The sequence below is a fragment of the Sceloporus occidentalis genome, unplaced genomic scaffold (genome assembly GCF_023333645.1).
Source record: "Sceloporus occidentalis isolate IW3139 unplaced genomic scaffold, rSceOcc1.0.p SCAF_3, whole genome shotgun sequence".
NCBI classification, from domain to species: Eukaryota; Metazoa; Chordata; class Lepidosauria; order Squamata; family Phrynosomatidae; genus Sceloporus; species Sceloporus occidentalis.
Window position 1 is genome coordinate 125,495,638 of NW_028316983.1, and position 205,245 is coordinate 125,700,882.

General features: G+C 42.3%; 3 protein-coding genes across 14 annotated transcripts; 1 reads left to right on the forward strand and 2 right to left on the reverse strand.

Annotated features, from left to right (window-relative positions):
* The first annotated feature begins 20,425 nt into the window (after positions 1-20,425).
* LOC149316715 (myomegalin-like) lies at positions 20,426-169,944 on the forward strand. Of its 10 annotated transcripts, none has more exons than XM_089516093.1 (44): positions 20,426-20,531; positions 44,976-45,025; positions 45,426-45,637; positions 49,052-49,162; positions 68,318-68,394; positions 70,989-71,097; positions 73,095-73,270; positions 73,707-73,824; positions 90,447-90,563; positions 93,089-93,208; positions 93,475-93,567; positions 95,137-95,352; positions 95,732-95,890; positions 98,648-98,761; positions 99,048-99,185; positions 99,846-100,025; positions 100,700-100,894; positions 106,690-106,833; positions 107,853-107,928; positions 109,838-109,926; positions 110,801-110,917; positions 111,299-111,436; positions 112,110-112,222; positions 112,926-113,053; positions 127,663-127,754; positions 129,648-129,862; positions 130,997-131,387; positions 133,016-133,196; positions 133,932-134,048; positions 135,136-135,601; positions 136,276-136,511; positions 139,956-140,007; positions 140,721-140,962; positions 143,415-143,555; positions 147,083-147,277; positions 149,858-150,130; positions 150,444-150,575; positions 152,578-152,743; positions 159,068-159,195; positions 159,591-159,766; positions 159,998-160,141; positions 161,403-161,520; positions 167,247-167,338; positions 168,950-169,944. In XM_089516093.1, exons 2-44 carry the CDS (start codon positions 44,995-44,997, stop codon positions 168,989-168,991), a joined length of 6,570 nt encoding a protein of 2,189 aa, XP_089372219.1. In that variant the 5' UTR covers positions 20,426-20,531; positions 44,976-44,994; the 3' UTR covers positions 168,992-169,944. The 10 variants fall into 10 exon arrangements, with proteins under 10 accessions (XP_089372219.1, XP_089372220.1, XP_089372224.1 ...); XM_089516094.1 differs by lacking the exon at positions 20,426-20,531 and adding an exon at positions 26,595-26,725; XM_089516091.1 differs by lacking the exons at positions 20,426-20,531; positions 44,976-45,025; positions 45,426-45,637; ... (3 more) ...; positions 73,095-73,270; positions 73,707-73,824 and adding an exon at positions 82,471-83,517 and having other exon boundaries at positions 169,521-169,944.
* An 845-nt stretch (positions 169,945-170,789) lies between these two features.
* LOC149316716 (5'-AMP-activated protein kinase subunit beta-2) lies at positions 170,790-188,636 on the reverse strand. Of its 2 annotated transcripts, none has more exons than XM_089516101.1 (8): positions 188,558-188,636; positions 185,334-185,513; positions 184,168-184,334; positions 181,320-181,413; positions 178,552-178,672; positions 176,068-176,201; positions 175,505-175,573; positions 170,790-174,710 (listed from the first exon to the last, which is right to left on the reverse strand). In XM_089516101.1, exons 2-8 carry the CDS (start codon positions 185,493-185,495, stop codon positions 174,633-174,635), a joined length of 825 nt encoding a protein of 274 aa, XP_089372227.1. In that variant the 5' UTR covers positions 185,496-185,513; positions 188,558-188,636; the 3' UTR covers positions 170,790-174,632. The 2 variants fall into 2 exon arrangements, with proteins under 2 accessions (XP_089372227.1, XP_089372226.1); XM_089516100.1 differs by lacking the exon at positions 188,558-188,636 and adding an exon at positions 188,341-188,473.
* A 9,458-nt stretch (positions 188,637-198,094) lies between these two features.
* LOC149316717 (cilia- and flagella-associated protein 20) lies at positions 198,095-202,108 on the reverse strand. Of its 2 annotated transcripts, none has more exons than XM_089516102.1 (6): positions 201,878-202,108; positions 200,674-200,753; positions 199,945-200,056; positions 199,433-199,621; positions 198,683-198,793; positions 198,095-198,243 (listed from the first exon to the last, which is right to left on the reverse strand). In XM_089516102.1, exons 1-6 carry the CDS (start codon positions 201,959-201,961, stop codon positions 198,238-198,240), a joined length of 582 nt encoding a protein of 193 aa, XP_089372228.1. In that variant the 5' UTR covers positions 201,962-202,108; the 3' UTR covers positions 198,095-198,237. The 2 variants fall into 2 exon arrangements, with proteins under 2 accessions (XP_089372228.1, XP_089372229.1); XM_089516103.1 differs by lacking the exon at positions 201,878-202,108 and adding an exon at positions 201,252-201,388.
* Positions 202,109-205,245: the final 3,137 nt, after the last annotated feature.

Consider the following 205,245-nt stretch of genomic DNA (forward strand, 5'->3'; position numbering starts at 1 on the left):
AAGAAACTCTACTAGAACATGGCCACATAGCCCGAAAAACCCACAAAAAACTATTATTATTATTATTATTATTATTATTATTAATGTTTCACTGCATTGCCTTGAGAGGCAAGGTCATTGAGGATATCATGGTCAACAGAGCCTTCCTAGCATCCTGCATATGCTCAGTGGTATCACTGAGAGCGTGCGGAAGGTTCAGACCACACCAGATTACACCACACAGAAAGGGTGTCATGCTTCTGGTGTTTTCCTGCCGCTTCCCCATAACCCTGGCTCTCTCCCAGGATGGTGTAAGTTAGATAGCTGCAAAGTCTTTCCAGCATTTTTGTCCCATTCAAGCAGCCATTTTGCACAAAACTATCATGTGCATCCTTGCCTCTTGATATATTTGGAAAAGAAACGTTTGTGTCATTTGTGGATGTGCAACATGTCAGCTTTGCCTGAGCCAAATTAGCAATAGCAAAAGCAAGTAAAAGAAACATGACAAAGGGCCCATACAGACAGTCCAAAATAAAGCTGCTTCAGGTCACTTTGGAGGTATGCTGTTTAAATGATGCATGCATCCTAAAAAGCCGGAAGCCACGCCAAAACCATGCTCCAGTCCTAAGGACTGCAGTTTAGCTTTGGCGCAGCTTCTGGGCTCTTAGGATGCATGCATCATTTAAACAGCATATCTCCAAAGTGGCCTGAAGCAGCTTTATTTTGGCCTGTCTGTATGGCCCCAAAGAGAATATATATAATTAAGAATGTAGACTAGAGAGAAAATGAGTTTACTTAAAAGAAATGCTTAAAAGTAGGTTAAGCAATTAAATTCAAATGTAAAGAGAACCATACAATATTGAGTTGGATCAGAAAGTGTAAAGTTAACAGTGAGAAAAGTATACAGATAAAACAATTATCAATAATATGAAAGGAACCAAAGAAAGAAAGACTCAAGTGGTAGGAAGTTTGCATTTTTATATTATATGTTTTTAGTATAATAATAGTTAGAAGTAGGTTATGTATAGTAGTTTATTGTCAGTATTCTTGTTACTGTCATATTCGGAAATGTTGGAATGTGTCTTTTTTGTATGTGTGAAAAAGCAACAATAAAAATTATTTCAAAAAAATAAAGAAAACATAATAATAATAATAATAATAATAATAATAATAATAAATAATTTGTTTTATTTATATACTGCTATTCCAAAGATCATAGCGGTGAACAGCAAGTAAGCTAATTTGCCCCCAACAGTCTGGGTACTCATTTTAGCGACTTCGGAAGGATGCAAGCCTGAGTCGAGCTTGGGCCATTTTGCTGGTCTTGAACTTGTGGTTTTGAGTGAATGGCTGCAGTACAGGCATTTAACCACTGTTAAAGTATATTAACTGGTTATTTTTAAAACTGTGCCAAGGTAAGGCCAGGGTTAAGGATGTCTCACAATGGCTCAAGCCAGCCAGCTGAACAAGGTAAAAAAATCTTCTTTTATATCCAGTCTTAAACAGTTGGACATGTGTATTGTTTTGCCTTCAAGTCTTTTCTGACTTATGGCAACTCTAAGGTGAAGCTATCACAGTGATTTCTTGGCATGTTCCTTCAGAAAATGTTTGCCATTGCCATCCTCTGAGGCTAAGATACTGTGACTAAACAGTTGGATATTACTAGTTTATTTTTGTCTACATTGTATCTAAAATTTAGGAAGTTATAGCCATGTTAGTACGTAGTATAAAACAAGAATAAAGACCCTGTGGTAAAGACTTGTATCTATATGAAAAGGAATACATTTTATAAGCCAGCGATCATCTCCGAAAATGCATGAGTGAAGAATCAGACAGTGTGGGTAAATATGGGCCTGTTACAGAGTGCCAAAATAAAGCTGCTTCGGGTCTCTTTGGAGGTATGCTGTTTAAATGATGCCTGCATCCTAAGAATCCAGAAGCTGCACCAAAGCTGCACTCCAGTGCTTAGGAATGGAGTGTGGCTTTGGTGCGACCTCTGGACTGTTAGGACCCATGCGTCATTTAAATAGCATTCCTCCAAAGAGACCCCAAGCAGCTTTATTTTGGCAGTCTGTAACAGGCCATAGTCACCTTTCTAGTCATTCAACTACAATTCTTAAAGACAAGACTTAATTTTCACTTCATGATGGCACATAAATCTAGTTAGAATTTTTAAAAAAGAAAGAAAAGAATAACCTTTTGGGGATTTTGTAATGATGTACTATCCCAATTTGTGTTGTTAAATAGTTTTCATATTGTGTTTGTAACTTTAATTGAAAAGTTATTTCGAAAAATAACCAAAATATTTATGGCTATTTGTCTCTTCGTTTACTGAAGGATGTGGTTATTGTTTAATACACAGTAATAATAGGGTCTAAATACTCTAAAGCACCAGATCTCATCTGATCTTGGAAACTAAGCAGGAACAGCCCTGGTTAGTACTTGGATGAGAAAATGCAAAGGAATTCCAGGTGCTGTATGCTCTATTTCAGAGGAAGGAACTAGCAAAAGCTCTGCATATTCCTTTCCTAAGAAACCGCTATAAAGTTCATGGGGTGACAGGCAACTTGAAGGCACATACACACACAATAATATATTAAAGGAAACCTGGCCTACAAAAACTAAAAGATTGTATGTACAGCGCTGTGTAAATTTACAGCGCTTTATAAATAAAGGTTAATAATAATAATAATAATAATAATAATAATAATAATAATAATAAGAGTTATTAAGATCCCATAGAAACTTTGTTATTTTTTATCCTGGCTGAAATACCTGCTCCTCACCACACACACAAAATAGCCATTTTTTCCTGTAAAATATGTTGCATTTTTACTTTTTATTTAATATTATGGAGGCTATTTATTTACCAAGATCAGTTTTCTTTAGCCAGGGTTATGGACTAAGCTGCCATGTATACTTATGGGTCCTGTAAGGAGCTTTAAGGTAGGTTACATTATTATTATTAGGGAGGGCTAGGCAGTTTGCATGCCCCCTGCACTGGGTGACACCAACTTCAGGAATGCCACAATCAAATCCAGTGTATGAAGGAACAAGTGCAGTTGTCTCACAAGATTTAAATGCTACTGCAGAAACTTGCGGCTCCATGTTCAAAGGTCAGTCCAGGAGTACCCCAAACTGCAAACCTCCATCTTAAAGGGGAGTGTAACCCAGTCTTAATACAAGCTGAATCCCTTTCCCTGATCTGTCCTCCTTAATAAAAGTAAGAAAAATCTTATAAATAAACATGCAAACATAATACTAGTGAACAGAAACAAAGCCCTAAAGAATTATGAATAGTGTGGCATAACACAGCAAAGAGATGAGGTAGTCCTATAGTGGTGTTGTAACAGAATCCATCATGTGAGTCTGTTCATATGCCTGACACTGGCTGCTGGAGTAGGGCTAAGCCCCCAGGACATAGCAGGGGCTGAGTTCCACACATATGGACACATACACACACATGCACATACAGTTTACACCTATGGACATGGGGCAAGTGGTCATCACCACAGACACCTGCAAAATTCCCTTGTGGAGAGTGGCAAGGATACTGATGGTGCCTGGAATCTACTTCTACTTCCCTCCTTTGCACACCCCTTGTATGTAGGCATCCTTGCAAAATGATGAATCAGACAGCAGACTCTGACCCTTTTACTTAACAAACCTATCACAAGGCTACAGCGGCTTAATTTGCAAAAAATTGCTCTTGTCAAAAGCAAAGTCTGAAATCAGTCTAGATATAACTGTGGCTGTAATCTAGCTGTAGTGGCTGGTTTCTCCAAAACCTCTAGTGCCTGAAGCAATAGTTCTCAGCCACTGGTCAGAATCCTTGACCACTGACCATGCTGGCTCTGGCCTGTAGGAGTTGAAATACAAAAATATCTGGAGGGCTGAATATTGAGAACCATTTTGGTAAAGTGTAATGTTCCTCTAAAATAAGTTGTACAATCGACCTGGCTGAGAAGAAGCCCAGAACCTGTGATGTGTTCTGCCTAAACATGACTGGTCTAAATCAGGAGTGAGACTGAGCAGCTGCAGAGGAGGGCAGGCCACTTTAAGCCCCCACAATGGAGCACACTAGCTGAGAACAGCAATTGGAAGGTACTATCTTAAGCTCCCGTTTCAGGGAGGAGCTTTTAAAGGGATCAGTAAAGAGTAGAAGTGTCCCATTTGCAGTTTGGTTGGGGGTCATGGGGGCTGCAGAAATATCCCTGGTTAGACCTCAAATCCAGAAAACATACCCAAGTGCAGCCATATTGGCCTGATGAAGAACCTCCACTGGTTTCTTCATCAAGCAAAGGTGCTAAAATTATATGGGAGAAAGGGGAGGGGAATGACTGAAAACAACAAAAGCAACATCTTGACAAAATGTAAGCCTGTGACTATAACAGTGTCATTTGTTTTCTTGTATGATTTTTAGCCTTTTGTCTGATGAAGAAGCCAGCAGAGCTTCAAAAGCTTGCATGACACATTTTTTCATTGCCCAATAAAGGTGCTGCTGTTTTGTGGATTTTTGGAAGTTATTGTATTTTGTTATATGGCCAACACAGCTGAAATGTTTTCTGGATTTGAAGATTCTGCATTTTAGCTGTAACAGGGAATCCAGAGGAAGAGGGAGAAGGAGAAGTCTTTGAGGCTTCTACCTCCAACTAAGGAGCTTATCGCTTGGCGTTTTAAATCGGATCCAGCCTCCCGGGCTGCAGTCAGGACATAGGTTGAAGGCAGGGATTATTGCATGTTAAATTGCCACTGAATCACTGGCTGCCATCAGCCCGGGTACAAGCCACACTCTGCCAGCACTTTTTAGAAGTCAGAAAACTTTCTGACTTCTAAAAAATGCTGGTGTAGTGTGGCTTGGACCTGGCTGGGACTTGAGCTGATGGCGGCTGGCGATTTGGCAGTGATTTAGTGTGCGACAATCCCCACCTCCATCCTGTGGGAGGCTGGAGCCAATTTAAAATGCTAAGCGATAAGCTCATAAGACAAAACTATATTTTATTGGGACTGCAATTGGCAGGTTTTACCTATACAGCACCTAAAGTTTTTTTCAGATGCAACAGTACAGAAACTTCTGGAGAAATTCAATGTTCTCTGCCTAAAAGAGGGGCAGGTACCTTCTCTCAGGACAGAACCAGACTGGGACTCAAGAGAAGTTACTTTTTCTATTGCTAATGGGTTTGAAATTTTATTTCCTGGGTTTTACAGTTCTTTGTTTTGTACAGCCCATGTGACTAAAGAGAGGCGTGGCCTCTGTCTACACAGATAGCCCTCCAAACCATCTTAACTGACAACAAAAACCGCCAACATCTTCATAGTAGCATTGCTGATTTTGATGTCACCTGGTGTGTCGGGGGTGAACTGCCTTGCCCTCCTCCCCCCGGCTGCCCATCAACTCAGGCTGCTGCTGAGGGGGCCACTCTGTAGCCTCCAAAGCCACCCTCCTGGAAAGGCTTTCAGGTCCTAGCATGGCTGCAGCCATGTCAGATCCTAAAGGCACCATCCTCCCTTGGAAAAGACCTTCAGGTTTCATTGTGGCTGCAGCCACAGCAGATTCTGAATGCAACCTCCCTTGAAAAAGACCTTTAGGGTCTGGTGCGGCTGCAGCCACAGCGGACCCTGAAGGCACTGCTCTGCTGAGGGGTGTGCTGCTGTGGCCTCCATAGGGCCTGTTTAGTGTCCGGTGCAGCTGCTGGAAAGGGCCCTTTCTCACTCACCCAGTAGGTATGCCATCCATTCAGGTGTACCTCCCCACCAGGTGATCCCCTCCTCCAGGGACGTAGCTAGGATTTTAGGAAGGGGGGGTGTCCAGACTAAGTGCCACCATTATAATGGGGCTTGGGTGCAGTGGCGCAGCAGTAAACACCATTCATTTTTCTAATGGAAGGGGGGGTCCGGACCCCAAGAACCCCCCCCCCCTTGGCTATGTCCCTGCCTCCTCACTCAGTGCAGTCTGCACTCCCTGCAGCCCCCTAGTGACACCATTGCATTTTCACAGAATTCAAGCCTGTAACTCTAACATCATCCTTTTTAATTCTTCTCCAATATGACTTTTAACCCCTTACCTGATTAAGAAACCAGTGAAAGCTCAAAAGGTTGCATGTTGTATTTTGTGCACTTTGGTTGGCCTAATAACGGTGTTGCTGTTTTGTTGATTTTTGAAATTATTGTATTATTGGCCGGTTACACACCGGCACTTTAGTGCGTGACGAGCACGCACTAGGATTACAAAAGGGCGGTGCTTCCGCACCGCCCTAACCCTAGTGCATGCCCGTCATGCACTAAACGGCGGCGGCCCTTCCATATGGCTGCCGCCATGAGGACGTCACAGCCGCGCCGCCTCTAGATGGGGCGGCGCGGATGTGACGTTCTCAATCCGTGGCAGGGCGCCTAGGGCGCCCTTTCTGCGGACCAGGAAGGAGCTCCGTTTTGGAGCTCCTTCCTGGTCCGCAGCGCTGCTTTGCTTCGCTGGGCGCAGCCTTCAGACAGCTGCGCCCAGCGAAGCAAGGGAGAAAGGGGCCAAGTGGCCCCTTTCTCCCCCTCCCCGCCACCGCGGGGTGTCCTTGGGGCTTGAAGCCCCAAGGATACCCCTTTTCAGGCTGCGGGGAAGCGGCATTTTGCTGCTTCCCCACAGCCCGAAAAGCGGCGGATCGGGGCCTCAGCGGCTGCCGGTGTAGCCGCCGAAGCCACGATACTCCGGGGAAAGGAGCGGGTCCAGACCGCCCCAAATGGGCAGTCTATAACCCGCCCCTGTTATTCTTATCTTATTTTCTTATATCTCACCTTTCTCCCAATATAGGGACTAATCATCCTGATTAGACTGGGCTTCTCAGTGAATGCTTTGCCTCTCTCTCCCTTAATTTTTACTCAGATGCTCTCAACTTGGCTTCCCAGATTTAAATCTTGGATCTCTTTGCAGGTGTAAACATCCTTGACATATAATGCTGCTACTCCTTCTTTCCTGTTTGGTAGATTTCTCTGAAATAAGTTATATCCCTGATATACTTTGGATTTATAATCAGAAACAACTTGAGGGCATACAACAACTGCAGCAGTAACAAATTATTACATTCTAATCATGAAGCTCTCACCAGGTTTCAGTGATGCCTTTTATATTGTATTTCCTTTGCTGTGTTAAGAGTTCAAGTTCAATGTTTATTTCCCATGCCATATGCATTAGTGTAGAGACAACTAGGATGATAGGTCATCCCCCTTCCTCCCACTCATCTGCTTATTTGAGGTTTTTTTCTTCCTGCTGTCGAACTCTTGTACTATTCTTCCAATTCTCTGAATCACATTTGGGGTTATTATCTCCAGCGCTTGATGAATTCCCAGTGTCTCACTCCCTCACACAGTTTGGTTTAAAGCCCTCCTGATCAGGTTTGTGAGACCCTCAGCAAAAAAATGTTCCTGGCAATTACTGTGAGGTACAACCCATTACTGGCAATAAGTTCATGTTCATGAAACCACAGACCAATGTCCAAGAAGCCAAATTGTTACCAGCACCACCATCTGTGGAGTCAGTTATTCACCTCCACTATCCTTCCTTCATGGGTTGTGTGCTTCAACTGAGAGGAGAGACGAAATGATAACCTGTGCATCAAAGTCCTTCATCTTCCTATCTAGATCCCGTAATCCTTGTGACATCTTATGCCTTGTAGTGGAGAGCTAGCATGACGTGGTTTGAGTACTGGACTGTGGCTCTGGAATCTAGGCTTCAATTCCCTGCTCAGCCATGAAACCCATTGGGTTGCCTTGGGCAAGTCAATGCTCTCAACCTCAGGGGAAGGCAATGGCAAACCTCCTATGACAAATCTTGCCAAGTAAACCCCATGATAGATTGTCTTAGGGTCACCGTAAGTCGGAAATGACTTGAAGGCACACAGTAACAAGTGCCTTGCAGTGTCACTGGTTTTCACATGGACCAAAAGGAGGAGGTAACAATCAATGGGCTTAATGAGTCTTTTCAGCTTCTCTGTTACATCACAGATTTTTGCTCCAAAGAGACAGCACACTTCTCAAATTGTCTTGTCAGGCCTGCAAGCTACTGCTTCATCAGCAATAGCAATAGCAATAACAAGTACATTTCTATACCATTATCAGTGCACTTAAGTACTCCCCAGGTGGTTTACAATGAGTAAGCTAATTGCCTCCAACAGGCTGGGTATTAATTTTAGATACCTCGGAAGGATGCAAGGCTGAGTCAACCCTGGAGCCCTGCCTGGGATCGACCTCACAACCTTGTGGCTGTGAGAGGCTGCAGTACCAGGGGTCCTATAAGTGCCTTGCTAGTTGTTCACTTCCACTATTCTTCCTAGGGACTTCCCTGCCACCACCACCACATGTCTCCTCTGAGATTGGCAAGAACCATTCCGTGTGTCAAATCTTCAACGTCATCTGGACGTTTTCTGACATTGTTGCTCTTGTTCCTGTTCCTCATCATCACTGATAAGGAAGAGAGATTTGAACCAATTCTGTAGCTCCAAGCTCACAGAATGATCCCTGGGGGCAGAGGTGAAAAATGGTCTCTTCCCCACCAGAATTTCCCATTCCTGGCTTACATGGCCAAGCTAGACCTGCTGTACTATATAGGTAAATCAACAGATGCATAGTCCTCTCACAAATTGGGGAGCAGAAGGAGCATGTGTGGAATCTTTTAACAGGGACCCAATTCTGCAGCAGAATGCAAAGCCCACCTTCCTCCTCTGAGCTCATATCTGCCATAGGTTTTTCTACTCAGATACTTGGACAGGAATCAAGTTTTCCTTTGAAAGCCAGCTCCAAGAGTTGCACAAAGCAAATATTCAGTCTGGTCTTAGATAAGAAAGGTGGATAGCCTGTTGGTCACAGCAGCTGGTTATCCTTTTAACTGAGAAATCAAGGTCGATTTCACTCACACTGTGGTGTGAACTATTAAAAATGTGCTTCAGCCTGGACTGGGGGGGGGGGGCACTGGGAGGCAGTAGCAAAACACATTGTATAGGATCTTCTCTCTTTGTTTCAACCTTTTGGTATATGGGTTGAATACACATGCATCTAGGCCAAGCTATATTTAAATCTTGGGATGTTTCAGGGGGGATTATTTTGTGTTTTTTTTATTATTGTGCAAAACCATATTGAAAGTTAAACAAGAAAAGAGAAAATTAATAAATAATTTAAAATGATAAACTGACAGATAATAAACTGAAACTACTGTGTGGCAGTTGGATTACATAATTAATGTCATTTTCCCCATCCACATTGACAACAGAATATGAATATGGGACTCGTAACAATTTGCTGTAGTGTGCAAAGCTCCTGTTCAGTGATCCAGCCAGTTGCCTAGCCATGTCCTCTTTGCTTGCATATCCATTTCATTATTAGACTGTTATGATGGCTCCCTAAACTCCCTTGTTTCATTTCTGTTAACTTCTTTGTTTTTTAACTTTATTTTTCAAATCAACACATTTTTGCAAACCTCTTTATACCTCCCTCTTACTCACAACCTAATGAATTGTGCTGCACTGAGAGTAATAAAAGTTCAGGGTTGTCATTCTTCCATTAAAACAAAGTCATCTTAAAGGGTTATGGCCTGTTCCATTACTTAAGAACAAATAAGGTAGAGACTGCAAGTCAGCAAACATCAGCTATTGCTACAGATGGGTACAGTAACGTCATAGTCCAGAGAAAGTTCAAGGTAGCAGCAAACAGACAAGGGAACAGATTGCAGCGCTCTATCTCAGACAAGCATGCTTTAATCTAACATTATTTCTACATATATACATGAATACAGAGAGAGACTGTCTACTAGATTATGGGTATCGTTTTTAGCTTTTGATTTGAGGTAGAACTTTGGCTTGGAAACAATGCTATTCGTGTTGGTTTATTGTGGGGGGGGGGGAGTGACAGTAAACTAATCATCCTTTCTATTAGAAGAACAACAACAAATATTAGTGCAAAATCCAAACTTTTAACAATGGGATTCTTCCTCAGGAATGGAAGCAAATTGTCCTTTCAATTATTCTGCATTGTACCAAATGCTTTGTTTTTAAAAGAAAATAATGTAAAGGTGCAAGTATAGCTTGAATTCTCTGGAAAAAAATTCTTCCCCTCCTACTGTTATACTGCTCTGGAAAGCCATCATTGTGTAAAGAACTTGCATAACCAGCATTGCCAGCCTTTCTTCTGTGCATTCCTACCTATGAAATTATCTGAAAGGAACTTGTCTTACATGGCTGTTTTGAATGGCTGACATTTGATTAAGACCAAAATCAGCTGAAAATAAAGACCTAGCTGCTGTTCTCAAGAATCCAACAATCTCCACTCAAATTCTCCTGGGTTTCTCCTTGACTTTGGATCAAGATGAAAAAGATAACTACCTGAATGCATCTGCAAATTGTTAATACCAGATTTGGAGTGAGAAGGAAAACTTTATTTATTTGCTTTGCCTTTTTAGCTAATTGTTGTTGTTAGCTAATCTCAAGACGACCTTGACTCCTGCCAACCTTGTGGATGAAGCATCTCCAAAAAAAACCTGTCCTCCACTGCTCTGCTCAGGATCTGCAGATTTAGGCATGTGTCTTCCCTGATTTGTCTAACCTACCATTTGCTTCTCCTTGTTGTTAAGTATTTGTTATAATAAGCCATTTGAGTGAGACTAGTCACATTGCTACTAATTTTAATATTATTTTCTATGTATGTTGTACGCTATAGTTTTTTGTGGGTTTTTCGGGCTATGTGGACATGTTGTACACTACTTGCATATTTATTAAATGTTGTATTCTTGCTTTCTATTTTTATATTCTATTCTTGCTTATAACCTCTGCATACATCTCACCTGATTACCTATTGTTCTCTTGGCAAGCTGCTTGGTTTAAAATCATGGAAGACGTCTCACCCCGCAATGTGAAAAAAGAAGTATGAAAAGATGAGAGAAACCCTATAGAGCAATTGTTTGATAGGTAATATGTATCAGGTCATCTACACAGGATAAGATTTAGTGATACAATCTAACTATAAATATTTAAATAAAATGACCATGCTAAATGAATGTTTGTCAGTGATTGAAGTTAATCAGTTAGGAAATTAGTGTGAATACAGCCAGAGCTACATACCTCTGACGTGTTCCATGGCAAAAATTCTTTACCCCAAGAGGTAGTGTTTTAGGAAGAACCTGTGTTAATTGGATCTTGGATGGAAGAATCCATCCTGTTCACAGTCTATTTAGCTGGACAGTTTGGACAGTTTGCACCAACTCCAATGTTTATCAGTATGTTTCTAGGCTCAGTTGTTTGGTCTCAGAATTCAGTTTTACTCCTTAAAGACAGTCAATAATACAAGGAACTAGATACTTATCTTGGCCCTTTGAACTATATCTGTAACTGATTAATTTTACTTTCTAATCTCAATACCTTACAAATTACAGGGCAAGATGCAATCAAGTGGGGGTTAAAATAATATACTGCACTCATGATTTCAGACTCTGAGACCTGTGTAGTTATCTGGCACCCTCTGCTGGAGCATCCCACATCCTTAATTGGCCTGTGTGCATGCAAATATAGGCACGGTACAGACTGCCATAAAGCGGCATACTCCTGCTGATACTAGGGTTAGAGAGCGTGCACCAACTGCACACTCCCTAACCCTAGTACGTGTGCACAGTGCCATCATTACGCAACATCCAAACAGTGCATGTAACGATGACATCACGCACGTGCCGTGTCCAAACGACATGACGCGCGTGACGTCTCCGTGCCGCCCCAGGCTGCTTACAGAGGCCTGGCAGAGGCACAGGAAGGAACCAAATGGCCATGCCAGTGATGCAGAGGAGAAAGGGGCTGCAGTGGCTGCCCCTTTCTCCTCTTTAGTGCCAGGGGTGTCTGGAGGCATGAAGCCCCAAGGACACCCCTTTTCCAGGCCAGAGAGAAGCAGCATTTTGCCGCTTCTCTTTGGGTTGGAAAAATGGGTGAGGCTGCCCTGGCCCCAATCCACTGTGAAAATGGGCAAGTGTAGACCGCCCCTTTGGGGTGGACTGTACCGCACCATAGTCAAACAAACTATGGTGCAGTACACACCACCAGAAAGTGGTGTCCTGGTGGTGATAGTAGGGCTCAGTAGTGTGCACCAACCGCATTCTCCCAAGCCCTATGACGTGTGGGCAGTGCCATTATTGAGCAGCACTGCCCACACGGGGGATGAGTAGATGATGAGTGGGTGTCTGAGCGCCCACATGTGTCTTACAGGAAGCAGTGTCATAGGGCTGCGTTGCAGACCTTATGACACCACAAAAAAAGAAGCTGCTCTAGGTGGCTTCTTTTTTGCTGCACAGCGTTGCCCTGCAGTTTGGTTGCTGTGGCAATGCTGTGCAGCAAAGAGGGGTGGCATTTTTCTGCCAGTGTGTACCAGGCCTAAATCACTCAAAGTCAAAAAAGGCATCAGCAGTAGGCCTTGAGGTTAGGGTTGCCATTAGTCAGGACCTCCAAACCAGGACAAATGTAGGACAAATTTTTCAAATGTAGGACTTTTTTGGGGGGGGGTCCTACATTTGAAAAAGAGCCTTGCTGAGGGGAGGATTCCTTCTCCGCCTGGGCTCCATTGGACGCCGCCCAGGCGGAGAAGGAATCCACCCCCAGGGAGGCTTTCTTTACCCCTGGGCTCCGTTTTTGCCAACGGAGCCCAGGGGGAAAAGAATCTCCGCTGAGGGGAGGATTCCTTCTCCGCCTGGGCTCCGTTGGACACAGCCCAGGCGGAGAAGGATTCCGCCCCTAGGGAGGCTTTCTTTTCCCCCTGGGCTCCGTTTTTGCCAACGGAGCCCAGGGGGAAAAGAATCCTCACTGAGGGGAGGATTCCTTCTCCGCACCCAGGGAGGCTTTCTTTTCCCCGCCTGGGCTCCGTTTTTGCCGGCGGAGCTCAGGCGGGGAAAGAAGTCTGGCCTCGGAAGGCGAGGCTTCTTTCCCTCCCTCGGCTCCAGCGGAGCCAAAGAGGGGAGGGAAGGCCCCCCCCCGCCAAAGGAGAGAGGCCTACAGAGGCCTCTCTCTTTCCCCGGCCACCGCTGTTGCACACTTTGCAACAAAGCCCGGGAGCGGGGGAAATCCCGGAGGCGGGGCCAACCCAGGGCGGGACCATGCGGACCCGCCCAAAACCGGGAAAGTCCCACCCACAGGCGGGATATGGCAAGCCTACTTGAGGTGCACGTGTTCCATGAGCACAGAATGCTGAATGATTGTAAAAGTGGGAGGGAAGGACAATAGTAAAATGGGAGAGAGGAACAAAATGAAATTCAACTGGAAGAAATGTAAGGAACTATATTTAAGCAGAAAAAAAATGAAATGCATGGATATAGGATAGGGGACACCTGGCTTAACAATAGTACACGTGAAAGAGATCTAGGAGCTCTAGTAGATCACAAGTTGAACATATGTCAACAGTGTGATACAGCAGCTAAAAAAGCCAACATGATTCTAGACTGCATCAATAGAGGTACAGTCCGTCCTCGCCTTACGCGGGGGATCCGTTCTGGATCCCTCCGCGTAAGGCGAATTCTGCCTATGCTCGAGCCCCATTGGAAACAATGGGGCTCGTGTGCGGCGGCGTGGCGGCACGCGCCCATTCAATTGAATGGGACGCACCGCCCCTTCTGCCACGCGCACGCGCTGCGGCTTGAGCACATACGCTCAAGTCCGCGTATGGCGCGCCCGCATATGGCGCGGGCGCACTGTATAGTGTCTAGACTGAGGGAAGTAATAGTACCTCACGATTCTGCATTGGTCCGGCCTCACCTGGAATACAGAGCTGGGCACCATAATTCAACATGAATGTTGAAAAGCTGGAGTGTGTCCAGAGGAGGGTGACCAAAATGGTGAAGGACCTGAAAAGCCATGTCTTATGAGGAGAGACATAGAGAGCTGGGTATGTTTAACCTGAAGAAGAGATAGTTAAGAGGTATTATTATTATTATTATTATTATTATTATTATTATTGTATGATAGACCTGTGTAAGTATTTGTAGGAATGCCATGTTGAGGATGGAGCAAGCTTGATTTTTGCTGCTGCACAGAATAGGACCCGTATCAATATTCAAAGTACAGGAAAAACGATTCCAGCTCAACATTAGGAAGAACCTCTGAACAGTAAGAGCTGTTTGATAGTGAAAGATGCTTACTCAGAGAGTGGTGGAGTCTTCTTCTTTGGAGGTCTTTGAACAGAGGCTGAATGGCCATCTGTTAGGAATGCTTTGATTGTGAGTTCCTGCATGGCAGCGGATTGGACTGGGTGACCCTTGTGGTCTCTTCTAACTTTTATGATTTTATGATTTCAAGAATAGATGGAAATGCAAACAGAAATATCCCATATGCCAGAGAGAGAGAGAGAGAGAGAGAGAGAGAGAGAGTTTTCATATTTATTAATATTATAAACAAAACTAACAATGACAATATGGAATCATTATTCAGAAAGATGATTCTTACATTTTAAAAGGCAGTGAAGAATCTGGAAACAAGAGCTTAGTCATAGTGCATTAAAATTCTATTGCCTAAATATGATCAAATGCTGCTCAAATCAACTGTCATTCCTATATGGAGCAGTCACAGTTCCTTTGCTATTTGCATAAATCTATGCATGTGTTACCTGGCTTGGTAAATTAACCAGTGGTTCAATGCCTTTTAAAAAATCTGGGCCTACATATAGGCAAAAGAAGAAGAAGAAAGAAACCCCCAAATATAGGATGAGTGGGACCTTGTTTGAAAGCAGTACATGTGAAAAGATCACAGCTGAAAAAGCCAATGCAATTCTGGGCAGCTGCAGCATCAGGAATATAGTGTCCCAGCTGAAAGAAGTACTGTAGTAGTGCCACTCTGTTTTGCTTTGGTCAGACCTCATCTGGAATATTGTTTACCAGTTCTGGGCACTAGAGTTCCAGATGGATAGTGACATGTTGGGGTGTATCTAGAGAAGTGTGATCAAAACTCTGGAAACCTAGCCTTATACAAAACGACTTAGGGAGCTGGGTGTGTGTAGTATTGAGGTGATATGGTAGCTGTCTTTAAGAATCTGAAGAGATGTCACATAAATGATGGAGTAAGATTGTTTTCTGCTGCTCCAGAGATGAGAATATGAAGCAGAAGGTTCGAATTACAAGAAAAGAGGACTTCCAAGTGAAACAAAATGATGAGCTGGCTCCTGTGATCATGTGCTGCTGTAACAGAGGAGGCTTGCAAGCTATAGGAAAAGAGATTCCACCTCAACATTAGGAGGAGGAACTTCCTGACAGTAAGGACTGTTTGACAGTGAAACACAGTCTCTCAGAGTGTAGTGGAGTCTCCTTCCTTACAGGTCTTTAAACAGAGGTTGGATGGCCATCTGTTGGGGATACTTTGATTTAGATTTCCTCCATGGCAGGGGGTTGGACTAGATGGCCCTTGCCGTCTCCAACTCTATGATTCTATGCTTCCAATGTTGCAGAGCTGAGGATGACCTGGGCTGAGGACCAGAGTAAAATGCACCCCAAATAAAGGGAAAATTATGAGATTATCCAGTGAAAGCTCCCATGAGGAAATTGTTTGCCGTGGGTAGAGTGGGGATGCAGGACCACCAGGTTTGCCAACTGCTGGTTTTAGCAAGACATTTTAAATGGACACTAAGCTTTCTAAATGGACACTAAGTACCAAATGCATCTGAGGAAGTAGATTTAAGTCTAGGAAAGCTCTTGCTGTCAACTTCTTTCTTTAGTTAGTCTCAAAGGTGCTACAAGATCTCTCTACATACTAAGCTTTCTAATTCACTTTCTTAATTTTTAAATTTGATTTAAAGTTTGCTAAGGAATTACAAGTAGAAAAAGAAGAGAAAGAAATGCTATTTGTTTAGCCAAAGCTTTAAATTAAAGAACATAACAGGAGTTTGCTTTCAGAAGTTGGAGAGGAAATTAATTTTGTTAGGGAAGAACAAACAAATTAACTACTAAAAATAAAGAATTAAGAATAAAGACTTTCCCTACCCCAAGAGAGTGACTGTTGTTGTTGTTGTTGTTGTTGTTGTTGTTGTTATTGTTGTTGTTGTCATCGTCCCTGAGCTAAAGAACTGGTCTGTGTGGGCTAGTTGCTGAGGAAATTTGGAGTTAAGTTGCACTGTACACAAAGAAGAATACAAACACACAAAAAAATGTTATGATGAAACACTGCCAAACTCATAATAATTCTGGAAAGAGCTTTTTACAATGTCTGGGATTATCGCACACGCCTTATATTGTCTTTTCTCCGATGGAGTACGCACACGTTTAACTGTCAAAGACAAGTCTTACTGTATTCTCCCATGGTCTAGACAATGAGGAAAAATTAAAGAGTTCCTGTATCTTGAATCAAATATTCTTCAGAATGGAGACTGCAGTCAAGAAAGTAGAAGACTAGGAACGGGAAAAGCAGCTATGAAAAAAACTAGATAAGATCCTAAAGTGTAAAAATATACAATTGGGCATTGAAGTTAGAATTGTCCAAGCCATTATATTATCTATCACTATGTATGGATGTGAGAGCCAGACAGTGAAGAAAGTGGCGAGAAAGAAAATAAACTCACTTGAAATGTGGTGCTGGAGAAGAGTGCTGAGGAAAAGCCAAAAAGACAAACAAATGGTTTCTAGGACAGATCAAACCTGAAATCTCCCTGGAAGCCAATATGTTGAAACTGAAACTGTCATATTTTGGCCACATCATGAGAAGGCAGGACTCACTAAACAATGGCGGGTTACACACCTCCGCTTTACGGCGGTCTGCCGCTGCCGCCGTTTGCTCCGTGAGGGAGTCGTAGCAGCCACACCGCGCGGCTCCCATGCGGAGCAAAAAAGGAATTCCAAAATGGAGCTCCTTCTTGCGGCGCCTCTATGACATCGCGAGGCGCTGCTGGCGCATTCGCGACGTCATAGGCGCCGCGACATGTCTGGACGCTATGCGTCCAAGACATAAAGATGGCGGCGCCCGTATGAACAGGGCGCTGCCATTTTGTACGTATTCCATTTTGCACCGCCCCTTCCTAACCCTAATACATATGGAATACGTATTTTTTGGCGGTCTGTAACCCGCCAATAATGCTAGGAAAGGTAGAAGGCAGTTGAAAAAGAGGAAGACTACATGCCAGATGGATAGACTCAATCAGGGCTGAAGCTGCAGGAGCTAAGCAGAGCAATATTGAATAGAGACTCTTGGAGATTTCTCATTTATAGGGTTGCCATGAATTGGGATTGACCGGAAGGCAGTTAACAACAACAAGCAGCCTCGAATATACTTTATACATAAAGATGTGATATAAATTAAAACAACCTTGCCTTAATACTTGACATATGATGGTAAGTATACAGATGAGAGGGGCCAAACGTTTCCACTCCCATTATTGCTTTGTTGGAGAATGCCCTTCTCTCCAGGTCTCTCTCCCTTTGCCTCTTTCATCTCACTGGATTTCCCATGTCCTTTCACTGCTGCTATTTTAAGGAATACATCTTCTATGTGATAAAAAGTTGCAGACCCAAAGAAAAAGATATGGACCCATCTTTGGACCTGAAAAAATCGTTAAGTTGTTGTTGTTGTTGTTATTATTGCAAATTTTGATTGGAAATCAGTAGCTAAATTCCAAATATAGCTTCTTTAATAACAGAACTAGCCACTAGGTGGCTGTAGAGATGCATCTGAGGAGAGGAAAGGGACTCTAAGGAGCCCCAGGGACTCTTTCCTTCTGCACTTTGATAGCATTTTAACTGCCACACATGCCTTCTATGGGATCCTGGGATTTGTAGTTTGGGGAGGCACGAGAGCTTTGACAGAGAATTCTAAATACCTCATGGAACTACAAATCTCAGGATTCCATAGGATGGGACCATTGCAGTTAAAGCACTATAGGCGCGTAGTGTGAAAGATGAAGACATCCTTCATTCTCCTAGAGATACCTTTGAGCTCCAGGAGGAGTCTTACACCTTCCACATCTCCCCAACCCCACCCCTTATAGCAATAGCAATAATATTTCTAAATCTATATTATCAGTGCACTTAAGCACTCCCTAAGCGGTGTACAGTGTGTAAGCTAATTGCCTCTAACAAGATGGGTACTCATTTGAGCGACCTACAGAAGGATGCCAGGCTGAGCAGACCATGGAGCCTGGGGATCAAACTCACAACCTTGTGGCTGTGAATGGCTGCAGTACAGGAATTTAACCACTGCGCCACCAGGAAGCTTAGTCTGTAGTTTTCTCTTCTCCCTCCCCGCTTCATGCTCCAGGACCTCTTTCATTGGCCATAACTTACTGGTGGCACAGGGACTGAAATGGTCTCTCCAACTGCCAATATCTTCAGTTACAGTAACAATACTGGAGTCATGTTGAATACAGCACTATTGAAACCCTCGGAGTGTGGTGGAGTCTCCTTCTTTGGAGGTCTTTAAGCAGAGGCTGGATGGCCATCTGCCGGGTATGCTTTGACTGAGATTGCCATGTTGGACTGGATGGCCCTTGTGGTCTCTTCCAACTCTACAATTCTATGAAACTCCGCTGGATGACTTTGGGCAAGTCACACTCTCTCAGCCTCAGAGGAAAGTAATGGCAACCCCCCTCTGAAGACACTTGCCAAGATTCCCCAAGTGTTGACATAAGCTGGAAAGGACTTGAAGGCACACAACACCATACATGCTGAACTTAGGAGATTTTGTATGTCCGGGCCTTGCATGTCAGGGGCCAAATGTGGTAACATGAGGATGGGGGGTTGTGGGATTTGGAACCGAAGTGAGATATAGGCAAAAGGGGCACTTCACCTCCAAGGCACTCCCTCACAGATCTCCTTTACCAGAACCCCCCCTCAGTGGCATCACTAGAGGATGCAGGGGGTATGGCACCAGGTGATCCCCAATGAGGGGGTGACACCACTGCTCTCCAAACACCTGCCTTTGGGCAGAAGCAGGCCCTGGCATTTGCCTCTGTCTCACTAAAATGATGAAGAGATGGGGTGAGTAGAGTGAGGCTCAGTAGGAGGAAAAAAAGGAGAGGCCCTGTGTTTGTTTTTTAAATTAAAATTTCAAATTTCAAAGAAAAAAGATAGATAGATGAGACTGTGAAGTCAAATGCTTTCATAGCCAGCATCCGTAGTTTTTTGTGGGTTTTTCAGGCTATATGGCCATGTTCTAGAAGAGTTTATTCCTGACATCTTGCCAGCATTTGTGGCTTTGGCCCCTCTCATCTGTGTACTTACCATCATATGTAATTTTTTTAAAAAATGCAGAGAATGCTTACATTCTCTGAAGATGCCATCCACAGATGCTGGCAAAACGTCAGGAACAAACTCTTCTAGAGCTACATTATTATTATTATTATTATTATTATTATTATTATTATTAACCTTTATTTATAAAGCGCTGTACATTTACACAGCGCTGTACATACAATCTTTTTAATTGGACGGTTCCCTGCCCTAAGGCTTACAATCTAAAAAAGACACGACACAAAAGGAGAAGGGGAAGGGGATGAGGGCCAACAGTTCTTCTCTATCTAGCCCAAAAAACCCACAAAATACTGAGGGGGAGACTATAGCTACCAAATGTGTCAAGTTTTCTGTAATGAGGGGGGAAATAACAGAAAGATATAGAGTGGGCTTCTGAGGGAAGGCATTTTGTCATTCCTCCAGGAAAAGAGATTCCACCTCAACATTAGGAGGAACCTTGTGACAGTAAGGGCTGTTTGACAGTGGAACACTCTCCCTCAGAGTCTCCTCCCTTGGAGCTCTTTCAGCAGAGACTGGATGTGAAGTCAAAGGCTTTCATGGCCGGTATCCATAGCTTTTTGTGGGGTTTTCAGGCTATGTGGCCATGTTCTCGAAGAGTTTTCTTCCTGCTCAGTTATGCAAAGCCCCACAAAAAGCTAGAGACTGGATGGTCATCAGTCAGCGATGCTTTGATTGTGATTTCCTGCCTGGCAGAAGGGAGGTTGGACTGGATGACCCTTGGGGTCTTTTCCAACACTATGATTCTATGGTGTTTATCACACTATACTCTTATAGTGCTACTATTCCACTTTGACTGCTCTAGCTGCCTCCTGTTGCATTCTGGGATTTGCAGTTTTAAGGAGGGGTATTTAGAATTCTCAGGCAGAGAATTACCCCTCCTTAAAACTGCCAATCCCAGAATGCAACAGGAGGCAGCTAGAGCAGTTAAAGTGGAATAGTAGCACTATAAGAGTATAGTGTGATAAACACCTATGATTAGAATGACGCTGAGTGGTCCATGGGAATTGTCATTTATGAGGAACACTAGTGCCAAAAAGCATTGCTATGGTGTGAAAAGGGAAGAGGAGGAGGTCAATGCGGGGGGGGGGGGGTGACACCATGAGAGGCTGCACCGGGTGGCACCAAGCCCTGCCAGGAGGGGCCAAGGGGCCTGAGGAGGAGGGTTTCTCCCTTCCAGGGGAGGCAGCCCCGCCCAGCGAAGGGATGCTGGCAGGATGCAGGAGCCCAGCATCGCCAGGGATGCAGGAGGGATGCTCTGCCCAGGAAAGGCAGGCTCTGGAGGCCTCCAGCTGCTGCGGCGAGGCCCTGCCTGATCCCTCTAGGGAAGGTGAGTCTGGAGGGGCCCTGAAGGAAGGAAGGAAGGAAGGAAGGAAGGAAGGAAGGAAAGAAGGAAGGAAGGAAGGAAAGAAGGAAGGAAGGAAGGAAGGAGGCTCTCCGAGATTTTCCTGAGGGAAGGGAGAAGGAGGGGAAGGGGGCCTGGGCCCAAGCTGGGACCAATTGCCCTCCCCCCCCCTTGCAAAGGAGGGCAGCAAGGCACCGCAAAATGGAGGGCATTCGGGGCGGGGGGAGAAATGTAGGGAAATATAGGGGCATGAGACCCAAAGAGAGCTCAAAACCCTCGCCTGCTGGAAAGGGAGGGCGTTTGGGGATCCCTCCTAGGCAGCAGGAGGACATGGAGGACCGCGTCCGGGAAAAGGAGGACCCTTTAACCCCTATTTTTTTACCTGAGGGAATACCTCGCTAGGCATCTCTAGGTCCTCCAGTACAACTCTGTGGTCAACGTCTGCCAGAGGTTGAGCATGGAATTACGCTGCAAGGCCTACAACTGTTTCGAGAAGTGTTTTCTAGGTCCTCCAGTGCAACGTCTGGTGGACATTGACCATAGAGTCATGCTGGAGGATTTCTAACAAGAACCTATTTACTCCTATCCATCAATAATCAAATCCACTAAAGTTGAAGCCACAAATGTGGAGGGCTGGCTGTAACTTCCACCCCCTGGGCATGTGGCTCTTTGCTCCTGGCAAATGGTTCCTGCTGGGCCTCGTTTTCCCTGGGTTTCCAATAGAGGGATTTGTGTGGGGGGTGTTTGTGTCTGTCTTTGGGGGGGGGGTGTCTTTCACAAATGGTGGGAAAGCAGACCCTTTGGCAGCCCACTGCCCACTGCTTTGGGGGATAGGATTGGTACAGATGCTGTGACTTTGGCCCCTGTTTGTCCAGTGACAAAAGGGAGACTTTTCAGTTTGTGAGACCCAAGGAGGTGGAGAGGAGGCCTGGAGGGGGTCTGGCCCAGTGGACAGAGAGGCAGGGGCCAGGGCTTGGCTCATCCAAGGCCTCCCTGAAGGAGGGAGGCCATTATAAAAACCCTTGCTTTGAAAGTCCACCTGGAATCCCATCATTCTGGATCATTTCTCACCCAATCTCTCACACTCCATTTGGGGGCAAAGTACTGGAGCCTCTGGAGACTCCCAATAACAGCAGATTTATAATAATAATACAATTCCTGTGGCTGGCATCTTCAGAGAATGCACTCTCTGAAGATGCCAGCCACAGCTGCTGGAAAAACGTTAGGAATAAACTCTTCTAGAACATGGCCACATAGCCTGAAAAACCCACAAAAACCCCAATACAATTCCTCCTGAGAATTCCCAGTTCCAGGGGTTTCTGGATGAGACAGGTTGTCTAGAGTTCATTTCAATCTGGTTTTGGGCCATGATATGGAACAGAGACATATTTGGTCACCTTGGTGGGTGATGTATGCCAGGAACTAGACGGGGGAAGCATGGTCCCAAACAGACAGGCCAAAATACAGCTGCTTCAGGTCACTTTGGAGATATGCTGTTTAAATGACACACACATGTTAAGAGGCCAGAAGCTGCACCAAAGCTGCGCTCTAGCCCTTAGGACTGGGGCATGGCTTTGGCGTGGCTCCTGGCCTCTTAGGACGCATGCATCATTTAACAGCATACCTCCAAAGTGACACGAAGCAGCTTTATTTTGGCCTGTCTGTTCGGGCCCCATGTGTTGGGTCTCCTGGTCTCCTCAGCAGTTCTCATTACCATCCACCATGGGGTCCTTCTTAGGCTGCCCCACTGCAATGGGACTTGAAGCCACCATTTCCAGTGGTTTTGTTCCTCCCCGGAGGGTGAGTCAATCAAGCAGGGCTTATAAGAGAAAGGTCCTGGCAGTACATTTATTCTTCTTATTCTTCTTTTTATTTTATTTTATTATATCCCGCCTTTCTCCCAATATAGGGACTCAAGGCGGCAAACAGCAGATGTAAAATAATACAATTTCAAAATAATACAGCATTAAAATATATAAATATAAAATTAAAAAAAACAATTAAACCATTGTAAAAGTTAAAACAGTGATGAGTTCAGATAGATAGAATATGTTAAAAATAAAAATCTTAAAATTTAATTAGCACAACAATCACAGCCCTTATCAGTTTGCAAAGGCCTGATGGCCCCCCTCCCTTACAAAAAGAAAACCTCACATCTCCCTTCCATTGCATTAGCTTTACAAAGGCAGGCATGTTGCTTTTTAGATATTTTCTTGGCTTTTACCAGGACCTGTATATTTTTCCTTTGAAATGGACAGATAATTTTAATCTGTAAAATGGGGTATATTCACTTGGGTCCATAACACGCTGCAGAAGTAATGCAATTTGAGACGGCTTTAACTGCCCTGGCTTAATGCTGGGAATTTTGGGAACTGCAGTTTTGTCTGCCACAACAAACTGCAATTCCCAGGATTCCCTAACACTGAGCCAGTGCAGTTGAATTCCGATTGTTGATCATAGCTCACATTGACACTGCAAGCAGGAACCCTACCATTTCATTATATAATTTACTATATCTTTAGGTCATTCTGGCAGGCAGAAAATAAAACATTTACAAAAGTTTATCGGTTGTCATATTCAGGTAGCCAAAGATTATGTTCAATTATGCTTTCATAATCATACAGAAAAAGCTTTCTACTCTGTTCATATTTTAGCATAACCATATTTTTCTACAAAGAAGGAAAACTATAGCTTTGATTTAATGTTATACCATTATCTTTACTGAAAAGACTTAACTCCTCACTATTTTGAAAGGACCCCCCCACCACCACCACCAGAGGCCAAACCCAGTCTTTTTCCGCTTTGCACAATTTCCCTCAGAGGCTCTGCCTAAAAGGTGCTGGCCTGTGTTGTCCCTCAGGGTTCAGTTCTGTCCCCCATGCTATTTAACATGCCGCCCAGAGTGTAAGACTAGGTCTAATAGTTTTAAGTTACAGGAGGGTAGATTTCAGTTGAACATTACAAGGGATTATTTGACAGTAAGAATGGTTTTGCAATGGAACTACAGTGGGCCCTCCACATTCGCTGGGGTTAGGAACACAGGACCCCGTGAAAGTAGAAAAACCTCAAATAAAAAAACCCCTATTTTTATCTGAGGGAATACCTCGCAAGGAATCTCTAGGTCCTCCAGTACAACTCTGTGGTCAACGTCTGCCAGAGGTTGATCATAGAATTACGCTGCAAGGCTTACAACTGTTTAGAGAAGTGTTTTCTAGGTCCTCCAGTGCAACGTCTGGTGGACATTGACCATAGAGTCATGCTGGAGGTCCTACAGATTTCTAAAAAGAACCTATTACTCATATCCATGAATAATCAAATCCACTAAAGTTGAAGCCACAAATGTGGAGGGCTGACCGTAATTGCCTAGGGAGGTACTGAGGTCTCCTTCTCTAGATGTCTTCAAAAAGAGGCTGGACAGCTACTTGCTAGGGATGTACTAATTAGAAATCCTACACTGAGATGGATGTTGAACTCAGAATTCAGTCTTAGTTCAATCAAGACAGAGGTGCTCCAGGTCAGTCAGTGTCATGTACTGGCTGACTTCAGTACAGGAATAGAGGCTTCAGAAGGTTCAGAAAACTTTATCCAGAAAACCAAAGTGATTCACAGCATAACCACAGTCACAGGACTGAAGCAGTTTCAGTTGCAAAAGCTGCATTCGCACTACAGAAATAATCCAGTTTGACACTAGTTTAACTGCCATGTTTCAATGTTAAGGAATTCTGGGAACTGTAATATTTTGAGTCATTTAGCCATCTGTGTCAGAGAGCTCTGCTGCAAAAACAAATTACAATTCCTAGAATTCCATAGCATTGAGCTATGGCAGTTAAAGTGGTATCAGACTGGATTATTTCTGCAGTGTGGATGCAGCCAGAGTATATTAAAAGCACCTAGCCATTCAAATATTTCTCACATTTGCTTCCTATTTGGGATGCAGTGGCGCAGTGGTTGAATGCCAGTACTACAGCCACAACGTTGTGAGTTTGATCCTCCAGGTTGACTCAGACTTTCATCCATTGTAAATGACTTAGACTGTTTTTTAAATTAATTAATTAATTTTAAAAAGGTAAACGACGAGGGCGCGTTACAGACCGCCCCTTTGGGGTGGCCTGTAACCAGCCCTTCCCCTGTCGGATCGGGGCCTCAGCTGCCAGAACGGCAGCCTCTGAGACTCCAATCCACCGCTTTCCAGGCCGCTTCCCCACGGCCTGGAAAGGGGTGTCCTTGGGGCTTCATGCCCCAAGGACACCCGATGGTGGCGGGGAGGAGGAGAAAGGGGCTGCTCGGCCCCTTTCTCCCTTGCATCCCTGGCGCAGCTGTCTAAAGGCTGCGCCAGCGATGCAAACCGCAGAAGGAGCTCCATTTCGGAGCTCCTTCTCGTGCCGTGGAAAGGGCGGTTTAGGCACCCTCGCGCGGTGCGACGACATCACAACCGCGCCGCCTCGTTTGGAGGCAACGCGTTGGTGACATAGTCATGGCGGCCCCCGTGTGAAACGGTCGTCGCCATTTTGTACGGACTCGATCCATACTAGGGTTCCGGACGCCCCTTTCTAACTCTAGTATGGACCCAGTCTGTACTATTACGCCCGTGCAGAACGGGCCGTAGACTGAGAGTGCTCAGTTCATTATGAAGCATTATAGAAATGTAAATGCTATTGCTATTTCTATTCCTGTTCCCAGGACTGCCCCTTGCTTCCTCTCTGTTCCTACCAAATTGTCCTTGGCAGTTCAAAGCACAGTTTATAGCAGGCCTGTGGTCCTCTTGTGACGGGCCAAAGGATTTTAGGCAGCCCACAAGGACTTCAACGCTCTGCCTCCACCCAGTTTTCTCCTGAGAAAGAGCCAGACTGCAGAGCAGTTTTTTATTTTAATCCCACCTAGGAGACTGAAGCTGCCTCTACACTGTAGAAATAATGGAGTTTGACATCACTTTAAATGCTGCAGCTCCATCCTATAGAATCACGGGATGTGTAATTTTTACAGGCTCTTTAGCCTTCTTTCTGAAAGAGTGATGGGGCTTTGCAGGATTATGTAGGATGGAGCCATAGCAGTTAAAATGGTGTCAAACTGCATTATTTCTACAGTGTAGATGCATTGTTAGCATATCCCATCACCCTTCCAGCTGAATATGGGGTTTCCTGTGGTTAGTACTTGTATAAATAAGTGCAAAAATCTGCAAAGTTACCCACTTCTCACATGCCTTCTCTTGAGCAAATTAACTCACCAACATTTAAAGTAGGCACTGCTACTGCTGGCAGTGACCCCAAGTTACCCCACATTTTTGGGTAACAGCACCTTGGCTTATTTCTATCCCCCCTGCTCCATGTAAGATCAGGTTAGAGCCCTCTGTGCATCAAGGTCTATGAATGTGTCTTCTTTGCCTGCCCTCTGCCAGTTTTTACTCCATAGATACAGTTCTGTTCTTCATCACAGGAGTCGTAATTGTAGCTACCACCAAAAATAGTACATTCCTGAGATCCCAAATTCACAGCTGCCTTTAAACCAAGACAGGGCATGGAAATTGTGCTTCCCCTTTTATCATCTCCTTCCTTCCCTCTTTGTTTAGTATGCTGCTTTATGGGGATGTCGCATGGTCCTGCTACAGTTGGGTTCACAAGTCACTTGCCCAGGATTTTTTGTTCTGTTTAAGCATGTGGAGGTCCTTTAATTTGTTAACTTGTTAGTTCAGATAAGACAAGGCACAGTGGCTGCATGTGTGGATGTGGCTGTGCGTGTGAGAGAGGGAGCCTAAAGGAAAAACATTTCTGATCATAAACCTCAGAAGTTTGGTGGAATTCCTTTCTTGAATACAACAGTTTCTTTACTCCCTTTGACTGCTCAAGATGAGAGGTGGCTGGGCTGACTGTAGTTGCCTGTCTGGGCTCCACCTCCACATGGCTGTTCTCCAGAGAATCCTGAGCCAGCTGGTCATTTGGGAGGCTCCTCGTTCCAGGGCAGCACCTCCCATCTGCCCCTCATTCATGCCATATGCCTTTCTTTCTGCTTGGGATAGTTGCTGTTTTAGACCTACCACTTCAGATCAGCAAGAAGAAAGTTCGTAGCATAGAGAAAAGCCATACTGTGAGCTAGGCAGGTTCAGGGCAAAGGAAGGAATCTTCTCTGTCTCTTTCCTCCCTTACTGGAAATGAGAAGCTATTCCTCCAGAGCGTGGTAAATGGGTAAGTAGCACTTATATTCCTCCTAACCAGATATCACAGTCCATTGTATGCTGCCTTGCTGTCAATGCTTTTCAAAGCTTTTTGCAATGGCCCTCTATTCTCTGGCTTCCACAGCTTATTTTCTTTTCTTGGATTTATCTGCCTCTAAAACTGTTCATGCATGACAATGGACTTTATCACACTGGGAAAAAAAGATGGGGGCATAGCGGGAAGGTCTTAAAGTCCTTCCTGTGATCACGCGGGAAGGACGGGATCATGACAGGACAGGGATGGGACGTCCCTCGTGTGATAATGTCTTTTCTTCCAGCAATAGTATGCTGCCCAAGGTAAACCTCACCTGGTGTGAACCTCACTTAACATGATTGGAACTTGGAAGCAGCAGCTGAAAAGGCTTTCTTGTGAATCCTCCTTCCATCCCCTACATGAACATCCCAAAGGCCCATACTTCAAGAGGAAGACTGTTTTGATGCTGTTTATTTGAAGGGTGCTCTCTCTCTCTCTGGTTCAAAAATTTTTTAAAAAATGTTTCCCAGTACTTTCTTTCTCTTTTACCTTGCATCGTATTATATATTTCTAGGCTGCATCCACATTGCAGAAATAATAATAATAATAATAATAATAATAATAATAATAATAATAAATTTTATTTCTATTTCCCGCCTCTCCCAATGGATCGAAGTGGGATTACAAGCATAAAACCACAATAACATATAGATTACAATAAAATATCATCACTTAAAAATACAATTCAGGACAATAAAAAAGATAATCAGGTGGGACACCACTTTAACGTCCATTGCTCAATGCTATGAATTCTGGAAATTGTAGTTGTAACTACCCTGGAGGTCTTTCAACAGAGGCTGGATGGCCATCTATCGGGGATGCTTTGATTTAGATTTCCTGTATGGCAGGGGGTTAGACCTTATTGACCCTTGTGGTCTCTTCCAACTCTATGGCCTGTTACAGACTGCCAAAATAAAGCTGCTTCGGGTCTCTTTGGAGCTATGCTATTTAAATGATGCATGGGTCCTAAGAGTCCGGAGGTCGCGCCAAAGCCACACTCTATTCCTAAGCACTGGAGTGCAGCTTTGGTGCAGCTTCCGGATTCTTAGGATGCAGGCATCATTTAAACAGCATACCTCCAAAGAGACCTGAAGCAGCTTTATTTTGGCAGTCTGTAACAGGCCTATGATTCTGTGATTCTAATTCCTGGAATTCCAAAACATTGAGCCATGGCCATTAAAGTGGTGTCAACCTGGATTATATCTGTACTGTGGATACAGCCCGTTCTTTTTACTGTCATAGAAATTTCAGGCTAGGAAAGTTGCTTTATATTGTTATAAGACACTTTGGAAACTTAAACTTTAAAACTTAGATTTTAATTTTTTTTTAGTGTAATATGGGAGGCACTGTCCTTCAGATTCACTTGTGTTGAATTTATTACCTGTTATAAGTTGGCATCCTTCTCAGCAATATTGTTGTTTAGCCAATTATTCCCCATGTTATTTCTAAATATCATCATCATCATCATCATCATCCTGTATCTCTATTCTTCTGTTCTTCTTCTATTCTTCTAAGAATAGAGATACAGGATAATAGCACCGTAATGAGGGATGACCTCTCACAGGACACACCTTTGATTTGATTTGGTTTCAACTTTATAAATGTTTCAAGGCAGCAGGACATTTGTGCCCTGAATAATTGTGTAAAAAAGATAATTTAAGGGAGGGCATGATGAACTACACCAGCTGAAATGCTCTTCTACACAAAGTTACAAGATTCCCACTGCTATGTTTTGTACCTGACAACTCTACATTTTATTAATGTCTTTCCTGTGTGGCTTTTCAAAAGGAGAGGCAAGAGGATCAATTTCTCTCCAACATATTGGAAGTCCCCCCCCCCCCCCAGGAAAAAAACCATGATAAAAGAAGGAGGTCAGCTAGGACATATACCAAAGATTGGGAAAGATAGGAACATGCACAAGAGGATTTGGTTGAGAAGGATAACCAGGGAAGCAACAAAATATGGGAAGCATCAGCAGCATGGTAGAAGAGCAGATTCTAGAGACTGTGTCATCACTACCACCCATCCTGCCCCAGTGCTATGGCTTTCTATTCACCCAAGAAGAAATGTTGTTGGTAGACCTGCTAGGAATAGCAAATTGGTGAGTGGCAGGGAATGATGTGTCATAGGCATTTTAGGAATATTCCCCAAGCTGGGCTGTAAAGCTGTATTCAGTGCTGGGGGTGTGAGCCTAGTGCAACTATTCCTTTTTGTCTGCGTCTGTATTAACCTGTGTTGAGAAGACCTGTGTGTGTGTGTGGGGGGGAGCCGCTGCTGCTGCTGCTGCTGCAGTGGAGCACTGTCTCATGCCTTTGTGAGATCCATCAGGGCTGCTGCCATCTACATCACATCTACTCCCACTGGGCTGTAGGGAGGGACTCCACAACCTTGCAGTTCCACTCAGTGATAAGGGTGCCAGCTCCTTTACCTTTGAATGCTGCCCTGAGGGAGGGACAACAGGGCTGAGTATCTTCTCATCCAGAAGAGCTTTTCCAAGTGCATCCTGGCAACTAAAGCCTACATGTACTTTTTCTACTCTCCTCTTTTTTCTGCCTGACTGTTGTTCCAGCTGTATGGCTGGCTATCAGCAGGGGCTCATGGAACCTCAGGAGCAGGTGCCTATGGAACCTCAGGAGAACCCAGTTTGCAGTTGCTGAGAACCATTTTGCCTTCTGCTGTTTGGCAACAGGCCAACTTTCTCCTTCCATGGATGCAGAGAAGACCAGTGCAGCCCTCTGAGAGTCCCTCTCCAAGGGCATTCATTGACTTGAAGAGGGAAGTGGAGACATGGCCACAAGACACCAGCCAAATGTTAGATGCCAAAGGCCCACCCAAAGCCAGACTATAGGGGACCCCTATAGAATTACATTTCTATATTATGTAGATGCTAGCCATGGCCACCAGAGTAACAGGACTTTAGGACTGGTGTGCTCAATGAGTGGGAAAGAAGAGAGGCTCGGATAGGAATTCAAAAGACACTGGTTAGACCCTAAATAATTCTTTATTTTAATTATGTACAGTGTGCCCTCCCTTTACATGGGGATCCGTTCCAGATCCCTCCTCGTAAGGGGAAATCGGCGTATGCTGAAGCCCCATGGGAAGTAATTAGTTCTTCTGGGGTGCGCGATGGACTCTTTTGGCATGTCTTTCAGTGTATGCTGAAAGCCGTGCATGGCGCGCCTGCATAAAAGGTGAGCGCACTGTAAATATTTTAAATACTGCATTTTAAATGTTCCTCTTTTTCATGATATATTGTTAAAGTAGTACAGTGTACTCATCTCATATGCAGGCTTACCATCTGTGGACTCAAGCTCATCCGGATGGCAAGCCCTGGATATTAAAATGGTGTGCGCAGGAGCACACGGCCATAGCAAACAATGGGACTTGAGGTCCCACGTTGTTTCCCATATGCAGGGTGGTCCAGAACAGATCACCCACATATACAAAGAGTCCACTGTATATGGAAGGGATTGAAAGCACACCTCAGAAACAAAAATAAAAAACAGAAGAAAATTAAACATAGATAATGTAGAGTGAAATTATTTAACCAATAAATCAAGATTGGGACTATGCGTTCCAATCAAGATGGTGAATTTTGTGGAGGCAATTACTTCAGTACAACTTTTCAGCCTTCTTGCCTAGTACTCATGTAGACAATACCACATCATGCTGTTATTGTGCTATTATTCCACTTTATCTGTTATGCCTACCTCCTGTAGAGTCCTGCCATTTGCAGTTTAGGGAGGGGCATTTTGACTTCTCAGCCAGACAATTTAAGCCTCACTAAGCAACAAATGCCACAGTAGGCAGCCAGAGCAGTAAAATAGAGATTTAACAGTGGAGTGTGGTATTGCAGTCACTAAGGGGTTGTGTAGACAGCCCTGAAGGGCGGTCTGCAGTCGCCTCTTTTACACCCAGATCGGGGCCATGGCAACCGCATGCCATGGCCTCAACCTGGCCTTTTCCAGGGCATGAAAAGGAGTCACTTAAAAACAGCTCCTTTTTGTGCCCTGAAAAGGGCGCCATAGCCATGGCGCTGCAGCTTTACAGTGCCCCTTCAGCGCTTCATTGTGCAGACACAGTGCTGGAGGAGCATCGTAAAGCCATGTGCCATGCATTGCGGCGCGCAGTGTCACACCACCCTGGGGGCGGAGCTGGAGTGTGTGTCGTGTAGATGCTATACCTCGCTGCCACCCCCTAGCCAGTCTTTCAGGTCAGTCTGTACATGTTTTCTAAAAATAAAGATTCCCACCATCCCTCACAGACTCACACCTGCCTTGTGATCATGGAAGTCTGACAGTTTAGCTATAATATAATGTTAGCTCCTTTCCAGAAGACTCAGTATAGCTCTAGCTGCTATACTGAATCATCTGAAAAGAAGCTGGTATTCTGTCTGTGGTTTGAAGAAGGCTTCTTGGCATGCTCTTGACTATCCGTTGAGTCTATAATCCCCTTATTGATTGTAACTGAGCCACATTGCCACATCCCTCCCAAGGGTTGATCTAGTTTCTCTTGCTTTCTGTGCAGTTCTTCCATTGAGCAGAGGAAGAGAGAATTTGAGTACTAAATTGATTTAACATAAGGGGTCATTCTTTTCCATCCTGACCTTCCCATCTGCTGACCACTCATTTATTTGCAGAAGGATAGTGGTGACTGAATACTCCATCCTTGCTGCATGTATGCTTGTTTATGCTACAGGTTATCACTGTTCGAGGCAACGTTGTTGATAAGTAAATTATCAGTATAATTTTAGAGTCAGAGAGTAGTGAGGCACCTGGGCTGTACTCATCCACATGGCTGTGGCAGGTTTTCTGAAGACCACCATTTCCAAAGGAGTTGTGATGGAAGGTTTTGAATATGGGAAACAGCACAACACAAAGATATCATCTCTTACCATCAAGTCAGTGAAACCTCCCGTAATGTGGAACAAGATCTAACTTTAAGAAATCCTCACATTTAATTTACTAATTTAAATCATGAACTGTATAGTCCCAGTTTAAGTGTGTTTGTGTATCTGTGTTTTGGTAACTACTCATCCTCTACATCTGAAGGCAACTGATTGGTTTCAGATGTAATATCTGAAATAAACAGATCTGAACTGCATCCAGAGATTTGTGGTGTTAGGGAGTGCAAGCAGTGGTTAGAGATCCTGATTAAGCAGCTAAGACCCTATACAAACAGGCCCTTTAGCACGTCCTGGTGATGTGCTAGGGTTGCCTTGGGACGCTGTTTCCAGACGCCCCATAACCCTAGGACATCACCAGGATGTCACAGCTGTGCTGCGCCATATACACAGTGTGCACAGCTGTGACGTCACTGCTGCGCACCATCCAGATGGGCACGCACGGCAGTGATGTGCTCGCGCCGCCGCAGGCAGTTTGCAGCTGCGCTAAAAGGAGCTGCTTTTCAGCGCTCCTTTTCTTTCCGCGTAGCTGCACCACGCAATTTGGTTGCTGCAGTGCGGTTACATGGAAAAGAGAGGCAGCTCTCGGCCACCTCTTTCTGGCGGTCTGTATCCCGCCAAAGATTCCAATGGCTTGGAGGAACAACCTAAAGGCTTTATTATAGGAACTCCATTCTAAAATAGGAAAATTACTCAGGTTGCTAATCTAATCTAGCTTCATTCTAGAGAATCAGTTCAATAAATAAAATAGTGAATTGCTGAGCGAGGAGAGGCAGGAAAAGAAGAGGTGGCACAACATCCCTAAGTTATCAGTTTACATCACAGAGAGAGATCAGGATAAGTAGACAAGAAGGGAAGACACTTTGGGTCACTCAGGGCTTTATCACATGATAGGTTTGTTGCACAATTGCATTGTCTTGGTTCTGCGTTTGATCTTTTCTTATCATGCAACATTGTGACTATTCCATTGTTGCACTTCATTTCCATTGTTACTGGATTGCATATTTTCATTGATGGGGAAATCCATTAATAGACTCACTATCACTGCTATTCAGTTATTGCTTCTGGTGCAATTGTTTCATTTTGTTGCAGGTCAGATATTCTAGCCATCCTGTGGTGTGAGTGGGCATGGTCCTCCTCTTCTCCCGCTCCCCCTTTTCCCCCAAGCAGTGTGAAGTCACTCCACTTCCAGAGTCTAAACAAAGCAGAAAGCAGAAATCATGGTGCACAGAAACATTCCTTTTGCTCCATTTCCTGGTATTGTTTTTTTTAATGTTTTGCCATAATTTCACAATTATGCTGCTGTGACTGGTTGCCAGCATGCCACAATTCCTCAATTATAGCAAAACATTTTTTTTAAAAAAAATACTGTGTAATGGAGTAAAAGCAACCAATTTTAACCAACAAGTACATAGGCACACTATGCAAATATGTAAATGAGATAGGCAGATTATGAGTCACATTGAGTGTGTGTATGCTATCAAATCAGAAATGGTAGCAGGTAAAGGTGTCAAACAACGCAATTGCAAAAATAAATAAATAAATAGTGCACATGCACTATGTAGGGTGGACATCAGGAGGAAGTTGGGGTCAGTAAGGCAGTGTGGAAGACTGATTGCAGGAACATGCATCAACACAGTGGTACTGTAGTGCTATTGTAGAAAAAGTGTGGTAGTGATTGTTTTCGTACTGGTGTGTTTCTATTTGCTTAAACACAATTGCTGCAAGACAACAGGTTGGTATGATAAAGCCCTCATTTTATCAAACCCTATTATGATCGCCTTTTCTGAGGCATTCTTAAAGTCAGTGCTAAGTGTTATTACACTTCTTACATGTGAAAGGCTCAGAACAGCTTTAGAGGCAGAGAGGTACAGATGCTAAGATGAACTGTTTTTTATTTCTGGTAGTCCATGTTCCAAGAAGGGAATCTTGTTTCAGCCTACTTAAGATGGCCCTCTTTCCTGCTTCTTGTTCAGGTGGGATCCGTATTACATTCAATACATGGGATATGTTTGCACTATTAAGCTTCAGACTTGTAGAGAGAAATGTTATGGTGAGAGAGTATAAGTCTATACTGGCACTGCAAATCAGAGAAAGGCCTGGTACAGACTGCCCCAAAAGGGCAGGCTGGCGGTGGCCTGTTTGCCTGCCGAGGGACTCTGCAGCAGCCAAACGGCCCGGCATCCCTCTGCCCCAAAAAGAACCTGGAAAAACCAGGTTCTTTTTAAGATGGCTCATGACGTAAGCAATGCGCAGTGACATCTATATGCTGCACGTCGCTTACATCATCATGGCAGTGCCATATTGCTTTGGGCTCATCTGTCCCGGGCCTAAAATAGCAAACTACTCTTTTGCCTAAAGCCTAGTAGTAGTTTTACATAGCTTTAACAGGAAGTTGGGCATTTTTTGAAAAAAGAAAATTTATCCTCTCTTACACATAGCTTCCTTGACCACATCCAGAGTCCATTATTTCAACACTCTTCAAAATGAAGAGTGTAAAATGGAGCAATGAGAGTATTGGGCATGGCTGATGTTTAAATTGCATAACTCTATTATTGCACCTGTTTTGAGGATATGCTTTCTTTCCAAGCCCAGCTCAAAGTGCTGCCTCTCACTTTTAAAGACCTAAGTCTAGGCTGCTGGATCTTTTCTGGGTTGCATTCCCTGGGAATAATCTGTCAGAGGCCTTATACTGGCATTTAGTAGCAGGCTGGGCCAAGGATCAAAGTGGGCACGACAACTCCGTTCCTCTCTCCTTCTGCCATCCCTCTCCTTTCCTTCACTCTCTCCTTTTTGATGATCCCTTTCATTGTTGCTCTGACTCTTTCTGACCTTTATTTGGCCTGAGACAGATGGGATAAAAGTGGCGTGCCGCCGCCGATACTAGGTTCTGGGCATGCGTGCATGACACAAGCGCAGCTCCGCATCCGCACCTCCGAAATCACTCTTTCCAGAGGTCTGAATTGTTTGTACTTGGTTTTGTGGAATTACACTAAATGCCACACACCTGAGACTTTGGCCCAGTACAGACTGCCAGGACGCGATGTCCTGACGGCAATAGTAGGACTCGACAGCAAACACCAAACAGACACTGCCAAGCCCTACAACATATGGCATCGCCATTACAGCGCCGCACCTCCACACAGTCATGTACAGGATTAGATGTTGTAAGGGCTGCAATTCAGCCCTTACGACGTCCCAATAAGGAGCCGTTCTAGGCAGCTTCTTTTTTGGTTCACAGCGTTGCCGCATGGTTTGGTTGCTGCGGACCAAAAATGGGCACCTACAGACCGACCGGAAAGGGGTGGTCTGTACTGTCCCTAAGAATCACACACACACACACACACATACACACATTAATGTCACGTAATTTTCATACATTCTTTGTGTTTTTCTTAAAATTAATTTCTATATAACACCAAGTTTGTTATTATTTTCTCTTTTACTTTTACTTTCACACTATCCGACCCTATCCCACAAATCTTTTATATTGTTTATTTATTCATTTGACCCATGTTTGAGCAAATTCTGTCTGTATTCTTTTTCTCCTCTATTCAAAGAATAGTTTACATAATTTATGTATCAAATCTATGAATAACAATGTGTGTGTGTGCGTGTGTATATACACAACCGTATCTAACACTGATCTATTTAGATATGCATAGTGTGTCATCTATTAGTCTGTTCTGTTTTTACCACTTTTTTCTGGATACTTGGTGAATAAAGTGGATGCAAACAAATGTTGTCTATTTGTTTATCATTAACTTTAATGTTTTATCATTTCGAGTAAAGATTTAGGTGAAGTGATTTACTTAATATGATTCCTACTGAAGTAATCTAATTTAGGATTAGTAATAATAATATCTAGGTTAGCTTATGTATAACAGAAGGAGAGCCATTAAATTCAGTTTTCATGTGTTATCTATATCCCAGTCTTTACAAAAAATTCTGAATCTATCCCAGTCTTTATCAGAGTCTTCCATCCATTTTCCATTCATATAGTTTGTCAGTCTATCAAGCTCTATCATATCTAAACTTTTCTTTAACCATTCATCTGTTGATGGAGTCTCTTTCTCTTTCCATTTTTTTTGCGAAGACCATTCTAGCAGCTGTTACTAAATACAATAATATTCTTATGTGTTTCCTCTCCCCCCCCCCCCCCCCAATCATGTTTAGCAAAAAACTTTCTGGTTGAAATGTCATATTGATGTGCAATATTTTTTGGATCAAATTATGAATTTTTTTCCAATAAGAGTTTGCCTTCGGACAGGTCCACCATAAATGATATAACGTTCCTTCATTTCTGAAACATTTCCAGCAATTACTTTTTTCTTTCTTTTTCATCTTAGCTATTTTATTAGGGGAGAGATACCATCGGTGAATCATTTTGTATAGATTTTCTTTCACATCCGTTGATAAAGTCAATTTCAAATCTTGACCCCATGCTCTTTCCCAATATTCTAATTTATTGTATGGCCAATATTCCTGGCCCATTTAATAGTGCATTCTTTAACCGATTCATCTTCAAATTCTCTTTTCAGTAGTAAGTAGTAAAGCTTAGAGATGGTGGACTTTTTTGATTTAAATATGATTTTGTCTAGTTCATTTTCATTGTTTGTTATACCTTCTAGTTTTAAGTCAATTTTGAATCTTTCTTTAATTTGTCTGTATGGGAACCAGGAACATTTATGTCCGTTATCTTCTAACGTTTTATTTGTTTTTAGAGTTGGTGTTTTGTTTTTCTATTCGATTATATCCAAATATCTTAGTGGAGTTCCTGTGTCCGTTGAAATTTCAATTTTCCAAGCTTCTTGTGGGGAAGCCCAGCTCGGTATTTTTCTATAAAATTTAAATTTGATTTTATTCCAAACTAATAAGAGTGATTTCCTGATGACATGGTCTTTGAATTGTTGATTAACTTCTGATCTTCTGTACCAAAGATATCCATGCCATCCATATATTTTATTAAAACCTTCCAAATTTAGTGTTTTTTTAATCTGTGAGTCTGATCCAGGGTGTTAACCCAATAAGGGTGCATGCATAATAATATATTTTTAGGTCAAGAATCCCAACGCCACCTCTTTCTTTTGCCTCTTTCATTATTTTCCATTTTATCCTTGTTTTTTTTTTCCAGCCCGCACAAATTTTGAAATTTCATTTTCCCATAATTTAAATATTCTTTCATTTTGGTAAATTTTGGAATAGAAACATAAATTTAGGTAAAGTGGGCATCTTGATTGCTGCGATTCTACTCATTAAGGAAAAATTTAAGTTTTTCCATTTGTGTAACTCCTCTTTTATTTTTTTCCATATAGCGATATAATTATTGTTGAATAATTCAGAGTTCTTTTTTGACAATACAGTTCCAAGGTATTTCGTTTTCTTACAAGTTTGACAGCCTGATTCCTTTTTGATTGATACTACCTCTGTTCTTGGTATGTTCATTGTTAAGATATTAGATTTTGATTTGTTAATTTTCAAACCAGCATATTTATCAAATTATTGGATTTCTGCCAACACTTTCTGTATGCTTTCTGACGGCTCTTCCACAATTATAGCTAGATCGTCCACATACCCTCTAACTTTATATTCTGTATTTTTAATTTTGGTCCCTTTTATTTCTTTGTTATTTCTTATTTTGTTAAGCAGAATTTCTAAGGCCAAAATGAATAATGGTGGGGATAACGGGCATCCTTGCCTTGTTCCTCTCATAATTTGAAACAGTTTTGACAATTCACCATTAATTATAATATGTGCATTTTGAGTGTTATAAATTGCAGATATCCAGTTAGTAAACGTGGTTCCTAAATCCATTGTTTCTATTACTCGAATCATAAATTCCCAATTAATAGAGTCAAATGCCTTTTCCATGTCCAGAAATAGAACTGCTGCTTTTTTACTTGGGTGTTTTTCGTAGTATTCAATTAAATCTATCATTGTTCTTATATTTGGTCTTAAATTTCTATTTGGTAGAAATCCGCATTGATCTTCATTAATTGTTTCTTGGAGAATTTTTAAAAAATCTTTTGGCCAGAATCAATGCAAATAATTTATAATCCAAATTTAGTAGTGAAATGGGTCTGTAGTTTTGTGGCTCAGTGGATTCTTTATTGGGTTTCAAAATAAGGGTTATGTATGCGTTTGTCCATGATTTTGGTATTCCTTTTTGTTTTATTACATTGAAGGTCGTATATATTAATGGGGGTAATTCTTCCTATAGTTTCTTATAGTATGGTGCTGTAAAACTGTCTGTCCCCAGAGCTTTTCCTATTTTCATTTCTTTAATTCCTTCCAACTATTTCCATCATTGAAAAGTTAGCGTTAAGAGCTTCTCTCTGTTGACTGTTGATTTTATTTAAACCATATGCTTTACTGTAAAGTCCACATTCTTTCTCAAAATTTTTAATTGCCTTTTTCCCCTGGTAGAGATTGTTGAAGTCATTTTCAAATATTTTTTGAATTCTTTTTATATTAAGTGTTAAATTGTTCCTGTCTTTCATTTCCAAAATCATCCTTTTCTCTCAGTCTTTCCTTAATTTATATGCAAGTAATTTACCAACTCTGTTTCCTGATTCAAACTGTCTTTGTTTAATTGCTTTAAGTTTTTTTTCCTATTTGTTCTGTTGTTGTTTCTGCTAATTCATTTTGTAATAGTTTAATTTGATCTAAAATTTTTGTAATTTTTAGGTTCTCAGTCTTCTGGTGTTTTTTCTTATTTCACTTTTTCTTTATACAGAAAAATATAAATCTCGCATTACTGCCTTAGAGGCTTCCTAGACATTTAGAATATCTGTCCCTTTGTTTACGTTTTCTGCCATATAGAATTTCAACTGTTCTTTTGCTCGTTTTAAGTTTCCCTCATTATTTAATAGATAGTCATTGAGTCTCCACGTCCTTGCTTTCTTTTCTCTTTTGAATTTTAGCATTATCAGGTTATGATCTGATATCTTTTTTGATAAGATTTCTACTTCTGTTACTTCTTTGTAAAGAGCTGAAGATACTAAAAAAATCGATTCTTGAAGCTGATTTATGAATTTCTGAAAAATAGGTAACTTCTTGAGATTTTATATGTTGGGTTCTCCAGGGATCCAGTAAGGAAAGTATATCTGACATTTCAAAAAAGATTTGTGTCAGCTTACCTTGGTCTTTTTAAAAAAAAATCCTGGATGATCCTCTATCAATCAATGGGTTAATGATCCCATTCCAGTCCCCCATAAATACCATATTGTCATAGTTCAGTTGTATTACTTTTGTGATGACTGGTCCTCCAGTCATCTGGGAACCTCTTCTGAACCATAAGGGGTTAATGTGGGAGGAGGTACATGCTAATGAGAGATGACATCACATGCTAATGAGCTGTGACATCATAGCTGATGTAAGGTCTAACTGACCAATCAGAGAGTGGGACCGCGAGATTCAAGAACTTTCTATGGGAAATCTTTAAAAGGCCCTTTGCGGCCATGCGCTCCTTTGTCTCTCCCTTGATCCTCTCCTGAGGGGGAACCAGATGATGTCTCTTGGAGTCTGGGGGACACAGACTCAGGAATGCAGGTAGAGTTGGCAAGGAGCCAGCTCCCTGATTCCAAGAACTCAAAAGGACTACAAATCCCATCTTCCGTGAGTAGTTAGGAACGTGTTAGCTAGTGCGTTTAGGCCTTTTGTTATTTTCAACAATGGCTTGTCTGGAATGAACTCTGTAACTGTGTTCTTTGACCTGCAAGGCAAGGAGGCTTTGCAAGAGTGATATAAATTCTTTCTATCCTATTCTATCCCTTTTTAAAATAAACTTCTCTCTTAAAAAGCATCTGCTGTCTCTCTGCTCCTATACACGTGCCTTAACTCGGCTATTGACTGCTCTGGGTGAGCAAGAAAGGAAACTAGATCTCTCTCTCTCTATTCCTCACAAGTCCCAGTGTTTGTGGGGGAAGGAGTTCATTCACTGGGTGGTGGCAGCGAAAAGTTCTCTTTGTAAAGGGATCCCCTGAGAGTAATAGTCACGCACAGGGCTTTGCCCTCAGGGATCATCACAACTTTATTGAAAAGTTCTTTATAAAATTTAGCTTTATTTTCTAATGGGTCTTATAAATGTATTATCAAAATTTGTTTTCCCTCAATATTTATTTCCACTCCTATATAACTCCCCCCCCCCTCATCTTTTAGTACTTCTTTCGCCAAAATATGATTAGACACGTATATTGCTACACCACTTTTCTTCTTTTTCCTTGCCGTGACGAACTGTTGTCCTAGTTTGGAGTTTTCCAAATATTTTATATCCTTATCCCTAATGTGTGTCTCTTGTATACTTGTTATTTCGGCTTTTTCTTTTTCAAGAAGGTGAAAAATTTGTTTTCTTTTGTGGGGGGAGTTCATTCCCCTTATGTTCCAGGAAATGATTTTATTCATTATGTTGTATCCAATATAGATTTCTTTGGAAAAGAGTCCGATTTTGGAGTCCCAAAATTTATTTATTCCAATTTCCTCTAATTCTTCTAATTCTTCATCATCTTCGATATTTAGTCCTCCTGCTGCTTCTGTTTGAGTGTCTAGATCATCTTCCTCTTTTTCATCTGTCTTTTCTTCCACATCTCCTTCATTATTCGCTTCGTCTGTTAGTTTCTTCTTTTTTTCTTGTTTGTCTTGATTTTTCTTGGTTTTTCTCGTTTCTTCTTCTTTGTCTTCTTTGTATTTTCCGATTTTTGCCAAAAGTATTTTTGCTTTATCAATTGTATTTATTTTGTATGTCTTCTCATTCCATGAAACTGTTACACCTTCTGTTGTTTCCCATTTAATCTAATGTTTTTGTTTGTAACTGTCGAGTGAGGAAGAAATAGTCTTTTCTTCGCCTGAGTACAATCGGGGGTACATCTCTGAAAATTTTGATGATGGATTTGTTAATTCTTAGTTCTCTTCCATAACTTGCTTCTATTATTCTGTCACTCATTCTTTCCCGAGTAAGATAAACAATAATATCGCTGGGTAGTTGTTTTATCCTAGCTCTTGCTGAGTTAACACGAAAGATCTTGTCTGTTTCCAAATCCATTACTTCTAGAGGGATATCTGTTACTTCTGCTAAAAATTGAATTATTATATCATAAATATCTTCATTCGGGTCTTCTTCAAGACCTCTTATTTTCAGGCATTTTTTCCTACTGTTCACTTCTTTTCTTAAGTTGTCTTCTGTCTCTTGTTTTTGGGTGTTTTCTAAGACTTTAGTTCATTTTTCTAAATCCTCTGTTTTACTTTTGAGTTGAGTAATTTTTGTATGTGCTTCTTTTAAATCCTCCGTTAGGGATTGAATGGTTGATTTTAGTTCATCCATTTCTTCTTTGAAATCTTTTCTAATGTCTTCTCTGCATTTTACTACTTCCTGCCTAAAGTTTCTCTCCATCCTTTCGATTGCTTCCAGAATTTTTGTATTTGTGTCCGGCATTTTCAATTTTGTAGATGGTCTTCTAGTTAATGTGCGGCTTGCTGCTTGTAGTTTTTGTGCAGTATTTCTAGTCTTTGTGACATCTTTGTGAATATTTTAACCTGCTTTTAAACAATTCAAATCAGATTTAGTTAGCGTATCATTAATTGTAAATCAGATACCCCCAGGTAATCAAATTACAATATCACAGTTGATTAACCAATTAATTAACTTCTCATGTCTACCCGTAAAGAAAAAAAAGTAAACAATGTTTTTTTTATCCAAGTAGCACTCAGTCACGTGTTATTAACTAAATATATTAGTCTTAGAGTCGCTATATTATTTCTATCTGTCTGAGATACAGTTAGAGTCCTCTAATAGTTATAATGACTTCCTCCTAAGTCCTCTAAACCAGTATAGTTTAATGTAAGTCCTCTTTATACGTGTTGTTTAATGTAGCAAATTGTAACTCCCCCTTTGTCTTCTGTCTAAGGCGCTTTACAGACTGCCCAAAAAGGGCGGTCTGCCGGCGCCGCTAGTTGCTGCGTCTGGGAACCGTAGCGGACAAACCACGCGATTCCCAGACGCAACCAAAAAAAAGCTGCAAAATATAGCTTCTTCTTGTGCGGAAATGGCGCCACAAGTCGCCAATGGCGCACTCGCGGCATCATTTCTGTTGTGTGACGTGCAGGCGCTAGGCGTCCGCGACGTCAAAATGGTGGTGCCCGTGTAGAACGGGTGATGCCATTTTGTATGCTCTCGGCACGTACTAGGGTTAGGGGGGTCCGGAAAGGACACCCCTTTCTAACCCTAGTACGTGCGTGGCACGTACCTTTTGCCCGTCTGTAATGGGCCAAAGATATGCTTATTTCTTTGTATAAATGTCATCTCAATCCCAGTGTTCTGTACTAACGCACGCCTTCTTGCTCTCCTTAATATTTCAGTCTTTGTCCCTCTATTTGTATCAATGTTGTCTCCTCCCCAGTCCTCTATTCCGATGCACGCTTTCTTATTCCCCTTAGAATCTAAGTCTCTGTCCCTCTCTTTGTATCAGTGTTGTCTCCTCCCCTGTCCTCTGATCCGACACACGCTTTCTTGTTCTGCTTGGAATCTGAAACTCTGTCTCTCTTTTTGTATGAATGTCATCTCCTCCCCAGTCCTTTGATCGACGCACGCTTTCTTGTTCTCCTTGAAATCTGAGTCTGTGCCTCTCTTTTTGTATTAAGGTTGCCTCCTCTCCAGTCCTCTAATCTGACGCATGCTTTCTTGTTATAATTAGTGTATAAATCACTATCACTCTGTGTTATATCAATATCTTTCTCTTTTTTCTTCCTCTGTCTGGCACAGCCCCTTTAATTCTCCTTAATAAGTGAGTCTCTTTTTCTCTATCTCTGTCCTCCAAATGCCGTTGAATCTAAACCATCTGCTCCCCAGATCTCAATTTCCACATGACCTCTCTTGAGAGTCTTTTAAATACAATGGTTTTCTATCCAGCTCTCTGGGGTTCCTGTTTCTTTTTGCGGGGTTAGTGATCATTAATATGCTAAATATTATTAACGTCCTCCATAAAGGTTACTCCGCCATTTTATTAGTTTCATTTGCTATACATTAAGTAATCAGATCCTCTTGCATCTGTCACTTCTTTCATCAGATCATCCCAAGTTCTCAATATCTGGGTAGTTAGGTCACTAAAGGTTATATTCTTCCAAATATTTTTGTGAATAGTTAATTATATTTCCTTTAAAGCAACTTCTCCCAAATGGCTTTTAAAGCAGCAGATCGAAGCACATTCCTCCTAGCACGGCCTCTGCGCGAGGGAAAGCCTCCATTAAACCCGAACATCAGGTTCTAAAGTTTATTAGATTAGTGGCACAGATTCTACTAGCAGAATTTTACTGGTTGCCAAACTTACTTCTTATAGTCTTTTGCTTCATTTAATTTAAAAGTTGGTAAGGACTCAGTTCTTGGAGCTCCAACTGTGGATGCAGTACGTCCGCAGTCACAAACCCTTCTGGCTCCGGCAACTTTCTCCTCTCCCACTCTTACTGCCAGCTGGGAGGGTCTGTCATCGACCGCTATGGACCCGTCTGAACCCCGTTTATCAGCGGGGTCTTTTGCAGAGCTTGGAGAGTCTCTCTCTCAAGTCTGCCACACCTCAGTTGGCCAGATCAGGATCCTGCTCAGAGATCCCGCTGTTCTCTTCTCACCATTTTACCGGAAGTTCAAGAATCACATATATTTAAATCTATGGCCCTTGGGCAGAAAGTTGTACACCTCTGCCTTGAATGGTTTGGGACCTGGGCACCTGAAAGACCCTTTTCTCCAACAGTTCTGCCTTCCTGCTTAGGCCATGAAAGACCTTGCTCAGTGTTTCAATTGGTCAGTACACCAGAATCAGGATAGGACCTTGCTTGCTGAGGCATTCTGGCTATGGAACTTTGTGCCTGAGAGGTTCACATGGCTGCATCTCTGACTGCAATACCTTGTAAAACTGTTTTATTTTTGGGGTTTGCCTTTAACCTAGAGATCTGAGACATGTTTTTGTACCTACCTCCCCTGAAATTTTACTGATTGCTTTTATAGCATTTTATTGTTTGGTTTTTAACTAAAATGTTCGTGCTTTCATTGTTATGAAAAAGTGTGGGATGTAAATATATTAATAAATAATGGCCTGATATGTTTCAAGTTATGGTCACCTTTATCTGTTATGCTCACCTTTATCTGTGAGTAATTCTCATTTGGGACACCTTCTGGGCAGATGTACATTGGTTTTGCATTGAGTGCAATTAATATGGGTTTTAAATTTAAATCATTATACATACATAAAATCACAACCAAACTAGTTTCAGAGTTGTGTGACTGTTTCAGGATTAACAATTTTATTATGGAATAAAACCTTATGCTCTGTAGTTCACTGGATAGCATCTTATACTAAAATGTGTTCATCTTTGAGGTACCTCCTTTGTGGGGGTTGCTCCAACGACTAACATGGTCACCTCTATCAGAAACTCATCGGTAGTAGCAATAATATTTTATCCAGCTGTCTTGTAAAATTCTAGCTCTGAGGTGCGTAACCTGTGGTCTGTGAGCTGCATGTGGCTCCTCTTTTGGCTTCTGTGGAATTTCAGCAGTGCAGCAGCTAAACATACCACATCCAAATGCTAAAATAAATGCGGAATAGGAACTTTGTTCCAGAGTGGATCACTTTAAATCACCTTCTCAAAGCCCTTGGGAAGTACAACCAACTTTTAAAGTATCTAAGGAAGTCAATTTCCCCCTTTCCAATTGAAACACACTCAGAGGCATTGCTAGTGGGGTTTAGGGGGTGCGAACCACACTAGGTGGTGGGAAGGTTGCTCATTGTCCTTCCAACCCACCACAGTCCCCCACTGCCAGCTGGCGTGCCTCTGCAAAAGGGGGGATGAAGGGGCAAAGAAAAGGAAGAAGATGCTGCTGACACCACTGTTACAGACCAGGAGGTGGAAGGTGAAGCAGCAGGAGGAAGGGAAGGATGATCTGTGCCCCCCCCCTTCCTCTTCTGACAGCTTTACTGCCCTCCCCAGCCAAGCCAAACTGTCTGCCAGTGTCATACCTCCAAGCTGTTGCCCCCCAACAGGCTGCCAGCTGGGCAGGAAAAGAAGGTGCTGGCGGTGGCACCTGCCTCCACTTGACTGCAAGATGTGCATAATCCCAGATGACAATGAAATTGAACAACAAAATATCCAAGTAGTTTGTCAAGTTCCCCATATCAGAACACTCTGGAGAAAACATGGAGTTATTTTGACCTGCATGAAAGTATGGGTGAGCAAGAGGGGAAGCACTGTTTTAGATGCTCCTAAAACTTGAATGCTATACCAATATGTTTTTCTTCTCAGGGAAGAGACCAAGGACAAGATGGTTCCCAGAAGTGGGAAGACAGTGATGGGTAAGACTCCTTCTTCATGCTCTTGGGGTGACACTTTCCTTAATATTTAATCCAGATTGAAGATGCCATTTACAGGAGTTCACACCCATTCTAGCATTAATCCATCATGATAGCATGGCAGTAGATGCTCTACTGTTGGTAATTTTTATTGTCCTTCTGTTTACTTTGTCCAGCTCTACAACAGTTCCATGATCTGTTCTTGAATTTCTTACTGCTATAATACATGAGTAAAATCTGCCTTGGCTAAAAAGTTCCTTCCATTTTTAAAAAAACTACTTTTCACTTCCTCTCCTGCATAAACAACCCTGACACATGTGCAGTGTGAGAGGAGAATTACCTCATGTCTCCTGGCTTTCTAATGCTTTCCCCTGACTTCATCTTGTCTTCTGTGCCCCAACAGCACTTGTTGATTCCATACAGCAGAGACATCAGATGCAGCCACAAATCTTGAACTATTTCAACACAGAAGAGATGGATATGGCTTGTTCCATGGGGCAAGTGCAGCCTGAGATTATTAGCAGTTTGGAGATGACCATTGTTGAGAACAACCTTCCTGCAGGTTACGAGCAAAGTTCTACAGCACAAACTCAGACCCTACGGGATTTTGAGAAGGTAAACAGACTGAACGCCTTAGATCTTTATTTATACTCACCCCTCCCTTTCATTAGTGGGAAATTCACTGTACATGGACAAAAACAGAAAGAGTAAAAAGAGATTTAAATGAAAAAAAACCCTGCCTGCTTGAAAAAGATCTTTTCCCACTACTCAAACTGTAATATTTTATGAATGGGAAGATGCAATTCTAATACTAGCTGAGAATCTATTGTGATATGTGCAATGTGTGTCCTACTCCATTTTCCATTATGGAGTGTTCTTTGAAAATTCTTCCCCATTTTCTCCCATAAGCCTTTTTAAAAATGACACAATGCATGGCCCTGAAGCCCCAGAACCCATTAAAAGGATGTAAGGAGTGTTAAAAAAAAGTTTGTTTATCCCTTCCTTTCTCTTTTCTCTCATTATATTTCCCCTCTCCTCTGCCATTGCTTTCCCTTCTATACAGCTGCAGGTGTTTCACAAACATGCAATTATGGGAAATAGTGCTTGGTGGTGGTAATGAGTGGATGGGGGATGCAATACAAAGTGTGGGTGTGTGGAAAAGGCTAAACAATTTCTCCATCTGTAGTTTCTCTGGGCAAAAATGGCTGCAAAAACCAGACTCTGTTCCATTTCCATGTAACATAGAGTTTGTCCCTGTTCTTGAGCCAATTGCTAAACAGAAATGGTTTCAATATATACTTATTTTTACAAAGGAAAGGTGGTGAAGCATACTATAGAAATGAAAAAAATAATAAAATAAAATAAATATGTGTGCCAAATGCTAGATTTTGCTATGGGACAGAAGTCCTACTTCTGAATTTTCCTTTCTGGAGTAAGAAAGCATTTTGAAAGTTCTGTCATTTTTCTTATCCTCCTAAAGGTTTAGCCGTGATTGTATATATCCCAAATTTATGTTGAACTAGTGCATAATTAAGTAAAGCAGCTACTGTCAAAAAATAAGTAAAGCGGGAAATAGCTTATTTCTGAAGCCAATTCAAATTGGCAATGAAGCCTCCTCCACTTCCATGAGCCCCCAAATCAAATTCCACTTGTCTTAGAAGCTCCCTCCCTGAAACTCCTTCCTGCATTCCACATTGGACTTATGGACTAGTATTCCAGCAGCTGTGGCAAGCAGGAGTTGGGAGCAAAGGAAGATTTCTTCCCTCCTTGCTGACAATCATGATACTCTAGCCTCAACAAGTAATAAGAGGGAAAAGGGATCTGGCTGGGGCTAAGAGAAGCGAAAACCTCTCTCTTGGTGCCTGGATGAAAAATTAATATTCTTAAGGGTTTCTACCATGTTGGGTGAGGAGAATTCTTCTATATGTCAGGTTAAATCAGAACTGAAAGAATTTAAGGGTATAATTTTTATTTTGCATTTCTGCACAGACATTCAGTGCTTTGTATCTCTATACTTAGAAACACATGCACTGGAAAATCAATAAAGTGAAAAATTGTGCTGTGGTATTCAAATATATATTTAGATGATTGTATTTGTTGATTTTCCCTTTTCATATTTTAACCTGTACTAGAAAAACCACTTCTGAGCATTCTGAGCCTAAGAAATTCATGTGGTCGCCATAAGTTAGCACACACTAGTGAAGTCTACAGGGTTGTTCATGTTTTAATTCACAGAACATTGGCCCAATCCCACACTACATGGGTCAAGTCAGAACTTAAGACTAATAGACCTAGAACAGAATTTGGTAAAAACTTTATAACACAAAGCTCTTAAACACTTTTCAAGTTCACAAATAGTAACCTTTGCAATACTTACTGCACAATTCCATCTCCATCTCGTTGCTGCCTTGTCATCCAAATATGGTTAGAGCACTTATTGACATGTAAGCTCCTCAATAAACCTCCAAATGTGCAGCTGTCTCATTAGTTCTTAAGTGTGATAAGTTCTTTGGTGGTGATTCGATATTGGGTAGTCACATGCTGACAATGTCTCCTCCTTTCCCCTTCCCCCTTGCTATTCCAGAGCAGGCTTTTCCCTTAAAAAAAATTATTTTATTTATTTAATTTAAAAAATCACGTTAACATGTATGAGAGGGAAAGCTTCAAAGCCAGTATGCATCTAATTCACTTTACCAGAGCAGTCACAGTGAAAAACTCCAAAGAGCTAGAACCTGAAATACTCTGAAGTTAGTGGTTTTTCAGACATCAGTGTTGTTTACTCAAAGATGTTTTTCTTGACCCCCAGGAGGCCCCACAGGCTACACTTTGCCTACCCTCTGCTCAGGTTCTTTATCCCTGGGCATAGTATGACTTGTAGGGTCCCCTTGTTATTATTATGGGCCTTCAAGTTGTTCCCGGCTTATGACAACCAATGGGGTTTTCTTGGCAAGATTTGTTCAGAGTTTGCCATTGCCTTTCCCTGAGGTTGAGAGCATGTGACTTGCCCAAGGTCAAAGGGTCAAAAATGCCAACTATATATATTGCCTTAAAATGCCCTCTTGAAGTTGAGGGGGTATTTCCATCATATAGAATCAATTTGGGCCTGGGAGTAGCTGTTTTTGAAACAAGAAATTGTTTCTGCTCACTTTCTGTTGTTAAAAAAGGCCATGGAATCATGGTGAAAATGATCCCTAGAAGATGTGTGGAGCCTCTCTTTTTCTGCAAGTGTGGGCACAGTAGAGGGAAGTGATGTTCTCCAAGGTCTCCTGGGGACTAGCGTAGCCCACTCCAGCCTTCCGCAATTGCCCACTCCTGAGTTAGGCCAATGAAATACTGATAAGATTGGCACCTTGAATCAAAAGCCATACTTAGTGTTTCACTTAATTTTACAATGGAATTTCAAAGTGTGTCTAGGCCCAGAAAGGAATCAAGGACCTTTTCTCTTCAATGTGGCACAAAAGTATGTGGTGAAACCAGATCCCTAGTGGCATTTGAGAAGTTCTCCTCATTCTCTCCTCCTCATGTCATGCACTGTCTTGATCATATTACCTACCCCACACCTGGCCTAGACACAGTCTGTTTATATCCCTCTTGAATGAGGCTGGTTGCCAAATTTGCCCTGTTTCCCTCAGAGCTGCTAATCTCCTGCAGTTGCCCAGGGACGGCTGTGGGGTGACAGAGTCCTCCTCAGTCCAGCTCAGATTTCAACACTTGTGTGTGTGTGTGTTCATGTAGGATGAGCCTCTGCCAAAGATTCCTCAAATACCTCCTGGAGGTAAAAAAAGAAAATGAGCCGCACTCTGTTCTGGGGCTGAGTGGCGACTGCAGATCTGCAGGGCAGCTGACGCCCAAACTTTTGATTTCATCCCCATGTCTCCATAGGCCTCCCAGGCTGTGCCACTGTAGCTATTTTGTTAGGGTTCCCTTCTTTTGTTGGCTTCAAAATGTTACTGGAGTGAAAGGGGTGTGAGAACACTTCCACCCCATGGATCCCCAACCATGTCTAATGGATATCGTACTCTGTCTCAGCACCTCAATGACTTGAAGAAGGAGAACTTCAGCCTCAAGCTGCGCATTTACTTCCTGGAGGAACGGATACAGCAGAAGTATGAGGCCAGCAAGGAGGATGTCTATAGACGGGTGAGTGAGCAAGGACTGAGCAGAAACTAGTGCCACACTCTCAGCTTTTCTGAACTTAGAGGAAAAGTTTAATTTCAGTTTTCTGTGCCACTTAGGAGATTATCATATGCCAAATCCACGCTGACATAGACGTGGGTTGTAACCATCACTGACGGATCTTATTGCACTGCCCCATGCCCAGGTAGTAGGCAGCCTATATCCAACCTGAGTTTCTTCCACAGCTTTTCATGAATGGGAAAATCCTGTTGATGAAACACTGCAGGAGAAGCCAGGATTGGTTACAGGCTGTCTGTTGCCTGAGTACAGGCAAGTGCATTGAGATCTGTTGGTAATGGTACAACCCGCGTTTATTCGGTGAACATTTGGTGTGCAATAATCTCCTTAAGTGAAGAAAAATTACCATGGGCATCTTATAACACATCCTCCTGCTTTAGATGCTAGGGCTGCATGTGCCTTCTTGGACTTCTGTAATTCCAGTTCTATCACTAGCAAGCTGGCCTCTCAGTAAGGTCCGTACTTGAGTCAGGGAATATTCTTTTCCATCTGGACATAATCACCTCTGCTTTGAACAAGGTTCCAGAATACAGGAATCCAATATGAGGATATGTGGGAAGCTTCTCAGTGAACATGAAGTTAAAAAGACATGAGAAATGTGCTATTCTTTCCCCTCTTTACAACATCAGAAAGCTGGCTAAAGGAATAGACCTTACAGGGGTAGCTATTACTGTAAATACACAAAATACCTCCTTGTTTTTTTTTTCTTTGTGTACAAGTTGCCACATGAAGGTAAACAATGTCAAGGTAATATCTGCCCTTTTATTAATGAAATCAGATGACTTCATGTGCGTGGAACTGAGAATTCTTAAAATATTAGCATCTGGGCAATGAAATACTGGTCACAACAATGTAAAAAGATATGGAAATTCTTTATCTGGGCAACTGAAACTCTCCTTTTAGGGTGATTCTCTCTGGTTATGCAAATGTGTTTTCTCTGAAAGGTTTGCTAGTGGAAAGTATTTGATTAACGACCTTTGCATAGGTACCTTCTTTGCTCTATGTATCTACTCTATCCATCGCAATTGCAGTGAGTGGCTACTGCAGTTTGAAATTTGGGAGGTAAACAGAAGCTTCGATTGATACATTTAGTGGGCAAGAAAACTCCTTGGTGGAAATATGCTGTTTTGGGGAAACTGCCACTGCTGCTTTACAGATTAGTGCTACACAATCTCCCTGTATGTTTGCAAATTGACAGTTATTAAAATAATGCTTACAAATTTCCAGTACTCTTTCTAGCCAGTACACTGAATCTGTAAAAAAAACAACAACCATATATATTTGACTATTAGTCAACCTCATGTATAAGTTGTGGTCAGATCTTGGAGACAAAACTAATGGATAAATCAAGGGTAAAACTTAAAATCATGAAACTAAGGATCTACAGGATGAAGAAAAGTAAAACAATGCCAAAGAACTTACAAAATTGTAGCAGGCATAACTGTTTGTGTTCACTCTAAAGACTGGATGGATGAGAGAGTGGAAGGGGGGATCAGTGCTCCCTGACAGATTATATTTTTACCTTTATTATTATTTATATTTATTTTTATTTATGGTATTTATACCCTGTCGTTCAGCCCTAAAGGCTCTTAGAGCAGCTTACAATTATTATTTTAATTAGACAGTTCCCTGCCCTTAGTCTTACAATCAAAATTTTTCACCAGGGGATGGTTCTTTTTTTATTTGTTAAAGTACAGTACTTACACTGACCCATAGATAAGCTGACTCAGGTTTTTTGGATCAATTTTTTTGACTAAATTTTCTAGAGTTATACATGAGTATATACAGTTGGCCTTTCTTATACACAGATTTTTTATACACGGATTCAAGCATCCAGGGTTTGAAAATGTTAAAAAAAGTATAAATTTCAAATATCAAACCTTAATTTTCCATTTTTTATAAAGGACACCATTTTGCTATGTCATTATATTTACTGCGACTTGAGCATCCACGGATTTTGCTATCCATGGGGGTTCTTGGAACCAAACCCCAGCGTATACCAAGGGTCAACTGTACAGTATTCATTGGGATTTCATATTGTCCAGAAAAGAGAGGAAACTGAAATATTATTTTAAAATGAAGTATTCAAAATTGTGCTTTGAGGCTGTATTCTTAAGAAGCTCTGATGTTTCTCTGTGGATTTCAAAGTGAAAGTCAGAAATAGAAAAGTTTCCCTGAAAAACAGCTTGCCCAGGTCTGGTCATCTTCCTTTGCAATGCATAGTAATAGTAGGAGATGTCACATATGTTTTACAACACACTTTCAAGCCATTCAGGCTGGCAGCAAGGTGAACTACCAGTTAGCCTTTCCAGGTTAGAACATAGAACATATCCTAGAATCCTGTAGTGGGTAAGCTGGTAGGGAACAGAATCACTGAAAGTTTTAACAGTGTGATTTTAAAGCAGTGGTACTGTTTTTACTCTTAGGATCCCCTCCTTTACATCTCCATGTGGATATTGTGCCCCCTCACACGACATAGTATGTGCATAAAAATATTTTGTTTATTTAGTGTTCATATTTTCATTCGCACATTTATGTATATTTATTTTTTAACATTTTATATGGAAATACAGTTGTTCAAATTAGAAGTTTTATTTAAATAGATTCAATGTTTAACTCAAACACATGTGTAAAATTTACACATAAAAAAGTTTGGGAATAAGACTATGGGAAACGAAAGTAAACAATTATCCTGGAAGTGATTTATATATTGGAAAAAAAAAACATACAAGAATCTGTTAGTGTATGTGCGTTTAAATGTTTTAATTGTAAGATGTGAGTTTTTTCTTTCTGTTTTTCTTCTTCTCTTTTCTCTCCTTTTCTTTTTTTTATTTTATCTCTTTTCTAGTTATATATTCTTTTTTCAATACTGTCAACTGTTTGTTTAATTATTTGTTTATTTGTGGTAGACGATGTAGAATGATGTGAGGATTTTATGAATGGTTTGTACAAACAAAAATTAATTTTAAAAAAAAGTTTGGGAACAGACGAAGGAGAGGGATCAGAGCCTCCAAGACTGACACCTCTCCCCCCTGAGCAACTCTGTCCCCACCATTTGCAAACTACTGTTTATAGTTTTGTAATAAGACATTTGACCGTTCTAGGGTAGTGGCATTTAAACAGACAATACTAAATCCTTCATTTACTCAAAATGACTTTATCTATTTTGGTCTGCCAAAAAACATGAAAATAAATGGATGGAAAGGGCTGTAACAGAACAAAGATGGAATGTGTAGAACTCTGGGCATACAAAATGTGGGGTTTTCATTCTTGAAGAAGAAGTTGGTCCAAGAGAGGGCTTGCTTACGTGCTTTCAGCTCTAGAGCTTACCAGATATTCATCTTGTTCTGGATAGGAAAGGGTTTGGGGACCCAATGTCCCTCTGAGTCAAACTAGCATCAATTTAAAGTCCTCTGAACATGACAAAAATAAGAACTGAAATAAGATTCTTAATGATACACAAGTACTAGTCCCAATCCAGTGCCAGGCATGCAATAACTCAGATAATCAGAGGAAGCCTGAAATCAAGGATATTCACTTTCTGCTATTTTTGTTTATTTGTTTGTTTTGAGGGTAAAATGCACATTCATATGGTGGAATACACAACCTTCAGATAATATAAAACTAATATAAAAATAAACAAACAGGCCCACAGGGGGGAAAAGCTTGAAGATAACACTTTGCTAGTATCCAGTTATTTGTTGTGTAGTTTATAAAGACAGCCAGCCACAACCACAGGTCAAATCCTTGTTTAGCCACGGAAATCCACTGGGTGACACTGAGTAGGTCACATTCTCTCAGTCTCAGAAAAAGGCAAAGTCACATGCACCCCCAAACAATCTTGCCAAGAAAACTCTGTAACTAGCATTAGGGTGGCCATACATTGGAAACAGCTTAAAGACACACAACTTCATAAAAATGAAATTAATGTTAGACAGGAGATGGTGGGGGAGAATGGTTCATTCATCATAGTGATGTCATAACCACTATGCACCCGAGGACACTTTTGCAGCCTTAGAGCCTAAAGTTTGACTGGTGCATTTAGTGTGCTAGTTGGAAACATATTTGTATGGCATTCTTTCAAGGATGTCAGGTGGCATCCTATTTTGGTTACACAAAAAAATCCTGGAAGGAAGCAGTAAACACAGAAAAGTAAATAGTCAATACAATTTGGAAAATAAGCACCAAAATGGTGGGGAACATCCACCTCCTGCCATTTGGAGTAGTATTAAAGGTTTAAATAGCTCACAAGCTATGGCCCAGGACAGATGGGATCTTTGTGGTGTGACGGCAGCACAACTAGGGTTAGGGACCATGTGGCAACCACACGGTCCCAAAACCTAACACGTACTGGCGGTGCTGTAATGGCAGTGCTTGTGTACATGGGCGTCGCCATTATGATGTAACGGACGCATAATGCACTCGCGATGTAACTATGCCGGTGGAAAAAGAACCTGGTTTTTCTGGGTTCTTTTTACTCCGGAGCGACAGTGCGTGGTTTGGGGCTGCGCCGTTCCTCTGGAGTAAAAACAGGTGCCAGCAGGCCGCCATTTTTCGGCAGTCTGTACTGCACCTATATCAAATTATTTTGAGTTGACATATTTAGGCTCCCATGCTTGTAAAAACTTATGTTGAGGCAAACTCTATGTCCCCATGCTGACACTGGTAAACAAGAAAACATAGTACATGTATACCCTAACTTTAACCCAAACTTGCACTGTGGTGCTACCTGTGTAATTACTGCAACTAAACTGAATACTGATAATTCTGTACAGGGGAATGCAGTGGTAGAATGCATGCCTTCCGTGCACAAAATCCAGGTTCTGTTCCTCAACTGATTAGAAGGATCTCAGGCAGCAAGTTTGGGAAACAAGACCCTGGGAAGCCAGTACCAGCTATAATAGACAATATTCAGTTTTGGTAGATGGGTCAATTGCTTGACCGTACACAGTCATATGTTCATAATCAGGACTTGCACTGAGAGATTTGCAGTCTCTCCATGGCAAGAGAAATGTCGCCATAGCGTTGACAGCTGTCTTCAGAACTGTGAGAAGCAAGTGCAGCTGACATTCTGTGGAACTGCCAGCCAATAGCTTGATTCTTCCAGGTGGAGGAATTATAAATAGGTTAGTTACTGGGTAAGGTCTGTTTTGCCCCTTGCTCGCTGTGGAAATCAGCAGTCTGTGAGAACTAGTGTAGCAGCATCAGACATGGATGTTATGCTGCTGGAAAAAAAGAGACAACTTATCTAAATTTGCCAAATGTTCCCATATTCCCAGTGGTCACTCCTTAGACACAGATAAGTTTGTTGGGAGTGGAGCAGAGGGGTGACCCTGCAGATTTCCTTTGCAGGTCTTGATAACATCAAACAGTTCTGAAGACTGCTAACAATACTATGGTGACAATGGTTTGTGTCACCCTCTTTGTGTCACCACCGGAAGAAGAGTAGAGTTTGCAGATGTTCTAGGACGAAGGTGGAAGAGGTAGTTCCAACCAATCAGAACACAAGGACAGATTGAGACTTGTAGGATTAACATACAGACATCATCTGGAACGGCCCGAAAGTGATCATGTCAGCTATGAATGGATTTGTCCTGTTTTTGACCGGGAATGGGAGAAGGCCAGACTGGGTGCAGGATGAATACTGAATGAGAACAGGGCTGTGCAATAACATTTGTTCTATTCAGGTTACATCTTGTGCCTAGCCCGTTAGGAAAATGTTGTGCGATAATCTCCTTGGTGTGAAGTGTCTCTAATATGTGAATTGTCTCATTTTTTTTCTCTCTTTTGAAAAATGAGATTCAAGTGTGGCTATGTGTACCCTAAATCAAAGCTTGGATATGGATAATGGTTAATTTTCTGAGACTCAATCTGGACAAAAGGGAGGTGGTAGTTCAGCCAGATAGATCAGGGGTAGGCAACCTGTGGCCCGGCAAGGCCTTGGGACCGGCCCCAGCCCGGTCCTGCCGCCAATTGCCGCCGGGGCCTTTTGCCTCTCGCGCGCAGGGGCAAGGGGGGCAATTGTCTATAGACGCCTAAGAAACATGCATTTATATCAACATTTTTAAAAAAATCAGCAAATTTTTTTGCGTGTCCTCCACTTTTTAAAAAAAAGTGTCCACCATTTGAAAATGTTGTCCTATATTTGTCCCGGTTTATTTATTTATTAAATTTTTTAATTTTTTTTAAATTATTTATTTTTTGGCTTCGGACCCCCAGTTGTCTGAGGGACAGCAACCCGGCCCCCGGCTCAAAAAGGTTGCCTACCCCTGAGATAGATGATTCTAAAAGTGTCTTGAAGAAAGTTGTAACTGTTGTTGTTGTGCGCCTTCAGATTGTTTCCAACTTATGGTGACCCTATCATAGGGTTTCCTTGACAAGATTAGTTTAGAAGGAGTTGCCATTGCCATTCCCCTGAGGCTGAGAGAGTGTGACTTGCCTAAGGTCACCTAGTCAGTTTCATGGCTGAACTGGGAATCAAAACCTGGTCTGCCGAGTCGCAGTCCATCATTCAAACTACACCCCACACTGGCTCTCCTTCAAGGGAGTTGCTCATCACCTTAAGTGTGTGTTGTTTGCCAACAAGTGGCGTACCAGCGCCGATTTTAGGTTTAAGGACCGTGCGGCAACCATGCGGCATTTGGCAGCATTACAATGGTGGCGCCCTGTGTACATGGGTGCTGCCATTGTGATGTAAGCGACGTGCGGACCCTGCACATTGCTTATGTAACACGTGCACCATTGGCTTTTCCCAGGTTCTTTTTCCTCTGGAGGGAAGCTGTGTGGTTTGGTGGCTACGGCTTCCCTCTGGAGGAAAGTAGGTCGCTGCCAATAACCTACTGTGACCCTATCACCAAGTTTCTTTGGCAAGATTTATTCAGAGGGGGTTTGCCATTGCCTTTCTCTGAGGCTCAGAGACTATGACTTGCCCAAGGTCATCCAGTTGATTTCCATGGGTGAGCAAGGGTTTGTACCCTGGTCTCCTAGAGTCCTAGTCCAACTCTTGAACCACTACATTGCCCTGGCTCTGAAGCAAACTAGGTATGGTTAATGCCTAAGAAATAATCAGTATCAATGGGTAAAAAGCAGGAAGGGTGTGTGTGTGGGTGGAGTGGATAACATTCTTAAGTGAAAAAGCAGGAAGTGGTGGTTTGGGAACAAGACCTAGGAATAGATAATAAGAAGGATTGGATCGTCATGATCTAGTATTGGAAATTAGTGGGGCCTGATGAAGTTTCTCTACATCCAAATAGGGATCCAGTTAATTGCCTTTTGGATTAAAATCCCATGGATTTACACCAGTCTTAAATATATGTGTATCGAAGTGTCTGAAATTTCAACCATAAGTTAGCATCTACATATGCAAGCAAATATCCCCCACCTCCAAAATGATTGCATTAGCCATTCTCTATAAGTATCCATTGCCCAAAAAGTGTTTTTAATGCTTCAGTGTTCACTTTATTCTAGTCAATAAGTGGTCCAGTTAAGAGGGTGTACCCTAGGAGCCTTATGAATCCTGATCATATTGCCCTAACTGATGAGGCCCTCAAATCCCTTGCTAATTTCTGGAATAAGGAAATGACTGAGATGGTAGACACATTTGCTGCTAAGCATCCCCTCCTATGGAGCAGCGTCAAATAAGCCCCCTTGGTTTACTAGGGAGCTGGCAACAGTGAAACACATGGGAGAGAGACTAGAGCAACAGTGGCAGAAAACTTGGAGCACATATGACTGAACACAGGCTAGATCTCAATAGAAAGCCTATGCCATGGTGACATAATTAATAATTCTTCCCTGCTATCATTCTTGCAACATTGCAACTGGCAGCAGTGTCATCCAGTGCAACTGTCTTGGGGGTGTTAGTATACTCTTCACACTCTATGTTTTATTTCTTTATGGATCTCCATATTTTGATACCTGGAACCAGCATGTTCTTAAGAGGTCACATTGATCTTTGGAACATCAGCTGGATTTCCCATGAGAAAGAAGAACAGACCTGAGGTCTTATTGCACCAAAGGCAGTAGGCCAGCGCTTCCTACCTACCCACTGCCATGTTCCCAGCCAACTTCCTTATCCCTCCACTCTGGCATTGTTCAAATCCAATTGCTATTTTGTAACCCTAAAGTTAAAGCTATCAACCTGTCCAGAATCCTATTGTCTATTCCTGGGAAGACCATCATGTTACCTTGTAAGCCATAGCACACCCCTTGAGACTAAGATCTCAGATATAAATACTGTACTGGTCCCAAACCTAGCCTTTCCAAGCACAGTGAGCCTACATGTGCACCGAGAGATTCTTCCACTCCCTGTTTCTCCCTCAGATCCAAGTCTGACCCACTTGTCATTTCCTGTGGTCTGCTCTTCAGATAGGTAAATATTGCCTTCTTTACATCTTTCAAACTCTCCTATCCAATTTTCATACCTCCATTTCAGTTAGCTCTGAATTCTGTGCCTGCCTGAATCACTATTATGTGTTTGATAGCACTCTTGCATATTTCTTAATAAAAAATTGGGGTTCTCTTCAATGAGTCCTGGTATACACAGATGCAAATAATCCTAAATTTACCTGGTCTCTTGCAATCTTAAGGTAATTCCCCCAACATTTAAAAAGAAACTAACACAGTTGGTGGGGACCCCCCAGTCATAATACACACCCCACCTTTCTTTGGGTAACAGAGGCACAGAGCACCATGTAAAATAGTTGGCAGCCTACTGTAAAAGAAATTGCACAATACTTGGCAGATAAAATTATAATAATAATATAATAACAAAAAAAATTGTATCCTGCCTCTCCCATTTGAGGATCAAGGCGGGTAACAATAAGGAAAATTTCAAATACAAAGTCATAGAAAAAATAATGAAACAGTCCCCGAAAATGCCCACCCATCTACCCTCCCTTCCATCAATACAAAATAATAATAACAATAAAATATTTAACTGGAATAACATCAGTTAAAATAGAATCATAGAATCATAGAATGTTAGAGTGGGAAGAGACCACAAGGGCCATCCAGTCTAACCCCCTGCCATGCAGGAAATCTCAATCAAAGCATACCTGACAGATGGCCATCCAGACTCTGCTTAAAGACCTCCAAAGAAGGAGGTTCCACCACTCTCCGAGGGAGTTTGTTCCACTATCAAACAGCCATTACTGTCAGGAAGTTCCTCCTAACGTTGAGGTGGAATCTCGTTTCCTGGAGCTTGTATCCATTGTTCCGGGTCCTATTCTCTGGAGCAGCAGAAAACAAGCTTGCTCCTTCCTCAATATGACATCCCTTCAAATATTTAAACAGGGCTATCATATCACCTCTTAATCTTCTTTTCTCCAGGCTAAACATCCCCAGCTCCCTAAGGCGTTCCTCGTAGGGCATGGTTTCCAGATCCTTCACCCTTTTAGTCGCTCTCCTTTGGACACGCTCCAGTTTCTCAACATCCTTTTTAAATTGTGGTGCCTAAAACTGGACACAATATTCCAGGTGGGGCCTGACCAAAGCAGAGTACAGTGGCACTATTAATTCTCTTGATGTAGACACTATACTTTTATTGATGCAGCCTAAAATCGCATTGGCCTTGTTAGCTGCCGCATCGCACTGTTGACTCATGTTCAACTTGTGGTCTACTTGGACTCCTAGATCCTTTTCACATGTTGTCTCCTTAAGCCAGGTGTCACCCATCCTATATCTGTGCATTTCATTTTTCCACCCTAAGTGCAGTACCTTACATTTCTCCCTATTGAAGTTCATTTTGTTAGCTTTGGCCCAGATTTCTAGTCTATTCAGGTCATTTTGAATTTTGATCCTGTCCACTGGAGTATTAGCTGTTCCTCCTAATTTGGTGTCATCTGCAAATTTGATGAGTATGCATCCAACTCTGTCATCCAAGTCATTGATAAAGATGTTGAATAACACTGGCCCCAGGACAGAGCCCTGTGGGACCCCACTGATCACTTCTCTCCAGGATGAAAAGGAGCCATTGTTGAGCACCCTTTGGGTTCGGCGGGTCAACTAATTACAGATCCATGTAACAGTTACCTTGTCTAGCCCACATTTTACAAGCTTGTTTGCAAGAAAACCATGGGAAACCTTGTCAAAGGCCTTACTGAAATCAAGATATACTATATCCACAGCATTCCCTTCATCTACCAAGCTGGTACTTTTATCAAAGAAATACCTCGGCAAGAAATGACAGCAATATGACAATAATGGGCAATAATGGGGGGGGGGGACTGATCAACATGGGTGGTTGATTCTGTTTTAGGAGAAGTTAGTGTGGAAAGGCCTGCCAGAAGAGGGTTGTTTGTATTGCCTTTTTAAAAGCATCAAGAGATGTGATCTGACGAACCTCCTCCGGCAGGTCATTCAGCAGCAGCTGAAAAAGGCCTTCCAGGAAGTCACCACCAGTCTAGTTTTTCCTGACAGCAGTAAGTTCCTCCTGGAGAACCTGAGTGTGTGGGAAGGATTATATGGGAGGAGGCATACCTTCAAGTAAACTGGACCCAAGCCATGTAATAACCAACACCTTGTATTGTGCTCTGAAGCTGTCAGGCAACCAGTGTAAAGATTTTAAGATAGGTGTAATTTGGTCAAACCTAGATTTTCCTGCAACCAATCTGGCTGCCATATTTTGCACAAGTTGAAACCTCCGAACATGGTACAAGGATTGCCCCATGTAGAGTACATTGCAGAAGTCAAGATGAGAGGTTACCAGCGCATGTACAAACGTTTCTAGGTCTCGTGACTCCAGGTAGGGTCATAGCTGGCGAATCAGCTGAAGCTGATAACAGGCACTCCTGGCCATCACATCTACCTGAGATGACAGTTGAAGCAATGAGTCTTTATCACCCCCCCAAGCTGTGAACACAGTCCTTTAGGAGAAGTGTGACCCCATCCAGGACTGGTGAGCTTATCGCCATACCCGGATTGGTTTTACCTATCACGAGTAACTCCATTTTGTTGGGATTTAGTTTAAGTCTATTTTCCTTCATCCAATCCATTACTGACCTCAGACAGTCACTCAGAGGGGAGATGCCCTCCTTGGTTGCTGAAACAGCTCGAGGCATAGAGAAACAAATTTGGGTGTCATCAGCATACTGATAACAACCCGCCTCATGTCTTCAGATGATCTCGCCCAGTGGCTTCATGTAAATGTTGAACAGCATGGGGGACAGAATGGCGCCCTGGGGGATTCCAGATGTCAGCTCTCTTTTAGAAGAGCAACTGTCCCCCAGCATCACCATCTGGAATCTGCCTGAGAGGTAGGAACAGAGCCACTGCAAAGCAGAACCTCCAATTCCTAACTCTCTCAAGTGTTCCAGAAGGATACCATGGTCGATGGTATCGAAGACCACTGAGCGGTCCAAGAGCACCAACAGGGCCGCACTTCCTCTGTCGATGGGACAGATGGAGATCATCGACCAAGGCAACCAGGGCAGTCTCCATTCCGTTTCCTGACCTGAAGCCAGTTTGAAATGGATCAAGATAATCAGTTTCATCCAAGACTGCTTGGAGTTGGTTTGCAACCACCCTCTCGATCACCTTGCCCAGAAAGGGAAGAAGAAAAACTGGTCAGTAATTGTTTTTATCCAGGCAATCAAGGGAAGGCTTTTTTTAATATCAGTTTAACCACCGCAGGTTTTAAACTAGGTGGAAAACAGCTTTCCCTGAAGGAGGCATTAATTATGGATTTTAACAATTTCATGGTTGTCTCACCTCCCTGGATGGCCAGCCAAAATGGGCAGGGATCGAGAGGGCAGGTGGTCTTTTTTACCTTGCCTACATAATCAGTACGCGTAGACTGAAATTGATCCAAAATCACCCTATTAACGGAGTCGCTGGACACTTCTCTTGTCGTTTCTGTACTAATACCAACGTCTAAAGTCGGCCCTTATCTGAGAGATTTTATCTGCAAAGTGATTATTCAGATCTGTGGTGATTTGGATGTTGGGACTGATCAGGGCTGTTTTATCACCATGATATTTAATATCTACATGAGACTGCTGGAAGTGGCGGAGTTCAGTGTTCGCATTTCCTCTTGACTTTTGCATCTAATTCCAAAGAACCTATTTTGGTACTGAACCAAAGCCTGCAATCAGTAACAGACTGGGTGAAGACAAACAAATTGAAGCTTAATCCAGAGAAAACAGAGGTGCTCCCTCCTGGTCAGTTGGAAGACAGATCAGGGAATAGGTATTCAACCTGTTCTGGATGGAGTTACATGCTCTTGAAGATGCAGGTCTGTAATTTGTGTGTATTGCATTCAGCCATGAGCCTGAAGACCCAGGCTTCTGCAGTGGTCAGGAATGTGTTTGCACAGCTAAAACTAGTGTACCAGCTGTACCTTTTCCTTGAGATGTCTGATCCGACTATGATGGTGCATGCTTTGATTACATCCCAGTCAGATTACTGTAATGCACTCTATGGGGGGATCCCATATTGGAAACTGGAAACTTCAGTAGGTCCAAATTGCTGTGGCCTAACTGCTATCTGGGGCTGTTTACAAGGAACACATAACTCCTTTATTGGAATAGCTTCACTAGCTACTAGTTTGTTTCCTGGCAGAATTCAAAGTGCAGGTTATGACCTTTAAACCCTTGTATGGTTTGGGTGTTGAATTAGAATTCTGGAGACCAGGGTTCAAATTCCTGCTTGCCCATGGGTGACCTTGGGCAAGTCACATGCACTCAGCCTTAGGGGAAGGCAATAGCAAACCTCATCTGAACAGATCTTGCCAAGAATACCCCAGATAGGTTCACCTTAGGGTCACTAGAAGTAAAAAATGACTTGAAGGCACACAACAACAACAATAACAACAATGGTTTGGGTGTAGAATATCTGAAAGACCTTATCTCCCTATCTGACCCTGTCCAAGTTTTAAGACTTTGGGGGGAGGACTTTCTCTCAGTCCTATCACCATCACAACCACGTTTTATTGCATTTTGTAATACTGTATTTTATAAGTTAACCTGTGTGAGCCATCCAAAGTACAGCATTACTGGGCATCTTTTTATAAATATTGTAAATGAATAAATATAGATACTGGTCTGGTCTGGTTTCTGAGAGGGGTGTCATGGTAGTTAGCCTCATCCTGAAATGGTGCAGTGAGAGATATCAACTAACTGCCCTTATGCAGATAGACATTGCATCACAGGATGAGAAATGTTTTACTTAGCAGCAGGGTAACCCATCCAGCAAACAAAACATTTGCCCTAAATATTAGATAAACCACCATGGAAAGAGGTAATCTGCTGGGTTCTTTTATTTCACCTGGTGCTCAGTGTTGATTCAAAGCCCCAGACAGCCATTTTGCCAGCTAAGAAACATGAGAAGAGAAAGTGCTTAACAACCACACAATATTTTCTTCTTTCACTCTGGCTGACAAAATGGAAGCTGCTGTCTCAGGAGGACACAGAAAGACACATAGATAGTCCTAGGGATACTGCTTTAGGCTGGGAAGGTAAAATTTATAGCAGCAAACCTACGTCACATGCTTTTTACCTTCTATGCTACATGAGTAATCAAATAGCAGTTGGATATGTTATAGTGAGTGAGCCAATTGTGGGTTGGCAGCTCCGATTTACTGGCTCAAGCCGCCGATCTCTCTTCCCCAAACTAGGCAACTGAAGTCGGGACATTCTGTTCCAGAGGAACCAAGCGTTGCGTTGCTCAGCTGGCTCTTGGTCATTCTATTCACAGAAAAGCAAAGAATATCACTTGCTCCTGGGCTTAAATCAATTCATGAGGAATATGAAATAAGCAAGCAAGTTAGAACTTTCAGTAGCAAACTGTCAGAAATGGTGGCTGACTTTGTAGTGAGTACTTTACTTGTTTCATAGGCCAAAATCACTGCCCCTTTGTAAATGATAGTTTTTATATGATCAGATTATTAGGGGTAGAATCTCACCTCTCTGTGTGAAACTTGGCAGTCTTCAGAAAGAACAAGATTGATTGCAATAACATTCAGTTCAGTCAAGCAATAAAAATGTTATAGAAAACTTTTTAAAACTAATAAGTTTGAAATGTATCCAGTAAAGAAGCACCAACCAGTCTGAGATTTGCAGGCATCATAAACTCAAAAAGACTTACTATTTCTGCTAAATTTCTGTGGAATAAAGTCAAATGATTTTGTTGTTAACTACGGACCTCCCTTTGAATTCACGAGCGATCCATTCTGGACGCCCCCCTCCAGTGAATTTGGAAATTCGCATATATTCAAGCCTCATAGGCTTGAATGGACACACACTCTCATGCACATGCACCACAGGCATGGCCACCATTAACTTTAATGGAGGTTGCTCTTCCATGAATAATCAAAACTACAGATCTCAAGTCCGTGACTTGGAATAATTACTGAAGAAAGTATGTATATCTTAAAATTGTTAATGCTCCTTTCTCCAGTTTTCACATCTTCTTCCCTCAAGCCTAATCCTGCTTTATGTATTATATGTTCAGCGTACAAGTTAAACAGATAGCATGATAAAATGCACCCTTGCCTGACCACCTTACCAATTGGTACCCGTTTTTGTTTTTCTGTCCTGACAGTAGTCTGTTGTCCTCAGTACAGGATACACATCAGGACATTCAGATGTTGCACACCCATTTCTTTCAGACTGAGCCATAGTTTTTCATGCTCTACACAAACATATTTGCTATAATCTAATAAAGCACAGATTGATTTTCTTTTTCCTTTTTTTCATGTGCTTCATTATCCAATGTATGTTTGCAATATTATCCCCAGTGTCTCTTCCTTTCCTGAACCCAGGTTAGACATCTGGCATTTTTTGCTCCAGATATGGTAAAAGTCTTTTTTGTAGAACCGAGTGTTACTTTGCTTGCATGGGAGGTTATTGCAGTGATCCAGGAGTTACTGCAATCCCTGATGCCACCTTTTGTGGGCATTGGAATGTATATTGGATGTTTCCAATCTGTGGGCTATTGTTTGTTTTCTATATTTCTTGACATTTTTTTAGTTAGAACGCTCTCTAGTCTGAAGCAGTCTATTGGTATGCCATCTATCCCTGTTGATTTATTTCTCCCAAGTGTTCTAAAAGGGTTAAAATGTTAGAATTAGTCCTAACTTTTGTAGGCTATACATTTGAATGTGGAGTAGCTCTGGTTTTTGTATGAATTGTCAGTGTTAGTTCTGAAGAGTGACTCTGTTTCTGATCTATAATCCTTATCTTGGCCAAATGTTATTAAATCTGAGGCTTCTGTATTGTCATTGAATTCTAAATCCATGTGATGATTGTATGGCAGAGATTGGATTGTCGAGTAGCACAGTGGTGTTCTGGCTCAAACCTTGTTTGAAATTGGTGTAATCTACTTTGCGTAGCTCTTTGAGCTATTGAAGATAAATGAGAAAATCCCTCAACAAAAAGTTCTTCTGTTGCAATAGCATCATCCATTTGTGCCACAGACTTAGGCTGTAAATATTTGACTGTTTTTTCCTTACATGCAAGGATTAATACAGTCGGCCCTTGGTATCTGCGGGGGATCTGTTCCGGACACCCCCCCTCACAGATACCAAAATCCATGGATGCTCAAGTCCCATTGTCCCTAATGGCAGCACAGTCATGTGGCCACACCACCATTATGAACAAATGCACTGAAGCCCGCTTTCCTTCCTTCCTTCCTTCCTTCCTTCCTTCCTTCCTTCCCCTCTCCTACTTCCCTCCCCTTCTAAGGCTTCTACCCAGGCTTTGGCTTTGGGGCAGTTTAAAGGTGGAGGCTGGAGCCCCATTGGCAGAAGGGAACCACACACCCAGGACAGAACCTCCAGGCTCTGAGTCCCAAGCTTTGACCCCAGCCCCAACTCCAGCTCTCTCCAGCCAATGGGGTTCCAGCCTCTGAACTGCCCCCAAAGCCAAGCCTTGGAGGCAGCCTTGGAGGGGGAGGGAGGGAGAAGGAAGGAAGGAAGGAAGGAAGGAAGGAAGGAAGGAAGGAAGGGGGGAGAGAGGACTTCAGTACAGTTGTCCCCAGTGGCAGTGTGGCTGCATGCATGTGCTGCCATTGGGGACAATGCAGGTTTGCCGTCCACAGATGCTCAGATCCACAGATACCAGGGTCCCACTGTAATTTCTGCAGTTTTCTCCCTGCTGCCAGTGAAAAATATTTCACTGCAGTTCTTACCTGGTAGTAGCACACCCTGTAATGTTTTGAGAGATTATTTTGAACAGAAATAATACAATTTTTGTTCAAAAAACATTTTTTCGTGCAACCCCCCCCCCCCCGCCCAGTTTCCAGATAACCACCTTGTTACCCAAATGCCAGGGTCCTGGGAGGGCACCCACAATTAATATTCAATAGGGGAATTTTATTAGCTCAATGAAATCAGCTGAGGGGGCTCAGGCAACTCAAAGTAGGGATGAAGCCTGTATATACCGGTTCTGAGAAACAGAACTCCAGAGTGCAAGTTCCAAAAATAGTTTTATGAACCAAAGGGAATCACCATTCACATGGAGACACTGACTCACACACATGTTCAAGAACTAACAAAATGAAAGGTGGTAGCAGATTTAAGGGGTTTCAGAGGGAGATAGTGTACTGATTCCAAATGTGGGGCTCCAGTTGGGGGATACCAGGAAAAGAAGTGGCTCAGTAAGATGATCATGGCATAGTGATATGTGATATGGACAGAGTGTCTGTCTCTCAAGAGACCAAATTGTTAGTGTCTAAGCAAACATTTTAATAGGGCAAAACCATCAACAAGGTAGAATTCTAGATTATGGGGTAGGAGAGAAGAATGGGAAGGGAAATTGTAAATGGCTGGACAATCAATGTAAATGCCCTTGGACAAAGGAATATCTCTCCCAAAGAGAAGTGTGTTTGGATTTCTGTTCACTTGTAAGCGCAAGGTCTGTCACCCACCATTACTTTTATCGATGAAGAGATTATTCAGATTATGTTCTTGATTGATCTTTCCTTTACTTCATGCTCTTGAGCACCCCCGTGCTAAGTCTTCTGGATCTCTTTGCATGGTAAGGCTGTTTTTCTTGCAGTGGGGTGCCCTTGCAGCTACTTGCCTTAAACATCCTATTAATATCAACTTGATATCAGAAAAGAGAGGAGGTCAAGGAAGGGTGGACCCTGGGGTAACAACATGGAGTTTTGTGCAAGATTGTTGGGGTTTGTGTAGACCCCAACAATTTTGTAGAGTAAAAATTTCTATCTGGAAACAGTGCTTTTTGTATAGAAAACATGAGATTTTTGCACATAACCCCACAATTTTCACACAGAAAACTTGCATGTATTTCTGTGAATAATAATTTCCTAAAACATTTCAGAATGTGTGCATGTTGTGTTACTTATCCCTATTTTTGGCCAGGAAACAAATAAAGGAAATGTTACTTGCATTCTTACTCTGGAATTTCTATTTTCACTGCTGAGATATTCGAGAGTATGAGCCAATACAGACCGGCACTTTGTGCTGGTCTGTGGGTAGAGTTCATAGAATCATAGAGTTGGAAGAGACCACAAGGACCATCCAGTCCACTAATAATAATAATAATAATAATAATAATAATAATAATAATAATTTATTTATTTATACCCCACTCTTCAGCCAAGGCTATCAGAGCGGCTCCCTGCCATGCAGGAACCCTCCATCAAAGCATCCCTGACAGGAGAAGTAGCTGGAGAAGATAAGATTAAGAGGTGATATGATAGCTCTGTTTACTTGAAGGGATGTCATATTGAGGAGGGAGCAAGCTTGTTTTCTGCTGCTCCAGAGAACAGGACACGGAACAATGGATGCAAGCTGCAGGAAAGGAGATTCCACCTCAACATTAGGAGGAACTTCCTGACAGTAAGGGCTGTTCGACAGTGGAACACACTCCCTCAGAGAGTGATGGAGTCTCCCTCCTTGGAGGTCTTTAAACAGAGTCTAGATGGCAATCTGTCAGGTATGCTTTGACTGAGAGTTCCTGCATGGCAGGGGATTGGACTGGATGGCCCTTGTGGTCTCTTCCAACTCTATGATTCTATGATCTAAACCTGAAATCCACAACAAAGGATTCAAGTATAGCCTTAGCATGCCTAAGACAATATTTAACTAAACGACTGAGTAAGCAAGATTTGTGTTGGCATTGTAGCCAATGTAAGTGCTGTTAGTTTGACTGCTGCAGTAATATGTAGCAAAATTATCTCCATTTAAAAAGTAAACTTTTTAAATTCTTGGGTGAAGGGAAGACCTTTCATTCTAGATTGTTAGGGGAATACTGCTTGGGCTTGGGCCAACCTTAGCTGAAAGCCCTGGTTGTGTTCTTTATAGGTGTAACCCAACTCTTCTACTTACAAACAAGACAGCAAAAGGCAATTCTATTCAAAGCTTTATTTAAAATAACACAGCCCAGTCCAGCAGCGTACCATATATAAGCAGGTCTTGTCTGCACTAGTGTTGGCAACCCAGAGTATCCTGGCCCTAGCGCTGCCCCAATCCTGTCCTGTTGCAAAGGCTCTCTCCATTCTGACACCAAGTGGCTGCACGCGTCTGCGACTGAGCTGCACAGCACATCTGCCACTACCACCATGGGTAACTTTACTCTGAGGTCAGAACGAGGCACCCAACCTTGATCATATGGCTAGGTGCCTTGTTTTGACTTCATATCAAAGTGATCCATGACAGCAGTAGATTTGCCTGGTGGCTCAACGGGAAGTGTTTCTAACAGCTGCCTGGCATCAGAACAAAGGGCTTCAGACTAGTTAGGTTTTTAAATGCATTCAAAGAGAGGTGTATTCTGGTACTGTTGATGAACAAGCTGGACCAATGGTGTCAGAGAGTGTGGTTCACACCAGGTAACATCCTTAGGGGGATTGACACCACTGTTCCTCAAACTTCTGCCATTGGGCAGAAATGGGCTGTGGTATTTGTCTGTGTCCCTTTAAAATGCTGAAAAGATGGGATGAGTGGGGTGAAGCTTAGTGGAAAGAAAAAGGAGAGGCCCAGTTTTTAAATGTTAAATGTTTACATTTTAAAAAAATTACATTTTAAAAAAGATTATTTTTTTAAAAAAATTCTTTAAAAACATCAAATTTACCAAATTTTCACTTCACTGAGTTCAACAGCCAAACAGAGTATGATAATGCTTTGTACTTTGTACTTTTCAGAACATCGAGCTGAAGGTAGAAGTGGAGAGCCTGAAAAGAGAGCTCCAAGAGAAGCAGGAAAACTTGGATAAAGCTTGGTAAGTAGACTTACAAAAGCTAACTAACACACATCCCATATCCATAACCGTTAGGGAATCTTTCCTCCTCCCCAACCCATTAGAAAGTGGAACCAGCAAACAATCCATAATACTGTATTCATTCTCACACAGGCTAAGACTGCAATCCTGTGCGTTTTCAAGTCCCACTGAAAAAATTTCATGGCAGGATTTTTTTCTTGCCTGCAATGCATATCTAACCTTTTAAAAACAATAACTAAACACATTTTTAGCCCCAAACACCAACTTGTGCTCAGGTAAAACTAAATATGCAAGCTGCCCTCCTGTTGACTATCTTCGGTAAACAAGTGGGAGAGTGTGTGTTATTTTTCTCTTTTGTCAACCTGAGGAACCTTTTATTAAACCTGTAATAAAAGGTTTTTTTTCTCCATCCACAATGTCACAAGCTGGATTAAGAAGTTTCCTACAGCTCAAACACTGCTTTTCTTTCCCTGTGGTTTGTGAATATTATTGGCTTTCCTGCTCCACCTTTTTCTTAGGAGTGTTTGCTTTGCTCCACATGGATGGGAATTTGTGTCCAAGACTTTGACTAAAGAAACCTAAATTTAAACCTCTTCTACAGAACCATAATTTCTGTTCCAAGCTATAAAGCAGTAGTTCCCAACCTTCCTAATGCTGCGACCCCTTAATACAGTTCCTCATGTTGTGGTGACCCAAACCCATGAAATTATTTTCATTGCTACTTCATAACTGTAATTAAATAGGTGTTTTCCAATAGTCTTAGGCAACCCCCATGAAAGGGTCATGCTTCCTTTTGAGTTTTTATGGAAGTAAATCTCAATGAATTCAATTGAATTTCATTATGCCTATGAGCTGTGCCATAGCCAATGTTTCATAACTACATCACCCTTTCCACATATATTAAATCAGGTTCTTTCTTTTTTTAAAACTTACGTTGTCAAAAGAAATAAGTATGGAAAGCCCACCCAAACCACACTCCCCACCCCACTCAAAGCAGTAAGAACCTAGATACTTTAGAGCAGAGGTGGGTCTGTATGCAGCCCTTAGGCCCCCCCAAAATGATTATTTTTATTTTTAAACATAATGGCTAGACTTCCAGTTGGTAATGGCACCTCAATGAGACGGACTTTTGTGGGGCTCCGCAGAGACGTCTCTTAAGTGAGGGAGTTCTGACCTTTGTGGATCGGAAAATTCCTCTTTGGAAACCTAAACATAATGACTAAAAATGCCATGTTGGACAGTTTTGCCATTTCTTTGCTTCTCCTGAGAATGCCCAAGAGAGGCTTTTCTCTAACAGGAACCAAGAATGAAACGGTGGTACACTCTCTGGTAACCTCTTGTCTAGATTTCTGTAACGCGCTTTACATGGGGCTACCCTTGTACCAAGCTCAGAAGCTTCAGTTAGTGCGAAATATGGCAGCCAGATTGGTCACCGGTTCATCAAGGTTTGACCATATTACACCTATCTTAAAAGATCTTCACTGGCTCCCTATCTGCTTCCAGGCACAGTACAAGGTGTTGGTTATTACCTATAAAGCCTTACATGGCTTGGGCCCGAGTTACTTACGGGACCGCATCTCCCTATATAATCCGCCCTGCACTCTTAGAACATCGGGTAAGAACCTATTGGAGATAGCAACCTCTAAGTATGTTGCTACTTCACAAAGACCATTTTCAACAACGGCGCCGAGACTCTGGAACAGTCTTCCTGAGGAGATCCGATCGGCGGCCTCATTAGAAACATTTAGAAAAGCAGTTAAAACTGAGCTTTTTAGTCGAGCATACCCCACCTGATATGAATACCCCCCTGATATGAATGACTTGCCCTGTCTGTGTATGATCCCTGCCTTGCTTGTTGATGCTATTGTTATTGTCTGATGTTGGATATTTTATTGTTTTTAGCTGCTTTTAATTGAATTTTGATGTAAACACTTTGTGCTTTTATTTAGTCTGTAACCCCGCTTCGATCCACCGGGAGAGGCGGGAAACATAAATAAATTTTATTATTATTATTATTAAGACGTTGACCTCCATTTTACTTCTTGGTTAGAAAAAGGCCCTCCACAACTCCTGGGGACCATCTTTAGCTTTAAAAAGTATTGTTGTTGTTGTTGTTTTCAAAATAGTAAAAATGAGTAGATACATAAATAGTGAAATCAAGTACATTTGCTCCTTGTTACATTCATCTGACTCTTTAAGCACATGACATTCCTTTGTGCTGGGTCAGTCCAGAGTGACTAGTGTTATCTGACTGGCAGTCTTTCTCCAATGTCTTCAGGCCTTTTATCTGCTCTGCTATCTAAGAACCTTTTAAAGAAATATACCAATATCTTTTCTTTTGGGTTCCTTTCTGCCTCCAAGGCAATTTCTCTGCTCAATGTGGTTTAATTTCTTTTGCCCTGTAATGTAAGGAAAGAAAAAAAAATGGCACCACAAATATTTCTGCCTTGCTGGCACAAGCCTTGCAAGACTCAAGAACCTCGGAGATGGGGGCACTCTATTTCCCCTTAAGTCGTGCTTCGTTACTCTACCGCATGTGTATAGCTGTGCTAGATGTCTATTTTGTTTCAATCAGTGAATCTTTTGTATTTCAGGGCAGCCGTAGAGAACTTGCACAGTCAGAATGAAGGACAGATCTGTCAGCAGCAAAAAAAAGAGCATACGTGTGAGATCCTGGAGAATAAGATTCATCTACTGCAAGAGGTAAGAAAATGGGCTTGGCAAGACAGGAGGGACACCTCTGCTTTGATGGCCATTCTGATAGGGGAGAATGATGACTGGCACATTGAAATAGCCAGAAGAGAGAGATGTGTGGATTGATACCTGGTTCTTTCAAAACACACATTTGATGATTTAAAACCTGATCAGTAAATTATGTCATTATTTTACATTTTTCTTAAAATCTGAGTTAAATGTCTCCTTCAAGTCTTTCTGCATTAGTTTTGATCCATTAATCAAAATTATTTTTTTATCAAATTTCAAAAGTCTTATAAAGACCTCAGCTTCATCATTTAAGATCCTCTGTGCAGCAGGATTAGCTTTCAGTGCTGGTTGTCCTGTGGAGTGCTTTGCTTAGATCCAGGGAAATTAAACTCTTTTGCACAGCTTGATGGCTAATGACATTTTTAGGAAGTCTGAACTGAAGGGTAACTGTCAAGAACTAAGCCAGTCAGGAAATCATATTCAAAGCATAAGGGTGAAAGATGAGCGATTGGAGCACATATTAACTTAATCCATAAATAAATAAATAAATAAAATCCAAGTATGATGGAGCAGTTCTGTGGATCTTCCTGGGAATCTGGCTTGTGACATCCAAAGTCTCAAGATTCTGTTTATCTGACTTTTTAGCAGGCTTGAGGTGGACATAAAACTTTTCCCCTCCCTACATTGAAAGAACCTGTAGGTAGGAAATGGAGGTGGGAAAGGGAGATGATGGCAGCAGGGAGGCCACAGACTCCTTCTTTTCCCTTTCCCACTTGGCCAGCAGCCCCACAAGAGGCTGCTGCGCATTGGCAGCACCATCCCACCCCACCAGCAGCCACAGTGAATTAACTTCCCCTCAATTCCTATCCACTGCACTCCCCTACCCTGCACTCCTTGTCCCAAAAGGAAGAGTAGGGCAAGGCATGAGAGGGAAGGAAGGGTTAGGCAGGCAGTAGTGGTCCAGGCATCTCGGAAATGTACGGTTCCACCCAGCAATCCCATCTAGGTCTGGCAGGCCTGTTGCTTGGGTGGAAAAAGGAGACAATGGCGGCACCAATGCCTTTCCTTCAGTGGAAGGGGAAGGAATGCATGGCCTTCACTGCTACAGCTGCTGGCACCTCCCTTTCATGTCCAATGGATGGAAGAGAGGGATACACTTGACTGGGTGGAGAGTGTCTTGGGACAGACTGTGGGGAATCACTCCATCTGCCGTTCACCTCTCTCTGAGGTATCTCACCTGGTACGGTCCGTATTCCCAGCAACCCTTAATGATGGCCCTGATTCATTCTCATTTCTGCTAGGAAGAGGAACTACCTAGAACTATGGTTCATTAGGAGGAATTTCCTGACAGTAAGGGCTGTTCGACAGTGGAACACACTCCCTCGGAGTGTAATGGAATCTCCTTCCTTAGAGGTCTTTAAACAGAGTCTGGATGGCCATCTTAGGGGATGCTTTGATTGAGATTTCCTGCATGGCAGGGGCTTGGACTGGATGGCCCTTGCAGTTTCTTTCAAATCTATGATTCTATGACCCAGTACAGATGGGCCCTGAATGACGCCCTCGTCACATGCTAGGGTTACCTTGGGACTGGGTACCCACATGGCCCACAACCCTAGCACGTGACTAGCGCATCATCGCTGCGCAGTGCCGTATAGACGGCATGTGCAATGATGATGCCACTGCTGTGCTGCGTCCAAATGGAGCAGTGCAGCAGCGACATGTTCGCGCAGCCTGCTTGCGGCGGCACAAAAAGGAGCCACTTTTTAGCGCTCCTTTTTTTGCTGTGCAGCAGCGCTACACAATTCAGTTGTTGCAGCACTGCTGCGCAGCCAGGAAAAGCAGACCCAGCCCACCCTTTTGGGCCCATCTGTACCGGGCCTATGATTTTATGGTTCATGGTCTTTCAGATTCCTGAGTAAGAGCAGGACAATACACAAGTATTTAAATTGTCTGAAATTAAAGCTTTTATTTGGTGTCATCTCTGGTTGTGTCTCCAGGAGGCCCAGTCAGCAAAGACCAAAGCAGATAGGATAACAACTCTGGCTGAAATTGAGAAGAAACGCTCCCTAGAACTCAACAGACAGCTAATGGAGTTCTCCAAGAAGCAGGATGAGACCCAGAAAAGCCAGGCCCTTTTGGAAACTTACCAAGTTACATTGGCAGAGAAAGACAAGTGAGTATCTGTGTGTTTAATACAGTGGTTTAGTTTATATCTGTTACCCATAAGACAGGATCTCTACAGAAGTTTAAGGAATGGACTTCCACTTCAGAGCCCTCAGAAGCAAAACAAACTTTACCTCTCTCCTTTTATGGGATCTTATTGGGACTTTATTGCTACAATTAATTTCGATCCTTATTGCTATGATGTAATTTCCCCTTGCTTTTTTATTTCTTTCTTTGTTTACTGATTTTGTGGGAAAGGTGCCTCTGTGGGTGTTTCGATTACTCCCAGAACCATCAGTGCCTTATTGTAGATGTCTCTGTACTGTTATGGCCCAACTTCCCCCACAGACATAAATTGCAACAAATGCCCATCCTGCCATATCCTGTATGGAAGCAGTACTATTTCCTTGTGTTAGCCAAGGTGACCAGACCCTTTCTCCTTGCAGAAAGATTGAGGAGCTGACCTGGAATCTGAAAGAAAAGGAGCAGCTGCTTGAGCTGCTGTCCACAGAAAAACAGCACCGGCTGCAATGTCTGGAAGAGCCATGGAAAATGAAAGTGCAGGTAATGATGCAGCTGAAGTTCCCCAGTACTACATTATGAATTGTGTTTTTGCCCTCATTTCAGCCCACAGTGCTTGCTGATAGTAGAACTTAAGCATTGGTTTAAACTGTTTGAGAGATTCATTTGGAAAGAAGGCTGAGCAGAATGTTTGAATGAATAACTGGGTGAAAGTAAATCAGTAAACTTTTGCAGCTGGGCATATATTCTTCCTGTAGCCACACAAGACATTTACTTCTGCCCAGGAAGTGATTTAAAAATGATCTGTATAGAGGTGTGAGACTAATGTTTCTGGCAAGCTGCATTCTGCCGGGCATTCCCCTTCCTTTTCTCACACATCTGGATGCTTTTGCCTGGCTCTTGCAGAAATGCAAGGGATGGTGGTGTGCCACAGAGACACTGGGGAAGGGCTATGGCAGCAATGGGAACTCCTGGTAGGCCACACAAGCAGACTTTCTGGATTACTTGTGGGCTGAGGACCACCACTGCTATATTACATGCAGGCAGAGAAGGCCCCATATTCCAGAGAATATCCCAACCCTTAAAAAAAAATTCTGAACATGCCCTGAGTGGGAAAGGTTGCGTCCTTGCTTTCTGCATCATTTGAAATAAACAAAACAAAACTATAGAGAGAGCCCGCCTCGATTCTTGTATCTCAGCTCCAATCTCAAGCATGTCACCCCCTGATGCATCCTTAAGCATCCTTGAATCCCAGTTTTAAAAGTGAATTCTTAAAATGCAATGAATGTGAGAGGTTTGCAGGGCTCTAGTTGTTCAGCACCTTGGACAGCGACTTTAAAGTTCTAACTAAAATCAAGAATGAGTTCACCACCCCACTGACATGGAAGCCACCAGTCACTAGATGGGGATACAATTGCATTGCTCCATAAACAAAACATAACACAGAGTGATTTATAGTCAACACAGTAAAACATATAAAAGATTTTTCCATGAGCCAGACTAGATAACTAGAATCTGCCTAGCATTTACCTTGAAAACCTTTACTTTTCTTTCTTCTTGCCTGCATCCAAAATGCACAAAGCGATGATACCTTGTAGTAAGGAGCCCTGTTGGTGCAGTTGTTAAATGCCTGTACTGCAGCCACTCACTCAAAACCATAAGGTTGCGAGTTCAATCCCAGCTAAGGGGGCTCAAGCTTGACTCAGACTTGCATCCTTCCAAGGTCACTAAAATGAGCACCCAGATTGTTGGGGGCAATTATCTTACAGTTGTAAACCGCTTAGACACTGTTAGTTCAGTATGAAGCGGTATATAAATGAAGCTGTTTGGTATATAAATGAAGCTGTTTGTAGTACCTCTCTGATTGTTCCAGTCGTCTTTCTCTACTCCCAGGCAAGACACTGGAGTCATGATCCCACTAGCAGCATTTATCATAGGAAATGTGCAGCTGCAAAAGTAGGATGGAGCTACAGCTTTTGCCTGTCCACTCAGCCCTCATGAGAATGTCTTCGTTAATTCTCTTGAACCGATATTCCAGATACACATACATAGACACCATTCATCATTCAAAACCCATCATTCATATCTTAAGCTTTGGTATTCTACTGTTCCTTCTCAGTCCATTATTGTCCTAACTAATGCTACTACTACTACTTTAGTAAACAATTACCTTTTTATTCAGATAGGCTCTTAATAATTAATAGGTGTCAGGGAGCCCTTTTGGGAGGCTTCTCTGCTGTATTTTTAATGTTGTTATGTTTTTAAATGATTTTATACAATTTAAAAATTAATAGTGTTTTAATATGATCATTGTTTAGTTGTGATTTAACTTTGTCAGATTTTTAGCTATCCTTGTTTTTTAGCCTTAGGCTAAATTACTTTATCCTGCCTTTTCCAACAGCCCTAGGACTCAAATTGGCTTATTAAAATTAAAAAACAAAACAAATACAGATTAAAATCACACATAAAGGCATAAGTAAAAATGTACAGTTATAAAGAGCCACCAAGAGTTCGTCTGAATATATCAGCCTCCTGGGGCAGACCACCTTAATTGATTCTGCACCCTTACATAGATTCATAGGCTTGGAAGAAACCACAAGGGCCATCCAGTCCAACCCATGGCATACAGGAAGACACAATCAAAGCACTCCCAACAGAAGACCATCCAGCCTCTCTTTACTGAGTCTCAGGCAGTGATCCCTTCATAACAACAAAGTTAGAAACAAACGAAGCTGCTCCAATCCCAGATTGCTTCCGCTCATCCATTACAGAAAACAAGGTCTGGAGTGTATCCAGAGGTTTCTGGAGCCAGATACTGCTTGGGACTGATTTTTGAATGTTTTCTTTTTGTGGGTGGAGGGGTTGAGGTAGAATATAAAAGAAATAATAATAATAATAATAATAATAATAATAATAATAATAATAATAGGGACACTAATACCAGTGGCATCCCTATTTCTGGTGTCACCAGGTGCAGGGGGGACTGTCAGGGGGGCCAGAGCAGCCAAAAGGGCCCACTTGGCCCACTTCTTTACCACCACAGCAGAAGGTTTTTTATAAAGCGGTCCCACCTGGTGTCATCCCTCTTCTAGGCTCTCACCTGATGCAGCCCACACTCCCCGAACCTCCCTAATGATGCCACTGATTACTTCATCTCATGAGATAGTTATTGTTGCATTGCTTCTAATTCAGTAGTACTATGTGGTCTGGATTGTACAGGTTGGCCTATGAAGTGCTGATGTATAAATGGGCTTGTATTCTTCATAGGTCTGGTGGCTTTTTTCATAATGTCCAGTCTTACATTTCTTGTTTTTAAATCATAGTTGCATGTACAGTGCCAAATCAAACAATGCAAGAGAGAGCTGCATAATCTCTTAACCTATCATTTAAAACCTTAAAAGCAGGTGGGGTAGGAGTGAGGTGGCATTGTGTCAATTGTGTTTGGGGGGAGGAGGATGAGGTTTTCCTGTCTTCCTGATATAAAGAATCTCCTTGGTTGCTATTAACCCTGCAGGATAAAACATACAATGTCAGTATGATGCTGCTGTTGCCCCCCTGTGGAGAAAACACTTGGAGGTCTTTAAACAGAGGCTGGATGGCCATCTGTCAGGGATGCTTTGAATTGGATTTCCTGCATGGCAGGGGGTTGGACTGGATGGCCCTAGTGGTCTCTTCCAACTCTATGATTCTATGATTCTATGATTCTATATCCATACTGTGACACTGCCCTTCTTCAGCAGGGCAAATTACAGCTTCAGACAGGCATTTCAAATTCTGGAAAACAGGGAAACAGTATTTTTTTCTAAAGAAAAAAACTTTAAAATTAAATTTAAATTTTATATTCAATTAAAGTTAAAATTTAAGCTTAAATTTTAATTTTAATTTTATTTTTTAAAAATTACCAATTGTTTTTGTGAATCGAATTCATGACCCCCAGTCTCCTGGTTGAATTTGTCCTGATTGAAATTGCAACCCAGTTGTGAATTTCTCTGCTGAGGCAAAAATTCTATAAATTTGCATTTCAAGATCTATTAGTTTACTGTGAGGCAACAATTATAATTCAGTTTTGCAAAGGATTCTGATATCTTTCTTGGAAACAATGTATCTGCTGCTGGAATAACATGGCCTTTCCAGCTCTTGGACAGTAACTTTTTGTTGCCACAAAATTACAGTCCCAGTTGCCACGTGGAGTGCAAATTCCTCCTTGCCCTCTTGTTTCATCTAACCTCACTGTGGTCCCAGGTCCTCCTTTGCATCTTCCTACTATCACTCCCATTTTCTTCCTCTTTCTACCTCTGCTCCACCCCTTCCATCTTTCCCAGTCCCTTTCTTCCACCAGTACCGCCACCCCCATTCCTGCCTCTGCTTTATCCCACTATTGCACCTCCTCCATGCTCTTCTTCCTTTAGCCTATTCTGTCAAGCGCTACCAACTACTGGGGCTGCTTTAAATGAAGGTGGGCAGGCAGGTTGGCACCAGTGGCCTCCCTGGCACTGCCTGAAAATGAGGAAGCCAGGGAGGAGAGAGGCAGCTCTTGCCCTCTGCTCAGGGTAACTAGACAGTCCCTCTTTTCCAGGACATGTCCTCCATTTCAGACTTCTGCCCAGGATGATTTCCCAAAGGTTCTTCATTTTAACCATGTCCAAGAAACATGAATTTATATTTATAGTGTTTTGAGCTTTTCCTTGGTCATGTCTTCCATTTTTCTTGGCTATCATCCATTTTGCAGTGCCTAGTCCTCCCTGGAAGTGAGGACACATCTGGTCATCTGGCCTCTGCTCATCTCTGCTTCCAGGCAAGGCTGCCTTGGGGTGTCCTGCTTCCGCACTCAGTGCCCACTGCAACTGCAGCTCTAAGCTGGACCACAACCTCTTAATCTTTGTTGTTCTCTGTCCTCAAGTCGATTTTGACCCATGGTGACCTTGTGGCTGAGACACCTCCAAGACTCCCTGTCCTCCATTGCACTGCTTAGTTCCTGCAAACACATACCTATGACCTCCTTAATAAGCATCTAGCATGTGGCCTTCCTCTCTTTCTGCATCCCTCCACCTTTCCTAGCATTGCTTTTCCAGTGAGTCTTCCCTTCCCACGATGTGCCCAAAGTACAACAACCTCAGTTTGGTCATCTTGGCTTTCATGGAGATTTCTGTCTTGATCTGCTCTGGGACCCATTTTTTTGGCTGTTTGTGGGATCCTCAGCACCTTTTCCAGCATCTCAAATGCATTTATTTTCTTCCTATCTTCTTTCTTAACTGTCCAGCTCTCACATCATAGGGAATACGATGGCTTGTACGATTCTGACTTTTGTGCTCAGTTGTAGATCTTTGCATTTTAATCTCTTTTCTAGTTCTTTCATAGCTGTCCTCCCCATTCTTAGGTTCTGTACAGACTGGCCTGTACAGTCCATGACGTCATGGCACTCCTCCAGCACTGCATCCATATGACGCAGCACCGAAGGAGCACTGCATAGCCACACTGCAGTGACTGTGGAACCCTTTCCAGGGTGTAAAAAGGAGCTGCTTTTTGTGGCTCCTTTTCACATCCTGGAAAGGCCGGATTGGGGCTGTGGCATGGGGATGCTACAGCCCCAAACTGGTGTGAAAAGGGGTGGTTGCAGGCCACCCCTTTGGGGCAGTCTGTTGAGCCCCTTAGTCTTCTTATTTCCTGGCTGCAGTCCCCATTTCTATCAATGTCTGATCCCAGGTGTAAGAACTCTTACTCTTTCTATTTCTTCATTGTCTGAGGAGTTTATCACACGGGACGAGAGGCTCTCAATTTCGAAAGAGAAGATAGCGATGTCAATTTGAAAATTCACGCAATTATGTGATTACTTATCACACCTTAAATTTGCTGTAATGGCCTCCCTGAACGCGAACCAGATTCTGTGCAAAGTAAGCCATCACATCGGTGGGTTCTTAATTGCGAATTGGCACCCTTGCGCATTCTCAGTGCGACTCCAGATGACTGGAGCATAGCATATTCAGGTGAGTGAGAGAGAGGAACCAAGGAACCCCACCATTTACAAAAGAGGTTGGGGGGTGCGGGAAGAATGGTTGGAAGAACATGCTCTATTCACATTAAAATGAGAATATATTCTCTCTTGTCACATTAAAATGTGAATATAATGGTTATCAAATAGTTCCTGGTCCATGCCTCTTAATTAGCAGGCAGCAGCACCCCCTCAGCAATGCTAAAGGACAAGCGGAAGCAAAATTGAAGCAGAATTGCAGTGTGGCTTCATGGGAAACCCCCTTCCAGAATGGGGTGGGGGGGAACCTGGACCAAAGGAGACATGTACAACACACCAAACAACAGCGCACTGAGTGCGAAGTTGCCTAGGAACAGGGGTTGTGACTTCGCTAGTTCACTGAGGCGGGTTACAGACCACCGAAAAGGAGCAGCCTGCACCCGCCCGTTTCCTCGCCAGATCGGGGCCTCAGCAGCCAGAGCGGCAGCCGCTGAGGCCCCGATCTGCCGCTTTCCAGGCCGTGGGGAAGCGGCAAAACGCCACTTCCCTGCCGCCTGGAAAGGGGTGTCCTTGGGGCTCCAAGCCCCAAGGACACCTCGCGACAGCAGGGAGGAGGAGAAAGGGGCCACTTGGCCCCTTTCTCCTCTGCGTTTCTGGGCACAGCCATCTGAAGGCTGCACCCAGTGACGCAAAGCCAGGAAGGAGCTCCGAAATGGAGCTCCTTCTGGGGTTGCGGAAAGGGCGCCCTAGGCGCCCTGGCACGGCCCCAATATGTCACAACCGCGCTGCCTCGTTTTGAGGCGGCGCAGTCGTGATGTAGTGATGGCGGCGGCCGTGTGGAACGGCCGCCGCCATTTTCTATGCACGGAGCACGGACTAGGGTTGGGGGCGTCCGGAAAGGACACCCCTTTCTAACCCTAGTACGCGCTCATCGTGTACTTTAAGGCCTGTTTGTAACGGGCCTGAATTTATTTAACTGTGGATTGATGCGTGATTGCGTTTGGACTGCCAGCGATCGCGTGTGCTAACCTTTTGCTCTATAACGTGAATAAGCATGATTCCATTCAGGATGGCACTGGATTTTACTTCCAATTTCAGTCGTGTGATATCCTCCTGGATTGAATTTATGTAGGCACTCTGTGGTCATTATTTCTGTTTACTTTATGTTCAGTAGCAAGCTTGCCTTTGCACTTTCTTCCTTTATCTTCTTTAGTAGTAGTTCTAGGTCTGGGAGGTTTTGTGCTAGTACTATCGTGTCATCTGCATATCTCAGATTATTGATATTCCTTCCTCCTATTTTCACTCCTCCCTCTTCCGTGTCCAAGCCTGCTTTCCTTACAATATGTTCTGCATATTAGTTGAACAGGTAGGGTGAAGAAACGCAGCCTTGTCTGGCCCCTTTGCCAATTGGGAACCATTCTGTTTTTCCATGTTCTGTCCTGACAGTAGCCTCTTCTCCTGGGTACCTCTTCATCTACTAGAATTCAAGGATATAGCTGTGTTAGGGACTGTGCAGACCGCTCCTAAGGGGCAGCCTGCAGGTGCCTCCATTTTTGCTGGATTGGGGTGGCAGCAACTGCATGGTGTGGCCCCAACCCAGCTTTTCCAGGGTGCGAAAAGTAGCTGCAAAAAAGTGGCTCCTTTTTGCGCCCTGAAAAGGGTGCAATAGCCGTGGTGGCGCAGCTTTATGGTGCTCCTTTGGTGCTATGTTGTCTGTATGCAGCACCAGAGGAGCACCATGATGCTGCGGCCAGAACAGCTCCTTAGTCTGTAGAATCAGTCTGTAGAGAGATCTTATAGCACCTTTGAGAGTAACTGAAAGAAAGAAATCGGCAAAGGTTAATAATAATAATAATAATAATAATAATAATATGAGCTTTTGTAGACTTCCGTTGACTTCCTCAGATGCATTCATCTATTGGCTTTCTTGTTTTGAACAAGATGTCCCTGTAAAACCAAAAAGAGAGCAGGCGTGCCAAAAATGGTCCTCAAGGGAGTCTTGTGGACACCTCCATAGAGGGACCAATGTGCTTTTCTGCCTGGGGTGCAAAGTGAAGTGTGAGGCCAGCGTGGGACTGAACAGCTGCCTCAGCACTCCTCCTCCTCCTCCTCTTCCCTTGGAAATGACTGACATGTGTACAAAGAAACAAAACACCCACCAAACAGTGATCCCTTTATTGGCCAACCAAAAAGCACAATATACTTGCAAGCTTTCCAAGCTCTGTTGGCTCCTTCTTCAGGCAAGATGTTACAAAACCAGACAGGAGGAACATTTGAGCTGTCAGTCAGATGCCTGCATTTTGTTGTTTCTGTCCTTAGTTAAGGTACTACAAGGAGGGCATCTTTTGCAGGCAGGCTCCTCCTCCTCTGGCCATGTGGCTCCTGGGCAAAGTCCAGGAAATTTAAAGTCCATTTGCATCTCAACAAGGACTCCTCTTTTGCAATCCACAGAATCATAGAGTTGGAAGAGACCCCAAGAATGGCCATCCAGTCCAACCCCATTTTGCCATGCAGGAAATCTCAGTCAAAGCATCCCCATTGACAGATGGCCATCCAGCCTCTGCTTAAAGACCTCCAAGGAAGGAGACTCTATCATCCTCAGAGGAAGGAGTGTGTTTAGGCAATGAATCATAGAGTTGGAAGAGACCACAAGGGCCATCCAGTCCAACCCCATTCTGCCATGCAGGAACTCACAATTAAACCACCCCCACAGATGGCCATCCAGCCTCTGCTTAAAGACCTCTAAAGACCTCCGAGGGAGTGTGTTACACTGTCAAACAGCCCTTACTGTCAGGAAGTTCCTCCTAATGTTGAGGTAGAATCTCTTTTCCTGTAGTTTGCATCCATTGTTTCGGGTCCTATTCTCTGGAGCAGCAGAAAACAAGCTTGCTCCCTCCTCAATATGACCCCCCTTCCAATATTTAAAGAGGGCTCTCATATCCCCTCTTAACCTTCTCTTTTGCCGTCTGTCTCCATTCCTGTGGAGTCCAGAGCCCTCTTTGTAGGCAGAGGAGAATGGGTTCCCTTTGGAGCTTGGCTCTCCCTGCTGTTGCGGGGGGTCTGTGGCTATTTTGCGGAGGGAAGGTGCCCCCTCCCTCCCTCCCGGGTGGCGTCAGAGGGAAACTACAACCCCCGAGATGCTCTGCGCGAGAGGGACGCCCCCTCCTCCTCCTCCTCCCCCCGGGTCCACCATTTTGAAACCTGAGCCAGACTCGCGGGCGGCTCCGTCGAGGCAGCATCCCTTGGGCGTCCGGCGGCGTCCTGGCAGGATGGAGCGGGATCGCTGCCGGGTGTGCGGTCGGGGCTTGCTGGGGGCGCACCGCCGTTGGCTCTTCCAGTGTCGCCGGGGCTCTGGGCTGAGCCTTGGGGCGCTGCTGTCGCACGCGGTGGGGCGGGCGGTGGGCCGGGGCTCGTCGTCGGGGGAGTTCGCCTGCGGGAAGTGCGCCTTCATGCTGGAGCGGCTGCTCCGCTTCGACGCCGTGGCCGCCCGCATCGAGGCCCTCTCCCTGGAGCGGCTGCAGAGGCTGCTCCTGCAGAAGGAGCGCCTCAAGCTCTGCATCGCAGCCATGTACCGCAGGAACAACAAGGAGCCCGCTCCCCAGGAAGGCCACGGCCAGGAGAAGGAGCCCGGCCACGACGGCGGCGGCTACGCGGCTCTGCTCCGCCAGGACTTCGCCTACTCGGGCTTCGAGTGCTGGGCCACCGACGGCCCCGAGGCCTCCTGCTCCCCTGGAAGGGACTGCCCCTCCGCCGGGGGCCGCCCCAGGCGCTGCAGGGGCTGCGCGGTGCTCCGGGTGGCCGACGCCGACTACGAGGCTGTCTGCAGGATCCCCCGCAAAGTGGCCCGGAGCCTCTCCTGCGCGGGAAGGGCGCCCCTGGAGCAGCAGGAGGAAGAGGAGGAGGAGGAGGAGGAAGAAGGAGGAGGAGGAGGAGGGGAGGCCTCCCTGGAGGAGGCCCTGCCAGGACCCAGCCCTCCCCGGACCAAGGAGGACTGCTGCTGCTGCTGTTTGGAGGAGGACGAAGAGGGGGAGGAGGAGGAGGAGGAGGAGGGGGGCGCCGGGTCCCCCCTGGAGATGGCCCTCAGCCTGGTGCGGACCCTGGGCTGCAAGCCCGTCCAGAGCCCCCCCGGGAGCAGGCTGCCTGTCCCTGTCAAGGCAGGGCCCCTCCTGGGGCCAAGGAACAGCAGCCCCCGGAACCCCACCCAGACGCCGGGCCTCTGGGAACTCGGCCAAGAGCTCTGCGGGACTTACCTGCCCCTCCGAGTCCAGGTACGCCAGGGACACCGCCAGGGAAGCCCTCCTCCGGAAAGGCAGGGAGCGGGCCTAGGAAGACGTGGCAGCCCTTGGGGAACCCTTGCCCATAGAAAATCATTGAGGAACACTTGCCCATAGAAGATCATTGAGGAACACTTGCCCATAGAAGATCATTGAAGAACACTTGCCCATAGAAGATCATTGAGGAACACTTGCCCATAGAAGATCATTGAGGAACACTTGCCCATAGAAGATCATTGAGGAACACTTGCCCATAGGGAATCATTAAGGAACACTCGCCCATAGAAGATCATTGAGGAACACATAGGGAATCATTAAGGAACACTCGCCCATAGAAGATCATTGAGGAACACATAGGGAATCATTAAGGAACACTCGCCCATAGAAGATCATTGAGGAACACATAGGGAATCATTAAGGAACACTCGCCCATAGAAGATCATTGAGGAACACATAGGGAATCATTAAGGAACACTCGCCCATAGAAGATCATTGAGGAACACATAGGGAATCATTAAGGAACACTCGCCCATAGAAGATCATTGAGGAACACATAGGGAATCATTAAGGAACACTCGCCCATAGAAGATCATTGAGGAACACATAGGGAATCATTAAGGAACACTCGCCCATAGAAGATCATTGAGGAACACATAGGGAATCATTAAGGAACACTCGCCCATAGAAGATCATTGAGGAACACATAGGGAATCATTAAGGAACACTCGCCCATAGAAGATCATTGAGGAACACATAGGGAATCATTAAGGAACACTTGCCCATAGAAGATCATTGAGGAACACATAGGGAATCATTAAGGAACACTCGCCCATAGAAGATCATTGAGGAACACATAGGGAATCATTAAGGAACACTCGCCCATAGAAGATCATTGAGGAACACATAGGGAATCATTAAGGAACACTCGCCCATAGAAGATCATTGAGGAACACATAGGGAATCATTAAGGAACACTCGCCCATAGAAGATCATTGAGGAACACTTGCCCATAGAAGATCATTGAGGAACACTTGCCCATAGGGAATCATTAAGGAACACTTGCCCATAGAAGATCATTGAGGAACACTTGCCCATAGAAGATCATTGAGGAACACTTGCCCATAGAAGATCATTGAGGAACACTTGCCCATAGAAGATCATTGAGGAACACTTGCCCATAGAAGATCATTGAGGAACACTTGCCCATAGGGAATCATTAAGGAACACTTGCCCATAGAAGATCATTGAGGAACACTTGCCCATAGAAGATCATTGAGGAACACTTGCCCATAGAAGATCATTGAGGAACACTTGCCCATAGAAGATCATTGAGGAACACTTGCCCATAGAAGATCATTGAGGAACACTTGCCCATAGGGAATCATTGAGGAACACTTGCCCATAGAAGATCATTGAGGAACACTTGCCCATAGAAGATCATTGAGGAACACTTGCCCATAGAAGATCATTGAGGAACACTTGCCCATAGAAGATCATTGAGGAACACTTGCCCATAGGGAATCATTAAGGAACACTTGCCCATAGAAGATCATTGAGGAACCCTTGCCCATAGAAGATCATTGAGGAACCCATGCCCATAGAAGATCATTGAGGAACACTTGCCCATAGAAGATCATTGAGGAATCCTTGACCATAGAAGATCATTGAGGAACCCTTGCCCATAGAAGATCATTGAGGAACACTTGCCCATAGGGAATCATTGAGGAACACTTGCCCATAGAAGATCATTGAGGAACACATAGGGAATCATTAAGGAACACTTGCCCATAGAAGATCATTGAGGAACACATAGGGAATCATTAAGGAACACTTGCCCATAGAAGATCATTGAGGAACACATAGGGAATCATTAAGGAACACTTGCCCATAGAAGATCATTGAGGACTACTTGCCCATTAGGAGTCACGGGAGGATATTTGCCCATAGAGAAACCATACTTGCCCATAGGGAATCATTGCAGAATACTTGCCCATTAGGAATCATTGGGAAACACTTGCCCACTAGGAGTCATTGAGGATATTTGCCCATAGAGGATCATTGAGGAACATTTTCCCATAGAGGATCATTGGGGAATACTAACCCATAGAGAAACCATACTTGCCCATAGGGAGTCATTGAGGAATACTTATTATTATTATTATTATTATTATTAAGCTTTATTTATAAAGTAGTGTAAATCTACACAACACTGTACATACAATCAATTAAGATAGATAAAATAAACCTGCCTGTGGCCTACAATCTACAGCAACAATTAAACATGATACATGTTAATGCACCTTAACATTCAAACAATAAAATATAGCAGACAGCAAATTAAAATAACATTGGATAACAATTGTGTAATATCCAGGATACTTGCCCCTAGGAAATCATTAGAGAATGCTTCCCATAGAGATTCATTGGAGAGTACTTTCCCATAGGGATCATTGGGGAATACTTGCCCATAGCAGAACATTGGGGAATACTTGCTGTGGGCACGTATTTTCCAATGATTCTCTATGAGCAAGTATGGTTTCTCTGTGGCCAAGTGCTGTCATTTATTTTAGTACGCCCCCATTGGCCAGGAGAGACCCATGGCGGCCTTCTCCCAGTTTATCCACAAGCTCCCTGAACCCTGCACCCACCTGGTCTAAAGGAGGGTCTTGTTCCCTCTTGAAAAATCTTGCACTCACTGAAAGAAAGAAGTGGACAGCAGGAGCTTTCCTAGACTCAAGTCTACTTCCTCAGATGCATTGTATTTTTTAATGAGGGAGTAGACTCAAAAGTCTAAAGGGATGCAGTGGCTCAAGTAGTTAAGACGCTGACTCTATTGATTGCAAGATCGGCAGGTTGGCAGTTCGAGGCCCAGGTGCTACATGATCGGGTGAGCTATCATCACGGGTCCCAGCTCCTGCCAGCCTAGCAGTTCGAAAGCATGCAAAGGCTAGTAGATAAACAGGTACCACTCCAGTGGGAAGGTAAGCAGTGTTCTGTGCTGTCAGGCTTTCCACACGATCACAGAGTAGTCTCTGACAATGCTGGCTCTTTGGTTTAGTAACAGAGATGAGAACCCCCCCCCCCCCCCCTTTATGGTCGGACATGACTTGACAACCTTGTCAACGGGGAAGACCTTTACCTTTAGACTCAAGTCTAGGAAAGCTCCTGCTGTCAAGTTCTTGCTTTTAGTGAGTCTCAAATGTGCTACAAGATCTCTTTACGCACTGATTCTACAGACTAACACATGGCTATGATGTCTTTGAATTCTCTCTCTTTAAAAAGCCACTTCTTATTTTGAGGGGCTAGTGTGCCCAGAGGCACCGCACCACACCCACCCAGCTTACTTTCCTTGTAGTTCATTGAACAGAATACTAATTTCTAGAAACCCATCTCTTTTGTCTTTCACTGCTCTTCTTTTTTAAAAATAGTAAGAATTTTCTTGGCTTGCTTATTTCTTGCACAAAGGAGTTTTGACCCATCATCAGGACAGTTCTGTAGAATAGTCCCTGGCAGTTGGAACTGACACATCTTCTAAATGCTTAAAAGGCATTGTGGCTGAATGACCTTTCTCTGCCAGCACACTGTGGGTGGCACTCTGGGTGCCATCTGCAATTGAGTCTGCTCTTCATCCTTGCCTTTGTTAGAATTTAAAATCTCATTAAGGTGTAACAAAGAGTGCATCTGTCACTTTTAATTGAGAAATATCCACATCAGTCTAATTGTATTCACATTAGCTTTAAGTGTTAATTTCAGCTAGCCTCAGGTATTCGTCTTCATAAATTTCATGGCCAACTTATGAAGCACTTGAGACATTTCTTTTCTGTGAATTTGCTTGATTCTAGTTTTGATGATAGAAAACTCACTGAAATCCTGTTAGTTATTTGGTGGCAGAGTAATGCACACATCACATTCAGAGCTGAGTCTTGCTAGGCATTATAAGCTTGTAATGCCTCCAGAAAATCTGTCCCCCTTTTCTCTTGCAATTATAGCTACTCTACAGGCAGTGTAATGTAGTGGTTTGAGCTTGGACTGTGACTCTGAAGACCAGGGTTCGAATTACCACTCAGCAATGGAAACCCACTGGGTGGCCTTGGGAAAACCACACACTCTAAACCTCAGGTTTGCCTAAGATCACCATAAATTGGAAATGACTCGAAGGCACATAACAACATCATCATCCTTGGAGGGAGTAATCCCTTTTCTGTAGTTATGAGACTATTTATACAGTACACAATCTGCCTTGAGCTGCGCATACAGAAGTCCTATTCAAGTCCACAGGTATAATCCCTGGCAAGATTGCCACTCTCTTACCTTGCACACGTTCCAAAGTTTTTTGGTCTTCAACCAGTAAGGCCATGAGTTGTTACCATGTTGCGGCCTGACCTATATTGAATTTCACAAATTAGAGAGGAAATCTACCCCTTAACTGGACGATAGCAAAAATTGTATTTAAGAACAATAAGTGCACACAGTATGCAGGACAAAATGGTTGCTGGGGCTAGAGAGTAGACACATGGGACAGAGGAGACAGAGCATTAAATCATACGGTTTTGGGTGAGTGCTCTGGACAGTGTGTTAAAAACTAGGATTTTTTTTTTTTATCAAAGTGGAAAACACTTTTCTTTTTTATGCACTGACCTTCAAACAGTCTGGTTTAAACTGTCTGGAGCACTCCCACAAATATGTTTGACTTAATGTTCTTTCTTGCCTGTCCTGTGTTCCTGTTGCCCTATGTGCAATTTCTTTTTCATGTTGTCATATCCTCCCTCCCTAGTCGTACACCTATTTTCCATGGCAACAAAATACTGCCTTCAGACAGGGTGATGATTTTCACTGTGAAATTGCAGCACATAAGGCATCTTTATTTAGAAATTGTTCTTATTTTCACATTCAAAAAGCCACAAGTGGAAAATCAGAAACATGCCAACAGAGAAAGTTTACTTGAAAGTGTATTGGAGTGAAAGACTGCACTCCACTCATAATGTATAGTAGAAATGGATACTGAAAGCATGAAGGTGTTTTCCAGTAGACAAAATAGTCAATTTATGCCACTGTGTCATTTAATTACAAATGACCTATTTTAGAATTCATTGTTTTCTGTTTAAAAATGTGTCACAGCTGAACCTTCCAGAAGCTAAAGGTTCAACCTTTCTGCAGATTTCTGCAGTTTTTATTATTGGATTGAAGTAGGGATTAGAGAACAGCACAAACTCTTTTGGGAAGGGTTTTCATTGCTGTTTTACAATTAGTGTGCTATGTATAGCTAAAATGAAAATACAGTATAGTGAATGGAGGGATGTATTGAGGCTTATGGAAGAATAATGTTTTGATTTAACTCTCCTAATCTACACATCCCACGACCTATTTAAGTTGTGTCCAACAGCTTAAATTATGATTTTATATTACCCGTCTTCAGTAACTTACAAAGTAGGTACAATGTAAACACCATATCTCCTAGCATTTGTTTCCCCAGATCAATCTGATTTGTAATAAGTAATGGATGTGGTTATCTTAGGGCCAATTTGAAATAAGCCTGTCTCAAACTAAATTGGAGTAGCTGTGTTGGCCATGCAGCAAAATACAACAAAAATCCCAAATCCACAAAACAATGGTATCTTTACTGGGCCAACCAAAAAGCACAAACTACATAATGCACATTTTCAAACCTTCACTTGGTTCATCAGGCTAAAATATTTAAAACATACGGGAGAAGAAAAGTAACAACGTTAGAGTCACAGGCCTACGTTGTGTCTCCAATATTACTTCTGTTGTTGCTTAAGATAGTCTGGGGGGAGATACCAGTGCAGCCAAAGGCCACTCCTATTCTTGGTCATGTGGGGACCGGGGAGAAAGGGCAGTAAAAAGCAATAACATCTCAATTCCATTAGCAGCAGCAAAGTAACTTCTCTTGAGATCAAGGCTATATCTATTTTGTGCAAGGCCACAAGCCACTTTCTTACGGAAAGAGTATTGAATTTATCAAGAAGTCTCTATACTGTTATATCTGAAAAAAACTTTTAGGTGCTGTATAGGTAGCACTGGCCAGTTGCACTCCAAATGAAAGGGTTTTTTCTTTGCTGGGAAGTAGAAATGTCAAAGGGTTAAATCCCAGGAAAGTGGACTCTGCCTGTATTGATATCCCTTCAGGCCATCACAGCTGACAGCAGAAGTAACATCTGAGACAAAATGTAGGCCTGTGACACTATATAATAACAACAACAACAACTTTATTACAGCCATTTGGCCAGCACAATTAAAAAATTCCAATTTAAAACATAACTTAGTCTTATACCATAGGTTCATGTACAGGCAGATTGGAGAGTATAAACAAATTATAGCTTATAAAAAGTGAGGATAAAAAGTAAGGATAGGGCTGCACAATCAGGTAAACACAACAATGAGTAGGCTGCCAGCACCTCGCAAACAACTCTATCATATTGTGTAATAGAGCACCACATTCAAAACATATTAGTTCAAAACCACAGTCATATCCCCTGTCCAAGAGTGACACTATATGTCATTTTCTTCTGTATGTTTTTAAACATCCTTTGGTTGACGAAGAAGCCAATGAAGCTTCAAAAGCTTGCATGATGGTGTATTTTCTTCTTTTTAGCTGGGCAAATAAAGGTATCACTTTTTTGTGGATTTAGTTTCAAACCAGTTCATTTTGGTATTTTTCTTACTGTGCCTAAACAAACTTCCTGAAGCACAGCCCAACTGAATTACCGTGGTTCTGTTACATTTGTAAACTACTTTCCCTCTGTGGGGATTATTTTACTATGTTTTTAAAACAAGCCTGTAAAATAGGATAGACTTTGATTGAGACTTGCCTAGAAAAGTCATGATTGGTGAGTCATTATTCACTGCACAATCCAGCTTTCTTATTTTAAAAAGGTCATTTTGTCTTATTGTTTCTCTCTCAGAATTTGTGTAACGATCAACAGAAATTGACTCAGTCTGACTTGCCACTGGACAAGCAAGCATCTGAATTAAATAACTCGGAAGTACTGGAAATCAGCTGCTCAAGTGCTACCAACAAGGTAATTCAGTATTGCCATTTTCCTACTGCTAATAGCAAGAATGAACAGTTATCTCACTGGTGGATGGGAGAATTTCACTCACTCATTCATTCACACGCACACACCCTTCTTGCAGTGGTCTTTAGACTTCAGCAGTCAGGAACAGGAGGTTTAAACCTTCCAGTTGGTTCATCCTGGGGCAGTATATGTGCATGTTACAAAAAACCATTAGCTCACAAGTTCCTTCCCAGGTTCTAGCATGTGCCAAAACACGGTGATTTCCTCAAGCCCCTGTTTAATAATGTTCTTAACTCTTTCTTGATTTGAGTAATTCTCAACCTCTTGTCACTTGCAGGCTTCAGACACATACTGGAGAATGAAAAAGTAGAGCAGTTTAGTTATATATTACTGCGTGGAAAGGCTTACACAAACAATCCTGTGCATCCCCCCTCTCCCATTTCTTACCCTCTTGCTCCTTGGAATCACAAAAGGGCAGTGTTCCTGTGGAAGCCATCACCTGTCTTTCAGTGAAGGACTAGCATATAATGATATATGCTTCATAGTCATCCTTCTTCATGATAGTCTTTTCTGTCCAATTCATTCATTTTTTTAAAAATAAGAAATGTGTGAAAACAGAAATCTTTAAAAATATTATTCAAAAACAGATTGGTGGGGGCTACAAATCTGTACAAAAGAGAAGCATAAGAACAAGCTAGAGGCATGTTGGGCTTGCTCTAGTTTTCTAAAAGCATGCATGCATACTTAAATGGATGTAAATCCAGAAGATAATAATCTCTCGCTGTAACAGTGGGAAATGACTGTTTTTTTCACCAAGTGTTCTGTCATTCTGTTCTTGTGTGTGGTCCTTGTAGTCAGAAAGTATCTATCTCTTAGCTTCATACATCTTTATCAATTTGGATGAAGGAAAAGCAGGGGTGCTTATGAAATTTACTCATGACACCAAATTAGTAGGAGTAACTAATACCCCAGAGGACAGGATCAAAATTCAAAATGACCTGAATAGATTAGAAAGTTGGGCCAAAGCTACTAAAATGAAATTCAACACAGAGAAATGTAAGATACTACATTTAGGCAGAAAAAAATGAAATGCACAGACAGAGGATGGGGGACACCATGTGAAAGAAATCTAGGAGCCCTAGTAGACCACAGGTTAAACATGAGTCAACGGTGTGATGTGGCAGCTAAAAAAAGCCAGTGCTATTCTAGGCTGCATCAATAGAAGGATAGTGTCTAGATCAAGGGAAGTAATAGTATCACTCTGATCTGCTTTGGTCAGGCCTCACCTGGAATACTGTTCCAGTTCTGGGCACCACAATTCAAAAAGGACATTGACAAAGTGTACCATGTCCTATGAGGAAAGACTTAGGGAGCTGGGTAGGTTTAGCCTGGAGAAGACAAAGTTGAGAGGTGATATGATAGCCCTGTTTAAATATTTGAAGGGGTGTCATATTGAGGATGCAGCAAGCTTGTTTTTTGTTGCTCTAGAGAACAGTGGATGCAAGCTACAGGAAAAGAGTTTCCACCTACACATTAAGAAGAATGTCCTGACAGTAAAAGCTGTTTGACAGTGGAACACACTCCCTTTGGTGGCTTTTAAAGAAAGGCTGGATGGCCATCTGTCGGGGCACTTTGAATGTGTCTTCCTGCATGGCAGGGGGTTGGACTGGATGGCCCTTGTCATCTCTTTAGCTCTATGACTGTGATTCTACACTGTAGAGAAATGTGCTGCCTCCCCCCTCTTAAAACCTAGGGAAAGCTGCCTTGTCTCCCAAATGTATCTTATCTTTGACATGTTCATGAAGATCAGTTTTTTGAGTGTACTCACGTACTGTACTCTTAGGTTAGTAACAATGTAAGAAATAAAATGCAAAAACAACTGAAGTAGACTAGAGGAGCAACCTATTTGGAACTGAAAAATGGAGATGGTATTTTATTGAATTCTGCAGTTACGGGGTTTCACAGGACAAAAATCTGAAATAGTAAAAAACAAAACAAAACTAAGTGTCTGTGCATTTTTGCCGGATCAGGACCGTAGCAACTGTACTCTGTAGCCCTGATCCGGCCTTTCCAGGGCAGAAAAGGGAGCTGCAAAAAGCAGCTCCTTTTTGCACCCTAGAAAGGGTATGATAGCCACAGCAGTTTAGCTTTATGGTGCTCCTTCGGCGCTGTGTCATGTGGACGCAGCACCGGAGGAGTGCCATGATGCCATGCACCATATAGTGCAGCGAACACTGTCACGCCACCCTGGAGCGGAGCCGGGGCATGTTTTATGGAGACACTACACCCCGACTCTGGCCCCAACCGGCCCAAATGGCCGGTCTGTACAGCCCCTAAATTTCCCTAAAACATGGAGCAATAAATTGCCATTTGTTGCAAAAGATACTTTAAAAATAAGGGCTGATATAAATATGTACTGTAGTTGTTCAGTCATTCTCTGGCAGGTGTATTTGAATGGAAAGTCAAAATAACATGACTGTCATATACATGGTGTAATTTTTAAAATATGTGTATTTATGCCTTTTCAGCAGCTGCAGGAAAAGTTGGATGAGATGACTTTTGAATTGAGGTCTGTTCAGCATGCATCCCAGAGACAGGATCACAGAATCCAGAACTTGAATGAGATCTTGAAGATCAAAGAAAACAAGGTTTGTAATGTTGCCTTGTCCTTGGATATTTAATGCTGATATGGAACTGGTCACTGCACAGTAACCTCCCTTATTGTCTAGCACAGCCTATAACGTTTTCCAAGCATAGTGACTTGTTTCCAGATGAAAGTGATTCTGAAGAGGTTGGATTACTTGACTTTTCAGTAGAGTTTTAGTAGTGATTATGCCATGCCTATTAAACAAGAAACAGCTTGTGAACCCTTTTTCTAGTTCACTTGCTAATTTTAAATTACTTAATCTTGTAGTGTGAAGAGCTAAACTGCATAATTGAGGAGCAGAGTGAGACAATAATTAAGCTGCAGGACATGCTACATAGAAGCCAGCTTGGACAATTGCAGGTATGTATATTACGTGGATATTTCTTGCCCTGTCTCAAAGTTTGAAAGTATATTACAAAGAAATTGGTTGTCTCATACATGTGCGTGTGTGCGCGCACACACACACACACACACACACACACACACTAGCCCCTATTGAATTTCAAAAGATGCAAAAACACAAACAGAATGTTCTTTACATAAGTTCAGGTAAGATTATCATGTTTCAGAATTGGTAAGGCCTTGTTTTTCCAGAGCAGGAGAATACCGTTAATGGAGGATTCCTGAACACTTATTTTTTTTGCCTAGGGTGCATAGTTATGGTATGCAGATAGAATGAGTCATTTAGTTTTAGAGTTCATGAGACAGTTGGAGGCAGAAATACACATTTGAGTATGAAAGCCTCCAAGACAAAGGTAAGCCCGATGTCCTCTCGTATCTCGGAGGTGGCCCTGAAAGTAATTCCCATCTGTCCCTGGGTGAGGAGAGGCAGTGAATAAGGGGAATATCTTTCTATCTCTTTCATTCTATTCCAGAACACCATGAATTTTCAAAGGTCACCCACAGAGTTGTTTATAATTTCTACTCAGAACTATACCAGTGTTTGTTTCCAAATTTTCAAAGGAGATGTGAGAAAGACATTGGCAGGAAAGAAGTGATGAGAGATGGTTGTTTAAATCCTTTTCTGACCATCACTCCCCATTAGCAGCCTGTCCCTTTGGCTGTTTTCTCCACCTGCTCAGATTTACAAATATGGACAAACAAGAGAAATTTCTCAAGTGGTCAGACTGCAGAGAAAAAGCTAAAAGCACGCTACAGGTCAACACCCTCCAGACCCTCAAACCTTGCACATTGCTTTTCTCCTCCATATCTTTCCCCCACGTACTCTGGTGGTATTATGTGAAACAGCTCCCCTGATGATTGCCTTTTTCTGTCCAGGTAGGCTCTATAAAGTTGGAAGCACTGTTCCAAATATGGCTGAGGCTGTGGGCTACCATTTTAATTCACCGCCATGCCTCATAGTGATACCACATTCAGAGCATGCTGTGAAATTGAAATGGCAGTTAGACTGCTGGCAGTGCCTACTCAGAATGGCAGATCAGGCATTGGCAGCAGGTCCTGCCTCTACATTGACAGGATAATGAAACATTAGTGATGTCTCCCCTGGTTGCTTTCTAGAGGGCTCGTTTCTCCCTTGCTAGCTACTTATGGCCGTCATAGAAAAGCACTTCATATAAATATTTGAATGTGGAATGACTCAGATATCATGCACACTCTAATAGTAGAGCCACCCTGCTTCTCCACCATGAAAGTTAGGAGACCAGTACTACTGCTGAGAGTCGTGGAAGCCACCATGTTGACAGTGATAGCAACTATTCTGTAAGTCAGCCAGTCCACCCTCAGGCAGTTGTCAATATCTACTTACCTATATATTTTTTCCTTGGAAAGCCATATAAATGTCTGCCACAGTGATGGAATCCTTAAAAAATGGGATGACCTGTGCTTGCTTTTCAAGACTATTTTAACATTTCACTGACCAGTGTTTTCACAGTATAAATATGTTTGTTTTCTGTTTTCGTATCTTGTTAGATCTCTGAGGATTCTCCCACATTCCAGCAACAGCAAACAGGACTTCTTAATGTGCAGAACACACTTTTTTTCACTCAATTGGAAGTACAGCGATTGAAGAGGGCTCAGCAGCAAAAAGATTGCCACTTGACTGAGGCAAAAAAGACTACCCAGTTGCTAGAGACAATGTTGCAAGAGGAGCAGCAGCAGAAAGAGGCAGCGTGGAAACACAATAAGGTATGATGGAGCTGTTAAACCCTATCCATATGTGAAAATGCTCAGGTTCAAATGGAATTGGACAACAGAACGTCACACTTCATTTGAATGTCTTTGGTACTTTTACTCATATAGATACCTTTTATTTTGGGGACAACAGAATGTGCATTTGCATTGTAACCGTCATCATTTCACACATGCAATGTCATGTGTGACAGATTCGAATGTTCAGTATGTGACAATATGGCAAAACTGGCTAGAATGGCATTTTTGGTAATTTTGTGAACCAATATTGTACCTTCCAATGGCTCAAGCTATTTTTCCTGATTGAGTGTCCCAGAGAGCTTTTGATGGTGTCACAGAACTGACCTGCTAATTAAAATCTCATGTTTCTTTTTAGGAGTTGCGTGCTACTCTCCAGCAGTTAAAAACAGAGCTACAGGACAAGAACTGGCAACATTGTACTTGGAAGAGAGAAACATTGTTGGAGATGGAGAGACAAGAGCAGAAAATTAAGCATTTGAATGACAACCTGGCTTTCAAAGAACAGCTTCTGCAGGTGAGATACAGATGGTGATGGGCTTCCAGGTTCTTAATACAGTAAAATCACCCTGGGTTTGAGGTGGAATATATTTGTGAAATGTGAGCCAGCATGGCTTAGTGGCTTGAGTGTTGGACTACGACTCTAGAGACCAGGATTCAGTTCCCAGTTTGGACATGAAGTCCACTGGGTGACCTTGGGTAGGTCACATCCTCTCAGGGGAAGGCAGTGGCAAGTCTCTTCTGAACAAATCTTGGCAAGAAAACTCCATGACAGGTTTTCAGAAGTCAGAAACAATTTGAAGGCACACAGCAACAACAGTAATATTTGTGGAGTGCATGCAGGGAGAACCTTTCATGAGAATCGTCCTCTGGCTCCAAAAACAACCCAGTCCCTTACCCATTATTATTATTATTAACCTTTATTTATGAAGCGCTGTAAATTTACACAGCGCTGTACATACAATCTTTCAGTTAGACGATTCCCTGCCCTCGGGCTTACAATCTAAAAAGACATGATACAGAAGGAGGAGGGAGTGGTGGAGGGAAAGGGTAAGAGGTCCAGCAGTTCCTCTCTACCTCCAAGGCCTGGACCAAGGCAGATGGACTGGAGGGAGGGGGAGGCTTCATAATGGATGGTTAATCATTATCCAGGGAAAATACATACTCACAAGTAGGATAATACATATACAGTACATAGCAATACAGGAAAGGGTTTAATAAACAGGCACCACAAGAACATCAAATAGTGAGTGACAATTATGCAATGCCTGGGAACGCTTCTCTGAACAGGATGGTTTTCAACTCCGTTTTGAAGCTGGTTAAAGAAGTGATGGCTCTTGCTAGTGGGGGAAGAAGGTTCCAGGAGTGAGGGGCAGCAAGTGAAAAGGGGCGAATCCGGGAAGGGGCAGAGGAAATCCTGGGCTGAGACAGCAGACCTTGACTACTAGAACGGAGGGCCCTAGTGGAAAGGTGAGGAGAAAGAAGGTCTGATAAGTAGGGAGGGGCCAGTCCGTGGAGGGCTTTAAACGTGGACAGCAGGAGCTTATACTGAATGCGGAAAGGGAGGGGGAGCCAGTGAAGGGATGCCAACACAGGAGAGATGTGGTCAGAGCGGTGGGTGGAAGTGATAATGCGTGCAGCTGAATGCTGAACAGAGATTAAAGGACGGAGGTGAGAAAGAGGAAGCCCAGCCAGGAGGACATTACAGTAATCAAGTCGTGAGATCACTAGGGCATGGACCAGGATCTTGGCAGTAGAGGCGGAGAGATATGGTCGGATTTTGGCAATATTGTATAAAAAGAATCTACAAGCCTTGGCTGTGGTCTGGATCTGAGGGATACACGACAGAGAAGAATCAAAGATAAAGCCAAGACTGCGGGCTTGCTGGACTGGTTGAATAGAAATGTTGTCCACAGAGACAGAAAAGGAGTGTTGAAGGACGGGCTTAGGAGGAAAGACAAGAAGCTCCGTCTTGGACATGTTGAGCTTCAAACGCCGATGGCGCATCCACTGTGAGACAGCTGTAAGGCAAGACGAGACTTGCTGTTCAAGCCTTGGAGAAAGGTCAGGGGCGGAAAGATACAGCTGGGTGTCATCAGCATACAGATGGTAGGAAAAGCCAAAAGAGCTGATGAGTTTTCCTAGGGACAGTGTGTAGAGAGAAAACAGAAGGGGACCCAGAACAGAGCCCTGGGGAACTCCAACAGATAAGGGAACAGGAGAAGAAGTCTGGCCCCCTGCAACTACTGCAAAAGATCTGCCAGACAAGTAAGATCTAAACCAGTTGAGAACAGAGTCTGAGAACCCAAGATCAGAGAGGATATCAACTAGAAGACAGTGATCAACGGTGTCAAAGGCTGCAGACAGATCAAGAAGGATGAGAACAGAGTAAAGGCCATTAGCCTTGGCCTGTAAAAGGTCATTGGAGATCTTGGTGAGAGCTGTCTCTGTAGAATGCCTTGGGCGGAAGCCAGACTGAAAGGGATCGAGGATGGAATTGGCTTCAAGAAACTCAAGACAGCGCGAATAGACAACCCGTTCCAAAACCTTAGAAAGAAAGGGAAGAAGAGAAATCGGACGATAGCTAGACAAGGAGGAGGGGTCAAGAGAAGGTTTTTTCTCTTTACCCACTATAGTATATCTAAATGTTAATCTCTCTGTTGCTGTCTTAGTCTTATACTTGGTTTGGACAAAGACTTTTTACCACCATGAAACTATTAATCTGTTGATCTATGGCAGATGTCTCTTGCCTTTGATCAGAGTTGACAATGAACCATGAAGATAATTACTATACTGATACCTTTTGCATATCTGTTTATTTGCATGTTAACTTTGCCCTGCCATCCCCAGCTTTTGTATAAAATAATTGCCAAGAGCACTTACAGGCTGGTGAAGTGGGCTGTAACCCATAAAACCTTAGACAGAAAAAAAAACTTGTTCGTCTTTAAGATGCTACAAGATTCTTTGTTGTATTACCATTAGATTTAATGGATTTTAATCAGTTTGGTTTTGCTTGATACCATACTTGCACAGCCAACTGTGCAATGAGGAACAAGGCCTTGAACTTATCAGCTGTGCAAAGACTGAGAAGCTCCCCACTTGCCAAGTCAAAGTTATGAGAAGGCTCTGTGCTTGCACAGTCATTGGCTGCCCTAGTGACTGCACTTCTTGTGTAACTATTTTAAACTAGTATAGGTCCTAGCAGTATTGTGACAATGGTGGAATGGAGTTTGGCTGTTTTGTTGCATTATGATGATGTTACTGTGTTTTCTAGGAATCGAAAGAACTCCTGCTACATCTCCAGAAACAGGACAAGAACCCTACATCTGCTGATAAAATGGTGCAGAGATTACAACAGCGAATTAAAGACAGAGATGCTGCCTTGGAGGTACTGGTTGAGGAGTCTAACATAATTCTTTTTTTTTTTGGTTTGTTGATGTTGTGTGGTAAGGGGCCATGCTGATGTATGTCATAGCCTTTGTTGTATCCCAGACATCAAATGTACTCTACTTCCTCTTGTCCAGCACATCAAATTGGGGAGGGAAATGTAAATAATTACAAGAAAGTGTAGGTTGTGTGAAGTGTGAATTTGACTTCTATGCAAAAGTTTTTTGCCTCTGTGACCTTTGTTGTTCCCTGTCTGTCACATCCCACATGGGTGTTTTCTACTGTAGCGAGCAGTAGATGAAAAGTTCAGTGTCCTTGAAGACAGAGAACGAGAACTGCAGCAACTTCGTTTGTCTGTGAAAGAGCGAGAACATGATCTGGAAGGTCTGCACCAAGTCCTTTCCAGTAACCAGGCTACCATTCAGGTAAGTTGCAGGATCATGCTTGTTCTGCCCTTTCTGTCTGCTCTGACTTCCTGATCTTTGTTGGAATTGACACTGTTTTGCTATTGTGTGCCTTCAAGTTGTTTCCAGCTTATGGCAACCCTATTATGGGGTTTTCTGGGGCTGAGAGTGTATGATTGTCCATTGGGTTTCCATGGTTGAGTGGGGAACTGAACCCTGATCTCCAGAGTCATAGTTGACACTGCAATATTGTACTTTTTGAAAGAGCTCTTGAAACATTTTCTTTGCCTCTTAAATTGACTTGAACAAGACCGTGGTTAATCCAGTCTCCTAGAGTAACACTCCCATTTCTGTATAATGGAGTCAACAAACTAGTGGGGCATTTATCTCAACAGGCCAATGATTCATCTGACTGAATTAGTTTCTTTTCATTGCAAAATATATGGAACTGAGACTTAACCTTAAAATATACAAAATTAATGTTTCAATTTTGAGTGCTTCAAAATGAATGTCTTTTTTTCACTCCTTCCATGCGAGAGGGCAATATAATGTTGAGAGTGATTCCAAAGTTACATACATACAAATGAAATCAATGCTATTTGTTTTGAACTTCAGGAAATCTAGAAGACATTTGGCCTTTCCCAAGTTGATCAGTTTGCTGTCCACTTTTTATCCTCTTAGGATCTGGAGAGCTTGCTGAAAAGTAAGGACCTGGAACTTGAGCACCTGTTGGCAACCTACCAGAATTTGCAATGGCTGAAAGAAGAAATGGAAGTAAAATTGTGCAGATGGCAGGCAGAGCAAGAGGGAGTTATCCAACAGCTGCGGACAATTCTGCATGACAGGAACAAGGAAGTGGAAGTAAGGATTGTTGTTCTGCTTCTGGTGCTGAAGCATGCTGATTGTTGAATGATAGTATTTGGGAGGCACTGGAGCTATTGTCCTGTCTTTCTCTGGAGATTATCAGTAAGGGGGAAAAGCCGTGAGTAAAAGGCGTACTCCAGGCAAAGTTGCGCGATCATGCTGAAGATTTGCAGATACATCGTGCTTATTCAGGACTTAACCCAGGAAGATCCAGGAATGCTCCAGCAATAAACCATTCACAGGGAAGTCCCAGAAATGGTTTGTTGCTGGAGCATTCCTGGTTCTTCCCAGGATAAGTGCTTGATAAGCACAATGTCATCTGAAAATCCGTGCAGCATTTCTGGGAGTATGCTCCCCCCCCCCCCAAATTCACCCCATCTGATAATCTCCTCAGTACTTCTTGTCACTGGACCCAGTTTATATGGTGTGTAAAGCCTAGGCATCTTTGACATGGTTACCAAAACAAAAACAGAAAGCTGCCATTGTCAGTATTATCCATGTTGCATTGCCATAAATAACTGCTGTTATTATGCCAAGATGCCCTGTGGACTGAAGTGGAAAAATTGCTACTTCTGAAATGCTTTCCAGCTAAGTCAGCAGCAAAGCCACAGGACTTCTGGAGATGGAAGACCTGTTTTCCTCCTACTTCATTATCTTTGTCCTTGCCCTAGGAGCTCTCAGCAACATTGCTTTACAAGCTTGTGCCTGGGCAGAGGGACACCGTGGAAGAGCTGTACCTTCGCCTTCACAAGAAAGAGAAGATCATTGAGGAACTCCTCTGTGACAAGAGTCTGCAGACTGTAGAACAAGTAACTGAGCTTCAGGAGTTGCTTCAGGCAGTGAGCATCAGAGAACAGCAGAGCCATGTGAGTGCAACAGCAGTTCAGCATATTCTTATCTGTTTCAAGTTTTAGACTATTTCAATTTTCCCATAGTGCAATAGCATAGAGTTGGGCGTAGGAAAGTGGGGGCTTCCTTTGTTCTGTTTTAATTCCTACACCCAACTTGTCAAGAAATTCCTTCTACTGTTCAATAGAAATCTAGTCTCCTGTAATGTCAAACCATTAGCCCTGGTCTTACCCTCTTGGGCAGCAGAGAACAGGCCTGCCCCCTCCTCTCTGTGACAGCCCTTAAAGAGGGCAATCATATCACCCCCTCAGACTTCTCTTCACCAGGTTTAACAATCCCAGCTCCTTCAGCCTTTCCTCATACGTTTTGCACTTTATAGCTCTTACAATCTTCATTGCCTTTCTCTTAACCTGCTCCAACTTGTATGTATCCTTCCTAAAAGGAGGCACTGAGAACTAAACACAGTACTCCAGATGAGGCCCAACCAGCACAGAGTATAGTGGGATTATTACTTCCCTCTACTTGGAAACTATGCTTCTATTAATGCTGGCTAAAATAACATTTCTCTTCTTTGCTGCAGCATCACATTACTGATCAACAATAATCCCAAGGTCATTTTCACACATAGTACTGCTGAGTTGTGTATCCCCCGTCCTATACCTGTGCATTTGGTTTTTACAGGCTAAATGTAGAATTTTGCATTTGTCTCTATTGTATTGCATTTTATTAATTTCTGCCCAATTTTCTAGGTCTTTTTAAATTCTGTTCCTATCTACCAATATGTTAGCAACCCTTCTAAGTTTTGTGTCATCTGCAAACTTAATAAGGATTCCCTCCACCCTGTCACTAATTCATTTATAAAAGTGTTGAAGAGTAATGGTCCTAGGATAGAACACAAAGGCCTGAAACAGATGGGCAAAAAAGCCTGCTTCCAGGCAATTTGAGGGTGTGGTTCAGAAGCCACTGACATGTCACCCCAACCCAGAAAAGATGCCAAGCTGCCCTGAAAAGGAGCAGTAAAAACTGCTCCTTTTCAGAAGCTCCTTTAAAACAGTGGGCCAGATTGGAGCTGTGCACGTGCAATTGCCATGACTCTGGAGCAAGCAGCTCTGAGGCGGCCCCAATCTGCCCTTTTGGAGCTGTCTGTTTCATTCAAGACCTTTTTCCAGTTTAAAGTTCAGCCACTTATGTTGACTCCTTGAGTGATATCCAGAGCATTCCCACTATCTACCAAACTAATGACCTGATCGAAAAAAAAGATATGATTAGATGGCAGGATTTGTTCTTGACAAATCCATACTGTCTCCTACTGATCATCATGTTGTCATCAAGATACTTGGAGACAGACGCCTGCATAGTCCATTCTAATATTTTTCCTGGTATTGAGGTCAGTCTGACTGGTCTGCATTTATTATTTATTTATTATATTTATATACAGTGGACCCTTGCCTTATGCAGGGGATCCGTTCTGCACCCCCTCCCCCCATGTAAGGCAAATTTTGCCTATGCTGGAGCTCCATTCACTTGAATGGGGCTTGTGTGCGCGGCGGCCATGGGCGCGCACCCCATTCATCTGAATGGGACATGCCGCCCCGCGCGCCCCGCACGCTCCCCGCGGCTTGAGCACTGTATATTCCACTTTTCCCCAAGATTGGGACTTAAAGTGGCTCACAATTTAAAAGAACAAAAAATACAAATAAGAACATACCAAAAAAGAGAGCATTAGAACAATTTGCAGTATTAGGCCCAGTACAGACCGCCGGTTTGCAGTGACCAGGGGCCAATTCTATGGTTCTGGAGCGTGCAGTACCTGCACGCTCCGGAACCCTACCAAGTATGGACAATACCATCTTTAGGCAGCGCCGTTCATAAGGGGCACGTGTGTATGATGCAAGTGCGGCGCCAAGTCCGCACCTCTGGGTGCCACACTTCCGTCATGGGCATGTCACAGCACACCAATGGCGCACTGATGACGGCATCCACATGCACCAACCACACAGTTTTTCTGGGTTCTTTTTCCCCCAGAGGGACGCCACACGGTTTGGCTGCTGCGGTGTCCCTCTGGAGGAAAACTGGGCACTTCCAGGCCACATTTTCAGGGCAGTATGTACCATGCCTAGGTTTCTTGGATCTTCCCTTTCCCTTTTTGGAAGAGAGAGACAATGTTTGTCCTTCTCTCCAGTCCTTTGGCACCTCACCTATTTTTCAAGATTTCTCAACATTGATGGCAAGTAGTTCAGAGAGTACAGAGTACATCAGCAAGTTCTTTTAGTACTTTGGGATGCAATTTGTCTGAACCTACCAATTTGAACTCATTTAGATTGACTAGTTCATTCCTGACTATATCCTTGTCAATTTAGATTTGCAATCTGGATCCCTTGTGAAAGTTTCTGCTGCTCCATGGAAACATACATTTCTCTTGAGGGGAAAAACTGAAGTAATAGATATTGAGTAGCCTTTTCATTGTGATCTGTTATACCATCCTTATTGTATTCAGTTGTATTCAAGAAGTGTGGCAAAATGGTAACAAATCACAATGGGAAGGATACTCAGTTTCCAAGCAAGTGGACCCCAATCTTAGTCAATATCTGTTGCCCCAAAGGTATCTGAAAAAAGCCCCTATTGTCGCTCCATGCTTGCCTAGCCAGTCACAGCTTATTTTGAGCTTTAGTTTCCTTTTACTATTTATGCAAGCTTACGCTACACATGTGTACTCTTCCTTGATGTTTTGTCCTTCCATACATACTCCTTTTTCTTTTTGCGTCCTCCTTGAGTTTGCTATGCAGCCACATTGGCTTTTTCACCCTTGTTGGGTGTCTTTTTCCTTTAGCATCTCTAGCCATGCGATTCTATCCAATATTTCCCTGAGTTGGTTAAAATCAGCTTTTCTGAAATCCAAAGTCCATCTCCCAGCAGATATCAGGATAATTAAAGTCTCTCATAACTACTAATTCTTGTGTCTTTGAGATTTCAGCCCTGTCAGCCCTGGCCATTGTAGCCAATAGTGTTGTGATTCAGTCTAGTGTGGAGAATCACATTTCCCATACCTATTCTAAAGTGATGTGTGATCTGATTTTTATGTGAGCAAGGGTGAGCAAAGTGAAATTCGATCCAAACAAGTCATAAATAATAATGGTTAGCATAGCAGGGGTTCTACTGTTCTGGGAATATGTGTTCAAACATAGTGAAACATACACTTTTCTTTTAAAATCAAGGTTTTAATTTAAACATACTCTTTGTACCTGGATATCCAAATAGCCTTCTCCTCGATAAGATTGAGCTGGCCATGATTATACACTCTCTAAGCACTTAAGGGTCACATTAGTCCATTATGCTGTCTTGCAGCTGCCTTTGGTAACAGTGTAGAAGCTTCAGTTGGTTCAGAATGCAACTGCTGAGTTGCTAAAGTGGAGGAAGGCTGATGGTAACATTATAGTATCTGTGTTTGTTTCCAGTTCTCTTTTGGTATATATTTTCTAAGTGGTTTGAGGAAATACTTTATTTTAATGATTTTCTTAAACAATATGAACCTATCTGACCCTAAATCAATTGTTGAGACATTGTTCTGTCTCTCCCCATCCACTGGAAGTGTGGCAGATTGGCATGAATGCCAGGGCATCACTTGGGTTGCATCGGGACTGTGGATTGTGCTGCCAAAAACATTCATACAATCCCATAACTGTTCTTGGTGAGATAGTTAATCTTTCCTTTTTTTAAAAAAAAGTTTTTATTGTATAAAACTCAAAATTAAAAACACACAAGCACATAAAGACATTTACAATTGACATATACAAACATATAACAAAAACAAAAACAAAGCTTACTTCCTAGCTGTGGTTATGAATGCGTTAATGCATATTTCCTTTATTACTATCTTTTTAAAATATCTTTCACTATTATCTAGGGAGTGTCCCCTTTTAACCCTTCCCTTCATGTGTCAAGTTTACGTCATTATGTCTGTGTCTCATCCAATAATTTCTATCTTATCAATTCTATCTATAATTCATCCTAAAAGAAATCAAATAACCTGAAAAACATCATATATCTTATTCACCAAAAATTACTTCGATATAAACCTTGACTCTTCCAGCAGAGTTACTATCTTAATATTTCACCTATTCTTTCTTTTCTTATCTTCTTATTTTCTATTATCCTCTCAGCTGTCTAATTTGTTAAAGCTGTCCAGCATGGTGAGATAGTTAATCTTTCCTTTTTCAACCATCATTCTGGGATGGGACTTTTTAAAAGTAATATTGGCACTATACAGACGGGCGCAATGGGTGCCATTGTCACGTGAGAGGGGCGGCACTTCCAGACACCCCTCACACATGTTGAGGGCGTCAAAATGGCCATTTTGACGCAACGGATGCTTAGCGTCCGCACGTTGTGACACCATTGTATTTTGCGACAATGGCGCCGCAAAAAGAACCTGCTTTTTTTCTGGTGCAACTTCCTCACGCAGTAAAACAAGGCATGGGCAGACCACCCTTTTTGGGTGGTCTGTACCCCACCATTTTGACTATTCTTATTTGAATATTGACTCTGATTTGTTGGTTTGTTTCACCTTTTAAATAGGTATCTCAGATATGTATGTCTTTATATCGACCTGCCACCTTCAAAATATATTCATAAACATGAAAAGGGAAATTTAATGCATATATGGTGGCATTGTGAAAAAATACAAAAGTTCTGGAGGGAACTCCACGAGATAATCCAACAAATATTTGGAATAAGTTTTCCTTTGGACCCTAAATTATATCTACTTAACATGACCGCGAGTCTTAAGAAACAGGATGAAACTCTATATTGGAGAATAATTTTGTATTTGGTAACGGCAGCCAGAGTAGAGATCGCTAAGCTATGGAAATCAGATAGAGTACCAACATGGAATAGCTGGATTCTAAAAGTAAATGATTATAGAAAGTTAGATAGATTATCATGTAATGTAAAGAATTATAGTAAAAAAAAAAGGAGAAAGGAAGAATGGGAGAAGGTAGTGATATCATGGGAAAAAGACTGGGATCTAAGTATATCATATATTGAAATTTGAAGGGAAAATAAGAGATTTGGAAAAAGGATTTATTACGAGTAATTACATGACTACTCCTTCATTTAAAATTGTTACCTTGGCTATAGGAAGAAACTCCTGCTATAGCTAATTTGTAAAGGGAAAACATTAATTGAAATTGACGTTATGTTTGAATTTAAGAAGGAAAGTTAGTACAGGCGTGCTAGAAGAGGAAATGCTACAGACATAATTATTAAATGACGAATATTTTGGAATTCGTTTGATAACTTTTGATTGTGTTTAATTATAACATATAAGCAAGCAAAGAATATGGAAAGTAATTGTTATAAATTATTGTAATATATTAATGTATAAGCATAATGCTTATGGAAGCATGGGAATCGGAATATGTAGAAGAAGTGAATAGACTCGAAACCCCAAATAAAGAAGGAAGTCGTTTTATTTGTTGAGTCGAAGGAAGCAAGAAGCCAGAAGAAGACGTGAAGATACGGGGTTTTTTGGACATAAGATAATATACACACACTCACAATGTGAGGAGTGTAATTTTTAATCTTTGTTGTTTTTTTTGGTGTTTCTAAAATTTCTATATTGCTTGCTGATTGTTTTTAGATTGAAACTAATAAATATTATGTAAAAAATATATATATTCATAAACATACACATACAGTACTAACTAGATGGGCCTTTGATTTACTAGCCAGCTTAGTCTTTTGGTTGTATATGCTGAAACTTTTTATGTCTGCCAATAGTTATTATTTTATACTTTCTTTTTTGCCTCATCAGATATCTTCTAAGAAGATGACACAAGCTCTAACAGAAAGAAGGTATGAGCTACAGACACTTCGTCAGCAGCTGAAAAGCCAAATATGTCCACCGAAAACTGATGTTTCCATTGACCAGCACATACAGAAGGATGTGCCTGTTGAAGTAAGAATGTGCGCCTGTGAGAAAGTATATATTTCTATCTGAGAGTGAAAAATAGAGAGGTAGGTACCAGATAAGAGTGTGGTTGGCAAAGGGGCAAATACAAAAAACTCTACTGGGAAAGGATTTATAGGACTGCTACAGAGAGAGGAGGCTTGCTTACAAGGAAAAAGGAAGAAGAGGCTGAGCAAATAGACATCCCAGGTAAAATTCTGCTTCTAGAACAGGCGGTTATATCTTAAAGTCATATTCAGCTTGAGTTTTTTTGCTAATTGTGCTTAGATCCAAAGAGTGAGGAAATGTGCCAAGAGTGGCTTTACTCAAACTTCAGTCAATTACCATATCAGGGAAAAATGTTGTCCTCCTTCATGATCTCTGTGCCTAACATAAATGGATTATCCTGTGCAGAGCACTTTGGAATCTTCTAGAGTCTAGTATAAGTGTTTTGGCAGTAGTTCCGTCCACCTTCAGCAACCCTTTATAAGAGTCTTCCCACCAAAACTGCTAGTTTCTTTTCAGCTGTTAGATTTAAAAGGTATTCATTAACTTTCTGCTAGAATACAGGTAGAGGAAGATGATCTAAACTTCAGGAGCAGCAGCTTTCATTCTAGAAGGCTTTGCCTCCAGGAAAGCCCTCTTGCCTCCTATTTATTATCATCCCTCATCTTAATTGTGTGGGCTGGTTCACATGGCACATGTTAAAAAAACCTTTTGTGATTCTCTACGGTAGCAATAAGGATTGCATCTAGTGTGGCTCTATGTCTGAAATGCAGAATTGTCAGGAGAAAGTTTTTTTAGGAACAGTATCCCAAAGTCTTCCATTTCCTTTTAGAAAGTACTATTGAGATGGATGAGTGGGACTAGCATTTATCAGATGGAAGGAACCTTCAACCATACTGCCAGGCTACAAGAAATCTCTGAGTTCTCATTGTCAGCCAGTTTATTCTGGAGTTAAAAATTCTGTTTGAACCCTCAAAAGCCACACAAAAAATGGTTAATTATGTGCCCATTTATGTTCTTAGGCACTGAAGCAAGAAGATTCTGGCACCAATACCACAATCTGTGATAGAGAAAATGGTGGATCCAAGATGAAAAAAGGTTGGTGTGTAAGCAGCTTCTGTTCAAATCAAGAAAGTTTGCTCGTTTGCACAATTTTGCCACTTCATGATATAAATGGGCTTTAAGCCCATACATTGGTTACTGGAAGCCCCTTAGTCATAACGTCCCAACATTGGAGAACTGAGGAAAATGCCATGGAGAAGGTTGGAGCTAGGCTGCATACTTTTTATGATTTGCAAATTTTCTGTATGAAATGACATTTTTGTTTGCTCCTCCATGGGAGACATATTGGAGAAATAGGTCTGCAGAAGACATTATACGTCAGATCAGCAGTGGAGAACAGCTGGCAGATGTCATTACTTATACTTAACTCTGTGATCTGAATATATGCTGGAGAAGATTATATGTACACATCTACTAGGAGAGAGAGACATCCATAGGAGAAGGAGACAGGAGCAGTGTCCCAGCCACCCCCATGCTCGATCACGGGAGAAGGAGACAGAGGCAGCTGTATGACTCCCACTTGATGGGGGTCTTATGTACAGAGACAAGCACTGAAAAAAGAGATGGTTCTGGAGAGCTATTGTGGCAGCAGGTCTCTAGAGCAGCACAAGTGGGGAGCTTTGCTTTTCTGCTTCTTGTGTTCTGCTTCCTCACTGAGCCTAGTGGTACAACTGGTCTTGAGTGGATTGGTTGCTTTCGAACTCTAGTCATTCTTAAGTGAGACAAATGATGTGGATCCCTATCAGTCTGGTGTCTGCTGTTGCAGATTTGATCTCAGGATCACCAGTATCAAATGTATCAAAGGATAGAGTGATCCTGCTGATTTCCAGTATAGTTGATTGTGATATATTTCTGGTTCAGCTGTGAGATAGAAAGTGGCAGTTCTGTGCTCCAGGAATATCATTCCTTTATGCATGTCTGCTTCTGAAGTGGAACTGTTCATGCAGTAGAATATATTAGGGACTACTTTGGAGACAAGAGAGGCTCAAACAGTCATAGAACAGGACTAAACACACAAGTAAAAGATGGAAGGAGTAAAGTTCACAGCATTTTTATATGGAACATTTTGTAGGATATAGTTGAATGGATAAGCCAAACATTGGGCCAAAAATACTTTTCAGAGAGGCACTATTATTAATTTTATATTTGAAAGTGAAAATAAAATCTTGCCTAATAAAGATCTAATGGCAATTCTGTTAAGTCCTGCAAGGCTAGAAATAGCTAAAGCATAGAAAACATTTTAAAAATCTTTCAATACAAAAGTGATTAAATAAGATGTGGTCCTTAGCTTTTTCAGTAAGTTAACATACAGAATAAGAGTAGCAAGAGGGAATGTAAAAGAAGATACATTTGAAAGTACAGTTGCCCCTCCATTTTCACAGACTTGAAATCCATGTCCCTCACCCGTTCATGGGCTGCAAACAGAGGGGGACAAAATGGGGTGTGCCCCTGCGGCTCGCAGCACCGTTCAATATAGGTGAGTTTCTGTTTTCATGGGGGTCTGGAATGGATCCTCTGCAAAAACAGAGGGGCAACTGTATTTGAAAGCCATTTATGGTTTATATTACTCAAGGCAATACTGAACTTAAACCTTTGGATCAAGAGAGATTTTGGAACAATTAATACTGCAGGATGTGATTAATATATAAACCAGATGTTACTGTTTGGAAGACAATTCATATTTATGATGATTGACAGTGATAAGGTTCATGACTTCATGATTTGGAGAGGGGGAGGGCAGAAAGTAGATATAGAGGGAGGGGGAAAATTACAATATGAAGAAGGAATTATAGTATGTAGCAAGATGAAAAATAGAAGTGTTGGGGGAAATCCTTCAATAGACTGCTTTAGGCAACTTTTTAAAGGTTAGCCAAACAAAAAGATGCAAGTGATCATGGGTTGTGTACATAGTTGCATCCTAAGATTGTGTTTGCTTTCCTTTTAGGTGTCCAGGAGACAACTGCTGGACTTGAAGAACTCATCAGTGCCAAAGAGGAGCTTGAGCTGTTGACACGAAAAGAGAGGGAAAGCAGAGTAAGTCCAGAGATATCTGAGACCCCTTGCAGCAAATGCCCTGAGGGCATAGTTTTGGGCTCCTTCGTAGCATGGGGGAGCATGCCATAGAACAGGTTAGAGATCAGGTGTACTTCCTCCATCTCTCTGGTAGTATTCAGCAGAGGTTCCTTTTTTGTTCCATAGATTGGCTTTACTGTTCTTTAAGCAGGGAAGTTCTATTTCCTGTGGAGCATGTTATTTTATCCTTGCCCAGAGATGCCAATCCTTTTCCTCTCGATGTGTTACGTGTAGCCCTCATGGGTGCCCTTCATTGCTAAGTTCTCTTTCCCACCACATTGATTTCCCACTGGTTTTCTGCAGATTCCTGGGTTCCTACTAGTAGTTAGGAAAGAGTCATTTGTATTAGGCTCATTTGTGGAAGAGAGTGGACACAAGATTCCCTCCTACAGAAATCCTCAGGCGCATGAGATTTTCCATGCTGGCTTAGGGGATAGAGAGAAGATCACTGGTGTGGGTTGTATGTCTCTGCGTGTGGCTCAGAATGTAACATCCCATGTGGCTCTTAAGATTGAAAGGTAATATGTCCTTGCCCTAACCAGTGCCTTCTTCCTTCATGAGGTTTATAAGCCTAATGCATTCCTCTGCAAATGGGATCCCCATGCCCAAATTCTGCTCCCAACTTGATGTCAATCTTAGCTTAATTTTAATGCCCTGGACAAAAAAGAGATAGTACTGAGGTCTTCTTTGAACACCTTGCCAGGTGGTCTCAACATCCCTCAGAGGAAAAAATTACTAGTGCCAAAAGGGTGGTGTGAAATCAACATAGGAAGCAGTTAGCCCTTCAAAGCTGTCTCTCTGTGATCATAGTGATGCATATGTTCCTTCTCCATAGTTGGAACTCTCTGCTCTTCAGTCTGTGATAGCCTCTCAGGAGGAAGAACTGCAAGTTCAGGCTTCTGATGTTGAATCACTTACTAGAAGCATCAAGATAAAAGAAGAATTCATAAAGGTAGGTTTACTAACAAAAAAGTGTCAACCATTTTTTTCTGTAGATGGTAATGGGCCTCAAGTATTTAGTATATTCCACTGACCACCTGGTTTTTATATCTACTTCAAAAAATGAAAAGTAGAAAAGCAGTGTTTTTAATACCAAATATTATGAACAGACTGTTCAAATACAGAACTTTTTAAAAATCCCATGCTTTTTTTTTTTAGTGTTATAAAGCCTGAACTGAGGTTTCAAACCCTTCTATTTTGGATGTTATTCAAGGCTTTAATATGACAGATCTTTTGCATTCCACAAAGATTGTGATAATTGTGAACTGTATTGCCTCATCTTCCATGAACTGCATTGCTTCATTTTCTGTGTTATACTTTACTTGACTTCCAGGACTTGCAAATGCAGCTGGTTGACCCTGAAGAAATGCCAGCAATTGAGCGACTTACCCAGGAAGTTTTAATGCTTCAGGAAAAGGTAGCCAGTGTGGAACTGCAAGGACAGGAAGACCCAGGAAGCAAGAGGCTGCAGGTATGGCAGAAAAATGCTTCGACTTTATGGAGTTCATCACATGGGGAAAATCCTGTGCAAAACGGGATTTAAAAGCTGGAAAAAAACCATAAAAGCAGGTTGATTTTCACACACGTCATTGTTAAAGTGGTGTTAACCCAAACAGAAAGTAGACAAAAGCCACTCCTTTTTACTTTCAGGATTTTCCAAAAGAAAAAAGGAGAGGCTTTTGTCTACTTTCTGTCTATTTTCCATTCAAGTTAACACCTCTTTAATGATGTAGTGTGAAAATCAACCCGCTTTTGTGGTGTTTTTTCTGATTTAAACCCCCATTTCTGCATGGAATTTCCCCTGTGTGATAAACTCCCATGATAAGCTTAGTCTGGTTTAATTTAGATTTGCAATTTTCCTTTCTTTAAAATTTTTCCCCATCCCTGTTTTTGTATTTACAACACCCTTCTAAAATAGACTATATTAAAGTAAGTGACTAGGTATAGAAAACCTGATGGTTTGTTTTTGACTGAGTAGGCATTTGAATTGAACATGTTCTTGAAGAGTTTCGGGCCACATAGCCCGAAAAACCCACAAAAAACTATGGGTGCTGGCCTTGAAAGCCTTCGACTTCACATTGAGTTCTGCATAGTCCCAAATTTCACACTTAACCATAAAGTGAAGAAGAATGTTTATATTGTAGCTGTTAATGGCACTGGAGGGCCTGGCGGCAGAGAGGAATCAGCTGAATGAAACCCTGAAAGCAGAAAAGCAACTCTACAGTAGTTTGGTGAAGTTTCGTGCTCATCCTGCCAGGTGAGGAGCTCCCCTCCACTAGCTACAGGTAATGCTGGGGAATCTTGCTGAGAGAGTTTGGATTATCCTTGTGGTTTAGTAGATGAGGAGCTATAACAATCAGCTTCCTATTGCTGGAGTTTCCTTATTATTTTCTTCTCCTTTTATATGCTAACACATCTGAAAGATACATAAGCCAGTTTATGAAATCAGTTCATTAAATTAATCCTCAAAGTGTTCTTAGGGGAAAAGAGTTGTTTGTATACACAGGCTGTAAGAAGTATTCCGTTTTATCACCTTTGCATTTCAACTTTCCAGCCTTCTATAGGCTGGAGAGAGGGAGTTCCAGGAAAGAGCCTTAGATTGATTATTGGTATACAGCTGTCCCTTCTAATTTCCAGACTTGGAGTCCACAGTCTCGCTTTTCATGACAGCAAGGTGGGGAGGAATTAACATGGCCTGTGGGCCCGTGGTGTGTTCGTGCAGCCATGCGCAAGAGCGCATGCGCATTATAATCAGTGGGTTTTGAATACAAGCAAATTTCCATTTTCACAGGGGGTGGGGGTGGGTCCAGAATGGATCCCCCATGAAAATGGAGGGATGAATGTTTAAAAGGTTTAGAGTAAGAGGTGAGCTAAGTGAGTGGTATGCACAGTGAGTGGTAGATATTGATAACTTAATAAGCTTCTTTTAACCCATTTTCCTTTTTTCATGACCTCATCAGCTCTGGACCAGAACAGACTCTGCAAGGGGAGCTAGAGGAGGTCCAGGCACTCCGCAGACAATTAGAAGAGGCCCTTGGTAGAAGCCTGGAGCGCCTGAGCAGGCTGGAATCACTGCATGACATTGGAGGTGGGGAACAGGAGCGTGTGACAGTCCTGCCCAAGCATGGCTTCTGAGCTCTGGCCTTCACATTGCCCTGGCACAGGATGGAAGCTGATCACTAACTGAACAAGCTTGTCTTGACATTGAGAAGGCTGATTAGTTCTTGCTGGAAATGGCATTCTGTGCTAGCCATTTGTGTTTCATTCACATTCCTGGTGTGGTCCTGCCAGGGAGAATGTAAATAGATTTAATCATCTTATAATTCCTTTCTAGTTGCTCCCCATCCAGCATCTTCCTTTTCCTCCCCTTCTCAAATTTGGTGAAATAAAGATTCTCCACACCCCTGCTCCTTTAGAATCTGTGTTAATTGTTGTGTGCCATGCATTACATGTATTCGTGACTATTGGAGGGGTGGGGGTGGTAACTATTCTTGTTTTGGTTTATTGAGCTTCTTCTCATTCCATGTTTTCACCATGAAGCTCAAATAAAACCCTCCTCAAAACAACTTTCAGGCATAAACATAGTGCAATGTAGATAACTCAGTTTTGAGGAATTGCATGCTTACTCTTTGCAAATATGTGGAATCCTCCAGTGTTGGGTGGTGCCTCAGCAGCTAAATATAGATCTTTGCTTTGTGAAGTAGCCATTCTTCTAAGATGGCAGTAAATCCAGACAGCAGTCTGCCATTCTAAGGAACACAAAGTAGAAGATCTGTTGAAACCAGCTCACCCTATGCTGTGTCAGGTCACAGGCAGAAAGTTGTGGTAGATTTAGCCTATGTGTTAGTATTAGCCTAAATTTTAAAATGACAGTTAGGATACATAGATGGATGTGAGCCAACACATTTTCAGACCTTACTCATTAACCACATGGTAGTTATATTTTCTGTTTTGGTTTATTTATACTGTTTGAGGACTTGTCAAGGTCTTTACTGAAAGAAAAGAACAAGAAGCCTAGCTATGGTTACTGTTTTTCAACCCTCCAACTGGAATAACAATGACCTCTTGGATTTAAACATTTTAACTTTAACAATTAATTGGTAGTTCTTCATTGTTAGACCAGTATCCAGTGTCAGTTGCTTCTTTTTAATCACTCTATTTAATAGTACAAGAATGCCATTCAGAAACAGATCTTTCAATTATCATAAGTTCAACCAAAACAACTTGTTTTAAAAGAGCACTTTAAAAAAACAATTATATTTAAGCTAGTGGCTATAACATCTGAACTGCATTTTGCTACTTTATAAGTAGTAAGTAGAATAATGCTTAACATTAGCTTACTCTTAATTTCATCTATTTCTTTTTCTAATTTTTTTTTACTACAAACACATAAATGTAATGACAAAAGTTACACAAATAACACAATGACACAAAATTACTCAAATAACAAATTAAATAACATTGCATATCCACTATATCATAAAACACATCTAATCTAACATACACCTGTACTTTAACATAAAACAAAGACAATACAATGTATTTCTGAGGGCATTTTTTGTATGTTTTATTTTGTACGGTCTACATATATTCAGATTTTATAGGAATAATACTGTAAGTAGTAGAAAATTGATGTTTTATTGAAAGATGTAAATCATATCAAAGCCTGGTGCATTTGGATTGTTAATGTTAGAAAGCATTAAAACATGATTGATGAAGCTTGCTAATACATAGAACAGCGGTTTCCAAACTTTGATCCTTTTGGTGTTTTAATAATAATAATAAAATTTATTTATTATTACATCTGACTTTTGGACTTCAACTCCCAGAAACCCAGCCAGTTTGGACAACACTTCTGATAGGTGAAGTCCAAAATATTTGGAACACCAAAGCTTTGGAGCCTATGACTTAGTGGCGAAACAGAGTGCCATGAAGGGATGGTTTCAAGCCACCCTTTCTGAAGCCAGATTGGGGCCACAACAACTACATGCCATGGCCCCAATCCGCCTTTTTGCTGGCCAAAAGAGGAGTGGCAAAGAGCTGCTTCTTTTTGGGCCAGCAAAAAAATGGCTTTTTCACCTCACCACAGTTGGAAACCAGCTTTAAGGTGCTCCAGTGGCATGTAACATATAAACACCATGCTGCCAGAATGCGTGGAAGCTGGCCCCCATGTAAATGGTCCAGCAGCTTCTGGGTGTAATTACTGCACTCCCAAGCCACCCAGAAGGCAGCACAAAAGGGCCATGCGTTTTGACCCATAGTAATAATAATAATGTTTCACAGTATTAATATAAGCAGGATTCAATTTTTTTCATTAAAACATCAATGCCCCCCAAATGGTTTAAACAAAAAGAAACAAAAAAAACCAGGGTTTTTTTTAACTGTTTTTATTCCCAACCCTGAAATAAATGCAGTACAGGTTCTGGAATGATTCAGTATACTTCTGAATAAAAGGGTGCAAATGTGATGAATAGCAAAATTCAATATGCAAGGATAATTTTGATGAAGATTTTTAATATTAGAACAGCATGTGCAACAATAATGATTCTAAATGGTGGTCTGAAATAGGTGAACCTTAGAATTCAAGAGTGGACAGTTTGTGACCCTCTAGAAGCTGTTGAACTGCAACTCCATCCATTCTAGCTGACACAGCCAAAAGTGAGGGTTGTTGGAAGTTGCAGTCCCAATATTTGGAGGGTCACCGGTCAGCCCCATCTACTTTAGAGTATCAAATAATGTTTACATGCACAGTTTATATCAATGTAATAGCATGTCAATGTCAGGTCATTTTTTGAGTAACCCTATCTTTGAGTCACATAAAATCCTGACAATAATAAAAGAAAGGCTTTGGTAGCCATCTTGGTCTTTTTTCCTTGACAGTCTCTTGGTATAAATCAACACAGAAAATTCCAGTTTTAGATGGCTTCTTCTGTTCCCAAGCCTAGCCTAAATGGTCTGAGCTGTTTTTGAGAACAGATCCCAGGCAGCCACTGATTAGTAAGTCAAAAAGCATGATGAGTTCCAGACCCCTTGAAGAATCTGTGGCCCAAATTGAAAGTGAGTTCCTATATCAACTTTGAAATGGCATAGGTGTTTAAAAAAGTATTCTGCATGTGCATGTATCTTCTGTGAAGACAGTCTTTTACATATGCTAAAAATCTCTGCCCTCGGGCTTTGCAATCAGGTATGCCAATACATCCTCACATGGCATAATTGTATTCATGATGCTTTGTCCTTCATTGTTCATTGGTGCCAAATAATAATGTGTAAAATTTACTGCTGTGTGCTGGAGATGTGTATAATTTAGTTTCCGGGCCCAGTACAAGGTGTTGGTTATTATCTTCAGGACTGCCTCCTTCTGTACAATCCACCCAGTGCACTCAGGTTCTCTGGGAGGAATCTGTTGCAACTTATGGTGTGTGACAGATGGCCCTTTTGTGGCATGGCGGTGACATAACTAGGGTTAGGGACTGCAGCAACCACAGTCCCTAACCCTAGCACGTACTGGCAGTGCCATTATAACATAACGGACGCATAGCATCTGCACGTCACGCCACGCTAATTATGTCACAAGTGCGCCACTCGGAAGTAACTGGCATGGCAGAAAAAGAACCCGCTTTTTCGGGTTCTTTTTCCTCTGGAGTGAAGCCGTGCGGTTTGGTGGCTGTGGCTTCCCTCCGGAGGAAAAAAGGCCGCCGCCAGCCCAGACTTACTAACAGTTATTTATCGGGCCTATAAAAACTAGACTGTCTGCAACTGCCCAGGAGTCTAATTCAACAACCGCTCCCAGACTATGGAACTGCCTGCCAGATGAGATCCATCACATTACCACCTTAAACAGCTTCAAAAAAGCTGTTAAGACGGATCTCTTCTGGCAGGCCTTTCCTGAATCACCAACAAAGCCTAACCTGCTAACCTGCCATGCCCGGCCAGACCCTGACTTCTGCTATTGTTCTTATTGTTTTGTTATTACTTGCTTATTTGTTTTTTCTGTTCTTATGTTTTAAAATGTAAATAGTTTAATTCTATTTTAAAGGAGGCGGGACTCTGGGATGTGAGAATGTATGTTTTATTGCTGTAAACCGCCCCAATTGTGTTCACAGAGGGGCGGGATAAAAATAAATTTTAGTAGTAGTAGTAGTAGTAGTAGTAGTAGTAGTATTAATTTGGTTTAGAAGAGGGGAGATCTGTCAATGCTTGCTAGCTATGATAAGTAAAATGAAAAACTTGGTATACAGAGGCTATACACCTCTGATTGGCTGATGCTAGGGACTGAAATTCTGTTGCCTTCCTGTTCTGCTTCTGAACTTTTAGAGCATCTGACTGGTCAATGTTGAAAACTGATGGACTTTTTGTTCTTTTCTAGCAAGACAGATACCTTATTGTTGTCTTTCAGGATGGGTTCGCTGGTATGCATAGCTGATTCACTCATCCACAGATGGTTGTGCTTCTAGTACTCCATTACTATAAAAGCAGCAGGAAACATTTCTCAGCAGAACCAATATGCCAATTTTTAGAAGTTCAGGCTGGCCACATAGTAAATCAGCTGTTTAGGGGTTTCTTTGTTTGTTGGGAGTGTATTTTGTTTTTGTTTGTTTGTTTTGGGTTATGGTCTCTTGATTATGATTTATTGTCACTTAGAACATCCTTCCGCAGCTTGGTATTTCAGATTTAACTCCTTCTGCTCCATCCAGTGGATAAGAGGATGTATGGGCCAAAACATCTAGGAAGCACCAGGTTGTTTAAGGTTTCAGAGAATGAAGCAGCTGCTTTCTGAAATGCACCAGTGAATGGACATTTTTTAAAAACAATAATATCCATTTTGCCATCCATGTCACATCCATTTCCCCCCTAAATTCTAAATTAATTTTCCATTCTGAGATTATTATGCTGATTATTTTTTGTGGCCATGTTGTTATTATTATCATTTATTTATAAAGCACTATCATTGTACATGGCACAGGTAAAAGGACAACAGAACAGCTCCCTGCCCTCGGGCTTACAATCTGATTAAGAAACAAAAGGAAAAGGGGTGGGTGGGAGGGGATTAGCCTAGCAGATACCGTGCGCCCGCGTCAGATGTGGGTGCCTCTTACACAGCTTTCATCTTATGCGGGACTTGAGCATACATGGTATTTGCCTTATGCAGGGGAGGGGGGGGCAGAATGGATTCCCCACCAACGCAAGGGTGTACTGTACTGTCTTTTTCCCTCTTCCTCCGAGGCCAGGGCAATGGCAATTGGGATGGAGGGAGGGCCTTTCATCTGCTTGTGGGGCTAGGCATGTATAACTGTCAGACATTTTCTTCAAGTATTTGCAAATTTATTCCAGATTTTCTCATGTCTCATCATCATATGGGCCCATCCAAATTGTAAAACAGATCCTTTCATTTTGTATTTTATTTATCTGCATCAGATATTTATTTCACCCTTCTTCTAAAGAGTTCATAGTTTTCTCATGCATCTTATGCTCACAAGCATCTTACTTATTCACATGCATCTTATGCTCACAACAATCCTGTTGTGAGATGTTAGTAGAGAGGCTTCTCAATTATGGTGTCCTGTTTATTTGAATGTCCTTCTCAAGGAGTCTCAACTGGACCTCATATGTTCATCTTCTTCCAGGCAATTTTGTTGCTTTTATAAATTTTATGTTTTTATTTCCTGTGTTGACTTTATTATGCAACCAACTTAGAGAACGTTTGTTTTCAGTGGACTAAAAGTATAAATAATGTTACAAAGCTTCATACCCTCCATGTATTCCTTTGGCTAGTTTGCCATTCAGGTTTATGCATCCAATCCAGCTCAGCACAACAGTGCATGCTAGAAGTCTCTCACACACACTAAAATGTACACTGTATTTTCCGGCGTATAAGACGACTTTTTAGCCCAGGAAAATCTTCCCCAAAGTAGGGGGTTGTCTTATACACCGGGGAAAAAAGGCCTTGCCAGCCAGTTGGGTCCTAAAGAGAGCCCATGGCGGCAAGGCCTTATCCCGAGGCAAAGGATGTGCCGTGCGGCTCCTCCGCCTCGGGAGAAGGCTTTGCCACCGCAGGCTGTCTTTAGGACCCAACCGGCTGGCAAGGTCTTCTCCTGAGGCAGCTCGCACGATGCACCCTCCGCTTCAGAGAAGGCCTTGCCAGCTGGTTGGGCCCCGAGGAGAGGGCGTGGTGGCAAGGCCTTCTCCCTTAGGCAGAGGAGCCATGTGGTGTGTCCTCCGCCTCGGGAGAAAGCCATGTCAGCCGGCTGGGTCCTAAAGAGAGCCTGCGGCGGCAAGGCCTTCTCCGAGGCACATGCCTTGCAGCTCCTCTGCCTCGAGAGAAGGCAGACAGCTAGCTGAGCCCTTCCTCTTTCTCCTCTTCTTCCCTTCTTTCCCTCTTCTTTTTCTTCTTCTTCTCCTCCCCTTCTTCCTTTTCTTCCCCTCTTCCTCTTCTTCTTTCTCCTCCTCCTCCTCTTCTTTTTATCCTCTTTTTCCTATTCTTTCTCCTCCTTTTCTTCTTTCTCTTTCTTCTTTTTTCTGCTCCCCCCTCTTCCTCTGCTGTTGTTGTTGTTGTTGTGTGCCTTCAGTTCATTTCTGACTTATCATGGAAGAGAGGGGTAGTCTTATACGGTGAGTATATCCCAAACTCTGTATTTTAAGTCATAAAGTTGGGGGTCGTCTTATACACCCGGTTGTCTTATACACCAGAAAATACAGTACATTGTGCTTTTGTTGATTTAAAAAACCTTCCTGTTTGAATACTGCAGCATCTTGTCCTTACTGTGCTTCATCCACTTTTCCTTTGAACCTTCCCAAATAAATGTGTGTTACTACTGTATAACAGAAATATGTCTAAACCTTCCCTAGGACTTTTTCACAAGGTGTTAACTCCTTAATCTTTTATAATCCCCAGATTTGTTCATAGAACTGATTCAAATGAGTAGTTGGTTATAGGGGGCAGTCATCTTTTAGCTGGCCCAAAATTATTTTTGTTTACTTTCTAAGGGGCTGTGCAGATGGGCTGTTTTTGCCCTAGAAGGAGGCTGTTGCAACCATGCCATGGCTTCCGGAGGGACCAAAAAGAACCCACTTCTGGGCAGGTTCTTTTTGCATCCTTGAAAGGGCATCATAGGGGCACTTGCACATCATGATGACACCCCTTGTGTGTAGCGCTCTTTGGGTGCTGTGCACAATGAGTGTCATTATGGCACATGCCATGTAAATGGGTGCACGCCAAGATGACGTCCAGGTGCAGTGCGGGCTTGGAGCATTCAGATGCTCAGCCCTCACTGCACCTACAGGCCAGCACAAAGTGCTGGTCTGTAGAGCACCTAAGAATCCACTTGTATGGAAGGTGTAGGAACACTTACCATATTGTTTAACTGTATTCTTAAGTCATTTCTTATTTTATTTATTTCATTTATATGCCATCTTTGGCTCTGAACAGACAGGCCAAAATAAAGCTGCTTCGGGTCACTTTGAAGGTATGCTGTTTAAATGATGCATGCATCCTAAGAGGCCAGAAGCCGCATCAAAGCCTAACGATTGGAGTGCAGCTTTGGCACAGCTTCCAGCATACCTCCAAAGTCACCCTAAGCAGCATTATTTTAGCCTGTCTGTTCGGGCCCTTTCTCTCAAGATTAAAAAACACACCTTTACAATGAAAATTTAAAGACAATTACAGTGTGCCCGCGTTATACGCGGGTGCGCTTTATGCAGACTTGAGCGTACGTGCTCAAGCTGCACGGGTCGCAAGGGGCAGCGCATCCCATTCAAATGGCAGCAACTACATGATATTAAAGTAAATTAATTTAAAAAAAACTAATAAAATCTTCCTCTGCAGGGCTCCAACTAGCCCAGAATAAAGATCCTTATAGTACTGTTCAGGGGTTTGGGGAAAGGAAAAGTGGGGGAAACACATTTATCTTCACAATCATTATGAAGTCATCTGCAACAATGCTCTGAAGTTCTAAAGGGCTCAAGTTCAGAGTTTGTTATATCTGAAAACTGTGAGTTTTGATGTTCTGTAACATAGGTGGCCTTGAGCAAGTCACACTCTCTCAGCAAGGGCAACCCCCCCTCTGAACAAATCTTGCCAAAAAAATCCTGTTATACATTTGCCTTATGGTCACCATAAGTCTGAAATGACTAGAAGGCACACAACAAGAGTAAGAAAGGAGGAAAGGACCTAATGAAATTACAGTGGACCCTTGTTATACGCTGGGGTTTGGTTCCAAGATCCCCCGTGTATAACAAAATCCGTGTATGCTCAAGCCCCATTAAGTATAATGACATAGCAAAATGGTGTCCCTAATAAAAAATGGAACATCAAAGTAAATTTATACTTTTTTGGAACATTTTCAAACCGTGTATGCTTAAATCCGTGTATAAGAAGGGCCAACTGTACTTACAATAATGGAAAGGGAGTGCTTTTTATCAGGAAGAGGTGGTTCCCTCTGTTTCTTAATTCTGAACTCCAGGTTATATTATGGAATTAAGTGTTTAAGCTGGCCAGTTCCCTGGCACCCTCAACATTTGGAAAATGTTGGAAACCCACAAGCAGCCACAAGGTCTTTGGGCTGGACTTTTATTGCTTTTTATGCAGTGGTACTATTGGGACTCCTCCTTGCTTATGGGTGGCCCTGTTTCATTGTGAAATGCAGAGGCTCCAAAACAATTCAAATTTGGTTTTAGAAGAAATTCATTGTTACTTAGATTTTTACTCTACATTTCAGGCTACATGTCAGTGGTTTCAGATAAATTCTTTGTTTGTCACTACTTTCTACATCCATTAGGAAACTACTGCTCCTAGACTAGTTTATCATAGGAGCTTTTCTGCAATGGTACTTTAAAATCCAGTCCTTGAATTGGTTTGTTGCTTTTGCTGCTGCCACATTGCATGATACTGCTTTTACTGCCATGGCTCCTGTGGAATCCTGGGCACCAAAACTCTGTGGCAAAGAAGTCTAAATATCTCACAAAACTACATAGCCCATAATTCCATAGCATTGAACCATATCAAAGCAGTTTCAGACTGCATTAATTCTGCAGTGTAGATGCAGATGCAGTGTCTCTATTCTGGTCATTTATCATTTCTCCACTTTTTTTCCCAGTTGTGCAAACCTAATTGCCATGGTTTTTCCCTCTGTTTGATTTTTTTGCTTCCTTCTCTTATGTTTCCTGTTTACTATCACTCCCAGGCTCCCTATCAGGACATGTTTCTCCTCTCACATTTACACCAAAGGAAACAAGCTCAACATATACTGTACTCACTGGAGAAAACTCTCTGTCACCTGTGTTAGCCCCACTCCCAACTTTCTCATGGTAAGGGCTTGGGTGTTTCGAAAAGGGAAAGGCAGCCTAGCAATTAAAACGTTGTGGATGAGGTAGGATATGAACCCCATTTCAGATCACGATCTTCAGTTGCCAGTGTTCCTGCCATTCTTCTGAGATCTGCCTCATTTTGTTAAAACCACTGAACACTCTTCTCTGTCTGGTCCTTAGGACCTATTTTTAATTATTCCTGTTACCTTGATGTCACTTTGTGATATCTGAGGTACATCCAAGTTTCTACACTCTTCAAACTTAATGCCATGTCTTTTAGAAAACGAATGAGAGAAGGGAGCTGCCTTTTAGGATCTGCCATCTTACATCTTAGGGAATATATGTCTTTTAGATTGCTCACTTTTATGGAGCATTCAAATGAGACTGCTATCAGCACTTTGCAACCTGTTTCCCTTTCTTTGGCCTGTTACAGACAGCCAAAATAAAGCTGCTTCGAGTCACTTTGGAGGTATGATATTTCAATGATGCATGAGTCCTAAGAGTCTGGAAGCTTCACTAAAGCTGCACTCCAGTCCTTAGGACTGGAGCGTGGCTTTGGTGCGGCCTTTGGACTCTTAGGACGCATGTATCATTGAAATACCATACCTCCAAAGTGACTCGAAGCAGCTTTATTTTGGCTGTCTGTAACAGGCCTTAGATTTTTTTAAAGACTTGGTTTGTGGAGGACTGTCAGTAATAAACACAGCTGTGGCATGTCTAGTACTGGGCAAACAAAGCACTATTGTGGATTTAATGCTCCTATAACTTTATTGAAGCATTTACTGCTTGCAGCTTCACCCCACTGTACTGCCTCAGGAACAGTGGGGATGATGAGTAAAGAATACAATAATCCTGAATTTGTCCCTTGAATATCTTCTGGGAAGTGCCACAGGAACGGGCCTTTAATTTGTTTAATGTAAAATAACCACAAAATAGGGTACTGTACAAGCAAATAATAATAGGAGAAATATGTAGTAAATATGTAGTAAATATGCAACAAAGGCAAAACACATTTACAATTAAAAAAACGAATTAGAAAATAAACTCATACAGACTGAATGAAAAACCTGGATGAATAGATAACCCTTTAGCTAATGTTGAAAGCATAGAAGATTGTGTCCTAACTGTATGTGAAGAGGGAAGGGGTTCTAAAGTTAGGAGGAGGGAGATTTCTCTGGATTGACAAAATGTCCTCTCTTAGTTTGGACAGACCCTGTATACAGGAACCAGACTGTGTCTCTAATTCCATACTTGTGGAGACTTTCTAGAACCATGTCAAACCACTGAGAAATAGTGTCAGTGTCAACTAGAACAGTATCAACAGTGTCAAACAGCACTGAGAAATCAGGGGAATCAATAGTATTGGGCTTCCCATGTCTTTTCCCAATAAGGGCCATCCATCGGAGCATACAAGGTTGATCTGTTCTCAAATCTAGGTCTGGATCCAGCCTGGAATGAGTATAAATCAGAGGTATACAAATTGTGGGCACGAAGACCATTCTGTCTCATCCCCATTCCTTATACACAGTGGGCTAAACTTGTTGTTATGTGCCTTCAAGTCATTTCTGACTCCTGGAGGCCCTAAGGCAGGGGTTTTCCTTGGCAAGATTTGTTCAAAGGGGGTTTGCCATTGCCATCCTTTGAGGTGTTTTCCATTTAACAATATCATTTTTAAATTAAATAATGCCCACTCTCCCCATGTGTCTTGTTTACGAGCAGATTTGCATGCCAGCTAGCCTCCTGCAAATACAGGCCTACTAATAAACGTGGCATGTGGGAGCATCAGCTCTCTTTAATGGTGCTTTTAAAATGGGAGCTCCCATTTTCCTCATGCCATGCCAGCAAAACGAGCCATAGAAGCAGGATGACCACAATAATTGACAGGGGTCCATGTTGTCCATGCTGTCTACATTCAGTCTAGACAATCTCTTCTAAGCTGTATGCCTCCCTCTTCTCAAACATCTTCCCTAAGGGGAATATTAGTGACTGTTACAAACAGTAGGTGTTAAAAATCTTTGGGTCCAGTGTTAGTTTCTTGAGACTTAGGTGCACAGTTACCATTTTAAAGGCAACAAGCACTTCCACATCTCAGAAGTTGCTTGAAGTAAACTAGACCAACTCAATCTATTCTTTTTAGCAGTTTGAGTTAATTATGAAATGTAGCAGTTGAAATAGCTCTGAATCAGGTTGGGAAGAAGGCAGAATAGGAGAAGTCATCATCAGCATCACCTGATCATGCCACCTTCTTCCACCATTATCAACTAATAATGATAGAGACATTATGTGCATTTCATCTTGGGCTGTTTTAATTCTCTGTTAGTATATTGTATCCTTAAGTTAGATGTTCAAGATGGGCTTTTTTTCATAAAGAACCCCAATGTCATATAGCCCATCAGTGAAGATGAGGGACCTCAACATATAAGTGCTGCACAATGTCTGGTAGAGACAACAGGAAAGAAGTTCCCTTGTTACTGATGATGTTTTGCTTTCATATGCAGTATAATTTCGGCTTGGTTAGAACACTTATCACATCATCCTTTTAAAGGCAAACATTAATTAAAGGAAGAATCTCTCAAGAGCAAACCCTTGAAAGTTTTTCTGAGATATTTCCTCAGGCAAAAACAACTCTTAAAGGGTATCTGTATTCTAAAAGGCATTTAAAATCTGAACTGCAGGAGCATGATAGGAATGGATGTTTTGGTCCTGGTTCAGATGCAAAACAAACCAGTGTCTGGAGGCAGCTTGCAGAATGGAATGAGTCCAGGGACAGACCATGTGCTCTTATTTTAATTATTGCACCATGGAATGGAATGTTCCTTTCAGCAGCCTGATCTGAAATACTTGGCTACTAACACAAAAGTGTGAATCTTGTAGTCCTATCAGATGTTGAAATGCAATTCCCAGCATAGCCAATGACGATGAACGCTGGGAGTTGCAATTGAGAACCTAAAGGGCTTTCACAGTTCCCACCTTCTGCTAATGGGAAGCTTTCATGTAATTCCAATAATTTCCAATTAGATCATGGTAGGGATAATACAGCAAGATACATTTTTGGTTTAAGCACCTGTTACGAAATATGGCTGCTTGAGATGGGATCATTTGGTTTTCAGAACTCTTTAGGGAATCCAAGTTCAGATATAGCCATGTTAGTCTGTAGAATCAGTAAGCAGGGAGATCTTATAGCAGCTTTGAGACTAACAGAAAGAAAGAAGTTGGCAGCAGGAGCTTTTGTAGACTTAAGTCTACTTCCTCAGATGCATTTGCTGGAGTGGAAAGCCAGGGACAGACCTATATATGTGTCATTAGTGTGTAAGAGTTTGTCAATTCAAATTAAAAAAACCTTTGTGTATGGAAATGAAGTGACACCAAGGACAATGGTCCTTGGTGGACAAAGACAGAGGAGAAAAGATGAGTATGGGAAACAGTGATGTGATGAACAGGTCAAGGGCGCCCCCCAGAGGATAATGTTGAAATGTGTTTCTTTCTGGCTTTACTTCGCGAATGAAGATTCAGGAAGGACTCATCCTGCGCTTTCTACAAGCGCGTTGATGACTAAAAAGGCCAATCCAAGATAAACAAGTCCGGTTGCAGAAAGCACAGCAGAAAGTCTCCTTGGGTGATGTTTCCGGGCTGTGGTTCTTTCTGCGTTGTCTTTTCTCTTCGAGACTCATTCGCCGTGAACTTTAAAAAAAGGTTGCAGCATTGTGGATAGTGCATCTCCATGCCTCCCAATGCGAGGCCAGGGCGGACCATTGTTGGTGATCAATTTGGCCGAGCCTGAGATGCTGTTTCAGGGAGTCCTTGTATCTCTTCTTTGGAGCGCCCCTCTTACGCTGACCCGTGGCGAGTTCACCGTAGAGTATTATTTTTGGGAGGCAATGGTCCTTCATCCTGGAAACGTGTCCTGCCCAGTGCATGGCCTCAATGCTGGTGATCCCTGCTTGCTCAAGGACAGCAACATTTGTGACATAGTCCAGTGTATATTTAGAATTGTGCGTAAACAGCACTGATGAAAGTGTTCGAGGAGTCATAGGTGTTGGCAATAGGTGACCCATGTTTCAGACCCATAAAGGAGAATAGACAGTACAATGGCTTTATACACACTGATTTTTGTGCCTCGCCTCAAGTGTTTGTTACTCCAGACTCTTTTGTGTAGCCTTCTGAATGCACTATATGCCTTTGCTAGTCTGTGATTGATCTCTTTATCAATCTTGGCGTCTGAGGAGATGATGCTTCCAAGGTAGGTGAACTGCTGTACGGACTTAAGCACAGATTTGCCTACAGTGATGTGGGGATGGTAGTGTTCTTCCTGTGGTGCCGGCTGGTAGAGAACTTCCATTTTCTTCAGGCTGACTTCCAGGCCAAAGAGCTCTGCAGCTGTAGCAAAACAAGATGTTAGGCGCTACAGAGCTGTTTCCGTATGGGCAACGAGGACCTCATCGTCGGCAAAAAGCAGCTCATGGACTCAATAGTTTAGAGTCTTAGTGTGAGCCCTCAGACGGCTTAAGTTAAACAGGCTACCATCAGTACAGTAGCATATATAAATGCCGTCTTCTTCTTCGATATCTGCCGTAGCCCTTTGGAGCATCATGCTGAAATGTGTTTAGTGTGCCAAGAAACCATCCTGACATAATCCTATGTTGAATCTGTTGTTCACATGTATTTCAAGTGCTCCCAAGTAAATTTGGGGTGGGGTGGGGTGGGGTGGGGTGGGGGCTGCCCAAAAAATCATTTAACCTGGGAGAATTGATCCTGTTCGCCCCCCCCTGCCCCGCCCCCCCTGAGTTTTCCTAAAAGATTTGCTTTGTTGGCTGTGTGAATAGCCCATGCAAATAGATCTGGGATAAACCAGGATAAAATTCTGCATGCCTTGAACATGTTTTGAGTACATCCACATCATTTACTAGATCTTTAGTTGCAGTGTTGACACATGTGAGTAACAGAACTGGCAGATATGCACATAGATTTGGTTCCAATAAAAAAAAAAGTGAATAACCAAACCGGACTGTTTGAGTGAGATTATTTACATTGATGTGCTACGAAAAACACCCTAATGTCTGGATAACTCCAAGAAAGCAACTGGCAAACAGTAGGAAGAGGGAATAATGCTGGGAACCCTAACTAGATATATTGCCCTCTAGTGGCATTTATGTTAATTTCCCAGGTGTTCCAACAGATTCCAGGTTCAGGCAGGATGGAATTGGCCACAGATACTCAGGGTTTTTTTTATTAATATTATTATTAGAGTTGGTAATCAAACAAGTTGGCAAATATGCTGAGACAATGGTACAAACTGGTTGAAACTGCAGAGTGTGTGTAATGCCAGACATGTGCACAAAAAATAAAGGCCCCAAGCCTCAAATTAATTGCTCCAGTTTTGTGGTGTTGTTGCAGATCTAACTGTGTCTGAGGATGCTGAGGATGCCGGCACAGAGTTCACAGACAGTATTGAAGAGGAGGCAGCACAGAGAATCACCCAGCACCAGGTGAATCAGAGAGCAAAGTGTGTGTGACATATGCTCAGAGAGGCCGTTGTTGTGATACCAGAGACTCTGGTTCAGGCAACCATCTTATGTGCACATTTTGCATTTGAATGGTCTGTATTGTGTCCAGGGAGCCACTATTCTTCCGGAAGAGTAGTCCCATCTTTTGCGCCTGGCATGAAATTAGAGATAGGATCGGAATCTTTTGAAAGTGCATTAACTCAGAAATGAAGGATTCTGCTCAAAAAATCTAAAAGGACTGTAAAAGAAGGAAGCCTGTTAAGCACCACGTTTCTTCATGCCTAGTTACTTGCATAAGGCTGATTTTGCATTAGTGTCTCCCCAGAGTGCAGTTAGACATTAGGCATCTCTACAGGCTAAGTCACACTTTGCATGAAAGACGTAACTGTATTTTGTCCACCCTGCTGCGTGATTAATTTCAGGGGGGAAAAGCTAAAGGGACTGAAGTATGAGGTGGGCTGTGGCTACTCCAAGATAAGAGAATACAGTCAGCCATCCACATTTGTGGCTTTGATTATTCACAGATTTGATTAATATGTTCTCTCTAGGAATCTCAAGGTCATCCAGCTTGACTCTGTAGGCAATATCTGCAGACCTCAGGCTGGAGGATCTAGAGATTCCTAGAGAGAACACTTCTTTGGTCATTTGTAGGTCCTCCAGTGCAATTATATGGATAACCTCTGGCAGATGTTGATCATGGAGTAGCACTGGAGGACCTGAGAGAAGTGTTTTCTCAAGTGCACAACTCACTTGTCATTTTTTTCAGATTTCTCTAGGGATAAGATTTGGGTCCTGGCTTTCAAAACAAATTCTGATGAGCCCTTTACAGGTTCACAGTTTATTAGTCCCTACCTTTCTCAGGGTGGATATGGATTTTCCAAATGATTCTTCCATTCAGGCACTGATCAGGCCCACTAATGCATAGTTTTAGCAAAATTTCCAGAATAATGTGCCTTTCACACTGCATGTAGCTGGCATAGGCAAAACTATGGCAACGAAGGATACTACCTTGAATAGTCTTGTTCGCTATTGTAAATGAAAAGCAAAGAGAACTGGTAACGCCCAACAGAAGGGATGTAGAGAAGAGACAAAGTCTTAGTGTGTTGAAAAAGATTAGCCCTTTTTGTTCTTATTGAAAAGTGTTTATTCTTGCAACTAGCCCAACATGTTTCAACCTAGTAATATTTGATGGACTTCTTCAGGAGCTGATAAATGATAAAAGAAAGAAATGGGACAATAGATGAACTATATATATATAACTGAAGACAACATGAGGTTGGACTCTATGCCCTGTGGGGACCCTTCCAACACTACGATTCTAGGATTCAATTTGCACTATCAATTTTGTGTACATATATCGCATCAAGATGCATGTATAATGTCTCAATTTTAAAAATGCTTTCTAAGTCAAATAGATTTATAAAGTACAAAATATTACTTGCAGTGCAGCTTTAAAACTGGCTACAGCCAGGGATTCCAAAGAGTGTTTCTGGAGTTTATGCCTGATGTCCACATGTTTAAGAAACTAAGAAATTTTACATGCATCTTTAAGCAAGATAAATGTACACAAAAGTGATATTGCAAATTGTTATAATTTTGTTATTTATTTATTGTCCCTTTTTTTCTTCTCCACATCCTCATTGTTGCAAATGGCCAGGAATATCTGAATAAGGTGTGTGGTTTCTTTCTTTACATTGGAAATACCTGCTTATCTGTGTGGATTGTAGACTATTGTGCTAGAAGGCCAAGATTCAGCATTCTCCTTGCTGAAGCTGTGCACATGTGTTTGTATAGTGACTAATTCTCTGCTGTGTGTGCCAGGGAACTGAGTATTATGGCAACTTAAAAAACAACTTAATGCATTTCTCATTCTAGAGCATTAAGGGAGATGATGATGACAACCTAGTTGGCTATTCCACTTGCCCTTCTCCACCTTCCCTAGTGAACGAAAAGGGCCTACAAGAGGAGCTACTTTTAGCAAAATCTGAAATTCAACACATTTTAGAACAGAAAAAGAAGCTGGAAGGGGAGCTACAGGATCTCAAAGGGCAGATCGAGGAAGCTGGGTTCTCCTCTGTGTCTCAACTCAGGTGAGCCAAGCTAACAGCAAAAAACAATATCCTGTTGAAATACAGTGGAAAACTCAGAGGCAAACTATAGGCTTTGTTAAATTTGCAGAGACATCTTTCTTTTGTGTGTGTGTGTGTGTGTGTGTGTGTGTGTGCCTTCAAGTTGCCTGTCAACTTATGGTGACACCATGAATTTTATAGTGGTTTCTTAGATAAGGAATACTCAAAGATGGTTTTGCCTGTTCCTTCCTCTGAAATCTAGCCTGGCCTGAAATCTATTTCTGAAATCTCTGAAATAGAGCACATGGTATTTGTTGGTGGCCTCCTACCCAAGTACAGTACTAACAAGGGCTGAGTGTGCTTATAGGTTCTCGTGCCTTTAGGATAATTGTAAATGCATAGTAAATGGATACAGACCACCAACAGATTGGACCTATGTCTGTATGTCAGTAAGGAAGAGTCTGACATTCCTGCATGTTGTCTGAGCCAAGTACTTAATAACCAGGGAAGGATAAAATATAGAGGTTGACAGAATGTCCAGGTTGAAAAAGAGAAAGGGTCAATAAATTCGACCAAACCAATGGCTCATCTCTAGATGAGGAATGGGCAACCTTTGGGGAGGTGAAGTAGCATACCTTTGGGGAAGAGTGGTCAGATTGTTGTGGGTTTGCAGCAGGAAAGGTCAAAGCCAAAAATCAGTAGGTACACCTACCTGTCCTCATTCATTTATTATCCAGTAATGTTGTGCTACTTTGCCTCTTGTTCTCTCTTTCTCATACATACACTTGCGACATACACACATACACAGGTCATCCATCATTTCTGGGCAGTTCCCTGCATTCCTGTAAACCTGCCAGCTAACCAGCACATTAGGATCCCCCAATTCCTAGTACCAGCCAGCCATGCTCCATCAACCCATTGCCTGCTGTTTCTGATGCCCCTCCACCCTCCTGCCACAGAAGAAAGAGATGAGTTGTCTGTCTGTCAGGAGATAGCTGGGAACAGGAGAAAATGGGAGTGAGCTTCATGTAATCTGACATACCTCCTTTGCCAGTGGACTGCTCCCAAGACTGAAATGCCTGGAGAGCACCTAGAAATGGCTGGAGAGTTTCCTATAGTGTTTAATTCTGAGTGTCAGTTGCTCTGTTTCCACAGGAAGGCCCTGCTGAGCCTATGCCTAGAGAATGCAGAACTCAAAGAACAAGTTGGAGAAGCAATGTTGTCAGAGGGTTGGGAGAATGAAGATTCAAAGGAAGATGAAGAAAACTTGAGGTTGGAAGTCAGAAAGCTGCAAGAGAAGCTACACACATCAGAGATTGTGATTGGACTCCTCAAAGAACAACTGACTCTGAACAGCCAAGGAAGTTCTACCAGCACTTCTTTCAACCACCAATTCACATGCAGTGTGGCTCAGGACATTGTGCAGCTGCAAATGGCCAAGCAGTGCAACTGCCTAGGGCTTCTCAACAGCAATGCCCCACAGTTGCACTGCCCACCATCCAAGGTTGTGGACTCCAGCCCATCCTCCAGCCTTAAAGGGGCCCAGGTAACTTTAGCTTGACTCACAGTATGTATGAATCTGTTTAGACCAGCAGATGTCCGCAATGAATTAGTTATGTTGTCATTTAAACAATGAAAGAACATTCTACTCTAAGCTTTGTTGAATCTGCATTTATTTCATATTCATAGCTAAGATTGTGGTTATGGCAGACAGAGAGGCAGGCAGATGTGCTGACACAGATTTTAAGGTGAGAATTCCCATGCTTACATAGTTAGAATGACAACACCCCTGCACAGGAGAAGAGGTGTCAGCAGCCTGAGGAGAAAACTCTAAGGTTTGAAGAAACATAAGAAAAAATAGGATGCAATCCCAAGGGATTGGAGCAAGAGAAACTCTATCCAAAAGCCTGCTGAGGATTGTGCGTGCACAGCAGCCATGGAATGCTGGCTAACTGGGAGGGGGGGCAGAAAATGTGGCATGTGCAAGATGGAAACTTGAAGAGCAACATTGTGTACTGCAACATTTTGTTGCAGGCCCCATTTGTGAATAAAAGAGGAGCTCTAAATGACTGGAATGTGCAAATCAACATTTGTAGGAACATAAGAGCTATGCTAAATCAAACCAGTCCCCTTTTCAGTCTGATGTTTTGTTCCCAAAGTTGTTAGTCATTAGGTTTTGTCAAGTCCACAACTTTACTGCATAACACTCTTCTCATTATGTGGAGGAGAACTTGGCTCCTGTAGTCCTTCTGAAATATGCACTAGCTGTTATGTGTTCTATGTCTCTGCATTCAGTGACATTATGTGTGCATTAGATTTGCAATCTTGCCTGTACTTTAGCACCCTAAATGTCTCAACTTACTCCTCTTTTTAAAAAATGATTTAAAATATGTGCGTGCAACAATAAATTGTGTAGGTAATGCTCATGGTGCCTGAATGTCTGAAATTTACACACAGAGTTTTCAGGAAAGAAAGAAAAGAAAAGAAAAGAAAAGAAAAGAAAAGAAAAGAAAGAAAGAAAGAAAGAAAGAACTGTACCCAATGTGCATAAATACATTACTGGTCCCTAGCACATTAGGTGAGGGGGGTGGCAATTGCCTGTTCCCTACATCAGATAGTCTGAGAAGCACTGTACTAAATAACAAAGAGGCACAATAGTTTTGTAAAAGAGAGTCAGGGTAGGCTGGCAAAAGAGACAGACTTTAGATTTTGTAATGCTATGTATATTGTTTCATTAAAAGATGCTCATTTGACTTCAAAATTAATTACATTAGTGCTATCCTCAGTGATTTGGATTTATAAATGCCCCTTAGCACCTTTTCTTTTCACTGTTGTCCTTTTGAAATCTTGTTCTGTTTAGAGCTTGGAAAATTTACTTTCTTCAACCATAATTCCCAGAATTGCTAGCCAGCACGGCTGCTTTGGGATTCAGAATCATAGGTGAGAACAGCTTATACAGGAAAATGTTAAGAACCATTTATAATTTCAAATCACTGTGGCTAGTAGTAATGTAATCCATGTTGCAATCAAATTAGATTATTAATAGAATAATATATGCAATAATGCAGATCAATGAGAGGCTGCAGTTGGCACAATTTAGCAGGTGTTGTTTACTTGGTCAGGTTAAAGTCAAAATCAGTAACAACCAATATGCCTTTTACTTCTTTTTCCCAGGTGGAAGGAGACAGACTCACAGGTAGTTTTGGGAAACAATTCATGGAGCCACTTCAGCACCATCATTCAGAGTTGCCTCAGTGCAGGCAACAGTGTCATAAGCTACAAGACAAACTTTTGGTTTCAGAGGCCACCATCCAGGCTCAGATGGCTCAGCTGAAAGAATACCAGGCTCTGCTCAGTAAGTATCTATGCATAAGGGTAGATTAGGGTCTTAGCATCACCATGTCATTTCTAAGTGTGTCCCAATCAACCTTCATTGTAATACTCTAATGCTGTAATTGTAATGCTGTTCATTGTTCCCTGAGAAATATATGTGAGCCACTGAAATACAGGAGGGTCTCTCTGCCACTGATAGTACAATTATATCTCAGTGATTTCCACATTCCTGCATAAATATTAAATTGAGAAGGATGTCTTCACACACTCCCAGCCATCCATTTTGAGTTCACTTGCATAGTGCTAACATCTATTAACTGTAATCAAAGTCATTGAATGTACTTCGTAACTGATCTTTAACACAGCCTATCCAAAAGAAGAATGGGTTTCTTCAGGAAATGGTTGGCAAAGCTCTTATAAGCAGCCCACAGGAAATTGTTCCAAAACCCCTAGTCCTGGGATGTAAAATAAGTAATAATTGTAATAGAAAACACATAAAGACTGCTTGCTAGGTAAATAGCATGTGCTTTTGTTTCAAAGGAGTCAACAGGAAAAGACAGATCCTTAAACAAAATTATCCCATTTTTGTAGTAACTTTTTATTTATTTACTTTGAGCAATTAACTGTTATTCCATTAGTTTAGTAATCCTGCTTTTTTTTTGCTCTAGTCTGCAACTTCGGCTAAGTTTTCTGGGGATGTCTGACTTTCTGTGGCTGATGGGCAATGGGAAAATATTAAGCCTTTTTTTTAAAACAGGTGAACCAGTGGTACAGCAGTACAGCAAGCAAGTACAAGTGGATCTCCAAGACTTGGGCTATGAGACCTGTGGGCGAAGTGAAAATGAAGCTGACAGGGAAGAGACCACCAGTCCTGGTAATACAAGTTGTTCCTCTAGCGACCCTTTCACAGGTTGCTGTATCTGCAAGGGGCAGCCTAACCTCCCATCCTAGTTTTATGCTTATTAATACAGTTGGTTACATGAAGAAACTGGTGAAAGGACAACTGGCCAAAATGACCCATGTCCCACTGGGAAGATAGATTGGAATTGGCCAAAAAAGAATCAGTGCTGCCTGTAGAGTCACTGAACATTCTCACACAATCAGGATCAGTAAATATAATTTCAGTCAGCCATACCCAGACATACCAGGCCACATCCAGCCAAAGAATTGTACCCACCTGTCAAGGATAGGACCATTTGTCTTGATTAGGATTTTTACAAAGCAAACTGTCATGCCAGGATTGGCCATCAACAGCCACCTTTTGTTGCTTCCTTTGATTGCCATTCACATCTTTTTGCATTCATATAAAATGCATTTCTAAGGTCAGCACAACTCTCTATTTTGGGAAACCCTATAAAAAGGGTGGGAATTTTATGCCTGATTCTATGAGGTCCTCCAGACTTCTTCAGTGATCTAAGCGACTAGGGTGTTTCTTTCACCTTCAATACTCCTATTCACTTCTTTCACTGAAATCACTTGGAAATTACTTATTCAGTCCACTTTTGACCTGAGCTGCAGGACCTGAGTTGTTTACCAGAAGACTTTGTTAACCTCTCCCTTGCTCAAAAATTTCCCAGATCTGATATCCAAGGACCCACATCTTTACTAAGCAGTAACAAGAGTCCTCATGGTCCACAGCCTCTCTTCAGGAAGGATGTAATGCTATCAAAGGAAAAGGATCTTTGAAGCCCTGTAGATCATTCACTTTTAACATTCTCTCTTTTATCTGCATGAGTGAGGTTTTGATGGCTTTTGATGGCTTTGTGATTCTGAATGTCAGAAGCATCTAGGGACCACTACATGCACTACTGTTTCAGGGAAAACTTTAAAATGTGTAAATAATAACAGTATTGTTCAGGAACCTTTACAAGAAAGTTAGAATTTGCTGTGATTCCAACTTAAATGTATGCTTGGTAGAAAATCTAGCTGTTCTTATGCCTGGTTGCTGTTGACTTTCACAGAATGCGAAGATCATGTTGAGGAGTTTAAGACTTGGAAGAAGCTGCTGGGCGCTCCTACAAGTAGTAAGCTGGAAAAGCATGACTTGAGCCAGTGTGAGGATGTAGCCATTCTCCACCAACACATCCAGGCCCTGCAAGTGCAGCTGCAGAGTTCCCATAGAATCATCCGGAACCTACAGAGCCATATGCACTCCATATCCACGACCAGTGACTATGCATCTGGAGGCGAGCATCCATTGAAAATGAAGCAGGGCTACACTCTGGGCAGCTCTTCCTCCCACAGCATAACAGATGAAGACGAAGGCTGGCAGTCAGACAGCTTTGGGTCATTCTGCCCTCCAGGTCTCCAGGTCAACAAAGATCTGGCCAGGCTCATCCAGAGAGTATCCCATCTTGAGTCTCTTCTGGGTGACACTAAGCCAAAACTGCACTTGCCAGAAGAAATGAAACCATCGGCATCCCTGGGGTAGGATTTCCAGAGGGTTGATTAGTTGTCATGGTACAGATTGGCATTCACCAATTGCCTCAAAATGTGGCAATTTACATCTTAGATTTTTCCCAATCTGACATTGTTGGGATCTGTTCTCCACATGTGTGGAAGTTTAAAGCTTGTGTGAAGTGTAGACCAGCTTGATTATCCTGGATCTGTCACAGTAGTGCAAACAGTTGAGCAGTGGGTACTTTAGGGTTCAGTTTACCTGTTGCAGAATTGGCTCTCTGTCCTCCTAGTTAAAACTAGGGGAGAAATGGAGAGTCTAGTTCAGTACCTCAGCAGGGTTCTAGCTTCTGTCTTCTAGATTATTTTGAATAGATTTTCTTATGACACATTAATACCAGCTGTTTCCGCATATTCAAACAACATATGCACTATGTCACATTAATGTAGTGAATGTAACCCATGACCTAGCACACAACTTTTGGATCAAGTCTGACTTATCTCCTCTGCCTTTAAGGTTAGCTGAACTCATTCATTCCCCTCAGGGTGGAGTGCCCTTCTCTCTCCTATTGGTTGAACTTATGAGATGTCTCTAGGTCTGTCCTGGGGCTGGGCTGAGAAGAAAACCTTGTTTTTCACCACATTCTTACTTTGGTGGTTGGGCCTCTGAATATGATGGTCGATTTTACTGTTTTCTTTCCCAGGAAATATGATTCACTGGTCCAAGCTCAGGCCCGGGAACTCTCCCATCTGCGTCAGATGATGCGGGAGGGACAAGGGTTGTGTCGCTTGTTGAGCCAACACTTCAGGAATATCATCAAGTCCTTTGAGGAACTCCTGCAAGGCACCGACATCGATTACTTCTTGGGGCAGAGCTTCCATGAACAACTGGCACAAGGGAATCAGCTGGCAGGACGGTTAGCCAGGAAATTGAGCAGCAGTGAGTTTGCTAGCCAGTCAAAAAGCTTATGTTAGAGGTTTTGGGGTTTTTTGAGTTCTGAAAATGGGTCTTATTAACCATAAAGCTCAAAAATAACTTCTCCCTATAGTGCTTTTGTGGCTGACTTATTGGATTATTTCACCAATGCTTCACTTTTGTAGTATATAGAATGTAAAATTAAAGACATTAAGCCAGTCCTGTGAACATTTTTCACATACTGTATATACTCAACTATAAGTCGACCTCATGTATATGTCAACAGCAAATTTTGGGCCCAAAATTCAGGATTTTGATATGACCCATGGATAAGTCAAGGGTAAAACTTAGGGGCATATAGCAAAGGATCTAAAGGATGAAGCAAAGCAAAACAATGTCAAAGAACTTAGAAAATTCCAACAGACATAACTCTTTGTACTCACTCTTAAGGCTGGATGGATGAGAGACTAGAGGGGTTCAGTGTTTCCAGAACAGATTATACCTTTGCTTTTCACCAGGGGATGTCTCATTCTTTTAAATAAGATTTAAAGTACAGTACTTACATTGACCTGTGGATAAATCAACTCAGGTTTTTTGGGGTCACTTTTTTTACCTAAATTTCTAGACTTATACATGAGTATATACAGTATGTATTTCTGTTGCAGCAGCATCTATTCTATACTGTTATGCATGCCTCCCCTAGTGTCTTCTTCATCTTCAGGCCCCTGAAAGACAATCCCTTTCTTGTGGTAAAGTCCCAAATCTTTGATATTTTCTGCTAGTAGTATTTACAGTTGAACATGAAGAAAACAAAAAATGATGACCACAGGTGATTTACGTAACTTTAAAGTAGACAATGAAGACAGTGAAATAGTTCATGATTTCCCATACCTTGGCTCCCATGCCTTGGTTCAGTCAGTAATCAAAATGAGGCTTGCAGTCAAGAAATCAAAAGAAAATGAGAACTTGGGAGGACAGCTATGAAGGAACTTGACAAGATCCTGAAATGTCAAGATATATCATTGAATACAAAAGTTAGGATTATCCATATTACTCTATTTCCAGTTTGTATGATTGTGAAAGCTGGACAATGAAGAAAACTGATAAGAAAAAAAACTCATGTGAAATCTGGTGCTACAGATGAGCTGTACAGATGTTATTGACTGCTAAAAAGGCAAATAAATGGGTGTGTACTCTCCCTAGCAACCAGTTGGTTGACTGGGTAAACCCAACAGGTGCTCAGCAACGGCTCCTTTTCATCCTGGAGAGAAGTGACCAGTGGGGTCCCACAAGGCTCTGTCCTGGACCTATTGCTATTCAACATCTTTATCAATGACTTGGATGACAGAATTGGGGGCATACTTATCAAATTTGCAGATGACACCAAATTAGGAGGAATAGCTAATACCCCAGAGGACAGGATCAAAATTCAAAATGATCTTAATGGATTAGAAAGCTGAGCAAAAGCTAACAAAATGAACTTCAGTATGGAGAAATGTAAGGTACTGCACTTAGGACAAAAAAATGAAATGAATAGATATAGGATGGGGGACGCCTGACTTAATGAGAATACGTTTGGAAAGGATCAAGGAGTCCTAGTAGATCACAAGTTGAACATGAGTCAACAGTGTGATGCAGTAGCTAATAAGGCCAATGCAATTTTAGACTGCATCAATAAAATATAGGGTCTAGATCAAGGGAAGTAATAGTGCCACTCTATTCTGGTTTGATCTGGCCTCACCTGGAATACCATGTCCAGTTCTGGTCATCACAATTTAAAAAGGATGCTGACTGGAGTGTGTCCAAAGCAGGGCGACTAAAATGGTGAAAGGACTTGCCCTATGTGAGGAGCAACTTAGAGAGCTGGGGATGTTTATTCTGGAGAAGAAAAGGTGATATGATAACCCTGTTTAACTATTTGAACGGATGTCATATTGAGGATGGAGCAAGTTTGTTTTCTGCTGCTCCAGAGAATAGGACCCGAAACAATGGATACAAACTACAGGAAAAGAGATTCTACCTCAACATTAGGAGGAACTTCCTGACAGTAAGGGCTGTTTGACAGTGGAACACACTCCCTCGGAGGTCTTTAGAGGTCTTTAAGCAGAGGCTGGATGGCCATCTGTCGGGGGTGGTTTAATTGTGAGTTCCTGCATGGCAGAATGGGGTTGGACTGGATGGCCCTTGTGGTCTCTTCCAACTCTATGATTCATTGCCTAAACAGAGATATGTCAAACTTTGGCCATATCATAAGAAGGAATTACTCACTACAAGAAAAGAGAATAAGGCTTGGTAAAGTAGAAGGCAATAGGAAAAGGGGAAGATGGAATTCCAAATGGATAGAATTAGTCAAAGAAGCTACGACTTTGAGTCTGCAAGACCTCTGCAAGACCTGTGCAGGGTTGTTGTTAACCACATGAGTTGGCAATCTCTTATTCATATGGTTACCAAAAGTCAGTCAACTTGCTGACAACACAAATACTAAGTGTCATGTTGTATAACCTTATTTCATTTTCAAATGATTGCAGGACACCCAGGTTAGCTAATCTTTATGCTTAATAGCTAGGTGGCAAGGAGATGATATTTTAAAAAGTGCTGCAATGGTTGTTGTAGCTAATCTCATCATGCAACATAATTTTTAAAGTCATCAGCGCACCTCAGAAGATGGCTTGTGGCTTAGAGAAGACAGCCTTCCTTCTATAGCAGAAATTTTACATGGCCATATGCATGCAGAAGTTCTGAGACATAAAGGAAAGCAGAAACAGTGGCTTTTGAAGGAGAAGTTTCTGTATTCTTTAATAGTTGTACTGAAGGCTTTGTCAGTGGAGGGCTTTTGAAGGAGTGTGTATTTAATTTATATTTATTTATTCTAATCCAGGAGACATGGCAGTGGAGAAATTCTTGGGGTTAGTCCATTGGTATATCCAGTACTTCCCAGCAGCTTCTATTCTTCTGTATACATATACACTCCCACTTTTTCATGTAGTTTTTCCTTTTTAATTCCAGCTCCATTTCTTTATTTTATAATTCTTATAAGCCCCACAGGGCAGCATTCTGAAAACTCTGGAGTGCCCTGATTTTTTCTTTCTTTATTGGACCCACATTTTGCTTCTGATTTCTGATTCATTTGCTTCTGATTTCTGACTCAGATTCTAATTCATTTCAAAAACTCTCAGCAAGAAATCAGTTCAGAGCTCTGGCAGGGAAAACATGTCCCTCTCCTGGCAGTTGCCTGGGTGGGAAAGAAGAAAGGGGAGAAAGAAAGTACCCACTTTGGGCTTGGGTTCATCTGGTGCCAACATGCAGCCCCTGTAAGAGAATGCAACTTTTGTAGAAAACAGGCTAGGCATGTTTTCTTTCCCTGACAGAGATAGGAAAGTAGAGATTTGCATACCATGGGATTAGGATACTCTATTGTGGCAGGACTGCATAACTAAGTTTCTTTCTTTCTCTAAATTATGTTTGCAGGGAATGATTTAAACACAGAGGACAAATCAAGCCATGAATTGCTTGCTTTACGGTAATAAAAGTGGATCTTGTTGTTGCTGTATGTTGTCAAGTTATTTCTGGTGACTGGAAGGGGAATTGTGGAATTTTCTTGGCAAGATTTGTTCAGAGGGGGTTTGTCGTTGCCTTCAGCTTTGGCTGAGAGTGTGTGACTTGCCCAAAGTCATCCAATGGGTTTCCACAGCTAAGTGGGGATTTGAACCCTGGTCTCGAGTCCTATCTCAACACCAAAAAAAGCATTACATGTAAACACTAAAAGCATTACATTACACCATGCTAGCTGCAGACTTATTTTGGCATTACTTGCACAGCATGTGATGTAAAACAGCATGTGATGCAGACTTATTTTGGCATTACTTGCACAGCGTGTGCATTACATGCACAGCGTGTGATGTCCAGTTGGCAGCATGATATAGTTTATTATTTGATAGATAGGTTTCTACATCCAGAGTCCTGTTTTTTACAGTGGCTCAGTAGCAACAGCTATCAGTATATTGAACTTCTCATTGCAAACTGGGGCTAACTCATGTCCTTATTATCATGGAGACCTTTGCAACAATGGCATGAATTTCCTTCACTTAGCTTTCACTGTAGTGTCTGTCAAATTATTGCTTGTTTGAAATGATAAAGATAAGTGGAGAAAGGGAGGTATTCTCTGAGGGTAATGGAAGAGGTATCTGTGCAAATGCCGTTCATAGTCTTCAAGCTTTTTGTCTCCATCGACAGGTTGAGCAAGGAGCTTGAAGAGAAGGAACAAGTAATCAAGACTCTCCAGGCTAAGATTCAAGTGCATTCAGTGACCCCTTCCAGTAACCACACTATGTCTGAGTCATTCCGCTCTGGCAGTAGCACTTCTTTTCTCTCGGATGGTCTGGAGGGCTGCTCTGACATGGATGATGCCACTGAATACAGCTCCTATCAGGAAGATACTAGTGGAGACCAATTCCACAGCCTTTCATCAGACAAAGGTATAGCCTGAATTATTGATTATAGGTGAGCTGTTCTGGGAGCCTTTTTTGCTGGGAGGCAGGATAAAAATACTGTACATACATATATGTATGAATACATACATGTACATAAATACATGTTTGTAGTAAGAATACTATTCTAGGGGCAAGACAGTTCAGTGGAAGACAGTGAGCTTGTCTAAAAGATCTGACTACTGAGCTAGGTTGGAAATATTTATTTATTTATTTCAAACATTGCTATCATGCCTTTCTCCTAAGTTTAGCACAGGAACAGCTTCTTTGGAATTGGGTGGAAAAGAATAATAGAACAGAGTATCATCAGCATACTGGTGACACCTGACTACTCAAACTCCAGACAATCTCTCACAGTGGTTTCAAGTAAATGTTAAATAGCATAGGAGTCCTACAGGGCAAAGGCCAAGGGGTTCAACATAAATCCCCCAGTACCACCCCAAGAGTGCACTCCTCCAGGAAAGAATGAAGCCACTGTACAACAAGCCCCATCCTAAAGAGGTGACTCAAGATACAAGCTATTGAGAGGTCCAGCAAAACCAACAAGGACATACTCCCACTGTCCAGTTTCCTGCATAGGTAATCCACCAAAGCAACCAAAGCTATATCTCTCCCATAACCAGGTGTGAAACCAGAATGAAATGGATCTAGATAATCAGCCACATCCAAGAACTCCTAGAGTAGCTGTTACATGCCCTTGTACCTTGTCCATATATCTCATGTTTGTTGGTGAAACAGTGAATCATAGTTAATGCAGTTCTATTCAAAGGTACAGCACTGGAATGACAAGACAGTTTAAAGATGTCCCTTGACAATGTGCATTTCAGAAATGAAATGTGTTTCCATGTGGACTTCTAAAACTTAATCTGAAAGGATTAGAGAGAGTATTGCTGAAAATCTTACTTTCACTTCTCCCTAGGATAGGAGGCTTAGGGTTCTTCTAAAGGTGGGGGATGTATGGACCTCCAGATGTCATTGCACTGCTACTCTATCAGCTCTAACTAGTCTAATCGATGGTGAACGATCCTCTGAGAATGCAGATAACCATGGATTTCAAACCCTGTTTTAAAAAGGATGGAAAAAGCAACCCAATGTGTGTTTCAGTTTAGAAGCTGCTCATTGTGCTCATTATGTGGGATGCAATTCAGAATAATGAAATATATAAATTAAGTAATCGGCACCATGGGGGAAAAAAACAGAATAATGAAAAATAGTAAACAGTAACACAAAAGTTAGCTTCAATGCCAAAATAATTCAGTAACATACAGGGATCTTACAGTTAATAAAGTACTCCAAGCAGCCTTGGGAATTTTGAGTTAGCTAAATATCTGGTTGCCATTGGGAGTGGGAACCCTCTCTATATAATCCCTCTTTTATATCATTTTATTATATAATAACCTTTTTATATAATCTCTGTATTGTAGTAGGATATTTTTATTTCCACCTTGTTATACTTTGGAAATGTGCTGTTACAAAAGAAGGATAAACAACTCACTTCTCATATATAATGTTGATTCCTTATTCATAACACCTAACAGCACTATATTGGGATCAAAGGGCCATAAAGAATACAAAAAGGGCAATAAAATACCTTTCTTAGAGTGAATTAGTATTCTCATTCCAAATCTGTATGTCTGAGGACCCCTCATGAGCACAGAATCTAGAGAGCTTATTGGCTTGGGCTTCTTAGTTCAAAACTCCATATTTTCCGTGGTACTTTTAATCTTAAAAATTTAGTTACTTTGTAAAAACAGCAGGAAATAAGCATATAAATAAATTTAATTTCTCAGCATCTTCACAAAAAGTGTGATCGTTCCCCCATTAGGTCTGAAATCAATTTACATTTGCAGGACAGTTATACTTAAGAAGGGAGAACATGGGTATTCTGGCCAGTTGCCATGAACTGAGAATAAAGGTGTTCACCTACCTCCATATTCTCATAGAAGACAAGGAAGGAAGGAAGCTCAGACTATACAGCTGCCTGTTCCTCTCTGTAAAAATGTATAGAAACTGTTGCCTATTGTAAAAGTGTTTGAGAGTTGTGCATCATTACCCACTACTTTGTTCATGTGATGAGAGGGAACATGCAGTTGTTATGTAAAATCTGAATTGAGGCAGTTCATATCTCCAGTTCTGATAGTGCTTTCTCTTATTAATATACTATTTATACTTTTCCATTTTCATGAGTGATCTACCATTAGGACACAATTGTGTTGCAGGTGTGGCATATAATAAGCACTCAAATAAAATATGGACATAATTCACATTCTTCCCCATCTCACTCCACTAGTTTACATTGCTCATGTTCACCTCACCCATATGAAGAAGTTAAATTTATTATCAAGGGAATGCAGTTGTTCCTTGGACCTCTTGTTCCTTATTAATAACAATTAGATCCCCAGTGTACAAAGTGTTTCCCCTCTTCTGTGGCCTCTTCCAGGTCTTGGCAAAACCTCTGCCCAACCATCTCACCCAGCCTTGGGTTGCACATCCCCTGCTGCTCCACCAGAATCCCTCCAGAGGAACTTTGCACTGCCACCTTCCCAGGATGCCTTGATGACAGTCAACCAGGCTTCCAGAGGTATAGGCCATGTAACTGTCAATGGGGCTGTGGGTGAAAATTGCAAGGGGCACGTGGGGGGATTACAGAAGACTACTGTTACAGGGTTGACTTTTCCCTCTTTCATTCTGTACTTTTTATTAAAGTAATTATACTAATTACTGCTGGGAACAGTGTTATGAAGATCAACGTGGGGAACTGATATGTCAGCACAAAGGGATAAGTATGTTTCAGGAAAAATAGTCATAATGTTTAATGGCCTGAAGCAGCTGGGTGGGAGGAGATCCCCCTGGCATTTGGCAACCTGTGATTCAGGTGTCCCTGGTTTTTGTCCTGGAATTGTATGCCTTAAGAGCAAGAGTAGATTTAATTACAGCCTGTTCCTTTAAAAGTAATTAGAGGGAAAGACTTGTGAGCCTGACTCTATGACTTTTAGACACCTTGAGCACTGATACTTGGCAGTGTAAAAGTTATACACTTGATATTAACAGGAAGCCAATCTGCTGTGTAACCTGCCATTCTGCAGCTTTTTCTGGATCAATCCTTCCTTTAATGTTACTCCTTTTGTAAATGTTGTTTTTCCTCCTATCAGTGATTTGTTTAGTCCACAACAGTGTTATTGCACTTTCAGCTCGTGAATGTAGATCTGTACCATAAGCAGATCTTTACCATAGCAATGGAAAGGTTCAGTGCTAGAGTCAGATGGCTAGATCATCATGGGATATTAATTTCTAGTTGTATCAGCCATTACACGACACACTGCTAGTGAATTGCCAAATATATATGTGCAAAATCCCATTTACATAGGATACATGTACAGGTGGAGGGGTCAGGGGAAGGATAATCTTGTTGAATTAAACAAACCCTGGATAGCCTCTGGAAATAATTTTCCATCAATCTGTCTGTCTGTCTGTCTATCTATCTATCTATCTATCTATCTATCTATCTATCTATCTATCTGGAACCCTAGAATCATAGAATCATAGAGCTGGAAGAGACCGCAAGGGCCATCCAGTCAAATCTCCTGCCATGCAGGAAATACAAATCAAAGCATCCCCAGTGACAGATGGCCATCCAGCCTCTGCTTAAACACCTCCAAGGAGGGAGACTCCACTACCCTCCGAGGAAAGAGTGTGTTCCACTGTCGAACAGCCTTTACTGTCAGGAAGTTCCTCCTAATGTTGAGGTGGAATCTCTTTTCCTGCAGCTTGCATCCATTGCTCCGGGTCCTAGTCTCTGGAGCAGCAGAAAACAAGCTTGCTCCCTCCTCAATATGACATCCCTTCAAATATTTAAACAGGGCTATCATATCACCTCTTAACCTTCTTTTCTCCAGGCTAAACATACCCAGCCCCCTAAGGCTTTCCTCATAGGGCTTGGTTTCCAGACCCTTCGCCATTTTTGTCGCCCTCCTTTGGACACGCTCCAGTTTCTCAATGTCCTTTTTAAATTGTGGCGCCCAGAACTGGACACAATGTTCCAGGTGGGGCCTGACCAGAGCAGAATATAGTGGCACTATTACTTTCCTTGATCTAGACACTATACTTCTATTGATGCAGCCTAAAATCGCATTGGCCTTGTTAGCTGCTGCATCGCACTGTTGACTCATGTTCAACTTGTGGTCTACTTGGACTCCTAGATCCCTTTCACAAGTAGTCTAGTTCAGCCAGGTGTCCCCCATCATTTTTTCGCCCTAAGTGCAATACCTTACATTTCTCCCTGTTGAATTTCATTTTGTTAGCTTTGGCCCAGCTTTCTAGTCTATTCAGGTCATTGTGAATTTTGATCCTGTCCTCTGGGGTATTAGCTATTCCTCTTAATTTGCATCACAGAATGTCAGAAATATGTAAAAACTGTGCTGCTCACCACTAACATTTGTGCAAATATATTCCACACAGGAATCATAATGGCATTGATAATGTCGTCATGGTATGGTAGAGTTGGAAGTAAACTTGGTGTCATCTCTTCCAAGCCCCAGCTTCCCCAAAGGATAGCTAATAGCTTAATTGCTTAAATGAGGGTTGGATGACTGTGGAGTGTGCCCGACGCCCGTCTGACAGGCCATACCATTATGCTTTGGTGAGCTGGAAATAACATAACATCACTTCAGGCTACCATTTTGGTTGTTTTTGGTTGTTAGTTTGTTTTACTTTTTGGGGTGTTCTTTGCAGGCGAGGCAGTTGAGAGATATGTGAGAGAAATAAACTGCTGCATTTGTAGTCACTTAGAGGCATTTGCAAATGGTTTGGGGACGAATGCCCTCTCCCCCAAAACTTGGCATAACATTTTTTAAAAATGCTGAGGAAGAAGTCAGGAGGTTGGGGATGATTTTAGGAATGGTGCTTTGGGCTGTTTATAGCCCAAAGGCCACACGTTTCCTATCTGGTGAAGGAGGATATATCTCACAAGGCAGTCTATTCCATGGTCAAGCAGCTCTTACAGTAAGGATGCTTTTTACTCCAGTGTTTGAAATGTTAAATTGAAATTTCATTCATTCAGATGATAATTAACTAATCATAAAAATAAATTCATTGTTGTTAGTAGTTAATAGTAGTAATTCATTACATGGGGGTTGTTTTTTGTTTTAAAAACACTGTAGGCATTTTGTAGACTGGAAAGGGGGTTCCATGCATAACTTTAACAGTCTATTTTTTCATAGCAGTTTCCTACACAAAATGCCCTAGAGCTGCAGATCAGAACTAATTTCATTGCCACATCTCCCAGGCTTGATGAATCAAAAGGGAATGAGTCAAAACTTGCAATGCATTATGTTGAAAAGCAAACTATGGGCTTTGCAAAGTTAAAAGTAAAATGTGAAGTTATTTCCGACTTATTATTTAACAATTTTTATATGAATTGACATGACACATTATTTTTAAAATGTTATTTTCAAGGTCTGTTTTTGCCTAATGCCTCACCGGAATTTGCATTCCTACAGGTTCTATAATTCTGTCTCTTGGAGCAAGAAGTCTGCTCCATCTTTATCTTGAAAACTCCTACAGATATTTTGCAGAAAGCTCTTAATCTCTTCTTCATTAGCCTGAGCATGCCCTGTTCTTTCAGTCATTCCTCATACAGCTTGGTTTCCAGACTTCCCAACATGCTGATTGTCTTTTTTTGAACATGCTCTACTTAATCAATGTCCTTCTTACACAGTACGCAAAGTACACTTAGGTCTACTAATGAAGGCTTATGCTGCTAACTTCTTTCACTCACTTAGCTTGAAAGGTGCTTCAAGATCCCTGTGCATACTGATTTCCAGACGACATGGCTAAATCTTTGACACAGAGTTACCAGAACTGGGCAGAGTACTCCAGATGTGCCTTGATCAGTGCAGAATTAGAGTGGAACTATCACTTCTCTTGAACTGTGCTTCTGTTAAATAAGCCTACAATCACATTAGCTTTTTAACTGTGTCGCACTACCAGATCATGTTCATCTTAAAATATGCTAAAATGATTTGATCTTATATGTGCTGTTAGCAAACCAGGTCTCATCTGAGAGTCACTGACTTAACCTGCTGTCTCTCATCTCTCTTCTCTGCCTAGGATTCCATCCTGATTCCTTGTGTAAGCCAACTAGTTTCCCTTGGTTTCCACTTGACTCAGAGGCCTGCTGCTCCTTCATGCCCCTGGGGCCTCCTCCTCCTCCTGCTCCACTCCTTGGCTGCTGCAGAACACCGGTCTTCTCTTTGGCCGAGGCACAGCAGGAGTTGCAGATGCTGCAGAAGCAGCTGGGAGAAAGTGAGCACTTTGGCCTCGATGCCCCCTACCCTTCAGCATGTGACCTTGCATGGCTTGATGAAGCATAATTTGTCTTGACCTCATTTCATCACTAGGTGGAACAATGGAGCTAACAGTTTCCCAGCTTAGAGAGGTTATTGTTGTTGAGTGCTTTCAAGTCATTTCCGATTTATGGTGACTCTAAGGCAGGCCTACACAACATACAGCCCAGGGGGCTACAAGCAGCTCTCCAAAGGATTTCTGGTGGCCCATGAGGAGTTTGAAAGTCTTCCTGTGTGGTGGTGTCATAGCTGGCTACTAATGGCCAGCCAGCCTCTCTAGTAAGGCTCCTCAAGCTTGCCCCCAAGCCTTCTGGAGCTTGGCTTTCTCCCAGGGGAATAGACAGGCTGTGAAAGAGGACGGGCAAATGCCCACCCTGCAACACTCCTCTGCCGTGCAGCTTTCTCCTGAGGAGAGGGCCAGGCGGAGGAGGAGGAGGAGGACAGAATTAATATTAATCATATTAATAATTATTATTAAGCATTAATTAATTGATTAAAATAGTTTACTTGGAAAGTGAGCCACTAAAAACCTATCTGCGGCCTGAAGAAGTTTAGACTATTTTAATTTTGGCCCCTACCTACTGCCAAGTTGTGCAGGCCTGCCCTAAGGCGACACTATCACAGTGTTAGGAATGGATAATATTAAAGGTATACTCTCTTGTGAGAGTTGCTTTGAGCTGTTTATTCTGCATCTGCTTTCCTCTGCCAGTTTTCTCTTTGTGGATTAGGCAAGTTGGTTAGGGGAATTAAGGACCTTGCAGTACATCAGGGAAAGGACTAGAAGGCTTTTGTTCTAACTGGGTTCTGTGCCAGTCGTCTTCACAGCTGAAATGCAAGTCACTGTATTGATGCACATAGCCTTTTCAACACATGCAAGCAACTTTTTCCAGTAAGAGAAAATGAGGGGCTAGAAAGGCATCTGGTTATACAAAGGATCCTGTGGAAGTGAGAGAGCCCAAACAGAATATAAAATTTATGCATGATGACAAAAACGGGATAAAAGTGTGCACAGAGTTTAAAAAATTTAAGGATTGCTACTACTACATTAACATCTCTAGTGCAAGGAGAACCAAGAGGGGTAGGCTATTTTCTTGTTGGTTTAATATGAATACTAGTCTATTTGACTCCACTTCTCACTATAAGGCAAGTTGAGCTCATCTTGTCACCCGTCAGGTGCCATCCTCTGCTCTCACCAGCTGCCACTGGACTCCAACCCATTTAATAAGGGCACATCCCCTGAAATTAGAGGAACCATTATTTAGCATAAAGACTCCATGTCCGTATTTCAGGATTTGAGCCTTGGGAGACCTAGAAATTATATATTTATACCTGGTTGGAATACATTAAGAGGTGAAAAGGGAACTCAACTGTGGGAGAGCAAAAAGTTTAGGAAAGACCCCTGAGAAATGGCTGAGAAGAAAATCAGATGAAAGCCTTTTGAAGAGCTACCAACCAGTTTGGAAGGAGGGAGGTTGCTTTGCAGCTCTGCAGTACAGGATTATCTGCCATCCTATGGAGATAATGGCAAGCAATGCTGCCTGTTATTGCTTTTGCTACAAACTGAATGGAACAGTGTTGAATTATACCTGCAAAGCCTTCCTTTCCTTGTTCCTTTGCCAAAAATATTTCTGGCTGTAGGCTTACATTTCCTTTTGTTATATTTTCCTGACCTTCTTCCAAGGAAATTTTGTACAAGTGGTTTTGTATGACTCTGTACACACACACACACACATTTCAGGTAGATAGTGACTGGCCCAAGGTCAAACAGTTTGTTTCATGGCTGTATGGGAGCTTATGCTTTGGACTCCCTGATCTTCATCCAACACTCACTCTCTTACTTGGCACCAAGGTTAGCATCTATCATTTGTTTATTTCTTCTTTGTGTTCAGAGCAGTGTTTTTGAATATTCCCTCCCCTCTTATTCTCACATAAATGTGTAAGATACCTTAACCTGAATGTGTGTGGTCACCTTAACATTGACCTACATCCTATTTGAACTGGAACCAGGGTTTCTTCAGTCTGTCCCACCACCACCACACTGCTTTAACTGTGATAAAGGTTCAACCAGCCCAGAATGTCTTGAGGCATCTTAGGCCTGAGGAGTGGATAGTTGGCCACCAGTTCTGCCAGGAGCTTCAGGCTATCCAGTAGCCCAAAAGGAGGTGATTCATCCCCAGGGACATTTGGTGCTACCTGGTTGATAGGTAGCTAGCTCACTTCCAGTGAAGGGTGATTTTCTTTTTTCCATGGTCATTGTGGAGCCCTTGGAGGAAAGACCAGATCTTTGACAACATGTATTTCTAGACTACAGCTCCAACATTTTGTAGCCTTCCTCTTCCCAATATGAGGAAAAAAATAAGTGGGAAAGAAGTATAGCAGCCCGCTCTTTTGCTCCTAGATGTCCTGCTGCATGACCGTTGCAGTGCCATGTCCCCTGCTTTCAGGGGGCAAAGGGGAAGCTTCTGTTAGTGCTTCTCTAGGAGATGGTACAGGATCTAATCCTCCTCCCTCCTGACCTCTCTCTTTCCTCTCTGTATAGGTGTAAAGGTCCCTGCACCATCACCAGTAAAGCCAGGGGCACTGGCTGGCCTTTTTTCTACAAGCAGCTCTGCTGACCACTCCAAAGACTGCCTCCAACACTGCTATCCTGTTCCCATGCAAAACTCTCCTGAGTGGAACAAGATATCTGGAGGGCACATTGGGGAGAACAACCCTCCTTGGTATATACCTCCCTTCACACAGACGCAGGGGAAACCTGTCTCTGGATCCGTACCATCATGTTCGTCAGCCTTTTTTAGCCAGAAGCTCTCAGGTAAAAAACTGTCATCCTATCCCTTTTTGTGAATGAATTGTGGGGTTTTGCAAATGATGCTACCCTGTGAGCAAATTCTGTAACGTAGTAAATTAATTTAAATACTTAAAACACAAGTCTCATGGGCTGCAGAGCCCCTTTACCTTTTGGAAATGCCACCCCACTTTTTAGGGGGGATAGAGGTGGTTTTGCCACATATTTTGTCCCCTCATGGGCCTTTTTATATCCAAGCCAATCCCCTTTCCCTGATTCTCCTTTCTCTTGTGTCCACACACACCTTCCCTTCTGGATGTTGATTTGCTGGAGGATACAGGTGCTGATTTGCTAGAGGAACATCTGTCTGAGATCCGAATGCTCCGCCAACGCCTAGAGGAGTCCATTTGCACCAATGACCACCTGCGAGAACAACTGGAGGCACGCCTAGCCTCAGTGGTAAAAACTAATGGTACAAGAACAATCTTCATCACTTCCTCATGGTGGGGGACACTACATATGGTAGTGCAACAGATCACCGATATCTAGTTTCACATCCATCAGCAACCCCTAGCATACAGTAGGTCTAGAAGAAGAAGGAAAAAGAGTTGAAAGTAGAAGCAGTAGATTTACATAGGGCTTTGCATTCCACAGACTCACAAATAAGTAAAAATTATAGGAGGATCCTAGCAGCTGGGAAGCATATTGCTGGAAGAACAAATATATTCACATTCCATTTTGATTCCACATTAAGATAATTGTGGAGACACAGTTTTAATCTTGTAAGAAAAAGGCAAAGGGCCATTGGGGCCTACATGCACAACCGAAATCAGGAAGTAGTGCCTGAAGGCCCACCAGAAAGCTTCTCCTTTGGAGTTCTTTAAGCAGAGGCTGGATGGCCATCTGTCAGGGATGCTTTGTGAGTTCCTACATGCAGGGGGTTGGACTGGATGGCTCTTGTGGTATCTTCCAACTCTATGATTCTATGAACTAAGACTGACTGCCATCAGAGGCCCTTTGAATGAAGACATAAGAGAAGGCCTTCCACAGGGGCATTTCTGGAGGTGTGTGGATTGCCTGGGGTGACACTTCAGAGTGGGGTAGGATAGTTGTTCACCATCTGTCCCAAGACAAGACAAGGCATCTCTGACCCCTGATAAGATGGGGTACTATTGCAACTTGGCAGCCTATCCGGGGTCTAGCAGGGCTGCTGGCCACCAGGAAAGAGGATGCCAAGGGCAGGAGCAATGATGGTCACGGACTCTTGTTCATGCCACCATCACCTCTTTTTCCTTCTCAGCTGGCTGCCAGCTCACAGCAGCCATCCATCAGGAGTGCTTTGATTGTGTATTCTTGCATGACAGGTGGTTGGACTGGATGGCCCTTAGGGTCTCTTCCAGTTTGGTGATTCTATTCTCCTACTACCATTCATGCTTCTCTGCTGCCTTGGGCTCTCTCTACCTTGGCCAAGAGAATCCAAGACAGTGGCGGCAGAGAGCCAGTTGCAGCCAAGGATTAGGGTGGCTCCATCTCCCACTCCATCCTCAGCTGTGCTCTCCTCACTGCCGCCTCTGCCTCATGCTTCTCTGCTGCCTTAGGTTCTCTTGACATTGGCCCAGAGCTGAATTTGTGTGCTGGGACAGGGAGCAGGCCAAGTAGATTTTACCAGGCCAAAATAGCTGTTAATAAGAGGGGGACCTAGCTGCAGACTGTGCCACAGGTAGACAATCCCCTGGAAATGTTCTTCCCTGAGGTGTTCTAGCTACTCTACATCTCTACTAAAAGCTAGAGGCTCCTCCACAGGACTTTGGTAGTCCTGCAGGAAAACCACAGCCTGAATTTTCAGTCTCTGGGTCTGAGGTAAGAAAAAAGAAATAGAGGTGAGAGGGCACCAGGCTTTTTGCCATTCCCCTCCTGGGACAGCAGTTGCAGTGCTCTTCACAATCCAAAGAACTTCACAAATTCAGAACAGTTTGGTGGTAAGCCCTCTGTTTTGTTGCATCAAGGTGATTTTCCATCTTTTTTCTCCTGCAGCTATTTTTGGATAGGCCTACAGGTCTTCCCCAGAGTCTTGTTTTGAGTGGTGGGTTCTGAAGTTCCCAGACTTCTACCACATTCTTAGTTAGAATTCAAAGATATAGCCATGTAAGCCTGTAGAATCAGTATGTAGAGAGCTCTTGTAGCACATTTGAGACTAACTGAAAGAAGTTGACAGCATGAGCTTTTGTAGACTTCCTGAGGAAGTAGACTGAAGTCTACAAAAGCTCATGCTACCAACTTCTTTCTTTCAGTTAGTCTCAAAGGTGCTACAAGATCTCTACATACATTCCTAGTTAGTTATAGTGGCTCAGCTATAAGTATAAATAGGCTTCTCAGATGGTTTTATCAAAGAGATAAGTGGAGCAGTTGGTAAAAGGCTCTTTAACAAATGTACAAGACCATTTTTGACAAATCTCTCTCAACGTTTTCCCTAGAACTAGAGCGCCTGCAGGCATCACATTCAAAAGTGCATGATGGCAAAGCTGCATTGGAACAGCAGAGAATTGACCAGCAGAGGTTGCAGGAAGAGATCCGAGGCAAACAGCAAGACTTCATGCAACTCCAGAAGGAGTTCCTGGCTTCGCAGATGAACAACTCCAGGTGAGCCAGACAGATTTGCCTGCAGGAAACTGCTGAAAGGAATAGTAAGGAAAAAAGGGTGATAGAGACTAAACATCTTTTTGTTCTCATGTGGAAATGCAAGTTGGTTTGGGGCCTTGAGATAGAATCTTTAGCGCATCAGTGGTTGAGGAAAAGGTTTTGTGAGGTTGGCCAGTGGTTGAAGGAGGACACACAGTCAAAGCACTCCTGACAGATGGGCATCCAGTCTCTCTTTAAAAATTTCCAAAGAAGGATAGTCCACACCCTACAAGGCAGTTTGTTCCACCGTGGAACAGCAATTACACTAAAAAAAGTTCTTAATGTTTATGTAGAATCTCTTTTCTTTTAATTTGAATCCATTGGTTCATGTTCTAGTCTCTGGTGCCGCAGAAAGCAAACTGGTGCCAACTTCCGTAGGACATCCCTTCAGGTATTTAAAGACCACTATTGTTTCACTTCTCAAACTTTTTTATAAGCTCCTTAAGTTGTTCTTCATATGGCTGGGTTTCCAGATGTTTGACTACCTGGTTGCGCTCCTCTGGACACATTCCAGCTTGTCAATATCTTCTTGAACTGTGGTGATTAGAACTGGACACAGTATTTTGCTATTTTTACTGTTGTAATCCGCTCGGATTCCTTGAGATTAAGCAGAATATAAATTATTATTATTATTATTATTATTATTATTATTATTATCATCATTATTCTAAGTGAGATCTGGCCAAAGCAATCTAAATGCTATACGCCTGTTGATGCAGCCCGTGCATTGGTTTTTGTTTTGTTTTGTTTTTGGCTGCTGCAACACACTGTTGACTCATGTTTACCTTGTGATATACTAAGAGCCCTAGATCCTTTTTGCATGTACTTTTTGTCATGTACAGGAATCTTTTAATTCAGAAATCCAGTCTTTCAGTGTTACTCAGAAAAGCTTTACTGAGAAACTATAGATGTTTGCCACAGACCTGTGAGTTCTGCTTTCTTGAGGTTCAGAATGCACGGTCACTGCCACCCAAAGATCCCATTATTTTCCACCCCACTGAAAATATCTCTGTTGGTTAGGATCAGATCCAAGAAAAATGAACCTCTTATTGATTCCACTACCTTTTGTTCAATGAAATTGCCTGCAAGGCTAGTGATTATCAAAGGGGCAGAAGTCTTCAATTATTACTGTCTCTCCTTTTTTAATATTTAATCATTTGTTTTCAGAAGACATCTTTCAAATCTTCAGTCTGGCTGGGGGTGGGGGGTCTATAGTAGACACCCACAATGATGTCACTGTTGTTTCTCTCCCTTTAATTTTTATCCAAGTGGTCTCAGCCTGTTCCCTTCTAAGTCATGGATCTCTCACAGGTGTGTAAATCCTGAACATATAATGCTATCTTCCTCCTTTCCTATTTGGTATATTTCTTTGCAATTTCCATCACTGCATTCCATGAGACCCATCCCATCATGTTTTAGTAATGCCTATTAAATCGTATTTGCCTTCCTGTGTTAAGACTTCAATTTCATCTCATTTATTTCCCATGCTCTGTGCATTAGTGTAGAAACAAGTAAGATTCTGAGTCATTCTCTATAGCTGATTCCTTGTTTTCTGCTGCTTATGTGTAGGTTCTTGTAGTATTGCCCCAAATCTCCTTTTATCACTGAGGCTATTGTTCCCAGTACTTTATACTGTCTCTGTTCCCCATGTAATTCAGTTGAAAGCCCTCCAAATACAATTTGCAGGACTTCTAGCAAATGTATTATTTCCAACAGCTGTGAGGTGCAACTAAAAGTCTATCATGAAAGTACAGGCCATGGTCCCAGAACCCAGGTGTTGTTGTTGTTGTTGTTGTTGTTATTATTGGCACCATCTGCAGAGCGAATTGTTCACTTCTAATATTCTTCTCTTTGTTCTTGCGCTACATCCTTCTACAGGAAGGAGTGATGAAATAATCACCTATGCAATATGTTGCAGTATGTTGAAAGCTACATTTTGCAGTATCATTTGTTACAAAGTGGATTAATGGGCAATGGGCTTGATGAGCTTTCTTAGCTTTTTTATTACATCATGGATCTTCACGTCTGGGAGAAAGCATAGGTCTCAAGACATCTTATCAGGCTATTAGCACAACCTGCATGCCCCATGCAATATTTGGGGTCCCCATATTTTCATATTTTATATATGGAGCCAGCATATTCTTAATGACCTTTTGGAACACTACATGAGGTTTCCAGGAGAAAAAAATGCAATGACCTTAGAACATGTGGAGGAGCCAGGTAATAATACAATCAAAGCTAAATGGGTGTACTAATTGCCCCCTTCCTTCCCCCAAGTCCTCTGCATTTCCTCTTGCACCAAGAGACCAAGGAGGCCTCATTGCACTGAAGTAGTAACCCAGTTCTCTCTGCTTGCCCCCTGCTGTGCTTCCTGTCAACCTCCCTGTCCATTCACTGGGGTTGCCCTGATCCAATCACTGTTATCACTCTAAAGTTAAAATCCTCAACCAGTCCAGAATCCTATTGTCACTTCTTGGGAAAGAACATCAAGTATTTGTTACATTATAAGATAGTACATCCCCAGAGGCTAGTTTTCAGCTGTAAATAGTTGCCTCAAAAACCTATCCTCTTGTGCTCACGGTATGCATACAATTGTCCTATGCTGTGTTTTGTGTATGAGCTGTGTCACCTTTAGACCTCAGTTTAAGCTACTCCCACTTTCTGTGGTCTACTCTTCAGACCAGTAAATATTGCCCTCCTGAAAAATCCCTCCACTATCCAGTTTCCATATTTCCATTTCGGTTAGCTCTAAATTTTGGGCCTGTGTGAATTGCTATTGTGTGTTTGTGATTTCACTCTGCATTTTTCTAAATAAAACCATCTTAATTCACCTAAACCTTGAGTTCTCCTCAGCTGTTACTGGCATACACAGATGGTAATGATCCTAAAGGTAGCCCAGAAAAGCTAATTTACAGAACATTTAAAGTAACACTGGTATACTTGGTGTGGAGCCTCCCAAATCTCCCAACTTTCTTTGGCTAAAACTACTGCTTCTGTTCTGGACAACAGGGAATCACCTACTACCACTATACATCTCTTCCTCTGGGAATTGACAGTAGCTCTTTCTTCCATAAAACCCTCCTAGGTCACTTCTGTGACTTCAGAGGTATGAGGCTCTTGTCCCTGGGCCTCATAATCACTGAAAAACATAATCACCTCAAAACAGCAAAGGCATCAACATATTTCCTTTTGTCTATGGAGGGCCATGATGGGTTTCTGGCCAAAGGAAAAGGCTGTGCATACACAGACAAAGGACACTTCTCTAAAAGTAAAAGATTCCCATTGTCTGAGATAATCAAGCCAATTGTCTGAACGTTTACTCCATCTCCCAACCATTCTTCTCTTCTACAAAACCAATGAGCAGTGAGTTCATCCATTCATTCCAAGATTATTGCCCTGGGATATGGAGTATATATACCACCATTTGGTCTAGTCTGAGACTGGATAGACACTATGTTCATTGTACTAGCCTGGAGAAAAGAAGGTTAAGAGGTGATATGATAACCCTGTTTAAATATTTGAAAGGATGTCATATTGAAGAGGGAGCAAGCTTGTTTTCTGCTGCTCCAGAAAACAGGACCCGGAACAATGGATGCAAGCTACAGGAAAAGAGATTCCACCTGAACATTAGGAGGAACTTCCTGACAGTAAGGGCTGTTCGACAGTGGAATGCACTCCCTCGGAGGGTGATAGAGTCTCCTTCCTTGGAGGTCTTTAAACAGAGGCTGGATGGCCATCTGTCAGGGATGCTTTGATTTGGATTTCCTGCATGGCAGGGGGTTGGACTGGATGGCCCTAGTGGTCTCTTCCAACTCTACGATTCTATGATTCTATGATTCTACTAGACTCCTCAATAAGCTGGCCACCCCACTTGCCAAGGCGGCTATTGAGCCATCTATGTTCCAGACGCCCATCAATAGGAACCACACATCATTCTCTGCTTTTCTCATTCTCCCACCTTTGCTTCATCAGTTCTTGTGTGTGTGTGTGTGTGTGTGTGAGAGAGAGAGAGAGAGAGAGAGAGAGAGAGCTTGTGTGCATACTGCTTATTTTCTCAATAAAACTACAAAACCTATTTGGAATTGCCTCTGGAGTTCTGTGTGATTTGCAACCAGTATACAAAGGGTTAAGATCCCAAGGCCCCAACCAAAATATAATTTTATTTGAGCTATTAAAACTCCCCTAAACATATTAATTTCTGGGTGCCCTTCTGGGTTTCTAGGATTTTGTGTAACAACTCCATGATCAAGCATGTGGCTTGGAATAGCATAGCAGACAGGGAAATCCTTTACGTTACACGGAAAGCATGAATATTATCTATTGATTTCATGTTTTGCTTTTTACTCCGGTGGGACAAAGTATGGCCATCCTCCATATATTGTCGCACCGCAGATACCATGATCCTTCACCACTGGCTATGCTGGCTAGGGCTGAAGTGACCTTCTAGAAGGCCACATGTTCTGTCATTAATTTACTACGTATTTTTATTTTTTGCATCTCTTTGAAATTTTTAGAGTATATCATCTATAAAATATTCATTATTGCTGATATATGACTTCAAGTCAACTGAAACTTATGGCAAGCCTATCATTGGGTTTTCTTGGCAGGATTTATTCAGAGGAAGTTTGTCATTGCCTTCCTATGAGACTGAGAGTGTGTGACTTGCCACTCACAGTGAGTTTCAATGGTTGAGTGGAGACCAAGCCCTGGTGTCCTAATCCAACACTCAAATCATTACACCATGCTGGCTTCCCCTAAAATACTCACACATAAATAATAAAACAGATTGTGATGATAATGATGAAATCTAACATTAAATGTTGGGACTGCTCAGGAGACATATAAAAACAGATTTTTAAGGAGTGGGTGTGATTACTGGAAAATTATCTTGGGAACTCAGTGCCATTAGTATGTTAAAAACTACTGGTCTGATGCCAATAAAGAACTGGATGAAAACAAATATGTTTCTGCTGTTCCAGAAACTAGGGCATGAAGCAACAGTTGCAAACTATAGGAAAAGAGATTCCACCTCAGTGTTAGGAAGAACTTTCTGACAGTAAGAGCTCTTTGACAGTGGAACCTACTCCCCTGGAGTGTGGTAGAGACTCATTCTCTGGAAGTTTTTTAAAGAGAAGCTAGATAGCCATCTGTCAGGGGTGTTCTGATTGTGTGTTCCTGCATGGCAGGGGTTGGACTGGATGGCCCTGGGGGTCTCTTCCAGCTCAATGATTCTCCTATTCTGTGTTGAAGCTGAATCCAAACAAGACAAAGGTGGTCCTGATCGGTAGAAATAGGAACTCAGCTTATGCTGAATAGGGTCACATTCACCGCTTCTGAAAATTCTTGATTCACTGTTTGGTAAATTGCTTCTGTATTCAGCCTTGACTGTGGAGGTTGCTGTAATCTGGCCAAGGTGACATGTATCATGCTCACATCTCACCTGAATTTGTGTAATGCACTCTACATGTTCTGCCTTTGGAAAGTGTTCAGAAACCAGCTGATCCGAAATGCTGCAGCCAGACTGTTGAGCATGGCCAGTTAAAGGGAGCATGTGGCTTCTTTGTAACAATAATATCACTGTTGGGCACAATTCACTATGTTATCTACGGCCTATAAAGCCCTATGTGGCTTGAAGTCAGGCTATCTAAATGGTCCCATATGACTCTGACCAGGCCTTGCAATTTTTGGGTAGGATGTTCTCTTCATCATGCCACTGTTTGGTGGAGACAGGAGAGAAGGCTGTCTCAGTGGCTGCTGCCAGTGTCTCATTTGGCAATATAACCATTAACCTTAGTGACTGGATACATGGATGTTACAGACCAGAAGTAGTAACTCCAGGTCAGGGAATAAAGAATATATTTATTTACTTCTGGGATTTTCTGACTTTTGTATATATGATGGTGTCATCATGTCTGCCTGCAATACACATTTAAAAGTATGACTGCTGCAATCTTCAGTTACTCCACATTTCCACTTTCATATGTTGCCTAAGAAGGGAGCTCTGATTCTTATGGCAAACTAAGCCATCAGAAACAGGTTGTGAATTTCTTTAAGATCGCAGAAAAAGAAACATCTTGTTTATTGGAATAAGAAAACATGTTCGTTCAGTTATTCATATTAAAGAGGTATATTTTCAGGAGATAGTTTTAAATATTAAAAATTGCTATTCCTCATATTATCAGTTATATTAATTGTATTCACAATGCTGTTTTTTATAAATACTGCATTTGGAACAATAACCTATCTTTATTTCATGTGTAATTTTTCGAGTCTTTCTTCTTGTAGGCTTCAAGACAGAGTGGCAATACTTCAACAGCAGTGTGAGGAAAATCAGCTCTTCCTCCAAGCCCTACAGGCTGAATTACGTGTATATGAGACATTGTGCCGTGTGCCACAGCAGAAAGCAACCACAGGTCTCCACTGGATCTCCTTTCCCTTCCTATTCACATTGCAGCTATACTGCAACATGCTGATTCCATCTCATATTATCTCAGAAATCATGGCCAACCAAAATATCATTAAAGCTTATGCAAATTTATAAATCCTTCCAAACATCAGATTAGGTATTTCAAAAAGCAGAATATGGGAAAGAAACCAACATAAACATTAGCCTAGATGCAGTAGCTGGAATGTCTTTCAGTTTTCAACTCATAATGGAAGCTTAACCATTTTGCAAACTGAATGAATTAGTTACTGGCTGATGTTGCAGGTATCAGATTACACCCAACATTTTATGACAAAAAAGTTCATTCTGATATTGACGATCTCCATTTTGAGATAAGAAGTAGTCCTTAATGTATGCTTTCAGAGTCACATGGACAGGAAGACCTAGTACCGACAGATGGTGTGAACAAACAGGGAAGCCATGTCATTGGTCACCTAAAGGACTACTGCACTCTTCAGAAACAGATTCTGGAGGGCAAGAATCTGATCCACAGGATGGCATCACTCCTGCAGCCTGCACTGGAACCACGGAACAGCAAGGTAATCGATAAGGCAGATAGTTGGAGTGCAGATTGTTCCTCCTGAGAGTAATTCTGAACCACTTAAGTGCAGTCCCACGTGTGGCCACAGAACACTGGGCCTGAAACAGTTATTAGGGTGCATCTTAGCCTAGTTTGTGAAGAGATGAAAATCCTCTTGCTGCTTGTAGCTCATTTTAGGGCAGGTGGCACTCTGGGCATTGTCACTAGACACCTGTCTTTGCTCTCACAGGTCTTCTATATGGAAGTCATCAAGCAACTGCTAACTAATGCTAGCTGTTTGCACCAGATCCTGGAGAAGTCAACTACCATCCTTTCAATGTTCTGGAGAGGACCACTCCACATGCCTCAGATCTCTTCTCAAGTATGGCAAGCAGCAAGTAGAAGCTTCTTTTTTCTACCACAAAGTATTTGATAGCCCCATACTCTTCTGCTTTCTTTGAATTCACAGGCATCATTCTGTGAAAAATCAGTTAAAATCCATCTTCATACTGTAGTGAATGGTGAAACTAAAGAAATCAAGGGTGCAGCTGAAGCCTCCCTGTGCCTCCAAAGTGGTGGCATTTGCCCTTGTATATGGGTGTTGCAAAATGCCCCTAAGCCAAGCTAAACTTTGGGAACCAGACATATTTCACAGCTCAGACCTTTGTGGATGCTCCTGAGGCAGTGAGCCTTGTTCTTTGAATCTGATCTTTGTTCCTTAATCTTGTTCTACTCACACTAACTCAGTCTGTCTTTTTTGGGTATCTAGTTGAGGCATAGCCTGTGGGCTGACTGGAACTCCCTTCCTGTCTGTTTCCTGTACCCCATGCCTGAAACCTTATTCCATATCTATGCAAAAGTCTAAAGCCCTTCAAGTTCTTCAGTTGAGAATAGGAAAACACAAATACCATATAGTGCTCTTATCCCTAGATGCAGAAGGGAACAACACAAAGGACTCTGTTTTTCTAATTTTTCTAACCAACCAGCCATTTCTGCACAATTGGCTTCCCTTATACAGGATGAAACTGCTGTGGGAATGGAAGCTTTTTATGCTATTGCTTCCAAACTCAATGAAGCAGAGTAGCAGTGGTTGAAGAAAAAGGAGGAAATGCAGAGCTGGTGGAGTTTAACAAGAGTATGAGCACTTGTTATCAACTTTGGTTGATATGCCAACTGTGACCCTACCTGGACAAGGAGTACCTTGAAGCCATTGTACATGCGCTGGTTACCTCTTGTGTCAACCTCTGTAATGCTGGCAAATTCAGGTTCGACCATATAACACCTGTTTTAAAAACCCTTCACTGGCTGGTACAGTGTCAGGAGCGAGACCCTACCCTTTTGAAAAGAGCATAACCTGAAGGTTCAACAGAGAGAGACTTTTGTAAAGAAGGGTAATAGGAAGAGACCAGACCAGACCAATTTGTCTTACAAAACCACAAGTTCTCAATAACTCTGGCATCCAACTTTTTGTAAATGTATAGGTTACCATATAAAAAAGTTCCCCACCCATATAAAAATGTAAATGTGTTTTTCCTATGAGCAGTGTAAAATGTACAGTCCAGTCACAAAATATTAGCCTGACTTTTCTCTCTCTCTCTTTTGACCATCCATATTTAGTCTTGTCACTTTGAAAATAATAAAAGTATTCTTCACAGGATCAGTCAATGAAGAATGAGATCCAGCTTCTCAGAACCAAACTGGCCGAGCAAGAAAGTCACCTGCAAAGTAATAGGGATGTCAAGGAGAGCATGGAGCATTTCCTTCTCACTCACTGTAAGTGACTTCGCGCCTTATCACACGAGGGGTTTTGCAGCTCAGATCCGGAATCACTGCGGGTCCAGCCATGCGTATTCACGTTATAATGTGACGTATTATCAGACATGATTGCTTTCTATGGAGTAGTCATTCCGAGGCAGATCCACAGTCAATTTGGGGTGACTCCTCATTTTTGTGAATTTGGTAACAAGCGAATTCACAAAAATTGTTTCCAAGCTCACTTCAATTTCACTTCGAATTGGTCTGGTGTGGAAGATCACCCCGATCTCGCCCCCAGTGACCCCCTGCGACCTGTCCCATCATCTCCTGGCTGCTCCTTCACTCTGATCTTGCCCCCAGTGACTCCCTGCCACCCGTCCCATCATCCCCTGCCTGCTCCTTCACCCCGATTTCACCCCCAGTGACCCCCTGCCACCTGTCCCATCATCTCCTGCCTGATCCTTCACCCTGATCTCGCCCCCGTGACCCTGTGACCCCCTGCCACCTATCCCATCATCCCGCCTGCTCCTTCACTCCGATCTCGCTCCCTCTGGCACCCTGCCACCTGTCCCATCATCCCCTGCCTCCTCCTCCACCCCAATGAAGGATGACAACTAAAAAGGGGGCAGGGAAGGATGACAGCATCCAGAGCCCCACTGAGTATGCGCAAAGATGCCAGTTTGAATTATTGAATCCCTCTGGTATGGCAATAGAAAGTGCAAACTAAGGGAGCCCTAGTGGCACAGTGGTTAAATGCCAGTGCGGCAGCAACAAGGTTGTGAGTTCAATCCTAGGTTTGTAAGATTAACTCAGCCTTCCATCCTTTTGTAGGTCGGTAATGGTAAAATGAGTACCCAACTTGTTGGGGACAATTAGCTTAGAGACTGTAAACTGCTTAGAGAGTACTGAGTTCATTGATAAGCAGTATAAAAATGTACATGCTATTGTTAGAACTAGAACTCTAGAATAATTTTCCGGGGGGGGGGGGTACTGAAAGTAGCATGTTGGTTACTTCATATGAAAGTCCATTCTTGTATGTGGAAGGAGACATCATGTATTGATTTATTCCCTGTCACTACCCAGGCTACACAAGGGTCACATGATAGGAAATAAGAGAGATAATGCCCTGCTCCCAAGTCTGCCCCCCTCCCCCCAATTCATAGGAGTTTATCAAACGGGAGGAATTTCTCTTAAATTCGAATGAAAAGAAAGTGGGGTCAGAACACATTCACTTAAAGTCGCTAGTTTCGCGCAATTACGTGAATACGCATTGCATTTGAACTGGCTCCCCATTGCCCGAAAATAGCATGCCATTGCCTGAATTTGTGTGTGGCAGTCTATCACGCAATAACATGAAACCACATGATTGCATTCGGACTGATTTCCCATTGTGTGTAGTGGGTTATCACGCAATAACGTTAAACCCCATGATTGCGTTCAGATTGCCATCGGATTATACTTCCAATTTCCCTTGTCTGATAAACTTCCTAGACAAGTAAATTAGGAGAGAGAAAGCCAAAGGGAGAAAAATGTATAGGACAAGGCTGAACCAAGAAGAAAACAAAGCTTGCAACTGCTAAGACTGAATTTCACCTGCATACAAGAATGGATTTTCACAGTAAATTTCTAATGTAATACTATATGCAGCAAAGGTGACATCCTGTATTGGAATATACCCCAACTTACAGTTTTGAAGGATGGGGTGATGGCACTTAAAGTGGTAGAATCTGCTGAATGACCCTTCTGCCAATGGCAGCCTCTGCAGAGGCATATTTATCTTCCAGGGCATGGTGAATGTTGAGGGATTTGACCATGCTGCTTCCCTGCAAATCTCTCCTAGAGGGGTATTGGTGGAGAAAACAGCTATGGTGGCTGCTGATCTAGTAGAGTAGACAATGACCTGTGAGCATTTTGGTAGGTTTAGAGATTTGTAGGTTATGAAAATATACATACTTAGCTGCTGTACGAAGTACCTAAGGGACTGTATGCACTGAATGTAAATTTTCAAGGCTCTATGCACATTGAGCTTATACCAGTTTCTCAGTGGAGTGAGAAGGATGAGAGCAAAAAGGAAGGAGATGGATTGATTGAAAGCAGTGAAAAACAGAGTTTTCTGGGATCCAAAGTTAAACTGACCTGAGTCTGAACCAGGTGAACAGAGAGGCTTCCTAGCTTGGAGATTCTTCTGGCTGAGGTGATAGCCATCAGAAAAAGGACTTTGAGTGAGAGCATTCTAAGAGGAATGGAATGCAAGGGATTGAAGGGGGCTTTAGAAAGTGCCCTAAAAACTGAATGGAAATTCCAGGTAGGGAAACAATGGAGGAGCAATGAGGAGCAACTCCCTGAGGAACTCCTTGACGCAAGGAGAGTATAGTTCCTCATTTTGACAATGAGGAAAAACAGGCCAGAGCAGATATTTGGCGCCTTGGCTGCAAGAACTCTTAAGATATTAGACAGTTTGGTCCTGGAACGATACTAGCAAAGGAAGGTTCTCCAGATTGTTTCATGTATTTTTACAGCATGGGGCCGCTATGAATAACCCTGTGAGAATAGCCCAAATTTAAAAATGAGATGTGTTTAATCTCCAGGGGCTCAATGAAACTAAGCTGGGTCTGGATGAAGGATGAACCCCTCAGAGAGATGGCCTTGGTAGGAGAGGTGCATGATGTCAATGAACTACAGTTTCCTGGACCAGTGTGGAGCTACCAGCACCATTTCTACCCTCCCCAGCCTTCCTGAGAAAGCAAGTTAAGGGTATAGGAGAGAAGGCATAGTAGAGGTCCTTTGGCCATGAAGCCGGTAGTGCATCCTGAGCTGAGGAGTTGAAAATCCAGACATAAACTTTTTGTGCTTGGTGGTGCAAAGAGGTCTTCTATTTGGAAAGGGCAGATAATTTATCTAGTAGAAGACTAAGGAAGCTAGGCTCCACTCATCTAGGTATATGGTGTGACAGCTGGGGAAGAATATCTCTGTGTTCTGGACAGCCTTGATGTGGTGAGCCACTAGGGAAAGGAGGTGAGGCTGTGCCCGTTGAAAAAGGAGCTTGCCCTCTTGATAGTGTGATCAGGAACCTTCTTGTTTGTTGCTGCGCACCTTAGCCACTACTGAGTCTGTGTGATTCAGTACATATTGGTCCTTGATGATAGGTGCAAAGTGGACTAGCACTTGGCAAATCACTCTGAACTCCAGGCAGTTAATGCTGTGCTGAGGTGCTCCTAAAGTGTATGCCCCACCCCAACAATCTGGCATCTGTTGTGACAATGACTCAAGGAGGATCCCTGAGTGGAGATTGTGAGGGAGGACTTTACCTCCAGAGACTCTGATCAGGAGATGTTGTTTGGAGGCTATTCTGTTCTGATGTGGGAAAGGTAGCCACTGTAGTGGCCTTCACTGAAATGTAGTCCAGCAAACTATGTAAATGGAGAATATCATTGATCCCTGAAGGCACATAAGGTCCACACATGCTAGACATCTGGTTGTCTTTGCAGTTTGGGACAGTTTGGTTATCTGCTTTGACAAGAGGAAGATTAGGCTTTGTAAAGTGTTTATTCGGGGCCCCAGATGTAAGAGTCTCTTAGACTGAGTTAGGATACCCTTTTTCATGTTTACCAGGAACATGTAGCTGGCTTTTGGCAACCAACAGTATCCAAGAGATCCTGTTTTGTCCAGGGGAGAGATGAGAAGTAAATCAGATCATCCAAATGGGTATAGACATGAATCCCCTAGATGCACAGAAAGGCCACCACCAACACCATCACTTTGGTGAAGACCCTGGGTGCCAAAGGTGAACCAGAAGGAAAGGGCCTGGAAGTGTTTGTTATGGGGGGGGGGGCATGAAGTAACTTGCTGTGTCTGGGGAAAATAAGAATGTGAAGATAAGCCAGAGAGATACTCACCCTGGTATAAGGTCTCCTGAGAGACTCCATCCTGAACTTGTAGGTGTACAACTGTTCAAGTACTTGAGGTCCAGGACAGAGTGTAGATACCTTTTCTTTCTGGGCACCAGGAAGAAGAGGGAGCAAAAACCTCGAAACTGTTGTGTGCCGACTCTATTGCCTCTTTAGTTAGGCAATTATCAAGGCCATCAACCATCTTCTATCTATTGAAGGGGACTTAAGAAACTGGGGAGGGAAGCAACCAGTGAGAAGGTATGTGGTGTATAGTCTCTTGATCAAGGGAAGTAATAGTGCCACTCTATTCTGCTTTGGCCAGGCCCCATCTGGAATACTGTGTCCAGTTTTGGGCACCACAATTCAAAAAGGATGTTGAGAAATTGGAGCGTGTCCAAAGAAGGGTCTGAAAACCATGCCTTATGAGAAACGGCTTAGGGAGCTGGGGATGTTTATGCTAGAGAAGAGAAGGTTAAGAGGTAATATGATAGGGATGTCATATTGAGGAGGGAGCAAGCTCCAGGAAAAGAGATTCCACCTCAACATTAGGGGGAACTTTCTGACAGTGAGGGCTGTTTGACAGTGGAACACACACCCTCAGAGTGTAGTGGAGTCTCCTTCCTTGGAGGTCTTTAGAGACTGGATGGTCATCTGTCAGGGATGCTTTGACTGAGAGTTCCTGCATGGCAAAAGGGTCTTGGATTGGATGGCCCTTTTGGTCTCTTCCAACTTTATGATTCTATGAAGAGAGGGAGGAGAAAAGGGCAGAGAAAGGCTTTTCTTTCTTTTCTTTTTTAAAGGAAAGAAATAATGGGAAATGAAGAATCAATGGAAAAAGTGCTGAAGAGATTGTTGAAAGAGGAAAAAAAAATGCTAGGGCCCCTAGAAGAAAGCAAAAGAGAATCCTAACCTAGGCAAGGGAAAGAACTGGGGGTGGACCAGGATCAGGATACTATCTCTCTTACTTCTTGTGACCCTTGCCTAGCCTAGGCAGCATCAGGACAATGTAAGACGTCTCCTTCACCACATAGAGAAACAATTTTCCATTCTAGGCCCAATTTGTCATAGAATTCTCTGAACATGTTGGATCCAGAATAAAATGGCCATTTTTTCACTTCTTTCTCCATTTGCAATGTTGTCATGGTTGTGGGGGTCCCCCTCTTATGTATGCCATGTTTTGAGGCAGTAAATGGGTGCAGAAAAAACAAGACATATACATAGCAAGCTTAAATCAATTTACTAGCTCCTCCCCCTCAAAGAATCATAGATTGTATTTAAATATAGGAACCTATGATGGCCCTCCAGCTCATACCAAAAAGGCTTGGTTTTTTTCAAATGTTCCAGTCAAACACTCAAAAAGCCTGGATGTACTTTTTCCTCACTGAAGAGGCAAGCAAAGGCTTTCAGTCTTGATTCTACTCAAAAGAATTTGAAATGGCCCTCACAGATCTGGCCATTTTTTGCTTAAAACTGTAATAGTAAATATGGAAAATAGCAATAGCATTTACATTTGTATACCGCTTAATAGTGAACTAACCACTCTCTGAGTTACCAAGTGCCCCCAACAAGCTGAGTACTCATTTTACTGACCTATGAAAGGATGGAAGGCCTGGGGATCAAACCCACAACCTTATGGCTGCAATACTGGCATTTAACCACTGTGCCATCAGGGTGCTACATTGTTGGCAGTCCCCTCCTTATCAGCTATAGTTACTGAATCTTAAACTAGTGTACGTCTAATTACATATTCACAAAGGGAGATCTTATGGCAGGCCTGCCACAAAAGGCGAGGAGATAGGAGGGGAACAAGTAGAAGAAAATAATGATTTGTGTTAAACTGTTTCTTTGTTACAGTGACAAGAACATATGATGTGCTGAGGAAAGCAAAAACTAACCTGGAGGTACATTCAACTGCACGTGGCCCTCTGATGATGCAGGTGACCCAGGTAACAGAGGACTGTGGTGGAGACAGGCCATGTTAAGCTAGAGGTGCCATTGACTCATTCTGTTAGGCATGAAGGACTACAAGGCTTCCTCTGAAGCTACATCTTCTTTGATCCTATTAGGCAAGGCCATATACTCTTTTAACACCTCCAAAGTGATGCTGGCAAGTGTCATATAGAAAAATGAAACTATTATCACTAAAGCTCACATTACTGAGAATGCACACTTCTCATAAAACAACACTCTTGACACTTTTCCTAGCAGAGGAGGCCATCTCTTATGGACAACAGTGATTTTGTGATTAAGAACATGGTGTTGCATGGGATATTACCCTCTGGAATAAGTACAGAATCTGGGATGGGGCTTATTTGCTCTGAGAGGGAACAAGCAGCCTTGTGCTGCCTACTCTTAGGCTGTACCCCACCCTCTTCTGTGAGAGGAAGTGTGCTGGCCTTGCTATTTATTTATGCTACTACAGTGTGCCAGCATCATACGCAGGTGCACCATATGCAGCTTTCAGCTTATGCTGAAAGCCGTGCACCGGAAAAAGCAATGGTGCACATGCCACATGCACGAGACCCATTATTTTCAATGGGGTTCGAGCATTTGCAGAAGTTCCCTTATGTGGTGTGTGTGTGTGTTTCCAGAATGGACACTGTATTTGTAAGGTAAGGTTATGTTCACTCCAGCGTGCTCTTACTAGCAGTAAGTGCCTTCAGTCCCGAGCCTGCTTCAGATGAGAACTTCCAACTCTAATACCTGATCTTGACATAAAAGAGGATCCTGGCATTCTGTTTGTACAGCCCACTTCTGCTCTACAATCTGAATAAATTGCTAGCTGCTGCTATGGTGCCAATACAAATGCAGTGAATTTATTTACATACCAGCGGAGCAGAGCACTGTTCTCTTCGTTTCTCCAGCAGGTCATAACTAAATAAATCTCAGCAAAGTTTCAATAGTTTCCTTGGTGGAAGGAAATTTTTCAGCTTTAGTTTTAAGAATGTTTAGGTTTGCTTGCTTTGTTAATCTTGGATTTTGCTGTGCTTTTTGTTCTCTTTCCAACTTGCAATGTAGGCAGACATACTAATTAGCTGTGCTTTGTCTGACTTGTAAATAAAAATAGAATCTGTTAGAGTTAGAGACAGTACTGAACATTTTCTAACTTAGTGCAATCTTGTTTGTGGCTTGCATTGAAGTACAGCAGAGAAGTGTGGGTTCAAGGAGTATTCTTTGTGCTGTTCCCTTCGTTTTGCAGTCACAAAGAGAAGCAACATGCCTGTTTGCTGTTTCTATGTATCTTGATTGCTTGGTTAACCATTAGCCAGCCTAATATATCAGGGATGGGCCTTGTTCAGCCATCCACTGCAATTCCCCAGCAGCCTATCAAATATTTGATGCCACTGCTGCATCCATATTATAGGGCCTGGAAGAAAGTGTTTAGAATTTAAAATCTGAATCAAGGATGGCTTCTGCTTACTCCCCTTTAGTAACAATAGCCTCTCATGGACAATAGTGACAGCTGTTGAGCATGGCCAAGACAGGAAAAGGGTGGGGAAGTTGGAGGGGGAAGAATATCAGCCCTAATACCTCTGCTTTGTGCACTGTCACTTTAGGGAATTGCCCAACAACCTACACCAATTTCTGCCATCATGTGACCACATCCTACCATGAGGCATGAAGGCAATGGAGCCAGGTCCAGAAAAAAAGAGAGGAAGAAAAGCTCTACCTAGTTCTTAACTGCTATCAAAGGGAAGCATCAGAAACAGCATAGCAAGTATTAGTTTTCAGAATTTACCCTGGAAGCTACCAATTCCTGCTGCTTTAAGGAGAAAGCTCTACAGTATCGGGGGTATGGCACAAAACCGCTTTCTGAGTGACCTCTCAATGTGCTCTGGAACAACTCTGCTGCAAGATACTGACCTGGAACTTATTTGGAAATGCTCCAGCCACCAGTGCAATATTAGAAAGAGATGGAGTACTGCTTCCATACTACTATCAAAAAGAGTGTTCTAAAAATCCTGAGCTTGGACTCCAAAGCTGCTCTAGTATGACTTGTTGAGACTGCCAATTTGGGTGCAGCTTAGACAGTTCTAGCATTTTCCTGCACAAATTTATTTATGCTGATCCAATTATAAATCAGGGTGTGTCATATACTATTAAGACTATATTTACTTTACCCCACAGATGTGTGGCCTTGACATATATGTGTGAGCACTGGATTACTGAAGAAGGGAAGATGAGATGGTTCTCTTAGCCAGCTTCAACACCCTTCAGCTATTTATTTTCATTTTCTCAAGTTCCCTCTGCCACCCCCACTTTTCAGCAGATATTATCAGATTCCCTTGCCTACGTCAGGATGTCATATGATGCCTTTGGTTTAGGGTGAACATCAAAACAGTAACACCAGTTAATATATAATGTAAACACAATTTTTGAAGGGGTCAGGAAGATCTTCCTTATAGCCTTTTATAGTCCTATATGCTATAAACATGACCTGAGAGGCTGAAAAGGGGGTGCAGGGAAGAGGTTCTGCTTAATTTTGTGGAAATAAATCTAATCTTTCCATTTTATGATCTGAATTCCCAATAAAATGTTTTTTTAAAAAAAATGGCTGAAGCTTGCATGTATTGGGAATTGCCCACAAACTTTCAGTTTTGCTGTTGTTGTGTAGGATCAATCTACAGAAGTTCCTGAAGAAGCCATCTCTACATTCAAAAATCTTAAAAATAAGTGGTTGCAGCACATTTCAAGGTACTTTTTGATGAGATGGATTATCTAGACCCGTTTTAATGACACTGAGAAGGAAACCCCTGTCAATTCTCATGGACTATGCAAATTTTGATACCATTAGTCATGATATCCAGATGGCCTGTCTAGTTTGAGCATTTGGGACACCAGGCTGCCATGACTGTTTGCTACCTTGATGGCTGGTGCTCAGTGTTATGGCTTAGGGGTTACTATTTGGGCCAGAAGCATTTATCCTATAGGCTCCAGCTCATCTGAAATGCCTGGTAACCTCAAAGCTGCACTACTGTAATGCACTGAGATGAGGGACTTCATTCAAAAATGAGGTGAAAATGGTCATTAGCACATCTGAGTGCTTTGCACTAACTGGGACTTGGCACATATCAGTGGAGGACGGGGGGTCTTGATGTCTCAGGGTTACCATGGTTCGAGTTTAACTTGTGGGTTGTTAATAACAAAAAAGTATCATGCCAACCACCAGCATAAGTATGCTAGTAAAAAGGGCCAACCGGTTTTTAACCTTTTAAATGCTGTTTTGATTTCACTATGTTATTTTACTCTTTTGTTTTCGAAGCCACCATGGTTTTGAAGGCTGGGCTATTATTGCACCAAATAATTAACTACTTACCTATAGTGTGAATGTGAGGTGCTGGCCACATACTATTTTCCACCAGTTTTCATCCCCCATAACACTTTTGCAATATCAAGCAGCAGAAAAATCTGTTGGTTTATTGAAGTGCCAGTAGGGACATGTTTGAATGAATAGGCCAAAACAGATGTTATACAATACAGCAGACAACAACTGTATGCCTTGCCAAGGTATCTGTTACACCACAGAAGTAGCAATAGTCCAAGGAACAGATTTCAGTCAGACAGACCATGACAGCTTGCAGACCTGTTCAAAGTGCTACCCCCAAACAAGATGAGCAAATACATGTCCAAGTCTGTAGCTCTAGCCTACTTCTTTCCCATTCACATACAAACCCTGTAAGCTCCTACCGGTTCTGCTACCCTTTGCATCAGGCCACATCTGTAGTATGGCCACACAGCAACCATGATCTCTCCACAGACCTGACTGGGAGCACTGCTCCAATTGTCCATGCTAACATAAAAACACTACTAGCCATGCAGAATTAAATCTATTTTCCATTTAATAAACTTAGCATAGCTTTAGTAGTCACTTTTCTTGACAAAAAAATCTTTTGCTATTTTCTGTCAATAAATTTAAAGCAGACCCTTTCCCTATTGTGAATGCATGTGTTAATATAGGTTCTGGAAAAAGTCCTCCAAATTATCTACTCTTAAACCTGTTGCCAAGACCACTGTGGGAAGTCAGATCATCTCCTACCTCAACAGGAAACGACCCACTTCCAGCTTCTGCCCACATCTCTCTGGGCTAAACAGAAATAAGGCCTGTTTCTGGCAGCTGTATAAGGAGAGAAACGATTCTGGCAAAGATTAACCTGTCTCCATGAACAGACTTATGCAGATGCTGACACCACAAGCTCCTTAGCATCAGGCCACCCATTGCAAAAGTAGACAATTCTGCCACAGTAGGGCCCAGGTGAGATCAAGTAAGGTAGCAAGTCTATCAAACCAATAGAATGGCATGATAATTAGTCATCGTTTTCTTCTTCTTTTCAACAACTGTCTGATGCTAAATGCATTTGGTGATATAAAGATGAAGCCATAAGCTAGACAGGAAGAATTCTACAAGTTGGAAAAGAGCCACAACTCCTCTTGCCCCTTATTTGCGGAAACTACAAAACAATCCTCTCTTCCTGTATGTCATGCGCACAAGTCTTTGTATTTCTGTCCTAAGCCTTAGCCTTTCTCTTGTTCTTAATAGCATCAACTTCATTTTAGCTTGCAATAGTTCCTCCCATGTTCCTGCCCTTGAACCTATATCCTCACCTCACTGGACCTACAGCAAAGTACTAGTGATTTTTCCCTTATGCTTGGTTTGTTATATTCTCCATCAATAAGTGTACAAAGCTATTCTTCAAAGCACCCAATGAACTTCATTTTCACAGAACTGTCTCCATCATTCTGAAGTCTACAAAAGGTTTCAGTAACAGAAATGATAAAACTATGATTCTTAAAAGATATGTTTGTTGTCAAGACAAATTTCAGGTAACTCAAAGGTATTTTACATACATAAATCAACTTCCTTTTGAATACACATACATTCAAGGTGTGTTTTTAAATGCCTCAGATTTTACAGGCTAACATTGGTAAGAGAGAACACTCTTATTATTTACAGGCTTCTATAATGCCTAGATACTAGTCAGCCAGGACAAACTGTAAAGTCATATAGCTAAGAGGGCTAAAATTAAGCAAGAAAAGCTGTCACTAGCAGAAGCAAATGTGTCTTCATGTGAGTTTGCATCTTGATGAGATATAACCAGCTTAGTCATTTAGTTTCTTTTCCATTAATGAAAAATAAATCTCTCTGTCCTGGTAGCCTTCTTTTGCAGCTGAAGAGTTAACTCTGGGCAAAACTCAACCACTCCTAGCCAATGCAAAAACATGCAGTCAGTTAGCAACTGAGGGGCTGTACAGACCAGCCATAAAGGGCAGGTTGGGAGCGGAGTCGGAGTGTAGCATCCGTATGATGCACACCCTGGCTCTGGACCCTGGGCAGCATCAATCTGCATGCTGCTCCACATGGCACGTGGTGTCACGGTGCTGCTCTGGCGCCACCAAAGGAGCGCTGTGACACTGCTGTACTACGGCTATTGCACTTTTTGCAGCTCCTTTTTGTGCCCTGCAAAGGCCAGATCGGGGCTGCGGCGTGCGGTTGCCACAGCCCCGATCTGGCTGTAAAAGGGGCAACTGGAGGCCAGCCTCTGAGCCCTTAAGAAGATTTGATGGGACTGCTTAGTCAGGAGTAAAATGCAATTGTGTAAGATGGAAATACTCCTTTTATTCACCGCATCCCATAACCTGACAAAAACTGAGCCCAAGAAAACTTCAACAACTATTTCAAGTAATAGTTGGAAGGCTGTTCCTGCCCCAGCTCAGTCGCCCTGTTCCCAAAGTAAGATCTTATCATTTGGCAAGACTAGGAAGAAAAGGGGACAAGAATAAGGGGAAGTAAAAGCACTAAAGAATCCCTAAATCAGCCTCAGGCCAAAGGAAAGATCAAGGTTTCCTATTTCAGGTTTTAGGGATCTGGGAATATGGACTGCATTTCTTCCTGTAGAGTTCCAAGACTCAAGACTTATGTTTAACACCTCTTATGGACCTTAAGGCTATTAATGGAGGTGACCTTTAAAATTAAAGAGGGCTACGCTTAATTGTGAATGGATCCACAGACAGCTTATGAAGAGAAACATCAAATCCTAAAAAGGGAGGAAAGCATAGTATTTCTTCTCAAACTAGGTAAGGAAATAGATCTTTCTATGGATACAGCTAGCAAAAAGCTAAAAACCATGACAGCCATAAATAGAGACGTATGTTGAAAGGCAGGATCATTATCTTGATCTTCCTCCACTTCCCAGAGGAACCAGCTGGAAGAGACAGACTTTTTCTCTGGTTCAGCAAATGAGTTCTAAGTTCTCTGACTCAATATTTCCAGCTCTTTGAACAGTAGCATGTTGGTCTGCATATGTTTGCAAACCATAATTGATGCCCTAAGGGGATGGTAACATTTCCTAGAATAAAAATTGACTTAGGTCTCTTCACATATAAATCCAACAGTGTGATAGCTGCTTCTGATCTTGCACTTCCACTTTGCAGAACTAAATGTCCATACAACTACACAGCAAGCACATATACCATACACTAAAGCATTGCACCACACTGAAGTTGCCCTGAATGCACTTGCAATGTGCCTCCAGTAGTAGGTATTTTAAGAATCTAAGAGCAGCCCTTTTAGAGAGCTGCCTTATCCAGAATCCTGCTTCTCATAGCAGCCAGACAGATGCTTCCAGGAAGCCTACAAACAGTGCTTGAAGACAACAGCTCGCCAATGTTCCACAGCAGTTATTTAGTGGCACATTATCTCTGAGCTGGGAAATTTCATACAGCTATCATGAATAGTAGATATTATTATTACATGATCTTCAAAAAGAGGTCCTTCTGCTCAACCTCCTGGAACTATAAAGTGCAGACACCATTTAAAAATAATTATAATGTCTCAATGATAGATGAAATAAGGAACAGTCATTTCTTCTTTGACACTGAGCTACTGCTAGCAAACTCTTTGTGGTCAGAGGGAAATTACAAGGATACCCAAAAGAGGCTAGGAAAGAGGAACTCAAAACTCCTCCTTCCTTAACATTACCCATAGTCATCAGTGGACAGAAGATAATGTACCCAAAATGTGGGTACTACTAGGTTTGTGCTAATGACAGGTGCAAGCTGCATAGCAGAAACGGTGACCAATGAATAATGTTCTCAATCAGCCCTTAAAACTGAGCTAGGGCTGCTGTCATATAGAGCTTTTGCCTCTGACCAAAGAGCCTGAAAGCTGGCTTCCTGTCCTAATAGTGTGTGCAAAAAAAGCAGCAGTCTCTGTGTTCCCACAGTGATCAGGAAGGACCCAATTCAAATAGGTTTGTAAAGGAGGGTAGTAACATACTTCTTCTTGTAGCGATGGGTGGCACTGAGTACCATAACACCATCCTGTGGGAAGAAACAAACATTAATGCAATTTCACAAGATAAGTTTCTGTTTGCAAAAGACAATTGAGGAAGAAGAATGTTCCAAGTAGACATTATGAGGAAGGAAAGAGATTAAAGAAACGAATCCTCCTTCCTTCTCTCCATCCTAATTTTTTTTCAAAAATAACTTAGTAAGATACTGATAGAAGCTGCTGGCACAGTGCAAAATTAATGCAGTTTGACACCACTTTAACTGTCATGGCTCCATCCAATGGAAACCTGACACCTGTAATTTGTTGTAGCACCAGAGCTCTCTTGACAAAGAAGGTTGAATATCTCACAAAACTACAAATGCCAGAATTTCATAGCATTAAGGCATAGCAAGTAAAACGTGTCAAAACTATATTAATTCTGCAGTGTGGATGCAGCCAGAATTTAAATTTAAACAGAATTGCTCTTGCCCTTCTGGAGAAAGAAAATGAAACAGAGAAAAACAGCCATGCTACTGCTAAGGCGTCCATGCTACAAAGATGAACAGCCCACAAGAGAAAAGGTATGAAGTTTGCCACAGCCACCAGGAATATCTTTTTCCCACTGAACCTGCTACCTCTTCTGAGCCCCTCACTACTATATGAGATTCTGAAACAATGCTAACTTTTGTTGGAGTAGGGAGAAAAAAGCCTAAGGACAAGTTGGTGGACCAGTTAGCAGGGAAAGAAGACTGATTGGGGATCAGTTAGCCTGAAGTTTTAAAGAAGAATAACATGGAGTAGTCCCTCTTCTTCCTGCAAGACAACAGAGGCTACTGGTCCTTACCTTAATAGAGAGTGCATACAGATGGTTCAGCATCACATGATTTGGCTCAGGCAGGAGGGCTGGGTCACACTATAAGAAACATAATAATAATAATAATAATAATAATAATAATATGTTTTATTTATATACCGCTATTCCAAAGATCATAGCGGTGAACAGCAAGTAAGCTAATTAGCAAGTAAGCTAATTTGCCCCCATCAGTCTGGGTACTCGTTTTAGCGACCTCGGAAGGATGCAAGCCTGAGTCGAGCTTGGGCCCTTTTGCTGGTTTTGAACTCGCAACCTTGTGGTTTCGAGTGAATGGCTGCAGTACAGGCATTTAACTACTGCGCCACCAAGATAAGAAATATCTATCCAACTATTTCCATTTTTCTCACTGGATGCTGCACATCTCATATTTAAGTCACAAGGGGAAGGTGACTGCCCTAAAAAAGCAGGCAATCTGCCTGGCCCAAGATACTCTGAGGTGTGCGGGACTCCTTCTTTGAAGAATATCTGCTGTTCCCAACAATGAAACACTTTGGAACACATTATACTCACAGAATATCCAAACTGATACTCACTGAAATGTTAGTATCTTTGTTAAGGATGACCTGGAGGAGATGGGGAGGAAGAATTGGTGGGGATTTGAAACGTTCCTCAGGCCTGTATACGTACATTTCTTGGCCATATGTTCCAGGAGGAGAGCCAGAAAGGTCTATTAAAAATTGAGAAAATATGTTATATACATATGGATGTATGGGACAAAAATGAGGATCAAAAGCATAAAATTTACTTTCAGTAATAATGTAAATCAAAGTATGTATAAAATTATGTATAGATGGTATCTTAACTACAAAAAAATTATCAAATGTATCTACAAATGTTTCAAATCAATGTTGAGTTGTTAAGATAAGGAGGGCTCCTTTTCCCATATATCGTGTACTTGTAAGAAAGCACAAATTTATTGGTCTATAATCTAAATGTTAATTCAAAAAAATTTAAAGATAGATTTTTAATCTCATCAGAAATGTTTTACTGGACATTCTAGATAGAAAACTGGACAGTAAACACAGACAACTTCACCAATATATGATAACAGCAGCAAGACACTTTGCTTAAACTTGGAAACAATTTGAAGCACTGACAATGGAAGAACGGATTGTTAAAGTTGCTGAGTTAGTCCAAGTTACTGATATGAGTTTTAAGATTTTCCGAAAGATTTTTTTGAAGATTTTTTAAAAGACTGGGAAATATTTATGGCCTGTGTAATATGAAATCTAATTAAGCAATAATTTGTGGCTAATGCTACTAGTAATTTTAGTAGTAGGACTATCCAGTTATATCTGAAATGTTAGAATAATATATTTTGGTTTTCCTTTTTGCATTTCCCTCCTTCATTACAGTGGATTAGAGGGTCAGAGCCCTTTTTTGTCTTAGCTAGCTAGTATTTAGCATTTTAGTATTTTAGTTAAAGATAACTATTTTTGTGTTTTCATATTACCGTATATACTCAATTATAAGTCGAGAAATTTATGCCCCAAAATGGACTCCAAAATCAAGGATCAACGTTACTACAGCTGATAAAGTTCATTAAAAAAGTGCCCACCTTCCTCTGTAGCCAAGTAAACAGTCCTCTCTCTGCAAGTGTGTGTGTGTGTGATCCTTCAGCCCTCCCTTGCAGCTGGAGCTAACAAGTAGCTACTGATGGAAGGGAGAAGGATGCAGAGAGAGGGAGCATGCCCAGGTTTGGACCCCGTTTTGCAAACCATGGGTCTGGAAATGATGGGGTTAAAGGCAAGCCTGGGCTCCTCCTTTTTCCCTCCAAGCCATAGGTCTGGAAATGATGGGGTTAAAGGCAAGCCTGGGCTCCTCCTTTTCCCCCCTCCAAGCCATGGGTCTGGAAATGCTGGGGTTAAAGGCAAGCCTGGGGTCCTCCTTTTTCCCCCTCCAAGCCATGGGTCTGGAAATGCTGGGGTTAAAGGCAAAGCTGGGATCCTCCTTTTTTTTTCCATGGAAGCCATGGGTCTGGAAATGCTGGGGTTAAATAATAATAATAATAATAATAATAATAATAATAATAATATTATTTATATACTGCTTTTCCAAAAAGATCAAAGCAGTTTACATAGAGTTTAAAACCAGTTACAAAAACATCATAAAATAGATAAAACCAAGAGCACTAAATACAATATACAATCTAAAAACAATCATTCAATCAATCAATAGGGTGAGGTAGAGAGTCAATGAGATCAGAGTACACGACTTCATTTTCCAGGGGGGAAGGCTTGACAGAAGAGGAAGGGTTTAAGCCTCTTTTTAAATGTTTCCAGGGGGGTGATAAGACAGAGCTCGTCGGGAAAACTATTCCAGATTTGTGGGGCCGCTACTGAGAAGGCCATCTGGGAAGTAATAACATATTTAGAAGGTGGAATTTCCAACAAGTTCTTCCCGGTTGTTCTGAGTGTGCGGGGCGGATTATATGGGGAGATGTGGTCCCTCAAGTAACTCGGGCCCAAGCCATGTAAAGGCAAGGCTGGTGTCTTTTTTTTTTTCCTGCAAGCCTTGAGTGTGGAAATGCTGATGCAAAGAGGTGTGTGTGTATGTGTATGTATGCACCCAGACTTGTTTCCCCATGCTGATACTGTGACCCTTGAAAGAGATTCAGAGAGAGAGATGTAGAGCGGGAAGTGGTGCTTTGTTTCCCTCTTTAGATCTTTTGTAACATGCCCTCGACTTATCCATGGGTCATATCAAGATCCATGATTTTGGCCTGAAAAACTGCCCTCGACTTATACATGAGGTCGACTTATACATGAGTATATACGGTATGTTTTAGTTTAGTTTTAGTTACACAAGCACATTCCCTCATTTTTTTTTGCTTTTTCATCTTCTCTTTCTCTTTAAATTTTTCTTTCTCAATGTTTATGGTTTTAGTTGTGCATTATATAGTTTGTGTTAAAAGTAATTAATATAGTGTTCTTAATTGAGATCATATAAGAAAGGATGCCATAGAACATCATCATTTTGAATTTTCACACTAGTGGCACACACACACAAAAAATCACCTCGACATGAAGTCTCTGAACTTTCCAGGGAGTCCACCTTTAAAGCATCAAATACTTCAAAATCAGATTTCTTGACATGAATCAGATTGTTAATTGTTCCCAACTGACTAGTCACCACTGGCTGAAAAATAAGACATCAAAATACATGTCATATCCACATGCCATGCCACCATCTCCTAAGATACATACAACATACTGTAAAGACACTGGCCCTTATCACATGTGAAACTGGAACTCCAATCCAGAGCCAATCCGAAGTGAAGGGGAAGCAGAGTCAATTCGAATCCAAGGCAATACACGTGATGAATTATCACACGTGAAGAACAAAATTGTGGTCATTTCTGAGTCAAAGCGGAGGGAGTGTACATGAAATTACCACACCAGTACATACCATTCGGATTCACCAATGTGAATTGGGACCCTTGTGCATGCTCAGTGGGGGTCTGAGCGCATCATGAACATTTACACTTCCGGGGTAAAGAAGGGGGCCACTTCCTGGTTCCAGTTTCACGTGAATGCTAGCCTCATGTGAATGATGATAGGGAATGTCACCTATCCGTACATGCCCTCTGCTTCATCCGAATGTATCACCGGCAAAATTATTATTATAAATAATAATAATAATAATAATAATAATAATAATAATAATTTGCAGTGAAAGAAAAATTTATTAATTATAATAACAATAATATTTCCATAATAATAATAATAATAATAATAATAAATTTCACTGTATCAGTGTAGAAGCTGCAGCTTTACTTGGAAGTAAATCCTTTGGCTCTGAAGAAGACTCATTTTGGAGGAGTGCAGAAATGATCCAGTTTCCCTTATTCTCCATGCTCCCTAAAGTACCACCTCCCTGAATCCAATCCACTCTCCTTCCCTTTGTAACAGTTGCCTTCTCTTAGGCTGCATCTGCACTTGGGAAATAATCCAGCTTGACTCCACTGTAACTGTCCTGGTTCAGTGCTATGGAATTCTGGGAACTGCAGTGTCGTGAGACATTGAGCCTTCTCTGCCAAAGAGCTCTGGTGCCTCAACAAACTAATAAATTATTATTATTATTATTATTATTATTATTATTATTATTATTATTATTTTGCAGTGCCTTGTTCTCTATTATTATTATTATTATTATTATTGAAATATTATGCAGCCTCCGTTCTTGAAGGAGTACTGGAAGCAAATGGAGCAAAATTACAGTTCAGCAACATGGGAAATATGGGACCTTGGAGGTTTGGGGGCGTGTACCAGGATGGAAGCAAAGTTGCATTCCACACCAGACCAATTCGGATTGAAATCAAAGTGAGCTTGGAAACATTTTTTGTGAATTCGCATGGTTGGACCCGCAGTGGCTTCGGACCAGGGCTGCAAAACCCTCTGTGTGATAAGGGCCACTGTCTTCATGAAGCAAGGAGATAAACAAAGGTGGTTGTTTGCTGTCTTCATAGGGTCTGCTATGTATGAGTAGTCCACAGATGAATGCTGTGCACATGCTAATTAAACCACTCCACCTGGATCCTGCTCACATTCCAGACCAGGCTAGTCCTTCTTTTTAAACACCTTCTCTACTAGAAAGCTAGGTAAAGGAAGAAGCCAGGAGCTTCCCAACCCAAAGCTTACTTATTTCAGTCATGAGCTCACAATGGGGGCTTACCTACAGTTCCCATCTACAACATGAGAATTAAATGACAGTAATAGTGATCTGAGAGGCAGCGTAGGGTAGTCATTTGACTATGACTCTGGAGACAGGGGTTCAATTTTCTGCTTGGCCACAATGGAAACCCACTGGGGGACTGTGGGTGATTCACATACTCTCAGACCCAGAAATCCCCGTGATAGGGTCACCATAAATGAGAAACAACTTGAAGGCACACAACAACCGCAAAAATAACAACAATACTGACCAGATAAGACAGTCATGAAGATTATTGAAGTAACACTGGTAAAAGCTGAATATTCAAAAAGTGATGAGTAAATGTATTTTCATAACTCAGTGGTTCAGCTCATCACCCTCAAATTTATTAATGGAAAACTAATCAGTACAAACAAATATAATATAAGCAATACAAGAGTCAAATTATAATCTCCAGAACAGAGTCAACATAAAAATACTGTATCTCTTTAAATTACAATCTACTGAACTATGTTTAATACATAGGAGTGACTGTAAAACAAAAACAAAGGAATGTGTATGGACTATGGGATGACTGGAGAAACCCAGCAAACCTAGAATAACAACTGTATGATCAAAAGACCTTAATCAAAAGACCAAGGACACAGGAATTGAAGTTTTGGCTACTTTCAAAAGTCACTGCTTGCTGCCAGTTGTAACTGTCAAGAGCTACACAAAGTATACCCACTTACAATCATTATTGAATTCTGGTTCAAAAAGACTGAATCAATGAACCAAAGGGCCTGAATAGACAGGCCAAAATAAAGATGCTTCAGGTCATTTTGGAGATATGCTGTTTCAATTATGCATGCGGCCTAAGAGTTCAGAAGCTGCACCAAAGCCATGCTCCGATTCTAAGGACTAGAGCGCAGCTTTGGTGCAGCTTTTGGTCTCTTGAGATGCGTGTGTCATTTAAATAGCATACCTCCAAAGTGACCTGAAGCAGCTTTATTTTGGCCTGTCTGTTCAGGCCCAAAATAAGATCAATCCCCCTCATTTCAGCTGTCTCACTTCCCTCATCAGAAAGTGCAGCTAAGGGGCAGAAGGTCCTTTCAGCAACTTAAGACAAAGACATCGGGAGCAAAAGAATTACCTCGGAGGGATCATGAACCCACTGGCCATCCACGAAGAACTTGTACTGATGTTCACCTTCAGGAAGGTCCAGAATAGCAACAAAGTCATTGTGGCTAAAAGGAGAGGGAACAATTCAGATTGAAACACTGCACCCTAAAGCTTCTTAAAGCCACCACCTGAATCTAAACAAGAATTGGGGCTATCTGCATAGTCTGCCTTTGATACAAACAACAAGAGGAGGAAAACAAAAGGAAAGACTGAAGACCAGTTGAAACACCTGTAACTGCAAACAGCAGGCTGTAAAGCTGCCTCAGTAAACTTCTCTCTGATTGTACTGAGAGAAAAAAGCTATAACTCATTCATTCCAACGTGCTAGCTCTGAAGACAAATGTGACAGACAAAGAAATAGAAAAAGGGCAGCATCAGAGATATTGTTTTTTCCAGTATCCACTTTGGAAAGACACAGTACATAGAGCTATTCAAATTTTAAATTAATCATACTTGCCAACTTTATAAAGAGGTCAAATGAAAAGTAAATTAAACTGTATATATTGTCATTTATTCAGAGAGTAACAACTCCCTTGAGAAAACATCTAAATCCTCAACTGATGCTATCATGTTTTTAAAAATGTCCATATGTGTGCATGGGCCCAGAAAGGCTAGGAAGGCCTATTCTAGAGTCTGGCAAACGAATCAATGAATGAGCAGATGCATGCAGATGGTGCAGGGTTTACATATCAAGCAAAGCAGACTGTTGGTCAACAGACTGAGGTAGCAATGGGGCCTAGCTGCTTCAAGCACTACCCTAAACTATCCCACTATCTCCTAACTGCTGAGTTCCCACTCAGAACTCCATGACCAGAGCTTGGAACATTATGTTTAAAAATTAATTCAATAATCTTATCTGTTAGAAACTGGAAAAATCACAAGCATAAACACTAAAACATGAAATGGTTTAATTCTGTAAGCAATAGTTTTTAAGTCACTGATTAAATGTTGGACCAGGCTATGGAATTTACAGAGTGGTTGTCACTGTTGACCTTAAGGAAGCACATTTTGTTACATTGAAAAGTTTTTCCTTTATCCTTTTAAAGTCTTGCTCCTTCAACCTTTATCTCCCCCACACTCCACAGGCATGACAAAACCTGTAACAGGACTGTAGTCTGGGAATGGAGTCCAGCATATCCAGGAGCTATCAGGTTAGGCAAGGCTATCCCAGAGCACTGGTTCTTATCTTACAACCTCTTCAGTTTAGTTCAGGGGTAGGCAACCCTTTTGAGCCGGGGGCCAGGTTGCTGTCCCTCAGACAACTGGGGGGCCGAAGCCAAAAAATAAATAATTAAATATTTTTTTAAAAAATTAAATATATAAATAAATCAGGACAAATGTAGGACAAAATTTTCAAATGGAAGACACTTTTTTTAAAAAAAATGGAGGACACATGAAAAAATTTGCTGATTTTAAAAAAAATGTTAATATAAATGCATGTTTCTGAGGCTTCTATAGACAATTGCCCCCCAACGGCCCCAGCGGCAATCGGCGGCAGGACCGGGCTGGGGCCGGTCTCAAGGCCTCGTGGGGCCGCATCCGGCCCGCGGGCCGCAGGTTGCCTACCCCTGGTTTAGTTGGTCACTTACCTGCATCTATTTTCTTTCTACTTTCTACCTCGCCAACACATACACTTCATTAATTCTGCAAACACCTTCTTTTTAAAAAACACTAATTTATTTCTATTAGAGGGTCCTGACCCACTGCAAAATTAAGCAATAAACAAACTGCCACAAAGACTGCACTGTGGGTCAAGAGTGGAGAAAAATATAATTTATTTTAATTAGAGGACACTGACCCACTGCAAAGTTATGCAATAAATTGATAGCCACAAAGATTGCTTTGTAGGTCAAGAGTGGAGAATTCTTCATACGACATTTTTGAAAGTCTGGGAATACGCAGAATATTTTTTTCTGCACAAATGAATTAGTATATCTATTCTGCTTCCTCAGTCCCAACCAAAAAATGTGGCTCACAAAGATCAGTGGCAAAGTATAGATTCTGCATGCAGGATGGAGCCAGGGATCTCAAACACAATCTGTGGCATTCAGTTTTAATGAGCAAATATTTAACAAGCCTACTCTTTTTTGCATGCATTGTTTGTTAGCAGAATAATTAAATGGTAGGTGGATAAAAAGCAGAATGGGAAAGGTAAACAGGGAGAGAGAGAAGGAGAAGTGAAAAGAAAACGTAATGAGGAATGGGTTTTAAATTATCCAAAAGCCAAGTAGTGTTGTAATAATACAATAAAGAATTGGAAATGGTGTTCACTGCAGTTCAACCCAAATAATATGTCATGCACTAATATATAATAGAAATCACTCCACAATATAATCAAGAGAGGGTAGGGGATTTACTAAAGAGAGCATTCCCATCCTCCAGAAAGATTCTAAACACTCTTCTTTCATACAGCTCTGGGGGAGGAACCTGACTTTTGGCCTAAGAGGCCTTTATGAAAGGTTCCAAAATATTATATAATAATTTTATATCATAGAATATAACACAGAAACCAGTCCAGAACATAATTGTACAGGTCCATGGAAGGGGCATTCCGAAGGCACTCTGGTTGCTTGAAGGTCTTGGTCTCCTGCCAAGCAAACAAACCACTTGCCAACACCATTCCATTCCATGTTTTTTTTCTTCTTTCCCTTGCCTTTCTTTCTTATCAGTAAAGTCTGTATTTAAGTGAGGTATAGAATGAAAATAAATTGGCTTATTTTAGTACAAATGCTCTGTAGAAGATGGGAGAAAAAAACTCTTTCCAAACATATAAGCATGGAGTTCCAGCCAAGTTAAAATCACACATCACTACTTTTTACCTTTTAATTAAAGGGATCTTGGCACTCCAGTTGTTGAAGGAACCTGAGATGAAGACTTCCTTGCCTCCATCAGTCCAGCGAATAACAGTGGGACGAGCCTGTTGGGTTGGCTTGATTGAGTCATCCAGGTCATGGTGCCATGACACAAAATCCTTTTCCCCAGGAAGCTGCAGTAGGAAGAAAAGAATTGCATTTTCTCCTAGATTTCCAGTATACAAGGCTGACACAAAAAAGAAAACCCACTGATTTCCTAGATGGCAAAGATCACATAATCAGGCTCATGAGCAAGTATTCAGGTTTCGTGGTTTGTTTTTTTAGCCTGTCACAAAAAGCAGAATTTTTCTCCCCCAAACCAAATCATACTTAGGCTTCAAGGCCATGAGGATACAATGTCCAAACATTTGCCTTCTTCTCTTCTTCAGCAAGTTTATAGTAGCTTATTTCTTACAGGTGAGGTTGACACACAAGAGTTAAGTACTAGTTTGTTGAATTCTGGTTTCTTGTTGTATCCAACTACTCTGCAAATTAACCATGGTATGATAACCACGTACAAACCTTCTTGGCTTACAAACTCTGACTTATTCTAACCATAGCTTATTGCTATACCTGAATCAATAATTGTGTCTTGTCACTGACTTGTTTCCTCAGTTGCCTCCTCTAAAACATGAGCTAACAATACAGGCAGGAGAAAGGCTAGAAATTAAGAAAACAAACTTTGAGTTGAATCATCTGATTATCCATACCTGATTAAAGCAACAAATTATGGCTAAAACAATCACGGATTAGTATGCCATACAAAAGCAGCTGCAATGTTAAAAATTAGTGTTCTTCTTTTCCTTGTTTGTACAAATAGACTTAAAAAATGGCCATATAATTACTCTACTTCAGTGTTACTGGTCCTTCTAGTAGAAGTCCAGAGCTTTGTTAGGTATTGTAGATGCAATGGTGTCCACAATAGATTGGCAGGGACACAGGGAATAACTTGTGCGCCTGCATGCTAGTCCTCCAATAACAGTCATAGTCAAAAACTTTATTTAAATTAACTGACAATTATACTCATGCTACCAGAAAAAATGATGGGTAGTGTTGTTTTATACTGATACCTAGGAAAACTTAGAAGGCATAAACAAGCAGAGCATCTTTCGAAGTGTCAAACATGCCTGTACCTTGGAATCATGTGTGCTGAAAACATTGGGATCATCAGTGCTTCCAACCATGATCTTGTGTGAATGATCCTTGGCATGCTGGCTGCTGTTAGCACCCTCAGAACGATGAGATTTGGAGCTGTGGCGTTCCCCAGACACTCTCTCACTGGTGGTGTTCCCCATGGTAGCACTGCAGAAAGACTATAAAAAAGATGACTAAGCACAAAAGTATCTCGTCTGTAACTTGGAATGTCATTTCCAAGCGAGCCAGTAAGGAATACTGCTTTTTCTTTAAGATGAGTGATCTCCAAACTTGGATCTCCAGATATTTGTTATTGTTGTATGTCTTCAAGCTTTTTCTGTTATGGCGACCCTGAGACAATAAGGTCATGGTGTTTTCTTGGCAAAACAGGTTTGATTTTGAGGCTGACAGTGTAGTGTGTGACTTGCCCAAGTTCACCCAGTGGTTTCGCATGGCTGAGTTGGGGGTTCAGACCCTAGACTCTGGCACTCAAACTACTACACCACACTGGTTCCCCAAACATTACTGGAATTCAATTCTCAGAAGCCCCATCAGCATGGATAATGGTCAGGATTCTGGGAAATGCAAAATCTAGTTGCAAAAATCAAACAAGAGGTTTCAACAGAGCCCTGGTGGAGCAGTGGTTAAATGCCTGTACTGCAGCCATTCACTCAAAACCACAAGGTTGCGAGTTCAAGACCAAAAAAAGGGCCCAAGCTCGACTCAGGCTTGCATCCTTCCGAGGTCGCTAAAATGAGTACCCAGACTGTTGGGGGCAAATGAGCTTACTTGCTAATTAGCTTACTTGCTGTTCACTGCTATGATCTTTGGAATAGCGGTATATAAATAAAACAAATTATTATTATTAACAGCTACTTCCATATTGCCTAAAATCTAGATGTTACTTCCACTTCTAAATATACCGGAAGTTGCATATAACTCATCAAGATGTGGTGAAACTGTGCTTCTAATGTTATTCAGGATACTAACATAATTATTTTTAAGGTCACTGAAACGAAAACTTCTCTCTGTCACCCTGTAAGATTCCAGAGAGCTTTGACAGCCACATGGAGGAGGAAACATATGCCACAGAAGCTCAGAGCAAAGGCAGCAGCTGTTCAGGAGCTTAGGATATCACTGCTCAAGAGGACAGAAACCAAGAAAAATCGTACTTCCAAGAAAACTCCAGGGACTGGGTGAAATTCCCTAAGCAGACCTTTGCAAAATGCATGACCATAAAGTTGGATGGAAACTACATCATACAAGCAGGAACTCAAAATGATAATTAACCATCTAGCTTCAAGCAATGCCAGATCATTAGATTTTCATTTATACTTATTTGTGCCCTGACATTCCGTATAAGACTGCTCTGATTGGTGCCTATCAAAAGGTACTATGTAATTATCCTGATTGTTCCTTAACTCATGGCAGGGGGAGCCATGTTTACATGTGAGAAATTATGTCAGCTTGAACACCTACAGTCCTGTAAACAATTCTGAATGAGGCAGGCTGACTGAAAGTAGCCTTACTTTAATCTCTAACTCTTGCAATGGATGCAAGTGGCCTGTTACAGACTGCCAAAATAAAGCTGCTTGGGGTCTCTTTGGAGGTATGCTGTTTAAATGATGCATGGGTCCTAAGAGTCCGGAGGTCGTGCCAAAGCCACACTCCATTCCTAAGCACTGGAGGGCAGCTTTGGTGCCGCTTCCGGATTCTTAGGATGCATGCATCATTTAAACAGCATACCTCCAAAGAGACCCGAAGCAGCTTTATTTTGGCAGTCTGTAACAGGCCTGTATCTCCTGTATGAACCGGCCTGGGCTTTGAGATCCTCAGGAGAGGCCCTTCTCTCTGCTCCAGCATCATCACAAGCAAGGTTGATGGGGACATGCAAAGACGAGGCCTTTTATGTGGCTGCCCCTGGACTGTGGGACTCCCTGCCCAGGGAGACCAGAAAGGCTCCCTCTTTGCTGGCCTTCCGCTGGCAGGCTAAGACCAAGGCTTTTATGTTTGTCAAGGAGTGAGTTTGGAGCGTTGTTTCATTTTAAAGTATTTTAAACCGTTTTATCTTTTTAAAATGTATGTCACTCTTTAAACAGCAATCAATTTTAATATTGTAATAATTTAATTCCTTTTTAATCAAAGGAAGTAAATAGTGCCACTGTATTCTGCTTTGGTCAGGCTCCACCTGGAATATTGTGTCCAGTTCTGGGCACCAAAATTTAAAAAGGATGTTGAGAAACTGGAGCGTGTCCAAAGGAGGACGACTAAAATGGTGAAAGGTCTGGAAACCATGCCCTATGAGGAACGACTCAGGGAGCTGGGGATGTTTAGCCTGGAGAAAAGAAGGTTAAGAGGTGATATGGTAGCCCTGTTTAAATATTTGAAGGGATGTGATATTGAGGAGGGAGCAAGCTTGTTTTCTGCTGCTCCAGAGACTAGGACCTGGAGCAATGGATGCAAGCTACAGGAAAAGAGATTCCACCTCAACATTAGGAGGAACTTCCTGACAGTAAGGGCTGTTTGACAGTGGAACAGACTCCTTCCTCGGAGTGTAGTGGAGCCTCCTTCCTTAGAGGTCTTTAAGCAGAGGCTGGATGGCCATCTGTCAATGGGGATGCTTTGATGGAGAGTTCCTGCATGGCAGAATGGGGCTGGACTGGATGGCCCTTGAGGTCTCTTCCAACTCTATGATTGTATGCCTAAGGAGAGAGATGTCATGCTTTGGCCACACCATGAGAAGGCATAACTCCCTCTATGGTTCTATGGGGCCCTGCATAGGAAGAGCCCGGCTTGGCGGCCCAAATCACTGCCCACCGAAAGCAGGGAGTCTAGCACTTGATAGACAAAGGGAACTAGAGACATGCCTCCCACCCGGGCAGGCCTTGGGTCCCCCTCCTCCCCGCAGCAGGGACACCTTTATTTGCCCTTGAGGCCGGGAGAAAGGACCCTTCCAGGCGCCTTGGAACAGAAAGACAGCCCAGGCCTCCCTCCCTCCCCACTCACCCGCAATGCCTCCGAGGGGCTCAATGGCAAATGAGGTGCGCATGCGCCCTGAGCCCCCACTCCGCCGCCTCAGGATAGCCCCCCCCCAAAAAAAAGAGAGAGAAGGGGAAGCAGGGGGGGCGCCACACAGAATGCTTCCGCTTCCGGTCCTGTTGGCACCTTCTCACCTGGGGAGGGGGGGATGAGGGGAATGTGCAGCACTAGTGGGACTACTAACCGGTTCTTATGCCCGCCTGAGCTTTGGTGGATGTGGACCCACTCCCTCAGATGCAGGGCGGAGTGATAGCTGGGACAACACTTAGAGGGCAAGGGTTCCCCAAACTGTGCCCTTTAAGGGATTTTGGACTTCAAGTCCCAGAATCCCACACCATTGGCCAACGTGGCTGAGGCTTCTGGGAGATGGAGTCCAAAATCTCTTTTGAGGCAAGGGTTCCCCAAACTGTGGCCTTTAAGGGATTTTGGACTTCAAGTCCCAGAATCCCAGACTATTGGCCAACGTGGCTGAGGCTTCTGGGAGATGGAGTCCAAAATCTCTTTTGAGGCAAGGGTTCCCCAAACTGTGCCCTTTAAGGGATTTTGGACTTCAAGTCCCAGAATCCCAGACTATTGGCCAACGTGGCTGAGGCTTCTGGGAGATGGAGTCCAAAATCTCTTTTGAGGCAAGGGTTCCCCAAACTGTGCCCTTTAAGGGATTTTGGACTTCAAGTCCCAGAATCCCAGACTATTGGCCAACGTGGCTGAGGCTTCTGGGAGATGGAGTCCAAAAGCTCTTTTGAGGCAAGGGTTCCCCAAATTGTGCCCTTTAAGGGATTTTGGACTCCAAGTCCCAGAATCCCAGACTATTGGCCAACGTGGCTGAGGCTTCTGGGAGATGGAGTCCAAAATCTCTTTTGAGGCAAGGGTTCCCCAAATTGTGCCCTTTAAGGGATTTTGGACTTCAAGTCCCAGAATCCCAGACTATTGGCCAACGTGGCTGAGGCTTCTGGGAGATGGAGTCCAAAATCTCTTTAAGGCCTCAGTTTGGGGACCACTGATTAAAGAGATTATGTCACTACCCTCTTATAGTGCTGCTATTCCACTTTAACTGCTCCGGCTGCCTCCTCCTGTTGCATTCTGGGACTTGCAGTTTAAGGAGGGGCATTTGGAATTTTGAGCCAGAGAACTCTTGAGCCTCACTGAACTACAAACCCCAGAATGCAACAGGAGGCAGCTAAAGCAGTTAAAGTGGAATAGCAGCACTATAAGAGGGTAGTGCAATAATTTCATGTATCAATCACATGCACAACAGGTGGGCCCTTGCCCCAAATCTCCAAAGGGTTCCCTAAAATGAATCCACAGGGCATCTGTATCATAATCAGTTTGGATGGGTGAAAGCAATAAATATGCTTACCCATAGTCACTTTCCCTGTTGTACTAATATACGAAGTACGGTCAGACCTCTTCAGATTCAAGCATCCACGGACAGCAAGCCTGCGTTGTCCCCAATACCGGTGTGTGCACATGGCCACACTGCCACTCGGGACAGCTCCCCTTGTGCCATGGTGGCATGTGCACACAGCCGTGCTGCCATTAAGCCCTGATGTCCCTAATGCAGCCACAGTGGCACTGGGGATAACACGCTATCCCTAATGGCAGTGCGGCCGCATGCACATGTCACCATTGAGGACAATGGAACTTGACCATCCACTGAGGACTGACTGTATGTAGTGCACCATGAAGCCATTCTCTTTTCTCATATTTCTGCTAAGGACTGGAATTTGTGAACACATAAAATAGTCCCTTACTGTATGCCCAGGAAGGTTGTTGTAGTTGTTATATTTATTTATTTATAGCCTGCCCTTCTCCCAAGACTGGAACTCATGGCAGCTTACAACATTAGAAAAAACAATACAATTACAAAACGTACAAAAATCGTACATTAAAACAGAATTAAATTACTACAATAATTAAAACAAATTACGTTAAAATATAGAATACTTTAAAGAGATAAAAAAATGTTTAATATACATTAAAACAATATAGCACCCCAGGCCATTCTTTAAAAGCTTTCTGTTTTGAAAGGCTGAAAGGTTGTGTACCTGGTTTGGGGGCATTGTCCTTTCTAATGACAAATTTGTGTCCATTTAGCTTCTTGAGTAGAGACTATCCTGTCTGTCCAATGTAGAGGGACATGGATGACATGGGATGGCTTACCTCACATTGGAGAAAGAGCAACCAAATGCACCTCTGAGTGATGTTATTGGCCCCTGTAATATTGCTCCCAGAGATGTGGGGACTGAGTGTTCGACAGCTGTCCCGTTTAGTGCTGGATCTGGGCCACGGCAACAAGTCAATAAATTAAAAAACACAGTTGATCCAGGACCTGCTTGTGGATGAGCATGTCTACCTGGCATGTATTACAAAAACGTGGCTGTGTGAAGCTAGTTGTTGGCAATATATACCTGTTCCAGCTTTGTCTGCCTGGGTTCTCTGTGCGACAGCAAGCAAGGCTGGGGGATGGGGTTGCAGGGAGGTGGCATTACAGTCATCTATCAGGATTCCACCTTCCTCATCAGGTGCCCTGTCCTACAGTCAGGGTTTGAGTGTGGGATTCTGTTGGTGTACTCCCCCCCCCTTCAAATGTCTCTCTTCCTGAACTGGTCTTGGTAGTGATGTTGAAGTCCCCTCAGCTAGTTGTGTTGGGGGACTTCAACATCCAAGGAGAGACTGCCCTATAAGGAGCAGCTCAGGTCTTAATGTCCTCCACGATAATCATGGATCTGTCTCAAGTAGTGTCCAGATGCCTGTTGCCACCCATACTACAGGACACATTCGACCTAGTTTTCTGTGCAGGAAGGTGATCTGGATATGGAGCAACTTTATGTAGTTCCATTGTCATAGACAGATCATTACCTGGTCAGTGTCAGAACGGTCAGTCAGCTCTTGGATCAATCAATCAGTCAGGTTTGATGTAAAACAGCACTTTATTGAAGATTTCCAAAACAGCACTTGGAAAAGACATTCTGGTCTTTTTAATCAGACTGGATGCACGCTAAGGCATTTGACAAGACTCCTATGTTGAGGTAAATGAATTCAGTCTAAATTAATTCAAGCTTGCTCCCTCCTCAATATGACATCCCTTCATATTGTCCATCCTGCCCTCTGGGTTATTAGCTACTCCTCCTAATTTGGTGTCATCTGCAAATTTGATAAGCATGCCCTCTTTTTCTTCACCCAAGTCACTGATAAGTATGTTGAATATCACTGGGCCCCGGACAGAAGCCTGTGACACTCCACTAGTCATTTGTCTCCAGGATGCAGAGGATGTTGAATAGCGCTGGGCCCAGGACAGAACCCTGTGGCACCTCAACGGTCACTTATCTCTAGGATGAAAAGGAGCCATCGTTGAGCACCCTTTGGGTTCGGCCAGTCAACCAGTTACAAATCCACCTAACAGTTGTATTGTCTAGCCTTACATTTTATTAGCTTGTTTGCAAGAATATCATGGGGGACTTTGTCAAAGGCCTTACTGATATGCTATATCTACAGATATGCTATATCTACAGCATTCCCTTTGTCTACCAAGCTCTTAATTTTATCAAAAAAGGAGATCAGATTAGTCTGGCATGACTTGTTTCTCAGAAATCCATGTTGACCTTTTCTGATTATGGAATTGCTTTCTAAATGTTCACAGATTCTCTCTGCTCTAGAATTTTTCCTGGTATAGATGTCAGACCAACTGGACAATAATTGTTGGGATTGTTTTTTACCCTTTTTGAAGATGGGGACAATGTTTGCCCTCCTCCAGTCTGCTGGGACTTCTCCTGTTCTCCAGGAGTTCTCAAAGATTATTGCCAGTGGCTCCGATATTACATTTACCAGTTCTTTTAATACTCTTAGATTTAGATCATCTGGTCCTGGAGATTTATATTCATTTAGATTAACCAGATATTCCTGTACTTCCTTTTTACTTATTCTGTGCTGCATTTCTCCTATTGTGTCCTGTGCTCCATTTTCCCCCAGGCTGAGCACCCTTTTCCTTTTTCTGAGAACACAGAGGCAAAGAAAGTTTTGAGTAATTCTGCCATCTCTGTCTCCTGTTAGCATTTTGCCATCTTCTCCATGCAGTCACCCTACCATATCCTACTTCTTCCTTTTGCTACTGACATACCAAAAGAGTCCTTTTTGTTGTTCTTAACCTCTCTAGCAAGCCCGAGTTCATTCTGCACTTTAGCTTTTCTGAGTTTATCCCTACATGTGCTCACTATTTGTTTGAATTTTCCTTTGGTGATTTCCCAATTTTTCCATTTCATATACACGTTTCGTTTAAAACTTAGCTCAGATGAACGTTCCTTTGTCATCCATCCTGGTTACTTGAGACACTTCCCATTTTTCTTCATCATTGGAACTGTTTGAAACTGTGCATTAAGTATTCCCTTTTGAGAAACGCCTATCCGTCTTGAACTCCCTTCTCTTTTACTATTCCTAACCACGGGATTAGACCCAGTATTTCTGAGTTTATTTAAATCAGAATTCCTAAAGTCTAAAATGTGTGTCTAACTATGCCTGGCTTCTTCTTTCCACTGTATAACAAACTCCAGGAGAATATGATCATTCCCACCTAAGGATCCCACCACTTGCACTCCATTAACCAGGTCATCCCTGTTAGTTAGAATCAGATCTAAAATAGTTGACCCCCTTGTTGCCTTTTCTACCTTTTGGACAATGAAATTGTTTTCCAGGCAAGTGAGGAATTTTGGCTGAGTTTCATTTCCAACAAATATCAGGACAGTCAAAATCTTCCATCACTACTATGTCTCTCCTATCTGAGAGTGTGGTCATCTGTTCTAGAAAGGTATCATCCAATTCCTCTGTCTGACTTGGTGGTCAGTAGTAGACTCCCACAATAACATCCTTATTGTTTCCCTCCCCTTTAATTTTTATCCACATGCTCTCCACCTAGCTTCCAGGATTTAAGTCCTGGATCTCTTCCCAGGTGTGGGCATCTCTGACATATAATGTTACTCCTTCTCCCTTTGTTTGGCCAATTTCTCTTCAAAAGGTTATAACCCTCTATTACTACATTCCAATCATGAAACTCATCTCACCAGGTTTCACTGATGCCTATTGTATATCATTTTGCTTTGTTATGCTAGGAGTACAAGTTCATCTTGCTTGTTTCCCATGCTCTGTGCATTAGTGTAGACACATCTAGGACCATGCCCCCCCTCCCCATATGTACTATTTATTGAGCTACCAACTCCATCGCTACCTCTGGAGATCATCTGGGAAGAGTTGGTATGGACACACTACTTGACTGCCAGAGTTGCATTGTATGGTGTTTGAGGGGAAAGCCCCTGCCAGCAAACGCCTGGACACAAGATGAATGGAGAAGCCAGAAGTCAAGACCAAAGTCAGTGGTCTTTGAAGAACAAGCTGCCTCCACTGGTTCAATACCAAATGATTTCAAAGGTTGCAAAAACTTAATTGATGCCTAAGGACCTATTCATATAAAAACTCCTTCAAATGCAACTCTCTATTCCATCTGGCCTGAGGCATAAATCCAGCACAGTGGGCACAAGAGGCAACCAAATGAGCTTCACAAAGACAAAGAAAGCATAGTTTTTGTGGGATTTTCGGGCTATGTGGCTATGTTCTAGAAGAGTTTCTTCCTGACGCTTCACCAGCATCTGTGGCTGGCATCTTCAGAGAATGCTTGCCTGGAAAGGATTTGGGTATATATATTGTGTGACCTGGAAAGGCAGGAGTGATTTACATGTGTATTGTTTTGTTGCTAATGGCAAGCCCCAGGGTGGGAAGGTCTGCAAAAGAGGATTAGTGTCTGCTTGATAGTGCTCATTGTCTGCTGGGAGATTTCTCGTTTGCAATTGTTGAGTCTTTATCTTGCTATTTTTCAGGACTTTCAGCATTCTATAAATTTGTCTACACATATAATCACCTTACCCTGCTTCCCACTCCACCGGGGGAAAGGCTATGCGAACAGGGGAAAATGGCAATGGTAATGCAGGAAAGAGAACGAAGTAGGTGACACCCCCAGGCCAGCTCCTTGAGCACTGCTCCTCCCATTCTCCAGGTTCCCGAATCAGACACCCTTGTCGTTCCCATTCATTTGCCCCAAATCAGACTCGGGAGGTGTAGGAAAAACCTCTGAAAAAGTACATTCAAATTAATCCAGGTTACCCACCACTGATTCGGGTTTTTCCTGGAAAAATCAATTACATGGGGATCAGAGCCGAATTCCAATGGGAACTAAATGGGCATAATGAGGATTGAATGCGCGTTCAAAGGGGAATGATTACCCCCATAATCCGAGTCTTGATACGCTTTATAAGCCAGTGGGAATAGGGCCTCAGAGACCTTGCCTGCAAAAGGGTCCTGGGCCACTGGGTGGATGTGGGCTCCCTTCTGGAAAAGGAGAAGACCTTTTGGGGTATGGCTTGGCCAGCCATCTGGGGTTGGCGGGTGGCCAAGGGTGGCAGGACGAGGGGCGCCAGGAAATGAGAGCAGGGGGCCAAGATCGAGGGAAAATGATGGGCGCAAGCCACAGGGCCAAATGCTGAGGACGGAGGACAATCAGGGTCTTGTCCAGTTTGCATGCATCTTCTTCATGTCCAGTTGTTGGAGCAAAATCCCCCCACAACAAAAGACACCCACAACCCCACACCAGACAAACAGCGCATTGAATGCACAACCTGCTCATTGCAAAATGCTACCCCATGAAATCCAGACCAGAAGATGCAATAAGGAGGGACACCGTTCAATCAAGCCTTTGAGGCAAGATTGGGAATTACCCAGCCCTTCTCCAGATGCTCTTGAGCAGCAGCTCCCAGCCTTCCTCATCCGTGGCTATTTTAGCCGAGGCACATGACAGTCATGCCCCAAACAATGCCTGGAGGGCCACACATCCCTGCTCCAAAGGAGACTTGGGCTGAGATCCTACACCAAGGAGGACTGAGTGCAACTTTATGCTTCACAGAGTTACACAACACACGCAAGATCCCAAACGGCGCTGCAGCTTCAACCCCAGCAGTACAAAAACGTGTCTCTACTGGAAGAGATTAAGACTCACTGAAGTCCTAAACTATACCAGATAGATGCCCATAGCATTCCTCCCCCCACAACAACTTACTACTTCGACCGTATTTATCTATTTATATATTATGGTTATCAAAGCCTTAATTCAAACGCAGCTCCAACTCAGAGGACATAAAGCCTGGCACACCTTGGTTCCTGTCATCTCTTCATCAGGCGAGAAATTAAAAGAAGTTGGTGCCACAGGTATTCCTAAGACTAGGGATTCTATTATTCCTAACTGCAGGGCGCATATGGACTCCCCCTCCATGTAACACACCAAGGAGAGAAATAACATGTGAACCCTGGATCATATACTTTTCTCTTTCTCAATACCTCCGAAATAAAAACCTATTATCCCTCTTCAGCCCTTTTTAAACTCATTTGCACAAAGGACCAAATCACACGCCAGCGCTTCCAGTTACAGGCATGAGCTCAGGAGGAATTAACCCAACGTTTCCACTTAACTGTCCCAATGTTTCCTTGTGAACACTCCGGACCAATTTTGAAGGGTTTCCTACCACTTAGTGTAGACAAACATGTACGTAGGGGGTCCTTCCATGTACTTCCAGAGCTGACCTGTTTGTAAGCCAGATCTCTCCTGAACTTGGAAGTTAAGCAGGGTCAGCGCCTCTCCCAGGAGTTTCCACTCAAATGCTTTGGTGTCGCTCTAGGTTATCCAGATGTTCTTAAAATATAATAACAAAGCCAACATCTGCTAGAAGGTAAGATAGTCACCAGCAGATGATGTGAAAGCCCTACTGGCACTGCTGCAGTTACTGGCTGGGGAGAAAGGTGGGATATAAATGAAATAAATAAATGAATACATAAAAATAATTAAAATAAATCCAAGGCCAAAGCCACCCAATGGGATCCTTGTGGCTGCTCTGTAGGCGTTTCTCATAATCTAGCAAATACAAGTGTGCTTTAGCCTACTTCTGGCAGCTCAATTTCCTCCTGACTGCCAGGAAGGGTTGCCAGGTTCTGGATACTTCAGGTCACCCCAAGGCAGGAAGGGGAAGGTATGAAGCCGGCTGGGGAAACAGGGCTCTGTTTGAGATTTTAAAACTCTGAATATGGGAAGAAACCCTACCTGACTTGATGGAAAATGGGGCAAGTCAAGGGAACAATGTCCTAAATTGAAAAGCTCAAAGCTGTGCATGTTTTACAGGCAGCTGGATCTTATTTTCCCCATTTGTGGGAAACATAGTGTTAGAAGAGCCCCATCTGGTGGATGCAACCCACCATGATCTCCCTTATTCCTGTCCTCTTCCTGCCAAGACCCACAGCCCAAACCAGCATCCTTGGGCTGGGATGCGTATTTCCAAGGGAAGCTTCATCCCATTCTGCCATTTCCCCCCTTTGCAAAAGTTACCAAAGGCACGAGAGATGGCCTGTTTTTCCTCCAATGAGCAAAAACTGAAATAAAGCAATGGCCTCTTGCAACATGTGAGTTAGTACTCTGCAAACTCTGACCAGGAGAGTTGCTGCTGCAGCCCCAGGTCTCCTCAAGACCCAGCGCCCAAGAAGGCAAATGATCCATGGCTCTGCACTGTTTTTAATATCAGAGAGAGTATGAGTTTGGTCTATTGACTCCTACACTCATGCTCAAGTCCTACTTGGGGGTCTCAGTGGGTAGTAGGAGGCTGAACCAGACAGGCCGCATCCAGCTGGGCTCCTCTCTTGCTTTGGGATGAACCCGCTGTTCCCAACTGTTGATACAGAATGAGCCCATGGACATAATGGGATCACGCTGTACAAACCCCTGGGCTGACATAAGGATTCCCAGTAGGGGGAAGAACAAGCATTAAGAGATGTGCCAGGATTTGCAGCCCCCAAAGTACAGACCTCTTCCTGCATTCTTTCATAATACAAGCAGCCCCAGGGGATGCCTGTGGGTACATACCCAGCTCGAAACCCCCTGCTCTTCCCTTGCCAGAGTGGGCAGCTGTCCCTCAACATGTTGCTCTTCTACTGAGACCAGTTCAATGCCACAGAGCCTCGGGGTCCCTGGGAACATGGGCTTGGTTCACACATATACACCTAGGGAAGTCAAGGGATGCACAGAGCCTGTAGAAGGGTTCCTTCAGCAAACATTCACTCAACATTACAAGTCATAAGGGACAAAAAGGCATGGGAGAACCAAACCACCATGTTAAAGAAGGAATTTTTCAATACAAAAGTGATGCTTTTTTGCAGACAAGGAGGCAGGGCACACTTTGATTTCCAAAGCCAGAACCTTTGGGTTCTCACCGCTTCCCCCAACTCAAAGCTACACATTACCCTGCTGCTCCATGGTGACTCCTGGTTGCTGGGCAGTAGCAGCATCCCTCTGCCCACAGTGGCCCTCACAGCTACAAAGTGGGGTGAAGAAGCTGCCTTCACCTTTCATCTAACACCATCAGGAGGAGGAGGCGCTACCAAGACCAGTCTTACAAAGAAAACCAAATATTTAAGCGCAGCGTCCAGGAGAGAAGCAGTCCACATATTTCAAGCATACATGAAAACAAGGTAAGGAGGGCACAGAAGGAAAGCCTCTGGCATCTGCAGGGGCAGCAGGACATCAGAACTGCTCCAACCAAGCCTTCTGCATGCATTCAAGGTCAGAGGTCTCCCCAATTTGTATTCAATCTGGGGCAGTTTGGAAACTGCAAGCTTGATCACGAGTCATTTCTCGCCTGCGTCCAGCCCAAAACAGTACAGATACCATTTTTTATTAAATAAAGTTACCATAGGGAAATTAGCTTCTAAATTAAAAATAAAACAACCCACTCTTCCATCCAGCTTCACAGTGCTTCTCTCGGAGGGCTTCCTGATGTGGCGTCGTTATTGCTGTGTGGGGAAAAGGTGTACAAGGAGGATTTAGTTCAAAGGGGTTCAAGCTCTCTAACTCTTAAAAGATACTATCTCCTTATTGCAATGTCCCCTCTCAAATAGGCTCTTTGTGATTTTCCAGTCACTTTTAAAAAATGCCTTTCCTGGGACTAAAATGGCCTAAGGGAAGGGGGGGGGGGGCTAAAAACATGGTAAAACACTCCCACACCCTCTCTAGAGGTCATTTAGGCAAACAAAATTTCCAATTTTTTGCTTTGCAAAGTTATGTGGCCCACCAATGTCCCCTGGGGAGTAAATGCAGTTCCCAGCCTTGAACAGTTGCCCACCTCAGCCTAGAGAAGGAACAAGACCTAACCCCATCCCTTGGAAAATTCTGTTCAGCAGAGACCAAGGCCACCCAACACTGCCTCCCTCAGAGAAATGTGGACTGACTCACCTTGCCCTTGTTCTGGACTGGGATGTACAGCTTGAACTCAGCAGGTAGCTCGTCCTCAGAATAGAGTCTGTCAGAGAAGTAAATTCTGCGGATGCGACAGTTTGCATGGATCTGAAAAGGCAATCAGTTGCTGTCAGAGCCTGGGAACATGTGCACAACCAGCATGGGCCCTGCCACTAAGCAATGGCACCCCTTCCATACCCTGGCAGTCCTGGCGAGCAACGCAGCCTTCCTGCAGATGAAAAAGGAGAACTTCCTCCTCTTTAAAAGGCAGCCATCTCTGGAGTACCTCTTAAAGCATTGCCCACTCAAATAACTGGTAGTGGACCAATCACCTGTTCCCTTTTAATTACATTTAAATCTTGATCTCTATTGTTGGTACTTTTGAAATACTACAAAGAACCTTAACATAACTTTCAACGCAACGATCAAAATCTATTGTGAAAAGAAAGAGCTCCTATATTTATGATGTGACTGTAATGTACCAGATGCACAGAAACGTCAGGCTAAACGTGTACATCCTTAGCAAGCAGGTCCACTGTTCAAAATAAAGGAATACTCCTGGACTGAGTGCTACTTGTAGGCCTGGGATGTCCAGTCCAGCTGTGTCTACTGATCTCCCTTGGATTACCAGAAGACTCCAACAGCCTCCATCACTGCCTACTGGTGAATGCAGAGGAGAGAAGGCCTTCCCATGGCACTTTGTCCCCAGAGAAACCCTCCATGCTAGCAGCTGGAGAATCTCTTTACCTGGACTCGCAGGGTCTCAATGTAGTTGGTCCCGTAGGCTCGTCGTGTGAAGTCGGACAGGTTGAACTGAATCTGGTTCCAGCCATCATCAAGGCGCATGGGCATGGTGCAGATGAATGGCTTGACGCGAGTGGTGCTCTGGTAGTTGCTGGCGCGGAACCGTCGCCGGACATTTTTATCATCCAGCACCTGGAAAGGTATTCTGCACTCAAAAGGGGAGTCATCCTGCCTCATGCCAAAGCGCAGGCTGTCACTCCTCACCCATCCAGAACAAACAGAAGTGTGCCTGCCACAAACTGGGCTGCCCTCCCTCTCAAGGCAGAAGACAAAAAGTGTCAGTCTGGCAGGGACTTGACTTAGGAGCTGGGGAGGGACTGGATGAGAACAACAGAGCTGGACCCCAGAGGCAATGGGGAGCTCTGAGCAAGTTAAAACTCAATGACAGCAGGCTTCCCTCATAGCCTTGTACCGCAGTCCCACTCCGGAAAGCTGGGCTAGCTCTGGGCACGCACCTGCACTTCAAAGGTAAAGTATTTCTTCAGATTCTTGATTATCATCACCAGGAAGGGCAGTTTGATCCCCAATGTCTTCTTCGGGTCAGCCGGACACGTAATGTATGTGGTGCTGCAGGGGGAGAGAAGCATATGTGAAGCTGCCCTTTTGGCCGCTACCACAATGGTTTCCCCTACAATGATGTGGTTTTGCTAGCTTAGCATCACAGAACTAGAAGAGACCCCAAGGGCCATCCAGTCCAATCCCATTCTGCCATGCAGGAAGACACAGTCAAACCATTCCCCGTGGCAGATGGGCATCCAGCCTCTGTTTAAAAACAGAAGGAGATTCCAACACCCTCCACTGAGGCAGCAGCGTCTTCCACTGTCAAAACAGCTCTTACTGTCAGGAAGCTCTTCCTAATGTGGAGCTGGAATCTTCGAAGCAGAAAACCCTACTTTCTGGGAGTAAAGTTGGTGGTGTGGAGGAGAGGAGCTAGGCTCAGACCACCAACTCCTGCTCTCCCCGCCACCAATCCCCAGAAATAGCAATGGCAAATACATTGCTATAACAGTGAACCAGCACATTCCAAGCGGTATCTGTAAGCCAATTGCCCTCGACAAGCTGGGAACTCATTTTAGTGACCTAAGGAAGGCTGAGCGGACCTTGGAGCCCTGCCTGGGATCGAACTCACAGCCTTGCGGCTGCAGGACTAACCCTCCAAGTACTGCCAGCGCCCCTTTCCTTACCTGACATTGGTTCCTTCGATCTCCAGCACCAGCGACTGGATGTCATTATCTGTGATCCGCTTGATGTGGCCATTCCGCACCTGGAAGGGGAAAAGGGAAGAGGAAACACACTGTCATTCCCTGAAGCCCAGACTCTGTTGCTTCAAGGCTCGTTTGGAAACGCTGCCAGGAAGAAAGCGCTCCAACAAACTGCAATGTCCGGCTGGGAACGAATGCAGCATTGCAAGAGGCCAAAGGAGCCCAAATTAATCCCCGAATAATGATTTCCCAAATGGTCAGCCTTTAAAACGGCTAATTCTGTTGCCAAGTCTATCTGGGTCTCTGGATGAAGAGAAGGGAAAATAGTACGGGGATCAAGAAAAGGAGGGATGGTGGCTCCTCCAGGGCTGTATGTCGGACGTAATCCAGTTTGGACACTGTTTTAACTGGCACGAAACGCTGGGGATTGTAGTTGGTTGTGGCCCCAGAGCAGAGCTCTGAAGAAAACAACTGCAATTCCCAGCATTGAGCCAGGGCAGTTAAAACAGTGCCAGGCTGGAGTAGCACCATATTGCATGACACAGCCACTAACTCCATACCTTCCCTCGGAGGAGGAGGACTCCAAATCCCATCAGCCAGCAAAGCCAGTGGCGAGGAATGCTGGGAGCTGCAGTCCACCAATATCCCGGAGGTGGAGAATGGCTCTTGGAGGGGTTTTTTTTAGGGGGGGATTTTTCCTGTTACTGTGCAGGGGTCTGAGGAAGAGGAGCTGCTGTTGTTGTTGTTGTTGACGTTGTGTGCCTTCGCCTGTGACTTGTGGCAACCTGAAGGCAAACCTATCAGGGGTTTTCTTGGCAAGGTTTCTTCAGAGGAGGTTTGAGGCTGAGAGAGTGTGACCCGTTCCCTTATTCTCAGCCATCGTGGTCGTTATTTACCTCCAGAGTCCCTTCTGACCTACAGCGACAGGGTTTCCTTGGCAGGGTTCGTTCTGGCTTTGCCTTCCCTGAGGAGGCCGAGAGAGCGTGGCCCTATTGCTCCCCTGTTCTCAGCCACTGCGCCAAATGGGTCTCTGTCATCGTCGTCGTCGCTGCTGTGCGCCTTCAAAGTCCCCGGTCTACCAGGGTCTCCTTGGCGAGGCTTTGCCTTTAGCTCTTGCTCTGGCCTTCCCTGGGGCCCTTCGGTGGAGCCACACTCTCTCAGCCTCAGGCTCCCTTCCCTCCCTCACCTTCTTGTCCCAGATCTGCAGAGGCTTGCTCCCGATGCTGTAGAGGACGGAGAGGAAGCCGCTCTGGAAGGTGTTCTTGAACATCCCTCCGCGCGGGGCTCCGGTTCCGGCTGCTCTCCGCCTTTCCTTCCTTCCCCTCAAACGCAGCCTCCTTCTCCGCGGAAGGACACCTCCGAAACGCGCTGCACACTGCGTCAGCCGCGAGGCCTCGAAGCAACAGCGAAGCAGCTAAGAGAAGCCACGCCCCCTCCCTCCGTCGCTATGACAGGGACTACTTTTCCAAGCCGGGACTCGTTCCTCCCGTCAGCCCCCCGCTTTGTCTCTCTCTTGTTGTATAGGCGAATGCGCGTTGCCACGGCAACGAGGGCGGAAACAGTGGGAGGAGCTTTGGCGCACAGAGCTTTGAAACTGGTAGAGGAGCGTTCGGTCCGGGAAAGGCGGGGCGCGTTTGTCCCTCCCTTGTTGGGCAGGAAAGTAACTTCAAGGCGTTACTCCCAACGCGTTACTGGGTGCATGTCGATCATATATGCCTACAGACCTGTTTATATTAATTAAATGAGAGGGGGTTGGTTGGTTTAGATTATTTTTAACCTTTCTGTGTTTTAAATTTTGTATGTTTAAAAATGTTAACTTTTTACTGTTTTAATTAGGCTATTTAAGTTAATTAATTCGGTTATTTAATTATTTAATTAGGCTATTTTAAAAAAAGAAATGTGTTTTTATGTTGTGAGACACCTTGGGTCCCTTTTTTGAGAGAAAGGCGGGATAAAAATAAACAAATAAGTAAATATTATGTGGCTGAAAAACCCATAAAAACTATAATAATAATAATAATAATAATAATAATAATAATCCAATAGCTACACAGCCCAAAAGCCCACAAAAAACTATAATAATAATAATAATAATAATAATCCAATAGCTGCAAGCCCAAAAAACCCACAAAAACTATAATAATAATAATGCAATAGCTACACAGCCCAAAAACCCACAAAAAACTATAATAATAATAATAATAATAATAATCCAATAGCTACACAGCCCAAAAACCCACAAAAACTATAATAATAATAATAATAATCCAATAGCTACACAGCCCCAAAAACCCACAAAAACTATAATAATAATAATAATAATAATCCAATAGCTACACAGCCCCAAAAACCCACAAAAACTATAATAATAATAATAATAATCCAATAGCTACACAGCCCCAAAAACCCACAAAAAACTATAATAATAATAATAATAATAATAATAATCCAATAGCTACACAGCCCAAAAGCCCACAAAAAACTATAATAATAATAATAATAATAATAATCCAATAGCTGCAAGCCCAAAAAACCCACAAAAACTATAATAATAATAATGCAATAGCTACACAGCCCAAAAACCCACAAAAAACTATAATAATAATAATAATAATAATAATCCAATAGCTACACAGCCCAAAAACCCACAAAAACTATAATAATAATAATAATAATCCAATAGCTACACAGCCCCAAAAACCCACAAAAACTATAATAATAATAATAATAATAATCCAATAGCTACACAGCCCCAAAAACCCACAAAAACTATAATAATAATAATAATAATCCAATAGCTACACAGCCCCAAAAACCCACAAAAAACTATAATAATAATAATAATAATAATAATAATCCAATAGCTACACAGCCCAAAAGCCCACAAAAAACTATAATAATAATAATAATAATAATAATCCAATAGCTGCAAGCCCAAAAAACCCACAAAAACTATAATAATAATAATGCAATAGCTACACAGCCCAAAAACCCACAAAAAACTATAATAATAATAATAATAATAATAATAATCCAATAGCTACACAGCCCAAAAACCCACAAAAACTATAATAATAATAATAATAATCCAATAGCTACACAGCCCCAAAAACCCACAAAAACTATAATAATAATAATAATAATAATCCAATAGCTACACAGCCCCAAAAACCCACAAAAACTATAATAATAATAATAATAATCCAATAGCTACACAGCCCCAAAAACCCACAAAAAACTATAATAATAATAATAATAATAATAATAATCCAATAGCTACACAGCCCAAAAGCCCACAAAAAACTATAATAATAATAATAATAATAATAATAATCCAATAGCTGCAAGCCCAAAAAACCCACAAAAACTATAATAATAATAATGCAATAGCTACACAGCCCAAAAACCCACAAAAAACTATAATAATAATAATAATAATCCAATAGCTACAAGCCCAAAAACCCACAAAAAACTATAATAATAATAATAACAATAATAATCCAATAGCTACACAGCCCAAAAACCCACAAAAACTATAATAATAATAATCCAATAGCTACACAGCCCCAAAAACCCACAAAAACTATAATAATAATAATAATAATCCAATAGCTACACAGCCCCAAAAACCCACAAAAACTATAATAATAATAATAATAATAATCCAATAGCTACACAGCCCCAAAAACCCACAAAAACTATAATAATAATAATAATAATAATAATCCAATAGCTACACAGCCCCAAAAACCCACAAAAACTATAATAATAATAATAATAATAATAATAATAATAATAATAATAATCCAATAGCTACACAGCCCCAAAAACCCACAAAAACTATAATAATAATAATAATAATCCAATAGCTACACAGCCCCAAAAACCCACAAAAACTATAATAATAATAATAATAATAATAATAATAATCCAATAGCTACACAGCCCCAAAAACCCACAAAAACTATAATAATAATAATAATAATAATCCAATAGCTACACAGCCCCAAAAACCCATAAAAACTATAATAATAATAATAATAATCCAATAGCTACACAGCCCCAAAAACCCACAAAAACTATAATAATAATAATAATAATAATAATAATAATCCAATAGCTACACAGCCCAAAAACCCACAAAAACTATAATAATAATAATAATAATCCAATAGCTACACAGCCCCAAAAATCCACAAAAACTATAATAATGATAATAATAATCCAATAGCTACACAGCCCCAAAAACCCACAAAAACTATAATAATAATAATAATAATAATAATAATAATAATAATAATCCAATAGCTACACAGCCCCAAAAACCCACAAAAACTATAATAATAATAATAATAATAATCCAATAGCTACACAGCCCCAAAAACCCACAAAAACTATAATAATAATAATAATAATAATCCAATAGCTACACAGCCCAAAAACCCACAAAAACTATAATAATAATAATAATAATAATAATCCAATAGCTACACAGCCCCAAAAATCCACAAAAACTATAATAATGATAATAATAATCCAATAGCTACACAGCCC

Excerpts from the sequence above, each read along its gene's own strand:
- LOC149316716 (XM_089516101.1), bottom strand. The coding sequence starts at position 185,495 with ATGGGGAACACCACCAGTGAGAGAGTGTCTGGGGAACGCCACAGCTCC. Across the intron at positions 181,414-184,167 it reads AAGATCCCTTTAATTAAAAG|CCACAATGACTTTGTTGCTA; the intron begins GTAAAAAGTAGT and ends CTCTCCTTTTAG. Across the intron at positions 175,574-176,067 it reads ACAAAGATACTAACATTTCA|TGTGACCCAGCCCTCCTGCC; the intron begins GTGAGTATCAGT and ends TGTTTCTTATAG.
- LOC149316717 (XM_089516102.1), bottom strand. The coding sequence starts at position 201,961 with ATGTTCAAGAACACCTTCCAGAGCGGCTTCCTCTCCGTCCTCTACAGC. Across the intron at positions 200,754-201,877 it reads TGCAGATCTGGGACAAGAAG|GTGCGGAATGGCCACATCAA; the intron begins GTGAGGGAGGGA and ends TTCCCCTTCCAG. Across the intron at positions 199,622-199,944 it reads ACTTTACCTTTGAAGTGCAG|GTGCTGGATGATAAAAATGT; the intron begins GTGCGTGCCCAG and ends ATACCTTTCCAG.
- LOC149316715 (XM_089516089.1), top strand. The coding sequence starts at position 82,519 with ATGGAGCGGGATCGCTGCCGGGTGTGCGGTCGGGGCTTGCTGGGGGCG. Across the intron at positions 160,142-161,402 it reads CTTCTCAAGTATGGCAAGCA|GATCAGTCAATGAAGAATGA; the intron begins GCAAGTAGAAGC and ends TATTCTTCACAG. Across the intron at positions 161,521-167,246 it reads GCATTTCCTTCTCACTCACT|TGACAAGAACATATGATGTG; the intron begins GTAAGTGACTTC and ends TCTTTGTTACAG.